The following is a 288,358-nucleotide window of genomic DNA, read 5'->3' as shown; positions in this document are numbered from 1 at the left end:
TGAAGTATCAGCATGCTTCCTTATGCTGTTCAGTGACGTTTTACCCCTTGTGTGACATGTCATGATTCTCTTTTATTAGTAATAATAGTAATAATATATTTTCATGCAAATCTTGGAAAAAGGAAAAATCCTCTGACAAGCATATGCAAAAATATATAACATCTATCTATAAAAATATAAATATATAGTCAACATTCCAAATAAAAAAAAAATAAGAAAACTGATTTGAGTAACATAATTTTTCTAATTTTTCATTAAATTTTCTTGGTACATTTTTTTAAATTTAGAAATGGACAATCACATTGAAAAATTGACATTTCAAATGTCTGTACACTAAGGTATTTCTATTTAAATTAGCAAAGGTTTGTCAAATTGAGAAGTCCAGTTCTAGGTTTGACAAACACTGGTAACTAATATGTAATTTCTTATAAAATCAATATGTACAAAAGGAATATTATAATAAGTCCCAAGGAGCATTGCATCTACTCTATATAGATAGAATTGATAACAAATATAAACATTTTTCAAACTGGCATTTTAAATCTAAATTCTCAGATGGATTATTTAAGTAATTTTTAAAAGGAACATTTTATAAATTGAACTTTTCCTTCTAATTTCTCTTATTAATGTAAAGTGATTTAAAAAAAGAAGCAACAACACATTTTTAAAACCAAATCCAATAACTTACTCAGCCGCTGGGGAGGAAGAACAGCACCTTCGGCTCCCTGGAACTCACACTGCTGCTGGGAAGTGAGACCGACCTTCTCCCCTTCCAATAACATCCTCAGCCGCTGGGGAGAGAGACCGACTGTATCTTCTCCCAGTAACCCATACTGCTGCTGGGAAGCGAGACCGACTGTCTCCCCTTCCAATATCGCGCTCTGCCGCTGGGGAGTGAGACCGGTTGTCTCTCCTCCCTGTAATGTACTCTGCCACTGGGGATCTGGGCCGACTGCCCAGCATTCCTGTAGGGCCGGTAGAGAGACCGCAGTCCCATCTCCACCTGTCATTTGTGGATCTTCCCAGGACCGGTCTATGAGGTCCGCTACCTCGGGTACCTCTGGTTGCTGTTGGTGAAGAGGATCGACGTGCCAACCCTCTTGTCCGCTCTGTTTAAAACAGCAAGTACTCTCCCACTATTTTCCTCACAAACTGCACGGTTTTCTCAGGGGGGTTGGGTCCAAAGTAAGCCAGCAGCGCGGTAACCTCTCTGACAAATGCCTCCTGAGTGTAGCTGGGTGCCATGCTTGCTCTGACGAAGTTAGTTCCTTAGTAGATAGGGGCGCTGTACGGATACTAGCGTTACCCTAAATTATAAATCCACGAACGGTGTCTCTGAGCTGCTTTGCCTTGCACTAGGATGCCATCCCACCGCTTGCCACCAATGTAACGGATCGACTGGCACCCCGACTGGGTACCTCCATTGATTGATGCTCCTAGCGCTTCCTGAGGACTCCAAGCACTACAGCAGACACCATAACCACTGTAGACTCCTTCAGAGAGCAAGCTCTTACAAGAGCGTAGTAGTGATTTAGCAAGGGAGTATGACTAGCATAGCAATCCCTTGTAGCAGATTCCCCCAATAAGAGATGGCACTCCAAATTGAGGGTGAAGTAGAACTGATAGAGCTGTGGGTTTATTGTTCTTATATACACATTCTTACACATTAGTACCACCCACAGGGTTTTGTAAAACAACCAATAAACACGTACAATGCACTCAGACACTCCCACACAAAATCCTCCCCTCTGCCTGTGATACAATTACCTTACACAATGGGTCAATATAATTATCACAGGCAGGAAAATACACCGTTTTACACAATATTCATAACTTTAAAAGTATGCATTACGGGGGGCGTGTCCTGCGACCGCATGGAGTAGTCGCACTGTAACGGAGCTCCGCAGCCACCGAGCCTAAAAGCCGTCAAAAACGAGCCAGACATACCGCAAAACTCACCCATCCGGTCGCCCCAACATCCTAATACAGCATGGCACCATCCAGACAGCTGAAATTGACGGACCCGGTCCGGAACGCCAAAAAAGACCGCCCGCGGCAAAAACAAGATGGCGACGGCGGAACTCCAGAAGCCTCTGACTTTGCAGATGCCGCTGCACTAACCATCGAAGATGCAGACCAGACCCCCCACGGGGACTCTCTGGTAACTAACCACAGCCTTCGTTTAATGCTGCAGGACCTAAAAGAGTCTCTTAGGACCGATTTCAAGCAGATTACCAAAGAACTGCGCGATGATATTCAAGAGCTAGGAGACCGCACTGACCGCCTGGAAACCAAAACGGATGATATGTGCACAGCCCACAACGAGTTGGTGGACCACATACACCGCTTGGAGGAAGATCAAGCAACTCTAAAGCTTAAAATGGCCGATATGGAGGACAGGGCCCGTAGAAATAATCTACGCTTCAGGGGCATAGCTGACACAATCCCGAATGAGGCCCTCCCAAAATTTCTACAAACCCTATGCTCAGCAATAGTACCACAGCTCGGGGCTGAGGCCTGGACGCTGGACAGAGCGCACAGGCTGCCGAGACCGGCCAGGCTAACGGCAGACACGCCGAGAGATGTTATAGCACGCTTCCACTACTACAGCTCAAAAGAAGCAGTCTTGTCCGCGACGAGGAAACTGGAAACGTTACCTGAACCGTACCAAGGACTCAGCATTTTTGCCGATCTCTCCGCAGCTACCATGGCAAGACGACGTGAGTTTATTAATATTACAAAAACCCTACGCAACCGACAGATCCCGTACAGATGGGGTTACCCTACTAAACTGCTAATTTGGCACAAAGGCAAAACTGAAGTAGTATTAGACCCGGAGGCCGGAATGGCGAAACTTAAAGACTGGGGCCTACATCATAACATGGGCCACAACTCTCCCTCGCACACGCAACCAAGGAAGCTGACAGCTGACTGGATGATGGCGGGATCGACTTCGAAAGCAGCAGCACCTTAAGAACTTTGAAGCAGAACCAACCAGGGCCTAGGCCTTGCCGGCTCACTCACTTAAGTATCACTATCTGCAATACGCATTTGATTTACTGAATAACTTATATGCATGTACTCAGGGTTTCCGGTTAAGCCACATCAGTTGACATAACGGTTTTGTTTAATGTTCGGTTTTTAATTGCCACTGACCGTAGCCGTTTTGAGTTATGTTTATAATATAGTAGTTTAGCAAATTGCCTACCCAGCACCCTGTAAACGAAACTAATGTAATCCAGCATAATGTTTACATAAACCAACAGGGTGACTTTTGCCTACGGGAAACCACGCACAGTAATAATTGTTGACCTCCCAACCGGCCCACGAGGTGAATCCCCATATTGAAGTAATGTCTCTCAACGCCACAAGTAAAACCCTTAGCCTACCTAACAGGCGTGGTCGGTACATGTTTGGGGAGCCGGTATGGTGTACACCCCAGATTCGATACCATTGGGACATGTATCTCCTAAATTGGGCTACCGACAGTTATGTTTTAGTTTGCTTTAGATTTGGGCCCCCAACGCCATATTCTAGTGTGAACCTATCTCATTCCATCTGGCTCCTCAAGGTAGAATTTTAATAGGCTCGGCTTCGGTGGAGCCGTCTGTCCACACCCCCCACCGCCCACCCTCGAGAGATGCCAAACTCTCACCTGAGGCGATCTACATCCCTGTGCTGGCCACAGGTATCCCCTTGTTCTCCCCCTTACACCCCATCCCAAGGTTTAAATGTGTTTGTACAATATTTGTTAACATGTATAAAAATGTTCCTAGATGCTATGCAATGTATCAGTAATCCACCACTCATAATGTGTGTAACTGGCCTAAACATGCAATGTCTGTGCGTTTGCCTACCCTTGACCGCACGCAACACCCCCCAAGTTGGCCACCAGGCCCTACTGGTCCCAGGCGCTAAAGCTCTGCATCCCCACACACAATCATGACGCTGCCTACGTTTAAAATCTACTCGCTAAATGTCAAAGGCCTGAATAGCCCGCATAAGAGGCGCCTCCTGGTGCAAGAAATGCAGAAATCTAAGGCAGCAGTTATATGCCTCCAGGAGACACATCTCTGTGTCCGCAAACCCCCACGCATTCACTCCCCTCACTACCCCCAGGTATTCCATGCGCTCTCACCTACCAAATCCAAAGGGGTCGCTATTCTTTTCCATTAAGATTGGGTCTTTCAAGAAACAAACAGGTATACTGACAAAGAAGGGCGCTTGCTGGTTCTGGTGGGTAACCTAAATGGCATGATGATGACTATAGCAACACTATACGCCCCAAATGAAGCCCAGAATACGTTTATTCGTAAGTCTTTGCTGCATCTCGCTAAAATCAAACAAGGCCACACGATAATATGTGGTGACCTTAATTGTACCCTGAACCCTGATCTTGATATACAGCGAGAAGGCCATAAACCCCCCACCGCTCAATCGAGAGCGATAAGCGCTGACTTAAGCAAAACAATTTCCCACAATGAGCTTTATGACACATGGCGCTCTATATACCCTACCAAAAGAGATTATACGTTTTTTTCACAGGTACACAGAACGTACTCAAGGATAGACTATTGTCTGGTAGACAAGGTGACCCTAAATAATATAGAGGACATACACATAGGACTGAGGACGTGGTCAGACCACGCCCCGCTGTCAATCACTTTTAGATCTCTACACTCGGCGAGAGGCAGGGGAAAGTGGAGACTCAACGAGAGCTTACTAGATAACCCACACATACTTGACACAGTAGTCAGAGAAGCAACGGAATACTTCCATATCAACTCATCAGATGACATCCCGGCCCCAACCATTTGGGTTGCTCACAAGGCAGTTTTACGGGGAGTACTCATAAGGGAAGGGTCCAAACTTAAAAAGATAACTAAAGACAAACGTGCCCTCCTGCGACTAGAACTGACATCCCTTGAGACAAAAAACAAAGCTAACCCAACAAAAGCCATAACAAAACAAATCTCCGAAATACAAAGGGAACTACACGAACTAGACCTCTTATCCACCGAAAGATGGATGAGATCTCTCAAACTCAACTTTTACACACAAGGGAACAAAGCAGGAAAAATACTGGCCAAAAAACTCAAACACAAACAACTACAAACCAAAATCCCGTACATTGACTCCCTGTCAGGATCGGGTCAGGGATCCAACACGCAGAGTACAAAGAGTAGCAGATACGTATACCGGTCCTTAGAATGGCCGGACTTAACGTATAACTACAATAGAATGGTCAGAGACAAGCCGAGGTCGAGGGAACGAGAGGACAGGTAAGCGAGAGACAAGCCGGGTCAAGGATAACAGAAAGGCAGGAGAGTAAATACCAAAGCCGGGTGAGAACCAAAAGGCAAGAGAATAACAAAGCACTGTGTGACTAGGCGGACTAGAACCACGACAGGGCAATGAGTAAATGAGAGAGCCACTGTTAAGTATCCTGGCTAGGGAGAGAAGACACGCCTCCGGCGAGTCCTGATTCGTCTCCCGAGATTTGAGTGACAGAACGTTCCGGGTTGGCGTCATGGCGTCGACCTCCGGTCCTCCTGTTATAAAAGGAAGTGACTCCCTCGCGGCCGGCGTTAGCAAGACCGAGTGAACCGCGAGGGGCCGAGGAGACATGCCGTCCGGACGGATAAACTTCTAAGTCTCTACCTCTCTCAGAGGTAGAGGCTTCAGGTACCCTGACACTCCCCCACAAGAGGCAGATTATATAACCCCTTAGATATCGTAAACGAACTGGCACATTACTATGACACGCTTTACAACTTGGAAAAAGACCCAACGACACCCCAACCCACACTTGAGACCATTGAGGCCTTTCTAAACAAAACATCGCTACCGCAACTCTCCCCAATAGCCTGTAGGCAATTGGACGAACCATTCACGGAAGAAGAGGTGCTCAACACTATTAAGTCCCTGCCCAAACATAAGGCACCTGGCCCCGACGGGCTCTCTAATTATTATTACCACAAATTAGCACAGACATTGACACCCCACCTCACAGACCTATTCAACACCATTAAACGAACAGGCACTCTCCCGGCGGAGATGCTGGAGGCACACATTGTTACCCTGCCCAAACCAGGCAAGCCGCCCACTCAAAGCGAAAACCTTCGACCTATCTCCTTACTGAACGCAGACATTAAACTGTATGCGAAACTTTGGGCAACAAGATTGAAACGTAACCTCCCCAACCTAGTCTCGGACGAACAAGCGGGATTTGTCCCAAGCAGACAAGCGGGTGATAATACTAGACACTTCATCAATATGATCAACTGGGCCAACAAATATAAGAAATCAGGAGCAGTTCTGGCGCTTGACGCTGAAAAAGCGTTCGACCGTCTGGACTGGCTATACATGGAGGCCACCCTATCCAAAATGGGCTTCACTAGCCAATCCCTGAGAGGTATTAAGGCATTGTACCAAATGCCATCAGCCAAGATCTTCAACTCCGGCTTCCTGTCAAACACATTCCACATAAGCAACGGCACACGCCAAGGCTGCCCGTTGTCCCCGCTACTTTTCATTTTATGTCTAGAACCGCTTATACAACGCATCAAACATGACCCCCTGATAACAGGCTTAGACACTCCAGCAGGGACCCAAAAACTAGCCTTATTCGCAGACGACGTGTTAGTATACGTTTCCGAACCAGAACGATCCATTCCACATTTAATGACTCTTCTCCAAGAGTATGGAAGAGTTTCCTACTATAGGAATAACCTCAAAAAGACACAAGCCCTGCCCATAAACCTCCCCCAGCGCACCGTGCAGTCCCTCATGGGCTCACATCCATTTGACTGGAGGAAGGTATCCATAAAATACTTAGGTATTAATCTGACCAAATCGGCCCAACATCTTCCTAAAGAGAATCACACCAAGGTGGCCCATAAATTGCAATCGCTACTAGATGGCTGGCATGATCTGGAAATCTCATGGTTGGGTAGGGTGAACACCATCAAAATGATGGCACTGCCACATATCCTATATCTATTCCGCACTATTCCCATTCCACTCAATGACAAACTACTACACAAATTCCAAAGTATCTTCAATGCCTACATTTGGAAAAAAAAGCCACCGAGACTAGCTAGGCGCCTAACCTGGCTTTCCCCGAATAAAGGGGGGCTGGGCATCCCCAACATCAGGATGTACTATAGAGCCGCAATCCTGGCACAAGGCCTGGAAATACTCACACGCCAACACACTCCCATTTGGGCTTCCCTAGAAAACGCCTGCATTAAGCCACTCACCGTGCAAGCCGCACTGCGGGCAGGTGTACTCGGGAAGGCGCCCGCGAACAACCCCTTACAAAGCACAAACCATCTACTAAAAAGCTGGAAGAAATGGGCAGGCACACTCACAGGTGCGACTAATCTCCTATACTTCGCACCTATACAAACAATCTCAGAATTAGCTGAAAATATCACTATGACAACATGGACTACGAGTGGCATACACTCGATAGCCCAACTGTACACAGAAGCAGGCCTAAAACCGTTTCCAGTGCTCCAACTGGAGTTCAACCTTCCCCCCAGGGACATATTCAAATACATCAGGATAAAACACATCTTACAAAATTTAAACGCACAATACTGTGAGGAAACACAACTAACACACTTCGGTCGACACTGCATAAAACGACCCATGCAATCAAAATCATTATCCATGTGCTATACAGCTCTCAACGATAGAGATCCGCTCCACAAGCACACCTATATGCGCTTGTGGGAACGCGAGCTCGAAGTAAACATCCCGATGCCACTATGGCTACAAGCCATTCAGACAACTAGAAAAACGTTTAACAGCCTAGCGCACTGGGAGGCTTACTGTAAAATACTTATGAGGTGGTATATGGTACCAGTTAGGCTGGCTCTCATGTATAAGACCACATCACCTAACTGCTGGAGATGTGATGCCCCCAGGGGAGATATGTTACACATTTTTTGGACATGCCCTGCAGTGACCGACTTTTGGAAGCAAATAGGGAAAGCCATCAAACTGATTACACCTCGCAAACTCCCATTCACACCAGAATGCTTCCTCCTCCACCTGTCTCCAGAATTGTTAACTGACAAAACTAAACATGTCCTCCTGCATATTTTAACCGCAGCTAAAACCAGCATAGCATGTCACTGGAAGAAAAGGAGCGCCCCAACACCGCTAGAGGTATGGGGTAGACTAGACAATATCGCTATGTACGAACGCATGGCATACAAACTGCAGGGTCGTGTCGAATCCTACTCCACACACTGGGAAAATTGGCACACGGCACGCAAAGAAATATTGAAATAGTGAAAACTCACACCACTAACATTTAACACACTTCATGACTTTCAAAGCCAACGTCCCACCGGCTAGCACCTGGGAATTTACGAATTTACGCAATTAAGGTATATCGCATAGCTCAGACAAGTAACACAAAAATGTACACTGCATGGAACTAGTACAAGACTCTCGTACCGTAATGTATAAACACTGGTTACTAAATTACCCCCCTGTTTACTTTCTCTAACATCATTTCCCCTCCTACACCCCATCCTATGAATATGCATATAATCTGGCGAACACACACAGTCCACAAGGCGGACATTAGTCAGCACTCTATGTAATAATAGGCACATAGATTACAGAAAGAAAACAACTTGGAGAATGGTACTTAATAGACGATGTGTAATATGTATGCATTCTGTATGTATTTTGCATGTACCACCTGAATGAATCAACACCTGTCGCCTCCTTTGTTTAACTCAGATCAATGTCTAATATGTACTGTGCAATGAGATAATATGACCTTGCATATTCATGTCCCCCTCCCCTTTCTTCATTCTGTACCCCTATACATCTGAATTTCTTTCTGCAACAAAATTTCAATAAAAACGAAACATTGAAAAAAAAAAAAAAAGTATGCATTACATTCACATAAAACTTACATTTTCAGCATTCAGAATCAGCATACTCCAAATACCAACATATGTCAAAATCATACAAATTGGTCCAGTGGGTCAAAAGTTAGATCGTCGTCCTTTGTGACCAAATGAAGCATGGCTTTTCTGCCCAAAACATATCCCCAGATAGCTTAGATCTGAGCACACATTATTACTGAATGGAGCTCAGATCACATACATACAGTTCAATTGCCATGGAGCCAAAGTCTTTCACATAGTCTTTCGTTATACGAATGGGCTCCATGGCATAGCTATCTGGGGTATCAGTGTTCAAATAGGGAAAGTACCGAATGACCCGGCTTTCGGGTTTTTGCAGGGGAAAATCAAGCATTTCAACATGGGGCCAAAGTCACAGGGCAGGAGGCTGGCAATCAGTCTTCTCCAATGCCCAGTGGTGAGGCTGGTTCCGCCACAGAAACACTCAGAAGGCAACTTTCAAGGCTTAATAACTTCTAACTGATTGATGGAGGTCACAATATTATGCACAACCTTCATGGAATTGAATTACGCATCCCAGGTGTATGGTAGGAGAGGAGGGTGATTATGGGAAAGTACATATAGGGCCGAAAAGGCCATAAAAAGCAGAGTTGTACTCTATCAGTTGCAGTGAAAATGAAAGTTCAAAAACTGAAACCGTTACAAAAAAAATAAACAAACACAAAAAAAAAGATATGTGTACTGTAGCTAGTATAGTTTGAAGTTTCTAACCCAATAATGCGGCATAATGTCCCACAGCCTATTACAAGGCCGTCTTGAGTACAGAGCATGTGTATATAGTAGGAAGCCCAACGTTAAAGTGCACATAGTTATACAGACACACAGTTACATCTGCATTCCCAGACATCCTCCAGGAACCCGGCAGGCAGTGGGCTAGGTTAAGATAAAGTAGTGGACCCATAGGATGCTCATAGATGAAGTAGGCAGCGAGATAAAAGGCGCAGAGGGGTGCATCCTTTGTTCAGAAGAATGATTAATTCCCCCCCCCGGCTACTTAGCCCCATTTTATTGTTCAGCACGTGGGAAATTAGGCTTAGAGCCGGAATTGGATAGTAGGTGAGGTGTATAACAAAGTCAGTTTATAAGACATAACCATGCCAGGATCAATAGACTGTATATATATATATTTTTTTCAATTCTTTATTTTTGAGGTGCAAATAGCATCAGATTGTAGCATCGACATGTTATAAACAACTCATCAAAACATTTCAAGTAAAGTTCCAGTAACATGTTATAAGAAGCTGCACCATTTTTTTGGAATCATGAAAAGGATTATGCATGCTGACATTACATGACAGGTAGAGCAGTTGAGGAATATATATGCTACCAACATATGGTTTTTGAGAACATTTGAGGCTTGCATATGCTTAGGGTGTACAACATTTCGAACATGTAAGGTGCACATCACTGATGTTACATAAGTTTAAAAACATGTAAGGAGTATATATGCTGATAAAGCATGACTTTAAAAACATTTAAGGAATGCAGTTGCTAATGATACTTAACTCAGAAGCTTTTAAGGATTATACATGCTAATAATATGCCGCTTTATGAACAGTTAAGGAGTATCTGTGCTGTTAGTACATGCCTATAGAAACATTTACAAAGAAACTAAAGAACATATGCTGATGATATATGAATCTAAAAGCATGCAAGGCGTATATATGTTGATAAAACACGAGTTGAAGCACAGTGAAAGATTATATATGCCAATAATACCTGACTGTAAGATCATGTGTGGGTTCTAGATGGTGATAGCTTATGGTTTGAGGACATTTAAGGGTTAAGTATGTCGACAATGTACGACCTTAAAAAACATGTGAGGAATACCTTTGCTGGTGCTACAGGGCTGTAGTAACATTTAAGGAGTATGTATGCTGCTAATGTTTGATATTGGGAACATTGTAGGAGTACGTATGCGAACATATAACTCAGGGACATTTAAGGACTAGATAGGGTGTTGCTCATTAACCCCTGAGGGGGGGGGGTTCCACCGGCAAAGGTGTTATAGAGGCCGGCATGATGCTATCGGGAGAAAACGATTAAACTGAAGGGTTCAACGCTAAACTAAACATATGGGCAACTAGAGGGTACAACTATGCGGTTCTCTGTCTGCGACTTTCTAGCCACCAAGTGTCCCCTGCGGTTTTAGCCTGTGTCGGTCCCAGCTCGGGGGATAAACGGAACAATCGTGGAAACGTCCCAAGTGTCTGTGTGTCCCAAGCTGGTTGTCTCTGGCCAGGCTATACCCAGCTTTTGCAGGAAAGCTGCAGTTTCGTCCGCCAAGGAGATAGTGTGGTTGTGGCTGTCCTTCGTGGCTATCAGGGTTTGTAAGGGCCCCCACTTGTAAGTGATTCCTGCCGATCTCAGTGCTTGCGTGACACGTTGGAGGGATCTTCTCCAGGTAAGGGTGGAGCGGCATAGGTCCTGCAGGAAATGGAGCTGCATATCTTCGAAGAGGTAAGGTGCGCTGTTTCTAGTCTCTCGTTGGACCGCCAACTTGTCTCGGAGCATAAGGAAACGTACCATCACGTCTCGAGGTACCCAAGCCGGGGCTCTAGCTGATGTGGCTAGTCTGTAGCAGCCATCCAATTGTATGTTTTGGCTACCCGTTGTTGCAATAGGGCTGCAAATAGGCGGCGTAGAAAATGCGTCAGTTCTTGGTCATCGACTGACTCTGCAATGCCTCTAATTTTGAGGTTTGTGCGCCTTCTCGCGTCTTCCATCGCCTCCATTTGGAGTTGGGCGGCATGTGGTGCAGTCTGGAGTTGCAGGATCTGCTCTGCTTCACGTGTTTGGCGTTGGGCTATGGAGGAGACAGACTTCTCTGCATTTTGCACTCTGGCCGTGACCATAGAAATGTCCTCCCTGATGATGTCTAGGTCTGCGTTGCTGCAGCAGGTCGCAAATGCTTCTGGAGCCTTCCCCCGCGAGGGTTCTGAGCTTTTTTGCCTTCTTGCCCATCTCGGGAGTTGTTGGGCCCGGGCCTCAGTGGTGTGAGGGTAAGAAGTCGCCTGTAAGCGTGTATTTGCCGTATGTGTAACGGGAGCTTGTCCGACATGCGTCTGCTCCCTTCAGTGTCCCGGCCACGCCCCCCTAGACTGTATATTTTTGTGTTGCATGTATGTTTTTGTAATGCTATATACTATGGATTTAAGGATAATCCACATACCCAAGTACTAACAATAATATATTTGCTAAACAGTTAACATGAGTCTACCACTCTTGTCTCCCCGGTTTAGTGTATGTCTCTTTTCCCTTCTGAAAAAAAAATATGTTTTTCAACTGTTCTGCAAGGCCAGGTCTATGTCACATAGGGCGTATTACATTTTGGCCAGAGCAACATACTCATCAGAGTACGAATGACAGATATGTGGTGGTGGAAACATCTGATATAATTGATTTGACTGTTAAGATAATGTGCTAGAGGTTGCAACATCCTACCACTACGAGATGTTAGTGAATCGTTCCAATGCCTATTAAATAACTGTATTGATTACAAACACTCCTGTGATCGCTCTAATATAAGTATCTGCCCATGTGCACACGAAAAATGTACGCCTGTATTATGATTAGGATAATTATGTGCATTTTCCTGCAAGGCTATGTTTATTAAATTTTTGTAAACCATTTTTGGAAAACTGAAATACAAATTGAAACATTAAAAAATTAGGACATCACGATGATCACATTTATGAAAGTGTTCTAAAAGTTATCTGCCAAATTTAACGTGGCAGAACAAAAGCGAAGTGAAACAGACAATTTTTCTGTTGGAAAATTTGACTGATAAATAGATAAATGCATTGCGGTACCGCCCATCTCCACCCCCCAAAAAAGAAATTTAGTGCGGCCAAAAAGAAGCAACAGACGAGAAAACCTGATCAATTTAATAATTTGTTCTGAAAAGTAGACATAAAGTATTGACAGGGCCAGCCCAATACATTGTGCTGCCTGGGTCCAAGGTTGAAATGCTTCCTCTCCCCCCCTCCCAGTGGCGTACATACCAGGGTCGCAGGGGTCGCGGCTGCGACCGGGCCCGGCCCACCAGGGGGCCCGGCCGCCCTGCGACCCAGGTATGTACCCACAGGGCCAGCCTCTTCTGCTAGGGGGCCCAGGAGCTGGCCACCTCCGGGCCCCCCGAGGCTGGCCCTGCTGTCACCCGGCTGGCGGGCGCGCGAGGGAGCACTGTCCCCTGGGTGCTCCCTCTTCAGCTCCCTCGCGCACCGCACTGAAACCGGAGACGGAAGATGACGTCATCTTCCGGCTCCGGTATCAGTACGCGGCGCGCGAGGGAGCTGAAGAGGGAGCACTCAGGGGACAGTGCTCCCTCGCGCGCCCGCCAGCCAGCCGGGTGACAGCCTGGCCAGCAACACCACTGGACCCCAGGGAATCCCCTCAGCTCTCCCACAGGTAAGGAGGCTGGGGGGATTACATTTTTTAAAAAAACAAAAAAACGTGTGAGTGTGTTAGTGAGTGTGTGAGTGTTAGTGAGTGTGTTAGTGAGAGTGTTAGTGAGTGTGTGAGTGTTAGTGAGTGTGTTAGTGAGTGTGTTAGTGAGTGTGTTAGTGAGAGTGTTAGTGAGAGTGTTAGTGAGTGTGTTAGTGAGTGTGTTAGTGTGAGTGTGTTAGTGTGAGTGTGTTAGTGAGGGTGTGTTAGTGAGGGTGTGTTAGTGAGGGTGTTTTAGTGAGGGTGTTAGTGTGTGTTAGTGTTAGTTTGTGTTAGTGTTAGTGTGTGTGTTAGTGTGTGTGTGTGTGTTAGTGTTAGTTTGTGTTAGTGTTAGTGTGTGTGTGTTAGTGAGTGTGTGTGTTAGTGAGTGTGTGTGTTAGTGAGTGTGTGTGTTAGTGAGTGTGTTAGTGTTAGTGAGTGTGTTAGTGTTAGTGAGTGTGTTAGTGTTAGTGAGTGTGTTAGTGTGAGTGATTGTGTTAGTGTGTGTGTTAGAGTGTGTGTTAGTGTTAGTGTGTGTGTGTTAGTGTGTGTGTCTGTTACTGAGTATGTTTGTGTGCGTCTGTCACTGAGTGTGTGTCTGTCAGTAAATGTGTGTGTCTGTTCATGAGAGTGTGTGTGTGTGTGTGTCTAAAGCACTTACCTTTCTCCAGCGCCAGGCTCCCTTGGCGCTGGGGATCTCTCCGTCCCGATCCGCCTCTCAGCTCCGAATGCACATGCGTGGCAAGAGCCACGCGCGCATTCAAACCGCCCATAGGAAAGCATTACTCAATGCTTTTCTATGGACGTTCAGCGTCTTCTCACTGTGATTTTCACAGTGAGAATCGCAGAAAATCCTCTAGCGGCTGTCAATGAGACAGCCACTAGAGGCTGGATTAACCCTCAGTGAAACATAGCAGTTTCTCTGAAACTGCTATGTTTTCAGCTGCAGGGTTAAAACTAGAGAAACCCAGACCACTTCATTGAGCTGATTTGATCTGGGTGTCTGTAGTGGTCCTTTAAGTGTATGTGTTTATGCATGCACTTGCGTACATACCGCGGTTGCACGGGTCGCAGCTCTGCGACCAGGTGCCCGCCACCATGTGTTGCGGCCTCAGCCCGCGCAGAGTAAGCGCGGGGGTGGGGGGGCCCACGGATCAGTTTTCGCACCGGAGCACCCTGGGGTGGTGTGTACGCCACTACCCCCTCCCCAACATATATACACCTGCCATTTATGGTAGTGTGCATATGTGTATGTGCTGGGGATAAAATGTGTGTCTGTGTGTGTGTGCTGGGGAGGAAGTGTCTGTATGTGTGTGTCCTAGGGATGTAGTGTCTGTATGTGTGCTGTGGGTGAAGTGTGTGGCTATGTGTGTGCTATGTGTGTGTGATGAAGTGACCACGACAGGGCAAGGAAGTGATGAAAGAGGGAGGTATAAATAGAGCTAGGTGAGAGCTGATAGGCTAGGGAGCCTAATAGAGCAGTAATTAAATAGATATAAATAGAGTGGCAGCTCAAAGGTATGTCTCTATGTGTGTCTATGTGTGTGTGATGAAGTGTGTCTGTGTGTGTGCTGGTGGTGCAGTGTGTGTCTGTGTGTACTGGGGGTGAAATGTGTGTCTGTGTGTGTGCTGGTGGTGCAGTGTGTGTCTGTGTGTACTGGGGGTGAAATGTGTGTCTGTGTGTGTGCTGGGGATGTAGTGTGTATGCTGAGGATGTAGTGTGTGTCTGTGGGTGCACTGCAGTGAATACACTTACCTATACACTGTGTCAGTGTATTTGCATGTGTGTTAGTATGTGTATAAAACACTGACACAGATACAGACACACACTGACACGCATACAGATGTACAGACATACTGATACACATGCAGATACAGACAGACATACAGATATACACACACTGACACATGCAGATACACAGACATACAGATAAAGACATACACACTGACACAGATAAACACACTACACCTACACACAGATATACACTACACACACACACACACACACAAACTACACATGCACTACACACACACACACTACACACAGATACACACACACACACACATTACAGACACATTACACACAAAGATACAAACACACAGATACACAAACACATACACAAACACACTAACACACATTACACAGATACAAAGACACACATATACATACACTCCACACAGAGATACACGCATACATACACACTACACAGTTACTGATACACACAGATACACACACACACACACACACACACAGAGATACACACACATGGAGACACAGATACACACATTAAAAAATGAAGCCATCATCTAGTTTCTTACCTTCTGCTGGCTGTGGCTGGTGGGCAGGACCGCCATCAGGGGATGACAACATGCACCGGGGCCCGCATGCTGATAATGCCCATCGGGTGGCCCAAGTATTTAGGGCCACTCGATGGGACCTCTTTCTTCAGGGGCCCGGTCAGCGCTACGGGCGTGTAATAGCGGGACTGAGCCCCTATAAAAAAATGCCAGCCACACCGCAATTAATGCTGGAAGGAAGTGATGGCCGGTCACTTCTTCCCAGCTTACTCAACGCGGGAAGGAGGAGACAGAATGGAGATCGTGAGGAGGGGAGAGGCAGCCGACTCCCATCAGCCACAGCCATTCTCCTGCACTGAAAAAGTAAGAAATAGGAGGGTGAGTGTGTGTGTATGTGTGTGTGTGCGTATGTCTGTATGTATGTATGTCCATATGTATGAATGTCAGCATGTATGTATGTATGTATGTATGCATGTCAGTATCTATGTATGTCAGTATGTGTGTATGTCAGTATGTATATATGTCAGCATGTATGTATGTCAGTATGTATGTCAGTATGTATGTGTGTATGGCAGTATATATGTGTGCATGTATGTGTGTATGTATATCAGTATGTATGTGTGTCAGTATGTATGTATTGCAGTATGTATGTGTGTGTATGTATGTGTCAGTATGTATGTCAGTATGCATGTATGAGTCTGTATATATGCATGTGTGTGCCGGTATGTATGTTAGTATATGTATGTATATGTGTGTATGTCTGTTTCAGTATGTGTGTCTGTTAGTATGTATGTGTGTCAGTATGTGTGTATCTTTGTCCTTTTGTATCAGTGTATGTGTCTGTGTGTGCATTCTGTGTCAATGTTTGAGTATCTGTGTATTTGTGTTTCTGTGGGTATATATATGTGTGTATGTATCTGTGTGTCATTTGCATGTGTGTCAGTGTATGTGTCTGACATTCAAACACAAATTGTGTGTTAGTGCATGTGTAGTGGAAGCAATGTGTGTGTAGTGGATACACTGTGTGTATATATCTGTGTGTGTGTATATATATATATATATATACACACACAATATATATATATATATATACACACACACACACACATACATATACACACAGTGCATCCACTACATACACATTGCTTCCACTACACATGCACTAACACACACTGCAGCCACAAAACACACACCCTGTATCCACTCTACTGCTTCCTTGTGGGCAGGTTTGGAGGTGGGTCATGTGGGCGGGATTTTGAGGCGGATACTCGGGGGCCCAGACCTTGAGCTGTGTTAGGGGCACCACAATTTCTGATGGCGGCCCTGCTGGTTGGAGTTGGGGGCCTGCTTTCTCAATGCGGCCCCTTTCTCACGGCTCACTCCTCCTCTGTCATACCTCTTCCCGGCCTGCGCTGCTCCTGTCACTCTGTCAGTCCTGTCCCTCCAAGCTGTGCAGAGGCTCGGCTGATGTCGCTTGTGCGCGCTAGTACTGGCTAGGGAGCGTGCGCCTTGTCTCCGGCTTCTTAAAGGGGAAGTATAATTTTTACCTTTGAGCTGGCACTCTATTTATATCTATTTAATTACTGCTCTATTAGGCTCCCTAGCCTATCAGCTCTCACTTAGCTCTATTTATACCTCCCTCTTTCATCACTTCCTTGCCCTGTCGTGGTCTCTTGTAGCCCGAGAGTGCGTTCTGTTGGTTTGTCTTTTCTGGTATCTGACTTCGGCTTGTTTCCTGGTTATCCGTACTTCTGGTATCCTTGATCCTTGGCTTTGTTATTCTTTTTTTCTTCCGTCACCTATCATGACCTTGGCTCGTCTGTCCATTTTGTTGTCACCTCTGTACTTTCACATGTTAAGTCTGGCCATTCGAAGGATCGGTTATACGGCTGGCTTTGTGTAAATTTTGAGCTCCTTGGTTTGCGTGTTGGGGAGGTTAACCTTGACATCCTCCTCCCACACGGCTGGCTCTGTGTGAGCTAGGAGGAAGTGACAGGTTGGACACTCACACAGGTTTTCAACACATTTTAGATGATGACAGGGGTGGGAAAATGCCTGGGGGCATGGACCCACCGTGGTCTATGGACAGGCCGGCTCTGAGTGCTGATGACACATTGATAAATCTCCCTTTCTTACTCTGACTTTCTGTATGCCTGTATGCTGGTGCCTTACCTCTATCATTATCTTATATATTTAGTATGATATTATATTATTACTTTATAGTTTCCCTAATTTTTGTTTAAGAGAGTCAGGGAGGGAGCACTTCATATTTCTGTGCATGCTAAATCTAGCCTAGAGCTCCACACTGGGTGAGTAATTACTATGGTCTGCACTTGCAGGAAGTGCAGACCACACATTTCCTCACTGGACCACTAGGGATATTCTCGTAGCACACCATCCCTGGGACCATATGTTATTATACCTCCCTTAAACCTCCAGGTATATTAGCCCCCTCCATGCAGAATGATAAACACATTTTTGTATTTGATTAAGATTAAGAACACACAACAAAGTTATACTCAGCCACCCCAAACCACAATCATATCTTCCCAATCATCACATTCAAAAACCACCACACACTCAGCCACCACACAGAATCACACTAAAATGTCACATTACTGCACACTGCACATTGGTCACTTTTTGTTTTATCACACACACCTTTATCAAATCACACAGAAAATATATCCAACATCAGAATTATAAAGTCAGACAATGAGTTTTTTTTTACATTTTCTGCACTAATTTTCTATAGATCAGCTAATCACCTGACCAATAGGAGAAGGATTAAGATCCCACGGACCCTTAACTTCTTACCAATTTCCTTCAAGCTTACTACAGAGATGATGAATGGGACCAGGCTTGGCCAAGTATCTTCTTGACTCTGATCCCTGGTCCCTAGGTGGTTGCCTTAAGTCGCTTTATGATTAACCCGGTTATGTGACCCATGTATAATTCAAACAGCACAGACGATGATTAGTTTCTACATCCTAAACAATCCTAACTGAAGACATTCTTTGGTGAAGATTGAGAAATGTGACTTTTAATTGGATAAGAGTTATTACAGCAATGCTATTGTCTCCATTTTGTTTGTGACCTCTGAGCATGGAGTAATTTAATTAAATCTTGAGAATTTTAGGTTACATTTTAGAATGTTTTACACTATGATGAATGTTATCAGAACTGACTGACTGACAACCTGTTTTAATTGCACACACTAATGACAGTAGATAGTGTGTGATGAATAAGTGAAATGCATTCAGGAATCGGCATGATGAGTCAGTGCATACAGTAGCAGCATGTGATATGACTCGGCAAACACCTAGGTTATCCAAACATTGCTCACTGGGAGGAACAAGCACATACAGGATATACAGTAAATAAAAATAAGTTCTAAATATATCTGAAGGTATACTGATTATAATTCATAAATACAACGGTAGAGTTAGATTTAAAATGTATAATTATGTATAACTATATCTAACTCCTTACACAAAAAGTTTATATTCTCACGAAAGGTTGTATTAACTAGTCCTAGTCCATTATAAGTACACATTTATAGTGTAAAACAGAGGATGAGAAATGTTTTATTCATATTTAAAATAGAGTCTTTGTAGCGGAATGGGCTTTGCAACAACACCTCTTTTTGTACTAGGGGCTGTCAATACCCTTTTGTTGCTTTATTTTCCTGAGATTGAAACTGTTCATTACTTGTGGAAACAAGTAACAAACTTTTTACTTTGTATCATTCGTCTGGTTGTTCGGTAGGTACCCCTTTTCAAGCTATTCTCACCATAGGGTTCGACAAACGAACGAAGTACCCAACAACCAGGTGACCCATGAGAGGAGCGTGGCGCCAATTGACCCCCCCTAACCTGGTTCACACTCTCTCAAACACACAAACCAACTAGGTGATCCCCTTGGTGGCCGCCGTTCGTTATGCGAACACGCAGGGCCGCCACCAGAAATTTTGGGGCCCCTGACAAAGCACAAGGTCTGGGCCCCCTCCCCCCCTGGCCCGCCCACGTGTCCGCCCACAGGACTCTTACCTAGTCCGCAGACAATGATGCAGGACTGAATGTGGTGTGTATAGTGGAAGTGAATTAGAATGTGTGTAATGGATGTAGTGTTTGTGTGTATTAGATACTGTTTGTGCAGTGAATGCAGAGTGTGTGTTTGTGTAGCGGATGCAGTGTGTGTAGTGGATGTAGTTTTTGTGTGTACTAGATGCAATGTGTTTAGTGGATGTAGTGGATGTAGTGTGTGTATTAGACGCAGTGTCTCTGTATAGTAAATGCAGAATGTTTAAATGTGTGGTGGATGTAGTGTGTGTACTGTGAATACAGGATGTTTGTGTAGTGGATGCTGTGTGTATAGTTAATGCAGAGTGTGTGTCAGTGTAGTGAATGCAGAGTGTGTGTTAGTGTAATAAATGCAGAGTGTGTGTGTCAGTGTAGGGAATGCAGAGTGTGTGTGTCAGGGTAATGAATGCAGTGTGTGTGTTAGTGTAGTGAATGCAGTGTGTGTGTTAGTGTAGTGGATGCAGAGTGTGTGTCAGTGTAGTGAATACAGTGTGTGTGTGTTAGTGTAGTGAATACAGTGTTTGTGTTAGTGTAGTGAATACAGTGTGAGTGTTAGTGTATATACAGAGTGTGTGTTAGTGAAGTGGGTGCAGAGCGTGTGTCAGTGCAGTGGATGCAGAGTGTGTGTCAGTGTAGTGGATGCAGAGTGTGTGTTAGTGCAGTGAATGCAGTGTGTGTTAGTGTAGTGAATGCAGAGTGTGTGTTAGTGTAGTGGATGCAGTGTGTTAGTGTAGTGGATGCAGTGTGTGTGTTAGTGCAGTGAATGCAGAGTGTGTGTTAGTGTAGTGAATGCAGAGTGTGTGTTAGTGTAGTGGATGCAGTGTGTGTGTTAGTGTAGTGGATGCAGTGTGTGGGTTAGTGCAGTGAATGCAGTGTGTGTTAGTGTAGTGAATGCAGTGTGTGTGTTAGTGCAGTGAATGCAGTGTGTGTGTTAGTGTAGTGAATGCAGTGTGTGTGTTAGTGTAGTGAATGCAGAGTGTGTGTTAGTGTAGTGGATGCAGTGTGTGTTAGTGTAGTGGATGCAGTGTGTGTGTTAGTGTAGTGGATGCAGTGTGTGTGTTAGTGCAGTGAATGCAGTGTGGGTGTTAGTGCAGTGAATGCAGAGTGTGTGTTAGTGTAGTGGATGCAGTGTGTGTGTTAGTGTAGTGGATGCAGTGTGTGTGTTAGTGTAGTGGATGCAGAGTGTGTGTTAGTGTAGTGGATACAGTGTGTGTGTTAGTGTAGTGGATGCAGAGTGTGTGTTAGTGTTGTGGATGCAGAGTGTGTGTTAGTGTAGTGAATGCAGAGTGTGTGTTAGTGTAGTGAATGCAGAGTGTGTGTTAGTGCAGTGAATGCAGTGTGTGTGTTAGTGTAGTGAATGCAGAGTGTGTGTTAGTGTAGTGGATGCAGTGGGTGTGTTAGTGTAGTGAATGCAGTGTGTGTGTTAGTGTAGTGAATGCAGAGTGTGTGTTAGTGCAGTGAATGCAGAGTGTGTGTTAGTGTAGTGAATGCAGAGTGTGTGTTAGTGTAGTGAATGTAGTGTGTGTGTTAGTGTAGTGAATGCAGAGTGTGTGTTAGTGTAGTGAATGCAGAGTGTGTGTTAGTGTAGTGAATGCAGAGTGTGTGTGTCAGGATCGGGACAGGGATCCAACACGCAGAGTACAAAGAGTGGAAAGGTACGTATACCGGGCCTTAGAATGGCCGGACTAACGTACCGAGAGTAATAGAGAATAGTCAGAGACAAGCCGAGGTCGAGGGAACGAGAAGACAGATAAGCGAGGGGCAAGCCGGGTCAAGGGATAACAGAGAAGCAGGTTAGTACAACAAGCCGAGTCAAAACCAAATAGAGCAAACTAGAATACCAGAGCACTGAGTGACTAGACAAGCTAGAACCACGACAGGGCAATGAGCTGAAGAGAGAAGTAAGCTTAAATACCCTGGCTCCGGATGGTAAGCACGCCTCTGACAAGTACCGATTGGATATCGGACACTTGAGTGACAGGTCGCTCGTGATAGCGTCATGACGTCACGTATTGAGCGTCCTGCTAGAAAAGGACGTGGATTCCTCGCGGCCGGTGTTTAAGTGACTGGATGAACCGCGAGGAACGGAGGAAACAGCTCGCCTGGACGGGCAAACCACCAAGTCTCTACCTCCCTTAGAGGTAGAGGCCTCAGGTACCCTGACAGTACCCCCCCTCTCAGATACGCCCACCGGGCGGAAGGAACCGGGGCGAGATGGGAAGCGGAGGTGAAATGCTCTGCGAAGGCGAGAAGCATGAACGTCCTCCTGAGGTACCCAACTCCTCTCCTCAGGACCATATCCCCTCCAGTTGACCAGATATTGCAATTTTCCCCTTGAAATTCTGGAATCAATGATGGAGCTGACCTCGTACTCCTCCCGACCCTCCACCTGAACAGGACGAGGCGAGGAGACCTTAGAGGAGAATTTGTTGCAAATAAGAGGTTTCAACAAGGAGACATGAAAAGAGTTAGGAATGCGTAAGGCAGGTGGCAGAGCAAGGCGATACGCAACCGGATTGATACGAGTGAGAACCCTGTAAGGGCCTATGTAGCGAGGAGCAAATTTCATAGATGGAACTTTTAGGCGAATATTCTTAGTACTCAACCATACCCTATCCCCAGGAACAAAAACAGGAGCCGCTCTTCTATGCTTGTCAGCGTGTTTCTTGAACAACGAGGAACTATGTAACAGAATTTGCCGAGTCTGATCCCATAATTTCTTCAGGTTGGCGACATGATCATCAACCGACGGTATCCCCTGAGAAGAGGAAACCGAAGGAAAAATCGAAGGATGAAAGCCATAGTTCATGAAGAAAGGGCTAGAGCGAGTTGAATCGCAAACAAGGTTATTGTGTGCGAACTCCGCCCAAGGAATCAGACCGACCCAATCGTCCTGGTGTTCGGAAACAAAGCAACGCAGATACTGTTCGATCTTTTGATTGGTACGTTCAGCAGCTCCGTTAGACTGAGGGTGATAGGCAGAGGAAAAGTTCAATTTGATACCCATTTGAGAACAAAAGGATCTCCAGAAACGTGAGACAAATTGAGAACCTCTATCAGAAACAATCTCCGAAGGAATTCCATGTAGGCGAAAAACCTCTCTCGCAAAAATCTCCGCCAATTCAGGGGAAGTCGGAAGTTTAGGTAATGGCACGAAATGGGCCATCTTAGTAAATCTATCCACCACCGTGAGAATAACAGTCTGTCTCTTGGAAGCAGGCAAATCAACGATAAAGTCTATGGACAAACAGGACCAAGGTCTCTCAGGAATGTCCAAGGGGTGTAACAGGCCACATGGAGATGCATGAGGTAGTTTAGTCTTGGCACAAGTCTCACAAGCTGCGACGAACTCCTCAATATCTTTTCGAAGTGAAGGCCACCAGAAATCCTTGGATATCAGAGAGTATGTCTTGCGAATACCAGGATGACCAGCTATTTTACTTTCGTGAAAACATTGTAAGAGCTCCAGTTGAAGTTCAGGAGGAACAAAGTTTCTTCCCTCAGGAGTGTTTCCGGGAGCTAGATGTTGTGACTTCAAGATCTGGTCAAGTAGCGGAGAATGAATTTTGAGACTGGTATTAGCAATAATATTGCATTTGGGTACAATGGAGGACAAAAGTGGTTCAACTGAAGCAGAGGGCTCAAATTGGCGAGATAGCGCATCGGCTTTAGAATTCTTTGACCCAGGTCTGTAAGTCAGAACGTAATTGAAATGGGTAAGAAACAACGACCAACGAGCCTGCCTGGAGGACAAACGCTTGGCCTCTCCGATATAAGACAAATTTTTGTGGTCTGTTAGAATGGTAACAGGATGTAGTGTACCTTCCAATAAATGTCTCCACTCTTTCAAAGCCTTGATAACCGCTAGTAATTCTCTGTCACCAATGTCATATCTGCTTTCAGTACCGGTCAATTTTTTAGAGAAAAATCCACATGGATGTAATGTTTTATCAACACCCAACCTTTGAGATAGGACAGCACCTAAACCAGTCTCTGATGCGTCTACCTCAAGTAGAAAAGGCAGAGAAGTGTCGGGGTGAACTAAAATTGGAGCGGAAGCGAAAAGCTCCTTGAGAGTTTTGAACGCAAGGAGAGCTTCAGTAGTCCAATTCTTAGTATCAGCCCCCTGTTTGGTCATATTAGTGATAGGTGCGATAATGGAAGAATAGCCCTTAATAAAGCGCCTATAATAATTAGAAAAACCAATAAATCTCTGTACGGCTTTAAGACCTTTGGGTAAAGGCCATTCTAGAATGGATTGGAGCTTATCCGGATCCATCTTAAATCCCTCCCCGGAGATCACATAGCCGAGAAAGGTTACCTGGGTTTGATCAAAGCTACATTTCTCCAACTTGCAGTACAAGCCATGCTGGAGAAGCTTGTGCAAAACCCTCCTGACTTGCTTGTGATGAGTCTCAATCTCACTAGAATGAATGAGTATATCATCTAGGTATACAATGACGCAATCTTGCTGAAATTCCCTCAGAACCTCATTTATCAGATCCTGGAATACAGCTGGTGCATTGCATAACCCAAAAGGCATAACAGTATATTCATAGTGACCATATCGAGTATTGAATGCCGTCATCCACTCATGTCCCTGCTGGATTCTCACCAAGTTATATGCCCCTCTGAGGTCTAACTTGGTGAAAATTGTAGAGCCCTTCAAACGATCGAAGAGTTCGGTGATCAAGGGAATCGGGTAGGCATTTTTAATGGTTATCTTATTTAAGCCTCGATAATCAATACAAGGTCTCAAAGAACCATCCTTCTTTTTAACAAAAAAAAATCCAGCCCCGGCAGGAGAGGAGGACCTCCTAATGAATCCCTTGTCTAAATTTTCGTGAATATACTCCTCTAGAACTGAGTTCTCTTTCGTAGATAACGGGTATACATGACCTCTGGGTGGCATGGTACCAGGGAGTAGGTTAATTTTGCAATCAAAGGACCTGTGTGGGGGTAAAGTATCGGCTTTCTTTTTGTCAAATACAGCCTTTAAATCTAGATACTGAGACGGAATTTGTGTCTCTGTAGGATTGTCAGAGTTAGCCGATGTGTTGGTTAAGCCGAGAGGTGAGACCTTCCGCAAGCATTTCTCTTGACAATTCTGTCCCCACGAAACTATCTCCCCTGACTCCCAATTAATAATAGGGTTATGTCTCCTCAACCAGGAGTACCCCAGAACTATGGGAATAGACGGAGAAGAAATGAGCAGTAAGGATATGTCCTCTCTATGTAGGATACCAACAGTTAAGTTAATCGGTATGGTCTCATGGAAAATAACAGGCTCAAGTAACGGTCTACCATCGATGGCCTCAACAGCCAGTGGTGTCTCTTTTAACTGGGATGGAATAGCATGCTTGGCAGCAAAACCCTGATCTATAAAGCTCTCAGCAGCTCCAGAATCGATTAGTGCCATAGTCTTAACTACTCCCTTTTCCCACTTTAAAGAAACGGGTAACAGAAGCCTGAGCTCTTTGTAGTTGTGAATAGAGGACAAAGTAGAAACACCCAAGGCCCGTCCTCTAGAGGAACTTAGGTGCGAGCGTTTCCCGAACGATTGGGACAATTTAGGCGTAAATGACCTCTGACTCCACAATACATACATAAACCCTCCCTTCTCCTGTACTGTCTCTCCCTCTCTGTGAGATGAGTACTGCCTATCTGCATAGGTTCAGGAATACGTAAGTCCTCGAACTCAGAATTTTGAAAGGTAGGCGCTAGTTTAAAGGAGGGTCTACGGGTCCTATCTCGAGTGTTCTGCCTCTCTCTTAAGCGTTCATCAATACGAGATATAAAAGAAATTAAATCCTCCAAATTTTCAGGGAGTTCTCTAGTAGCGACCTCGTCAAGAATTACATCTGATAACCCATTCAGAAACACATCTATATAAGCCTGTTCGTTCCACTTAACTTCTGCCGCCAAGGACCTGAACTCTAGTGCATAATCCACAAGTGTTCGATTGTCCTGTCTAAGGCGCAACAGTAATCTAGCTGCATTGACCTTTCTACCAGGAGGGTCAAAAGTTCTTCTAAACGCAGCTACAAAGGCATTATAATTATAGACTAGTGGATTATCATTCTCCCATAAAGGATTGGCCCATCTCAAAGCTTTTTCAATGAGTAAAGTAATAACAAATCCAATCTTCGCTCTATCTGTAGGATAAGAGCGGGGTTGTAATTCGAAATGGATGCTAATCTGGTTCAGAAAGCCACGACACCTCTCCGGTGACCCGCCATAACGTACTGGTGGGGTAATACGGGAAGAAGCACCTACAGTGGCTACCTCTAGACCTGAGACTGCAGGAGAAATAGAAGGAGTACGTGTCTCCTCAGGTGGATTACTAGCACGAGACAAAAGTGCCTGTAGTGCCAAAGCCATCTGATCCATCCTATGCTCCATGGCGTCAAACCTGGGATCCGACGAACCAAGCTGACTGTTTGTACCTGCAGGATCCATTGGCCCTGTCGTAATGTCAGGATCGGGACAGGGATCCAACACGCAGAGTACAAAGAGTGGAAAGGTACGTATACCGGGCCTTAGAATGGCCGGACTAACGTACCGAGAGTAATAGAGAATAGTCAGAGACAAGCCGAGGTCGAGGGAACGAGAAGACAGATAAGCGAGGGGCAAGCCGGGTCAAGGGATAACAGAGAAGCAGGTTAGTACAACAAGCCGAGTCAAAACCAAATAGAGCAAACTAGAATACCAGAGCACTGAGTGACTAGACAAGCTAGAACCACGACAGGGCAATGAGCTGAAGAGAGAAGTAAGCTTAAATACCCTGGCTCCGGATGGTAAGCACGCCTCTGACAAGTACCGATTGGATATCGGACACTTGAGTGACAGGTCGCTCGTGATAGCGTCATGACGTCACGTATTGAGCGTCCTGCTAGAAAAGGACGTGGATTCCTCGCGGCCGGTGTTTAAGTGACTGGATGAACCGCGAGGAACGGAGGAAACAGCTCGCCTGGACGGGCAAACCACCAAGTCTCTACCTCCCTTAGAGGTAGAGGCCTCAGGTACCCTGACAGTGTGTTAGTGTAGTGGATGCAGTGTGTGTGTTAGTGTAGTGGATGCTGTGTGTGTGTGTGTGTTTACTAGTGTATGCATGTAATGTAATGAAATTTATTCCCCCCTTCCTGTGTTTTACCTGGTTCAGGGAGTGGGGAAGATTCTTTGATCCCTGGTGGTCCGATGGCATTCTGGGCCACTCCCCCCCAGCTCCCTGTATTTGCAGAGGGGGCCCAGCGGACTGCAGGAGCACTTTCCAGCATTTCCCTGTCTCTAACTCCCGCGAGATGTGCGGCCGTTAGAGTGTTGCCATGGGTTACCATGGCAACGCTCCGCGCGACGTGCAAACCAGGTCTCGCGGGAGTTAGAGACAGGGAAATGCTGGAACGTGCTCCTGCAGTACGCTGGGCCCCCTCTGCAAATACAGGGAGCCGGGGGGGCCCGCGGCTGCACATATATAAAGCGATGATCGCTATATATATGTGCAGAGTGTAATTGTGGGGCCCTGGACTGCCAAAGCAGTCCGGGCCCCCCAGGACCGCCGGGCCTGTGACAACCGTCACGGTTGTCACCCCCTGATGGCGGCCCTGCGAACACGTGGCAGTGGCCATCTTAGAATACGAATTACACCAGCGGTGTTTGGTCGTCGAGTGTCTGGAACCCAAATCGGACACTCAACGGCATGAACAGTGCAGAGACTTCCATCCTTGTGTAATTTCGTGTAAACTCAGGGGAACAGAAATTAATCACACGAACAAGAGATGTTGAACGAACCAAGGCACGAACCATGGTTTTATGTACTTTCATGTATTTCAGACGCTCGAACGGAGACCGACCACACAGCCCAAACACATGGAACTCTTTTCGGCTTACACCTCGTGTGCGATCAGTGAAACTAAGACCTCCCTAAAACTGTCGAACCCCTGAACCGATCTGCGATATTTTTAAGTATGTTGCTCCCCCAGATCGGGGCTATCAGGGAATGTCTGAATTGTGGGAGTATGATATGTTCTTGGGGTACTTCTAGAAATTTATAAAAATTGTGATTTTTCTTTTTGAAGATAATTGAGTTGATACAGTAATTAACCCAATTATCTCCTAAGCAGAGGGGAGGGATTGTGTGAACTGTATGGGAGGGACTTATTACTTGACTCTGTGCGTATTGGTTATTTTCTATTTTTACCGGTGCCCAACAAGGTCCACCTGGGTGGTAACCTTTTGGGCTAAACCTGCATAAAAGGCCAGCCTGCCCATTAAAAGTTCAGTTCTGCTCCTAATACTGAGTGTCGTCCAGTTATTGGGAAGGGTGAAGGGATATTTGTGGATTATCTTATGCTTATGCCTGCCTTCTTGAATTATCCTGTTTGTTCCTGAGTAGCTGTTGGAGTAACCAGCGGAGGGGAAGTCCTGCTACCACTAACTCTCCGCTACAGTCTTCTAGCTTACATAAACAAAAATTGTCAGAAAATGTTTGGATGCCAAATAGTAGGACACCAATTGTTGCAGAACTGTAATTCCCATGATGCTTTGCCAGCCTTAAAAATTAGCGGTCACTTACTCGCCGCTTCAAGGTTTGTTTTGCTGCCCTGGGCAAAAACCTGTTTTGCCATCTCTTCATAATTCTATCACCCCTTAGTGATGTAAAAGCTAAACTTCAAATTGTAAAACATGGATCAAGAATTGGCAGTGCCACTTTGCGACTGGCAAAGCACCAAACGATTTGCAGTACTACGACAGATAGGAATCGTATTTTTTGGCCACCCTATTCCATAGCGAATGTAAACACCAACTTCAATAACTGCAGAAGTGTTTGCTGAGTGCTGCTATCTGTTGGGGAGAATTGAGACTGAGAGAGGGTTCCACAGCACATTAGTGGCTAAGATTTGCACATGTCAGGGATTGCATTTGTGCACAAAGGACAATTTTAATTTAAAAAACAAAACAATACTTTTAAAGGAACACTATAGTGTTAGGAATATAAACCTATATTCCAAAAACGATAGTGCTTCTGACACTACATAGATTCAAGCCCCCCACCCATCCCAACCCCCCATAAAAATTGTGTAAAAAGATAAATAACATTTTTTTTTAAAGCTAATGGGGCGGTATAATAATTTTTACCTAGGGCGGCAAAAATCCTTGCACCGGCCTTGTGTATAGATCATACCTCTACAGTCTCACTGCAAAATGCTCTGCCATTTTGGAGTTAATTCACTTTTGTTTCTGTTTATGCAGCCCTAGCCACACCTCCCTTGGTTGTGACTGACACAGCCTGCATGAAAAATAATATGGTTTCATTTTCAATCAGATGTAACCTTTTTTAAGTGTTTATCCCCAGCTCTATCAATTGAACTTTAAATACAAACAGGAGGCTCCTGCATGGTCTATCAAGCTATAACATATCAGGAGATAAAAAATTCTAAGTGAAACATAATTTGCAATAAAGAAAGTGTAAACATTAGATTATACTTTACAGGAAGTGTCTAGGAAGGCTGTGCAAGTCACATGCAGGGAGGTGTGACTAGGGCTGCATAAACAAAGTAATCTAACTCATAAATGGCAGAGAATTTAGCAGTGAGACTGTAGGGGAATGAGCTATACACTAGAACTGCTGCACTGAACTAAAATTGTTTTGGCATATTGTAAGTAAAAATAGCTATACAAGTTTTTATTTATTTTTTTAAAAGCACAACCAAGTGGTCTCTGAAAACAAAACTAAAAACAAATTATATAATTAAGCCTGTGTATTATTCATGAAGTAAATAAATTCTTCACTGGCAATACATCATATCAAAGTTTGTTATTTAGAGACTAGAAATGTAATTATCAATTCCCTTTTGTATTCTATATAATGCTGAACAAATTAATGAAGGGGAACATTCTTTTAGAAAGTAAGGATTAAATTGCTGCTTTACTGAGAATTAACTTAACCAAGGAATCTAGAAAACACACATAGGACTTCTTTAGACAATAACTGCAGCAATTTATTCCATCAATGTTTTATAAAGCTTTTTGTTTGATGGAATAAATTGCTATATTTGTCTTCTTCAAAGAAATGCCTAGAACAGTTCATGTGCCATTGTATAATTTAGGTGTACAATAGTAGTGTTTCTAAAACTTTTGGGCAGAAGTACCCGTGCAAGTCTAAAAATAAATTCCAAAGTACCCCTGCCTCGAGAAAACAATTTATTGATTTAAAATCCAAATGAACCTGGTAGACACTGATATTTAAATTATTCCCATTTTGCAGAACAAACCTGATTAAAGGTAGTAAAGAATATTTTCTAAATAATTATGACATAATGTGAGCATTGTGTATGTAAAGAGCAGTGTATAAACTATTAATCTGAAGTATAAATGTAATAAAATGAAAATTAGTTACACACAGAGGACACTGACACACACAAAGTTACACACAGAGGACACTGATACACACATTTACACACAAAGGATACTGACACAAAAACACCTATTTTTTCTGTATTTGAAAATAAAACAAATCCTTAATTTTTCTGTGTACTTGGTATCCTTGCGCAGTTAATGAGTACCTCGTATAAGACCTACATTGTATCACCACTGCTCTAGCTAACCCTTTATCCCTTCATTAGGGTAAAAACATCAACAACAGGATTTGTCACCAAACACTAGTTTGGTGCTGTGGATACCATCTGCAGTAATCCAACCCTCCTACATCTCTTACAATTTGGAATTTTGGAGGGACTTGAGTATAAACTAGTGTAAATAAATGTAACTGACTCAATTTGCTATACATTTTCCCATTGTTTGCTGATTCCCTAAATTATTTGGTTTGCTTATCACTTACTGTATTTTAGACACCTGGACTCAATTTGTCCCTGTAAATGCAAATACTGGCTGGCATGCAGAAAGCTGAGCCCTTACTGTCTCATCTAAAACCAGTCACGGTCAGTGTGAGGCTGGCCTTGCCCACAAACTCGTCCTTCTTAACCTCACAGGACCAATGCATGGGCGGCCTAAAAAGATGACATCATCTCGCTTGCCACCACCAAGGAGAGCTTGGAATCGGACAATGCACACACTTATCACTCCAGAGCCGAGGAAGCTATTCAGTGAGTTTGGCATCCGTTGGAGACTGTCTAACTTGCTTGATTAGACAACCGCCTCTGTGCACAGCGTGAGTGGTAGCAGGGCCAGTCTGGAACTATTTTGAGCTGGAGTTCCATTTGCTCCTGGCAAACCGCCTGCTTTTGGTCCGTGTACCCCTGGTGGCATGCGTACTATAGGTTGAAAAGCTAGGGACTACAGGTGCAAACCCATTCATTAAAGAGAAACAGCTTGCATACACGACCCTCTATATTTGAATACAATGTAGGAAATGCATTAATACATTAAAAATATGCAGTATAAAAAATACATAAAAACAGCAAAAGTAGAAGAATTGTTAACTTTAAAAGATTCAAAAATGGCAACCTCACAGTGGTCTTGGTTTAAACACGTGGGCTTTATTCACTCGATAAGGAATTGTGGTGAATTAAAAACCTGATTGCAACATGGAGGCAAAATAGATGAGTTGGAAATATTACACAATATGTTTAGTGAATAAACATCACCGGTTTATTCCGCGAGGTAAGAATTGTCGAGAATTCAAAGTAAATTTATAATTTAAGGCAACAATAGCCAAACTGGAAATATCTCAATGTCTGCTATACTTCCAGTTGAGCTACTTTGGCCTTAAAGTGTACCTGTTATGGTACATACAACCTATGCTCTTTTTAAAGTGCATAAAATCCCTTCAGACACCAGCGTACTGGCAGTGAAGTCAACGTGTTGTCATCATCAAAGAAATTTGGTCTGCTTGAGGAAGTGTCCCCAAGAAGGGCAAATCAATGCAAAAGAATGGAGCACAGGTGGTCCAACGTCGGGTATTAGAAAAGTTTTTGCCCTGTTGCTCCCTCTCTGGGTCAAAACCTTCTTCCTCCTAATGTTGAAGATAGGGATTAAGTACAATTTACACAGTAATCTGTACCAACCCGCTTCCAGGAGATTCCGGGAAGCCATCTTCCTGTGGCAAAAAGTAGGAAACACAAGGATCCCTAGAAACATGTATAATATATATTTTGATGTTTGTGTGTCTATGAGTGCGTCTCTCTGTTTTGTGTGTGTATGACTGGCAATGTGTATCTGTGTACCTGTCTGGCAGTATGTACCTGTGAATGTAGCTATCTAGGAGTGTGTATATAAATATATACATGTTTCCTTCTAATCCTCAGTGAAGCTAATTTTATAGAGTTTTAGCTTTGCCTGTACCATGCAATTCTATGTTACTGATAATTCTGGCAGCAATACAAGTGAACTGTTGAACTGCATTGGTACATCTACTACACATCCATTTAGGGTTAGAGGGATTTGGGTTCCAGGAGAATCAAACCATTCAACAGTTGTCAGAAAGCAGGGAGGCAGCACTTAAACACTCATAGCACCATAACAACCACACAAATCTTTACCTACTTCCTAAACTGCGTGAAATGTATGTGCTATGCAAGTCATGCACCTATCTCAATATAATTATATATGGGGTTATTATAGTCATTACTTAATGCATTTTACCAATTATACAATATGTTCCCCTTTTCCTGCTTTACACGGATGTGTTTCTCCATGCCAACAGCCATGTACACTGCAATGATAATGTTTACTAGATGTGACAATAATGCCTGAAGACAGCATAATAAATCACCTGAGACTAGCGTTAGGCTAATATAGTTAGCTTCATAAAGTCGCAGTTCTTCAGGTTATTTTCTGACATCTTGATATGATAAATTATATTTTGCATATGAAATCTACTAGCAGCGTTCCATTTATGGAAATTATAAATTCACTGCAGTTTGCACAAAGCTGCTAAACATTTAGTCATAAAAAAAAAACACAGTTTCTCATTTTATTGAAAAAAACCCAAATCTGATAATCAAATAATGGACAGCAACGGCTTTTTTTAAGGGACTTGTGAAAAAAAAAAGAATCACTAAGAACAGCCTAAAATGTAGGGCAATAGTATTTATAGTGATGTAGATATTAGTTTTCATTAAATATTGCTGTAAGCAATAGGAAGCCTGGGTATGAATATACTGAAAAGCTGGGTTTTAATATTTAAGTACAAATATTGACAGTAGCAAACAGCCATATCCAAGTTACAATATAAAATCAGATGGGGCTGTAATTGTAGCAGCAGGGGAGATGAGTCACATGATTAGTAAGCATGCGCTTCCAGCCAAAGGGGGCTAAAAATGGCCCATCAATGGAAAAACCAGGCAATCCACTTAAACTAGTTATAAACTTATACATATTTATAATAATATAGAACAAGGCTATATTACACGTAATGTTTTATTTTCTTTGCTAATAGAAATATTACTTGTTTCCTTTAAAGGACCACTATAGGCACCCAGACCACTTCAGCTCAATGAAGTGGTCTGGGTGTCAGGTCCCTCTAGGGTTAACCCTGCAGCTGTAAACATAGCAGTTTCAGAGAAACTGCTATGTTTACACTAGGGTTAATCCAGCCTCTAGTGGCTGTCTCATTGACAGCCGCTAGAGGCGCTTCCGCGCTTCTCACTGTGATTTTTCACTGAGAAATGCTTTCCTATGGACTGATTGAATGCATGGGCAGCTCTTGCCGCGCATGCGCATTCGGCGGATGACGTCAGAAGAGGGAGGAGAGTCCCCAGCGCCGAGGGAGCCTGGTGCTGGAGAAAGGTAAGAATTGAACCCCTCCCACCCCCTTCAGCCCGGCGGGGGACGGGGAGGGGTAGGAGTGGCCTGAGGGTGGACCCAAAGACCCTATAGAGCCAGGAAAACAAGTTTGTTTTCCTGGCACTATAGTGGTCCTTTAAGTGTGAGGAGTTATCCTTTATGTGAATTTTTTGGTAAGCCAGTCACAGAATAGGAGGTGATACATGAAAGTGAGAAGAAGTCTAGACTATTGTATTATATTTTATTATTATTATTATTATTGTTATTATTGTTGCATATATTATAGTAGTGTCAGTCATTCTTAGATAGCAGTGGGCAGCTTTGAGTGCATGTGAATATTGTACTGGACTAAGCAAAGCAGTACAAAAGATTCCATTTGAAAATAGTAAGGTAAAATGAGAGTAAATAATTATATTTAGAAACCACCAGTCCTATTTTCTTTTTGAATCATATCAGCATATTATCTTAGCCTGTACAATTTAACAAGACCTCAAGGGCCACCAATAGAACAAGTTTTATTGGTGACCCACATTTGTAACCGGCAAATGCGTACGCATCGATGTCTTGGACCTAAAGAATGGTTAATTAGACTTTTAGTCTGATTGAACGTGGTTCCATTTACCTTCTCTGATCCTGTATATTCATTTTCTCTCAAACATCCAATAATTCTTTGTTTCATAACATTTTCAACAGAAACAAGAGATTTGTGAGCTGATTGTATCTCTAAATTATTAAGGGCCTTAAGAAACATTCCACTCATTGTTGGCTCATAGAACCTTCATGACAATGGTGTGCATAATGTGTCCAACTTGTGCTAGATTTTCTTGATAAGTATTACAGGTGTTTTTATAGAGCAAGTAACACCTGGCTTTAAATAATAGAAAATGTTGACAGACACAAGATTTTATGTTGTGGGAGAAGATGTACGATTAGCTAGTTTTGATGTTAAAAACAAAATGCTGAAATATCAAGTCAATGACTTTGTGAAAAAAACAGCTGATTTGCGATTTAAACGCAGGACACTCCTAACTCCAATTTCTACCAAAGAAGATTAAACTCCAGTATGTTACAGTCTACATTAGAATTATATCAGACCAGCTAATGAGTGCAGAAGGTCTAGAGATTTTGAGCAAAAGCAATCACAATTTAAACAGCCTAGCACACATATCAAACATAAAATGGTGGTTGGGTAGATGGTGTGGACTGCAGTTTAATCTTTTTTAAGACTAATTTATTTATGTATTTGTAGGTGACAGATTAGGCTATTTCGTTTTTTATTTCTGCTTTCCCACTATCCCTCTACCTATCTTATGTCACAAATAAAGCAACATCTGTCACAACATCCAATTTTATTTGTGACAGAAAAAAATGTTTTGATTTATTTGGGAGTATTGGAGGGCTGCAACATTTTACTAACATCAGCCCTTACCTATTTTGGATAACACATTCATTTATTTAATCTCGCAACAAATGGGCACCTGCCCAGAGCCCTCATGCAATAACGATCCCCCTGTCAACTCCTACTCTTCAAAATGGATCTAGGCTCTTGTCACATGACAAGCCAATCATTTTTTTTTTCTTTTACTGTGCAACATGTTTGGTATTGGTTTAGATAATTTGGATTGATCCACCTGCTGCTTGTTATTACTCATGGATGGCCAGTTATTCTTGCCGGTCCCTGACCCCTAGCAAACTCTTTGTCATGATCCATCCGCAGAAAATTCATTAAAGTGACAAAGAAACTATGATATGAAGTATAACCACTGTAGAAAGCTTGTTTAAAAAAACACTCTAAGGACAGTTACTGCTACATCCTGCTGATGTGGTTACCATGCCAGAAGTTCACTGACACCATCCCACAGTACGCCAAAAAAGCAAAGCTGGTCCATGCAGAACCACTCTTATTGCCTGAAAGCATCAACTATCAACTGTTGGCCATGTTTTACTCTACAGACTCTTACGCTTTTCTCTAGAGACATCAGACTACTCCTGCTGGAGAATACCAAATGCAGGGGATATGGCCTGGGTGTCCAGCAGTATCCAGGAAAGTTGGCAAACAATTTATAAACAGTTTGAACAATTTATTTCATTCCGATTAAGGCCTCAATTATATAAGCTTTCCAAATGATTTATCTACAGAGGTCATCATTAACGTCTATGGATATTTTTGTACATAAAGCATTTGGAAAACTTTCTAACAGTATTGAATAATTTGGAAAGCTTATTAAATCGAGGGTCAGAGATTCCCTTTAATTTGCTTAATGAAAATATTGGTATATTCCATCTGGTTTTATTCTTTGGTTGTTTGTTTTAAAAATGAGCAGAGCGGAAGCAGGAATCAGTGGAGGAGCATGAAGTTATTTGGTCACAATATATACTTGTTCTTAAATTATGTCAACTTCATGTTATTTTGTTTTGTTGATGAGAGGAAAAACAATCTGAAATCACTTGAGCCTTGTTCCAGAGAATGTTTACCAAGCATTCATAGCAAACTGCTGAGAAAAGACATTTGTCCTCTCTCTACTTAATGTGCATTATCTACTGGTTCATTCCTAATTGAACAATTGGCTGCAAAATAAATTGATGTGATCACTGTAGCAGACTGGGTCCTATACCAGAGTATGCCCCAGTTTCCTGGAGGGGGCTGATGGCTCACCTCCTGCCCAGTGATTATGGTCCCAGAAAGACGGGACCCTTTAAGTACAATGGCTGGGATTAATGGGATTTTGTATGGCACTACTGGCCCTTTAAGACCCAGCCAAGGACATAGTATACTATTACAGAGACTTCGGACCATATACCTTATGCAGCAAAGGACATTGAGCTATCTACCAAAATTTGTGTCTTTTAATATATTTTCATGTATTGTGTATTCACCTTGTATGCAGCATTCGACTGATTGTTCGGTAACATCACTCAGTTTATTATACGAGTGAAACTACCGAACAATCAGACCAAATCAGGAGGAAGTGTGCCTCCAATTACCGTTCGCAACAATGTTGCAAATGGGTAATTGGCAAACCGTGCAGTATGGGCTTTATCCTCTGGGTGGCCGCCATTCGGGAAACGAACACGTGGCGGCGGCCATCTTAAACTTCCGAACAGCGGTGTTTTGCCGTTTGAGTGTCTGGAACTAAAATCGGACACTCGACTAGGCAAACACCGCTAAGACCTCCAGACTTCAATGGATTCGTGCCGAAACTACCGAACGGGGATTCAAATGAAGGCAAGCAACAGCTATTTTATTCTGTATTTTCATCCGGTTATATACACGAACAGAGACCGACCGCAAGGCCAAAACTCATGGAACTATTTTCGGCTACTTTGCCTATGCAGTCGGTCAAATCTTTGCTTCCCCATAACTCCCGAACCCCATGTCTGATCTGGGTGATTTTTGAATATGTTTTTTGAATATGTTTCTCACCCAGATCATTTAAAGGTGTACCTACCATATTTAGGGGACATCCAAGAATTGGGGAAAAGTATGTACATATTGTGCCCCAGCTAAGTGAATATGGTCCGTAAGTTTGATATCTTATCCCATGTCACTGATACTATCAGCGTATTCAGCCACACACTCCCTCTTCTTCACACATTCATAGAAGGCACCAGTTAGCAGAGATAGGGGATTGCATGTGAGTGCATTGCACACATTTATGTACAGCCAGATATAAACATAGCTTCCTCTGTGATGTAATGGTGCGAGGTAGTGAACTTACAATTAGAAGATGCTGTATTCAGGGAGACATGAGACCTAATTTTACTACAGAGCACCACAAGTATGAAATATGAAGTATAATAATAATAAGAAACTATGGCAACATACCTCAATACAGAACGCACCTGTAATTATGGATGTCTATATTTATATATATATATGTGTGTAATATATACATATTGTAATATTTGTTTGTAATATTACAATATTGTTCCCTATTGTAACAAGGCAGTGTTTGTGAACCCAGGACATACTTGAAAACGAGAGAAATATCAATGTATCCTTCCTGGTTAAACATTTTATAAATACAAAATAAATTACACTATAACCTGTGCAAGGTAGTTGTTAAGGGGTTTTCAGTGCCCCTTTGAGCTAGGCAGATATTTTTAGTCTGGTAGATTTTTCATTTGAGGGTTATCAAAGTCTACCTGATGTTATAAACTCGATACTAAGAATCTCTTACAATGTTATATTTGAACACCAAAAATGTGTAAAAAAAATAAGTAATTTAAATAATAGATACAATTACAGAGGTGGACAATATAAAACTAAAAAAAGACTCATATTCTCTTCATACTACTTTATATTCTCACCTTATACAATACTATAGTTGAGGACTTTGATAACTCAGTGGTGCTGAGTGCACTGGGTAGACATTGAGGATTCCAGCAGTAGGTCTGCTCCCACCACACAGAACTTACAAAATATAGAAATTAGAATAGAGCATGCTACTGGTCCTTAGAGTGACCAGACCAACACAAGAATGCAGGAAAAATCATAAACAAAAATGAGCCAAGGTCAAGATTATGGAGAAAGTAGAGAACTAGCCAAGGTCAAGGCAACAGAGATACACAGAGTCAGATGAAACAAGCCAAGGTCAATACCAGAGGACAGAAAACACAGAAAAACATGCTAACCAGGAACCAATATGGAAACCAAAACAGGGCATGGGTATCAGGGCTAAAGCACTACTTAAACTGTTAGCTGCAATTTAATTGGCCCACGTCACACCTGTGACCCCAAAAAGTACGATACTGGAAGAGAACTGGAAGAGACATGGCGCATCTGCCTTTCAAGAAAGAGCATGGGTTGCGAGCGGGCAGTGTTTACAATGCTGCCCAAGAAGAGAGGAAGGACAACAGCCTACCAATCAGCGCAGACAGCCCTTACAGGAAATATGGAGCTCCGCTCGAACTGTTCGGCTCCGTAACCGCAACCCCCTATAGTCAACTAATTATGTTCTAAATATGAATTGCCCTCTTTGTAACTGTTCCTATTTCGGCAGATAAAACATTAGAATATCACCAACTCACATTAGCCACACTTCTCACAAATGACTAACGTTCTAACCACGCTTCCAGCCATTTCCCTATGACGTATATACAAACCTCAAAATCTCCCTACTTTGACCATACTTGTTTTAGACCTGTGGAAAAAGGACCTGGGCTGGAATTTACAAACATGGGATGCTGTGACGGACCACCTGGCACCCCGCTTGGGTACCTCCGTCAATAGCTGCTACCTAGTACTTGCAAGCACCATAAGCACTGCATTGGAACACCATAACTAGAGTAAATCCCACAAACCGCCACAGCTTGGTTGGGGTCTTGCTGTGCTCCACCCACACTGGACCCAAGACCTGGATCCAGCTTCCAGTGTGCTGCTCTTACAAGAGCAATCGTTGTGATCCAAGGGAGTATAGTGATTATAGCAATCCCCAGAGTGTGAATATAGCTCTCCAATCCCCCAAACATGAGCCAAGACTTCATGAAGGGTAAAACACAACTGGCCTTATATGCAGGTCCCCATGCAAGGGGCACTCACCCCTGGACCTGAGAGTAGACTACAGTAAAAACATATACACAATTACATTGCTCTTAGGTCTAGGACACAATCCTATACAAAATAGGTCAATCCCTCCCTATGCCTGGGAGATAATTGAGTCAGCACTGTAAACCCAATTATCTCCAGGCACAGACAGAACACATACATTTTTTCAAAACCCCTAAAAATGCCTTATGCCTGGAAGTCAAAATTTGACTGACCGCCCGCATGCTCAAAACAGTTCCAGAGAGTCAGGGCTTGCGGTCGGTCTAGTTCGGTAGTTTAAAAAGGAACAAACTACAGAACAGAGTCAATAGTCTTACCCTGGAGCTTGATCCCCTTGTTCGTGGGAACGTTTCCACCGAACAGCGCCTTTCTAAGTGTTGTAGAACTGAACGCAGATGATGCTGGAAGTCCAGCAGTGTTCGGGAGTTTCTATGTCCGTTTTCAGTTCCATGGGATGCATGCCCAAACACAGCTGCCTGCGTTCGCGGTAACAAGATGGCCACCACCTTGTCGTCATCCATAGGAATTGCGGCCACCCAGACGAACACTTAGAACACTGTGGTGGGAATTGCTACAAAGTAGCAATTAGGCTTAGCAAGCTCCAGGGTGGTCTCCGGTTCGTGAGGCTGTTCGGTTCACAAACAAAATATAAAATTTCACGAACTAAGTCTGTTCACATAGTGTTTTAAAGGGCCCATAGTCTTTTGGTAAGAGGCTTGCCAGCAGGCCCCTCCAAGAACACGTGATGTTATACATGAAAATTCACCACTAACCACAAGATTAAAAGTACAAGATACTTAAACATTAGGCATGTGCATGGGAAAATTTTTCGGTTCGGTTCGGTTCGGCATTCCGAAATTCGGGACTTCGGCAAGTTCGGCACTTCGACACTTTGTAATGTTGACACTTTGGAAATTCGGTAATTTCGGAACTTCGGGACCTCGGTAATTCGGCACTTCGACACTTCAGAATTTCTCTTGCAGCCGCTTGGTAGATAACTTCCTAATTCCCACGGTATTAGGGAGTTATCTACCAAAAGGCTGAAAGACCTAAATTGGTCTTTCAGCCAAATTTACTAATACTAAGTAAAAATTACTTAGTATTAGTAAATTGTGCCCCTATTGCAACCCCCCGGCCTCCACGCCTGAGCGGTGGGGGCCCTAAAGTAAAATAATGTGGGGGGGACCTATTGTCCTCCCTCCCGGCCCCCACCCCTGAGCGGTGGGTGGGGGGCCTAAATTAGAATGAGGGGGGAATCTAATGTCCTCCCACCTGGCCCCCACCCCTGAGCGGTGGGTGGGGGCCCTAAATTAGATTGAGGGGGGGACCTAATGTCCTTCCCCCTGGCCCCCACCCCTGAGCGGTGGGTGGGGGCCCTAAATACTAATAAGGGGGGACCTAATGTCCTCCCCTTTCACCCACCCCTGAGCGGTGGGTGGGGGCCCTAAATTAGAATGAGGGGGGACACCTAATGTCCTCCCCCCTGGCCCCCATCCCTGAGCGGTGGGTGGTGGCCCAAAATTAGAATGAGGGGGTGGGGACCTAATGTCCTCCCCCCTGGCCCCCACCCCTGAGCGGTGGGTGGGGGCCCTAAATACTAATTAGGGGGGAACCTAATGTCCTCCCCCTGGCCCCCATCCCTGAGCGGTGGGTGGGGGCCCTAAATTAGAATGAGGGGGTGGGGACCTAATGTCCTCCTTCCTGGCCCCCACCCCTGAGCGGCGGGTGGGGGCCCTAAATAAAAATTAACCCTCTCTCTCCCCAGGTGACTAGGGGTCCCCGCTCAGGGGTGGGGGCAGGGGGAGGACAATAGGTCCCCCCCTTATTCTAATTCAGGGCCCCCACCCACCGCTCATGGGTGGGGGCCGGGGGGAGGACAATAGGTCCCCCACTTATTTTACTTTAGGGCCCCCACCTGCCGTTCAGGGGTGGGGGCCGGGGGGGGCAATAGGTCCCCCTTTCAGGTTAGAAGCCCCCACTCGCGCGGCATGGGGGGATGTGTTTTTTTTTTTTTAAACAGTGAGCAGCCGTAGGATCATAATTTACTATTACTAAGTAATCTTTACTGAGTATTAGTAAATTTGGCTGAAAGACCAATTTAGGTCTTTCAGCATTTTAGTAGATAGCTCCCTAATACCGTGGGAATTAGGGAGTTATCTACTTATTCATTCCTGTTATTACATTGACAGGCTAAGTAACTTCCATTTTATATGAATGTATGTTACTTGATTGTTTTAAGTGTTGCAAATGCTTACAGCTGAATCCTGGCTATGTTTGTATACTTTTTATTTAAAATTGTATACAGTGTAACATTCTTCTTCTTCCACTGGGTAAGTATATTAGTACTTAGGCAATACTGTGCTTCGGTACTTCGGCACTTTGACACTTCGGAACTTCAGCAACTTCGGCAACTTCGGAACTTCGGCACTTTGACACTTCGGAAATTCTGTCATTTCGGAACTTCGGGACCTCGGCAATTCGGCACTTCAGCTATTCGGACATTCGGAAGTACCCGAATGTCCGAATTGCCCGAAATTCGTCCGAATTCATATTCGGGCCGAAACGAATTGCACATGTCTATTAAACCTGACATGTCAATACTACTAGCACATTTTAGAAATAAAGAGGAAAACAGAACCGAAAAGAGAAAAGCTGTGTAAGTTTGACATGACGTATGCCAATCTAATGAAATAGATTTTGCATTTTTCATGTTATATGTGTTCAAAGTTCTTTTATCGTATCTCTTTATTTAAAACTTTTTATTAAAAGTTATTTAAAAAATAAACAGCATGAGAATATAATGAAAGAATGCATGCAATCGAAGCAAGTACAAATAGCATATCAGCAGTTAAGGGAGACAGCACATAACTTATAACATCCTCTGGGACATGATCTTCTAGAGTCTGTAGAATAGCCGCACTAATGCCTAACACTAGCAAAGCCAGATATAAAAAAAGAAAAGTAAAAAAAAAAAAAGAAGAAGAAAAGCTTGAAATATATACAGCAATATCCAAGAAAAGAAAACAAAAAAAAATAGTTTTTAAATATGGTGACATTGCTGTTAACGCTGTGTATTAAAACACGTATATCTGACCAGCCTCAATTTGCATATGAATAGCCACCTCACCTAGTGTACGCATTTCATCGATAGAGAATCACATACTCAGGTTTGCAATGTGTAACTAATAAGTTCAGCTATATCTGCATTTTGTACTGCTGCTCATCTGATGTCTCCATCTTGTCCGTATGGATGGAAGTGTGTTGATAAGTGTACACTGGTGGCTGCTAGCCTTATTCACTTTATTGTGTATAGGATTGGTATTATTTAGTTTAGTGTACAGAGAACTGCATGTATAGAATGTACATATTGTATATACATTTGTGTTGTAGTTGATTTAGTATGCTGTGAAATTTCCAAATAAATATTTAGTGTAGTGGGTGAACCTCTCAAACACACATTTTGGCACTAGAAGGATATATAGCTTAAGCAATATCATAGAAGACATGAGAATGGTAGTGTTAGATACTGTAAGGTCAACGGGAAAACCCAGTCATCAAACAGAGATTTATTTACATACATAGAACAATGCTGGAAAATTGGCACAATGGCCAATAATAAATACACTGAACAAAATTATAAATGCAACACTTTTGTTTTTGAGCCCATTTTTCATGAGCTGAATTTAAAGATCTAAGTCTTTTTCTATGTACACAAACGGCCTATTTCTCTCAAATATTGTTCATAAATCTGTCTAAATCTGTGTTAGTGAGCACTTCTCCTTTGCCGAGATAATCCATCCACCTCACAGGTGTGGCATATCAAGATGCTGATTAGACAGCATGATTATTGCACACGTGTGCCTTAGGCTGGCCACAATAAAAGGCCACTCTAAAATATGCAGTTTTATCACACAGCACAATGCCACAGATGTCGCAAGTTTTGAGGGAGCGTGCAATCGGCATGCTGACTGCATAACTCTACACCAGAGCTGTTGCCGTTAATTGAATCCCCCCCCCCCCCCCCCCCAATACAGTAAAACTGCACATTTTAGAGTGGTGTTTTATTGTGGCCAGCCTAAGGCGAACCTTTGCAATAATCATGCTGTCTAATCAGCATCTAGATATGCCACACCTGTGAGGTGGATGGATTATCTCTTCAAAAGAGAAGTGTTTACTAACACTGATTTAGACAGATTTGTGAACAATATTTGAGAGAAATAGGCCTTTTGTGTATATAGAAAAAGTCTTAGATCTGTGAGTTCAGCTCATGAAAAATGGGGACAAAAATAAAAAGTGTTGTGTTTATAATTGTGTTCACTGTAGATACAACTGCACAATGGGGCAGGCTAAAATTATAGTGTTTAATTTTGATGTAACAACATGTCAATTTCCCTCTCTAATGGAGTAACATCCTAATATCGTCATCTTACCAACTGGAGACAAGTACAGTAGAGTACTTTATACTGTCAATTGTAGGTGCATGAATTTCTAGATTGGGCAAATCCTGCTCTCCCAACTCATTGCCTGTATCAGTACCATGGACAGCAATCAGAACACTTAGGGCCACTAGTACTGACTACTTGCAACATTGCATCATTGTGATTTGACATTAGAGATGGGGATAAACAGTAGTTTGAGAATAATTATATACAAATTAATAAAATTCACTGACTGTTAATTTATATAGTTACATAGTAACTAATATATTGCACCCAGGGGCATACATCTTATAAGAACAAACATATATAAGTGCATTCTTGAAATAATAAATAATTTCATTGATATAGGCTGCATGATATGCATTTATGCATAATGTGAAGTGCTACATTTTGGTACTTAGATGTCAGACATTCCTAATTGGTGAGTCACTCCGGTACTTAGGGTCCCCACCCGACGATTTCGTCCTAAAACGTAAACAAAAGTACTACAAACGAAACGAAAGGGCAAATGCCGATTGAATTAACTTTAATTTAGTTTCCTTCGTTTAATAGACTCCGTGCTGCAGGGGAATTAACCCCCACAGGACAGAGAAATAACACTGCGCATGCGCAACAAAAAAAACAAGGAGGAAGCCGACAGTGCTACCAGCTCCCTCCTTATAATAAATAACTATTTCTACATGTGCTTCTGTTAGTGTATGTATGTGTATGTGCTTCTGTTAGTGTATGTTTGTGAGTGTCTGTCAAATTAGTGAGAATCTGTTTGTCATTTAGTGTGTGTGTGTGACCATTAGTGTTTGTCTGTCAGTGTGTTTGTGTGTCTCTCTGTCAATGAATGAGTGTGTGTCAGTGAATTTGTGTGTGTCAAATCAGTGATCTCTGTGTGTTTGTCAATTTAGATTAGGGGGGTGCTCAGGTATAGTCATGCCTAGGGCAGCACAAAATTAAAATACACCACTGTGTGAGTGTCTGAGTGTGTGTGTGTCTGTGAGTGTATGTGTGTGTCAGGATCGGGACAGGGATCCAACACGCAGAGTACAAACAGTAGCCAGATACGTATACCGGACCTTAGAATGGCCGGACTAACGTAAGTAGTACAGTATAGAATGGTCAAAGACAAGCCGAGGTCGAGGGTAACAGAAGACAGGTAAGCGAGAGACAAGCCGAATCAAGGGTAACAGAGATAAGCAGAGTAAGGTAAACAAGCCGGGTCAAAACCAAAAGGGATAATAGAATACACAAGCACTGAGTGACTAGAACAAGCTAGAACCACGACAGGGCAATGAGCTAATGAAAGAAGCTCTGTTAAATACCCTGTTCAGAGCAGTAACCACGCCTCCGAGGCGTCCTGATTGGTCCTGCAGCAATTGAGTGACAGGTCGTTCCGGAGGAGTGTCCTGATGACAACTTCCTGCCTAGATGCTGTAAAAGGCAGTCACTCCCTCGCGGCCGGCCTTGCATGACCGGATAGACCGTGGGGAAGGGAGCCATCAGGCCGTCTGGATGGAGGAACAGCTAAGTCTCTACCTCTTTCGGAGGTAGAGACCACAGGTACCCTGACAGTACCCCCCCTCTCAGATACGCCCACCGGGCGGAATACACCAGGGCGAGAAGGGAATCGAGAGTGAAACGCCCTGCGGAGACGGGGAGCATGCACCTCCTCCTGAGGTACCCAACTTCTCTCCTCAGGACCATAACCCTTCCAATCGACCAGATATTGCAGTTTCCCCCGGGAGATTCGAGAATCAACGATGGAATTGACCTCATACTCCTCCTGACCCTCCACCTGAACTGAGCGGGGAGGGGCGATCGTGGAGGAGAACCTGTTACATATTAATGGTTTTAGCAAGGAAACATGAAATGAATTAGGAATGCGTAAGGCATTAGGCAACGCTAAACGATACGCAACTGGGTTAATTTGAGACAGTACCCTGTAAGGTCCAATATATCGAGGAGCAAACTTCATGGACGGCACTTTTAACCGAATGTTTCTAGTACTTAACCATACTCTATCGCCTGGAACAAACACCGGTGCTGCCCTTCTACGTTTGTCAGCGTGTCTTTTAACCAGCGTAGAATTGTGCAGAAGGATTTGTCGAGTTTGATCCCACAACTTTCTTAAATTGGCAACATGAACATCCACCGACGGTATCCCTTGAGAAGAAGACTCCGAAGGAAGGATGGAAGGATGAAAGCCATAATTCAAGAAAAAAGGGCTAGAATGCGTAGAATCACAAATGAGATTGTTATGTGCAAACTCCGCCCAAGGAATCAAACCGACCCAATCGTCCTGGTGTTCTGAAACGAAACAACGTAAATATTGTTCAACTTTTTGGTTAGTGCGTTCAGCAGCTCCATTGGACTGAGGATGATAGGCAGAGGAGAAATTCAATTTGATGCCTAGTTGAGAGCAGAATGATCTCCAAAAACGGGAAACAAATTGGGAGCCTCTGTCAGAGACAATTTGGGAAGGTATCCCATGCAAACGGAAAATCTCCCTGGTGAATATCTCCGCTAATTCGGGCGAAGATGGGAGTTTAGGTAAGGGAATGAAGTGAGCCATTTTAGTAAATCTGTCTACCACAGTGAGGATGACAGTCTGCTTTTTAGAAATAGGCAAATCAACAATGAAGTCCATTGCCAGGCAGGACCAAGGCTTTTCAGGAACCTCTAAAGGGTGCAGAAATCCGCATGGAAGCGAATGGGGTAGCTTGGTCTTGGTACAAACTTCACATGCCCCGATGAATTCTTTAATATCCTTGCGTAAGTCAGGCCACCAAAAATCTTTAGAGACCAGCGCATAAGTCTTGCGGATGCCAGGATGCCCAGCCACCTTGCTGTTATGGAGACAGCGTAGCACCTCCAGTTGGAGAGCGGCAGGAACGAAGTGTCGATCCCCAGGAGTCTGTTTGGGTGCCAAATGCTGAAACTTCATGATCTCAGAAAGCAATGGAGAGTGAATCCTGAGATTCGTGTTCGCGATGATATTCCCCTTAGGAACTATGAGGACAGAAGTGGTTCAGTTATAGTGGATGGTTCATATTGACGAGACAAAGCATCGGCTTTAGAGTTCTTAGAACCAGGTCTATACGTAAGTACATAATTAAAGTGAGTGAGGAACAAGGCCCAACGAGCCTGCCTGGCGGACAAGCGCTTAGCCTCCCCGATATAAGACAAGTTCTTATGATCCGTTAGAATAGTAACAGGGTGTAGTGTCCCTTCCAGTAAATGTCTCCACTCCTTTAAAGCCTTAATGACCGCTAACAGTTCCCTCTCCCCGATGTCATATCTGCTCTCAGGCCCAGAAATTTTTTTAGAGAAGAAACCACAAGGGTGTAACGGTTTATCCACCCCTAACCTTTGAGACAGAACAGCCCCAACTCCTGTCTCAGAAGCATCGACCTCGAGCAAGAAAGGCAGAGTCGTATCAGGATGAACTAGAATGGGAGCTGAGGCAAAAAGTTCCTTGAGAGTCTTAAAAGCAACAAGAGCTTCCTCAGACCAGAACTTAGTATCAGCCCCTTGTTTGGTCATATTGGTAATAGGCGCAATGATAGAGGAGTAACCCTTAATGAAGCGCCTATAGTAGTTGGAAAAACCAATAAACCTTTGGATAGCCTTGAGTCCTTTGGGCAAAGGCCAGTCTAAAATAGATTGGAGTTTACCAGGATCCATTTTAAAACCTTCCCCAGAAATCACGTACCCAAGAAAGTCTACCTGAGACTGATCAAAACTGCACTTCTCCAATTTGCAGTATAGACCATGTTGCAGAAGTTTGTGTAACACCTTTCTGACCTGTCTATGGTGAGTCTCAATCTCCTTAGAGTGTATTAGTATGTCGAATAGTGGGGTAATGAAAGTAGAAAAGGTCACAACAAACAAGACCCAGTGGAGCGCTAATGTAATGTATAAACTCACCCTTTTAAAAAAGGGATATGAAATTCAAGGGAATCTGGAGAGAGAATATAATGGAGACAATAGTGTAGTATGTATGGACTTGAGGTACATAAAGAGAGGAATCTATATGTAACACACTCACATGGTACAGAGCCTGAAAACGATAGGCTCAAATCACAAGCGCAGGGGTGTTTTAAGGCAAACACCAAGCCTCTTCAATGGTTTAGTAGCAATCCTCAAAGAAAGGGAGAGATAAGGGGACATGGACCAAAGTCCTAGTGTATTATCCTCAACCCAGAGTGGTATCAAAACAAGTTAAATGCTTGCTCACCTTTTTGAGCAAGCATTTAACTTGTTTTGATACCACTCTGGGTTGAGGATAATACACTAGGACTTTGGTCCATGTCCCCTTATCTCTCCCTTTCTTTGAGGATTGCTACTAAACCATTGAAGAGGCTTGGTGTTTGCCTTAAAACACCCCTGCGCTTGTGATTTGAGCCTATCGTTTTCAGGCTCTGTACCATGTGAGTGTGTTACATATAGATTCCTCTCTTTATGTACCTCAAGTCCATACATACTACACTATTGTCTCCATTATATTCTCTCTCCAGATTCCCTTGAATTTCATATCCCTTTTTTAAAAGGGTGAGTTTATACATTACATTAGCGCTCCACTGGGTCTTGTTTGTTGTGACCTTTTCTACTTTCATTACCCCACTATTCTGCATGTTATTGTGTTAAGGTTGGAGGTACCTTCACGTGTGTCGAGCTGCTTAGCGGAACCAGGTTCTTCACCAAATTACAAATTTGAGCGCCTAGGAAAGCACGGTTTATTTGTTATCACTCTTGTATTAGTATGTCGTCCAGGTAAACAATAACACAATCATGCTGAAACTCCCTAAGTACCTCATTAATCAAATCTTGAAATACTGCAGGAGCATTGCATAGTCCAAATGGCATAACAGTGTATTCGTAATGGCCATACCGGGTATTGAATGCCGTCATCCACTCGTGACCTTGCTGGATTCTCACCAAATTGTAAGCCCCTCTGAGATCTAACTTGGTGAAGATTTTGGAGCCCTTAAGACGATCAAATAACTCGGTAATCAGTGGGATAGGATAGGCATTTCTGACAGTTATTTTATTCAAGCCTCGGTAATCGATACACGGTCTCAGCGTGCCATCCTTCTTCTTAATGAAAAAGAACCCCGCCCCGGCCGGAGAAGAAGACCTCCTGATGAATCCCTTTTCTAAATTCTCCTGAATATACTCCTCTAGAACCGAGTTTTCCTGAACAGACAAAGGATATACATGGCCCCTCGGAGGCATAGTCCCGGGTAGAAGCTTAATTTTACAGTCAAATGACCTGTGTGGCGGCAAAGAATCGGCATTCTTCTTGTCAAACACTGCCCTTAAGTCTAGGTAAAGGTCTGGTATTTGTCTTTCTGTGGCCTGAGTAGGATTCTCCTGTATGTTAATATTAGCTAATGGAGAAACCTTGCACAAACACCGATCCTGGCAGCCCTGGCCCCACGAGAGTATCTCCCCTAACTCCCAATCGATAATAGGGTTATGTTCTTTCAACCATGGGTACCCCAGAACTATGGGAACGGAAGGAGACGAAATGAGCAGAAGAGATAAATTCTCCACGTGTAGGATACCAACATTTAAATCAACTGGTATGGTCTCACGAAAGATAACAGGGTCTAGTAGTGGTCTACCATCTATGGCCTCAACGGCCAAGGGTGTCTCCCTTAGCTGGGATGGGAAATTGTTTTTACTAGCAAAGGCTTGGTCGATAAAATTCTCAGCAGCACCGGAATCTATCAAAGCCATAGCCCTTACTACTTCCCTCCCGCAAGTTAAGGAAACTGGTAGCAGAAGCCTGTGATCTTTATAATTAGGAGTAGAGGACAAAATAGAAACACCCAAGGCCTGTCCTCTAGAGAGACTTAGGTGCGAGCGTTTCCCGGGCGGTTAGAACAGTTCGAGAGTAAATGACCCTTAGCTCCACAATACATGCACAAACCCTCTCTTCTCCTGTACTGTTTTTCCTCCTCAGAGAGGCGGGTATACCCTATCTGCATAGGTTCAGGAAGCAAAGATACCGTGGAGTCAGGACTTGGAAAAGCGGGGGCTAACCTAACAGAAGGTCTCCGGTTCCTCTCTCGAGTGTTCTGTCTCTCTCTTAAACGTTCATCTATACGAGAGATGAACGAAATTAAATCCTCTAAATTCTCAGGGAGTTCTCTGGTAGCAACCTCATCAAGGATTACTTCAGATAAGCCATTCAAAAATACATCCATATACGCCTGCTCATTCCACTTGACTTCTGACGCCAGAGACCTGAACTCTAGTGCATAATCCACCAGTGTTCGGTTCTCCTGTCTCAGACGCAACAGTAATCTGGCTGCATTAACCTTTCTACCTGGAGGGTCAAATGTTCTTCTAAAAGCAGCTACAAAGGTGTTATAGTTATAAACTAATGGGTTATCGTTCTCCCATAATGGGTTGGCCCATCTCAGAGCTTTCTCAATAAGTAGGGTGATAATAAATCCTACCTTTGCCCTATCTGTAGGATAAGAGCGAGGTTGCAATTCAAAGTGGATACTAATTTGGTTTAAGAAACCACGACACTTCTCAGGAGCCCCACCATAGCGTACTGGGGGGGTAATGCGAGAAGAAGCACCCACTGTGGCTACCTCTAGACCTGAACCGACAGGAGAAACAGGGGTATTACGTATCTCCTCTGGTGGGTTATTGGCACGAGATAATAGAGCCTGTAGCGCAAGCGCCATCTGATCCATTCTGTGATCCATGGCTTCAAACCTAGGATCAGGAGAAGCCAGCTGACTGTTTGTACTTGCAGGATCCATTGGCCCTGTCGTAATGTCAGGATCGGGACAGGGATCCAACACGCAGAGTACAAACAGTAGCCAGATACGTATACCGGACCTTAGAATGGCCGGACTAACGTAAGTAGTACAGTATAGAATGGTCAAAGACAAGCCGAGGTCGAGGGTAACAGAAGACAGGTAAGCGAGAGACAAGCCGAATCAAGGGTAACAGAGATAAGCAGAGTAAGGTAAACAAGCCGGGTCAAAACCAAAAGGGATAATAGAATACACAAGCACTGAGTGACTAGAACAAGCTAGAACCACGACAGGGCAATGAGCTAATGAAAGAAGCTCTGTTAAATACCCTGTTCAGAGCAGTAACCACGCCTCCGAGGCGTCCTGATTGGTCCTGCAGCAATTGAGTGACAGGTCGTTCCGGAGGAGTGTCCTGATGACAACTTCCTGCCTAGATGCTGTAAAAGGCAGTCACTCCCTCGCGGCCGGCCTTGCATGACCGGATAGACCGTGGGGAAGGGAGCCATCAGGCCGTCTGGATGGAGGAACAGCTAAGTCTCTACCTCTTTCGGAGGTAGAGACCACAGGTACCCTGACAGTGTGTGTCTGAGTGTGTGTGTGCACATGTTTATATATGCATATGAGTGTTTTTTGTTTGTTTGTTTTTTTGGTGGGGGTATCTTGGGTGAGTTCCCACACTTTCTTTTCCCCAGGACTTGACCCCTGGTTTAATCCACCATTAAGGTGGCTTGCCCTCCCTTAGCCCCCTTAGAAATTGTTCAAACTCACCTTATTTCCAGCACCGTGCGGGCCTTGCCCACGATTCGCCTTCTTGGTGACGCTGGCCTTGCCCACGATTCGCCTTCTTGGTGACATTATCAGATTTTCCGATTTTTATGCAATCCATTGCTTTTTTTATAGGCGAGATGGAGGCGGGGCCAAACACAGTTTTGGACAATTAGCACTTCCTTATAGAGATGCATTGAATCAATGCATTTCTATGAGGAAAATTCAGCTTTTCCATGCAGAGCATGGAGACGCTGAACGATAGTGCTGCCTTCTGTACAGCACTGCCCCTGGAAGCACCTCCAGTGGCCATATGAGGAGTGGCTACTTGGAGGTGTCCCTACGGGGCAATGCAAACACTGTCTTTTCTCTGAACAGGCAATGTTTGCATGAATATGCCTGAAGGCAATGATTATACTCACTAGAACAACTACATTAAGCTGTAGTTGCTCTGGTGACTATATTGTTCCTTTAAGCCTGGCCACTCTAAGGTCAAGTAATGTGTTTTCCCTTGTTCTTCTGTCTGCTCATGTGAGTTCAGCTTGGTAGGGTACTTATTCTTCACACTAGATGGTTCTTGTACCAACATATTTTCTATTAATGTATATACATAATTTTTTTAAACTTTATTCTGTATCCCCACCCTTTTTATCTTCCTGAAAAATAAAAATCTTAAATTTCAAAAATATTATTGGGAATTAGACCAAGTGCTTGGATTTTGTACCTCCTAAGCGATTTATGTATTGAACTGCTGAAATGTTGTCCATCTTGAGAAGAATACAACAATGGGATATTTGTTTCGCAAAGCTGCGTAGGGCAAAAAAATCCTGCCATAAGTTCCAGGCAGTTTATATGCATTCTCATCTCTTCTAGAGAACATTTGCCTTCCGTGGAATTGCCTCCACAACGGGCTCCACAGCCTACTCTATGTCAGATTCTATAATCTGATCTGGGAATGAAGTTAAAATTCTCGTTCCAAATCTGAATGTGATCTAACCACCAGAATGGTTCTGTTCTTGTCTCTGGAGTCAAAGTGATCTTGTCTGAATAAAGGAGACTTTTGCGTAGATGTTCTCGTTTTAATCTTTGAAGAGCCCGATAATGTAGGGGGCCCAGAAAAATCACTTGAAGTGAGGCTGATAAAAGGCCTACAATCCGTGCCAAAGATCTGATGGAAATTAATTCTTTGTAAGTACTGACCTGTTCTCTTTCCGAATCTTTTTCGATTTCCGTGATGGAAGACTGAGAGTGGCTAAATTGGAATTCACTAGAAATCCCCAAAATTCTATCTCTTGAGATGGAGTTAAAATGGATTTTTTTTAACTTATTACAAAGCCAAGGCTTGTTAACAGATTTAATATCCATTGAGAATGTAGTTGAAGAGTTTGCACACTATGTGACATAATCAATTTGTCATCTAAATAGATTATCATTCTCACTCCCTTGCTTCAAAGCAGGGATACTACAGGTTTGAGCAATTTGGGGAAAGACCAAGGTGCAGAGGATAAACCAAATGACAATGATTTGAATTGCCATTTCTTCCCTTCCCATATGAATTCTAAATAATTGAATGGTGAATAGGTACAAATCTATTGTGATCAACAAGTCGTTGAGTATCAATAGGTCTTTGAGATAATAAATTCCCTCCATTTTGAAATGGTGGTATCTGACAAAATTGTTTAAATATTTTACATTTACGATTGGTCTGTCTTTCTTTTTCACCAAGAATAAATTGCTTATGAAGTCTGAACCACTCATTGGCACCTGCATGATGGCATTTTTTGAGCATAAATGTTATATTTCTTGATGGACCAGAGCAGAAAATGATATCTGGAAAGGTACTTTTCTTTGAACGGGATACAATATAAAATCAATTTTGTATCCCAGTGTCTAACAGTGTCTAATATCCAAGAATAGTTTGTAATCTGACTCCAAACATGGAAATAACGAGCGAGTCTGCCCCCTAACCCTTCTAGGGAAGAAAGGGGAATTTTTGTACATACCAGATGAAGATCTGAAGCAAGACATTCCCCGATGGCCTCTTGATCTCCAAGGTCTGCCATGTACTGGGAAGAATGGAGTTGTTTGTTGGGTGTCATATGAGGGCCCGGTGGGCTGGAAGGTGTTCCTTGGAACCTGTTGAAAGGAGTAGATGGAAGAGCGGTTCCTTCCTCTTCCAGCCAAAAACCTTAGGATTGAATACTTTCCTCAGAGATGACTGAGCCTTATCAAGGGAGCTAAATAAATGGACATATTTATTAATGTCTTTAATAAAGGATTCTCCGAATAGGAGACCTTCAGAAGTTGGTCCAGGTTCACAAGTGGCTAGATTCGACAACTCAGGGTAAATTTCCATTAAAATAGACCTGTGGTGTTTGTTGGTCAGAGCTGTGTTAGCATTCTCCAAAAAACATACAATGCATTGGGTCCAACCTCTCAAAATATCAATGCTGGGAGGAATTCCAGAAGCTGCAGCTTGTTCTAAAGTCTCACACATTTTGCCACAGGACCAGATATGTCCATTTATTTATATTGACAAGATTTTAGTGAGCTGTCAAGTCCTTTACTTGGGTTCTTCCCTGATTTTGTTAAAAATTGCACATTAGTGGGATCTAGATGAGGGGTCTGTGCAACTTTCTTAGACAAAGTCGGTCTAGGGCATTCAGCTCTTAGCTAATTTCTAGCCGCTTGGTCAAGGGGTTTTCTCAAACGGCATTCAAGATATTTGTCTACATGAGCCATAGGGACCCAATCGAGTGATCTAGGGTGCTTAATATGGTCTGGGTCAAATAATGGTTTCCCATTAACATTCATTATAATATTCTCTTCATCAGAATTAGAGAGAAGCTCAGGTGCCTCTGAAACAGATGAATGGGCTTGAAGACGTGTCATTATTCGAGGAGGTTTTATAGGAGTCAGGTTTGCTCCTGTGAGTAGCCTTCCGAGCTTGTCTGTATTTTGATTGATTGATTTGATTGATCCTCTTCAGTTTTGCGTGAGACACGCATTTTTTGTTTTGATCTTGGTCCTTCCCCACCTTATGTTTTGGTCTTGGTACTTCCCCACCTGGGTCTTGGTCCTTCCCACCTTAAGCAGTGTTTGCGTTTCTGGGTGGCCTTCCCAGACCTCCTAAATCCCTGAGCTAAATTCCGTTCTGACTCCACAGATGTCCAGGGGTATTAATTAAGTGAGTCTTATAACTAGGTTTTGAATTGCTTATGGCCTGAGCCACAGACTTTGCAATTGCTTCTTGCTTGGAAGACATTGCAGTATAAATTGCAGATGGAACTGATTTGTGAACGGGTAAGTCTACAATATTTTGTAAAGAATCCTCAGTGAGAATTTCACAGTCATGAGTAGCACCAGGTTTTGGTGACTGAAAAGGAGTTTGCCTAATTTCTTTAGAATTCATAGTTCAATATTGCAACAAATTGTAATTTGTAATTACTATTTGTAAATGGTAAACTAATGTTGCAAAAGATTAGGTAAAATCCTGATAGGAAAGTCAAATAATTTCAAAGTTATAATATATACCAACAAAGAGCAACAAAGACATGCTGTGTAAAGTGGGCGGGAAAGTTAGCTGAGAACCAACTAACTGGAATTCCCGCCTAAATAACATCATCAATCTATGAGTGACTAACGGAAATCCGCGTGGACTGATTCGCATCAAAAAAATGCTGAATTAAACTAAACAGTGAAATACACGTTGGTACAAAAAAAACTGCGAATGCGAGTACAATAAATGAATACAAAAAACGAATGGCTGCGATTCGTGAGAAATCTACCAAAAGCGAGTTATTTGAAATAACTGAATAGTCACAATTAGTATGAAAACTACCGAACGCGGACAAACCGCGCACTCAGGTCAGATGAAAAGGCACGAATGCCAGTGTATATAAACCAAATAAATATATTTAAACAAAAAAAATAAGAAATATATAAAATTTCTTCAGAAAACATACAACATAAAGTAATAAAATATATATATATATATATATATATATATATTTAATCAAACCAGAAGGTATTTATATAGAAAACAGTATTATCTCTACTGGAGCAGCAAAGAAAGAGGAAGAATATTGGGGATTATTCACTATAAAGACTATGCCGGATGCTGATTGGCTACCTCAGTTACTCTTTTTTTTTTTATTCACTAAACTTTATTGAAAAAATTTATTTGTTGCTGGAGTTAAGTAAAGAAAGTTAATGCATAATACAAGCTTCCTGTCTTGCTATAAAATCATAATATATCACAATTGCGCTTTCAAATAATAGACCATATACCACCACTAAGGAGAGGGGGCAATCGCCAGGGCTTACTCAAAAAGAAAGAGGCCTTCTGGATTCACATGTTAGACACCCAAGGCATTCAATAGGGAATTTTCTCTCACCTCCATAACATTTGTAATGTTATATGTATATATTTTTCGTAGGCATATTCAAATTGATTATATTTCCTTTTCGTTTTTTAGTGTGTTTGACTGAGAAGTCTCACCCCTTTTTGTATCCACCTGGATCGTGACTGCTTCACATAGGGAGAATTTGACTCATCATAAAACACTACATTTGTTCTCACGTATTGTCCATATATTGTATACGATAATTTTTTGGATGACAAATGTATTGAGTCTGTATATTTATTGTGATAATGTTTTGCTGAGGTTGTAGAAGTATGCATGTGCAGTGTTTTAGTTTGAAATTTCTGCACATACTGAGTTATTGGCACTTGCGTGCCGGGGGCTAGTTGCAACCCCAGTACATGTGACATTGGAGTTCTGGGCTGCCTAATGTTAATTTTGTGCATATTTTACATCTGTCATCAGATCGCACTGCACGCTGCTGACAACCATAGGCAGAGTATCTACATGGGGAAATAACTGGCCCCTCCCTCCCGGTGGGCACTGCCTCACGTGGTTCCAAAAGTGGGAGAACTCCTTCCCACTCCCCCTCTCCCTCACCTCCTTGGCCTGGAGTGCCAAGAATTGAGCCAGAGCCAGAGAATTGGTCCAATGACAGGCTTCTCTATGACAAGCCTGTGATTGGACCGCGGGAGTGCCAACTAGTGTCATGGCTGGCGTGGGTGATCAGTGCCAGGAGTTCCGACTTGCGCTGGATTTAGCTGATTTAAAACCTTTTTGTGCAAATTGCAGAGATTACAGAGAACAAGAACAGTCAGACAATTTTAGAAAAGCCAAAACAGTAAATGCACTTTTAGGTATACAGAAACTACAACAGGGCAAAGAGTAGTAACCAGAATTGTCTTAGAAAGCTCCAGGAGAATTGTAATTGGTGTGCGTTAATAATTAAGCCAAAACGAGTAGGACTTGTGTTGTTTCATTTATGCAGATTGGCTTGGCATTCAATTAAAATTGAGGTCTTAAGACTTGGGAAAGAAACGTATGGGTAAATGTTCCGCATCACTATTGACGTATGAGTTATGCACAGCATCAATATGTACAGGAGATCAATGCCTATCAGATCCAGATAACATGACACAAGAAATACAAGTGATAAGTGAAGCTATTACTGGGTAGGCTACTGATGTCTTGTAGACTGTAATGGTTGAACAAATTCAAATGTTTTAAATGCTAATACAATAAAGGAATGTAAAAACATTACTATGTACTCTTCAACCAAGTGTGCCATGATTAATAAGACTAACTTCCAAAATATTATTATTGCATTTAAAGTATGTGCTACTCCTAATTACTGAAGTGTGAGCCCTAATAAGCAATAATAATAGACTCTACATCTAGTAGTTTGTTAAGGTTGCTAAACTAAAATCCAAAGTATCTCGGAAATGCTTAGATTAGCAGCCCAATGTACGCTATATGGACTTCCAACATGAGATAAATCTGAAAACCCTTCAACAATCTGGGGAAAAGTGACTAGATGAAGGTTATTCCCTATATAGTTCTTAATAATATTGATGCCTGACAGCACTAAGGTCCCTACTCATTTAACAATCTACTCTAGTCACAAGTAATAAGTAAAGCAGAATGCACCTGATGTTTATTTTACTCAGAAATATTGATGTTTCAGGCATGTTGAGGACAAAGGCATGTTCAAGCATGTTGAGGACAACCTATGCTGCTGTTAAGAAAACAGGCAACAGGAAAGGTACAGGGTAGACTGTAACACCAGAAAGGGCAATATCAGAACAGGCAGTCAGTAACAAACTAGGATAAAGAAAAAGATTAAGATAGAGTTAATGACTTTGTCAGAATTGAGCGACAGTCACAAACTAGCGAGGTCCATCGTGGTTTAACAAGAGACAAACTGGGAACAAACAGATGGTGAAAACAGGAGTCTGACAGATTGCAGTTGATGAGATTCCATAGGAAGTGTCCTCCTTTTTTAATAGGGTATAAAAGGCAGTATTTATTATTACACATATGGCCTTTCTAGTCTCTGTGGTCAACATTCATGATTCAACAATAAGAAAGTAACTAGGACAAAAATGAAATCCATGGGGAAACCTGCAAGACGCAAACCACTGCTAACTAACGGAAACATTACAGCTAGTTTAAAAGATAATAATACAAAGATGTATGTGAGGTGTGCTTGGCGCTAGACCTAGTATTATTGAAGCTCTTCCCAGTGTCCACAATCACCCAAATAGGCACCAAATTAAATGTGACGTAATACAGGGGGACGTGTAACATATGCGCTGGAAGCGGTCACTGTTGAACACATGTATGCTGAGAAGCGCAGTGGAAGTGATGTCGAAAACCAAGGGATGCCAGGAGAACGCCAGAAAAAGTCTTGCTATTCAATTTCCGGATTCAACATCTAAAACTGGAGGAATTAATTGGACCATTATGACTTGAAAATGACTGCTGAGTTGAAATACCTTGTGCCTTACTGGTTTTATGTACATACATGTTATTTTTATTTATTTTTTAAAAATTGGTTTTATTGGGAATTACTTTGCCTCTCCATACTTATTTGTGAAGTTACTGCATTTATACTGATTATGGAAGCAGAGAGATCGGGATGAGACATAGATAACCAAACATCATATGATTCCAGCCAGAGCTTGCTATATGAGGCTCTGGGAAATGTGAGTGCTTCTGTGCAATTTCTAGTTCACAATAGAAGGCCAGACAATATTACACTATGAGAGTGCTGTGTTTTATGTCTTTTCTACAGATTTATTGCTGCCTTTACTGATGATAATCAGCCTTCAATTTAATTACTGCTAGCTTGACAAGTGCAAAAACACATTGATGGCCCCCAAGTATTTTAAGATAATATAATGTGCACAGACAAGTCAAAGCCTTTTGGGATATTATGTGGATAGACAAGTGAAAACCTTTTGAGATAATATTATGTGGACAGACTTGTTCCATTATGTCTGCAGTAATGGAAACACATTTTATTATAAGATCATACTGTTACAAATCGCTATTTGTAACTGGCCCTTTAAATGAGAAATTGCCCTGCTTCCCTGGATTGTGGAGAAGCATGTTTGCCAGCCTCCTGCCTCATGACTATGGCCCCTGGAAGATTGTGCCCCTGAAAACTTATTAACATTTATTGGGTGTGTATGGCCCTTTAAGAACCGTCTGGGGACATATTGTGACTTTGCTGAACAATGTCCCTTTAAGACTATGTCCCCAGACCTGTAAAATAACTTGCCCCTGGCTCTCTCCCACTTGGTTCAGTAAATAGGGCTTACTGAACCAAGTACCACACAGGCGGACCACCCAGAAGCTAAAGTGTGCAGGCAATTTACCTCCCAGGCTGTGAGGTTACTGCAGGTTAATTGCCGAGCGCTGGGTGGCCGCCATTCGGCAGCCGAACACGTGGCGGCGGCCATTTTAGTCATTCGAATGCGGTCAGCGGGGTATGCTAAAGATTCTGTGGAACTAAAATCGGCTACACATTTTGCCGAACACCGCTGACCCTTACCTTCTCCCATACTGAACTTGCAGCTCCAGAGACTAAGTCCCGTTCGAAATTGGACTTAGTCGTTTTTCGGCATGAAATTGACCGGCCGCACAGCCCAAATCTATGGAACTGTTTTGGGCAGGAAATTGTGCTTGCGGTCGGTCATAAAGGGACTTCCAGCTAACTTTTGATCCACTGGAGGGATTTGGCTGATGTTTGGAAGTGTTTATGTTTGATGTATGCTGAGTCTGAATATGTAACTTTTATTGAAATTGAATGTATGGTTTTAAAGTTACAGTGTGTATGTGAAAACTGTATTTTTATTGTATGTAATAATTGGTTTAACTGTTTATCTGAGGGAACCTGAGGGAACCTGTGGGCTGTACTATGCTGTTATTGGTTAATTTCATCTCCCCCCTGGGAGTGTCCTGTGTGTACCTTATCCTAATAAAAAGCAGGCTGGGTGTTCCAGTCCTCAGACCTCTTCTGACCCTCAATACGTAGCCTTGTCTCGTTATTGGAGGGAACTGCTATATCACACTGGGGATTGCTATGCGCTGCATATTCCCCTGAGCTCTTAATCACTTAGCTCTTTTAAGAGCTTGTTCCGGATACGCTCTCCTGGAGGAGAGGTCTTCCCCACACGGTCCTGGAGGACAGAAGCCGATCCAGAGTGGAAGGAAGACGGCGCGGCTCCAGTTAAGATACGGCGGTTGTGGAGCCTGCGGTGGTTGTGGTGTCGTCTGCAGTGCTTGGAGTCCTCTGAGAGCGCTAGGAGCATCCATCAACGGAGGGTACTCGGTCGGAGTACACGGAGCTCCGTTACACATACTAACAATTGAATAAAATGGTAGCGTTGTGATGGTGTGAGCTTTGCTGCCTCAAGGCCAGGAAGACTTGCTCTTTATCAGAAAATTCTGAGGGAGAATATCCAGTCACCAATGATCTAAAAACAGGGGTAGTCAACCTTTTTCTACCTACCGTATTTATTCGAGTATAACACGCACACGTGTATAACGCGCACCCCTAATTTTCGATTAAAAATCGGTATAAAATTTTGTACCGATTTTTAATTGAAAATTAGGGGTGCTCGTTATACTCGAATAAATATTAGCCCAGCAGAAGAGGGAGGGAGTGGGTGCTCCGATAATACCTCCAAGGACCGCCGGGCAGCAAGCGTTTACTCACCTCCCTGCAGCTCCTCCAGCTCCCCAGTGTAAATCTCGCGAGACCCGCGGGCGTCAGAGCTGGCCGCGGGTCTCGCGAGATTTACACTGGGGAGCTGGAGGAGCTGCAGGGAGGTGAGTAAACGCTTGCTGCCCACCACCCCAGGACCGCCGGGCTTGTAATGAGCCTGGCGGTCCTGGGAGGTATTATCGGAGCACCCACTCCCTCCCTCTTCTGCTGGGCTAATATTTATTCGAGTATAACGCGCACCCCTAATTTTGGATTAAAAATCGGTACAAAATTTTGCGCATTATACTCGAATAAATACGGTACCTCCCACTAATGCATCTTTCTTGATGGTAAAAAAATATTTTTTAGAAAGGAGGGTTTTTCAAAAATATGTACTTAAATTTATTTTTATTTCTACTTTATGCATGTTTATAATGTTTTTAATGTTATGAAGTTCAATGTGAAAACCATAAAGTAAATTGAAATTACTTTTAACCCCTTAAGGACCAAACTTCTGGAATAAAAAGGAATCGTGACATGTCACACATGTCATGTGTCCTTAAGGGGTTAACTGGCGATTAATGAGATCCTGGAGGCTGACGCTGCGAGACTAAATATTTGATATCCGGTTTGATTTTAGTAAGTAACAAACGAAGGTCTCTTCTTTTGGTGATATTCAGATGTTTTCTCTGTTTGCTCATAATATGACTAAGAGCACTAAAGCCTGATTCGACAAGATATGTGCCATTGAAAGGTATCAATAAATTGAATATAATTTTCCACATATTTTGATATAACACAGGCATTTTTTTTATTTTGCCAGAGTTTTTGGTATCCACCACTGCCGAAATTACATTTTCTCTCTTCGTCATATTTGAGTTCTAATAGTTCTTCTTGGCAAGTCATATCAACCTCAGCAACATTTGCTGTGAAAGGATTTATCATCCAGTCACACACCTTTAAGTTCAAAATATCTTAAAATCGTTTTTCCATATCCAATTTGAGTTTGTTGAGGTGGCTACTGAACCTTTCAATATCCCCCGGAGTTACATCATTGTTTATAGAGGACAATTCAGGAAACTGATGAAATTCTTTCTTGAAAATATTATGACGGAGAAGATCAAGCTTTTTGATAAATAATTAAACAATATTTTTGTAACTTATAAGAGTTTTATTGGTTCCTTGAAGCTGCAAATTAAATCTCTTGAAAATGTCTGCCAAATAAAAGGCACCATTCTTTACTGTTTTTAACTGTTCATAGAGACCAGCCTCATTATTACTTTAAAAAACCTGTATGACACTATCATATAATGCAACAAAAAGAGACAAGCATGTACCCTTTGAGAGCCATCGAACTTCTGTGTGTAAAAGTAACCTAATAAACTGCTCGTTATTATCCTGGCCCAGCTGTCAAGACCTATTTTCACCTTTGGCATTATATTTGAACTTATTTGCAGCTTTAACCCCTTAAGACCGGAGGGCATACAATTACGTCCTTTTTAAAGCGGCTCTAAACGCCGCCGGGCGTAATTGTACGCCCTCCGTTTTCTTTTTACTAACCCGGTCGCCGGCGATCCCACGCCGGCGATCCCACGCCGGCGATCGCGGTTGGGGGGACTCCCAGGGAGCCCCCCGAGGCACGTCCGCCCTCTTCAGCCCCCCCGGGCCATGTGAGAGTGAGGTCCTTGCGAGGACCTCACAATCACATGGCCGGGATAGCTGGCTGCAGCAATGCCAGCAGGGGGACTGCCTGTAATGACAGTTAGTCCCCCTGCTGGCTGGAAATCAAAAGTAAAATAAGTGTAAAAAAATATATATATATATACTTAGATCATATATATATATACACATATACATACACACACACACACATACACTGTCTAGGTGTATTTTACTATTAATATATATATAATTATATATATATATTAATATCAAATTACACGTAGACTGATACTGATTAAATATATATATAATTATTGTTATATATATATTTATATATAATATAAAAAAATATGTAAATACGTAAAAAAATTAAATTAAAAAAATTATTAAAAATAAATAATTACAAAATATATAGATGTGTGTTATTTCATTCTAACTGTATTGTGATATTAATATATATATATTTATATCAAAATACACGTAGAACGAAATAATATATATATCTATATACATAAATATATACGTATATATCACTATATATATACCTATACATAAATAAAAATATTTTAAAAAATGATATATATATATATATATATATATATATATATACAAGTGAAAGCTTGGCACTCTCCTCAAAGACAATAAACGTGTCTTAATATGCCTGGGTGCAAATTGCTGGCGTCAAATATATACAGAAAAATGAAAAATCAAAATGCACTCACAGGTCTTCTTAAGTGGAACAGGTGATCTTGAAAAAGACCCGGCAGGGTCGAAACGTCGATTGATTTTTGTACACCAGTTATGAAATAATAAAGCACCAAGTGTTCCACTTAAGAAGACCTGTGAGTGCATTTTGATTTTTCATTTTTCTATATATATATATATATATATATATACACGTATATATACACATATGTATATGTATATATATATATATACATATATTAATTCTACACATATATTTATGTAATATGTTTACATAATTAGGTATCCTAATTAATTACAATTAGCGGGACCTGCCTGACAACCCATGCCGAAAGTATAGGGAATTTAATTTGCTAGCACTATATTTAACCCTATAACTTTCCAAGACACCATAAAACCTGTACATGGGGGGTATTTTTTACTCGGGAAACTTCGCTGAACACAAATATTAGTGTTTCAAAACAGTAAAATGTATTACAACGATGATATCGCCAGTAAAAGTGATGTTTTTTGCATTTTTCATGCACAAACAGCACTTACACGGACGATATTATTGCTGCAATACTTTTTACTGTTTTGAAACACAAATATTTGTGTTCAGCGAAGTCTCCCGAGTACAACAGTACCCCTCATGTACAGGTTTTATGGTGTTTTCAAAAGTTACAGCGTCAAATATAAGGCTTGTGTTTCATTTTTTTCACATTAAAATTCGCCAGATTGGCTACGTTGCCTTTGAGACCCTTTGATAGCCCAAGAATGAAAATGACCCCTATGATGGCATACCATTTGCAATAGGACAACCCAAGGTATTGCAAATGGGGTATGTCCAGTCTTTTTTAATAGCCACTTAGTCACAAACACTGGCCAAAATTGGCGATTTTTGCATTTTTCACACACAAACAAATACTAACGCTAACTTTGGCCAGTGTTTGTGACCAAATGGCTACTAAAAAAGACTGGACATACCGCATTTGCAATACATTGGGTTGTCTACTATTGCACATGGCATGCCATTATGGGTGTACATTTTATTCCTGGGCTACTATACAGTCTCAAAGGCAACGTAACCAATCTGGCGAATTTCAATTTCAAATGTAACGTGCTATATTTGACCCTGTAACTTCCCAAAACACCACAAAACCTGTACATAGTGGGTACTGTTTTACACGTGAGACTTTGCTGAATACAAATATGTGTATTTTATTGCAGTAAAAGCAAACAGTATTATGACATTGACAGTTAAAATGTCATGTAGAACTAAAAAAATAACATTTCTTATTTTCTCCCATATTTTTCATATTAAATTATGTTTCATATTTGATATTAAATGAAAGCTCTGTTTCCCCTGAATAAAATGATAGATAATAAGGGGGGGTGCATTTAATATGAAAGAGGTGAATTACGGTTGGACAGACATATAGCGCAAATGCCAGGTTTTGTTTACGTTTTGTTTTGTTCACAACTTGTACATTTGGCTCAGTCCTTAAGGGGTTAATTATTATACTTAAGGATGAATGGAGACTTGTACGTAAATGTTTTCCTAAAATATGTTGTCTGTGCACAACACAATAAATACACAAAATGTTTGGCACTTCTTCCTTCAAGTAAGCAACAAATCCACGATAGCGGCCTACCATTGATGATGCTCCATCAGTAGCACATGCAACAATATTGTTCAAAGGTATATTATTTTTTGCAAAGTATGATTTCACAGCATTAAATATCGATAATCCTTTTGTATCTGTAATCAGATTGACGGTGAATAGCATTTCTTCTTGCAATGTATTGTTTTCATCGAGGTACCGTACATATGTCATCAGTAGAGCATTATTATCTGCAATGACAGACTCGTCCAATTGTATGGAAAATTAAGAATTTTGGAGAATACCTATAAGTTTATTTTCAACATTAGACGCCATTTCGTCAATGCGTCTCTTTACTGTGTTATCGCTAAGGGGCAATGTTTTTTAAAACTTCAGGTATATCCTGATGCATTCTTTGATAGAGGGTATTATCAAAGTTTCTCCAATATTATGGCTTTTACCACTTTTTGCAATTAAGTGTGATATACGATAAGCTGCAGTTAATCCATCCTCATTCTTTGCATGTTGTTTTTGAAAGGATGTAGCTATTGTTAAACGATTTTGAAATCTTTTATAGATTTCTTGAAAATATTCAATGGGCTTATCTTTATCTTGTGAATGCTTTGTAGCAAGATGTTCTCGCAATCGACTTGGCTTCATTGCTTCATTAGATAATGTCTTGTGGCACAGTAAATATATTGGAAGCTGTTTATTTGTAACAGATTCAATGAAACCCATCAGATACACAAGCATATGCCTTTTTTTCAGACATGGGTTCTAAATTTGTTGCACAATTTAACAACTACTTTTACTCTTTTACCACTTTTGATCCTTTTATTACAAATACCAAAAACAACGCTGTATAAGGTGCCAATTTTTATTAAGTGTCACCATAAAAATAAATTCCCCTTTTTTATTTCTACTTTTCCTGCCCTGTTCTTCTTTACCTTCCTTAAATTATATAAATATATTAACAGTCTCTTTTTCCCTTTCTCTTTATTCTCTCCTTCTTCCTCCTTTACTTATTTTCCTTTTTTCTTTTATTTTATAAGATAACAAAACTTAACTTGCCAAAACATGAGCCACTCTAAACACTGCTTTCTCTACTCCTTTATTGTATCCCTTTTTTCTTCCTTTTTTCTATTTTAATTTTTTTGATCTTTTCCTTTTTATCTCCTTTTTTTTAATTTTTATTATTTTTTTTTATTCTTTTCTTTAACCTTCCTTATGGCAATGTCCAAAAGTAGGGCTGAGCTATTGAACGCACTTATTATTATTATTAGCCAACAAAAATTCTCTCCTTCTACTGCCTATACATTTTCTTTCTCCTATTTTACAAGTGCTCTGCTCCGCTTCTGCCTGTCCCTGCTATCGTGCATCAGCTCCCACTCCTCCCCTTCCTCTTCCCACGTGCTACACATGTTCATGTTGGCACGTTCTCACATTCGCACACGCATGCACGCATTCTCTTGTTCGCGTGCACACATTCTTGTGTTCGCATGAGTTTGCGTACAATTGTACGCATTCGTGCTTTCATGTGAGTTTGTGCTCTCTCGATGGAAGGAGGATTCTGCTTGTTGTGCCGCAGAACCCCCTACCGCCCACCTGGAATCCTGAAAAGCCCACTAGTGGGCGGTAGACCCCTGATCTAAAGTGTATTTGGGTTATGCAGCAGGACAATGACGTAAAACACAAGAATAAATCCACCTCAGAATGGCTACAAAGAACAAAATTGCCCCATTGATGTGGCAGAACCTTAAATAGGCAGGTCATACTCAAAAGCACTCTAATGTCACTGAATTTCAGCAATTCTGCAAAGGAGAGTGGTTAAAATTGCTAAAGAAATATCATATACAATGTAATGGTTGTGATAAAGTATTTGAGTGGTGATTTTCCATAACCAGTAGAGTTAACAATGTATGGAAATGGAAGTTTGGTTAGCAGCTAAAAGAGAGCATATCTGATAACATAAAGTCATTCTTGGTAGCTACCCATAACTTCTGTAGTGGAGAGGTATTCCAGTCGATGATTTTGGTGAGTTGTGCCACAGCATTATAGTCTTAGAGGTGTGGATGGATGAGTTCTTAATTGTGGGTAGAGGTGCACCATATGACAGTGCATCCCAAAATGGATGCCTTGAATAAAACGTTACAACATGGAGTCTAGATTGTTTTTTTTTTCAAGTTTCTCAGCTTACGTAAATGCTTTTTCAAGCTTAATAGAATATTTTTCAATGTATTGATATGCCTTGGAGCCTTGTGGGAAAGAAGGAGGGTAAAAAGCAGAGTGCCAAGAGTTTGTGAATGGTATATGTGAATGTGTTTGTTATGCGTATCTGTCATGGAACAGTCATGTATTTCTACCATTCTAATTAAAGGTCTATAATAGAAACTGAAGAAGGAATATATGGAGTGTTATTATTATTATTATTATTATTGCAATTTATATAGCGCCAACAGATTCCGTAGCGCTTTACAATATTATGAGAAGGGATTTAACTATAAATAGGACAATTACAAATAAACTTACAGGAACAATAGGTTGAAGAGGACCCTGCTCGATCGAGCTTACATTCTATAGGAGGTGGGTGTAAAACACATTAGGACAGGAATTTGCAATCAAATAAGGTGGACTGCCCTTTAGGAGAGGGCAAGAGACAGGTATGTGAGGTAAGGGTTAGTCTTGGAGGCCATATGCTTTCCTAAAGAGATGGGTTTTAAGGCACTTCTTAAAAGATGCAAGACTAGGGGAGAGTCTGATGGCGGTAGGCAGGCTATTCCATAGGAAGGGAGCCGCCCGCGAGAAGTCCTGCAAGCGCGAGTTGGCCGTACGAGTGCGGACAACGGACAGGAGGTGGTCACGGGCAGAGCGGAGAGACCGAGAAGGGACATACCTATGGATCTGTGAGGAGATATAAGAGGGGCTAGAGTTGTTCAGTGCTTTATAGGTGTGAGTTAGTACCTTGAATTGACTCCTATAGCATACAGGAAGCCAATGTAAGGACTGGCAGAGGGGAGAGGTGTGAGAGAAACGACTAGAGAGGAAAATCAGTCTAGCAGCAGCGTTCATTACGGACTGTAGGGGTGCAGTACGGCTTTTGGGAAGACCAATCAGGAGAGGGTTACAGTAATCCATGCGGGAGATTACCAGAGCATGGACAAGCTCCTTGGTAGTATCTGGTGCAAGAAAGGGGCGGATGCGGGCTATGTTTTTAAGATGGAATCTACAGGATTTGGCAACATGCTGGATGTGAGGCTCAAAGGTGAGACCAGAGTCAAGTATGACGCCAAGACAGCGCGCTTGCAAGGATGGACTGATGTTAGTACCACAAACTTGAAGGGAGAGTGAAAGAGGAGGATCAGTATTAGGAGGAGGAAAGACAAGGAGCTCAGTTTTTGAGAGATTGAGTTTCAGAAAGCGGGAGGACACCCAGTCAGAGATGGAAGAAAGGCAAGCAGTGACACGTTGCAGGATGGCAGGGGAGAGGTCCGGGGAGGGGAGATATAGCTGGGTGTCATCAGCATACAGGTGGTAGTGGAATCCAAAAGAGGTAATAAGTTTGCCAAGAGAGGCAGTATAAAGAGAAAATAGAAGGGGACCAAGGACGGAGCCTTGGGGGACTCCAACCGAGACAGGGCGAGGGGAGGAGGTATCATTAGAAAAGGAGACACTGAATGAGCGTTGGGAGAGATAAGAGGAAAACCACGAGAGGACAGAGTCACAGAGACCAAGCGATTGAAGAGTTTGAAGAAGGAGAGCATGATCAACGGTGTCAAAGGCCGCTGAGAGATCAAGAAGAATTAGTATGGAGTAGTGGCCTTTGGATTTAGCTGCGATTAGGTCGTTAGTGACTTTCATAAGGGCAGTCTCTGTAGAGTGGAGAGGGCGGAAGCCAGATTGAAGGGGGTCAAGGAGAGAGTTGGAATTGAGGAAATGAGACACACGGGTAAAGACAAGCCTTTCCAGAAGCTTTGAGGAAAAAGGGAGCAGGGATATGGGACGTTAGTTAGAGAGGGTGGATGAGTCGAGGGATGGTTTTTTTAGTATAGGTACTACAGTGGCATGTTTAAGGTCAGCAGGGACGATGCCAGAAGAGAGCGAGCAGTTGAAGATGTGTGTTAGAGAAGGCACGAGACAAGTGGAGAGAGATCTGATAAGGTGAGATGGGACAGGATCGAGCGGGCAAGTGGTGGGGCGAGAGGAGCAAAGAAGAGCAGCCACCTCTTGGTCAGTAGCTGGGGAGAATGTCTGAAGGGTAGGAAAGGCATGATCTATGTGTGATTGAGAAACAGAAAGGCAAGGAGGGGAGAATTCTTTCCTTAGCTGTTCAATCTTGTCAGTGAAGTAACATGCAAAGTTATCAGAAGTAAGGTTAGTTTTGGGGGTGGCCACAGCAGGGCGAAGAAGAGAATTAAAGGTGTCAAAGAGACGCCTGGGGTTGCGGGAACATGAACTAATGAGAGAGGAAAAATAGGACTGTTTGGCAAGGGCAAGGGCTGCACTGTATGAACACAATATGAATCTATAATGGAGAAAGTCTGATTGGGTACGAGACTTCCTCCAGGAGCGTTCAGCACAACGGGAGCATCTTTGCAGGTAGCGCGTTGATTTAGTATGCCATGGTTGGGGGCGGGTCCTCCTTGAGGTGCTTGTTTGGAGTGGCGCTGCAGTGTTCAAGGCAGATGTAAGAGTAGAGTTATATATGGAGATGGCCAGTGAAGGACAGGAGAGGGAAGGGATGGACAGCAGTTGTGAATCAATGTCAGCTGACAACTGTTGGAGATCCAGAGAATTAAGGTCCCTCCTGAGTTGAGGGGGGTTAGGCTGAGGTTGTTGGATGAGGGGGTACGCAAGAGCAAATGATAAGAGGTGGTGATCAGAGAGTGGATATGGAGTGTTGCAGATATTAGTTACTGTACATGTTATCTCTTCAAGACTTGTTGCTTAAAATGGCCAAACCAAGCACCATGACCACTTCAGTCATTTTAAGTGGTCTTGGTGTCTGGAGTCTGTGTATGCAGTGATGTGCTATAAAATGCTGCACGTACTGAGTTTAACCCCTCTGCAGCCATAGGGGAAACTTCACCTCCGATAGCATAATTGGGGCATCATTAGCCAGTCCAGAACAAGAGTTACAGTTGGATAAGGTGAATTCTATGCCTACTGGATATCTGACATGAGCACACATTGCATACTGGAGACTGGCCCCTCAACACCTCCTACACGGTATCAGAGGTGAAGGAGAACTTGGGCTCAGCGCTGGAGCAGCAGGGGGTAGGATCTGTAGTGGGGGGGGCAGAGGCTATAATGGGGTAATAGGAGGCTTAGTGTTGGAATAGGGGATGTAATGGGGGAATAGAGGCTATAGTGGTGGTGTAGGGACTGTGGGAGGGCGGTTGAGGGCTGTAATGGGGGAATAGAGGCTGTAGTGGTACAGTAGGGGGTGTAGTGGGGGGATGAGGGCTGTACTGTTGGGATGGGGATTGTAGTCAGGGTACAGTGGCTGTAGTGGAGATATAGGGGCTGTATTTGTGGGGTAGTGGCTGTAGTGGGTGGTAGAGGACTGTAATGGGGAAAGAAGGGCTATAGTGGTTGGGTTGGGGGCATAGGGGATTAGGGGAAATTATAAAAAAATAGTTTCTAATAATTTAATAAAAAACAACTAAATCAAGTAATGTTTTCCTTGGGCAGGGAGGTGGGAATCATTGGTGGTCCGGTGATTGCTGGTGATGGGGGGAACAGTTCCTAGCTTCCTGTGTGGTCTATTATATCTGATCGTGCAAGGTCTGATATTTGGAGCATTGCTCTTGTAACTCATGGCAACACTCTAAATGCATGAGCTCATGGGAGCCATACTTATTCAGGCATGGGTGCCACAAGGGTAGACCAATCTTCAGATGTATATATGGCAGCTGAGCATTTGTAGCAGCCATCATTCTAAATAGAGTACCGGCCTCTCACTGACATTGACCGAATGCATGTATTGTCAGTCCGTCCCTGGTGTGAAGGACTGCTGCTTATTCTCTAAATTCTCTATTTATTTATTTTTTTGTACATCCAAAATATAATGTTCTTATTCCGAGCTTGCCATTGGTGGCTTCATTGAGATCCTCCCTAAACAAAGCTATCATTGTGCCTCTGCAAAGTTTTAACTTTGTACTCCCATTTTTGGATAAATCAATTAAATGCTTTGATATAAATATCACTAGAGAGTACCAACTATATTGCCTAAACCACACCCTCCTGCTTTGCTAAATCAAGGAAGACTCTGCTAAGTTAAACTAGTTAGCCCTATTTATTTTACTTGTTTTCATGCACATTGTATTCCAGTGAGCACATTTAATATCCCTGTTTAGTACATTCCAGTGCATGGGCTATATGACTAATCAATCTGAATTAAGATCTTACACACTGAAAGCAGTTTGCGTGGGAGAAACACTGTGGGGTATTTTTCATGTCCAAGTGAATCTTGAGACAGCATATGGCACCTTTCCTTTGTATAGTGATTTAGAATGGCTATAATTCTATGTTCTACCAATGAGTGAGCTTCCCACAGGGGTCTAAAACAGCCTATTGGTTGAGTGCAAAGTTCATGGTTTTATTGTGCACTATAGCACACCTCTGGTTTACATTTCATAGTAAAACTAACAGCAATTTTGCCAAAGGAAGTAAATTCGCCCTCTTCATTATTATTATTATTTATATAGCGCCAGCGCCAGCTTATTCCGCAGCGCTTTACAATAAGAGGGGAATTTACCAAATGAGACAATAACAAAACGTAACAGGAACAATAGGTAGTTGAGGACCCTGCTCAAACGAGCTTACAGTCTATAGGAGGTGGGGTATAAAAACACAATAGAAAGTGTTTTGAGGGAGACAGCAAATAGACATGGTGGGAAAGTTTCAGAGTTGGAGGTGAGAGTGGAGCTTGGTCGTTTAGGAGAGAGCAAGAGAAATGTTTGAGAGATAGAAGTTACTCTTGGAGGCCATAATCAATCCTTAAAAGATTGGTGTTGAGGGACTTCTTAAATGATTGAAGACTAGGGGAGAGTCTAACAAGGCTATCCAGGCTGTTCCAAAGGAAAAGAGCTGCCCCAGTAGAGCAGAGAGACCGAGAGGGGGCATATCTATGAATCAGTGAAGAAATGTAAGAGGGGCGAGAGTTGGTTAGGGCTTCATAGGTAAGGGTTGGTATTTTAAATTGACACCTGTAGGGTACAGGAAGATACATTTTTTACTTTGTACAATGTGCTTTATTTTTCTTTTACTAAACTTGAGTTCTGTTGTTTACTGAATGTAAATGGCCATTTGATCTACTCACAATATCTACCAATCTATCATATATAGCTCATCTACTCTTATATTACTCTATTATTACCTACGCTAGCTTGAGACATTCACTTTTCCTTGAACCTAAATTATAATAGTAATTTAAAGGGGCACTATAGTAACCAGAAACTTTTTCAGGGAAAAGGCAGTGTATACATTGGTGCATAGGAACATATCTAGTGACAGTTACTCAGATGGCCACTAGAGGTGCTTCCTAGTCCAGTGCTGCACACTGTGGATGGAGGCGCTGAACATTCCCCATAGTGCTGCACGGATTCACTGCATCTCTATGAGGAGATGCTGAATAGTGCAGCGCTGTGTTTTGTTGCACGTGCACAATAGCCTTTCAATGCTTTCCTAAGGGAAAGCATTGGATTGGCTGAGATTTGTAAGTTTCATGATCTCAGCCACGGAGGCAGGACTTACCGCGGCAAGACCAGATCAGCGTGGGAGAAAAGTTCAGCTTTAAAGCTTTTCAACTTTTCAAAGCAATCTGAGAGGGGCCGGTGAGTTAAATAGTAAGTTTAACACTAGTGTTAGGAATACGTTTGTAATTCAGACACTATAATGTTCCTTTAAACAATTCTGAATTGTAGCTATCGTTCAGCTTTAGATTATAAATCTCTGCTTTGTGTACCTTAGTACCCACAAAGGGGATGTTCTTAAATTACATAATTGTACAAGAATTTGGCAACACAGACAAACGCTTTTTTTATATTAATATCATATTGCAGACACATAAATTTCGCAGATATGTTTCACTTCATATCTTGTACATTATTAATGCCACTGATATCATATCTGGACTTGTATAGCTCCTTCTATCAAACTGCTAAATATGTATTGCTTTATACCTAAGTACATGTAATTTCAGCATAATTTCCCCCTACCCTTCTCTCATAAATCTACAGAAAATCCTACGGTGTTTTGTTAGAGAAAACTTTTTTTGTCTTGTTTTGCATTTTGTTCAGATATTGCTGCATATGTTGGTGCCATACAAATAATACCTATAATAGATTTAATTGTCCCGAATCCTGAACATCTCCAGTTTGTGTATGTCCTAAAAGCCACATACACAATAGTAAGAGCTAAATTAAAGGGACACACCACAGCCCAAATAAAAATAATAATAATAAAAAATCCCATTTTAGTAGATACACCCAAATTAAAACACACATGCATTTAAAAAAGAGTGGGCCCTATATAAATATAAGATAGAGAATTTATAGGAACAGATAAGGGGATAACCCTAGGTTAATAAATGCAAGAAAAAGAGAGAGAAGGTCTGTCCCTGTGTAATGTAGAAGAAAATCGGTAAAATCCTTTATTAAATAAATCTAAAAACACACACTTTTAGTTACTAGATCAGTAGTCACTGCTGCCACAATAATGGATAACTGAGGCAGAAAAAATGACTAAAACTAAAAATTCTAAGTGAGGAATATGTACAAACGGCAAGTGAGTGAACAAAAAATAAATTGAATGGACAAAAACAGGGCAAAAACCACAGTAGGAGGTGAAGTAGATACGTCCCCAAAATGGTAGCTGCACAATGCACACGATACAATTGCAATAAGATAGCAGGAACGTAATGTATCAGTGCAGTGTAACAAAATCTATTAAAGTGCAAAAAATAGATACAATATATACAGCACACCAAATAATGCCCTAATATATGTAGGGCTAGTATAACCTACTGTATGCAGTGGTGTATCCTGGTTTTGTGCTGCCCTAGGCAGAACAAAACTCAGGCGCCCCCCCCCCCCCCCGCGCGCGCGCCACCCCCACCCAACCTTTACCCTGCCCCGCATTCTAAATACACACACACACATTCACTGACAGATACGCATACACTAGCTAACAGAAACACACACTCGCTAACAGAAACACACACACTAATAGACAAACTCACACTCAGTAACAGACAAACTCACACTCAGTAACAGACACTCAGTAACAGACACTCACTAACAGACACTCACTAACAGACACACACTCACTCACTAGCAGACACAAACTAGCAGACACACACACTCACAGGCAAACACACACACACGGTCAGACACACACACACACACACACTCACAGGCAAACACACTAACAGACACACACACACTAACAGACACACACACACACACACACTCACTAACAGACACACACACACACTCACTAACAGACACACACACACTCACTCACTAACAGACACACACACTCACACTCACTAACAGACACACACACTCACACTCACTAACAGACACACACACTTTTTTTTTTTTTACTTTAACCCCCCAGCCTCCTTACCTTTGGGAATGCTGGGGGGGGGGGGGGGGCTTCTTTTTTCCCTGGCAGTCCAGTGGCTTTTTTTTTTTAACTTTACCCCCCCCCAGCCTACTTACCTTTGGGAATGCTGGGGGGGGGGGGGCTTCTTTTTTCCCTGGTGGTCCAGTGGCTTTTTTTTTTTAACATTAACCCCCCCCAGCCTCCTTACCTTTGGGAATGCTGGGGGGGGGGGCTTCTTTTTTCCCTGGTGGTCCAGTGGCTGCTGGGCGGTCGGGCGGCGCTGCTGGGCGGGCGGCGAGGGAGCACTTCCTCTGAGCTGTCTGCTCAGCTCCCTCGCGCGCCGCACATTGAGGCTGGGAGGCGGAGCCGGAATATGATGTCATATTCCGGCTCCCAGCCTCACTGGGCGGCGCGCGAGGGAGCTGAGCAGACAGCTCAAAGGAAGTGCTCCCTCGCCGCCCGCCCAGCAGCGCCGCCCGACCGCCAAGCAGCAGCCCAGCATGTCTGTTAGCCGCAAGGCTAACAAGACATTTGCCTTGGGCATTTGGGGGGCGGCTTTTTTTGCCGCCCCCTGGAAAATGCCGCCCAGGGCAAATGCCTTGTTTGCCTCGCGGCTAATACGCCCCTGACTGTATGATAGCAGAGAGATATAAATATAAATGAGAACAACTGTCTTAGTTAATGCCCCTAAAAACAGAGACCAGATCTAGTACCCTCCTTTGGAAATCCTACTCAAAAGATAGAGTACATAGGGGTCCCAGGCCACTACCGGCCAATATCCCTATTAAACGTTGACGTTAAAATATTCACGAAAATACTCTCCAACAGGCTACTGCCATACATCACATCATTAATCCACCCGGATCAGGTGGGCTTCATCCCCACTCGCCAAGCTAGTGATAATACAAGGAGGATGCTAGACCTGATATGGGTGGCCAAACAACGCTCCATCCCGACACTACTCCTATCCCTAGACGCCGAGAAGGCATTTGATAGGTTACTCTGGCCATTTCTCTTTGCAACTCTGGAGAAACTCAGATTCCCCAAACCATTCCAAGACGCCTTGCGAACGATCTACTCCAATCCCACTGCTAACCTACTCATACCAAACACGAACCCCCCCTCGTTCTCTATCTACAACGGCACGAGGCAGGGCTGCCCCCTATCCCCTATCCTGTTTGCCCTCTCCCTTGAACCACTACTGCATCTCATCCGCACCACACCCCAGATCACAGGCATCAAAATCCGCACACAAACGTACAAAGCGGCAGCATACGCCGACGATCTGATGCTGTCACTCACAGACCCGCAGAACGTGCTCCCACCACTTCTCCAACTCATAGACGACAAACTAAATCTAGACAAAACAGAAGCACTCATACTAACCATAGAAGAAAACCACAGACAAACAATATGGAACACATAGGCTTTCAAATATAACACCTCACATATCTCGTACCTAGGGATTGCACTACCAGCGGAATTACACCGCACATACGCATTAAACTACACACCGATGATACAAAAAGTAATGGAAGACCTGCAGAACTGGAGGGACTCGTCTTTGTCGTGGCTGGGACATTTACTCTACCTCTTTCAGACCCTCCCCATCCCAATACCCAACTCGGACTTCAAATACCTACAAACGCACATAGACAAATTCATCTGGTCGCACAAAAGACCGAGAGTGAAAAGGGCGACCATGTACATCCCCAACAGGACAGGAGGCCTAGGCCTACCCCACTTACACCACTATTACCACGTGACCCAAGTCACAACACCTACACAACCCCCCGGGGACAAAACGCTGGGTGGACCTAGAACATGACATATTTGGCTATGACCTCCCCTCCCTATACCTCTGGGTTCCACAAAACTCCCGGCCCACACCACCGCCCATACCTCCAACACTATCAAACTCGATCAGCACCTGGGACAAACTTACCCAAAAATTCCCTATTATCAACAACCCGTCACCACTGACACCCATACTGCGCAACAAAGCATTCAGCCCAGGCATGAACCCAAAAGATTTCGCACACTATGAATATAACCATCTCTATAGGATCTACCACTTCTTCGAAGGAGGAAAACTACTGCAATACAAAGATCTCCCCCAACAACACACACCATACAACACACACAACTTTTTCAGAAACACACAACTAAAGAGTTTTCTGGAACTCCCCGAAAACAGGACAGCAGCCACCACCAGACGCACACCATATGAACGAGCATGTATACATAACCCAGCCCGCAAGGGCCAGATCACAGATACCTGCAGCTTACTAATTACTGCTCATCCCCCAGGAGCAATGGCCTATGTGGCGGCTTGGGAGAGGGACCTGGGACCACCGGAGGACCCGACTGACTGGCAGGACATATGGGAGGCCACGGCTTCTATCTCTATATGTGTCAATCACAAGGAAAAGGCCTACAAAATATTACTAAGATGGTATCTAACTCCCGTACGACTATACCACATGGGTAAGACTGACACAGACCTCTGCTGGAAACAGTGTGGACAAAGGGGAACATACATTCACCAATGGTGGCAATGCCCAAAACTAGCACCGCTATGGGCAGAGGTCGCCCGTCTGGTCTCCAACTTACTCCACATAGATATCTCCCTAGACCCATGGATATGGCTCCTATCCAAACCCTGGGAACCCTTAACCAGAGCCCAAAACAAACTAACAAATAGAGCAGCCCTGGCAACCAGAAGGGCAATAGCAGAACTCTAGGGCACCCCGGAGGTCCCCACATTGTCCACAATTATCCGTAAGACTAGGGAAGCCATTGAAATGGACAGACTCTCAGCCCAGGTTCATGAAACGTCACACCACTTTTACAAAATATGGGACCCGTGGCTGAACGAACCTGCCCTAACAAAACCGAATCTCACTACACAATAGTCCTCACAAATGGCCAACAGAAGCATAGACCAGCATAGAAACCAGTGGGGGGAACCCAACAGTAAAGCATAAAGGGAAGACCCCACAAAGGCCCGCACCCGCAACCCAATAGGGTAAGCCCACAACAGATCCTAGCTGACACCCAAAATCCCAGAACAGAACCACTAAAGCCTCCCGTGAACACAACACCTAACCCCTGAGACCAAAGGTTGATTTTTTTTATACTTGAATGTATATTTATGTTTATATTTAAGCTTAATTGTTTTCTATGGTTTCACTATTCTGCAATCTATCAACATGCTACCAATGCAACAGTATAGACGGAAACCAGCTACACAAAAACGATTGGTTATAAACTGATGCATGTCATGCGATAAATGTCTATAGCAATGCTGAAAATGAAAATAAAGAATGTTTAAAAAAAAAAAAAAAAAAAAAAAAGAATGTCAGGCAAAACGGTTGGCCCTCATGCATGTCCACTTCATCAAATCTGGCCTTCTTGAAAAAAAGTGGTGTAGGGAGTATTATGTACATAAAAAATGACATAGTACCTAACACTTTTTTTTTTCGGTGCATGTGATAACAATCAGTCTTACACAGCCACAACAGCAGTATGAAGCACTTCACAAAACATGCAGTGCCATGACATAAAGAGAAATTGAACAATTTTTATAGTATTTCAAGCAAGAGTATTAAGCTAAGGTATGTCCCACTGCTAAATAAATATGCTAAATTATGCTTTTTAATGAAACAAAGGCTATACGAAGTTGATTGACTAAAAACCAGATGTATGAAACAGGAGTCCGCCACATAGTGTTTGAGTTGAGATGGCACCTATGCCGGCATGACCAGTGTATACCTGTGGGCAGCCAGGTTTTCCTTGCCCAATCATCCTATGCCCATTTTGTGGGGAGACTGCTGAACTCCCAGCAATAGGTGAGTTACAGGTAGGTATATGCTCTGTGTAAGGAGCTGGTGCCAAGCTGCATCTGAGTGCCACATGGCCTTCCAGCGGGGAGGTTCATCATCTTGAGGGTCTGTAAGGATCAAAGTCATGGGGGGCAGAGCCAAGCCACAGACCTGGATGGCTGCATGCAACCGAAGCTCCGGACCAAACGGCCACACTAAACCCTCTAACACGACACAAAACCCCTACAAAGTGCACCCACCAGCACTGCTAACTGTCAGGATCCCACGGTCGGCTGCGAGGGGAGGCTGCAGTCCACTCGCGGCACTCACCCTCCAGCCGTCCGCGGTCCCCTTCCTGGCGTGCGCTCGGCGGGCGGCATCCTCCCAGCCACGGATGCCGCCCGTGTCTTCCTCTACGTCCCCCAGCGGCAGCATGCATGACGCTGCACGCTGGGAGACCGCCCAATTTAATAAACGCCGGGGTCAGCCACCTGACCCGGCGTTAAAGGCACAGTGCCTCAATCACAGTGGGAGGTCTAGATATCTCCCACGTGTGATTGTTAATTCTGATTGGAAATTATCCAATCAGAATTAACCTATGGATTTAAATAATCACCTTTCCTGTTCCTCTCTGCCCTATTGTGGTCTTTGCTTGCTAGTATTGCTACTGAACTTGTGTTTCCGGTTACGTACTCTCTGGCTTGTTTATCTGACTTTGTGACTTTCTCCTACCCTTTGACCTCGGCTTGTTTCTCGTTTTTCTGTCTTCTGGTTCCCCTTACTCGTCTCCTGACTATTCTTTGTGTGCTTAGCCCGGCCACTCTAAGGTCCGGTACTGCACCTTTTCTGTGTGTGTGTTAGTGTGTTTGGTTCCCGGAATCGTGACATTAACGAGGAGAGAGGAGATGGGCTGGAAAACTAAAAAGGCCAAGCCCAATAAGCCCCGGCTGAGCGGCACTATTGGAGACCTATGGCGGCAGGCCTGCAATAACACAGGCACAAACATCGTTGACTACGCCGACGACTATTCTGAACTGTCAGACAATTTTACAAGCGGGGCTGAAACGCACCGATCACCTGTCTTGACAAATCCTCTCCAGACTCACCCTCAGACAGACACATCTCCAGTGACCACGGCGGTGATGAAGGAACTGCTGGCGGGGCTTCAACTCACCATTCAGGCTATGGCCCAAATCCGTGGAGACCTGCAGGGCCTGACAGGCCGCCTAAACACGCTGGAAGCAGACTCCAGCCGAAACACGCAAGACACAGCGCAGCTACACAAAGCTGTGCAAGACCTGCAACAATTGACTCACGCAACAGACCAGCGGTTCGCAGCACTGGAAGATCAGAGAAGAAGCCTGAACCTCAAGATCAGGGGCATCAGGGAGGAGATACCGGAGGCAGATGCACCGCACTTCATACGGCGCCTGCTGACTGCTCTTTTACCCTCAAAACAGGCCAAGCAGATGGTCCTGGGAGGATGTTCCCCCTCCCATGACCAGCTAAAGCCCCAGCAACAGCACAAAGAGACCTCCTCGTGTGCTTTCTGAGCCACAGAGATAGATCAGCGGGCCTCCAAGCAACAAGAACCCTGATGCCATGTGTGTTTGAATATCGACAGCTCTCATTCTATGCGGATCTATCAGGGCCGACTCTGGCCTGGCGCCGCACAATGAAGCCTTTCACGGCTCTCCTTCCCCTACATAACATCACCTACCAATGGAGGCGCCCCTGGGCACTCATGATCCAACATGGCGACCCCTCACATAAGGTCCACAATATGCAAGGGGCCAGAGAACTCCTACCAAACCTTGGGCTTCAACAAGACACCCTATCCACCGAGGAACTAACCCACCCAGCGGCACGACCAACAACAGGAGACCCACTGACAGCGACACCGTTTGCCCCCCTCTTTTTCCACTACCCATGTTTGCAAATAGTTAGGACGCCCTCCCCGGGGTAATGGGGTATACTCCACAATGGGAGCATACTTTTCAACAGCCCACACAACAGACATCCTGCTCCCTTGCTACCCTAGCTAGGTAACAAAACCATCTTAACACCACGATGTAATCAGCTCATTCAGCCTAAAAGCCCATAGAGAAGCCACCGGCTCTAAGCCCACAACCCCAGGCACACCAGGCATCCGATTTAATGCTGACCCCCAGTACCCAAAATAAAAATTCCCTCAGCACAGGGCCACCATAAGCGAACCCACAAGTCTGTTATACCATATTGTGACAGTTTGATAATATGCATATGTTGCCTTTTTTCTGTATTCTCTCTTCTGTACCATTTGACTTTTCTATACTGAAACCATGACCTGAGTCAAAATAAAGAATTAAAAAAAAAAAAAAGGATCAAAGTCACATAATCTTGGCCCTCAGTCTTGCTCCCCCCTGCTTTTAACTCAGCTGAGCAGTAGACCCAAGATTCCTCGGTAACAACCATGTCGAGACGGTTCTCTGCTGGTCTGACTGGGTGTATGGGAGCTCCGAACACAGAGTGGGTTTAGGCAGATAAGTGTGTTGAGTCGCAGATAAAGTGGTGTGCGTTTCAGGTATCGGTTTACTCCGCTGCCTTGCCGCAGCGGACTCAGGATGAAGAGCAAAGCCAGTGAACCACTCATGGACAGCTGTTTCATTGTTACTGCAACTCATCAGCATGAGGTTGGTTACTGGCTTGCTCAGGAGGCTTGGCATTACTTGTGAAGTACATACCAAAAGGTTGTGGTTGGGAAAAAAGTGTGGATGAAAACATGAGTGGTTCACTGGCTTTGCTCCTCTTCCTGAGTTGTGTTTCTAAGCTGTAGTATACAGCAGACCCATACTCTAAGGAATCCTTGTATAAAGTGGAATTATGAGGCAAAAATGTGGTTCTTTGTTGAACTCATTTGCATACGCCTACCCAGAATCCCTTGCAGTAGGGAGAGCACTGTTAAAGTGAGATTTCTGTGGGAAAAGCAAGTCTTATGGCTTGACTGGTGTGTGCAGTTGTGTTTAGCAAGGTATTAACTATCCACCTACTTCAGGTGGAAGGGGTTTTCATTCACACTTTTTGGTATATACATACATATATATAATATATGTAAATCATACAAATGGGGTTTCACCTTTTCCCAAATAGGGGCATAAATCCACACCATAGTACTGTTACATTGTATACAGGTATTGTGCCATAGTCATAGATTACACAAGTGTGTATACAAAACATCCTTCTCCGTGGTGTCCATATAAAATATTCCCATCCTGGATTTTCAATTGTAGAGGACTATTTATATGGACACTAGGGGAAGTATGTTAAATAGACATGTTTGCTCGTGCTATTTATTGTATGTGTTATGTATTTTAAATATATAGAGAAACACAGCACTGGTTAGGAATGGAACAAGTCCATCCGCCAGGTTGTGATGGTTGAGAGATACAATGGGGCCTAACCCCTAGAAATGCAAAGAAAAAATAGGACTAATGGGTTGCAGATTAAAGACAATCTGCCTCCCAAAAAGACCTTGTATCCTTATGTGAAAAAAGCTACTCTGCAATAATAAATATAAAAGTGGAGCGCAGAGAGCAAAGAACAAAAAACTCTTTATTAATCTCTCTTGGGGGAGAAACACACAGATACTAGACAAACAATTAATAAAATTAGGATCTAATAGGATAGAATCGACTAGTCCAAAAATAATAGTAATATGGTCAGAAGAAATGCTATAAGTATGTGTGTGGCAGAATTGCCATAAATAGTAGCAAATAACTATGACCAAAAGGGGGGAGATACACTAAATGTAGCAAACTGAAGATCTCTAAGTACAAAAGTAAATACACTCTATAATTAGAACAAAGAGTATATCAAGTGCATAACAAATATATATGTGCAAACATCTACCAGAATGTGTTTGCAACATTGCAGGAACACCGCTGGTATAGTCTATCTCCTTACATGCACCTGTAAGCTACAATATGTAGGAAAAACTTTTAGACCGTTTAAGGAGCGCATTAAGGAGCATGTTAGATCTCCAAAACTACCTGTTGATACTCCCATAGGTCGTCACCTGATAGACTTCCATGCGGGCAATCCGCAGGGACTCCGGTTCTGTGGATTGGAATTGGTGCGCAAGGATAAACGTAGGGGCAACTATGACAGATTTCTGAGACAACGGGAAAGCCTCTGGATTTATCAACTTCGAACACTTCACCCAAAAGGTCTCAATCAAGGTTTTTCTTTTGCCCTTTTATTTAAAAACACTGCAATGTCTTGATAAATTGTCCATTATCATTAATATCATCTATTTCCACCATTACTTACTACTTTTCAGTTTTGCGATTTATTAGTTATTTGCACCAATATTACATGATATGTGAATATGGATATATTATATTACTTCACTTTTCATTCATTCATTCATTTATTTATTCATTCATTTTTCCATCTCTCCTTTCATTTTACCATTAATGGAGTACTTTTCAATTTGCTATCTAAGTCAATACAGGATTTCTACTCTAACGAATTCTCTTTGAATCAATATGTATTCTCCCTCTTTATATTTGGAGTTCACTCTATTCTCTATTTTAACCACACTGTGGGGCTCATGTTTCTATGCCCTAATTTATTATTCTAGTTATATAATTTTGAATACCCCTCTAATGTTGTTTTCTCTGGGCTCATTATATACTCACTACATGATAGAGTTTATTAAGACATACAAAGTCACACATTGTGCTTAATTATTACATCTTTACTTTAAGTGATTAGTTTTACATTGTGTGTCATACTCATACATGTAGTGCCACTGTTATGATATTTATCATGATTACTAGGGAATTGCTCCCTACATTGGCTTCAATTGTTTAACCTGTAGCGTTATGTCCATTTATACACTACCTTTGCCAGCTCTTCTGCTCAGCTACATTTACATTTTACATTTTGTGCCTTCACTCTATGAAGACAGAAGATATGTGCTAGCTTCCACTCATATTCTGGCTACGTGAGGGTTAAATTTCTAATTAGCTTCACTCCTGTTGAGCTTGGTACTTTTCTCCGCCCTCTATTTCCTGATTGGACAATAATGATGACGTCATACTTATGGGCGGAGCTCTAAACACATTTAAAAAGAGGCTCCCTTCAGTCCGCAAATTGCTCTTGATAAAGGCGACTTGTTTTGCCGAAACGCGCGTTGAGTATTTTACTGAAGCGGATGATGATTTTAATTTAGGATTCTACTTTGTTTTCAGACTGTCCTATTATTTATTTATGGTGGGATTAGATACTAGTCTATTACCAGCATGATATTAGGGACTCCTTCCCCCAAATCTCCTACAGCTGTTTAGGCAGTTCGTTTAACATTTATATTGCTGGCTATTTAGACTGCAGGCTTTTTTCCTGCAATGTTACAAACGTATTCTGGTAGATGTTTGCACATATATATTTTTGTGCACTTGATATACTCTTTGTTCTAATTATAGAGTTTATTTACTTTTGTATCTAGATATCTTCAGTTTGCTACATTTAATGTACCTCCCCCCTTTTCGGTCCTAGTTATTTGCTACTACTTATGGCAATTTTGCCACACACATGGTGGGATCAGATACTAGTCTAATACCAGCATGATACCAGGGACTCCTTCCCCCAAATCTCCTACAGCTGCTTAGACAGTTCGTTTAACATTTATATTGCTGGCTATTTAGACTGCAGGCCTCTTTCCTGCAATGTTGCAAACGCATTCTGGTAGATGTTTGCACATATATATTTGTTATGCACTTGATATACTCTTTGTTCTAATTATAGAGTGTATTTACTTTTGTACTTAGAGATCTTCAGTTTGCTACATTTAGTGTATCTCCCCCCTTTTGGTCATAGTTATTTGCTACTATTTATGGCAATTCTGCCACACACATACTTATAGCATTTCTTCTGACCATATTACTATTATTTTTGGACTAGTCGATTCTATCCTATTAGATCCTAATTGTATTACTTGTTTGTCTAGTATCTGTGTGTTTCTCCCCCAAGAGGGATTAATAAAGAGTTTTTTGTTCTTTGCTCTCTGCGCTCCACTTTTATATTTATTATTGCAGAGTAGCTTTTTTCACATAAGGATACAAGGTCTTTTTGGGAGGCAGATTGTCTTTAATCTGCAACCCATTAGTCCTATTTTTTTCTTTTTATTTTAAATATATGCCGTCCCTGAGGAAGTCCAAGGCAAATGGACGAAATGCGTAGGTACTTTTTATTGCTTTTATATATCTTTGGAATATATACTTGTAGTGATGTCGCGAACATAAAATTTTCCGTTCGCGAACGGCGAACGCGAACTTCCGCAAATGTTCGCGAACGGGCAAACCCGGCAAACAGCGATAGACTTCAATAGGCAGGCGAATTTTAAAACCCAGAGGGACTCTTTCTTGCCACAATAGTGATGGAAAAAGTTGTTTCAAGGGGAATAACACCTGGACTGTGGCATGCCGGAGGGGGATCCATGGCAAAACTCCCATGGAAAATTACATAGTTGATGCAGAGTCTGGTTTTAATCCATAAAGGGCATAAATCACCTAACATTCCTAAATTGTTTGGAATAACATGCTTTAAAACATCAGGTATGATGTTGTATCGATCAGGTAGTGTATGGGTTACGCCCGCTTCACAGTGACAGACCAAACTCCCCGTTTAACGCACCGCAAACAACCGCAAACAGTCCAATTGCACAACCGCAAACTCCCCATTTGCACAACCGCAAACTCTCCATTTGCACAAGGTTGGATACCAAGCTAGCCATGTCCCGTTCCTTGTCCTCATTGATGTCATTGAAGGTCTCTTCCTCCACCCAGCCACGTACAACACCAAGGGTCCCCGAAAGGTGACAACAAGCCCCCTGTATTTTTTTTTGTACACTACTGTTACACCAGATATGATTTCCACTGGTGTGACACTGTGCCCTGGCAGGCCCTGAAACGTACACGTGTGAAGGAAACTGACTGCTATTATTTCACAGTCAAATTTCTAGTTTTATTTTTTAATGTACACTACTGTTACACCAGATATGAGTTGCACTGGTGTGACACTGTGCCCTGGCAGGCCCTGAAATGCACACGTGTGAAGGAAACTGACTGCTATTATATTACAGTCAAAAAAGGTTTTTTTTTTTTAAATGCAAGCTATTGTGACACCAGATATGAGTGGTGGCACTGCGACCACCTTAAAAATATTGGATATCGCTAAAAATCATGATCACTATAAACTTTCTCTACAAACCTCTAAAACGAACCAAACTACTCATCCATCCGCTATACCACTTTATCCCACCTAGAACTAGTGCCCAGTTAAAATACTTGACTCTTACGTACCCAAACTCAGTCATGCCACACACATTTCACCACTACTCTCACTGAATCCCTCTGACTACGGCTAAATTCATCTTCTACATCAGAACACTACTCCTAAGATTGGGTTGTATCCATGTCTCGGGTCTTTCATTTAGAATAGGGGCAGCTTCGGTCTCCTTCAACACTGACACTCCAGTGCATATTATTAAAAGATTGGGCAGATGGAAATCCTCAGTCTACAACCGATATATTCCTCATCCCGAGAAAGAAATGAGGAAAGCTTTTAAAAGTTTGGCTTTGTAAATTTGATGCAATAAGTGTGTTTTTCTTTAATACCTTTTCACCTTCTTTGCATGAACCCGATTTACATATATTACTAATATGTTTCTGAACATATATATTATATTATTCACTCACTCACTCTCTGGGCCGGCCTAAGACATCATGCTGCCTAGGTCCAACGATAAATGACTATGGGGGATAATGTATAATAAACACAGGTTACTGGCTATGGGGGGGGGGGGGGGATAATGTATAATAAACACAGGTTACTGGCTATGGGAGGGATAATGTATAATAAACACAGGTTACTGGCTATGGGAGGATAATGTATAATAAACACAGGTTACTGGCTATGGGAGGATAATGTATAATAAACACAGGTTACTGGCTATGGGGGGATAATGTATAATAAACACAGGTTACTGGCTATGGGGGGATAATAAGAAACATTTACCAGTATATACACCTCCCCAATGTGATCACAGCAAATTTTTTTTGTAATATTACCAATATAGGACCAATATGGGACTGGACTGTAATGCAAACAGCGTGGAACTGGACTTGGGTATAAACTACAATAGAAAAACAATAAAAAACAACAACATAGTGTAAACTGTATAATAAAAAATGTGTAGTAGGTAAGTATGTGACTCTCACTCACATTCTCCAGAGCCGTACCAGGCTCTGTAAAACAGGCTCAGGGGTGCCAGTACTGGCTAACGATCCAGGTGATCCAGATAGATGCGACTCCAGAATTTGGATGCAAAATATATTTATTGTATAAAATTATTTTAAAAAGGTATAGGCACTAATAGGCACTATGGGGGTGGAACCCAAAACAGACAATAGTGTATATAGCAAAATTGGAGTTCCACTTACCCCTATCTTTTAGCAGCCCAGAGTGTCAAAAATACACATAAAATAACAAATATAAATATGCAGAAGATTGAAGCAGACGCGTTTCGGCTAACAGCCTTCCTCCAGTGCTTGTCTTCATGTTCTGTTGGGTCTTCTTTTATAAGTCCTATCTGTCCCATTCACCTGGATTCAATTTCGTACCGGCGTCGCGTCACTTCCGGTTTCGCGGGTGACGTCACGCACTATTTTCTGTTTGTTATGGAGGGATAATGTATAATAAACACAGGTTACTGGCTATGGGGGATAATGTATAATAAGCACAGGTTACTGGCTATGGGACAATAATGTATAATAAACACAGGTCACTGTCTATGGGGGGATAATGTATAATAAGCACAGGTTACTGGCTATGGGGGATAATGTATAATAAACACAGGTTACTGGCTATGGGGGATAATGTATAATAAACACAGGTTACTGTCTATGGGGGGATAATGTATAATAAGCACAGGTTACTGGCTATGGGGGATAATGTATAATAAACACAGGTTACTGGCTATGGAGGATAATGTATAATAAACACAAACACACAAAAAAAATAATACAAAATGTTTTTTTTTAAAAAATGAATGCAGCTTCAGAATTAATCTAAATTGTATGCTGTCTAGGAGGTGGGAGGGTCTGGGAGGGAGGGTCTGCTGCTGATTGGCTGGAATGTGTCTGCTGACTGTGAGGTACAGGGTCAATGTTTACTCAATGATGACGAATAGGGGGCGGACGGAACATCGCATATGTTCGCCGTCCGTGGCGAACGCGAACACGCTATGTTCGCCAGGAACTATTCGCCAGCGAACCGTTCGGGACATCACTATATACTTGACCTGCACCAGTGTTCCTGGTGAAAATTCGAACAAAGGAGGAATGCTGGAAGTCCACTGAGAAAACCCTGAATGGTTTGAAGGCATTTAATTTCCGAAATCTTGCGAGTGCAATTTATAACTATGGCACAAAGTACAATGTAACAGTACCTTACTGTGGTGTGCCTTTATGTCCCTATATATGAAAAGCTGAAACCCCATTTGTATATTTGTACATGTCGGATAAAGAAAAGGAGGAGCTTTAAAAGGGAAACTGCCACCATCTACATAACTGTTCTTATCAAGTTATACTACCTCTATGTTCTTTTTGGTTAAATTATTATATCTTCTTTTGCTATTCATTTTTGTGGACCAGCACAGGGCATCATTACTTGGACTCAGGAGTGAAGGTTTCTGGCACGGTTATATCTATGCTTGTAGGTGTAGGTTCGAGTTTCATTTCTCTTAAATATATGTTTAATTTCTTTAAGCACATGCATTACTAGGTTGCAGTTGCTAGTTTTTTTTTTTTTTTGGTGACGTTTAATCTCTAATTGCTATTTAATGTTTAGTGGCTCCTGTGGATTTCAGTAGGACTCAATATGGCAGATGGTGAATGATATGTTGTTTAGCATAGCACCTGCCAGTAAACTTTAAGATAGTGACTGTTATTACAGAATTGTCAATAAATGATAGTGGCAGGAATTGAAATAAGCTCGGCGTTGGAGCTTATAAAATAAGTACAAAAAAAACAAAACAAAATGATTTCACTTCATCCAAGTGAAAACTGCAACGTGTTTATTTTTAAGTAATAATTAGCCTACAAGACATTACACCATATAAATATGGCTAGGACTACAGCCATGACTACAGGATGCTTAAAATGAATATGTGGACTGGGAACATTAACAGTAGAGTGAAACTACAATGGGGGCTGGAAATTTGAATGTGGGTAGATCATGACTGTAGGAGACCAACACAGTCATAATGATGTGTGGCTTGTGGAATAGATAAATGAAAGAAGAGGCTGTAATCTACACTATACTGATTTATAATCTAACAGTTTATAGATCCCTACACCAATGGTAGTCAACCTTTTTCTACCTACCGCCCACTAATGCATCTTTCTTGATGGAAAAATTTCCTTACCGCCCACCAGTTTTCGCGCAAGTGCAGAATATTTTTTAGAAAGGAGGGTGTTTTTTTTTTTTAAAAATAAAAATTTACATTTATCTTTTTATTGCTACTTTATGCACTTTATAAAGTTGAATTACTTTTACTCTTACGTCTGCACTCCACACAGTGCTTTTTTCCCTCCTCTTTTCCCTTTTATTACAAACACCAAAAACAATGCTGTATTAGGTGCCAATTTTTATTGTCACCATCAAAAGAAATCCCTTTTCCTGCCTTCTTTTTCTTTACCTTGCTTATAGTATATCACTATATCAAGGATCTATTTTTCATTTTTTTTTTTATTTTCTCGTTCCCTTACTTATTTTTTTCTTTTATTTTATTAGATAACAAAACTTAATTTATGAGCCAGACTAAACACTGCTTACTCTCCTCCTTTATTTTATCCCCTTTTCTCTATTTTTCTTCCCTTTTTTTTGTTAATTTTCTTTTTATCTCCTTTCTTTTACCTTCCTGAGGTACAAAAGTAAGGCTGAGCTAGTTAGCCCACTTATTATTATTAGCCAACAACAATTCTCTTTCTCCTGCCTATAACTTTTCTTTCTCCTATTTTGCAACTGCTCTGCTCCGTTTCTGCCTGCTTCTACCTGTCCCTGCTATCAGTTTCCACTCCTCCCCTTCCTCTTTCCACGTGCATGCGCGCGTTAGTTCATTGATGTGTGCGCTCGCTGGCGCCCGCCCGCCCCCTTCTCGCACAAAAGGAGGTTGATTGATGTGTGCGCTCGTGCCCGCATGCGCCCGCCCACTCGCTCAAAAGGAGGTTTTAACCACCGAAATCCCTACCGCACACATTGTCGCGCACGTTGGTTTCTTCATGCGTGCGCTCGCGCGCCCATCCGCTCGCTGAAAAGGAGGTTTTAACCTCCAAAGTCCCTACCGCCCACCTGGAATCCCAAAACGCCCACTAGTGGGCGGTAGGAACCAGGTTGACGACCCATGCTCTACACTAATGAAATATCCTGAACACATTTGCAGAGTTATTAACCAGACTCTGAATTTTATTAAAGACCCGGAGGCTCCTATTATGCTGCACTCTTTCTTTATTTCCCTCAGCAGCAAAGAAACATTATTGAAAAAAAAAACATTAAAACAGATCTGCCTTCCAACAGGCAATGTCCGCCTAGCAACATGATCATCCAATCAGCGCCATCCTTTCCCTATAGCTGGCTGAGTGTTGATGACCATTTCCTCTTTCTTTGCTGCTTTCCCTCAGATAAGTACAACTCTCTCAGCTCCTGGCTGTGGGAATTTTGTATTTGTTTTATGATTACATACTACTTGTGTATATTGAATGCTTCTCATATTGATCGATAGTATACATGAAAAAAGTTTTATTTTTACATATTTATTCATGTTCCTTTAATTGTGGTGCTTTATTGAAATATGCTGTGATAGGCACATACTACTTTAACTTGACAGTCCTTTTCGCTATTCACCAGTTTTTTCTTGGTCATTTGTTACTCCCTAGGATTCAAAATCCTAGGGAGGTTTTTTCTGTGAACCGCGGATCCCGGCATTGTCTGAGTCAGCCGCGCGTGCGCATCCCGTCAGGGACGCCTCCGGCGGCCATCTTGTGACTCGGCTGCTGTGTCCGCGCTCGGAATTTCGTTAACCGAGCGCGGTAAACAACCGCAACCGCCGGGCACTAACTGAGCACATATTCTTCTGCCGCCTCGCGGCTAACGTTTAGCACTATTTAACCCTCAATTCAGCCGGATTTTTCACCGGCGGCCATTTTAAACGGCGCTTTCGCGCTCTTTTCGTCTGTGACACGCCCACTCCGTCCCCTGAATCGGAGTTGGTGTCCAGAGTTGTGGCGGACGGTCCCCCCTTTCTACCTGCTCCCAAAAAATTTCATTATTAATCTCAGTGAGTACTATTCATCTACCTATTGCTAGATATATTGTTCTAAGTCCTTTGCTGGGTTACTTAACCTGCCAATACCACTTCTAATACTCTGCTATATCTATTTGCCTGTTCTTGCTAGCAATATGCAGTCCTCTAATGACTTGCCTGGCCCCTCAGGGGCACAAACTAACCCTCACACTGTCTTGGGTATTCCCCCTGTAACTCCTGGGGATGAGGTGGATTTCCCAGCATCTGAGGAAATCCAGGCCATCATGGATACTACTGTGTCCAATTCTGTATCCAAAGCCTTGGCATCTGCCATGGACATTATGTCCTCTTCTATCTCCAAATCCTTTACCCAGGCATTACTACAGGCCCAACTCATGGTCCCTCCGCCTGCTATGTCAGTTGCGATACCACCTGTTTCTCAACCCCCACGCCTCGGCCGCAAAGCCCTGGCAAAAGTTAAGCACTCCTCCAAACTAATGATGGACAGTATAACACCTGTCATGGATGGCGCGAATATTGAACCACCGCGCAAGAGAGCCTCTAGCCGGGCAAAAACGGCTAGACACTGGAAGTGGGCTAAAACCCAGCCTGATAATACTGAGTCAGAGCTCAGTTCAGATGAGGAGAGTGCACCCACCCTAGACTCAGATCAGTCTAATGACTTATCCGACTTAGAGTCGGAGTACGATATGGATAAGGAGCATGATCCCTCCACTAAAATGGCTACCACTGGCATGCCCAGTTCTGAGATACACAAAGAGGGTAGAATACTTGACCCACAGGGTGAACCGTTATTCGAACCCGACGATTTACGGCACCCCCGCTCTGCGGAATGGTCACCGGCTGAGCATGTGGCGCAATACATCGCATCTCGAGCCCGTAAGCCTTTAGACAAGGCAACACGTAACAAACTAAGGGCCGAATGCCCACGTCCCACCGTACCAGACGAAGTCTGTAAGACACCCCAGGTGGACCCTAAAATCATACAATTTCTAAGTAAAACCAATTGGAAACCTAAGAAAGGTCTAGACTTCTCCCTCTATAATTGTCAAGATAAAGTCTTGGATATTTTGGGTCCGGCAACCAAAATTTTCGAAGCCGTAGAGGAATCCTTGGCGCACGACGAAGCCTTAGATCGCCTCACTATTAGAGGTTGGATTCAAAGAGTGATATGCCTTATAGGCAATGCCAATACGGCCCTGGCTACTGAGCGCAGGAAATCTATCCTAATTAAAATAGAACCCAAACTGGTAAATATGGCCATTACTGAGCCAGGAGCCCAAGCAAAAGGGTATCTTTTTGGAGAATCTTTTGTAAAAGACCTGGGCTCTTATGTCCAGACATTCACAGCCTTGGACAAGGCACAAACTAATCTAAAAAGGGTGTTCCACCCAAAGGTTTTTGGTGGGGCCGGCAGAACAAGGGGCCGTCTGTCCGGCAGACTCAGTAGAGGTTCGCGCCCGAACCGAGGCTCCTATATGGGGAGAACCCCCTTCCATGACCAGAGGCCCGCTCCAACCTTCTTCCCCCAACGAGGTAGACCTTGGTTGTCGAGAGGTGCACGAGGCGCTCCTTCCGGAAGACGTCCTTACGGTAAGCTACCCTTCTCAATTTTCTTCACATCTATTGATAGGGGGCAGACTCACACATTTTTCCCATGTATGGGCCCTAATTACATCAGATGCTTGGATTCTCAGGGCAGTCCAAGGATATCTCATAGATTTTGTATCCCTGCCCACTCAGCTCTCCCCACCCAGGGAGATTGCTTTTTCCCAAATAGACACGACCCTCGTTTCCGAGGAAATTCAAGATTTGGCACTCAAGGGTGCTATCCAAGAAATCCCCATGCATACCCGGGATTTGTGAGCAATTTATTCATTGTCCCCAAAAAAGGGGGCGGATCCCGCCCAGTTATCAACCTCAAACATTTAAACACCTACGTAGCCTACCATCACTTCAAGATGGAAGGCATCCATTGCCTACGGGATTTGCTCCAACCAGCGGACTGGATGGTCAAACTCGACCTAAGAGACGCTTATCTTACAGTACCCATTGCGCAAGCACACCAAAACTTCCTGCAATTCATATGGCAGGGAAGAAAATGGCGGTTCCGCTGCCTTCCCTTCGGTCTCTCTTCCGCACCTTGGTGTTTCACCAAGCTCATGAAGCCCGTTATCGCGCTTCTACGCAGTCGGGGGATTCGTCTAATCATATACTTAGACGACATCCTGCTGCTATCCCAGTCAATACCATTACTCCATTCTCACCTCGGTTGGACCACAACCTTGCTACAGAATTTGGGCTTCATAATCAATTGGGAAAAGTCCATCCTGGCCCCCACTCAACAAATAGAGTTCCTAGGACTCTTGGTGGACTCAGAAACGCAAACATTGCTTTTACCAACCTCCAAGATGAGAAATATCAAGAAAGAGATAAGACGTGTGCTTACCTTTCCTCAAATATCGCTCAAACACCTGGCCAGAGTGATTGGGCTTCTAGCGGCCTCCATACAGGCCATATTTCCGGGCCCCCTTCATTACAGAGCCCTACAACGCTTACAAGCGTCACACCTCAGAGGCGGTGCCTCATACGAGGATACTCTGACTCTAGACGCGGAAGCGAAGAAAGAACTCCAATGGTGGCTCCTACACATGGAGGCGTGGAACGGCAGAGCCATCTTCGGCTCAGCCCCAGATATAGTCATCGAATCGGACGCGAGTTCTTACGGTTGGGGCGCACGCTGCGGAGATACCTCCACAGGCGGACGCTGGTCAGAAGCGGAATCCAGGCTCCACATAAATTGCTTGGAACTCCTAGCAGGATCCTTTGCGATTCGCAGCCTCTCCCCGACACTGTCCCAGTGTTCAATCCTACTGAAGATGGACAACATATCGGCTGTCCGTTATATCAACCACCTCGGTGGCACAAGATCCAAAGTTCTAGCGAATTTGGCTCGAGATTTTTGGCAGTTCTGTCTGCAACACAACATGACGGTCAAGGCGGAATATTTGCCAGGGTCATACAACACTACGGCAGATTGGTACTCCCGTCACCTGCGGGACTCCAGCGACTGGCACCTCGATCCCCAAATCTTCCAACGCATTGGGGATCTGTGGGGTCCTCTGGCAATAGACTTATTTGCCTCTCGCTTGAACGCCCAACTTCCGACCTTCTTCAGTTGGAGACCAGACCCCACGGCAGCGGCTACGAATGCATTCTCACAAGACTGGTCAACAACCAGGAACTATGCATTCCCTCCATTTGCCCTTATCCCTCGTTGCCTCCTCCACCTACGGCGCCACTTGGGCGACATGGTTCTAATAACCCCCCTATGGCCGGCACAACCTTGGTTTCCTCCTCTGCTGGAGATGGCCATAGACCCTCCACGTCTCCTCCCGGACACCCAATCTCTCCTCCGGGACCCCGAAAGGAAACCCCACCCCCTGATACTTCAGGGCCTCCTCCGCCTCATGGCATGGCTGATTTCCGGGGACCCTGGTCAATCGAGGGAGTTTCGCAATCGACTCTACGACTTCTCGAGGGCGCATGGGCACCCGGCACGAGACAGTCTTACAAGTTTGCTTGGCGCACATGGGATGGTTGGTGCGTGGCACGGGGTGTGGATCCCCTATCAACTCCTGTGACAACTGTCCTGCAATTCTTGACCTCCCTCTATGATAGCGGGAAAGCATACAGAACGGTAAACCTCTACCGATCAGCTATCTCAGCCGGCCATACCGGCACTGACGGGGTTCCAATAGGACGACATCCCTTAGTATGTCGCCTCCTAAGAGGCATCCGCTTCGCAAGGCCACCCTTACCTCGCTATTCCTCCCTATGGGACGTCTCCCTGGTACTAACTTTCCTGACTAGGTGGCCAGACAACGAGTCTCTATCTTTAAAACAAATCTCAGCTAAACTAGTTATGCTGTTATGTCTAGTCTCATGCAAAGAGTGTCAGACGTTCGAGCTCTCGATGTCAATGCCCGGTCCTTCACCCCAGAAGGAGTCGTCTTTGACATCTCACGAAGGACGAAATCGTCCTCCAGATCGGTCCTGTATCCAGCGTTCCCCGCGACACCACTCCTCTGCCCAGTAGCATGTCTTAGGGCGTACGAAGCTCGTACTGCATCCCTCCGGATTGAGTCGAACCCCCAACTCTTCATCTCCTTCCGTAAACCGCACGCTCCGGTATCCTCTCCTACCTTGGCCCGCTGGGTCAAATGGCTCATGTCCTTGGCAGGTATTGATACCTCCATATTCTCTCCTCATTCAGTTCGCGGTGCCATGGCCTCCAAAGCCTCCATGGCGGGTTGTCGCTTGGAAGATATACTAAAGGCGGCTGATTGGTCCGCAGAATCTACTTTCCGTAATTTCTATTTCAAACCAATCCAGCATTTCGCAGAAGCCGTGATATCACAGCTTTGAAATAGCATAATAGGAGCCTCCGGGTCTTTAATAAAATTCAAGGATTTTACAATTATCATGACGGAAAGTCATGATTTTATTAAAGACACGGAGGCGAGTATTATCCCACCCACCCACCCTCGGACGGCTCAGTGGTGGGTCGAGGTAAGTTTTCAGAGAAAAGATTTCCAAGGTAAGTTCAACTTGACGGTAGGGATGATATCACATATCTACATCGCTCTAGAGCACTATATAATGATGGGACTTTATTGCCATTGTTGTCCTCAGGTTGGTAGTTGCCTCTTACTACTGTTATGAAAAGTTATCACTGTTCTTGCAGACATTTAGACCTATATATATGCGGACAACCCATAATTCTCAAGAAATTACCATATTTCTCTTGTTTCTTTAGCGTGACCTGGCTAAAAGACCTCTTGGAATCACGTGCTTTGTTACGAATCGTTTGGTTTACTCTGGTTTCCTGTTCCGAGTTTGAGTTTCTTCGGGAGTCGCAAGAAAGAAAGAGGAAATGGTCATCAACACTCAGCCAGCTATAGGGAAAGGATGGCGCTGATTGGATGATCATGTTGCTAGGCGGACATTGCCTGTTGGAAGGCAGATCTGTTTTAATGTTTTTTTTTTCAATAATGTTTCTTTGCTGCTGAGGGAAATAAAGAAAGAGTGCAGCATAATACTCGCCTCCGTGTCTTTAATAAAATCATGACTTTCCGTCATGATAATTGTAAAATCCTTGAATTATGGCGTAAGACGTAGGGTAAAATAGCCAAATGGTGACTTCGCTGAGCTGAAGAACTACATAGTTCTATGTGGATTTCAATTTGCTACCATTTGGAGTTTAATAAATAAACCTGTACATCAATTTTGGTTATTTACATAAGAACAACTCTACTACTACTTGAATTTGGTTTGATATTTTTCAAAAGCAACCTGTATAACTACTTGGGTACAATTTACAAACTACTAGTGTGATTAACAGTCCGGTAAAAGAGGAAAAATATGAAAGAACAAACTCTCGAAAATATCAAAAGGCCATAAAACGACATTTTAATTGTAAGGTTTATGGCTGATCTGTGACAAGAGAGCAGATCTAATTCAGTACATATTAGATGACTAAGATAACCTATTGATATGCAACTTAAAATGTCACTCAGATAATATTTATACGCGCATTACCATTATTGTGAGATACATGTAAATGTGCTATTGTTATATCCACCAGAAGTGGAGCTAAGAAAATAGGAACATTGTGACAGAAATAATTGATAAACTGGATTTGGCCATCACATAGGGACTGTTTTCCCATAACAGGGACAATTGGGAGGTACAATGAGTCAATGAACTAAAACATCATATTGATGCAGCTCTTCCAATATAACATGATTAGGTCTTGGTGTGAGTCACTGCTCCTATGACTAACACACTCCATAAGTACTGCTTACAAAATCCCAGACAACAGGTGCAGGTACCAGAACCACCATTAGCAAATCGCCCTCTGTATAACATGTGGTCACTGCTAGCTCCATCTATATACTGTTTAATGTCATGTCTTATTCTCCCCATGGTTACACTATATAGAAGTATGTGAGGACAATGCAGCCACGTGGCCCTTGCAGAGCACAATGGACTCTCCTTCTCCCAGCGTTGAGCTGGTCCCACACTCTCACACAGGCTGGACACGTCTGCCTGACTTCTGCACTGACGTCACCGCACATAGAACCCGAGTCCTCGCCCTTGCCTTTTCGGCACTTTCCGTCAGCTCTCGGGAGAACCCCCTCCCATGTGCGTCACGCCCAGCCCCGCCCATCCCTTTCCCCCCTCTGCAGCCAGGTTTGTCTCTGCATCCTCTGGAAAGGGCCCCGGGCCGCACTGCGCATGTCCGGCCGCCATCTTGGGTTTTTGCCCACTCCCACCATTGGCTTCTCCCCTCCCCCCTGGAGAGCTGCTTCCCCGGCTCACGGCCTCTCTCCTCCAATACCGTGTGAGATTAAAGAGCCGGAGGGAGGGACCGGCCGTGTAACAGGGAGCCGGAGCCCAGACTCACAGCGGAGAGAGAAGAAAGGCAGAGTCACGGGGGAAGACCGAGCGAGGCCAGCCCGTGTGTACCGAGCCCCCCCGCCCGCCATACCGGGCCCTCACTGCCGCTGGCCGCCGGGGAGGATGGGGCCGCCGCCGGGCCCCGGGCACCATGCCTGTTAATGAGAGTCCCCGGTATCCTCGCTGCTTCCTGTCCGCTGAGGATCGCCACCGAGCGGCTCATTGTGTGAGAGCTGGGACCCTGCGCACAGGGGGGCCTGCCCGGACAGCCCCATAGCGGCCTCTGTCTATCCATAGAGCCAAGCGGGAGACCCCCTCCCACCCAGGCCGAGGGAAGGGCATCACCCCGCACGTTTGGAGGAGAGGAGGTGGGTGGGTGGGCTGAGGGCTTCAGAGGAGGAGAGTTAAAAAAATGCACCAGCCGGACCCAGCCGCAGAGCTGGCTGCCAGGAAGATGGCGCACCCGGCAGATATCCCCAGGAGGGGCAGCGGTGCCGGGGGCAACCCGGCTACAGGGAGTCTGAGTGCAGCCAATCCTGGCATGGGGGGGCATCTTCTCACCGGGGAGGACTTCCAGCCTTCACTTCAGATGCAGCCTCAATCTGCATCATCATCATCCTCCTCCTCCACCTCAACCCCTGGAGCTCAGCATCCTCCTCAAACCTTGAACTTAATGTCTCAGCCCCTTCTACAGAGTGGGGCCCAGATTAAGAAGAAAAGCGGATTTCAAATCACCAGTGTCACCCCTGCTCAGATTTCTGCCAATATGAGCTCCAACAACAGCATAGCTGAAGATACTGAGAGCTATGACGACCTGGATGAGTCTCACACAGAGGACCTGTCCTCTTCTGAGATATTGGATGTTTCTTTGTCAAGAGCCACAGACCTTGGTGGCCCAGAGAGAAGTTCATCTGAAGAGACTTTAAATAACTTCCAGGAAGCTGATACACCTGGTGCAGTGTCGCCAAACCAGCCACACCTCCCCCATCAGCATCATTTACCTCCAAATGTTCAGCAAAGTATCATGATCAATGGGAATGTACACCATCACCACCACCCTCTTCATCATCATGGACATCATCAGCCTCCACACACTGGACTACCTGCTGCTCCCATTCCTGGAGGGAATCTTCAAAATATTGGATCTGTGAAACAAGCTGCCACAGGTACCTCTGATAGCCCTGTTACAGCAGCACCTGCCTCTACTGTACCTACAGTTGCTATTCCAACAGTGGCATCAGCTCTGCCAGTAGCACGTAAATCAAGTGGTCCTGTGAGTACAGGTATCAGCCCTGCCACAATGGGAAGTACCACAAGCAGTGCTAATGTAGCAGGTGTGGGTGGTGTGACTGCCACAATGCCCAGTGTCATAAATGTAAATCCAAGCAATGTCACTAGTAATGTAAGTGCAGTGCCAGGTAACCTTAATTCAAACATAGTGAGTACATCTGGCAATGGAAGCAGTGCTTCATCTAGTATAAATGTTTCTGGTGCAGCTGCAGCAGCTGGACCGGCTGCAGGACAGCAGCCTGCTGCGCCTTTCACAGCAACATCTAGGTTTAGAGTTGTAAAATTAGATTCAAGTACTGAACCCTTTAAGAAAGGCCGATGGACGTGCATGGAATTCTATGACAAAGAAAATGCAGTTCCCTCTGAAGCAGCTGCTGCAATCAACAAAGCAGTAGAAAGCATTAAACAAAACCCAATAGAGGTGACTTCTGAGAGAGAGAGCACCAGTGGTAGCTCTGTCAGTAGTAATATCAGCACTCTAAGTCACTATACAGAAAGTGTTGGAAGTGGAGAAATGGGAGCATCTACAATGCAACAGCCAGGATTTCAAGGACTGGGCCTTCAACAAATGGAATTTAGTAGCACACTAACTCAGAATGTCCCAGCACCTAATATACCACAGAGTATTTCACAGTCTCAGCTTGCACAATTGCAGATACATTCACAAGATGCAAGTTATTCTCCCCAGAAACAAGTAGGACAACCTGCTCAAGCTACTTTGAATGCTGCTACTGGTGTGCAACCAGCATCTGTTAATATCATTGGAGTACAATCCTCTTTAGGACATCAACAGCCACCCGTTTCTGCTATGATCCCACAACAGTTGCCATATCCTCAACAGGCGCAGCCCATTCAAAGTATGCCAACTGTTCAGCAGCAACAGTTACAATATGCACATCAACAAACTGCTACTACTCAAATGACCTCTGGGCATGTCATGCCAGTGAATCAAAGTTCAGTTCCAGGGAATTTACCAGAATACCTTCAACATCCACAAATGCTGCAAACAGCGGTGAACCCAGTGCAGTCAAGTTCTACTGTAGTTGGTAACACTGCAGCTGTCCCTGTTGTCCAAGCACAAGTGATGCAGGCTCCGATACAGTCTTCAACAACACAAGCCCCACCAACTGCAGCCCCAACACAGTCTGTTGCTCATGCCCAGGCTACCATGCCTGCAACAGGTGGCCAAATTTTAGGAGTTGGCCAGCAAGCAAGTCTGTCTACTGCAGTGCCTCAAGTTGCGACTAGCCAACCATCAAATTCTGTTTTGCAGCAGGGTGCACCTATTCCTTCACAACAGGTGTTGCCACCATCACAGGGAATACAGCTGGGTGCTCCAGGCCTTCCACAGCAAGTAATTCTAGCACCTCAAAATACTTTACTCCCTGCAAAGCCTCAGACACAACTCATTGAACCTACTGTTCAAGGAATGACAAGCCAACAGGTTCCAGTAGTAAGTCCTTTGCATGCAGTCACTAGTGTTCCTCCGGTTCAACAACTAAGTACAAATATATCATCTGTTATATCTCCAGCTGGGACAACATTGGGTTCCCTACCAACTGTTGCTCAACCATCACCAGCTCAAAATGGAAATTTGCTTCAAAATATTAACCAGACACCTGCGATTCCAAGTGTACCAGCAGCACAAAGTATGCCGCTGCAAGTGGCTCAAAGCACCGGGCAATACTTGGCACCATCACTCCTACAGTCAGTGGCAAGTCAGATTGAAGAGGCCCAACGTTTGGGGATTTCAGTGGCTGGTTTACCCCATATTAGTGAAGGAATTGCATTGGATAGCAGTGGTGCTGGGACCCTACTTCCTCTGAAGTCCTTGCCCCTGTCAACTGCTTTGGTTGATGGTGAAGATGAAAGGTAAGGAAGTAGGCAGTCTTTTGACATTGAAGTGCTGACTGTGTAACATGAAATAGTCTCACAATTTCGGGCAGGATTTTCAGACCTCTCCTTTCAATTATAAAGCATTGGTGTGTTTTGATGCCATGATCTTCCTCACTAGTTTTTATTGGGTAGCTGGATGTAAGAAGTATGGTTCTTAAGACATAACCAGTATCTCTCTAATCCAGTAGATGTAAAGCAATTATTTGCTTTAATGTAGTGTTAAACAGTACGCCGTAGAACATACAACAAAATTACCTCTTGAAAGTGTTGCTTAAGCTAAAAATGTTTTATTGCATTATTTTGCTATGGTGTTTAAAACGTCCCTGTTCGTAAATTCCACAGTAATACTTCTGTTAAGTGTTTAGGTTATAAACCAGTACATACTTTATTTTTATTTTTTTGGTTCCTGTCAAGATATTAGGTTAACACAGTATAAAATGTGAACAATTGCTGAGTACGTTAAATGCCATCCCATGTTCTTTTACATAAACTATTACACAATCTGCATCCAAATGTGACCATTTTTAAATCTCTGGCAGCATGCAGAGGTTAAAAGTTCAATAAGCTGTCATTTTTGTTCCTATGTTATATTCATTTTTATATTTAATGTGGCAATGTTTTAAATTACATGTGCATAATTTTAAAAATATTTTTACACATGCTATGAACATATTTCTAGCTGGTAACGTGATGTACAGCGTTGTAGAACATATTAGCACTTAATAAATCAGACTACAGAAGACTGCAGCTCTTCTCTGGACTTAAAATTGTCATGATTTAAAAAAAAAAAAATTACACGAATACTCACACGTATGTTAGAATATCTTGTATTCTTAAAACATCAAGTACTGCAATAAGGATCCACTAACACGTAATGTCTATAGAGCTGTGGCGTGTCATTGTCTTTTCATGAGCAAATTGTCCCCAAATTGATTTGAAATAACCTACATTTGTGTGTGTGTGTGGTTGATATATTGTGACTTTTTTATTTTTTTATTTTACCCACATAGGAGTACCAAAGGAAAATTGCTTTAATTATAACCAAAATTCTAGAATTGCACTATTCAGGCCAACATAACTGAGCTGGTTGCAAGGCTAATTTGGAGATATCTTCAGTTCATCTATTCTGGTCTTAAATTTGCAGTTCTCTGGTGAATTCTGAATAGATTATTTATTGATTAGCCTTGCATCTGTTATTTTAACCCTGTGTAGCGTGTACTTTTCTACATTGCATACATATTCATATCTTGGCTAGTGGTAAAAAAAAAAAAGTCTGTGTTATCACAATTAGTTGGGTTCCTAAGCAGTGAATTGAAAACGACTTTGCCAAATTACCAAAATAGGTGACTTGGAAAAACTTACCTAGCTATAGTAACTCCTGGGCTATATTTAACCTGAATTTTGCAGCCTGGTTGCCAATGCACCACAGTTAACTGTTTAGTAAGTAAACACTTATTCTGTTTAAACTTAAAAATAAAGTTTACTAATGGGCATCATAGACTTGAGGCAATCTGTATTGAAGATCACGTGTGCACAATTTTTTCATTTTAAGTATAAAGTGTTATTTATTTACCTTTTTGTGATGTCACCTTTCCGACATTACACAGAAACCAGAAAAGTTACTTGCTAATTCTGATCTAGATATAAGCCAGTGAATTTCCACTGCCACATTGTATAAAGAGAATGTTGATGATGCTGTTGCCAAACAAGGATGAGAACAAAAGGCCTTGTGTTAACGCCTTCATTGCTGCAGTTTGTTGCTTGCCTTGGCAACCCAGACTGAACATGTTTAATAGAACATTACATTATATACCTAATTCCCAAATAACGTGTACCACACTCCTTGTATGTAAATCTACAATGTGCTAGCATGTTAACAGCAGTTGCTAAGAAAGACGAATGGCAATAATGTATTCATGAGACTATTTTTTTTTTTCCTCATCTTCTGTGTTCATGGTTGTCAAGCCAGTCTATATGGTCCAAAAATCTAAACTTCAAGGATTCTTTAGTTTTCTCTTAATGTTTTTAAATCATTTTTTTTTCCTTCAGTGGTTTTTGACGAGAGTCATTTCTGTACACTTATCAAAGGGACTCTCCAGACATGACCAGAATACATGATGGAGCGTCACACATAAATCCTTCTGATTTTTATGATACCAAAAATGCCACTGTTAAATGGAAAATTACCCAAAGGAAAACATTTAGCGATATGTGATACAGGGGGGGATTATGATGTACATACAACTCAATATTTTTTTGGGAGCCTTGCAGCCTACATAGCATGCCTAAATGTAGCCTCATTCATTAAACATAGGTGAATGCATTAATTGGTGGTATATTTCAAAACCGCCGCCTTTCCCCGGAAGAGACTTTCCGTCTTCTCATTGAAAAGTCTCCCTCGTTACGCCTCCCTCAGGCCTGTAAGTGGCAATGCGTGGGCTGGCAGGGGCACCCTAGTAGTGTGCCTGCCACTTCCGTTAGCTCAGGGGAGCTAATTTAAGCAGTAAACAGCCAGTGGGATGTTTAAATAGTTCATGAAGTGCCTACTTCTCATTAAAATGCCCTTTAAATTGGATACTTCTCACTGTACAGCACTCAGCAAGCTGTAGTGCTTTATAGGTGTGGACTGGTCCTTTAAAGTGGGTAAAATTCAACTTTTTCTCAGAGCAGCCCGTTAAATGAAATATCACTCCATTGCTATCTTCTTTGAAACACCAGCTTGGGCAGCGAGGGTAGGGCTCACACATTCAAGGTCTTCATTAAAAAGTGCCACCAAAACGGAAACACACACAGATAACATGCACTTTAATAGAATAAAGTTGGACCAGCAAAAAGGGGTGGGTATCAGCATAGCCTAGGAGAATGGGGTGCATTTAAAATAAATAAATTCAATATTGTGCAAAATCTATGCATTTGCAATTTATGAGGACATTTTTACAGTAAGTTAAAAAACCCAAAAAAAACCCAAAAGGACCGGTATCCTTTAAGGGACTCTTTATAGAATCATTTTAAATGTGCATTTGAAGTTTTATCGGTTTTCCCCCATCTGTGTGAATGTAAGTTTCAATGGAAAATATGCCTGAAATGCAAATTTATATAAGAACTTTTCTAGAGCTTCAAAGTACTTAGATAAGTAAAATTGAATATAGTTTGAAATACTAACAAATTAGAAACCTGTTCTTATTTCCTGTTGTCATGTACTATAAGCTGCCACCTACTCTGTGCTAGTGGCACAATGTACAGCTTTACTTTGGAAAGTACCTATTATGCAGCAAAGGCCCAGGTTTAGATCCTTCTCTGTGAAGTCTTTTTCAGCTAGGGATGAGCATATGTGCCTTGCGTAATCCTTTTGTTCACTTGAGGATAAAATGCATTACAGCACTGCTGTAATGCATCTAACATTTGAGTGCACATTTATTTTTTTTTAAAACATTTTTTATTTTTAAGAAACCATTACTTGCTCTATTGACGGAAATACATTTTGGTAGGAGTCTCCTTCCTCTTGGAAGTGGTAGATAAGTGAGCAGAGCTTCGGTGAAAGGATTTTGCATGGTTTGTGAAATATTCTTTTGGCATCAGTCTTTATTTCTCCAGATGCTATAATTTTGATTATTAAAATAGTGTAGTTTTGATACACACTTTTTCTTCTCATTTTGATTAATCTCACTGAGTGGTATCTTGGTGATTGCACAATAAAAGACTCGGATGTTCTCGGAAAACTATTTTGTGACTTTAGGTACCATGGATGGGGCAAAATATTTGTCAAAATACTTAAACAACAAAAAAAAATTTTTTTTTTTAGCACTTTCTATGGCTGAGCCAGGATAACAATTCTCATGAACTCAAATTTAACAGAAATTTTATTTTGCGGTTTAAAAAGCAATTGTTTCAGCCAGTCTACGGTGTATTGGTGTTCTGGCTGTATGACAATGTTTGCTCAAATATGTATTAAATGAACTAGTTTAACACTTTGAAAACTAAACATTTATGAAAGCCAAGCACTTTTTTTTTTTTTTTTTTCTGCACGTAGGTTTCTGTGTTCCAGGTATCTGTGTTTCTAGCAATACATTGTAAATACTGTAATACTAGGTCTGGATGTCATGTTGCTGGAGTGTTAACAGAGATAGTGCTTCACAAAAACTCATCCTTGTGGGTGCAAATTTGCTTCCTCTAACTGTAATGTGTTTCACTGGAGATAAGAGCTGGAATGGGAGAGGCCAGTGCAGGATTATTGTGATGAATGTTGGCTAGCAATCCAGTGAACTAATATAGGAAATACAATGAACACATGTCCATCAAAGACTTGTGGAAACAAATGGCTGGTTCTGAGCAGTATTTTCACACTTTGTTGCATTCACCTTTTTAATGTTGGTCAGATTTAATATACATTGGTGCATGCACAGGATATAGCATAGCATTTTCTCTGGTGGCAAAGTTAAATATTGAACTACAGTTGTATGGCATACCTTCCTGGCCAGCTACATTTATACTCCAAATTATCCAACCCCCACTGAAAATAAGGTTTATCAAAATTTACGGACATTCAGCTGTTTGCAATGAACAAATCAAACAAAAGCATTTGAAATGGCTCAACACAACAAATGCTTCAAGTGGTTTCCATAATTCAACTGAGAATGCAATTTATGACTTCTCCAGTCTCAATTATTCACCCCTCTGAACAGAATCCCTCACAACAGCACAAATATGCACACCTGGTGTAATTAATCAAGGGCTTTATTAGTTGCACCAGGTGTGCTTGAGCTTGAACATTTGAAATACCTAAACTGGCTAGGGGTTTAACCCCTTAAGGACGGCGGGCATGCTATGCCGTCCTTGGGGACCCGGCTCTAAACGCCAGCGGGCGGTTTAGCACGTCCCTGCTGTCCTATGTACTTACCCCTTCATGGGGGTAATAATCATTCCTGGGCTTCCATACAGTCTCAAAGGCAACGTAACCAAGCTGGTGAATTTCAATGTGAAAAAACTGAAAAATTTAACATGCTAGATTTGACCCTGTAACTTCCCAAAACACCATAAAATCTGTACATAGTGGGGTACTGTTTTACACGTGAGACATCGCTGAATACAAAGGTGTATTTTATTACAGTAAAAGCAAACCGTATTATGACATTCACAGTTAAAATGTCATGTAGAACTAAAAAAATAACGCTTATTTTCTCCCATTTTTTTAATATTCATATTAAATTGTTTCATAGCTAAATATTTGATGTTAATTGGAAAGCCCTGTTTCCCCTGAACAAAATTATATATAATTTGCGTTGGTGTACTGAAAGGACCACTATAGTGCCAGGAAAACATACTCTAGGTCCCCCCCACCCTCTGGGCCCCCCTCCCGCCGGGCTCTATGGGGTGGAAGGGGTTAAATTTTACCTGTTTTCCCCCGCCGTGCTCCCTCTGCGCGGGGAACTCTCCTCCTTTTCGCCGTCATCGACTGAATGCACATGCGCTGCAAGAGCCGCTTGCGCATTCAGCCAGTCCATAGGAAAGCATTCTCAATGCTTTCTTATGGACGCTGGCGTCTTCTCACTGTGAAAATCACAGTGAGAAGCGTGGAAGCGCCTCTAGCGGCTGTCAGTATGAGAGCCACTAGAGGCTGGATTAACCCATAGGTAAACATAGCAGTTAAGCTGAAGTATTAAGTATTGAGCATTAAGCTGAAGTGGTCTGGGTGCCTATAGTGGTCCTTTAATATGAAAGAGGTGAATTACTGTACATTTGGGTCTGTCCTAATGGGTTAAGTGTCACGTTTTGACTGGATGTTAGTAGTATGGCAAAAAAATGGTCCACAAAGTTAAAGGAGCACTATAGAGTCAGGAACACAAACATGTATTCCTGACCTTATAGTGTTAAAACCACCATTTCGGTAGTTTGCTCCCTCACCCCCACACACCTCCCCCCCAAAAAAGGTTATCCACATTTATCAGAAAAGAGGTGGATCGGGGTTGGGGCCGGTGCTGGTCCCACCACATAGGCCTCCTTGCTGACATCAGAATTTATTATTTCAGCCAATGTAATCATGATAGATGCATTGAATCAATGCTTCTCTATGAGAAAAGTTTAGTGTCTCCATGCAGAGCGTGGAGACACTTAACGACTGTAAGCACATCCAGTGGTCACTGGAGGTGTTCCGATTACATGAAAATGCCTGAAGAGAATGATTATCCTTACAAAAACAACTACTTTAAGCTGTAGTTGTTCTAGTGACTATCGTGTCTCTGAGAGACAAGATCATTGCCCTTCTTAAACAAGGAACAGGATACAAAAAAAAGTGAAGGCACTGAATGTTCCTACAGACACCTTTGGAAACATAGTTTGTGATTTCAAAGTTGAAGGAACAGTGGGTACACTACTTGTGTAGTGGCTCCAAAATGCTCAAAATCATAAATAAGCCACAGAAGTTTTGGGATTCTGTTCTGTGGAGAGATGAAACAAAATGGAACTTTTTGGTCCCAATGGATCAGCAGTATTTTTGGAGGAACAAGAATGAGGCATATGCTAAAAAGAACTCTGCCTACAATTGAAAATGGTGGGTAAGTTCTGATGATCTCATCCATGGAGGTGTAGCCGGGGTGCGGAACCAATAAATCTGTCTCCTCAGAGATGCCTTGACTCAATGTATCTGTATGAGGGAAAATTCAGAGTCTTCATGCAGAGCTTGGAGACTCTGAACGTCGGTGACCCAGGAAGCACCTCTAGTTGCCAACTGAGTGCCACTGGAGGTGTCACTAGGCAGCAAGGTAAACATCTCTGAAAAAGACAGTGCTTCAATTTCTTAAAAAAAATGCAGGGGCAGGATATAGATGCCAGAAAACCTATATCAAGATGTAGTTGTTCTTGTGCCTAAAGTGTCGCTTTAAGAGTACTCTTTAAGCACTAGAACTACTCTATTAAATGTGTTGTATACTCTTTAAAGTTGCATCAGACACTACATGTGACAGGTGCATCTTAAAACACACACAAGTTTGTTGATTCCCTCTTCATGTTGTGCTGATAGGATTAGGCAACTGGGCAGGCTCTCATCGAAGCCTAGAATCACTCACTCCCCTCCCCGTTCTCGCTTTCCAAGAACAAGTGTTGATCCTGACTGGAATCTGTGACTTGCAGTTTTCCTTGTAAGGTGGTTTTCTTGTGTAATATTACCACTTTCTGCGTAATCTAGATATGGGTCTTTTTGTGAATTAAACCTATAGTTTTAGGAACACAAACGTATAGAACTCCCTGCCTCTGACATTAAGACTTGAGAATGATCTACTGAAGTTTCGCCGGAGCTTAAAAACAGTTTTATTTGCTCAGGCGTATGGGATGACATGAAACTTTTAACCTGGTTCAAATGCATGTGATTATAATGCTGTTGTTTGCTGGATATTGTTTTGTCTGTTTTATTGCTGGTATGCGCATCGAGACCCTATGGGTAATAAGACTGCGTTTCTTAAGAATTTTTAATAAATAAATAAATAAATAAATATACTGTTTTATGCTCTTATTTAGATTAGCGGCTCCCCTAAATTTAATAAAAGGGATTTTACTTCCCTTTTTCAACGCTGCCTTACAGTCCTTGCAACAGACAGCTCGTCCTCCCACACTGTCATGCTTGACTTTTCTTGCACATCTCAATCAAAAGCTCATGGGAAATCCCTGGATCCAATGATTCTCTATCGGCAGCCTTTGATGACAATGAGCATGCCAAACTTTGTCATCGTAGTGGAAGCACCTCTAGTGGCTTTTAGAAATTCATCCACTTGAGGTGTGTTTAGCTCTTCCATGAAAATATTGCCTTTCTATTCTAAAGAGCATAGTTTTCATTTTCAGGTATAAAAGGACAGGGCTACTTCACCCAGAAAACTTCGAGATGAAGTCGTCCGGGCGCCTTTAGTGGTCCTTTAAGTGTAGATAGCTGGTTTGTTTCATGTTAAACACTTTTTTGACTCTAGTTTGGGATTCCTAGCAGTAGTTTTTTTTTTATTTTCCTTTAGCATGAGTTTCAAGTGGTTTGAATTTCAGGAAAGCTGTGATTCTAAATGTAATACAATTTACTATAAACACTGGACAAACCAGTTTCTCCACCTGTATTGTAATTTAATTCTTCAAAATTAGGCCCCTCCCCCCTTCTAGCAGACATTTGTTTGGAAAATGGTACTTACATGATGTAACATAGCGGTTGTTTTAAGTGATTGCTATATTTGGATGTCTGTGTATGAATGACAGATTTATAAATACACTTTTCTTCTACTTGATGCTTACTAATGTCAAATTGAAAACCAAACACTGGCATGAAGAAGGAAACATTACTATTTACATCCATGACCAGATACAAATCAATTTTTTTTTACCTTTTTTTTTTTTTTTAATACATTTTTTTTTTAGAATTGGTTTTCTTTTAATAAAATGCTTTTAGATGAAAAATCTTATTTAAAGATAGCTTTATATTTAACATATATTCTAGTCCAAAGTTTATGCAGCATGAAATATTGATTAGTTGCATACTACGAAGCAAGATTTACATTTTAGGTAAATTACATTACTCCAAGTTAATTGAATTTGTATCAGCAGAGATAACGGGCATGTTTTTCACATCAAAAATCTTATAGAATAAACATACAAAATTCTGAAAAAGATCTTAATCCCATTGCTTTTTTGCAGACCCCTTGGCCCACACCAAATGTTACTTATCAACTTGCATGTTGGAACTAGGGGCATAGGGCTTCCAGCTCCTGGTTAATACTGCTGTCACATGTGATTATTATAATTTTTTTTTAAATAGATTTATTTTTATTATAAACTAGGTGAATGTTAAGCTAGTGTTTACTATTAAAGTATAGTCTGCGCACTGTAACAACAACAAATGTATTCTTGACATATTATGATACACCTGGGAGATCTTATACCAAGGTTGATGCTCCCAACAAAATGACCTATTTATAGGTTTTATCTGTTAAAAATTAGTTTTCTGAGAGACGTGGGCTGGCAGCACGAGACACTACACTTGTCTCAGAAATAGTTGCCATATTTCAGGAGATTGTATCTTTAAGTGACATAAATGGCATATAACAGAAGCCTATTACTGCATTCCATAATCCAGTGCCTGCTTTATCCCTTTAACGCCGTTACGGCGTTCTATGCCGTCCCCATTCTAATGGGCTTTAAAGCCATTGCGGCGGCATAGAACTGCTTAAGCCCCCAGAAGCTCCAGTGGACTTAACTCCGCTTCGATCCTCTTCGGAAGGACTGCCTGACAACCCAGACAGCCCTCCCCCTGGAAATATGGCCCCCTATCGCTGGCTGTCGATATGCCAGCAGGGAGACTGTCTGGGCTGTCACAGTCACCCTGCTGGTGGGAAGTATAAAAAATAAACATGTTTAAATAAATTATGTGTGTGTGTAAATATATATATATATATATATATATATATATATATATATATGTATGTATATGTGTGTGTATATAATATTATTAATATAAGTACATATATTACTTATTACACTTAAAAGGAAGTTATATATATTATATATTTTCTATATATGTATAAATAAAATTATTTTTTTAAAAATGAAAAATTATATATACATATATGTAACTTCATTCTAACTGTATTTTGTTATTGACATATTGGTAAAGAACACTATGGGACAGGGGAGGGGGGGGGAGAAAAGAACACTATGGGACAGGGGGGGGGGGGGGCGAGAAAAGAACACTATGGGACAGGGGAGGGGGGGGGGGCGAGAAAAGAACACTATGGGACAGGGGAAGGGGGGGGGCGAGAAAAGAACACTATGGGATGGGGGGGGGCGAGAAAAGAACACTATGGGACAGGGGAAGGGGGGCGAGAAAAGAACACTATGGGATAGGGGGGGCGAGAAAAGAACACTATGGGACAGGGGAAGGGGGGGGCGAGAAAAGAACACTATGGGACAGGGGAAGGGGGGGGCGAGAAAAGAACACTATGGGACAGGGGAAGGGGGGGGCGAGAAAAGAACACTATGTCCAGTCTTTTTTAGTAGCCACTTAGTCACAAACCGTGACAAATATTAGTTTTTTTTGCTTTTTTCCATACAAAAACAAATATGAACGCTAACTTTGAGGCTGTGTCTGTACTCGCGAGTGTACTTAAAGTGAGTGTATGTAAAGCGGGGTATGCCTGTATGTAAGAATGGAAGTCTATTGTAGCGCCTTCCAGTCATTTTAAGGGACGCCCTCTAAAACCTGTGCCTCAAGAATAAATAATTGTAGCCTGTATAACACTGGCTGTGCAAAGGGGGAAGCATGCATGTTTAAGGGATACTGTAGGCACTATAACAATTTCATTTACCGTATATACTAGAGTATAAGCCGACCCGAATATAAGCCGAGGCCCCTAATTTTACCCCAAAAAACTGGGAAAACTTATTGACTCGAGTATAAGACTAGGGTGGGAAATGCAGCAGCTACTGGTAAATTTCTAAATAAAATTAGATCCTAAAAAAATTATATTAACTGAATATTTATTTACAGTGTGTGTATATAATGAATGCAGTGTGTATATGAATGCAGTGTGTGTGTATGCAGTGTGTGTATATGAGTGCAGTGCAGTGTGTGTGAGTGCAGAGCATTGGTGGGGGGTGGGCATTTTATTAATTATTATTTAATTATTATTTTAATATTTTTTTTAATGTTATTATATTTTTTTAGGTAATATTTTATTAATTGTATTTTTTTATGTTATTATTATTTTAATATTTTTTTTTCTTATTATTTGTTTTCTTATTAATATTATTTTTTCGTCCCCCCTCCCTGCCTGTTAGCTGGCCAGGGAGGGGGGCTCTCACTCCCTGGTGGTCCAGTGGATGGGCTGTAGGAGGGGGCTGTCAGGAAGCTATAACTTACCTTCACAGCAGCTCCTGTCAGCTCCCTTCTCTCTTCTCCGGTGCGTGCAGCTCCCAGGTCAGCTCCCTCTGCAACTCTCGCGGCCGCACGGAGCGTTGCCACGGTAACTCTTGCGAGAGTTGCAGAGGGAGCTGACCTGGGAGCTGCACGCACCGGAGAAGGGAGCTGACAGGAGCTGCTGTGAAGGTAAGTTATAGCTTCCTGACAGCCCCCGGTCCATGTCTGTATTATGGCAATGTAAATTGCCATAATACAGACAACTGACTCGAGTATAAGACGAGTGGGGGTTTTTCAGCACAAAAAATGTGCTGAAAAACTCGTCTTATACTCGAGTATATACGGTAATTAATTTGGTTGTAGTACCTGGAGTCCCCTGGCAATTTAACAATAAATGCTCCCTGGTGCTGCACACAGCCTGGCCTATACTGAAGGCAAAGATGGTTAAGGCAGCGATGGCAAACTTAATTCAAGCCATGCTGAAGGGACACTCCAGGCACCCAGGCCACTTCTGCCCATTGGAGTGGTCTGGGTACCAACTCTCATCACCCATAACCCTGCAAGTGTAATTATTGCAGTTTTTATAGACTGCAATAATTACCTTGCAGGGTTTGGTCCTCCTCTAGTGGCTGTCTTTCAGGCTTCTTAAAACACGAAAAGTGTTTTAAATGATGCTGGACGTCCTCATGCTATGCATGAAGACCTCCAGCATCGCCTGAATCCCCATAGGAAAGCATTAAATTATGCTTTCCTATGATGAGGTCTAATGTGCCATTGCTGCGCAAGCACATTAGGTCTTGGCGGGGGCAGAGCCTGATCCAGCGCCGAGGGACATCACTGAAGGGGTTTTACAAACGGAGTTGTTTTCCTGGCACTGGAGAGTCCCTTTAATACCAGCAATGGGAGCTGTGAAAGTGGTAAGAGACTCTCAGCCAATTGCAGCCACCCATTGTTAAGGCAAATGCTTCCTCCTTGGCCAAACTGCACAGAGGTAATGGGCTGCTGGGGACTTTTGTCCAGCATTAAAACATGAATACAGTTTATCGCTGATTGGACGGACTAAGTCCAAGGGACTAAAGGCATTCAATAAGATGAAACTGTTATAATGCCTACAGTTTCCCTTAAATGGTTTCTATCATAAAGGTTGTTTTAGTAATAAATTTGTATGAAGTTCTTTGTTTCAACGAATCAATACTATTTAAAGAGGAACTATAAATAGTCCTACTCAGAAATAATGACCTTAAGGGACAACCATCACCTCTAAATCGATTTTCTAGTGTAATAACCCTTTGATCAAGTTTGGAAAATATATATATATATATATATATATATATATATATATATATATATATATATATATATAATTATTTTTTTTTTTAATAAAGTATATGCACAAAAAAAATGAGAAACCCATTGCTACGTTTAGTATATGACCGGTTTCTTCAGCCATATACATACACCTTGGGTCAGACAGTGTTTGAAAACACTGTATATGGTCTTCCCTGCTTCTTTGCAGGGATAAAAGCAGGGTAGATCAGATCCTGTAAGTTTTCAAACACGGTTTGACCAAAATTTGCCACCTAAGAATGAGGGTTTAGAACTGTGTTGCACCATTGTGAAATAAAAGTACACAACACCTTCACAAAAGTGAAAACCAAGTTTTAGTCAGTGTACAGCCCAATAAACCTAATTCAACATGGTAAAAAAAATATGTAAAAAAAACCTGTGGCCGGTACCCTTAAATGTCAGAAAGGAGCAAAAGAGAAAATACTGGTATGGTAAGAAAAGCAAAAAACTACATGGGGACTGTAGTAAGCACTATGAAGACTTTGGAATAATTACAACAGAGACATGTGAACAATGTGCAATGTCAGCCAGCAACTGCCAAGGGCATTAAGTTTATATTATTTCTGTGCTATATTGTTAGTGAAGTCACTCTCCAATAACAACTATAATGCACAGTGCAACTGACCCCAATCAGTGTCGCGTCTTATGATTTGTGACGTGTCCTGGCCTGTCTAAAATTTGTGGGAGTTACATTCCTAGGAAGCAGCTGCTCTTTAATGAGTATCATACTGTCTCCTCAGCTCCGGTCCTGGCATATCGGTAATGGGGACAAGACCGATTTAAGGACAGTGGCCATTAATGGCAACAGCTGCCTAACACTGTAACTTTCACGAATTGCAGAGAGCTTGGTGAATGATTTGTCCCAATGCTGCTGTCCTAAAATATAATCCCTAGCCCTAATGTAATGTATAGCATACATAATGCTGAAGCTTGTATTATGGACTTTGGTCTCACATGCATCTATTAAATGACTGCTCTCTAATAGAAACCTGTATTTCCAACTTTTACTAACTATTTTGATGTTGCACTAGAACACTTCCATTAAGCTATAGTGTTTCTGGTATTGTGTCTTACTGTCCTTATTAACTTCTTGACCTTTGGTCTTGGTTTTTTTTTTTTTTTTTTTTTCCCCCCCCATAATCATTTGATGGCAGTGTAGAAGCAGACAGAAGCCTCTGTGTGTGTATCTATCTATCTATCTATCCTCCTGGGTTATTACTTCTTTTAATGATCATCTGGATGTAGTTGCAATATACTGTTTCAATGCTGACATTACTGTAATAGTTGGAAACATTTTACATTTGAGAGGATCCTAATCTGTAGAATATGGACACCCGATTAAAAGCCATCAAGTTGACTGACCACTTCACGCCGTGCAGCTATCAATAACTGGGCAATGGTTGCCTGAGGCTGATGTAAGGGATTTCAGTAAACTAAAGAACAGCCATTGGTTGCCTAGTTTGGCGGTAATTACATTTCTTACTATTGTTTTTCATTGGTTCAAAGGATGTCCTATTTATATAGAATATGCAATGCAGTCTTAAAGTACATTTTAAATGGTGAGCATTCCTTTAGTATTATTGGATCATAAAGTGGGGCAGTTCACTATGGAGACTTTGACTTAGAGTAACTATTCCGCATATTAAAACATTGAAAATCACATACTTGTGAATAGGGCATACAGTAGTGGTTATGGTACTTGGAAAGGTCATTTAAGTTGATAATTATAGATTAAGTGTTTTATAGGCGCCTGAGTGAAGTTTTACTAGTGAAGAAGAGAAACATCTGAAGCAAATGATTGATTGCAAGGCAAGATGTTAGAAACCTAAAATACAATAGTCCAGTACATGATTTGTAATAACTGAACATTTTATGTTTCTGTTCTGATGCAAGAGTAACAATGTTTTGCCATAAAATAATATATAGGCTAGTCATCAAATTGCTAATATCATCCATGTTTAAGATGGAAAATAGTGCAGCTTTCAACATAAAGGGACAATCTGTATGTAGACATTGTTGCGATTGCCATGAGTCCCTTAGTCATAGAAAAGGGATTTTTCTGAACTTGTAAGACAACCAATTTAAATAGAAGAAAAAAAAAATCCTCTTTCTGAATGAAACGTCCCTTCATTTTGACTATTTTCAGGAAGCCATTCATCTCGTGCTTGAAGAATTTAATTGTCAGCACAGCCTTTGCTTAAAATAGCTTTGTAGACCTTGCTGAACTGACACTGGATCCACTGGCAATTTGCCACGAAACACTCTTCCATATGAGGTATTCTAAACCAATCCTGTAAATATATTTGCAGTCAAGGATTGTTGATCCACTTGGAAAAGCACACTTCAATTTTTATTTAAATTTTCCTTTATGCTTTCTTAGAAGTAAGTAAAGTGCGTGCCATTATCACCAGAGCAATTCAGTGTGCATCGCCCTAGGTTGCTCTTTGTACACTTGGGCCTCAGCAGAGATGTACTGGAAGACTGTATGCACTTTTGGCTTTCCTTCTATTGCAGATGTTTACACAAATGAAAATGGTATGGAATAGTCCAGGGGTAGGCAACCTTCGGCTCTACAGATGTTGTGGACTACATCTCCCTTGATGCTTTGCCAGCAATATGGCTGTAAAAGCATTATGGGAGATGTAGTCCAAAACATCTGTAGAGCCGAAGGTTGCCTACCCCTGGAATAGTCATACAAAAAAACAAACCAAACCAAGAATGGGGCAAAAAAAAAAACCTTATGCCATTTCCCCATTTGTTCCCCCTTTTTTTATGGGCACTCACAAATTTAATTTACTGGGTTGTTAAGTAGAGTGTGAATATTCAAAGTGAATTTCAAATTCTGGATTGCATACAAATGATCAAATGTATCTGGTGTTATCTGTTTTTTTTCTTTTTATGACTGATTTATATGCAACCTTGTTGTGCGTAGTCACTGCTATAGTTATTGCAGTGGATACACACTATTTCACTACTCACTATAATGTTTAAATCTCCAAATGATATCAATGTCGAAGTGCCATTTAACTTGATAAACTGGTCAGTGCATTTTATGGAATAAGAAAGTAACATTTCTTGTGCACTTTATTTTGTGTGGTTGAGTGATTCACACTAGGTGATAGTAGCACCAAATTTTACTGTTTTTCCCCATACCTTTAACTTGCATTTTATGGAATGCTTAGTGCTCAATACTGCGAACTAGTGCTCTCTAGTAACCTGTAAATCTGGTACCAGATGTTAACCATCTGTATTTATCAGTACATTTAGGGCAGGTAAGTCAATATTTCTATCTACATGCAAGTTGTGAATTGTATGTTTCACTGTTTATTTTTATTTTTTTAATTATAATCTCCAAAGCAGACAAACGTTGCCAGATATAAAAATAAAGATACTTACAAAAACCGTGAATGCCAGCCTTTTTGCATGTGTGTGAACATATATGTATATTTTACTAAAAGTGAAAATTTTAACTTTAAAAACAAAAAAGAGCCCATAGCCAACAGCTAAGTTTGACCATTTTTTATACTTAACATGTAAAGCTTGAAGCGGAACTAATGGTTCGAAAGGTATAAACAAATGACCTTGAACTATAGTTTTCTCCTCTAAAGCTTAGTTTACCATGGAATGTATAATGTATTATTAATGTGTACCATGCAGTTTCTTTTCTCCTGTTTTGCATTAGCTTGATATTTTTCTGAAGTATTGCATGTGTTAACATTTTTCACTTTTTGTGAACTTTGTTTTTATTATAGGTTCATTGTAAAGAAATTGATGTTCTGATTGATACTTCAGTAGCATTTCACTTTTCTTTATTAGGATAGGACAAAAAAACTGGTTGTCAAAACAACCAGAGTTTGTGTTCTAGTTTTTGGATATTCACAGGGTTAGCTGAATGTATGAATTATCATGAATTCAAAAATAATTTCAAATTTTGGGCCAAAATGGTCCAGCTGAAAACAGTCGACTTGCAGAATTTTTCCAAATATCTGTCTTGGCCTAAAACCCATATAGTGCCACAGAGATGGGGTCATGTGGGACCATGCTCATTGGCTTAGATTGCTCAGCTAATCAGGATGTTCTTGATTTGGCCATGCTTTATTTTACAGAGACTTCAGAACACAGACTTTAAGTTTATTCTTTAGAAAGGAAATAAAATAAAAATAATTACATTATTTTCTAAATCATTTTAAATTTTTTTTTCATTTTCGCAAAATAATTAAGAGATTGCATGTATTTTTATTTTGTTTTCTTACGAAGAAATAATTTTAATGTCTGTGTTAATTAAGTGGAATAAAGCCATTTATATGCAAAAGACCTAGTGGGTTTAGTAAATTGCAGGTTGCCGTAAGTGACTCTGTGACTAGAACACGGAGATACCCTAAACAGGATAAATAGTAATCTCTAAAAACTTTTAATGTTACTCAAGGCACCATTGCCACTTCCTTGACTTAGAGTGATCATGGTGCCTAGAGTACTTATGTGCATCGTTTTGTGATTCCTAAATTAGCTGCTGCAACTCTAGGCAGTCTGTTGGTTAAGTGCCAAATGTGTGTCGCAAGTGCACCAGACAGGTAATGGAAACACCCTCTCCCCTTCCAAACACACATCTGTGCCACACCTGTCCTCCCCTCAATCTTTCTGCCTTTATTTCCCTCCGTGCCTGGTCAGGGGGAATGACATTGGGGTAGGAGGATCAGTCTGAGGGGGGAAAACTTGGACCAGGCTATAGAATGAAGATGAGTTTTGGCTTTTTAATTGGTTTTTATTTTTAATTTTTTTTAAGGTGGGAGGGGTGGAATGGGTTAGGTTAAAGCAGTTGCTTTAACCTAAACCATTGTTTTATGATAACACTTTTTTTTTTTTTGGTAACCCTTTAAGATTTTTTGCTTTGGTTGGGTACTTGGCATGTAGCAACATTTAGTACCTTATTGGAGTCCTTTCAAAACTGTTCTTATTAACTAAACGCCCTGCAGTCCATGTTTAATTTAAAATAACTGTGCAATCCGTTACTTGGAGAATGTGCGGTTATTTTTGTGTAATATTCTTTAAATGGCCTACTTTATGGTGTAAATAAATTGCAAAACATCATTACATTTGTATGCAGAAAGACTGCTTCTTCCAGATTCCAACAAATGTTTTAAACTTGCCTGTAGCAGTAACAAAGTATAGACAAAATAACACGTTTTGGTGTACTATAAAGCTGAAATGTGAAGGTTGGAAATAAGGTATATAAAAAGAAGAACCTACAGTTAAGGTGGTGCAAAATATAGCTTGAAAATGTGCAATTCAAATGTAGCATTGTTCATCCTAAGTGTGTGACTAACACCCAAGTAAAAACCTACACTGCACTTTTTACAAAAATACTTGCAGTGTTCTGATAAGTGCATGTTAAGAGGCACAATTTAAACTATTACGAAGATACGCTTCATCTCAAGAAAGTGGTCTGGTTGCAGTGGCCATATCCTTTTAAACCCTGCAGTGTAAAACATTGCAGGTTTTATTTACCGTATTTATTGAGTGCAATGTTTACATTGCAGGGTTAAATCCACTTGCTTCCACTACAGTGACAAAGTAAAACTTGTGTAACGCTGGAGCCCGTAGGTAAGCATTGAATCCAGTGTTTTCCTATGGGAAAGTTTGCATCAGTTTCCAATGATCCTCTGAGGAGTATTGGATTGGCCATTGGCTCGAAAGCCAGATGACGTTGTGGTTGGTGAAGCAGCTGATAGTGCAAGGAAGTCTCCGTGCAGAAGTAAGGGTAAGTAAACCTCACGGCGTGTCAATTCTGACATGGAATACATAAACTGTATTGCTTGACTTTGAATGGAGTTATGAAGTTTGTCCGCAATAGGCATCCTGAAAATTTGAAACATTAGTGACACTGTTTAATTTGTAATTTTTAAAAAAACATTTTTTGTTGCTAAGCCAATTTACCCACAATCCAGCAGTCAAAAGAACTGTACAGAAAAGTAAATGGCAGACCTATAATTTAGCCCTCTGGATATTGAGATCTGGTGCTATGAAGATAACGGTTGGGAGTGCAAACCTTAAAGGGAAAGTATAGTGCCAGGGAAACTTTTCCAAGTGGATCAACAATCTCCTGGCATTGTCCCTCTATTCAGTGTTAAGTTGTGAAAAAATGTTGTAACACTGAATCGAGGTCTCTGGCTTGCATAGTCATACCAATTTCATACCAGCAATAGCACTGTAATGGGCTGAATGCAGTGTGCTCACACTCTGTCAATCAGTGTCTCAGACTAATCCTTCCTCACTAGCCCAAGCAGCACAGAGAGGATAGGTTGCTGGGGATCTCTTGTTTAGTATATTAAACTGTTAAAAGTGGTTTAATGCTGAACAGAAGGACAGCGCCCGGGGCCTATCTGTATATTTAATGTGTGGTTTTGTTTAAATTTTGTACACAAAAACATTATTTATGGAAATGTATTCCTCCTGTTTCCTACCTTTTAGGTTCAGTAGGGCGACTTTTCCTGGGGTCCAGTGGTGGCTCAGCCTGATGGGAGTCAGAGTTCCCACTCTGACTCCCTCCTCCTGCGTCGCTCCTGGTGGTTGATGGGGGTAAGTGACCTGGGGCTATCTGTTCCTCCCAGCGTCTGTCATCACAGGGGGCCCAGTCGTGCTGTTAAAGAGCCACAGCGCTGACTGGGCCCCCTGGAAATTCATTCCTATCGGGTGGCCTTAACAGCATGGGCCCCTTAACTTGCGGCCCCGGCGTTTCCACCGCAACACATGGCCATGGGCACCTCGGTCACAGGGGTCCGCAGGGTCGCCGTGCCCCCTGGAGTGATGGGCCTAGTCGCAGCTGCGACTGCGCTAGTTCCGTCACTGCTTGTGAGGCCTCATCCGTCAAAGTGTTGCCGCAGGTTACTTTCACGATTCAATTTGCCTCTGCAAAGTAAATTAATCAAAATAATTTGGCAAATGAGAAAAGTAAGTTTCTGTTTGAGAGATTGCAGATTTTGCAGTCTGTTCTTTTTAACGCAACATCCTATTTTCCATTTGTACTCCGTTTTCTGCTGAAGATCTGATGCTCTGAAAAGTGTTGCTAATAGAAAGGTTGTCGATGCTTACCATGCATGCATTACAAGATCACAAACAGAAGGCAGTGATCAATGCATTTGTTTGAGTCATGTCATTTTTAAACTCAAACTAATTTTGAAATTTAAAAATAAAAAGAGGGGGGAAGTATGGAGTGTCATTACTTCCTCTTAAATCAAGCACAGTTTCACACTGACTTCAACTTACATGCCACTTCCTTTCCCCTTGTTTCACACGAACCTGCTGAACAAACTGGGGAAGATGCCACACATCACACTACCCAAAGTTTAAAAAAATAAACTAAAGATGTATAGTTAACCCCTTAAGGACCAAACTTCTGGTATAAAAGGGAATCATGACATGTCACACATGTCATGTGTCCTTAAGGGGTTAAAGGACCACTCTAGGCACCCAGACAACTTCAGCTTAATGAAGTGGTCTGGGTGCCAGGTCCAGCTAGGGTTAACCCATTTTTTTTATAAACATAGCAGTTTCAGTGAAACTGCTATGTTTATAAATGGGTTAAGCCTTCCCCCAAATACTCTAGTAGCTGTCTCACTGACAGCCGCTAGAGGCGCTTGCGTGATTCTCACTGTGAAAATCACAGTGAGAGCACGCAAGCGTCCATAGGAAAGCATTGATAATGCTTTCCTATGCGACCGGCTGAATGTGCGCGCAGCTCTTGCCGCGCGTGCGCGTTCAGCCGACGGGGTGGAACGGAGGAGGATCGGAGGCAGAGAGCTCCCCGCCCAGCGCTGGAAAAAGGTAAGTTTTACCCATTTTCCCCTTTCCAGAGCCGGGCGAGAGAGGGACCCTGAGGGTGGGGGCACCCTCAGGGCACTATAGTGCCAGGAAAACGATTGTTTTCCTGGCACTATAGTGGTCCTTTAAAGCATAGCACACTGCAGCCAGCACATTTGTCAGAAATAGATGATTTTAACCAAGTCACCGATCAAAATATATATAATATAAAATCCTAGCGCCCCGCACTCAATTTAACCGGTCTTGTTCGGTGCCTCGGTGCAACAACTCCAGCCACTCCATATATTCCCGAAAGAGTGCACTCAAAGGACTTGAATGAATTTCAAATAGATACTTTAATGAAGTATTATGATGCAAGAAAATGCGGATCGACGTTTCAGTCCAAACGGACGTCTTGATAAAAGTCCGTTTGGACTGAAACGTCGATCTGTTCTTTCAATTCTTCCCTCCAAGGTGGTTGGAGGCAGTTTGCAGTAGGTTGCTCAGTACAGTTTTGGAACGGTTTGACCACTTTCCTGGTTTTGCGTTGAGGGTACTCTGTGGTTGGTGATTTGCATCCGGCTGCTGCAGATGCAAGATGCTGGTCCTGCTGGCCATTCCTTGGCTGAGTTTCAGCTGACCTTTCTTAGCCTATTAATGCAACTCTGCAGATAAAATATGCCCAGAATTGTTAGCCAGCCTGGAACTCTTGTCTACTGGAGCTGGAATTAAACGCTGGAAGCATAGAGGATAAATCCGCATGTGCAGCATCTTATTATAAATGGTGCACTTACAGACTTCAGGCACCATGACCACTTAAAATCATTAAAATGGTCCTGGTGCTTGGAGTAACTTTTTAAATGGTGTTAAGAGCCAAATGACACTGTTGGCACCACAACTGTGGTGATCTTACTTTAGTGTCTTTGTAAAGGTACACTTCAAGCCCTAAAGTATTTAGGGATTAAGGACATGTTCCCTCTGTTCTTATGTAAAAGTGCCAATTACAAGAGAAATCTGAACTTTTATAAACCCTTTTGGCAATACCTCCTGACTGTCATCCTCACTTTCTCTGCTGGATTGATTGCTGTGACTTGTGGGTGCATCTAGTACTGGGATGGACTGGGGAGCTGTGGCAAGAAGGTTGTCTTGCTGCTCGATCAGAGTTAAATATATATGGGAACCCCAAGTATAAAATAGAAAGGTAACAAGTCAACAACAACAAAATTATTCATTTCAAATGCTGGAGTGTTCATTTAAGGAACACAAAAGCCTGTGTGTCTTTTATGGGTTATATTTAAAGGAGGTCTCCTGTACATGTCCCATGTACTGGTGTCTGTTTTGTCTCTGGTGTATGAATACAACAGTTTGTAGAAATACCCAGGTAAAGATGCACACAGTAAGTGCATAGGCCTTCCAATAGTGATCTAAATGGACCCAGATAAGTCCATTGGGTACTTGTACAGTGTGTACGCCCTGTACAAGAACAGCTAGGGAGTGGCAGAACTAGTATCTAAAACTACATGGAATTCCACGTGAATATTTAGAGGCATGAAGACAGTTGGAGGCTTGATTTTTATATATATATATATATATATATATATATATATTTATATTTATTTTATATTTTATTTAATGTATATATGAAATGTTTTATTTACTTATTTTTATTTTTTCCGGAAAGCTCTAAAAATATCTACAAATTAAAATTATGCATAATTATACTATGAGACTATTTGCTTGTAAAAAACTGTAAATTGTCTGGAGAATTATTTCAACCAATTATGAAACTTATTGTTTTCTATATTCATTCATATTGTGAAAAAAAGGTTAAAACAGATGCTGGTTTTGTTTTTATGTTTTTAATTAATCTATTTTCTTTATGCCACTAAGGTTAAGGCAATTTCCATTTAAATCTCCATAAACATCTTGATTTGTTTAACGCTACTGATAACAGTATAAAGAACAGCTGATGTAGTTTATATACATGTTTTTGCACATGTGCTTTCACATACAATGATTCATGCAGGCTTTTGTTAGTCTTTTGTGTATTTGAGAGCTGAAACTAATGCATTAGTTATTCTTGCAGGGAATAGGAGTGTCTGAATATTTAATATATTGTATTATATTATATACTTGTTATTTACATTATTTTCGCTCTGAATAACAGAATGTGTTCATTCACGTTCATACAGGACAGGCTGCTACGTTTTAATGGTGTAATGTTGCAACTAATATTTTGTTAGGCCCCTTTTAACGTATATCCTTCACGGTGCACACAAACATAGGTAAAGATTGCGGAGGTCATCAGTATTGGCACATTTATGGCAGTCAGGGAGGAGCTACGGTGAGCGATTATCTGGCTGCTGGATCATGGATAAGGGAACCCTTTATTTAAAGACAACTGGCTATAAGGGTTTAAGAAAGTCCCTTCACTCCAATATTTACATTATGAACATATTTATAATGCTGTAGTGGTTTTGGTTCTTGGCATGTATTCAGGATTGACAAATCTAATATTTCAAAATGATGCTGATGTAGAATATTGGTTGCCTTCAGGCCAATTGGCGATAACCGATGCCAATATTATGTACATGTAAAGTTTGAAAAAATTAATTTCTGTGCAAATTACTCCTATCTCAGGCAGCCAGATTCACTGACCGCAGCATGTACAGTGCTGTTACTGATCGTAGTGTGCTTCCCGACAGAAGTCACTCCTACCACTCTCAGGCAGGCAGCCCAGTACGTTACATTAGATTATACACTCTCACCTCCCTGCCTTCAGCTGAGCTCTGAATCCAGGGACTCTTTAGAAGGGGTAACGTGAGGCCACGATGTGGTTGTAGAATTGATGTAGAAGACTGCATGTGGTGACTGTGAATAAGTGATCTCTGAATTGCGAGAGCAATACTGATTATAAGAACTATGCTGATTGTCAGCTCTAATCATCAGTGGAACTGATAATCTGCCTATCCTGAACATGTATGCATTTTGTGTTACCTCATGAAAGGCTGTTATGCCTATATCCTCCGTAGTGTCTCAGTCATACGCTGCAACCGTTTCGTCTTGTCTTGAAAGATACCATGGAACAGGTCAATTTGCCTACTTGTTTTGTCATGTCAGCTAACTGTGAGATGGTATCAAGCTGTTTATCAATAATCAGAAGCTATAGGAGAAACCTTAAAGAATAAACCTTTGTTGAGGCATTTTGCGGTGCATTTTATCTGGTCACACATTCAATACCCTGCGTAAGTCTTGGATCAGCCTTAAAGGGTATCTGCCTTTACTTACTTAACACTCTGCTCCCCCACCGTGATCTCCTTAACAGAATTATTCTTTAATAATTTTTCTAACATCCACCTATGGTTTGCCGTGGCTCCTCCCACAATTTTCAGTGATTTGTCCTGTTTGGGGACGCTTCCCGAACCAGGGCAAAATTCCTCCATGACAGTGACACACTTGCTTAATTGCCAGAATGCAGGCATCTGAATGCAGTTGCGTCAGGCTCTGTTCATATGCTCCCAAGTCAGCGCCAGCAGCTCTGTCAATCAATCCTGTGCTGAAGTATGATTGACAGGTGTTTGAAAAACAAATTTTCTTCCAATTTTTTACGTGTTTGCAAAACTTCTAGCACAATGTACAGTACAGATAAAATGTAATGCTCTTTCCAAAGAGCATGAATGGTTTAGGAGTTACAGGTCCCTTTTAATGTATTTAACTGAATCTGCCAAAATGGACACTTTTTAGTAATCTCCCGCCATTCATTTTTTAAAGGGATTTATGTATGAAATTTTCAACATGTTTCTTTTTTATGCATTCTTTACATAAATGGTTTGGTCCTAATATCTAATCTAGCTCTGTTGTGTAATGTGCACGTATTTTTGTCCTGGAGACACAGTGAATTACTGTGCAACTTTTTTCAAGCTATTTGAGAAACCATTAATGCTTTAATTGATGTGAAAGAGAAATTATCTTGACTAATAATTAAACTGAAAACATGTTTATCAAGAGGATATTCATGCCCCTCAAGTCTAATGGTTCACTTATCTTCAGAATAGATCTTGCAAGTAGCATGTATGGGTGAGGGACCTTAGAATACTAAAAATGTAATTTTTAATTAGAACAGCTGCTGCTGTTTTAGGTAACCATGAACTCAGTAGTAAAACCATACAGAGACAGATTACACGTTAGTCATTGGTCAGTTTTATTCTTTTAGAGCATTGATTGTTCAATCTGTGTTGAGGCAGGCAAGACAGTGTGGGCGCTATGTAAATAGATGTAATTTGCCAGCAGTACTCCATGGGTGCAATGTAACATGCCGTGTTGCAAATGTAATGGTTCAACACAGCACTGCAGGTGAGAAGCATTCCAATTGTATTGTTTATAGAAGCTACTTACACGTTGAGAAACCTCAATAATACGGTTGTGTTTGATCTATAGTGGTGTGCTGGACTACTATAGGCCAGTTAGGGAGGCAGACTCTCCCTGCTAAAGGATTGAAGGCAGACCTGAACAGATCTCAGCCCAGTAATGGTTAATTCTAGGGTAATAAGGGTTAATTCTGAGAGTGGGGAGGTAGGAATGTTTTACCATGAGGTACAGAGCTTCATTGGAAGCGGAGTTATCCTTCGATGGACTGATCCCAGCAGGTCTCCACTGGACACTAGCAATGAGCTACTACTCCAGCTCTCCCTTTTAAAAGTAAAGAACAGGGAGCTTTGGTGGGCCTAATTGTTAAAAATAAATGTGTATAGGAATGCCAATATGTGCATGTCTTTTCCTTAATAAAAAGGGGTTTATTATGCATAGTGCAAAGGCAGACCACCAAAAATGTTTCACATGTCAAGTTCCTGGGCCCCAACCCCCTAATCCAGGCTTCCCCAAACTCCGGCCCTCCAGATGTTGCTGAACTAGAACTTCCATGATTCTATGAATGAAATAGGCGGAGAATCATGGGAGTTCTAGTTCAGCAACATCTGGACGTCTGGAGTTTGGGGAAGCCTGCGCCTAATCCCTGTCCCATCACTCCCAGCCATGCCTTTACTACCAACAATACCATCCTTCCATTTGCTCCAATTGCATCAACCTCTGCCTTCCTACCTGTTAGGAATAAGTAGGAGAAATTGTGTAAGAGGAGGAGAGACTAGGGAACACTGGGGTGTAAAGTGCAATAAAATCAGGAGACCGGAGGTGAAAGAAGATGATTAAGTGCACAGAAGATAAAGGGCTTGGAATGTTTAGGAACAGCAGAATAAATATAAAAAAAAAATCAAAGCATAAGAGAGGATGAAACTGAAACAAGTGGGGAAGGGGCACTAGAGGACTAATGGTTGGTGTACAAAGTGTTGTAGACTGAGCCAGAATATGGAAAAGGAAATAGTCTGACAAGGATAATTTACTAAAGAATTGTGGCCAGTTTAAAGGGACACTATAGTCACCTGAACAACTTCAGCTTAATGAGGTTGTTCAGGTGAGTGCTACAGCTACCCGGAGCCTTTTTCTTGTAAGCACTGTATTTTCTGAGAAAATGCAGTGTTTACATTGGAAGCTTGGAACACCTCTTGTTGCAGTCAATCAGACGGCCACCAGAGGGACTTCCGAGTTCAGAGGCCCTAAAAAGGCCTCCCGTCCGATGCATTCTGGGTGAATGCATCAGACGGGCTATCAGCACACAAAGCACTGTGAACGCGCTTTGTGTGCTGACAGCCTGTCAGCACTGCTGTGGGCGTGGCTTCAGCTGTCAGCTTCAGCTGACAGCTGAAGCCCGAACCCACAGGGACGATTACTGTCCACAATAGTGGTTGAAGGGGGGGGGGGGGGGGGGAGAGACCTACTCTCCTTCCCCCCCCGGCCCCCACCGCTGTGCGGCGGGTGGGGGCCCTAAAATTATCAATAAGGGGGGGGGCCTACTGTCCCCCCCCCCGGCCCCCACCCCTGTGCGGCGGGTGGGGGCCCTAAAATTATCATTAAGGGGGGGACCTATTGTCCCCCCCGGCCCCCACCCCTGAGCGGTGGGTGGGGGCCCTAAAATTATCAATAAGGGGGTGGACCTACTGTCCCCCCCCCCGGCCCCCACCCCTGTGCGGCGGGTGGGGGCCCTAAAATTATCCCCGGCCCCCACCCCTGAGCGGTGGGTGGGGGCCCTAAAATTATCAATAAGGGGGTGGACCTACTGTCCCCCCCCGGCCCCCACCCCTGTGCGGCGGGTGGGGGCCCTAAAATTATCAATAAGGGGGGGACCTACTGTCCCCCCCCGGCCCCCACCCCTGTGTGGCGGGTGGGGGCCCTAAAATGATCAATAAGGGGGGGACCTACTGTCCCCCCCCCGGCCCCCACCCCTGTGCGGCGGGTGGGGGCCCTTAAATGATCAATAAGGGGGGGACCTACTGTCCCCCCCCGGCCCCCACCCCTGAGCGGTGGGTGGGGGCCCTAAATACAAAGGGGGGGGGGGACCCTAGTTAACCCTCCCCCCCCCCCAAAAAAAAATTATCTCCCTACCTACCCCCCTCACCCTAAAAATAATGAGGGGGGGAACATTAACTAAAAACCTGTAAAAAAAAAAATAAATAAAAAGAGATAAAAAAAACTTACCATTCGATGTTTTCTTTCTTCTAAAATCTTCTTTCTTCAGCCCAAAAAAGGCCAAATAAAAATCCATAATAACCGACGCAATTAAAAAAAAAAACCGAGCGAAAAAAAAATAATCCATCTTCACCCATGGAGGGCTCCGCGCAGACTGAGCTCCGCAGGGTGGGGAAGGCTTATAAAGCCTTGCCCCGCCCTGCAATTAGGCTAAGAACACTCTGATTGGTGGGTTTAAACCAATCAGAGTGCTCTTTGTCATTTTACAAGCGTGGGAAAGTTCTTTGGAATTTTCCCACGCTTGTAAAATGACACAGAGCACTGTGATTGGATGGATTTCAAGCCATCCAATCACAGTGCTCTGTGTCATTTTACAAGCGTGGGAAAGTTCTTTGGAATTTTCCCACGCTTGTAAAATGACACAGAGCACTGTGATTGGATGGCTTGAAACCCATCCAATCACAGTGCTCTGTGTCATTTTACAAGCGTGGGGAAATTCCAAAGAACTTTCCCACGCTTGTAAAATGACCAAGAGCACTGTGATTGGATGGCTTGAAATCCATCCAATCACAGTGCTCTGTGTCATTTTACAAGCGTGGGAAAATTCCAAAGAACTTTCCCACGCTTGTAAAATGACACAGAGCACTCTGATTGGCTCAAACCCACCAATCAGAGTGTTCTTGGCCTAATTGCAGGGCGGGGCAAGGCTTTATAAGCCTTCCCCACCCTGCGGAGCTCAGTCTGCGCGGAGCCCTCCATGGGTGAAGATGGATTATTTTTTTTTGCGCTCGTTTTTTTTTTTTCTTTTTTTTTTTTTTTTTTTTAATTGCGTCGGTTATTATGGATTTTTATTTGGCCTTTTTTGGGGCTGAAGAAAGAAGATTTTATAAGAAAGAAAACATCGAATGGTAAGTTGATTTTATCTCATTTTTTCTTTTTTACAGGTTTTTAGTTAATGGTCCCCCCTCATTATTTTTATGGTGAGGGGGGTAGGTAGGGAGATATTTTTTTTTGGGGGGGGGGAGGGTTAACTAGGGTCCCCCCCCCTTTGTATTTAGGGCCCCCACCCACCGCTCAGGGGTGGGGGCCGGGGGGGGACAATAGGTCCCCCCCCTTATTGATCATTTTAGGGCCCCCACCCGCCGCTCAGGGGTGGGGGCCGGGGGGGGGGGACAGTAGGTCCCCCCCCCTCATTGATAATTTTAGGGCCCCCACCCGCCGCACAGGGGTGGGGGCCGGGGGGGGGACAGTAGGTCCCCCCCTTATTGATAATTGTAGGGCCCCCACCCGCCGCTCAGGGGTGGGGGCCGGGGGGGGGGGACAGTAGGTCCCCCCCCCATTGATAATTTTAGGGCCTCCACCCGCCGCACAGGGGTGGGGGCCGGGGGGGGACAGTAGGTCCCCCCCTTATTGATAATTGTAGGGCCCCCACCCGCCGCACAGGGGTGGGGGCCGGGGGGGGGACAGTAGGTCCCCCCCTTATTGATAATTTTAGGGCCCCCACCCGCCGCACAGGGTTGGGGGCCGGGGGGGGACAGTAGGTCCCCCCCTTATTGATAATTGTAGGGCCCCCACCCGCCGCTCAGGGGTGGGGGCCGGGGGGGACAGTAGGTCCCCCCCCTCATTGATAATTTTAGGGCCCCCACCCGCCGCACAGGGGTGGGGGCCGGGGGGGGGACAGTAGGTCCCCCCCTTATTGATAATTTTAGGGCCCCCACCCGCCGCTCAGGGGTGGGGGCCGGGGGGGGGGCAGTAGGTCCCCCCCCTCATTGATAATTTTAGGGCCCCCACCCACCGCACAGGGGTGGGGGCCGGGGGGGGACAGTAGGTCCCCCCCCTTATTGATAATTTTAGAAAGCGAGCTGAGCTGTCAGTCAGACAGCTCAGCTCGCGAACGCGCATTCCGCGCACATGCGCGGTAAAGCGCTCAGGTTCTTCATAGGGCGGCATTCAATGCCGCTCTATGAACGCGATTGGTCCAGCGTGAAGCCGTCCCATTGGGCCCCGCGATTTCGTCATTTTGACGAAAAAGGGGGCGCGGCCTAGCGGGGAGCTCGGCGCTGGAACGGAGGTAAGTTTTTAATATAAAACCACCGAATTTTTTTTTTTAATTAATGAAAGTTCATATAAAAGCAAGAAGGAAGGCTGGGGGACCTGTCTTTCTTGCTTTTATATGGTGACTATAGAGTCCCTTTAAAGTAAATTTCAAACTTAACATGGCTATTAGACAGTTTTCAGTTCAGCTTTTATGTTTGTCTCTTGTGCTTCAATGTGGCTGCTTTGGCCATATAATTCACTCTGAATTCCCAAAAATACTCACTTTGGTGAATAACTGTGTCGGTATGAAGAACCGTAAGTTGTAAACCAAGACTAATCGAGAGGAACATGTGAAAAGGTAAAGTATGGAGGAAGTACAGATAGAAAACTAATTAAAGACAGAGGGTGAACCAGAAGAACTAGAGAGGAGACTGCTGCGGAACATGGAACAATGTCATAAACATTATTTTTTTTTTTATTCTTTATTTTTGTTTGTGCATGTGAAAACGGATTACATGAATTCTTGCAGTGCCACGACAGCTACTGCAGGCATATTGGGAACATCAAGTTGCCATGGTATGCAGTTAAAACAGCACAATTTTTGTTATTTTTCATGCCAAATTAACCCGCTACATAAGACAACTATGTTAGTGCATAGATTACATTGCTAGACAAAGAATTGCCAAAAAATCATCAACATGAACAATTGCAAAGTATGCGTCTGAAACTAAAAACTGGCTCATCAATCAAGTCATGGGGTAGTTATAGCTTAGTCGCTTTACGTTACATGCTATGTGCACTCCTCCAGAAACTAACATTGGTAACCTGCATTACGCCAAGTTAAACGCAAGCTTAGTTATCATATCTAATGCAATGGGTCCCGATGGGATCTACAAGCTTATGGCATAAATTATATACGTTTAACTTAAATAAGTAAATGTGGGCTTTCAAGAGTATTACACAGTTGAACTTCGATATTACCACTGCCAAACTGGTAGGCGGGTGGCCACCGGGGCTGAGTGCATTCCTGTATTATTAAGTATTAACTTTAGACATAGTAATATAATAGTATGGCTACGGTGAATGTTAGAGCGCCGTTTAGGTGGCAAGAGGTAAATAGGTAGCTGCTCTTAGGTAGCTGATGTAAAACTACAGCTTCTCTTGTTTAGTCAGTGTCCTGTGGTGTTGTGAGAGTCTCTATGTTGGCATGTATGACTCCTTCCCCTCGGACACTGATCCCTCACCACGGCAGTTCAGCTTCGCAGGTGCTCATCTGTGTGTGGTAAGTCTCCCATGTCAGGCTTGGTGGTCCTGGGGGTGCAGCGCTTGAAGTCGTGTAGGTCTGTTTGGCTGTTACACGCTGCAGCACAATTTCATTCCGCGCCTTCTGCACTCGGCCCCACCTAGGAACAATCATTGCGGGCTGGGGGTCTCTCACTCTCCCAGACTGCGGTGAGTATTTCCACGGTTTTCTTGTGCGTGAAGTCCTCTGGCAGGGCAGATGATGTACCCGCGGTTCAAGGGGGCTCCGTGGTGCAGGAGCAGATAATGGTGAGCTGTCTTCCGGCCGCCATTTTGTGAGGCAGTTCAATGGTTTTGTGCGCCTCAGCCCCCGTCTGTCTCAAGCTCTCCTCAGTGGGGACTGGGATGACCCCCCCCCCGGTCCAAAAGGGGGGGGGGGGGGGGGGGGAACAGGGCCGGCAAGCAACTCTGGCGGTCTGTGGCAGCCGGGGAGGAAGACGCAGCAGCGGCCGTCCACCGCGCTCCCATCTCTGGTAGGCCGCAGCCCTCGGAGCTCCGTGCCCCCTTCAGTGGACCAGAGCTCCCGATCTCTGGGTCTGCCACTGCTCCCACATCTATGGGTGTCTGGTAGGCTTGTTTTGTGTGCGAAATTCCGCTGTAAGTAGCTTAAAAGGCCCGGTTTCTCCGGAGCCTCTCCTGCATGTGACCGGTTAGCATGGCAGTCCGGCCCCGCCCCCGCCCCGTCATAAACATTTTAGGGAAGAAAATATAGTTTTTAATTTTAACCCTGCTCCTACGTGTAATTTCATAGCACGTGTGACACATATCTAACGTGTGGGTCGGTGTCTACTTCTGTGAGGTGCGCTCAATGTGCCTTATTTCTAATGTCCCCTTAATGTTGTGCTGTTTACTACGTTTACCTGTGTGGCAAATAGTTCTGTGGTCTCTAGTCACATAAAGGAGAACTTTGCTCTTTATTGATATTAAAATATATGTCCCTAATTGGAGAAACTCTTAAGGCACTATTGCCCTTTATACCGTGCCCTTTGATCCTGAATTAAAGATACTCATTCACATTTGAAAGTAGTGATTGTTTAATGTATTGCTGCAATGACTAGTTAATCTAGGCATGTGTTGTGTTTTACATATGCATGAAGTGTTGGATTTAGTGGATATTGCATGCATGATTAAATAATTGCTTTACATATGTGTGTGTCTGTTACACTGGACTACATTTTCTTGTGGAATCGTGTAGAATAAATTGTTCCATCAAAATCATCGGGCCCTTAATCCATCACTGCGTGGCTGATGACCACTGATCACAGGGGTCTTTGTCTGTTCTCTCCGTGCTGTAAATTTGACCAAGGAAGAGTTTAAAAATAAAGATATTAAAGTTCCTTTCTGTCACTATTTAAAAAAAATATGTTTTTGTTATTAAAGGACATTCCAAACCTATATCCTTAAAGTGACTGTCATCTCATCCTCCAAAATGAGTTTCATAAAATACTCAAATTGACAGTGTTTTTATTTCACTAAAACTCCAACCCAGTCAAAAGTAGGGACTAGTAGAGAAAAGCAGAGCTACCTTATTTTGTGCTTGTCATTTATTCCAGCCGTTACCAGTGATGGTAGGGGGGTGGGGGGTGAGGAGGGAGATAAATCTTTTATATGGACAATATAGCAGGATCCTCCATAGAACTCAATACTGTACTATCAGGCACGCGTGAGAATACAACACTGACGTCTGCCCCCTGGAATACTACCTTCCTGTGCCGCCCATGGCCACTGCATGGGCAGTGGATATCTCGCTGTGGGAGGGTCTAGGCATATTTTAATACCCACAACTGTGACAGCGCTGCTTTAAAGGGACACACGAAGCATCAAAATGGCTTCTCATGTTTCTCATTTCTGAGAAATGGCAGTGTTTTATATTTAGCCGAAAACTTCTAGTGGCCGTCGTACAGCACAACCATAACTTTAACAAACCATATACTGTATATTTTTTTGCCTAACACAGGTGGATGTTAAACTTCTGTAACACCAACCTCTGATCCACCAACTCTCCTCCTGTGGTCTTCACTGATTTGCCCTCCTTGGGGACGCTTGCATCTCCAAAGGATCTTCTCAAATGGTCGTAAAAATACTACATAGAACATTAGAGGATATTGTTTATATAGAATTATAGATGTATACATTTCTCCTGATATCTTGGGCACTGGATTTTCCCCCTTCCCAAAGTTGCGGTCACCTCTTGACCAATAGCTCCAAAATTATTTTAGCAGTATCATAAGACCACCCACTAAAATGCATTTCATTCATAAAGATCAGATGAATTGCCTTTTCTGTGAAAAGTTAGTGTTTTTTCCCCCCCCTAAGGACACCTCTAGTGGTTGTCACTCAGCCACTAGAGGCGCTTCCAACCACAGTTGTTCAATATTTACATGAGTGAGGTTGGAAATCCTCAAAGGGACACTATAGTCACCTGAACAACTTTAGCTTAATGAAGCAGTTTTGGTGTATAGAACATGCCCCTGCAGCCTCACTGCTCAATCCTCTGCCATTTAGGAGTTAAATCCCTTTGTTTATGAACCCTAGTCACACCTCCCCGCATGTGACTTGCACAGCCTTCCATAAACACTTCCTGTAAAGAGAGCCCTATTTAGGCTTTCTTTATTGCAAGTTCTGTTTAATCAAGATTTTCGTATCCCCTGCTGTGTTAATAGCTTGCTAGACCCTACAAGAGCCTCCTGTATGTGATTAAAGTTCAATTTAGAGATTGAGATACAATTATTTAAGGTAAATTACATCAGTTTGAAAGTGAAACCAGTTTTTTTTTTCATGCAGGTTCTGTCAATCATAGCCAGGGGAGGTGTGGCTAGGGCTGCATAAACAGAAACAAAGTGATTTAACTTCTAAATGACAGTGAATTGAGCAGGGAAATTGCAGGGGAATGATCTATACACTAAAACTGCTTTATTTAGCTAAAGTCATTTAGGTGACTATAGTGTTCCTTCAAGTTTAACATGAAGCTGTCAAGGCTCCCTTTTTGAGATTTTAAAGGATATGCTGACTGGCACAGCAAATGCTGTTCATGCAAACTAGGTTTCCTAAGTGCTTCTCTATGGAGAAGTTGATTGGCTGAGATTATTAGTAATGGTGATCTTGGCAATTTATTTTATTCTAGCAAGGGGACCCAAAATCTAAACCTCTCGGAAGAAACGCTTCACATTGGAAATAAGTTTTTGTTTATAATGTTAGTTTCCCCCTTAACAGCAAACAGTATATTTGAACCCAGTATGAGTTTTAGGAGATATACTCCAAATCAAAATGTGCATTTAATTGTGCATGTTTCATTGGGGGTTTAACTCAAAACAACTTGCAAAACCTGCAGTTCTCTTGTCTGTAGGCTTTGCAATCCCTCCCCTTCAAACCCTGCCCAGACTTTCTTTGGCCGTCCAATGAGACTTCCCAATGTAGCTCAATGCGAAATCTTTGCAGGGCAGGTGCTCTGGGCAATTGCTGTCTCTTGAGTCTAGCACTACGGAGTTAAACCATCAGGAAGTAATAAAACATGTTCTCTGTTTGAAAGCCAGTGGGTTGTAATCTGGTTAAAGGACTACTCTAGTGCCAGGAAAACATACTCGTTTTCCTGCCACTAGAGTGCCCTGAGGGTGCCCCCACCCTCAGGGACCCCCTCCCGCCCGGCTCTGGAAAGGGGAAAGGAGTTAAATCTTACCTTTTTCCAGCGCTGGGCGGAGAGATCTCCTCCTGCTCTCCTCCTCCGATCCTCCTCTTCTCCTCCCCGTCGGCTGAATGCGCACGCGCGGCAAGAGCTGCGCGCGCATTCAGCCGGTCACATAGGAAAGCATTCATAATGCTTTCCTATGGACGCTTGCGTGCTCTCACTGTGATTTTCACAGTGAGAATCACGCAAGCGCCTCTAGCGGCTGTCAATGAGACAGCCACTAGAGGAAATAGGGGGAAGGCTTAACCCATTCATAAACATAGCAGTTTCTCTGAAACTGCTATGTTTATGAAAAAATGGGTTAACCCTAGAAGGACCTGGCACCCAGACCACCTCATTAAGCTGAAGTGGTCTGGGTGCCTAGAGTGGTCCTTTAACTGGCAAGTGTCAATTTCAATTAAAATCTACACTTCTTGCAAAATTAAAAATATTGGGAACTCTCTTTACACATTTCAACAACCTAAAGTGTTTTAGGGGTCTGGAGTCTCTAAACTCTGCCCAAGCAAAACAAAGTCGCTACATTATGTTAAGTATGACAAAAAATACTAAGGTGAATGTAAAAAAAAATAGAGGGTACAAATTTATTAATTTAAACAGAATCTGCAAAGTGCCACAGATACTCCTCCTAATGTGTGAACAGCAGTTTGTTTCTGCTTCTTGGCGTACATTTTAAGCCTGGCAAGCACAGTATTTCTCCACCCCCACCCCTGTGTTATTTTAAACATGTTGAGAACCACTTAATCACAGAATGAATACTAGCAAATTGGTAATGATAAACATATCTAGTGATGTGTGCTGTATATAAGTAATTCCTGAAACCTGAAGGGTATTTTAGTTCTAAAGCGCTTAATGCTATTTAAACATTGTACAGATTGATAATTTAGCATTTCTTCTAGAACTGTACATGAGGGCATCAAAATCAATTATCCGAAGGCATCTCAGTGTGGTGTAATACGTACAAGGTTTTATATTCGGGTCAGAAGAACAAAATCATATACATATACAGCATGTTGGCCTCAAGCTTTAATCATGTACATAGATTGCATATTGCACCACACTGTGATTCCTTTGAATTGGTGGTTTTTTTTCTACGGTGCTCCGGAGTGGCAGCAGTCACTAGTGTGCAGCTTTGGAATTGAAAGTCTATATATGAGGGATGTGAATTAAAAAATTGTCAACATATACTTGATATTCTTGTTTAGAATGTTTCTAGAGCACCAACAAATTATGCAGAGCTGTACAATGGACATTGGCCAGAGATTTCAAAGCTGACCCAACAGATGCTAATAGAGTAGATTTTAAATGGATATTGGCAATTTTTGTATGTTTCTCAGTTTGTTTGTTTTTCACCATCATATTTGGAAATCAGATGAGAGGCAGTACATCTTTAAAGGAAAATGGCCCTCCTTTTTTTTTTATTGAAAAGGATACATATGCAACAACTGTTTATTTTGTAATGTTTCCCATGGGGGTAACCTTTGACCAAAAGCCTTGTGAATTTGTGATCTGTCTTGTGTTTGTAGATTGGTAGTATTAATGCATATACACGGGTCCTATTGGTCTTTGTTGAGATGAGCATTGCTTCTCAACTGAGGCTTAAAAGGAAACACTATAGTCAACAACTTTAGCTTAATGGAGCAGTTTTGGTGTATAGAACATGCCCCTGCAGCCTCACTGCTCAATCCTCTGCCATTTAGGAGTTAAATCCCTTTGTTTATGAACCCTAGTCACACCTCCCCGCATGTGACTTGCACAGCCTTCCATAAACACTTCCTGTAAAGAGAGCCCTATTTAGGCTTTCTTTATTGCAAGTTCTGTTTAATCAAGATTTTCTTATCCCCTGCTATGTTAATAGCTTGCTAGACCCTACAAGAGCCTCCTGTATGTGAGTAAGGTTCAATTTAGAGATTGAGATACAATTATTTAAGGTAAATTAAATCTCTTTGAAAGTGAAACCAGTTTTTTTTTTTCATGCAGGCTCTGTCAATCATAGACGGGGGGGTGTGGCTAGGGCTGCATAAACAGAAACAAAGTGATTTAACTCCTAAATGACAGTGAATTGAGCAGTGAAATTGCAGAGGAATGATCTATACACTAAAACTGCTTTATTTAGCTAAAGTAATTTAGGTGACTATAGTGTTCCTTTAAATACTGCACCTCACGTGTGAAGAAAGTATAACTAGATATTTACTTACATACATGCATTAGAACATGCACTTACCTAGGTTATAATATGTATAGTGTTATTTTAAATAAGTGAAACCTTTTTTTTTTTTAAAATGTTTTCTCATTATTATGTTTATTATTTATACAGCAAAAAATTAAACAAGGTAGGCACAACCAATATGAAATATAAGCAAGATCCCAAGTGGAGTTCTATGAAAATACGATATGGGGTGCTCACTCACATGAGGCTCTATCCCAAAAGCCCAAATACATGTAAATAACAATAGAGTAAGGAGCACAACCATCAATAATAATAAAATCTTTATTAAGTGGGTACACTCTATAAGAATATCACATAATATAAGGATCCAAAATATAGGATCATATCACGCTATACAGCAATGGTCAGAAAAAATCGGAATATATATGTATAAACGCCAAATGCGTCTTCTATGAATAGCAGAATCTCAGAATACAAAATGGAGAAATGAGATACCAATCTAATCAACCCCACAAATACAAATATATGAACAAAAAAATATAGAACAATAAGCATACTAGACCTAGTGAGAAGCAGGGACAGTCAGTCACCAAAACATTTTTCTGACCATTGCTGTATAGCGTGATATGATCCTATATTTTGGATCCTTATGTTATGTGATATTCTTATAGAGTGTACCCACTTAATAAAGATTTTTTTTATTATTGATGGTTGTGCTCCTTACTCTATTGTTATTATTTATATAGTGCCAACAAATTCCGAAGCGCTTTACAGTGGGTGGACGAACAAACTTGTAGTTGTAGCCAGACAAGTTGTACACACAGGAACAGAGGGGTTGAGGGCCCTGCTCAATGAGCTTACATGTTAGAGGGAGTGGGGTAAAGTGACACAAAAGGAAAGGATAGTATTAGACTAATGACTGTTGCAAGAGAGGAATCAGTCGGGAGCTTTCAACAGTTTAATTGATACGCTTTTATGAAGTGTTTTTAAAGTACCGTGGTCTGGGTGCCAGGTCCCCAGGTTTTAATAATGCAGCTGTAAACATAGCAGTTTCAGACAGCCACTAGAGGTGCTTCCGCGACGCTCAATTGAGTAATGCTTTCCTATGGGCAGTTTGAATGCGCAAGCGGCTCTGGCCTCGCAAGCGCATTCGACTCAACTCGGGAGGAGACGCCTGAGGGGGAGGAAAGGTCACCAGCGCAGAGGGAGCCCGGCGCTGAATTAAGGTAAGTGGCTGAAAGGGTTTTACCCCCTTCAGCCCAGAGGGAGGGGGCCCTGAGGGTGGAGGGGACCTAAGGACAATTCCTGGCACTATAGTGATCCTTTAATGATTTTTTTTTGAAGGAGTGGAGACTGGGTGAGCATCTAATGGAGGAGGGAAGTGAGTTCCACAGGAACGGTGCAGCCCTCGAAGTCTTGAAGGCAAGCATCAGAGGTGGGAGTACGGAAAGAAGATAGACGTAAGTCTTCAGCAGAGCGTAAGGGCCTAGACGGGACCTACTTGTGTATTAGGGAGGCTAGATAGGTTGGAGCAGCATACTGTAGAGATTTGAAAGCAAGAACCAGAATTTTAAATTTAGCCCTATATCTTACAGAAGGCCAATGTAGGGACTAACAGAAGGGTGAGGCGTGTTAATTTTGTCAAGATTAATTTTAATAGATAACAAATCATGATTTGTCCTGTTGTGAAAGTATCTATCCGACCTCGTTGATTTGGAAGCTGTCAGCAGCATGGTTTCGCTGACCTTGCATAATACTTTTAATACTATCATTAAAGATTAAAAGTGTATTACATCATTTTGTCTAAGTATAGATCACTAAACTTATTTTACATTTAAATTGCTTGCCAATCTAAATCCATAACCTGTTTCATATTTAGCTCACCTACTTGGTGTTTATTATATAATTACATTGTAAATAGTGGGTGTATCTAAATCTCTCAAAAACAAAACAATGTCAGTGGCTTTAGAATGTTGACGTTTCCAAGGATCCTTGGAAATGTTTCGCTCTGAGCATACAGCAATAACATTTCAAATATTTTTACTTTTAAATGAATTTGTAGGGAGTCACACATAGTGTATGGATTTGCTGTCTTGATAAGTTTATCTGAATAAATACTACAAATAACGGAGTTTTTGAATTCTGTTTTGATATTATGTGCAGTGAGCGTTTTTGTAGGCATTCTGCTTGTCCTCGTCGAACAATAACAAAAAGATTTAAGTTGACACTATAGCCAATTTTCCACTGTAATAATCGCCCCACCTAATGATTCTTTTGGGGTTTCCTCTTGGCCTTGCTCTGCTTGGTAAAAGCTATTTATGGTACATTATCAACAGCATAATGTTTTTTACATAAACAACTTTGATCTTTGTCTCACAATTAGTATAATACAGCTGGATTACAGAAGACTTTATTGGTTATTGCAAATGTAAATTACAGTTAATGTTAAGTAAATTACTCCTTCCCTACACCTGCCCATATTCTTTCAAATGTCATTTTTTTTTTTTTTTTTTTAGTTTTTATGACCTAATCCAGGCGATGTTAGTGTAATATATTGTCTAAGTTTGAAGTTTTGGTCTCTCTCTTGGCTCTCAAATAGGTGAGCAGTGGTACAAATGCTTGCAGAACCTGCTATTAACAAGTATTGTAAAGGTTTAGGGTACATAATCAATTAGCAGGACGTAAAATACAAGAAATGCATAAAGTGCTACTGGTATTTATCAATTATTAATGCTTTCTGCCGCTAGCTGCCTCTAATGTATGTGAGCTGCTTGCAAGAAAATGCATGTGGTTCAAATCTGGTTTACATAGCCTATCTTGGTATATGCTTGCTGAAAATCCTCACCATTGTAATCTTGTATGTGTACACTTATTTTTATACATTTCAAGACCATATTTTAAATTTTAACTGTGACCGTAATATTACAGTGGTACTTGTACAAACAAGTAACATTTATTCCTATGTTCTTCTCATGTACTATTCTAGGCATATTTGTAAACCCTTGCTTAGCAGATGTTAGAGATATATCAAGGTTAGCACTTGGTAGTTTCATTCATTAAAATTGAAACCACGGTTTGAACTAACTTCTATTTGCATTTTCACATGCAACTGTGGTGCATGCTATATCAAGATATTGTGTAGAGTATTGAGTGGAGTGTTCACTCCCTTGCATCATGGAGATGAGGGGAAGCATACAGCTACAATTATTAGTTCCCCCATGCACTTTTAAAGGATCACTATAGGGTCAGGAACACAAACATGTATTCCTGACCCTATAGTGAAAACCCACCGTTTAGGCCCCGTCCCCTTGGTGACATCATAAAAAGTGCCACTTTTTGGCCAATGGGAAAGCATTGGATTGGCTAACATCAGCAAGGGGGCGCCCAATTAGGATCTCTTCATAAAGATGCATTGAATCAATGCATCTCTATGAGGAAAATTCAGTGTCTCCATGCAGAACGTGGAGACGCTAAACAGCAGGGCTGCTTACTGTGCAGCCCTGAGCCAGGAAGCCCCTCCAGTGGCTATCTAAAGAGTAGCCACTTGGGGGTGTCCCTAGGGGCAATGTAAACACGTCTTTTTCTCTGAAAAATTTCTGATTTTCCAGAATGAAACTGTCCGTTCCCCAATAATCTCAAACTACAGCACCTGCCCATGCATGCACTCTAATTGTCGTTAAGGCAAGCTGTCAAATCACCAGCAGGAGGGTTCTCTTGCTCCTTGCCTAGTAATCCATAATCTGCATCACAATGTATAAATTGTGTGTACTGTGACACACCATATTTTAAAATCTAACTGCCTTTATTTGTTTTGTTTATAGCTGGATAGAGATGGCTGTTTTTTTTTTTGTTTTGTTTTTTATTTAATGATTCCAGTTTATAATTTTTTGTGAGCTACTTCTAGCTCTCTATGCATGTTGCTTGTGGTTTCTAGTCATAGGGCTGTGAATATTTTATGATAAGATCTTTTCAACTTAACTTGCCCTGCAGAGATCTGGCCTGGTATCTGTATTCATCTGTCATTACAAAGGTTTATAAAAATGAGATTCCAGGCTCCAAGCTTAATCCTTCACAATAAGCAAATATGCTAATGTGTGTCCGTCCCAGAGCAGAAAGAAATCTGCCAGATCGAGCTTGTCATCAGATAGGATAGGACTTTTTGTGTCCAGCTTCCTTTGAATGGCCCTAGACTAAAGGTTACATCATTCTGCATATTATGTAGTTCCTTATTGGCTTTGTTTTGATGCCAGTCATAGTAACATCCCCTTTAATTCAGTTATTTCCTGAAAAAAATATTCTACAGGAAGCTACTTCCACAGGCTGAGGAATGAATGTATGTGTCCTATATGTTTTAGGATTTGTAGATTTATAAAGCCATTACAATCTCTCCATCCACTAACACCCACACTTCATGGAAGAATGGATCGATCTGGGGTGCAAGTTATCTCTGAAATGCGGACAAATTGTGTCCTATTTAAAGTGGAAGAATAAAGGTTAAGTTCTATTCTACCTTCATAAAACCTCTGACATGATAAATATAGGGGTGTTCCAGTGTGGTTGTGTGTGAGGTTTTTATTTTTAATTTGCTGAAAATTTCTTTGAAATAACTACTTAAAATGCAATTGCAGTTTGGTCAATCTAGGTAATAAGCACACTAGTTGAAAACCATGTGGCCATTCAAAGATACTTTCTCCAAAATAAGTCTTTAGTCTTTAGTATATTATAAATAATGTCCCCCAAATTAAATCACATCTACAATCCATTCAAAAATGTGCAGTGGATGACCATTCATTGACCTTACAATATACATTGCAAGTGTTGTGTTTCTGTACTCTCTTCAACGGCTTATCTGATAAGGCGGTAATAAAGTTCACTGGACCTCAGAACCAGAGACTATTCAGAAATATCTCTAATTTATAAACTATTTACACACAGATTTATTATCTGGGAACCAGAATATGCTTAATTGCTGTGCTTTTTTTTAGGGTATTTCCCAGACACCAACAAGTGTTAACCCATTGGTTCCCAGACACAGTTGGCCTATCATTGCACATCTATTCCATGCATCCACTGCACATATCAGTGATTGACAATATTTTCACATTGGCCAATGAATCCTGCCCACTGAGCATGACACCTGTCGTTGTCTTTTTGTCTAAAATGTTATCTTTTGCTGTGTGTGAACATTATCAGAAGACAAATACAGTTTAGAAGCCACCTCACCTAATGTATAGGAACTACTGTACAACTGGTACCTGTTCTGAATGATTTGCTATTGCAACTTACCGTATTTTTCGCTCCATAAGACGCACCTCACCATAAGACGCACCTAGTTTTTAGAGGAAGAAACCCAGAAAACAATATATTCTGAACAAACTGTCCCATAGTGTTTCTTACTATGGGACAGTTTGTTCAGAATATTTTTTTTCTCCCCTGTCCCATAGTGTCCCCCCTCCCATAGTCTTCATCCCCCTCCCCTCCCCATAGTCTTCATCCCCCTCCCCATAGTCTTCATCCCCCTCCCCATAGTCTTCATCCCCCTCCCCATAGTCTTCATCCCCCTCCCCATAGTCTTCATCCCCTCCCCATAGTCTTCATCCCCCTCCCCTCCCCATAGTCTTCATCCCCCTCCCCTCCCCATCCCATAGTCTTCATCCCCCTCCCCTCCCCCCCTCCCCATAGTCTTCATCCCCCTCCCCTCCCCATAGTCTTCATCCCCCTCCCCTCCCCTCCCCATAGTCTTCATCCCCCCTCCCCTCCCCTCCCCATAGTCTTCATCCCCCCTCCCCTCCCCTCCCCATAGTCTTCATCTCCCCTCCCCTCCCCATAGTCTTCATCCCCCCTCCCCTCCCCATAGTCTTCATCCCCCCTCCCCTCCCCATAGTCTTCATCCCCCCTCCCCTCCCCATAGTCTTCATCCTCCCTCCCCATAGTCTTCATCCTCCCTCCCCTCCCCATAGTTTTCATCCCCCCTCCCCTCCCCATAGTCTTCAACCCCCCCCTCCCCTCCCCTCCCCATAGTCTTCATCCCCCCTCCCCTCCCCATAGTCTTCATCCCCCCTCCCCTCCCCTCCCCATAGTCTTCATCCCCCCTCCCCTCCCCATAGTCTTCTCTTCTCTCCCATACTGTCCCCCTCCCCTTGTCCCATAATTACTTACCTGTCTTGTAGCGTTTCTCGGCAGCACAGGGCGCACTGCGGTACTGGAACTTGAATTTCATGTTCCGGTTTCCGGCGGGACTGAAAGGAAGTGCGCACACTGAGCTGAGTGCGCACTTCCTTTCAGTCCCGCCGGAAACCGGAACATGAAATTCAAGTTCCAGTACCGCGGTGCGCCCTGTGCTGCCGAGAAACGCTACAAGACAGGTAAGTAAAACTTCATATTCGCTCCATAAGACGCACAGACATTTCCCCTCACTTTTGAGGGGATAAAAAGTGCGTCTTATGGAGCGAAAAATACGGTAATTGTATACAAATGGCAACTCATGTCAAGGGTCTTAAGTACTATTCACGCTTAGATGCTTGCATGCATGCTGCACATCTGTTATGGTTTTAGAAAGTGTCCTGATTTAATGGCAAACTATTCTTGAAATGATGCTGAAGTTGAAGTTTCAACTTTAGTAGCAAATCCCGTGATTTGCAGCTTACTGCAATGCCCGTTGCTTAGGCTCGCCATTTCATGTGGATTAGGAGTTCTGAACATATGCCATAAATCCATACACATAGCAGGGGTTTAAAGGGCTATGTATTTCAGTAGTCTTCGGTAGTTTCAGTATGAAGACACAATTTAAAACTACCACACAAGACGATAGCAGTCAGTGTGCCCTGAATTATTTGTATTTTCTTTGAGGGGGAAAAAAGCTCTTTATAGTTATTACTGTGCAAATACTGAGAGGAAAGTAATATGTTTGCCAAAGGTGGATCTGGTACCAGCAGACTGACCGCTTTGTCCCAAACCTAATTATTTTTCTATAAGTTATTTTATTTGCATATTTATAATTTCTAATAGTGTATATTTAAAGGGACACTACAGACACCCTGAATTGAAGTGGTCTGGATTCAGTATCCCTGTCCCCCTGTAAACTTTACAGTTTTACAGAAATTGAAGTGTTAAGGCTGTCTATCAGACAGTCACTAGAGGTGCTTCCTGCAGTTTCACAGGACATACTCACACAGTGTAAGAGGCTGTCCAGCGTCTTGCAAATCCCTATTGGAAAGCATTGCTTTATGTTTCCTGTGTAGAAGGCCTAGTGAGTTTATGGTGCTTGCGAATTAGGTTGAAACTGCGCTCCATTCGGAAGAGGCAGACTGACCCAGCACCATGGGCCCTCTGTGTGTTTTTAATTTTTTTTTTAGCTGTTTCATTGCTGTGGTTAGAGGCAAATGGGCATTATAGTGTTGGAAATAGCTTTTTATTCCCAACACAGTGTTCCATTAAGCAAAAGTTAATTAAGCAATTAAATCTCTTGTGCATGTTACACATATATATATATAGTGTGTAACATGCACAAGAGATACATATATATATGTGTGTATGTATAGAATTTATTTTAAGTAATACGGCATATAGTTTGCAGAAAACTCGAACATCTAAATCTGTAAAATAGATAAAAGCAGCACTAGAAATTGTGTACGCTAGTAAAGGTAGTCTGTTTTTAAACTATCCCAGCCTCTTTCACTAGATGTCACAATAGAGCAAAGTCCTTTTTAGATGATCGTTTGGTTCCACCAAGTGGTCAACCTAAATATTGCAGCACACATTTTTACAGAATTTTGTGCCAATTACATTTTAGCTTCTTAATGTTTAATATCCGTTTTTTTTGTTTTTTTTTAAACTGTGAAAACTCATAATGAAAATTCATATTTTATGTTACAAACAAGGATAGATTGGAGGGTTGGGTGGGGGTTACTATTGTAAAGCAATCTGCAGTCGGGATACAGCAGCATCTCTTCTGGGCTATTGCTCCATCACAGGTTAGTATGCGATATGCATCCCACTAAAGGTTCTTTCCTCAAACATATACTTGGTGCAGTTGAATTGTCAGACCAGTCATATTTAACTTATGACTGCGTATCTGAGAATTAACATTGTGTTCTGTGTACATTAGTTTCATTTTAGCTATGGATATGCATGTCAACAAATAAAATCCTCAGCACCTTGTACTTCCTGTACAGTAATTCTCTTTAGCCTATCTCACATACCTCTCACTGTGACTTTGCATTTGTCCATCTTCTAAACTGCTAGTGACATGAGATGGTACTTAAACATAGCAAGGGTTTATTTGGAGAAGGTAGAGTAGTGAGACCCTTTAAACTAAAACTGCTCCCTATATCTGTACTGTACACAAAGCATCCATATTGGAGCTCTCTTCAGAAATATTCTGTTAATTAGATGGTGCTGCTGCACTATAGCCTTTACTTTTCCCAACACTTTATATATAACCACTAAATTCCTTAATTATAAGGAATTCAAAGTAAATTTCAAGGGCAAAGTAGCTGAACTCAAAGCATAGCTGATTTGGAAAGTTTTGTTTCTAGTCCAGGTACTTTGGCCTTAAATTTGAATTCCTGTCAATTCACACTTCAGTGAATAACCCTACCAGTGCAACAAATTAGTTTGCCAACCCAATGCACTGACTGGATGACCTTGTTTGAAGTATTGTTTACTTTGCATTAAAGGGACACTATAGTCACCTGAACAACTACAGCTTAATGTAGTTGTTCAGGTATGATCTATAGCTCCCTGCAGGCAATCTAATGTAAACACTGTATTTTCAGAGAAAATACAGTGTTTACATTGATTGATAGGAATACCTCCAGTGGCCGTCACTCAGACTGCCACCAGAGGGACTTCCTATCATGCAGGGCCCTAAAAAGGCCCTGTACACGTCAGACGTATTAAAATACGTCTGACGTGTGCAGGAGAGAGAAGGCACTGTGTGCGCGCCTTCTCTCTCCAGCCTGTCAGCAGAGGAGGGGGGCAGGCAAAGACCTAGAGCTGAGCTGTCAGTCATGCATGGTAGTGCGCTCAGGACTTCAGAGGGCGGCATGAATGCCGCCCTCTGAAGTATGTGCGCATGTGCGGCAAAGCCGCGCATGCGCACAAGGGAGCAATGACTCTTCCAAATGGAAGCGTCTGATTGCTCCCTGCTCGCGCCCGCCTATTTCGTCATTTTGATGAAATAGGGGGCGCGGCTTCACGAGGCTCCCGGCGCTGGAACCAGGTGAGTAAATTCGGCTGCCTGGAGAGTCCCTTTAAATTGTAATGTGTAATATAATAACCAAAAAGTGGATAGCGCTTAAAAAAAAAAAAGTGTTTGTGAAAATAAGCTGCAATCACCTAAAGTGACAAAATAATCTAAAAACCATAAACATAAGTGTTGCGCTCAAAATATACTTAACATCCATTGGTCAGAGAAAATCTGTTAAAAATTAAACACAATCTAGTGCAGATTATTCTTATTATAGTAATAATACTTTCATATACAAATGAGGGTTAAACTCACATTTACCAGAGCCCTATCAACACTGGCTCTGGGTGAGAAAGGCTCCACTTGAGGGAATAACTCCCACAATGCTCAGGCTTGAAGACTTTAATTCTCAAAAGATGGCACTTTAAGTATGAAATAGCTGCAGGGATGACAGAACCAGGAAACCCCAATGGCATAGTATAACACATTGTGTTATGCATAAAACAATTAAAACTGCTTACTCAAAGCATTGGTGGGTTATACCATATAGTAATCCCACAAAGCTCAACAAGTTAGCGTTTGAACATAAGAATACAAAGTCAGTTGTGGTGCAAATATAAGTGTGTGGATGGATGGATAGATATACTCTATGCCTCATCAATGTACAGGGCTTTGCCTTGCATGACCTGGAATGTAATACCATTTGTTGAATTTTTAATATAAATTTAAAACAAGTGGCAGGGCTGGCCTTAGGTGTGGGAGTTTTGCACGTGGCTCACCACACCATCAATAGAGACTGGTGGTGAGTTGCAGGAGGCAGAGCTGGCACACAGTGATGGTAGACATGTCCCCTCTTGTGGACCAGACACCCTTACAAAACTAAAAATATCACATCTTGCATTTTGCTGACTGGTATGCTAACCTGGTCACTTGGCATAGGCATTGCACATCTGTGTGGGACTTTCGTTGAGGCAAAAGGGGTGTGCATGTAGCTGTGCACACCTTTCACTTCACTGACTATTACACAGCATGGGTTAAGTCCTCACATTTGAGTCCTGAAGTCTGAACTGTGCATTGTAGTAATCAGGTAAGCACTGAAACTAAACAGAATAGTGAGAGCAGCTTCCTGCTGCAATCTCCAACCACCAGGTAAACTGCCTCTAGGATCATTGTGAAGGTGTGAGTGCCATTAAAATTTAAATGGAAGGGGAAGTGTGGGAGTGCGACTGGAAACTAGTGAGGGATTGCTGAGATTTGCATGCATGAAAGTCTAAGGCCAACCCTATTAAATGGAAGTGTTTATGGCAGAAAAGTGGGATAAAGTTTTCAAGATTGAGTTATTGCTATGGAAACAAATAACATGTGCTTGTTTATTGCTGCACATTTTAACCCCTTCTGTTTTAAGCATGTGACTATTTCTAGCAATAGTGTAATTCTATTATCATGAGTGTGTTTCTTGAAGGTAATGCAGTTGCCTGTGCTACATACACCTTGTTTAGCTGAGCATATTTATTTGTTCACCGATTTTAGACTAAAACTATTTCATGATCAGTCCTATATTGGGTTCAGATCAAGTAATAGTGTAATATGAATACTGATGCAAACAATAATCCTAGCAGTTTAACTTGACAGTGACTTTCAAACTGTACAAATGTTTTGTATGACTTTTGTTACAATACTGATTGCATAAGTCACTAATTCTTTTCTTTCTCTTTTTTTCTTTTTCTTTCCCCAATCAACTGGATTTGCCCCTTTGAAATATTCCTTTCCTGCAACTCATCCATTAGGTAAGATTTTAATTTCTTTTGATAAATGCTTACACATTGCCTTTACTAGAAATTTAAAAGACCAGTCTAATTTCCATAGCCAGTATATGATATAGTGCAGAATTTGGACTCTAGAAGCCAGGTTTTTCTTATTTCTTTTTTTTTGTGTGTAAATAAAGTTACATTTTTTTTTCTTTATTCATTCTATAGAATGTAGCTAGCTATGTTGAGAAAACTGCACTTTTTAGTAAATAATGTAAAGTAAACTGCAAGCAAATAATCCTGGCAGATGATATCAGGGGCATTAGAAGTCGCAATAACAATGGCATTAATAAAAGATTACACAAGTTAGGCTATAGGTCTAATTATGTACACACGCAGTTATGTTACAATTAACGTCAGGTTGCTAAAGCGAAATTAAAATAAAGAAAAGAAGTAAGAAAGACCCAACATGTTTGTCAAGGGAGAATCACTGGCATACTATAACAGACAGCACTAGCATGGAGAAAATTATCATAGTCAAGATATTGCTCAAAATATATGAGTGGGCTATTAGAACAATGAGAACATTGTTGGCAAGAGACTGCATATAGTAGACAGTGGGCCCATTTAAGTGCATCTGTCTCTGTATAAGTGATGTGTGGTATCATGTTATTATAGTAAGGTGATAGCCAGGTCACAAAGATACAAGAAACTAAAACAATAAAAGTAAAAACGGATGAACACAATATAGCTAGACTCTTATGGGAACATGTCTGAAGTAGAGTGAAAACCATCTAGCTACGATTAAGCTGACCTGCATATGGCACATATGGAAAATAGTTGTAAAAGATAAAGCGTGCAGATAATATGAAGTGAATAGAAGTCCAATCAAGGCATATTGGTTGTCGGACACTCTAGCCAGAGAATGATGAGCTCTCATCCAACACCACACCTCGAGATCTGCGTCCGTGTAGTAGAGACCAGTTCAGATATAAGGAGCAGCCAGCCACCCAGGGAAATGTCTAATAAAGTTTCATTTTAAACAAAAATGCAATTCTTAAAGCGCTAGAACCACTACAGCTTAATGTAGTATTTCTGGTGTCTATATCCTGTCCCTGTAGGCTTTTCATTATAAGCACTACCTTTTCATAGAAAATGCAGTGTTTACATTGCTGCTTAGGAATACCTCTAGTGACCGTCACTCTGATGGCCACTAGAGGTGCTTCCTAGTTAAGTGCAGCACCTGCGTTCAGTGTCTACATGTTCACTGACTTGACGCTGGCAGACACACATTTTCTCATACACTCACAATTTTATTTTGGGAGAGCTGGATTGGATCCTTTCCCTAGGGTCCAGTGGGGATGTTGTAACCTTTAACCTCTTCTTGTTCTGCTCCTTTGTGAGCTGTTTAGTGATGCCACATCACTAAACAGTGCATGAGGTATCACTGCAAGAACTGCAAGAAGAGTACTGCTCCACTAGTCGGATGAACGGGCTATCCAACTCCAGGACAAAATTTCCCATGGCGACCTCTCACTTGGGATATGTCAAGCCCCTTGTTATAGTGGCTATAGTATGCTTTTAGACTGTGATGACCATCCACAAGTTCTTGATCAAATCGTTTTTGAATGGTTTGACCCCAACAGGTGTTCCCTAAGATACCTGTGACCTGTCCACTTCATGTTCACATTGCTAGTACACAACTTCTCTTTTCTGATCTCTTTTGATCAGTAGTGTCAATAGAATCTCTGTTAAAAGGAGGGAATTTGAGACACTGAAACAGTTATGTTGTGAGGCATTGAAGCAAAGCATGGTTTGATTTATCTTAAGAGTCATTATAAAGACCAAAGCCACTTCACCTATCTGGAGTTGTATCGGTGTATATAGATCTGCTATCTTAATTGCTCAGTTCTCTACCATTTAGGTGCTAAATAATTTTTTTCTGTTTTATACAGAAACAAGTGATTTAACTCCTAAAGGGTATGGTGGTAATGGTATATTTCTACATTCCTTGACTGACTCATACTGCCAACATGGAAAAAAAAATGTCATTATTCATCAGATGTGACAGCATAGTGTGTCTACCTTAGAAGTTTTTATCTCCTGCCCTGTTAATGGAAGGCTCTTGCAGGCTATTTACAGAGCAGAGAGAATGTCCTGTGGTACCATACTTTTTGTTGCTATCACTGCTTGCGTTAATAAATTATTTTAATCGTATAAAATTGTTAAAATAAAAAAACAATACAAATTGCAACATGTACAGGCTCCCAGTGACCTAAAAGCTTCATGTTACATGTTTCATGATTAACTAGCATTTTTTTAAGACCACTTTGAGGAAGTGCTAGTAAGCAAGAAGGATGCATAACTTGAATATTTAACATGTTGGGAGCCTGTATAAGTTGCAATCTTCTGTACTTGTTTAAAGGGACACTATAGTCACCTGAACAACTTTAGCTTAATGAAGCAGTTTTGGTGTATAGAACATGCCCCTGCAGCCTCACTGCTCAATCCTCTGCCTTTTAGGAGTTAAATCCATTTGTTTATGAACCCTAGTCACACCTCCCTGCATGTGACTTGCACAGCCTTCCATAAACACTTCCTGTAAAGATAGCCCTATTTAGGCTTTCTTTATTGCAAGTTCTGTTTAATTAAGATTTTCTTATCCCCTGCTATGTTAATAGCTTGCTAGACCCTGCAAGAGCCTCCTGTATGTGATTAAAGTTCAATTTAGAGATTGAGATACAATTATTTAAGGTAAATTACATCTGTTTGAAAGTGAAACCTGTTTTTTTTTCATGCAGGCTCTGTCAATCATAGCCAGGGGAGGTGTGGCTAGGGCTGCATAAACAGAAACGAAGTGATTTAACTCCTAAATGACAGTGAATTGAGCAGTGAAATTGCAGGGGAATGATCTATACACTAAAACTGCTTTATTTAGCAAAAGTAATTTAGGTGACTATAGTGTTCCTTTAACAATTTGGGATAAAATAATTCATTTTATAAAGCAACCAAAATACAAAAAGTGTGCAGCGCTTGTGTGAAATACCCCTAGATATATATCAATGGTGCATACACCGTATGTGGGTGTGTAAATCAATAAAAATAAGGATAAATACCCCAATATCGATAACTTTCAGTAGGTATTGACCCTGTATACAAAAGACAGGAAACCCATAGCATAATACAGTTATGGTAAATAAATTAATGTGATGGTCTATATAGTCTAACTCACAAAAGAACTGGCTCAGGTAGTGTCACTTGGCAAGATGTTTCTTGAAAGGATTCCAAAAGGAATGGAGCTTGGTCCTCGACAAATAAGAGGAACAGGATAGGCAAACATAGATTAGAAATATAAAAAAAGTAACATTTATTCAAATAAAATCTTACATCAGTGATGCCTTTCAATAGCACAACGCGTTTCAACTATAGGATTCTTCTTCCTCAGTGCAGGAGAAGAAATGTATTTTTATTTGTTTTGGTTTGATTGACTATTTTGTTTTTATTAACAGAGCAGGACATATTAAACTCTAAATTAAATTAAGCAGATTGTGCAAAAAATGTAGTTTAAACAATAGATCTCTTTACGGGAAAAGGATAGGGAGGCGTGACTAGAGCTGCATAAACAGTGATCTAATTCCTAAATGGCAGAGAATTGAGCAGTGAGTCTGCAGGGTATAATCTAGAGACCAAAACAGCTTTATTAAGCTAAAGCTGTTTTGGTGTGTAGTGTACCTTTAAATTTAATAAACTGAAAAAAGTTGCTGTTGCTGCATTTCAAATGGATCTTGTGAAAGGTGATTGAAGTGTGATATATAGTCTGTGTGACATCTGTTCCCACATGTTTGTAATTTCGAGTATGTTGACCACCTGTTGGAATACGGATATATCTCTTAATTTTCACCAAAGATTTTTTAGTTGCCAGAAATAAATGCCATATTGAGTGAGTGATTTTGGCATAAATGTATGGTGTATATTTAATAGAGCCATACATGCATCCAGATTTATAGAGAAACATGCCAGGTAAGATATGCAAGCCCAAAATTCCCAGTTTTCAGTAAATTACATCAAAATTGAAAACCAAACACTGGAAGCCCATACGTGTGGGACGATACTGTGCTGGGGGGTGTTCAAGACCGAAATGGAAAGTATCCGGGTTAGAATTAAAGGTGAATTTCAAATTTAAAGGATCACTATAGGTTCTGTAACACAAACATGTATTCACCCCATAGTGAAAACCCACCATTTAGGAATGTCTTAAAACTTGCCTTATTTCCAGCTCTCCACTGGTCTGCTGGCGCTGGCCCCATCCCTTTGGTGACCTCATCAAAATGTCAGATTTTTAGCCTATCCAATGCTTTCATAGGGGAAAGCATTGGAATGGCTAAAATCGGCAAGGGGGCGAGGCCAAACACAGTTTGGCCCTTCAGCACCTCCTCCTAGACATGCATTGAATCAATGCATCTCTATGAGGAAAATTCAGCGTCTGCATTCTGAGCATGGGGACGCTGAACGGCAGGGCTGCTTACTATGCAGCCCTGAGCCAGGAAACTCCTCCAGTGGCCATCTAAGGAGTGGCCACTTGGATGTGTCCATAGGGGCAATGTAAACCGTGCCTTTTCTCTGAAAGACAGTGTTTGCATGAAAATGCCTGAAGGGAGCCATAATACTCACCAGAACAACTACATTAAGCTTTAGTTGTTCTGGTGACTATAGTGTTCCTTTAAAGGAACACTACAGGGTCAGGAACACAAACATGTATTCCTGACCCTATAGTGTTAACACCACCATCTAGCCCCACTGGGCCCCTCATGCCTCCATAAATATAGCAAAATCTTACTGTATTCAAGCCAGAAGCTGTAACTCTGCATGCTGTTTGCCTAAAAAAAAAAAAAAAACTGTCTGGTGTAATCATCAGAAGTGGTAGCCTGATCCAATCACAATGCTTCCCCATAGGATTGGCTGAGACTGACAAAGAGGCAGATCTGGGGCAGAGCCAGCACAGTTCAAACACAGCCCTGGCCAATCAGGATCTCCTCATAGAGATTAATTTAATCAATTAATCTCTGAGGAAAGTTCAGTGTCTGCATGACAGCAGATCTGAGTGGATTGAGGAGTTTTATGCCTCAATCAACTCTGAAGTCCCTCTGGTGGCATTCTGAGTGACTGCAACTGGAGGTGTTCCTAGCTTTCAATGTAAACACTGTATTTTCTCAGAAAATACCTGTACAGTGTTTACATGAGAGAGGCTGCAGGGAGCTATAGTTCTCACCTGAACAACCTCATTAAGCTGAAGTTGTTCAGGTGACTGTAGTGTCCCTTTAAGGTCAAATAGCTGAACTGGAAAAATTCTCTAAGTCATCTATGCTTTCAGTTCAGCTACTCTGATCTTACATTTGAAATCCCCTTTGTATTGTCAATTTAGTAAATAATATGTATATGTTTAGCCACATAAGTTGTGTACATATTACCATATGGAATACAGTGGGGAAAATTAATAGTCCTCTTTATTAGAGATGAATTTATGTTTTTTCTTAGAGTAAAAAGAAATTTATATCCATATTTGAACAGTATTTTTACGATTTGGGATTGCTAAGGAAATGAGGTAATTTGATTAAGAGACCGCAAAAATACAGAAATTACTCTTGTATTCAAGATACAGAGCAGGCTGAATCCTTAATGCATTCTAAGCTTGCATTTTACATATTGTGCAGAAATCATGTAAAAATATACATTTGTTAAACTTTTTTTTCTTTTATTTCTTGCACCTGCAAAGTGTTGTGTATTTTTAACTTCCACCAGGGGGAGCAAAAAACTATTTTGTTGCAGTGAATGTAGATATATTTTTTTCTTCTATGCTCTGACTTGAATTCAACATTCATTGAAATGGATGTGCCAGTGTTTCTTTGAGGTCCAGAATCATGCCGATTGATTAGCATTTTGCCAATTAACATTCTACATTTGTGTGGTTAACTAATCTGAAAACTAAGTTGCATGGAATTTGGATGTTCTTGCTTTAGACAGATATGTGAAAAACAGAAATAAAAATAGGCATAGGCAAAAAAATATACTCCTTGCATAGGCTGACATGCCCACTTGCCCATAATCTCTGGCTCTTCCTTGAAATGTCCAGCCCTGGAGTGTAGATCAACCAATTCTTGCGTTCTAATTCAATAGTCCCTTTAAGATGTACTTCTAATTCAACCTATATACATTTTTGTGAATATATGTGAAAAATCCCCCAAATTATTCATTTTTTTTTCTTTTTTTTTCTTCTTATTCTTCAGTACACAAACAAAATCTCTGAATCTGCTGCTATGGCAACAATGTTTTTCAACAGCCTTGTTTAACCAGGGGCAAACATTGTTTTGGCTAAAACAAATTTTGGTCCATGTTGACATTCAAAATAGAAAGGTTGTGTCCTCATGCTTTTACAAATATCAAATGGATTCTCATTCTAACGTTTTGTGATTATTAAAATGTATTCCCTGGAATGGTGCTCCTCCTGTACTGTTTCAGAAACTCTCCACAAACGCCACAATTGCATTTATTTATTGGCAAATGTTTTGTGACATTTGCAAAAATGTCTTGAATTTTGGGTGGATTTAGTCTGACAACGGTCAGATTTATTTACGGAATCTGTTGGCACTACATAAATGGCAATAAAAATTTAAATATAACTTTAATTCCTACCACTCCCCCAACTCCCTTAAAAAATTTCAATTATGCAATTGTGCAGCAGTATTGCATCAAATTTGAAGGGAGAGTGAAATTCACAGCTTTTGGCAGTATGAGTCCTCCCATACTGTGGTGGGAAGGGGGCTGTTGCTTGGCTAGTATATCTCGTTAAAGTGCTATGGGTGTAGTGCCCCTCTCTGTTAAACCCTGCAAGGTGAAACATTACAGTTTCTGGTAAACTGCAATGATTACATTGCAGTGTTACCTTCATCACTAGAGGCTGTCTTCCAAGGTTCCTAATAGACATTGGACATACTCGTGCTTTGCTGTAGGACATCTGAAAATCTTCCCCATAGAAAAGTATTGATTCATTGCTTTTCTATGGAGAAATTTTAGTGAGCTGTGCTATTCGCACATTAGGTCCCACAATCACAGTGATGTTGTGGGAGGAGGACACCTAGCCAGCGTCATTTGAGCTTTGGTGCTGTAAAAAAAAAGAGAAGAAATATATATATATTTTTTATTTTTTTTATTTACCCTTTTATGTTGGACAGGGGTAGGTGCCCCATAAAGTTAGGAACAGGGAAACTAGAGCATTAGGAATAAAGCCTTGTATTCCTAACTGTATAGTGTTCCTTAACCCCTTAAGGACCAAACTTCAGGAATAAAAGGGAATCATGACATGTCACACATGTCATGTGTCCTTAAGGGGTTAAGGTGTAGGTATAATAAATTATAGTAAAAACAAATAAAGGATTCCTAGTGCCAATGAGAGTATTAGTAGGCAGCTAAAACAACCCAAACCAGAGTCTCTTCCTTCTGGAAAAAAGTAAAGTACGGTATAAAAATAAGGGAGCAGCGCCTTGTAGATAATCTCGAATAAGGAGATGGTCACTGGATATGTGAAGAGAAAAGAACCAAGAGAAAACAATATAGTGTAGTATCTTCTGACAGTTGGCGAAAGGAGTATAAAAACACTTAAAATTTTCAGAAGCTATAGACCCGCTCCAGGTGATAGCATCTTGGTGGTACAATGCCCACCTATGTGGTGGCCCTGTAAGGCCTTGGCAGATTTTGTATCTGGATCTGATCACAGTAAAAATTGTGTGCATCTCCAAACTTGAAAGCAGTGGGTCACCGTTGTTGATTTGTATGTAAAAAAATAAAACCGCAAGTGGTGCTCACTGGTATAAAATCAAACTTAAAAATAAAATCAGAGGTCCTCACAAAAGGGAGCAAAACAATATTTTTGGCTCAATCTTAATCGTATAGGTGGTATCCCCACCAATGATATAGCTGGAGTTTTCTACTTGATAAAATCTTCCTAAACTTCCAGGAGGGTCCAGAATGGTGTTAAAAGGGCTTCAATCTTTTATTATAAATAAATATATATTAGAATACACTAACGCGTTTCACAAAGTTATAGGCTTTTTTTCCCCCAAAGTGTTTGCAGACCTCTGGACCACATGTATTTTATATAGCCGTAAAATAAAAAAAATAAACTGTTGCATGAGGTCACTGTCATGTGTGCAATAAAATGGTGTCTCGGACCATCCAAGATGGAGGACAGACATAAAGATAAACAGAGAAGGGGGTATTTGGATATTGTCAAAAGAGTGAGGGTGGGGAGAGGATAATAAATAAGATTGGTGTCCTCTCTCTCCTGTTTAGGTCACCCTCTGACCTTGATATAATACTGCTAATTGCTACACCTTCCATTCTACATAGCTCAAAAGAACTTTCCAGAAACATGTGGACAATCCTGCTCGATAGTTTATGGTTCTCTGAAGATGTGACTACATTGTGTAAATAAGGTTCTAGTTAAGGACCCAGGTTACTGAAAGGGATGATCATCACTTTGAGACTGTCTGTCTTGAATTCCAAAGCTTAAAGGAACACTATAGGCACTTATACATTGCAGGTCTAAGTGGGATAGGAACCTATATCATTGCAGTTTTAGAGAAACTGCAATGATAATTTTACAGCACTAAGGCTGCCTCCAGTGACTCTCTATCAGACAGCCATTAGAGGTGCTTCCGCGATTCTAAGGGACTCTGAGTCCCTTCAACGACATTGGATTTCCTCAAGCTTTGCATAAGGACATCAAGCATCAGTAAAAACCCAGTAGGAACAATGCTTTCTTATGGGAAAGACCTGCTGCGCATGTGCGTTGGGTCCCCACGACAGAGAGGAGGCTGAGCACTGTCAGAGCACTTGGGCATATAGGTGCTGGAATCTGGTAAGAAATGTAAACTGACCACATTTTTAAATGTTTATTCCATACTTAAAGGGACTCTCCATGCACTGCAGGTCCCCTCTCCCTCCCATCCCCGATGCTGAAGGGGTGAAAACCCCTTAAGTGACTTACCGGAGACCCCCGCCGATGTCCCTCGGCGGTGGTTTCGGGTCGCTGCAGCTCCTCCCCTTCATTACGTCAGCCGGGAGGGGGGGGGGGGGGGAGAGACTGATCCCGTCCGCCTGCTGAGGAGACCTAATGCGCATGCGCATTAGAGCTCTCCATAGGAAAGCATTGAAAAAGCTTTTCAATGTTTTCCTATAGGGAATTGAGTGACGCTGGAGGTCCTCACACAGCATGAGGATGTGCAGCGACGCTCTAGCACAGAAAACCTGTGCTATGAAGCAGGAAGTGCCCTCTAGTGGCTGTCTAGTAGACAGCCACTAGAGGAGGAGTTAACCCTGCAAAGTAATTATTGCAGTTTATGAAAACTGCAATAATTACAGTTGCAGGGTTAAGGATAGTGGGAGTTGGCACCCAGACCACTCCAATGGGCAGAAGTGGTCTGGGTGCCTGGAGTGTCCCTTTAAGTATGTTTGTTTTTGTTTTTTTAACGCCGTTACGTCGTTCTATGCCGTCGCGCTTTAAATGGGCTTTAAAGCCGTTGCGGCGGCATAGTACGCCGTAACGGCTTGCAGCCCCTGGAGGAGAGATCTACTCACCTCCGCCGCAATCCTCTTCTGGAGGGCTGCCTTACAGCCCAGGCAGCCCTCCCCCAGCAAATCAGGCCCCCGGGGGCCATGTGATCGCTCTCAAAGAGCGATCACATGGCCCCCTATAGCTGGCTGTGGATCTGCCAGCAGGGGGACTGTCTAAAATATTAGACAGTCCCCCTGCTGGTAGGTGGTGTAAAAAAAATATATTAGACAAGTGTAAATTTAAATTAAAAGTATTTTTATATATATAATATATGTGTGTGTATATGTGTGTAACGTCATACGTAATGTATTTTAATAATATTATATATTAGTATTAAAATACACTTAGAATGACGTTACATATATATATATATATATATTATATATATAATAGATATATACACATATTTTATATATATATATATAATATATATGTAACGTCATACGTAATGTATTTTAATATTAATATTATATATTAGTATTAAAATACACTTAGAATGACGTTACATATATACCGGTATGTATATATATTATATATATAATAGATATATACACATATAATATATATATATATATATATATATATATATATATATATGTATATATATATACATACGTATAATTACAATAATAAATAAATAAAATAATTAAATAAATAAATAAAATATTGAAACAAAATGTAAAATAAATTATATATTCATATGTAATTTCATTCTAACTGTATTTTGTTATTAATATATATATATATATATATATATATATATAACAAAATACACTTAGAATGACATTCTATATATATCTATCTATATATAAAATACAAATAACCACATATATATATATATATATATATATATATATATATATATACACATGTAATTACATAAAAGATTACATTAGTATACACGTAGAATTTAAATACCTATAAATGCATATATATTAAAATTCTACGTGTACATTTAAGTAATTTTTTTTAACATAATTATGTCATTGGATTAATTAAAATTTGATTGACATGCCTGACAACACAGGGAGAAAGTGCAGAGAATTTAATTTGCAAGCACTATATTTGACCCTGTAACTCTCCAAGACACCATAAAACCTGTACATAGGGGGTACTGTTTTACTCGGGAGACTTCGCTGAACTCAAATATTAGTGTTTAAAACTGGTAAATTGTATTAAAACGATGATATTTTAAGTAAAAGTGACGTTTTTTGTATTATTTTTTTTACTTACAAAAAACACTTTTATGGACTATATTACTGTTGTAATATGTTTTACTGTTTTAAAACACTAATCTTTGTGTTTAGTGAAGTCTCCCGAGAATAACAGTACCCCCCATGTGCAGGTTTTATGGTGTTTTGGAAAGTTAGAGAGTCACATATAAGGCTTGCATTTCATTTTTTTGACATTGAAATTTGCCAGATTAGTTATGTTGCCTTTGAGACTGTATGGTAACCCAGGAATAAGAATTACCCCCATAATGGCATACCATTTGCAAAAGTAGACAACCCAAGGTATTGCAAATGGGGTATGTCCAGTCATTTTTAGTAGCCACTTAGTCACAAACACTGGCAAAATATTTGTTTTTTGCTTTTTTCACACAAAAACAAATATGAACGCTAACTTTGGCCAGTGTTTGCGACTAAGTGGCTACTAAAAAAGACTAAACCTATCCCACGTGCAATACCTTGGGTTGTCTACTTTTTCAAATGGTATGCCATTATGGGGGTATTTCTCATTCCTGGGCTACCACACCGTCTCAAAGGTAACATTACTAATCTGGCAAATTTCAATTTGAAAATGGAACGTTCTATATTTGACCCTGTAACTTTCCAAAACACCATAAAACCTGTTAATGGGGGGTACTGTTGTACTCGTGAGACATCGCTGATTACAAATATGTGATTTTTTTTTGCAGTAAAACCTAACAGTGTTATGACATTCACAGCTAAAATGTGAGGCGGAACTACAAATTTTAAATAAATAAAAAAAAAATATTATTTTATTCATAATAAATTATGTTTCATATATAAATATTTGATATGAAATGAAAGCCCTGTTTCTCCTGAACAAAATGATATATAATAAGTGTGGGTGCGTTTAATATGAAAGAGGTGAATTACGGTTGAACAGACATATAGCGCAAATTCCAGTTTTTGTTTTGTTTTGATCAGAACGTGTACTATTGACTCCGTCCTGAAGGGGTTAATTTTGTGTGCATATTTGTTTAAAAGTGTTTTCTTGCTAGTTTAAAAAAAAATAGTTTTATTCTGTAGAGCAGTTAGGTGAGTAAGATTGTGGACAAGAAAAACTAAATAAATTTATTAGACCTTGCTTGCTTCAAAAATATTTGAATAAACCAGAGCGAATGTTTATGAATCTCCGTTTTTAATATTGCCAGAGGCTGAAATGTGCTATGGTGAACACCTTCATCTATAGTCAGATTCTTACATAAAGTGACACATTGCACAGTTCAGGACAATTGGAGAGTAGCTTAGCCTGGCGCTTCAATTCTTGAATCTGACAACTGTAGAAAACAATCTTTCTCTGCACTTCAGGCATTTTCAGTTGTAGCCAGAGGCTGTTTTTCAAAGCAGTTAAAATGTTTTGTTCCTTTGTTAATCTAGTTGTTTCAAGTACTGTGTTTTCTGTTCTATTCTTTTGGTGTGATTTCACACATAACTGAGCAATTAATTTAGTTCAGCTGCCTAAGATCGTGATAGTGGAATTATATTTAAAGGGACACTATAGTCACCAAAATAATTTTTAACTTAATTAAGTTTTGGTGTCTAGAGCATGCCCCTGCAGTCTCACTGCTCAATTATCTGCCATTTCAGAGTTAAATTATTATTGGTATTTATATAGCACCAACTTATTTTGCAGCGCTTTGCAATATTATAAAAGGTGGTAATTTAATGATAAGTTACACAATTACACAATGTTACAGGAACTATAGGTAGATGAGGACCCTGCTCAAACGAGCTTACAATTGAGCAGTGAAATTGCAGGGGCATGATCTATACAATAAAACTGCTTTATTTAGCTAAAGTAATTTAGGTGACTATAGTGTTCCTTTAATGAATAGACCAATGCAGAATACACATTTAGGGTTCTTTGCCACTGGAGTTTCATGAATGCATGATGAATGGAATGTAAAAGTGTTTCTTTATTAAGACTTCTTAAAGTATACTACAGCTGGTGTGATGGTTGTTGAAGCAATTGGGAACTTTCTTCTTTTTGGGGGGGTGTGGGGGTGAGCGTTCATGATATAGATGATGTTGGTAAATGTAGGCTATGTAGGGATGAGAACCATTTGGTTTAGGCTTCTGCACAGCAAAACATTATCGTAGCCAATTGCATAAATTAGGTTTCTAGGATTCCTATTATGAAGCCAGTTTATCCAGACACCAAAGGCTTGGATGGACTATATGAATTTCACGTTCTTGTAAAAACTATGGTTGCAGGATTTCTTTTGACCTGCTTCACAGCAGCACCCCCTCCAATATGGTCTTGACTGTAATGCTTCAAGGCAGCGGCTTTCTGCCTTAATACCAATTACTTGCTAGCTTAATGAGCGGATTGTTTAACCCAAAACTAGCTGTGGTTCATTTCTACCACTTCTTGTAAGAACCACCTTGCATTATTGTTAGATGGGATTCATATGAAGTAGTAAAATGTAACAAAGGGCACTTGGGTGTGTATTTTTTTTTCCCCCTTTTGTTTTCTTTCTTTCTATAATATTAATCGTGTATAAAGAGTAGTGTGCCAATTAGTGGCCAGACTCCACTGGGAAGTAATGGCTATTTTATAAATGGATTAGCTCGCACTACTGAAATTGAGCGCCTGTGTTTGCTGAGATGTGTAATCTCCCAGTCATAAAGATTTTAATCTATCTTGATGCTTTATGTAACACCTGGTCATGTGACCTGCAGCTTGTGATGTCATCTGCATGCCCTTGTTTCCTCCTCTTGATCCCAGTGCAAGGCAGCCACTAACAGCCGCAGCAAATATACAGGAGCCAGTGTGCCCTACGCTGCAGGATATTTTGTCCCCCGCCACCCTTTTTCCACAGATCTCACAAAGAGCCCTGAATGCAGAAATAAGAATGAGCTGCACTGAAAGATTTATGAAATGATACAACATGAGCGTTTCACTTACAAGCTAGTCAGCAGATTTATACTGGAATTTTCAATGCAATGGAGAATTTACCATAGCAGGGGCTGGTACACAATAGCAAGCATGAAGGTTCTTGTGTTAGAGCTGGAGCAACATCTAAAAAGGTACTTTATTTTATGTTAGAGGTTTTAACAGCACAACGAATGGGTGGCTGTTTTTGTCCTTCCAAAACAGTGTGGCTTTAAAGGACCTTTTTGTGTTTTCATACACAAAACCTAAACCGAAATCTTCAAACCCAACTGGTTTGCTGAGGACTAACTGCACGTAGTCATCGGTAACAAACTGTTGGCTTTTGTAGTGTCTGTTATGTTTACAGCATTGTAGACCTTGTAATTCTTGTTATGAATGACAACTCCCTTCAAGTCCACAGTACTATCTCACTCTGAAATAGCCCACAGTTAACTGCTTGTTAAATTAAATGTTGGATGAGTGTTCGAGCTTTTTGTTTGACATTTACTTTTATTGTGAACAAAACAGAATTATTAGTGTGAATTATTCACCGGAATACAGAAAGTTTATGGTCATGTTTGTCAGGCCATAGAGATATTCTTGTTTACATATTTGCAATTGATCATAGTTGCACAGGAAAAATACCTCTTACTTGATTTTATTCTGTTACACTACAAATTGCCTTTTTAACTTTTATCGCAGTCAAATTGAGAGCTTTAGGGAGGGCAAAAACCTCAAGAAATTAGTGCAGGGGAATTATTAACTTTCTAGGTGTTGTTTTTTCAAACTTCATTTGATGCATACATTTGCTTGGACCATCTCTGAAATTAACACCTGTTTTCAATAATGTTATGCCATGGGTTGTAATAATGTAGAATAGTTAATCACATTTGTATGCATTCTTTTGGAACAACCGCAAAAACAGATGTGAGAGAGGCTGAACTTGGACACATGTCACTGTTAGCCTATGTAACTGTGTAAGCCTTTACATAACAAAGCATATTTTATCAGGATGATTCTGTCCAGTTTATTTTGGAATTTACAAGGCTTATTTGCCATGGCCTTTAGAAATATCATGCTAGTTGGGATGAAAAGTATGACACAATCTCAGAGTTTTGGTTGATTACAGAATTGCTTTTACATTGTTGTTGAGGGGTTTGCAATTGTATTGCCACTAAATTATTTGAGTTGGTAATTGAACAATTTTGTTTCCCAACTGAAAATTACATCGCTCGTCATCATGTCATTGCACCACAATTGTATTTTTACATGATCTACCCACTATTTCCTAGACTTATAGATGTCCTGTAGTTGTGCGACAATCTGTTGTATATATCAGTCAGTGAAGAACTGGCAAACCTAGATTGCTGGATGAAAGTTTTGATAAGATATACGTAGTATGATAAAAGAGCTTACTATATAATGTTATGTTCAGATGATGTTTACGGGTGTAGAATGGATTTCTTTTTTTTATAACAGGTTTTTCCTTTTTTATTGTTGCTATTCAACAAGCTCAGTAAGAGACATTGATCTAATAGGGGTGTAGGAAAGTCACATTGGTTATACTTTGTTTTGGTTTTAGTTTGTTACAAATTGTTAGATTTGACGAGGTGTGCGATGCAATTGAAATTGAGGTGTTTTTGTCCACCTCGATGCATTATTTGTTAGCGCACTGTGCTACATTTTGTTAATCTTGTATAAGTTACTAACAAGACTTTTCACGTAAATATACAAATGCAAACTGAACATATTAAGTGTGCTAACAAATTCCGTTTGTAAAATTTAGTTTTACAAAGGGGATCTATAGCAGCAAGCAATTAACAGTCAAAATGAAGTTGAGACAGAAGGTTAATGATACCTGGCTTCTTACTGCTAGTCACATGAACTGATCAACTCTGTTAGTATTCTTCGTTGATGTGTGTATTGTCCTTAAGGTAAAGAGAATTCAAAATTTTAGGCCAAAATGGTGAACAAACCTAGCTTCTAAATCTGCCATTTTTGGCCTAAAATGTTAAATCAGAGTTCCTGACTATTAACAATTTAGTAAATAAGACCATATAGTTATCAGCATGAGAAAACATTGAATGTATGTAGGTATTTAGAGACACTATAGGCACTAAAACCACTTTAGCTTAATGAAGCCGTGTTGGTGCATAGATCATGCCCCTGCAGTCTCTGCTCAATTCTGTCATTCTGCCCTAGCTACACCTCTATACATGTAACATACACTGCTTTCTACACACTTCCTGTGAAGAGAGAACTAATGTTTATATTTCCTTTATTACAGTCGGTCTAATACAGAGGTTTTTGGGTTTTTTTGCTCTGTTTATAGCCTGCTCCTGTAGGAGCCTCGTGTGTAAAGTTCAAATAACGGAACAGGATAAAAACATTTCCAAAGCAACTAAGATCTGAAACCATTTTTATTCATGCCGGCTGTGTTACAGCCAGTGAATGTGTGGATAGGGCAGCATAAATAGAAAAAACTAAATAAAAAAATGTTTGACTCATAAATGCCAGAGAATCGAGTAGTGAGACTGCAGGCGCATGATCTATACACCAAACTGCTTAATTAAAGAACTCTATAGTTACCCAGACCACTTCATCTCAATGAAGTGGTCTGGATGAAGTGTCCCTATCCCCTTAACCATGCAATGTAAAACATTGCAGAGTTATGTCCTCCTACAGTGGCTGTCAGTATGACCGCCACTAGAAGTTCTTTCGCTGCATTTACAGATTAAAACTGTCACTTGACATGGAAGCCACATAGGAAATCTTTGATTCAATACTTTCACTTGGTAATGTTTGCGTGTGGCGGACGCGGTGCATGTGCATTAGGTCCTCAGTGGTCATCTATAAGGAGCATTGGAGTGAACCACCACAGAGGAGGCCATACCTCCTCTTATGCTGCTGGGGTAGGAGGACTAGGCAGGGGTGGGCGGTACGCAAGTAGGGCACAGAATACTTGCGTTAGAAATAGACTTGTATTGGTAACCTTATAGTGTTCCTTTAAGTTAAATTTCAGTTTCGTGCCTACAGTATCCCATTAGGAATTGTCTTCATATTGTTTCCCCTGCAAAAATAATTCTACTTAGTTATTGGGAGAAAGTTCAAAAAAGTGCATCAATCTGCAGCAGCATTTTAGTAGAAGTCGTGATGTCTGCTCCAAGGTTTAAACCTTGGGGGTTATGTTTAAGTGTTTCTGTGATAACAGTATTGCAATTACCATACGGTGTCTGTGCTTATGTGTAAGGATTTCCAGCACACAAAGTTTTTGAAAGTTTCCCCACCCTGTATATATCATCTTCACTGAATTAATTTTTTTAGACTTGCTGTGTTCTTGGCTATAAAAACCATGTGGACATTTTTTGGACTGAACATGTTTGGAAGTGTTGTCCTACAATTTGCTGATTCATGGTGATGGACAATGCTTTCAAGATGAAGCACAAAAGAGCAGAATGTCTGTTGTTTACCAACTCATACAGTCACTTTGGCTACCATTGTAGTGCCTCTCATTAGTGGATTCTCAGCAGTCTAATGTTTCCTGTTCTGAAAAGATGATATCTGTGCTGTGAAATGTGTTCTGACTGAGCTTGAATTTGGGGTATTTTGCAATTCCAAACTTTGAAGTACTTAACACAGATCTTCACCAATTTCTCAATTATGCTGTTGTCGTCTGTTTTCCCATCTGAGTCCTTTACTACTTGTAATTATGTGTGTAGATATAGCAAACACTCATTTAGCCGTTTAATTTTTTATTCATATACATTTGATGTAAATGCAACTTAATAGTTCATGCACATAGGCATTGTAAAAGTTTAAACTATAGCTATTAGAATGGAAAGGCTATTACTGTGCTTTTTCCCTATTGGCCTGTTCAATTTTTTCTACTGTCTAGTGAATATTTCTGGTTTGCAAAGAGGGACAAAAAGTTACTGAGACATTTGTAGCTGCCAAAATCAGTTACCTGGGTAAATCATCTCAAACCATGGATATGGTATATTAACCAGTTATGCTTTTGCTAGTTAAATGTATTTTATACATTTGGAGTTCAGCTAAAAATGTGACTTGTAACAAATACCTACGTGCAAGCATTTTAATATCCTTTTCATAGAACATTGATGCTTTCTTGGGAATAAACCAACTAGGAAACTAAACACAGATCCATCGCTCATGTCAAAAGCATTATTAAAAAACAATTCACTGTTGCAGGCTTTTAAGGATTAATGGGTCCATTTGATGACTTATACTGTAATAGTGCTTATGCTAGGTGGAGGTGGCTTGACGACACAACAGTAGACCTGGAGCCTTGATAAATACAATTGAATATAGGGAGATTAGGTAGAGTTTCCACTTTATTCCACTGTTTCTGTTTGTTATGTAAATGTAACAGATCATTTAAAGAATGCCTGGCTGCCTTGGGCAGCATTTGAAATCTCACCATTTTAGTTTTTTTTATTAAATTGTGTAGTGTAAACGTACCATGCTAGTGTAGTCACTTGAAAAGTAAGAAGGAGAAAAAACACTTATTTTTTATTTATGTGGCAACCAGAAAAACAAAACAAAAAAACAGAGTATAGTCTGCTATCACACTCAAGCCTCTCTCCTGTTTTGTTTTATAAAGTCTCACTTTTTGAAAGCTTAATTTACCAGACCAAGAAGAACTCACATTCACAAATTTACTAGGTGAAATTCTAGGTTTCCTAGAATAGATTGTACTATATGAGTACTAAGGGAAGCTTGTCTAGGTTTTTATATTTATTTCTGACTTTTGCTTGCCAACTGCCCATTGAAACAGAAAAAAAATTATGGCAAATATTTTTTTCATTTAAACATTTGTGCGTCTTTTAGAAACATGTTTATCATCTGAAATGTATTTGTTACATTTTTCTTTTGCCTGTGCCTCCCTTTCATAGTCTCATGTTTAGCCTAGGCACCATCTTATGTTTTGCCTGAAGCAGTCATCCTTTTTTTTCCCTACCTAGAATGCCCGGATTTAGCTTTTTTAATTGTAACTTAAAAACAAGCCTTTCTGCTTTCTTCCTTCTATTTGACCTTGTGTGAGCGAACACGGATGAAATCTGTCTGAGCTCTTACTAAATGACACCTTTATTCCCTTTACATCTTATCAGTAGCTTCAATACTCTGTTAATTTCTTCAGGCCATCACTTCCAAATACCCTGCTATCTCTTGTATATTATCATTACACATACATATCTCATTATATACTTTAGATTGTAAGCTCACGGCTGTCTGTCTAAGCACTTTGTATAAGAGAGCTTCAGTGGCTAGATCTTGGCTTACGGGCAGGGCCTTCTTTACCTTTTGTATTGGTCTGTGCACATTGTATGTTGTACCCTAATTGTACAGTGCTACATAAAATGTTGGAGTTTTTATAAATGCCAAAAATAATAATAATAAAAACCTATTTTAATTGATTTAGTGTACCTTACCAGATGTTTTGTTGCTTCCCGAGTTGCCATTAGGGGCAGTAGGTACTGTACTATACATACTGCACCGGCTGTGTGTGTCCACTAGATGGCAGTGCAGTACCGCAGGCTGTGCCTGGAGCATTGTTTGTTTGTTTCAGTCGGTTGGCAGGTGTTGGCAGCAGTCTATGGCCGCTCCTGGCAGTGTAATCCCCATCAGGACGGCTGGATGGAGAGTGAGCTTTAATTTCCTGGCTGTCGGTAAGGTGCAGCCCTCATGTTAGCGCTTAGTGCAGTGTCAGGGCTACACAAGGTACCATGATGGGGCGCTGAGCTTTCTGAGCGCCCAGCCGCCTGCACATACACTTTGCTCAGGCAAAATGCAGGGAGTGCCATGTTCCCCCGTACCCACTAATGCTGCCAGTGTGCCCCCTGCACTCCTAGAGCTGCCATGTGCCCTCTGTACCCCCTAGAGCTGCCATTTGCCATCTGTACCCCCTAGAGCTGCCGTGTGCACCCTGTACCCCCTAGAGGTGCCAGTGTGCCCCCCTGGACCCCTAGAGGTGTCAGTGTGCCCCCCTGGACCCCTAGAGGTGCCAGTGTGCCCCCCTGGACCCCTAGAGGTGCCAGTGTGCCCCCCTGGACCCCTAGAGGTGCCAGTGTGCCCCCCTGGACCCCTAGAGGTGCCAGTGTGCCCCCCTGGACCCCTAGAGGTGCCAGTGTGCCCCCCTGGACCCCTAGAGGTGCCAGTGTGCCCCCCTGGACCCCTAGAGGTGCCAGTGTGCCCCCCTGGACCCCTAGAGGTGCCAGTGTGCCCCCCTGGACCCCTAGAGGTGCCAGTGTGCCCCCCTGGACCCCTAGAGGTGCCAGTGTGCCCCCCTGGACCCCTAGAGGTGCCAGTGTGCCCCCCTGGACCCCTAGAGGTGCCAGTGTGCCCCCCTTGACCCCTAGAGGTGCCAGTGTGCCCCCCTTGACCCCTAGAGGTGCCAGTGTGCCCCCCTGGACCCTTAGAGGTGCCAGTGTGCCCCCCTGGACCCTTAGAGGTGCCAGTGTGCCCCCCCCGGACCCTTAGAGGTGCCAGTGTGCCCCCCCCGGACCCTTAGAGGTGCCAGTGTGCCCCCCCCGGACCCTTAGAGGTGCCAGTGTGCCCCCCCCGGACCCTTAGAGGTGCCAGTGTGCCCCCCCGGACCCTTAGAGGTGCCAGTGTGCCCCCCCGGACCCTTAGAGGTGCCAGTGTGCCCCCCCCCGGACCCTTAGAGGTGCCAGTGTGCCCCCCCCGGACCCTTAGAGGTGCCAGTGTGCCCCCCCCCCCGACCCTTAGAGGTGCCAGTGTGCCCCCCCCCCCGACCCCTAGAGGTGCCAGTGTGCCCCCCCTCCCCATGTGGGAGGTCACTATACGCTGTCCGGCACACACAGGGTGTTTGTGGGCGTGTCTCCGGGCTCGGTGGGCGGGGCTGTGTGGGAGCATTATGCAAGGAGCCTGGGAAGCGCTGAGCTGGGACATTTCTTCCCGCAGCGGCTGCAGCATCCGACCGCCATCCATCCATCCATCCCGCCCTGCATGGCTGCCCCCCGGCCGGAGCCCTGAGCCTGCCCGCCAGCCCGGTGATACACTGCGGCCCTGGCTGCAGCAATGGATCTCGGGGTCTGCCAGCTAAGACATTTCTCCATCTCATTCCTGTCCGCCCTGCTCGGCACAGACAGCGCTGCGCTCACCCTCGACAATAGGTAACAGGGGCCACGGCGCTCTCATAGGGGGGAGGGGGTCTGTCCTACGGCTAGGATGCCGTGTGGGCTAGGTAGGGTCACTGAGGGCTATTAGGATGCCGTGTGGGCTAGGTAGGGTCACTGAGGGCTAGTAGGATGCAATGTCGGCTAGGTAGGGTCACTGAGGGCTAGTAGGATGCAGTGTCGGCTAGGTAGGGTCACTGAGGGCTACTAGGATGCAGTGTCGGCTAGGTAGGGTCACTGAGGGCTACTAGGATGCAGTGTCGGCTAGGTAGGGTCACTGGGGGCTAGTAGGATGCAGTGTCTGCTAGGTACGGTCACTGAGGGCTAGTGGGCTAGGTAGGGTCACTGAGGACTAGTAGGATGCAGTGTGGGCTAGGCTGGGTCACTGAGGGCTGCTAGAATGCAGTTTCTCCTAGGTAGGGTCACTGAGGGCTAGTAGGATGCTGTCGGCTAGGTCGGGCCGCTAGGATGCAGTTTCTGCTAGGTAGGGTCACTGAGGGCTACTAGGATGCAGTGTCGGCTAGGTAGGGTCACTGAGGGCTACTAGGATGCAGTTTCTGCTAGGTAGGGTCACTGGGGGCTACTAGGATGCTGTATCAGCTAGGTAGGGTCACTGAGGGCTACTAGGATGCAGTGTCGGCTAGGTAGGGTCACTGAGGGCTAGTAGGATGCTGTGTGGTCTAGGTAGGATGCAGTGTGGACATGCTGTAATGTGTAATTCTGCCTCTCTGCGTTGTCTTTCAGCTCCTCCGGTGCCAGCGTTGTAGCCATAGACAACAAGATCGAACAAGCCATGGTGAGTACTGTGTGATCTCATTACTGATATATAGTGTGGGCAGGCTCTCGTCACTGATGCACTGCTCTCATTACTATGTACATCCTCTATAATGGCATATATACTGTTTGCCGACCCCCTGTATGGGGATATATGCTGTATGCCCACCCTCTGTATAGGGATATATGCTGTATGCCCACCCTCTGTATAGGGATATATGCTGTATGCCCACCCTCTGTATAGGGATATATGCTGTATGCCCACCCTCTGTATAGGGATATATGCTGTATGCCCACCCTCTGTATAGGGATATATGCTGTATGCCCACCCTCTGTATAGGGATATATGCTGTGTGCCCACCCTCTGTATAGGGATATATGCTGTGTGCCCACCCTCTGTATAGGGATATATGCTGTGTGCCCACCCTCTGCATAGGGATATATGCTGTGTGCCCACCCTCTGCATAGGGATATATGCTGTGTGCCCACCCTCTGCATAGGGATATATGCTGTGTGCCCACCCTCTGCATAGGGATATATGCTGTGTGCCCACCCTCTGCATAGGGATATATGCTGTGTGCCCACCCTCTGCATAGGGATATATGCTGTGTGCCCACCCTCTGCATAGGGATATATGCTGTGTGCCCACCCTCTGCATAGGGATATATGCTGTGTGCCCACCCTCTGCATAGGGATATATGCTGTGTGCCCACCCTCTGCATAGGGATATATGCTGTGTGCCCACCCTCTGCATAGGGATATATGCTGTGTGCCCACCCTCTGCATAGGGATATATGCTGTGTGCCCACCCTCTGCATAGGGATATATGCTGTGTGCCCACCCTCTGCATAGGGATATATGCTGTGTGCCCACCCTCTGCATAGGGATATATGCTGTGTGCCCACCCTCTGCATAGGGATATATGCTGTGTGCCCACCCTCTGCATAGGGATATATGCTGTGTGCCCACCCTCTGCATAGGGATATATGCTGTGTGCCCACCCTCTGCATAGGGATATATGCTGTGTGCCCACCCTCTGCATAGGGATATATGCTGTGTGCCCACCCTCTGCATAGGGATATATGCTGTGTGCCCACCCTCTGCATAGGGATATATGCTGTGTGCCCACCCTCTGCATAGGGATATATGCTGTGTGCCCACCCTCTGCATAGGGATATATGCTGTGTGCCCACCCTCTGCATAGGGATATATGCTGTGTGCCCACCCTCTGCATAGGGATATATGCTGTGTGCCCACCCTCTGCATAGGGATATATGCTGTGTGCCCACCCTCTGCATAGGGATATATGCTGTGTGCCCACCCTCTGTATAGGGATATATACACTGTAAACAGGATTCCAGTACTAATATATATACTCTCTCAGTATTGCTGTAGACATCCTCTCAATACTGTTGATATACACAGCATGCAGGCTCTAAATACTGCTATACAAAGCACACAGGATCACACGCTATATGGTTTATACACTGCATGCAGGTTGTCTATATATGGTTTATATACTGCATGCAGGCTGTCTCTATATGGTGTATACCCTGCATGCAGGCTGTCTCTATATGGTGTATACCCTGCATGCAGGCTGTCTCTATATGGTGTATACCCTGCATGCAGGCTGTCTCTATATGGTGTATACACTGCATGCAGGCTGTCTCTATATGGTTTATACCCTGCATGCAGGCTGTCTCTATATGGTTTATACCCTGCATGCAGGCTGTCTCTATATGGTTTATACACTGCATGCAGGCTGTCTCTATATGGTTTATACACTGCATGCAGGCTGTCTCTATATGGTTTATACACTGCATGCAGGCTGTCTCTATATGGTTTATACACTGCATGCAGGCTGTCTCTATATGGTTTATACACTGCATGCAGGCTGTCTCTATATGGTTTATACACTGCATGCAGGCTGTCTCTATATGGTTTATACACTGCATGCAGGCTGTCTCTATATGGTTTATACACTGCATGCAGGCTGTCTCTATATGGTTTATACACTGCATGCAGGCTGTCTCTATATGGTTTATACACTGCATGCAGGCTGTGTATACACCGTGTCCGGCCCGGGTAGTCAGGCCGTACAGGAGCCGCTCGGTGTGATGATGGAGCGCCGCTCTGGGTGCTGTTGCGCTCTCACGCGATGCCCAGCTCGCTGTTACTAGGCAGGAGGAGAACCTTTAACCTCGGCTATAAATATCTCCGCTGCCGATTGGCTACCAGGACGGAGAGGGCGTGCCTTGTGCGGTGACGTCACGGAGGAGGAAAGCACTATGCGGCAACCTGCTCGGCTCAGACTAGTTGCAGCCGGTGTGCGCCGGGCTGGCAGGCTCGGAGATGCTGCTATTGTTATGGGAAGCCATGCTGTATCCATTGCATGCTGGGGGATGTCCTGCATGGAGACTATCTCAGTGCAGGGCCTCTCCTGCACTCATAATATGATATACCAGTGAAAAGCCAGTCATAAAAATATACTTATATTAGTAAATGTCTAAATGTAAAATATATTCATGTTAGCATAATTTTAAATAATTTAATGGGATCTAAAATGGTGTCTTTAATTATTCACAGTAATCTCTAATTATAAGCATTGACATTGCTTACATTATAAACTGATAGAATCAGACATATGTAGTATCCACAGAACCTAGCAACCAGTGTCTGAATGTACATATGATAAACATGTTTGCATCCACTTATTGCTCCATTTTGGTGGAAGTTGACAACCATGAGATATTTGTATATTTTTGGAGGTTTGTAGAAATTGCCTGCTTTAAATCAGTGCCGTCCATCCCTTTCATTTGCTCAGCTATCAGAGTGACAACCTTCCTTATTTGACATTACTGTTTTTCTAATACAAAGCAAAACTTTTTTACAACACTTTCAATATTTAGCTTTACTTTAATATCCCCCTACCCGCCCCCTTTTTGCGTTTTCATTGTGTTTTTACTTTTTTTTTGCCCATTTATGCTTAAATCCTTTATTTAGGTCTATAAAATAAAAATCTAAATTGGTTATAGAAGCAAATATTGACACTTATGGCAATATTATCCAGTGTCTTATTTAATTTTAGTGATGTCAAAATGGACATCCAATATGGGTCAAAACCAGGTTCCCCCCCCTGTTTATCAGATACCTTGTGTCATAATTACTGTAGCCATGGTGACCAAATGGACCAAATTATTTTGACTTCAAGAACCAGAATGGCATGCATTTAAAATGGCTTAACATTATAAATATAATTTGGGAAACACTGAAGACCCTGGGTTCACAAGACAACAATGCTCCTGAAATTGAGATGCTGTTGGATGTAGGCATCCAAAGAATATTTTGTGTTTGAGGCTAAAAGGTATTCCTTTCTGTGATGAAGAGTCCTCATCATGATGCTTACCTCTTTTAAATGCCACATCAGTGTGCATCATTGTAATGATCACTATTAAAATGAACATTTAAATATGTTTATAAAGAGTAGAAGCAAAGTAAACAAATTCCTGAGGGAGCAGATCCCTGAGATATGTTGTAAACACTACTGAGATGCCCACAGTATAAGAACACTAAGGTGTTTTCTAGGGTTGTCATGCAGATTCAACCACCAAATCTGTACTCGGGACCTATGCTGCCAACAGGAGCTATTGACAGACACTTAATTTGTAATTTAAAGGAACAAGGCAATAGTTAATATTTCATACATTTCAAATTTGTATACTTGTAATATTACTATTACCACTTGTGTCTGCAAGTTTGAATATATTTTAGCTGTGTGATCTCCATCTTAAATCCACATAAAGCTTAAGGGAAGAGACTTTAAAATAAACTGTACAGGAAACTGCACAGAACTCATGCTTCAGTGCTAATCACTGTAGAGTCCAGGGCAATAGGTTCCCTGCAGCTCTGGCCAGTCAGCATTGACAGATATAAAGATGCTTTGTATCGGTAGGGTCAGCAGTAGTTTCCCTAATCCACTGTAACCACAGACCTCAGACGCACCAGACAGATCAAAGTTAAACTTATTTGTGCTACTGCGAGGCTGTCTAAATGGCCAGGTCTAGCCTATAAGCATGTTCATTAATCGTACTGTTATTTTTTGCTTGTGCTTGCTATATGGTCTAATATCTTGTGTTCAAAATTTGATAATTTTTTTCCTCCCTTTTTTAGGACTTGGTAAAGAGCCATCTGATGTATGCTGTCCGTGAAGAAGTTGAGGTTCTGAAGGAACAGATCAAGGAGCTTATTGAGAAAAACTCTCAACTGGAGCAGGAGAACAGTTTGTTGAAGACTCTGGCAAGTCCAGAGCAGCTTGCCCAGTTCCAGGCCCAGCTCCAGAGTGGGTCTCCTCCCTCATCCTCATCTGGTTCACAGCCTACGGGAAATACCCCAGCATCCACTCAGCCCGCATCACAAAGTTCAGGACCATCTGCATAACAGCTTTAAATATGGTCACAAAGCCTGTCCTAGCGTATGTGGTCACAAACATGACAACAAATACTAAAGGGTTTTGTTACCGTTTGACACTATTCTTCAGAAGGCTGGAATGTATAATATCTGATGGCAACTTTACTTCTGGATGCATTAAAATATTGACTTCAAACTTTACTGGAAAGGCTATTAAAATGTTAGCCTTTCATATAAAAATGAAGTGTCCTGATAATTTCATCAAAATCCCTACGTTTATGCTAACAATGGATGTGCCTCTGATCTACGCATATTTAATACACCGATATCAATTGTGCATCCAAGTCTTTGACACTGTTTCCAAACTTGCTGCAAGTATGCCTTTTCCTTTCAGTATTAAAGAGCTGTTTCAAACACCCAACTCATCTTGACTCAACAGAATATTTATATTTTAAAGTGCGTTGGATTGGGAATATACCATCTTCCTACATGGACAACAGCAGACTGTAAATACCAGGAACTGTATAATGTAGGAGCTGAGATTCGTCACCTTCCCAGTTATTTTTTTGTTCATTTTTTTTTTATTATTTGATTTTATTCTGCTCATCCTGTTCTGCGCTGTAAATGATGCACAACCTACTTATGCGTAAGGGTGATTGAACTGGATGGGAGATTACATGTAGATTTTCTTCATTTTGCAAATGGGCTAGAACCTTCTTGAAAAAAAAATCACATACTGATGTTCCTAGTAGTTAAAGGTATTGAAGTATAGTACCTGATTATCTTTTATCAGTCAGCTGAGTCCTTAGTTTGCTATTCTTCTCTCAATCTTATGCTGTTCATAAATTGAACAGTTTGAGAAGAAAATGCTGTTGGAAACTAGGATAATTTCAATGAAGTTAATTTGCCTATTGTATATTTGTGTATGTAGTGTAAGTACTCTGTAATATAGAACCCTTGTAAGTACTACTTAGGTTGTACAGATTGAAATTTAGTGGTTTCATTGGCTGATGAATTGTTTGAATAGTCCTTTTATTATTATTATTATAATTATTATTGTTTTTTTTTTTTAAAGCTGCTATATCCTTATGTGCCAGAATAGCCCTAGGTTTGCATTCATCAGGCACTAAAAAGGTGTTAGCCAGGAATTCATCTGCACAGCTCTTTAGAACTTGGTAGATTTGTGCACTTTTTTTGTGTGTGTATTTTTCCAAATTTGCCTTGACTGGTAAGAATCTTTTTGAAGAGCCACTTCACATGATTTTTTTTTATTATTATTATTTTTGGTTTAAACACTCCCAGATGCTGACCACTTTCTGCTAACACAATGGGATATACAATACAAACTGTACGATAGTATGCATACGTTGTGCATGGTCTCTAAACAGTTGTAACACGTCAATGTATTTAACTGTTGCACTTGTCAACTTTCAATAAAGCATACATTGTTGGTTAAGAGATGCCTTTTTGTAACTGCTTGATCAAGCTTAATATACAGAATACCTAAAACATATGATGGATAGTGTTTGGTGCACTCGGCAGTCAAAGGAATAATTGATGTGCTTGATTAGGTGTCTGTATTTCTTTTTATGGATATCCTGTTTCTCTTGGTTATTATACATTTGCACAAGAACAGTGGTAAAGGACACTGTTTGGTTTGGCTTTGCTACAAGCTTTTTATATCAACCCTTCTAGACTCCATATCATAAGACTCTTTTCTTTGTAATGTCATCTTTGCCGAACACTGGAAAAAATTCTTGAGTCGGTTGTATGTGTGTGATTGTGCTGGAGCCCGTATCATGTCATTCATGTGAAAATGTTCACATCTACCACTTTTCTGTGTCAAGGCAATTTAAATTACAGAAATGTGGTAGTTTTCCAATAAAAAAAACAAAAAAAAAAACTGCTGTGGAAATAAGCAGTGATGCTGAGCTTAGTAAATCTATTCTAAAACACATATTCACTTGGCAAAAATCTAAATCCATACCTCTCCCACTAAGCTGCAAAGGGTTTTCCATGCAAACAACCTAAAGTGTATGAGCATTACATGGAAAATGAGGTGTGATTTAAAAAAAAAAAAAAAAAAAAAAAAAGTTGGCATTAGATTTCAAACTTAGAACATCCATATTATTTATGTACTCCTATTTACAGAGTTACGGTATTCACAAAAGTGAGATTTTAAAGTGAAAGTCAAATTTAAGGTAAAAATATCCAAAGCGGAAACCTTTTCAGCTATGCTTCCAGTTTTGCTACTTTAGCCTTAAAATTTAAATTCACTTTGAATTTTCACTTGTGAGTAACCCTTGTTGGTGTTTTAGGTATCGTCATTACTGGCTCCCAAAATCTATTTTATTTTCTAAAATGCATCTGTTCTGTAGTTAATCCCCTCTAACTTAAGGAAAATGTGATTTGACAATCTTTCCATTGAACAGAGAACCAAATATCTCTACATATGTAGTTTCCAGATGAATCATCCTTTTCATAGTTAATTTGAAAGGAGAATGCTTTAGGATACGACGCTAAAGAACATGTTGGCACTACATACATAATTGTAATTTAAATAAGTATAGTTTCGTAATTATCACTGATGCCCAAACAGCCCAGCCATTTTCATGATAATTTCCCTTTGTTCTTTATTAATTGAAATCTGTTCTTTTCAATCAACTGCATTCTCTACTGAAATGAAGAATTTAAGAACATTGACGTGCACAAGAAAGCTATACCTTATCAGTCACATATTGCAACAAGTATTTTTTAGCAATATTTTCATCAAAAGATATCACAAGACAAAATAAGGACTACGTTGTCATATGCATTTTTCTGATAAAAAGTGACAAGAAGTGGAGCTTCCCCTCCGTCGACATTTGTCATTTCTCCCAGTCGTCTGGTGACAGCTATGAGGAAAAAGGCAATGTCTATAGAGGCTCCCGTGATCTTGCTGGATACTCCATAGGCATCAGTGTTGAACTCTTGCAGGCTCCTGGTAGATGAAGTGCCAGTTGCTAAAAAGGACCCACTGGATAGACATGGCGGTGGCAGCACAAGTTAAGTAAAACTTACCTTTCCCTGCTCCCTCTGGATCCCCCATCGAATGTCTTGCCGAAGGTGACCGCTACTTTAAGTGCTTAAATAATGTTTACTTTGATGAGAAACTTTAGAAATACTGAGAAAGTTCTGCATCAAAGACTTTAAAAAGAACCTCTCTGTTGTCAATATCTTTAACAAGTTTCTATGAAATCCTTGTACTAGAAAAAAATTTGTAAGGCAGTTTGCTTCATATATAGAGCTGTGCCATGAGGTCTTGAAGTAGAAGTACTCACTATGGCATAGCTTCTGATGGACATTGTGTTTTTATATAAATTTACTTAAAACTAATGTTTGTACATTTAAAAGAATTGGGCAGGATTCCAAACATAAAATAAATTGAGGCCGGGGAATTGTAATAAACACTTGAACAGGGTAATTCACTTAAGTGAATTGAAAGAGGCAAACTATAACTTTACACTCTTATTCCTTCTCTATATTTTGTGACCCCAGTGTCTACGTTTAGTGAGAATAATGGAATATATAAATACAATGTGACCTAAAACAGAAATAGTCCTTTTGAGAGCTACATAATGGGCAAAAGTAATCATTACTTTTAAATATAGAAATGTACATGCCCTTTGAAGCCCCTATCATTAATTTAGTTCTACAGGATAGGGTCCCATATTCTCTCATGGTTTCATGACCAGCACAGAATGTTGTGGTGGGTGCCAACATGTGAACACTTGAATCCGCTTATAGAGCACTACACACGGTCAATGATATTTTAATAACCCCAAGCTCATTGGAGGATGAGACTGCTGGTTAGAGGCAGCCTACCCTTGGTAAAGTGTCAATGTGTTAAAATGTCTGCCTCATGTGAATCCAGAAGTATAGGATTACATAAGGAGCACGTGAGATTTAAAAGCTGTGTAAATGGGGGGCGTGGGTGGAGGGTTTGGAAGAGCAGATTTTTCTTTTTTGCTTTTCTGCAATCTTAACTCTCGTTCGCGCTCTGTATGAATGTGCCTGTACTGCAAGCAGTGCTCCTCTATCCACCGTAAGAACTGCGGAGACTATGTTCCCAATGCAAATATATTAAAGGAACACTATAGTATTAGGAATGCATATCTGTATTCCTAACACTATAGATTCTCTGTCCCTACTCTTATTCAGGTCCTCCCACTGGGTGCATTACAATTAAAAACAAATGAGGAGTTATTGTTTCTTTGGCAATGGCCTTTCCAATACTCTTCGAAGAGGAGTATAGGAGACCTAATCTGCATTTGTGGCAAGTGTGTACAAACTTCCCCATAGGAAATCAATACTTTCCTATAGGAGCTTCCAGTTCATCTGACAGTATTACGCTAAGGATGGACTTAAACCTGCAATATAAACATTGTAGTTTCTTAAAAACAACCATATATATATATTTTACAGTGGGAAACTGCACCCCGACCACTTAATTGAAATGAAGTGGTCTGAGTTACTAGTGTCGCTTTAAAGGAATAGCGAGACTTTCCTGTTAAGTGAAGTGAGCTATGCACCCATCTACTCATTCCCACAATGTACTTGGCCTAGTCCCAGAAAGTAATGTGTGGAGCAAAGTGCATTGAAATCTGAAAACTTGTTAGGGAATGTACAACGTAGCATTATTATTTCTAATGATTATTTATATATCTAATAGTGGGATAACGGGAGAGGCTGGAAGCAAATTCCTAACATAATTTATCTCTGCATTTTCTAATACATAGGCTATCCTAAAAAGGTTACCTATTTGATAACTATTTGCTCCCCCTCATGTATCAGATGACACATAATGCAACTTTGTGTTTTTTGCTATGCAAATATAACTTTTGTCGTGCACAGTATAGAGACAAAGAACAATGTAAAACTGAGCTTGTTAACACTATTAATTTAGAAAGTGTACTAAATACCAAAAAAAAAAAAAAAACACTAAAACAGCTGCATCGTTTTGGTGCATAGATTCTATCCTTTTAGTCTGAGAAATGGCAATGTTTAGATTTGTCTGAGAATACTGAAAATATCGGACTAATAGTTCAATAAAAATATTTAAAAAAAAAAATAAAAATCCAGAGTGCATGGACTATTTGGAATTCTTATATATACAAGATCCAGCACACTCACTCGTTCACTAAACGGCAACCTCAACACTCACACCATTTAAGGTTTTTTTTTTTTTTTAATATATATATATATATATATATATATATATATATATATATTTATTTTTGGTAGTGCTATTTTACCCCAATTCCCTGTTTAAATATACTTTTCTGTGTTCTTTGAAGCCATCTGAAATCTTTTTGTATTGGGTATGGAAAATAAATGAATATAGTACCAGTATAAAGACACACATGTGGTTGTTGTTAACCTGTGCTTTTTCACTTGTGACTCGTTTATTTTGATTCTTTGCCTATTGTTCTCGTACTACAACTTTTAATCTGTTTGGTGTCATGGATGAATAAATAAGGTGATGTCGAGCAATGCAAATTAATGTTGTGGTTCCTGCTGAATACTAGCTACTTCGTATTTACAACCCTTTGTATGCAACTTATCATGTTCATATCTTCAGTTGGTTTTGTTTTCATTCTGACAGGAAATAAATGTAACTAATCTCTCACTATCATTGAAAGGGAGGGAGGAGGTCTAATTGTCTGCCAGCAGTCCATGTAGCTTAGTCGTCAAAAGGGTTTTAAAGGAAGCTTGTAAGACCCAGACATTGAGTTGTTTAACATGTAAATGCCAGCCATTTGTATTTAAACACTTGGCAGAATGTGCATTTTTATGTTTTTGGTCTATTAACATTCAGGACAGGGTTATTCATTAAAATGTTAATTTTTGGGAATTCAAAGTGATTTTCAAATTGTAGGCCAAAGTTGCCAAAATCAAAACATACCTAGCCTAGAGATTTTTGGTATGGTTATTGGGCCTGAATCTGGAATTCCTTTTGAATTCCAACACTTTAGTAAGTAACCCTGCTAGTATACACTACAGGACGGATTTTGTGGTTAAAAAGTATGTACGCCTTTTGTTTAGAGGGCTTGTAATGGAGTATCCCCAACCCCAATTTGTTAGTAAACTGAAGGGGGTCAGTGATTGGTCAACCCCACGGCTGGGGTGTGGTATGTTGCAAGGTTGTGTGAAGGATGGTCATCACAGCTTATGCAGTAAGACTTGAAGATTCCCTGTTTGGTTTATGGATGCTTTATTGTCATGTACCTGTCTGTTATTTTAGTGCAGACTTTGTTCTGTGCCTCTGATTAAACTAGAATGTTGGAGACGCACAGTTTTCATTCTAAGTTGAATCCACATTTGATGATGCCTTCCTTGCCTCTGAGTCCGACCACTGGGTGCCTCACCGCCCGGAAATGGATCCTTCCGCTGAAGGTGGACTGACTGCGCTGCGCACGTTGTCACACCCTCCTCCTCATAGAAGAAGGAAGTCCCGCCGGCCCGCAAAGGTGCTGTGGCTGTGCGCAGCGTAATGATGGGGGGTGACACATGACACTGGAAGTCATGGCACCCCCCTAGTTAGTGGCATAGAGGGGCATTAGCTACTAGGGATGTGCATGGGCAAAAAATTTGGTTCGGCACTTCCGAAATTCGGGACTTCGGCGGTTCAGGACTTTGGCAATTCCCTACCACTAACCTTACCCCTACTAGGGTTAGGGGTAGGGTTGGGGTTAGGGGATAAGTTAGGGGTAGGGTTAGATTCCTGTCATCATTCCCTTAATTTTCCCTCACCTGTTTTGGCATTTTTTAGAAATCCAAAGCACTTCGGCACTTCCAAAATTTGGCAGTTCGGTTTGGCACTTCTGTCCGAATTTAAATTCGGAACGAAACGAATTGCACATGTCTATTAGCTACATCTAACTGACAAGGCCCCCAAAAAGCTGAAAAGATCGTCCATTTTTCAGCATTTTGGATCTGAACTGATCTCGTGGACGGAATTAGTCTGATATGCAAATGAAATAGGTTCTATCTGTAATGGAACTTTACCCGTTCCTAGATTCTTTTTTTTTTTTGCAATGTTTCTCATAGTTTGTCATTACTTGGTTTCAAAGATTTTTCCATCTTTTACAAAGCTCCTCATAAGCCCCAGTTTGAATGAATGGTGGTCTGAGGTTCAGTAACGTTATATATTTCATCCATCCACAGCTATTAACGTATCTAATATTCTCCATTTGCCTGGAGGTGTTGGTGTAAGAGGATCTTAATAGGAGTCAAATTGACCAATTATATAAAACTGTGATGTCCTAGCCATTTATTAAGGCCAGGTCTGAAATCGTCACCTGACAAATCATTAATATCAGCTAAAACTGTTCATGTTCTAAAAACCTTGTAAACCAGAGTAATCGAAAGCATCCACAATTGGCTGGTCAAGGCAATTGGCACGTATGTTATTGGCCAGTTGGTGCCCAATGCTTTAGTCATATCCATCCACTAAGCATTAGGAAACACAGTGGATGCAAATAGACTCAAGGCAAGAAATGATCAGATGTTAAAGAGAATTTTGTAATAGTTTTAAAGTATACTCAAATAAATATGATTGCCATACCATGTGATTAATGGTCTCCAAATGGCTGAGCTCAACTGAGGTTTCCAGTGCCATATTAATACACAAGATCCAGTGCACTCACTCATCCACTAAACAGCAACTTCAAAGTGAACAGCTTTTTAGTGTTTTTTTTTTTTTAAAACCTAATTTAGACAAAAATAATGGGGGTTTAGTTATATATATTTAGTATATATTTAGATCATACATTGCATATAACCTACCACAACATACCATATTAAAGCAGGGGCTATAGCAATGGGTGCCTAGTTGTCAAACTGTTCTAACATGGATCGACAAATTACTCTGGGAGGGCTCCAGGGCATTCTTGCCACCATAAGTACTACAGAGGACTGTAGTGGTATTGTTGCGTGTAGTGTTCTTTTAATAGCTGTCCCATGATATTAATCTGATTTTTACCAACATGAACTGTCAATGGTATAGGGCCAGCATATTCTGCAGCCCTATACCTTTGACAATGTAGATTTAACATTGCAATTAAATAAGACATTATTACGTATAGAAAGAAATGCTAAAGTCAAGCTTGTAATGTGTGTGTATATATACTTTTTCTCATTACTAATATTTAGCTGATGTTTTCCTTTTCCATAACATCATTAATGGTAAGAATTTCTGAACTATAGTTCTTTAATCTCACGATTATTATTATAACACCAGTACAGGCATTCCTCACTTAACGACAGAGTTCCGTTCCTACAACTCAGCCGTAAAGCGAACTGGTCGGTAAGCGAGGATACTTCACACCAGAGAGACAACCAAGTCGCGCATGCATTAGAGAGCAGATCTATGTTCGGGGGATTTCCCGCGCTAGAGAGCTGGTTATATATCCGAGCAGTTAGTAAACTGGTAAGTCACTAAGTGAGGACTACCTGTATATCCTGCAGTGCTGTGTAATAGGTGGGGAAGACGTGTTGAATTGCAACAAGACAGGGTTGACCTACAGAAACATGAATTGGTAAGAGCCCGGGTCAAACAAGCTTACAGTCCAAAGGAAATGGGGTAAAATTACTCCTTATGTAATGTGACCTGCAATTGTTGATGATGTGATCTCCCATGGGCCAGTCATATGATTAGCATACAAAACTCTGCTACCCAACAGAGCGCTAATGTTTGCTCTCACCTATCTTCCTTTGTCCTGCCTAGCTTATCAAGTATTTATGTAAATTATTATTCGCAGCAGAACAATGCCTTAAATATATTGCTCTTGAAACCTCTGCTTAGCTGTCATAGAATTGTCCTGTATTTTGACCTTCACCATTTGCACACTCAGATATTCCAGCCGTGCACAGAATGTCTGATACAAACTGTACTGGATCAGTTGTTTGACTTTTGACCCTTTCCAATAAATGTTCTTTAAAGCTGAAATTGCAATGTAGATGGAGACTTGTAAATGCATGGGACATGACATCCTGAGCTTTCTCAGCAGTAAAATATGACTTCTTTACAACTTGCAGCCATCTCTTAGAATGTCTGTGTTCAGCAACATCTATTTTAGTTTTGTCTCTGTGCCATTTATTAATAGTTATGGTATAGTAATGGTGTGCAATGCTGTTATTGGTATACGATGAATGCATCATTTACTTTTTTTTCCCCCCAGTTACTTTAATGATGGCAGGGGTCATAAGCACACTAGGTCCAATAGCAACATTAGACCGTACTAATCTAGCAGAGGAAGCCATTAGGTGAAAATTTTCTCTCACTCTGTCTGGCAACTACACTTGACAAACAATCACTTCCCACAATGGAAGTAACGGTGCTATCAAAAGTAAAGGGAGCATCAATCACTTCCTGGTTCGATGAGTGCTCACTTCAGATGCGGCAAAGCCTGTGGATTTGCAATGAACACAAACTTTAAAAGTATCTTATTTCTGCAGGCTGAAGTGTCCCTGTATTGTGATTGTTTGGATATACCCCTGGTAAGCTCCAAGTGAGGGTAGCCAAAAAGTAGAGCTGTAGCTCACAATGCTTTGCTGATTAAAAGGGACACTCCACTGCCCAAATATAAAAAATAAATCACTGTTTAGTAGATATACCCTAATAAAAAAAATATGCATGCAGGGGGCAGCGCCTAGCTGTGAAGGCGGCTAGACGTGTTTTCATTGTGCTCCATGTATATTACACATTTATAGCCACTTACCTGTGTTCCTAGCTCTCTTTCTGGGTCAATCTGTTAAGCTTGGATGCTCTGACTTGGGGATACTTCCAGCGGTCAATAGCAGCTGCCCAGACGGAGTCCTCTGCGAGCAGGAGTGAGGCCTGACCTCCCGGGCTGGCTCAAACTGATCTTGTACCACATCTTGATGGCATCCTTTGGACTGGTGGGGCGATCCCGGTCTCCACCCTGGAAGCTCCTTAACATCACCAGGGCTGTGCGGCTCTGCAACAAACAGCTACACCACACCACACGGCATACTTAATGTGGCGGATGCAGCATGCCCCATACCTGACTATGGAGGTGTCTAAAACGCTGTACAAGCTGGACAAACTCTTTTCTGACCTGCATCAGAAATTGGCACCAATGGTGCAAGTAGAGGAGGTCTTAAGCAAGATACCACAGGGAGAAGTGAGCAGGAGATGCCGAAGCTGCTACCATCTAACATGAATGCTTCACCGATCTGGTCTATCTCACTGAGCACACCAACTCACCCCATTTCCTGGGACTGCACTCTACCTTTGGCAGACATAGGCTGACTGTCAGGACAGTCATGTTGCTTATACTCCCACCACACACAGCCGGGAGAAACCATGGCATACCCTTGCTCCTTAGTCCACTCCTACAATATTGTTTGTCCCTGTCTTCCATGTTTAATGTTTAAAGTTTGTTATGCTGACACCACTTTGAAATATTTGGGATAGATAAACACTCGCACTTGTCACTAGAGCCACCTGGGGTAGTACACTATTGTGTGTTAACTTTGAATATTCTCCTTCATTCCCTTACAACACTTGGGGTCTGTCTTTTAACAATCACTGCTTGAGAGAGCTCATGGACCGTGTCTTAAAGCTGAAGCAAAGACCTGCTACATTCAAATATCGTCCACTGTCATTGTCTTAAATGTTTTGTCATAAATACCGTGAATGCCTTTAGTATCTGAATTTATTGAAATAAACATAATCAGACATATTTCAGGTTATATCTTTGAGGGTCTGTAGCAGAAGAAACCTATTTTACAAGCCTGTATTGTAAACCAGTCTAAACGGACGAGATAATAGGAAAATTTTAATTACAAATACATGGCATTTCAAATTACACAAACCTTTTCCATACTAAGCTGATGGTGTCCCTTTAATCTTTAATTATGTAAAATCAATTTTGCTACGGTAAACCACAGTAGTCAACAAATAACTCACTTCAAAGCCTTCTGAGTTTTACACACCTGCCGAACTGATGTAACCGTGAACTAGCTATTTAAAAACTTTCAACACGGGGGCGGGGCCTGACCGCCGGCGGGATCAGACGTGCTCTGTCTGAGCTCCCACTTCAGGGCCTGAAGAATCGGAGCCACTTGGGAGCCAAAGGCCACTACGAGTCCATACTGGTGCCCACCGGGACCCCCAACTGATGGGGCACACGGGGATACCCCTCACGACCTTGACTGGCACCTAAAGTGGCCTGACGAGGCCCGGAGCTTGGGGGCTTGAGCCGGGCAGAGACGGCCGCTCTCCCGGGTCTCCGGCCGGCGTCTCGCCTCCCCCCCCCCTCTGGACCGGGGGGGTTATCCCGGTCTTCATGGGCCGTTACAGATAAGCTAACCTGGGCCCAAACAACTGCCCTACCACAGAGGGCTTACAGGCTGGGCCCCTTAAGATGGCCGCCGCACGTTAACCATGTGCGCGCCCAGCAAGCATGAACAAGCTGAACGCAGGAGAGATCACCCAACATTAACCGACCATCCTGATAACCTGCCCCAGAGCATGACCGGCTGACAATAACGTGCAGACCCAAGTACATATAATTAAAGTTCAGCAGAGAATAAACGGAGAGCAAGAAGTGCGGGAATCCACCACATTAGCTTGTTAACGCAGACTCACTGCTGCACTTGGAGGCCCTGCTTAAGCTGCATTTCACCTGAAAGAGGTACCTGGCACAACAGTTCACTTACGCCTTATTACAGCCTCCCACCTTTACAAAGCGATAATTTACTCACCTGCCTGCAAGCAAACCAGCGCCCGCGCAGCCGCCCAACACTCACATCCACTGGGCATGGCGCCAACGCAGACCCACTCACCAGCCTCATTGCGGCTCTACCACACGCTGGTCAAGAATAGACCGACCAAACGCTTTTAAGTCATCCTGGCAGAAGAATAGACCCAGGGGAAATGGTCTGGGACAAAAACCTTGCTGCCTGCGGCAGCCATGATGCAGCGGTGTAAAGGACTTTGGGACTGGCAGCACATGGGCAACACGCTAAACTTAAGACCGTCTGACCAGTGCAGCATGAAACACCAGCTCCAGGATCACGCTGCACACCAAGAGGCCGCACATGAGACACCCTCGCTGACAACTGTAAGAGCTGAAATCGGGCCTAGGATTTTGTCCGACGGGGCCAGCCGTGCTGGTAATCAAGACATCCTCAAAAGGGGCATCGGCTGATATGCTTTCCATCCTTCTCCACCGCGGCCGGTATGCCCTCACACCCTGTCGGGTTGGTAACCCATACATCACTGAACTTTTTTGTATCTGGCAGGGGGAGACTTTTGCCATAGTTTTTGTAATAGTGTATTAGTTGGTACATGATCACTGTGACTAACGTTTAGTTTACTTTTTATAGCTTGTTTTATGCCCTGTTCGGATGACTTACATATGGGCGTGATCACTGATAGAAACGGCACGACAGGGATATACATAAGAGCCTGCTAAAACTATAGTGAGCCTACTCTGAGTACTTTTACTTATCATATTTTATGGGTTACCTCGGTCACCCCAAACAGGTCTCCTTAATTAGCTTAAAACCGTAAATGTATGGGACCGCGGTGGTCTGCCTCTTTAGCGACCCTTATTAAGAGCCCAACGACATCCTTTATGTAATGTAACCACCTCACCTGCATTAGCACAGCCTCAAACGTACCATATCTGTGTCTCACCGTGTACCTCACTATAATCGTTCAGCGCCGCAGGAAACATTTTTGGGGCAAGCGACATTAAGTTAAATAGAGGTAAACGTTTAGACTTACCTTACATATGCTTATGTTTGAATTATCAGAAACTTTAGCATAAAATCATATCTTTTCTTCTGATATAACTTTTAGTTTTTGCCTGTCTTTCATATAAAAATGTGCTGTTTAATCGTATGCCATATTAATTTCATTGTCATTACCCTGCTTGCTATTGCTGTTGTGGCATTGCAAGAAAATGTTCACTGTTTTTTCATGCACAAGAAAAATAAAGAATTATAAAAAAAAAAAAAAACAACTTTCAACACACAGGACTTGCTAGCAATCAGTGTGATGTAAGACTTCATACACAAGTCATGTGCTCTACCTTGTTTTTGAAATGCCATGTATTTGTAATTAAAATGTTCCTATTATGTATCATGCCATGTAAAATCTTAGTTTTTTGGTTTTTTTTTTATGGTTTCTTGCAAAATCTGTTATTATTTTCTGTTGGCTTTTGTTGCAAATCAAGTAATAAAAACCAAAACATGCCCTTAACAGGACTAAATTGACCTGTCAGTAAATGTATAGCAGTAGTGCAGGTCCTATTAACGTAGGCAGATGTATTATCCATCTTATGTAGCTACATATCCAATAAACTCATTGTTGTGCTTATCCTGGTTTTGTCATGACAGAAGCTGTAAATCCTCAGACTTGCTGCAAACTAGGGAACTATTTCTGGGGAATTATTTTTGATGGAGTTCAACTTCAGTTTTGAGTATCCCTTTAAAAAGAGTGTGAGCCAAGACAGCCAGAGGAGACATAGAAAGAAACCAATTGTTGAACAACAATTCAGTATGTTAAAATTATTCTAGGAAGAGGTTATAAAGAAACCTACTGGAAGAAAAATGAGAGGAAATTAAACATTATATTAGACAGGATGCTCAAGTACAAAACAAATAATGGCTCTCATTATTTTAGATTACAATAAGAATAGCGTACCAGTCACAAAAGTACCAAACATTGGCCTTAACTACAAAAAGACATAAAAGCTGCTTTTTTTTTCCATGAGAAACAAAACAAACCTGTGTTTAGGGAGAGGTCAGACGTTTTAAAGAAATCATTTGGTTATGTGAAAATCAATCCGCCCCCCCCCTTTGTGTACAAAGGCAGTCAGGCAGGTTATGGTCTGTCTGTATAGAGATTAAAAATACCTCTTCACCTACAATTAACACACTATTTTTAATGCATTTTATGCTACTGTGTTCGTTGAACTGTTGCCATTTAGTGCACTCCTTGCAATGTACCAGTGGAAGACATGTTACAGTTTGTATCCTGCAGGGAGCACTAAATAGTGCCCCAACATGTCCTGCCCTCAGTGGGCGGCCTTCTTGATCCTTCTTGATTTGCAGGCAGTGTTCTCCCGCCCCATCTCCTTTTGGCTTCCTGATTCCATGGACACTGGAGTTGGGAGGGATATATTGATGGAGGTTATAAAGATAATATCCCTGCAAATCTATCAGCCTCTGTCAAACTCTTATATTACATACAGAGCATGAATAGTACTGTGAACACAGAGTTTTTAGAGTTGCATGTGCCAAAAAAGGACACTTTTGTACTTGCCCTCACCTGCCTCAATGAGGGTAAGAGCTCAGTAAACTGAAGAATATGGGGAAAAAGAGAGATGAGTCTAAGTTGTGCAAAACTGATACCAGGCAACCAAAACTGAGCATTCCATGTGCTCTAAATGGCTTTCAAAGTTACATTAAAGGATCACTATAGGCTCAGGAACACAAACATGTATTACTGACCCTATAGTGTTAACACCACCATCTAGCCCCCCTGGGCCCCTCATGCCTCCATAAATATAGTAAAAATCTTACTGTATTCAAGCCTGAGGCTGTAAATCTGCATGCTGTTAGACTCAGAAAAACAAGCAGTCTGCTGACATGTGGTAGCCTGATCCAATCACAGTGCTTCCCCATAGGATTGGCTGAGACTGACAAAGAGGCAGATCAGGGGCAGAGCCAGCATGATTCAAACACAGCCCTGGCCAATCAGCATCTCCTCATAGAGATGAAATGAATCTCCATGAGGAAAGTTCAGTGTCTGCATGCAGAGGGCGGAGATACTGAATCACAGGATGCTGACAGCAGATCTGAGTGGATGGAGGCATATTATGCCTCCATCAACTCTGAAGTCCCTCTGGTTCACTCTGAGTGACTGCAACTGGAGGTGTTCCTAGCTTCTCAATGTAAACACTGTATTTTCTCAGAAAATACAGGGTTTACATGAGAAAGGCTGCAGGGAGCTATAGTTCTCACCTGAACAACCTCATTAAGCTGAAGTTGTTCAGGTGACTATAGTGTCCCTTTAATGTCTTTCCAAATATGAATCTATAAATCAGGTCAGTGACTGCTATTGCATGCTCTATAACGTTAAATTTAATTCCAAAAAAAGAAACAAAATCTGTGTTATACGTTTGTTTTTAACAACATTTTTGTGACTGTGCTGCGTTAATCTATATCTGTGATTGTAGCTAAACCATTTTAGAAGACTAGTCAGTTATCAGAAATAAAACAGATGGAGAGATTTTCTGGTTGCTTTGTTAAATTCTTTTTATTTTCTTTATTATAAATTGGAAATTCTTACTAGACAAACCAGACCTGAGCGTGGATAACAAAGTTTACAGTAGAGACTTTCATACAAAACACTTTCAGATTCCATAATTTGCATGTGCAAATATGTGCATTTTGTACTCCGTACCCAAATCAACACTACTTTATATTGCAGATCTAAGCAGCTATTACCGTGTTATAGTACGGGTCAGATTAGATTAGACACAAACCAATCAATGTTTAAACGTGATAATTTGATTCATGTATCAAGTTCTATTCAATGCTCCAATCTTAGCCTCCATTACAAATCTTAACTTTGTCTAATTTAAAGACTCAATGTAATTTGAATGGTTAAAAAAAAATTAATAATTAATAACATGACACAAGTGTTTCATTTTCTAAGTAGCAACATGTGATCTTTTATATGTGTTCTGTTGTTTCTATAATATTTATTTTCTGAGGTCTTTATAATGTTTTCTGAGCAAAACCCTGCTAGTTCAATTTCTGCAAGTTATGCTTGCTTGCTAGCTGCCCTAGATACAATGTCTGTCTCGTTACCAACTAATCAGAAGGAAGGAATGACAGATATACAGTACATAAAGATACGTGTGCTTATCGATATTCCCCCCCTCCCCCCTTTTTTTTTTATAAATTTGGCAATTATCCAGATTCTAGAACATTTTGGCATATCTGTAGACCCCACTATATGCTCCGTGTGTTTATTTTTACTTTTATTTAAGTTTTTATTTTAGTGTTTGCTATATTTGTTGCTTTATTCTATATTGATAATTTATTAGTATCTTGCTTGAGTTGACTGTAAAAGAAACACGTGGTGATCATTACAGCTTTAGAATAATATCAAATGGAATTTGTAAATACACATATGTATCATGAGTGATGGATTAACAATAATGAATTTGAACATTTTTATTTATGTCATATAAAATTGTTCCATGTATATATTTTGCTCTACATGATCATCATTATTCAAAATTGTCCAGTCATTTCCATATGACTCCATTTAGGGCTCCTGTAAGACCGTGTTGGATTCTGGGAAAACATTTTCATAGAATGCCTCTTGCTGCCTAAGCTATCACCTATATGCCTGGGAAAAAAAATGAACAATGCCCATGTCCCAAGACAGAATACCAACAGGGAAGCATGTTAGTGGGAGCATCATGGTGTAAGAATGGTTCTCATCCTTAGAAGCTGGCAACTTGTAAGAAGCTTTGAGATGCACTCTAAATATTTTAAATGATAGTGATCAATGCCTTTAGATTATTGCTCCTCCCTTTGTTAAAAAAACAAAAACAAACCAAAACTGTTGTGTCTACTCACCATTTATCCAGAACCTGTCAGTCCCTATAAGGCCGCCTGTCCTCCTCTTATGAGATTATCCATTGGTATTGCAAGCTAATGCTTCATATAGCATATATACAGACCTACTGGGCATGTGTGGCTATCACTGCATGCGCTCAGTCAGATGCGTCCAATCATTGCCATTTACAGCATTCAGCGTGACTACTTTAAATGATCTTAAAAGGGACACTCCACAGTTTTTTAGTTTTTTTCTGCCTAATGTAGCCAAACTGAAAACATTGCTGACTTGGAACATTTTTTTCCTAATTTGAAATTGACTTTGATTTCCCTACAATTCAAACTTAAAGGGACACTGTAGGGACCCATACCACTTCAGCTAATTGAAGTTGTCTGGGTGCTGTGTCCCTATTGCACTTAGTGCTGCAATTGCGGTTTACATTGCAGCTCTAAGTCTGCCCTCGGTGGCGGTCTACCAGACAGCCACTGGGGGCGCTTCCAGAATCCAAACTAACTTTTTGGTCCATTATCTGACACTGGTCGTCCTCGCGCTCTGCATGAGGACCTCCAGCGTCAGATTTTCCCCACAGATAAGCATTTAATAATGCTTTCCTATGGGGAGGTCAAATGCGCGTGCGGAGTCAGGAGTGTAGGCTGAGCCTGACCCAGCGCCAAGGGACATCGGTGCTGGATTCAGGTAAGTGGCTGAAGGGGTTTTAACCCCTTTAGCCCCACGGGAGGGGGGATGCAAGGAAGGGGGGGGGGGGGACCTATTAAACATATAGTGCCAGGAAAACAGCTTTGTTTTCCTAGCACTATAGGGTCCTTTTAAGTGAATAAACTTGTGTGTACACATGACACTATATAGTCATAATCTATAATCTATTATTTTAAATAGAAGATTGCATGTATTAAAGCTTTTATTGTGTTATATCTCTTTTCAATGTATTTCCTGGCTTTCCTCTATAGGAGCAGCTATCTTTATATCCTCTTTATCCTCAAGTACAGCTTGCTTAACAACACAATGTACAGGAAATTAAAAGCAAATCTTTAACCATGAATCCTGACATGCACAATCACAGGGCATGTAAAAACTGTTATTTTGGCTGGCTGGGGAAATCCAGTCATCTTCCCTGCTAGCTCATAGCTGCCCCTGGGCTTTTGGTTTATGACTAATGTGCCGCGCTCCCTGCCCCATCCAACAAAGATAAACCAGGAGAGTCAGTGAAACATATCTATACAATACAAGGCTATATTCACTTTCTACTAAATATGAGTGGGTAGTGAATACATACAGTTGTGCTCAAAAGTTTGCATACCCTTGTAGAATTGGTAATATATGTACCATTTTAAAGAAAACAGTGAGCAGGCAAAAAACAGTCCTTTTATTTCTTATGGTATTCATATTCAACTATTAGTTATAACAGAATGGCACAATCATAAAACAAAACATGGCAACAAAGAAAAGAAAATGTGCTGACCCCTGTTCAAAAGTCTGCATACCCTTAAATCGCCCCATTTAGCATCAATGACAGCCTGCAGTCTTTTGTAATAGTTTTCTATGAGGCTCTAATTCTTGCAGGTTGTATAGCTGCCCATTCATCTTGGCAAAATGCCTCCAGGTCATGCAAAGTCTTTGGTCATCTTGCATGAAATGCACATTTGAGATCTCCCCAGAGTAGTTCGATGATTTTAAGGTTAGGAGACTGTGATGGCCACTCGAACCTTCACCTTTTTCTGCTGTAGCCACTGGTGGGTCAATTTGGCCTTGTGCTTAGAGTCACTGTCATTCTCGAAAGTCCAAGAGCGTCCCACGCGCAGCCTTCATCACTCCAAATTACAGCATGCCAGAAGCTGTAAGGCATGTCAAGGTGTTGTTGGGCATATTGTGACCGGGCTTTTTTGTGGCAGTAAAGGCTTCTTTCTGGCAACTTGACCATGCAGCTAATTTTTGTTCAAGTATCGTCGTATTGTGCTCCTTGAAACAACCACACCACCTTTTTCCAGAGCAGCCTGTATTTCTCCTGAGGTTACCTGTGGGATTTTCTTTGTATCCAGAACAATTCTTCTGGCAGTTGTGGCTGAAATCTTTCCTGGTCTACCTGACCTTGGCTTGGTATCAAGAGATCCCAGAATTTTCCACTTCTTAATAAATGACTGAACAGTACTGACTGTCATTTTCAAGGCTTTGGATCTTTGTATATCCTTTTCCATTACTATAAAGTTCCATTACCTTGTTATGCAGGTATTTTGACAGTTCTTTTCTGCTCCCCATGGTTCAGTATCTAGCCTGCTCAGTGCATTCACACGAGAGCTAACAAACTTATTGACTATTTCTACACAGACACAATTTAAAAGCCACAGGTGTGGGAAATTAACCTTTAATTGCCATTTTAACCTGTGTGTGTCACCTTGCATGTCTGTAAGAAGGCCAAACATTCAAGGGTATGTAAACATCAGTGCCAAAGGAGCCAAACAATTATGTGATGATACATGGGTTCACAATCACTATCTTTCAATAAAACATTGTTTTTGATCATATTTTTTTTTTTTAAATTAATGCCAAAATTTCACAATTTCTGCCAGGTATGCAAACTATTGAGAACAACTGTATAGAGGCAACAGATTCATATTTCTTTCCTTAACCCCTTAAAGGGACACTCCAGGCACCCAGACCACTTCTGCTCATTGGAGTGGTCTGGGTGCCAACTCCCACTACCCTTAACCCTGCAAGTGTAATTATTGCAGTTTTTCATAAACTGCAATATTTACATTGCAGGGTTAACTCCACCTCTAGTGGCTGTCTATTAGACAGCCACTAGAGGTCACTTCCTGGGTTCTAGCACAGGTTTCCTGTGCTAGAGCGTCGCTGGACGTCCTCACGCTGTGTGAGGACCTCCAGCGTCGCTCAAAACCCCATAGGAAAGCATTGAAATGATTTTTCAATGCTTTCCTATGGGGAGACGGAATTTCCGCGCATGCGCATTAGGTCTCCTCGGCCAGTGAGCGAGATTAGTCTCGCCCACCGGCCGACGTAATCATTAGGAGGAGCGTCGCGGAGGCGGAGACAGCGGCGAGGGACATCGCCGCTGTCCCAGGTAAGTGACTGAAGGGGTTTTCAGGGGATTGGGGGGTGGGAGGGAGAGGGACCCTCCAGTGCCAGAAAAACGGATCGTTTTTCTGGCACTGGAGTTTCCCTTTAAGGACCAAAGTTCTGGAATAAAAGGGAATCATGACATGTCACACATGTCATGTGCCCTTAAGGGGTTAATAAATATTTCATTATAAATCAAATGGTATTCTTCAAAATATGATTGTGTTTTAAGTAAATACACAGAGCTACATTTCAAAGTAAAATTTGGCTTGGGGCTGTGAATACCCCTGCAAGGCACTGTAAAGACTAGCTACTTTATACTGGTTTATTTCATCAGTATCCTTCCTCATTGATCTGAGACAAAGCTCTCCTACACCTGGCAGTATACGTTGATAAGCTCCCCCAAAGCATTGGCATACTGTGTTTACTGAGACATCAGTTGTAAAGTAAAGCAAGTACAAGAAAAATCTGGTAATTTATTTTATATGTATTTAAAAGCAAATTAGTAACATAGCACAAATGTATACATTAAAAAATAAATGTAAACTTTTAACGGTATCATCGGATCTATCAAGAAAAAAAAAATTACAAATAAAGCTGTCACAGCTGACCCTATTTATTAAGTCAACAATTTTATATAAAAGCACTGGGCGCTCCCAGGTGTTTATGCACCTAGATGAACAATGAGAAGTCTCTCTCCCTTCTTCGTAGTAAACTCAGTAGGCACATAGAAATTAATAATTGCTATGGACTCATAGCTGTGACTCTCAGGTATCAATGCTAATGTAAGGCAAATGTCCATCTTCTTTAACGTCTCAAATGCCCATTCTGATGCTTTGGATTATCTGAAAAATTGCTAGAAAAGAGATAGGAAAACTATTTCAGTTACCATGATAACAATGCAGTGGTTTATATACTAATGCCTTGTTTGTCTGAATATATAAATATGTGTAACAATGGTTACAATACTTCTCAACTGATCAAATATAGTTCAGCCAGCCTAGCTGACCATAACAGTAGTTTGCACATATCTTGGATGATAAGGTTAGATGATGACATTTGGGAGGTCTAGGCTAGTTGAGCATCAAGGGTGCCAAGCCAGAGCATAAATCAGGGCTCGACAAATCCCAGGCTTCAGGTCGCCATGGCACCTAGGAAGTTTGCCTTTGCATCTGGGATATGTGAGCCTGTTACATCCGAGGCAGGCGGGATGCTGGCTGGGGAATTTGGGAGGCAGACGGCTAGCTCCACGAATAGTAGGCGGCTGGCGAGGAGCTGTGATGACCATGCTCTGCTCCCTCGCTTGACATCATATTCCGGCCCCAGCCTCACTAAGCACCGCACGGGGGAGCAGAGTAGGGACATCACAGCTCCCTCGCTGCCTGCCTCCTTGTCCTCCCAGCATGCCGCATACCTCCATAATCCACCAATTTGCCACTTGCCTGCACGATCCCCCAGCCAGTCGCCTACTGGATCCCACAGGTATCAATGCAAGCAATAATGTGTGAGTCTGTGTCAGTGTGTGTCTGTCTGTCAATGTGAGTGTATGGGTCTGTCTGTGTCATGGTGTGTGAGTATGTCTGTCTGTGTCATAGTGTGTGCGTGTGTCTGCCATTGTATATATATATATATATGTGTGTGTGTGTGTCTGTCTGTCATGGTGTGTGTCATTGTGTGTGTGTGTCTGTGTGTCTGTGTGTCATGGTATGTGTGTGTGTGTCTGTCTGTCTGTCTGTCTGTCTGAATCATTCAGCACCTCCATGCAGATAATTTTTACACTATGTGTGGAAGATTTATAATTTTTCCTTTTTCCTTGTTAAGTTCTAAAGTTGGGAAATCACCATGGAAACCAGTGGAACCAGTAGGCACATTTCATTGATAGCATTTTTGCATCACTTTTTACAACAAAACACTTTGATAAATCTACCTCTAAATTTAAACCGATATTAATATTCTGGGTATAGATCCTGTAGACATGCTTTGCTGCTCTAACAGTATTTCTGGTGTTACCCATTGTCTTTTCATTGGGACATTAGATCTTAAACGCACTAAAAGACAGGCCTGCGTATTGCCCTGTCTTCTATGGCTGCCATTGGGAACCTCTTTAAAGTGGTTGTTGTTTCTCAAATGCATGTATCTACAGGTTTTTATGGTGTTGAACAGGACATCACTGTTTGAAAATCTAATGACATTTATCAAACCTGTATTCTCTCTTTTGGAATGCATGGGGCCCTTTTCAGCTAATAATCTGATTTTGTGTCTTTCCACCAGGCAGAGGCAGTTTTACATTTAAGGGGTAGTGGCAGTCAGTATACTTTAGTGAGACTGAGAAACTTGAACAAATGAGAGATCTCTCAATGTATCCTTCTTGGTAAAATATTTTATACATAGTCAGAAACCAGTCACTAAGAAGCTGTCACTATAATCTATGGGAGCCGTGAACAGTAATGCTGGCTAGTAATTCCCTGTTGCTAGTGGTGAAATTTTGCAGTTGAGAAACCGCTTGCTAAGGCTAATGATGGTAACTTTAGAGATTAGCAGTTGGTCACTTACACTTGGAGACAAGTTTGGAAACAAGCTCATCAATCAAGTACTCGAGTACTCGGCTCCAAAACATACATACCTAAATATTTTTCTTTTTGCTAATATGTCTCCTTAAAAAAACACCATAGCTGTTGACTAATATGGTTATTTACTACAGGGAGGATTCGTGGTGAATTTTAATTTAAAGGGACACTCTGGTCACCATAACAACTTCATCTAAATCACATAGGACCCCAGGCAGCATCTAGCTTCTGAATTTCAGTTTGAGGTAATGCGGAGGGCTGCCAGGCAGGTGCACCGCTGATTGGCTTAAAGCAATTAGCTGACGCTCTAAACCATCAGTAGCTCCCCATTGCTTAAAAAAAAAAAAAGAAACCTACCTAAGCCAATTAGCGGCACCTCTGACTGTCGGCACTCCGCGTTTCCACAAACTGAGAATCACAAGCCGTATGCCACCTGGTGGACCTATTGATCGGCGTTTGAGGCTCACTTTGCGGTTAAACCGTTCGAGAATGGTATAACCCCCTAAGGTAACAGTGCACCCGGGGCCCTCTGGCACAATAAAAACTTCATTTAGATTACCGGAGTGTCCCTTTAAGGCCAGAGTAGTTTAGCTGACTAAGAGAATTTTTCCAATCCAGCTATTTTAAACGTAAAGGGGTATTAAAGTCACCAAAACAACTTAATGATGCAGTTTTGGTATATAGATCATGCCCGTGCAGTCTCATTGCTAAATTCACTGCCATTTAGTTAGCCATTTTTAGAGTTACTTGTTTCAGTTTAAGCAGCCCTAGCCACACCTCCCCTGGTTGTGACTGACACAGCCTGCATGGAAACAAAATGGTTTAATTTTCAATTAGATGTAACTTACTTTAAAAGTTTTTATCTCTTGCTCTGTAAATTGAATTTTAATCACACACAGGAGGCTTCTGCAGGGTATAGACTTCTATTAACTGAGCAGGAGATAAGAAATTCTAAACTAATTAGAATGACTTTTTACAGGAAGTGTTTAGGAAAGCTGGGTAAGTCACATGCAGGGGGGGGTGACTAGGGCTGCATAAACAAAACGTTGTAACTCCTAAATGGCAGAGAATTGAGGAGTGAGACTACAGGGGCATGATCTATACATTAAAACTGCTTTATTAAGCTAAAGTTGTTTTGGTGCCTATTGTGTCCCTTTAAACTTCACTGTGTGAAACTTCACTGAAGTTCACTGTGAATTCTCACTTTAGCGAATAAACCGGTTACTTTCCCATCTTTCTCCACGTTTTAGAAAACGATAATTTCATAACCTCCAGTTATTTAAATGTGCATAGGGATTTGGCATAGTGCGTAAGTAACTCTTTTATTTAGTTTTTATTTCTATTTTAATAAAGTCTGGTTTAAATATGTTAAATATGTTATTTTACCATCTGTGGTGTCCTTTTATTGTCTGTTTTTCCTTTCTATTTGGCCAATGTCAGCAGAAAAATAAAAGTAGCTTTAAAAGCAATCCATGACTCATAGGAGTGAACTGCTGTATCTAAGCCATGCAGGCAACTAGTCATATGCTGTTCTCTGTAAATGATAGAGACCAACATATGACTAGTTGCCTGCATGGCTTAGTTCCCTATAGGTTGTAATTGGCTAGTTATATGCCTGTTATTTCCAGGCATTATACATTGACTCCCCTCTTTAACTAGTTCAGTACGGTATCTATTGCTATTTCTGTGATGTGTTCCTATTCTTTGTTACATAGTTACATAGTTACATAGCTGAAAAGAGACTTGCATCCATCAAGTTCAGCCTTCCTCAAATTTTTTTTTTTGCTGTTGATCCAAAAGAAGTAAAAAAAAAAAACCCAGTTTGAAGCACAATTTTGCAACAAGCTAGGAAAAAAAATCCTTCTTGACCCCAGAATGGCAGTCAGATTTATCCTTGGATCAAGCAGTTATTACCCTACATTGAAAGATTATATCCTTAAATATTCTGTTTTTGCAAGTACGCATCTAGTAGCTGTTTGAACATCTGTATGGACTCTGATAAAACCACTTCTTCAGACAGAGACTTCCACATCCTGATTGTTCTTACAGTAAAAAAAACCTTTCCTTTGCCTTAGACAAAATCTTCTTTCTTCCAGTCTAAACGCATGGCCTCGTGTCCTATGTAAAGTCCAGTTTGTGAATAGATTTCCACACAATGGTTTGTATTGGCTCCGAATATATTTGTATAATGTTATCATATCCCCTCTCAGGCGACGTTTTTCTAAACTAAATAGGTTTAAATTTGTTAACCTTTCTTCATAGCTGATATGTTCCATTCCTTTTATTAATTTTGTAGCCCGCCTCTGCACTTTTTCTAGTGCCATAATATCCTTCTTTAGAACAGGTGCCCAAAATTGCACAGCATATTCAATATGTGGTCTTACCAGTGATTTATAAAGAGGCAAAATGATATTCTCGTCCCGAGAATGAATGCCCTTTTTCATGCATGACAATACCCTACTGGCCTTGGCCACTGCTGATTGACATCGCACATTGTTGCATAGTTTGTTGTCTATAACAATTCCCAAGTCCTTTTCGTGTGTTGTTATCCCTAATTCGCTTCCATTAAGGGTATACGTTGCGTGTGTATTCTTTACGCCGAAGTGCATAACTTTGCATTTTTCAACATTAAATTTCATCTGCCATTTGAGTGTCCAGTCCTCCAGTCTATCTAAATCCCTCTGCAGCAAAGTAATATCTTGCTCACATTGTATTATTTTACAACGTTTTGTGTCATCTGCAAACACTGAAACATGACTTTCAATGCTGTCTTCAAGATCATTTATAAACATGTTAAATAAAAGGGGTCCCAGAACAGACCCCTGAGGGACACCACTTGCCACCTCTGTCCAGCTTGAAAATGTACCATTAACGACAACTCTTTGTACTCTGTTTTTAAGCCAATGTTCTACCCAAGAACAAGCATTTTCATCTAGACCAATTTCCTTGAGTTTGAACACTAATCTTTTGTGTGGAACTGTATCAAATGCCTTGGCAAAATCCAAATAGATCACATCCACTGCAACACCCTTTTTGCATTGTGGTTTCATTATGGACTGTGGTTCCTGTTCGCCTTGGTAATATGTATAAAGCTCAGCCTAAAGTTAATGATTATTGTGTTAATGTAGATACATATTCCGTTCTCCAACGGGGTAATATGTTAGTTTCCCATAATGCAATGTGTACATGCATATATACGGTGTTTGGTCTTTTCTTGTTTTTATTTGTTAACAATATTTAGTATTTCTTTCCATCACGGACGCATGGCCTTCGTCTCGATTCCACAAGCCAGGGCAAGTTTCAAGCCGATCGCTGAGGTATGCAGAGGAGCGCTTGCGTTCCAAGCATCTCCATGACCATTAGGTGAAACTCACGGACCTCCACCTCCTCTGGCTTTTGGCCCTGCACGAGGTTGCGAGTAGCAGTAGACTTGCGCGCTCCGGGCTTGATGTGAACGCCATGCATCTGGAGATGGTAAGTTTGAATTATTTTATACATTTGGGGTGTATATAGTACCTTGTTGATGGGTTTACATTTGTTTGTATATGTTCCGATGAAAGCTCCACTGCGGGAACTGAAATGCTGACTCTGCTCTTTAAACCCCTAAACGACCACGGACGTACTAGGTACGTCCGACAACAAATGGTCGTTAAGGACCGCGGATGTACTAGGTAAATATGCACTTACCCGATTGCTGGTGTTTTTCCCCGGGCGATCGTGATGTGGGGACTTGCCTGGCATCCCAGGTAGTCTCCCTGTGCCTGATCCTGATGAAAGTCCCAAAGGGGACTGAAACATCGATCGTATTTTTAATGGGTATTCAATAAATTTTAATTTTTAACCTTTAAAGACCGAGAGTGCTGATCACTATCTGCAAATGAATTTTTTCCCCTGGATTTCTAGCACCTGGCAAATTCTCAACATAGGCGTGCGTACAAGGATTACCTGTATTTTGTTATATATATATATTTATTCTAGGAGAGAAGCTGAAGAGATATATACTTACCTGAAGCCCATCACAGAGGACTCACAGTATGTGAAACTTCTCCCGCAATGTGTCGGAAGATGCTTCTTCCTCACAGCCGTCGCTAGCTCACAAAACACAACCAGAAGCTCTGCCTTTTGTCAAGTTTTATCAATCTCAGATGCGCCCTTATGACAAAATCTCTACTTTTTCTTGTAATATTGGTAGAATTGCAATGGAATCAATTCAATTACATTCCAGTGCAGCAATATAAGAATTCTTTAACAAAGGGAGCGGTGTAACATCCTATAAAAAATAATGGCCGAACGTCTGCGTTCTGCAATGCCACAGTGACATATTCACTGATTTCACTGGTGCCAGGGATATGTGAAAGACCCATAAGGTCTGAGGATTCCTGTAACCCCTGTGTGCCTGATCAAAAATCGGTCTCAGCAATTAATTCAGTGTCTGATCGCCAAGTGTGATCAGATACACTGAGAACAAACTGCAATACTGTCAAAGGCCTGTTATAGTACACAACACAAGGGAAGACGTTTTTTCCCCCAAATGATGCTGATAGCTTACTCTTAATGATGAACACCGTGCAGGCTCCAAGGATACCCTGTCAATGTCATCATTAGGGATCTCCTACTAAAATACTAATAAGAGATCCATGGAGTGTGGAGAAAAACATACTGGATATTTAAAAAAAAAAAAAAAAAAAAAAAAGTAAAATAGATATATTTGTTTATTATTTCTAACAAATCCAAATTCCTAAAATTTTCTTAGAAAGAAAAATCACGTTTTCATTTTTGTATTTCTATATTTGAGTCATTTTTTTCCTTTAGCTGAACTAGGTTAAAATTAGTACATGACAACTCCCCCCTCGTTTATGTTTTTGTATATATCAGTCATAATGTATGTAATGGGTATCAACAAGCCCTCTCTGTTAAAAAAAAAAAAAAAAAATATATATATATATATATAGATATATGAGTCTTCATGTTTGGAGGTCCATGTGAAAAATGTGTATTACTCACTGTATATACTACGTTTTACATGTCTGTAATTATTCTATACCACTGTGGTGGTGGGGCGTTTGTTCTTTTTGCGCTTAAGTTGCTACATATACTTCTTCCATGATCAAATAACCTGTTCCTGTTTTGGAAAAGCTATTGTTACTTTGAGACAACTGTATATGTTACAATTATGCTACATCTTTAAGAATTCTCATACATTCTATTAAAAGAATTGACACACAATAGCCATTGGTGCTCTCTAGTCTCTGACGACGTTGTGGTCGATAGTCACAGTAAACATTTAGTCCTAGAATCATATAGAATCACAGTCTTTATGCTTTTCGATTTGAAACGCTGCACATACAGAGTTTAACCCCTTTGCTGCCAGAGTTGTAACCCCCCTCCCCCATTCATGAGCGTGATTGGGGCATGATGAACCAGTCCTGAATTGTTTTAGATTTTCAGAATTTGTTTTGCCTGCTTAACACTGCACTATAACTTCTTTTAACATGGAAATTGAGTCTGATATGTTAACTATTTCCATTGATTGTGTACCATCAACCCAGTCACTATGTCTTAAATAGTCTCACTTAGCTCAATTATGTACAGTTGAGGGGAAATATAAAAAAAAGGGGGTCCAAAATTGTTTATGTTCTTGTTTTAAAACAGAAAACAATACAGGGTAATTATAAGCGATTTCTTTATTGTCAACTGTTGCAATTTTCAGCTTCCATGCTCTATGGAATGCTTTATGTAAAACGCACATGTAATGTTTTTTCTAATTAACATTCTAAATAAAATGTATTTTTAAAAAAAATTTTAATTGTTAAAATGTTCACAGCCAGAGCAGACATAAGGTTTCTTCTTTTTTTTTTTTTAAACACCTTTCAATTTCAGATCCGATTTCAATTTGAGGTGCATAAAAGCAAGTGCTCCTAGGCTGGATCACTTTTAAATGTGATTTTGACTCAAAAGGGAAACTACCCTTCTTGATTACAGATTGGTAACATGATATCTCTCTGAATCAACATGCAAATATTAAAGGGACACTATAGTCACAAGAACAACTACAGCTTATTGCATTTGTTCTGATGAGTATACTAATCATTCCCTTCAGACTTTTTGCAGTAAACACTGTCTTTTCAGAGAAAATGCAGTATTTACATTACAGCCTAGGGATACCTCCACTGGCCACTCCTCAGATTGCTACTAGAGGTGCTTTCTGGGGCAGTGCAGCACACCTCTGCATGGAGACACTGAACTTTCCTCATAGAGCATTGATCTAATGCATCACTATGATGAGGAGATGCTGATTGGCCAGGGCTGTGTCTGGCTTGTGCTGGCTCTGCCCATGGGAAAGCATTGTGATTGGCTTTTAATCACCACTTCTGATGATGTCAACCAAGTAGGCAGATCAGGGGCATAGCCAGCAGCAGCAGACTGGAGTAAAGGTAAGATTTTGCTATATTTCAGGAGGGCAGGGGGGCTAGATGGTGGTTTTAATACTATAGGGTCAGGAATAAAGGTTTGTGTTCCTGACCATATAGTGTTCCTTTAATGTCTGTAAAAAAAACCTTTAACCCCTTAAGGACACATGACATGTGTGACATGTCATGATTCCCTTTTATTCCAGAAGTTTGGTCCTTAAGGGGTTAATACACACATATTTTCACTCATTTATAGACATTTTGTTTTTGAGTTTTGCTTTCTCTATATCAAAGCATCAATCTCAATGAGCACTCACTAATGCTATATGTTGTGGGGGATTTAAAAGTCCAGATTTCTTGAATTTTTCATGAAGAAATTTACATAATACAACGTGTGAGTGTTTTTTTCTTAAAGGGTTACTACAATGATTTGAAGTGATGGTGCCTGGAGTCTGTATATTCAGCATTTCGCTATTTCATACTATGTTATTATTAACCCATCTGCTGCCTGAGGTGTAACTCCACTGTATTTTTCGCCTAGTCAAGTATCTGGTTCTTGGTTCTGGGACCGGTCTGGCTGCACCCAGATACACATTATAGGGGATTGAGTGCATTTCCACACCCCTGTTTCTTGGTCATAACTGCTATCACTGGCTGAAAGCAGTCGTCTGACACTCTTAAGCAAATAATGCTGTCATGATCAACATCCAGCTTCTACAGAGCTGTCGTAAATCCTGCTTCAGAGCAGATCAAGAGTTTGGCAAGACCCAAGTAAAAGGGTAAGCTGTTGATAAATGGTTTGCACTATAACTGAGGAAAGGGTGTAGTGGTAATGATCCTTGGCGTATCCCCTTAAAGGGACACTGTAGGCACTATAACCATTTCACCTAATTCAATTATTTATAGTGCCTGGGGTCCTTTGGCAATGTCCCTGCATTCAGAGTTAAACTATTTTTGAGCGGGTTAACACAAAATAAAGCTATCCACAACCGAGCCCCAACTGGAAGTATGGATAAGGCTAAGATTACACACTTTAGGAATGGACTGTTGGGGGACTCTCACTTAGCATTAAAAGAACACAATAGTCACCTAGATCACTTAATCTTTTTTAAAGTGGTCTGGGCACAGGGGTCCTGTCATTCTAATTGTGCAATTTAAAACATTGTATATATTTTTGTAGAAATCGCAATGTTTACATTGCAAGGTTAAATCCACCTCTAGTGGCTGTCCCTCTAGAGGAGCTTTATTCTCCAAACTGAGTAAAATTTTAGTAGCATCTGATAGCAGGAATGTGACGTTTTTCCACACATGCACTCTCCAGTCAAATGCTTCTCTATAACAAGCTCTGGAGTCAAGGAGACATACAGAGAAGAAGGTGTGGGGACAAGGAGAAATACAGAGAGTTCCAAATTGATTAGAAGTCCATGGCATGACATAAGGGAAAATTCCTGACGCAGGAAATCTTCACTTACAGGGTTGGACATGGTCGTGGATGACATCAGCATGCTTGCTGACTTCACCAGAGGCTGAGCTGGAGGCTGCAGAGGAGGAGTTCCAGCAGTGGAAACAAGATGAGAAGTCTTTATTTTGTTAGTTACTATAGGTACCCTTTAATAAATTAAAAACTGTTTAACACTGAATGGAAGGACGGTGCCAGGGGACTATAATGCAAATAATCACTTCAACTATTGACTACAGCATCCATTTCATTGCACAAAATGTAAAAACCCAAGGGCAGAGTATAGAATATTTGATACAGTACTAACCTCAACATCTGAGGAAAGGGATTTATGAGTAATTATTTCAGATTATTATTATTATTTATAAAGTGCCAACAAATTCCATAGTGCTATACAATGGGTGGACAACAGACACGTATTTGTAACCAGACAAGTTGGACACACAGGAACAGAGGGATTGAGGGCCCTGCTCAATGAGTTTAAATGCTAGTGGTAGTGGGTTATAGTGACACAAAAGGTAAGGGTAGGGTAGAAACGTAGGTTGCTAGGATACTGTTCATTGTTTTGTTTTGATGACAGTTTCAGGAGAGGAATCAGGGTGCGGGGAGGGAAAGCTGTTCACAGTTTAATTGATATGCTTTCCTAAAGAAGTAAGGTTTCAAAGATTTTTTTGAATGAATGGAGATTGGGTGAAAGTCTAACAGAGAGGGGAAGGGCGTTCCATGGGAACGGTGCAGCCCTAGAGAAGTCTTTAATGTGAGCATCAGAGGTAGGAGTATGAACAGAGGTTAGACCATGGGTTGTCATCCTGGTCCTTACCGCCCACTAGTGGGCGTTTCAGGATTCCAGGTGGGCGGTAGGGATTTCCTCGACCATTTGCGGCCCCGCCCCACGCGGCAAACCACCGGGGCTGCTGTCCAAGGGGTCCATCGGGTGGCCCATGCTGTCATGGCCACCCAATGGATGTGGATTGTAAGGGGGCCCAGTTAGCGCTGGGCGCTTTAACAGCGCGACCGGGCCCCCTGTGATTACATCACAGAGCTGGGAGGAAGTGACTGCACGTCACTCCTCCCAGCTAACACAGACCGCGTGGGAGAAAGAAGAGGGAGTCAGAGTGGGAACTCTGACTCCCATCCACCTGAGCCACCACTGGACCCCAGGGAATGTCACCCTCCTGCACCTAAAAGGTAGGAAATAGGAGGGTGACTAAAATATTTTGTGTGTGTTTGTTTGTGTGTATGTGTCTTTGTATGTATGTCGAGTGTGTGTCTTTGTATGTCTTGTGTGTGTCTGTCTGTATGTGTCTTTGTATGTATGTCTTGTGTGTGTGTGTGTCTGTCTGTCTGTATATATGTGTGTATGTATGTGTGTCTTGTCTTTGTATGTATTGTGTGTGTATGTCTTTTTATGTATGTGTGTCCTATGTATGTATCTTTGTATGTGTGTCTTGTGTATGTCTGTATGTGTCTATGTATGTCTTATGTGTGTGTCTTTGTATGTGTGTGTCTGTATGTGTGTGTGTGTCTGTATGTATGTGTGCCTGTCTGTTTGTATGTATGTGTCGTGTGTGTGTCTGTATGTGTGCCTGTCTGTGTGTCTGTATGTTTCTTTGTATGTGTGTCTTGTTTGTGTGTGTGTGTGTGTGTGTATGTATGTATGTGTGCCTGTCTGTTATAGTGGGCTACCTAGCTCAGCCTTCCTACTGGGCATTGCTATAAGGAAGGTTAAAAAATAGAAAAAAGAGGAAATAAGGTGGGGAGGGGAATTGAGGAGGGAGAGGGGATGAGCTGATGCACAGATGAGAAATCATATTGTGCGCAAACAGAGAAGTCGTCTGAATATCACCGAAAGAGGAGACCTTTGTTTGTTCCTTACGAAAATCGAACCAGATATCAAATATTTAGTCTCGCAGCATCAACCTCAAAGATCTCATTAATCACTAGTAAAGGTAATTTCAATTTACTTTATTGTATTCTCATTAAACTTTATAAAGTTAAAAACATTATAAACATGCATTAAGTAGAAATAAAAAGATAAATGTACGTTTATTATTTTTTAAAACACCCTCCTTTCTAAAAAATATTCTGCACTTGCGCGAAAACTGGTCGGCGGTAAGGACATTTTTCCATCACGAAAGATGCATTAGTGGGCGGTAGGTAGAAAAAGGTTGACTACCACTGGGTTAGACGTAGGTCTCAGGCAGAGCATAGGGGCCTAGATGGGACATATTTGTGTATTAGTGAGGATAAGTAGGCCAGAGCAGCATTGTGTAGAGATTTGTAAGCAACTATCAGGATCTTAAATTGAGTCCTTTATCTTACGGGAAGCCAATGTAGGGACTGACAAAGGGGGGAAGCGGAGGAAGACAGGAAAATGAGCCTTGCCCCCGCATTCATTATAGACTGTAACGGGGCAAGTTGGGAACACGTAAGACCACAGAGAAGTGGATTACAGTAGTCAAGGTGAGGCAGGACAGTGGCATGGACAAGCACCGTTGCCGTGTCAGGAGTTAAAGATGACTTAAAGCTAGGCAGACAATGTAATAGAGCAGCAGGAAATGCTAGCAGAATGTTTGGTTGTATAGGGAGAGGTATTAGCAGCAGAGGGAAGTGCTCATGCCATTGTACAGAACACTGGTGAGACCTCACTTGGAGTATTGTACGCAATACTGGAGACCATATTCAGAAGAATATTGATACTTTGGAGAGAGTTCAGAGAAGGGCTACTAAACTGGTTCATGGATTGCAGGATAAAACTTACAAGTTAAGGTTAAAGGAACTTAACATGTATAGCTTGGAGGGAAGACGACACGGGGGATATGATAGAAACATTTAAATACATAAAGGGAATCAACACAATAAAGGAGGAGACTATATTTAAAAGAAGAAAACTACCACAACAACCTTTGTCCCTCTTAAATTAGAGGGACAAAGGTTTAAAAATAATATCAGGAAGTATTACTTTACTGAGAGGGTAGTGGATGCATGGAATAGCCATCCAGCTAAAGTGGTAGAGATTAACACAGTAAAGGAGATTAAGCATGCGTGGGATAGGCATAAGGCTATCCTAACTATAAGATAAGGCCAGGGACTAATAAGAGTATTTTTAAAAAAAATGCACACACTAGATAGGCCAAACTGTTCTTATCTGCCGTCTCATACTATATGTTTCGATGTCATAAACTAGTTACTGCAAAGTTTACCTAACAGTTATCTAAGAGACTCCCTTCTTTTCAAATAAATAGCCATATGCCATTCTGTAAAGAATGAAAGTGGAGACAGAATGCCATATATAATGTCTTAACCCTTTACATAATTTCTATTATGGCCAGTGTCATCAAGGTTGATGCAAGGATTTTCATATTCCTAGGCTAAAACTGCCACCTCAGTGGCGTACATACCGGGGTCGCGGCTGCGATCGGGCCCGGCCCACCAGGGGGCCCGGCCGCCCTGCGACCCGGTATGTATGCCAGTGTGACCAGCCTCTTCTCCTGGGGGGCCCAGGAGCCGGCCACCTCCAGGCCCCCCGAGGCTGGCCCTGGTATCACCAGGCGGGCTGTCTGGCGCGTCATCTTCCGGCTCCGGTATCAATACGCGGCGCGCAAGGGAGCTGAACAGCGCCCGCCAGCCAGACAGCCCGCCTGGTGATACCACTGGACCCCAGGGAATCCCCTCAGCACTCCCACAGGTAGGGAGGCTGGGGGGATTAAATAAAAAAACTAAAAACTTTGTGTGTTAAGAGTGTGTGAGTGTTAGAGTGTGTGTGTTAAGAGTGTGTCAGTGAGTGTGTTACTGTGTGTGTCTGTTACTGAGTGTGTTAGTTTGTGTGCGAATGTTAGTGAGTGTGTGTTTTGTAAGTGAGTGAGTGTGTCTGTCTGTCACTGAGTGTGTGTCTGTCAGTAAATGTGTGTGTCTGTTAGCTAGTGTGTATGCGTCTGTTCGTGAGAGTGTGTGTGTGTGTCTTAAGCACTTACCTTTCTCCAGCGGACCTTGGCGCTGGGGAGCTCTCTGACCCGATCCGCCTCTCAGCTCTGAATGCGCATGCGTGGCAAGAGCCGCACGCGCATTCAAACCGCCCATAGGAAAGCATTATTCAATGCTTTCCTATGGATGTTCGGCGTCTTCTCACTGTGTTTTCACAGTGAGAATCGCGGAAGCTCCTCTAGCGGCTGTCAATGAGACAGCCACTAGAGGCTGGATTAACCCTCAGTGAAACATAGCAGTTTCTCTGAAACTGCTATGTTTTCAGCTGCAGGGTTAAAACTAGAGGGACCTGGCACCCAGACCACTTCATTGAGCTGATTTGATCTGGGTGTCTGTAGTGGTCCTTTAAGTGTATGTGTATCTGCATGCACTGGCGTACATAACGCGGTCGCAGGGGTCGCAGCCTTGCGACCCCTGCGACCAGGTGCCCGCCGCCATGTGTTGTGGCCCCAGCCCGCGCAGAGTAAGGGAGGGGGGGGGACCACGGACCAGTTTTCGCCCCATGGGTTGTGTGTCACCTCTTTAAAGATAGAGGGTAACAGGATAAGAAGCATGTATATTATAAAAATATCATTAAAACCAACAAAATAGTATTCACATATAAATACAATTGTTTACAAAGTATTACACCACAGATGTAAACAGTGCTAGGAGTCCTGCAATACATCATAGGGACCTCCTTTATTCTGTTTTAATCCAGCTTTCTTACAATACTACAAAAGTCTTTTCCATGGTGAAAGAGTATTGCAATGTGTATATGATATCATTTTAAAGGAACACTATAGGGTCAGGAACACAAACATGTATTCCTGACCCTAAAGTGAAAACCCACCATTTAGGTGACTTGCCCCCTCAGAATGGGTTAGAACTCACCTTATTTTCAGTTTTCCATGGGTCAGCCGGCGCTGGCCACGCCCCCAAGGTGACATCATCAGAATTGCCGCTTTTAGCCAATCCCATGCTTTCCCATGGGGAAAGCATTGGATTGGCTAAAATCGGCAAGGGGGCGAGGCCAAACACGGTTTTGGCCAATCTGCACCTTCCCATAGAGATGCACTGAATCAGTGCATCTCTATGATGAAAATTCAGCGTCCCCATGCAGAGCGTGGAGACGCTGAACGGCAAAGCTGCCTACTGTGCAGCACTGAGCAGTGTTTGCTTGAAAATGCCTGAAGGGAGCTATTATACTCACCAGAACAACTACATCAAGCTATAGTTGTTCTGGTGACTATAGTGTCCCTTTAACTTGACATTGTCAAAGTACAGTGTACATAAATATCTGTGTTCTATCGCCTCTCTAGTCGTTTGGGTAAAATCTGCGACTCATCAGTCATATAAGTCACTTAATTACTTATCTGAAAGAAGCTTAGAAAAGAAAATATTATAAAACATACATAGGTAAATTTAGATTTGTTTTTATGGATCATTTGTTTTTTTAGAACATTTTTATTTCACATTCTCTGCATGTTGCTATTTTGATTTCAATCATTTTCACTTATTCTTCATGCTCAATTTCCAAGTGTTTAAAACAATTTGTTTGCTGAGATCTGTAAGTTGAAGACACAAAACTGTAAAGAAATATGTATTAAATATATGTAAAACCTGATCATGGTACAGTTGTCCATATTCTGGTGGGCACTAGTAAGACAGCTGGCTTTAACGACCAAACAACACTTTGCTACAAATCGAGACATTTCTATGACACTACATGAATTGGATGAATTAGCTTCACTACTGTTCTATAGCAGCATCTTTAATATCGCATAATTGATGTGTTTATCCCTGAGAGATCGAAACAGAACAAGTCCATTTTAACTATGTTCCTTTAACTATGCTTGGTTTTAATTCATACCTGATCCACAGACAACAAAAACAAACAGTGCGAGAAGCCACGGTCCTACAGGATATTTCTCTTCTTGTGGCCTCTAAAACGTGGGGGAAAAAAGAATTTGCATTGTTATCAGTTTGTCATCTCACGTGTTGAAAATGATTTAATTAAGTGGATCTAAAATGTATATATACATTAAAATGAGATGTTTGTCAGAAAAAAATAGTAAAACAACAAAAAAATGAATGTAAAAAAATGGATAAACTTTATTAATATTACACTGTATCAATTAATCCTTCACCTCTACAAGTAGCGTAACTCTATCGAATGTATCATATAATCTACTCTCTGGAACAATTCTTACCCTTGACATATTCTGCTTTCCCTTTATTAGTGAAAGACATGATGTTTACTTGTCAACACACAAGCAGTCTTCTAACAATGTTCAGCCAACAAATGTGCTCTAGATCATTGTTCCCACAAACATTTTTACTGAATCAAAAAAAAATTCATAGGCAGACTTTGGAAATTGTGTTATCAGACCATAATATAAGGAATAAAATCTAAACTGAATGATTTACTTGTATTACTGAATGAATGTAAACTTGCTATTGTTGTAAGATAGAGATGGAATGAGAATCTATGATATTCACTAACCACCAAAAGACATGTCTGGCAACATTCATACAGTAACAAAGATCTATGTTAAGGTCTGAAGAGTGTCACTAAGGCCTTCTAGTCTAGTGGCTCCTAACCCAGTCATTGAAGGGACACTAATGTTATAAATGTGTATTAATAATGTTAGTGTGTCCCAAGTCACACTTGGATTCAGATCCCCTGTATAAACCAAAAAACAAATAAAAATAAAATGTAACTCACCTTTAATATTGCCGCAGCTCCTCCTCCTGCTGAAACCATTCAGACCGATGATCTCAGCCTATCAAATGCTTATCCACAGAGAAGCACTGATGGCACTGCCGAACATCGCTAATTGGATTCTCCACGCAAAAAAGCATTACAAATGCTTCTCTGTAAGGGAGACTTCCCTACAAACTTGAAGCATGTAACTGTTCTACAGCATTCACAAGTAAATGCCTCTAACAGCTGTCTGATTGACTTACAATTGTAAACTTGGGACCCAAGTGCATTACATTAGGCTAGGATTTTCAAGCGGCCAGTGAAAAATTTAGAGGTTGTAAAAAGTTTTGCAAGGACAAAGCACTTGTTATATCTTTACTTTCAAATAAAGATGCTGTAATGAGTGCTTAATCCATGCACAACTTATGCCTGCCCTCATGTTACTTGGTGCGTGGGGTGCCACTGTGCACTCTCTCCTGTTTGTCACGTGACCCGCAGCAACCAACCATTGTCAGTATGTCATTGAAAACATCAATTTACATGACAACATCAATTTCAAACATGATTCTGGAGCACAATAAACTGATTGCTGACAAGAAGTGTAATACGTCCCATGAACGGTAAGAAAACCGGAAAAATGTATTCAAACTTGTACCACTTAGCAAAGTCATTTTTACAATATGGCTTAGTTGCTAAATAGTTTATTCAATAATTATACATTTACTTAGAACATGAGGCACTAAAACCCTATCTGTGGCCCGAAGAAGTTTAGCCTATTTTAATTTTGGCCCCTACCTACTGCCAAGTTGTGCAAATCTGATTTAATGCACATTAATGGTCCACAAGTTTGGTCAGAACCTCCAGTGGAAAAGCACTGGACAATTCCTAAATCCTGGACTGCTTGTGTGCCCTCAGAAATGGATTGAGAACAACTCATGTAGTCATGGAATCACATCACTAGACCAGATATAAATATTGCTAGTATATTTAATTTTGTAAATACAGGATATCTGTATTATTTTCCTCTTTTGATTTTGGTTTCAATTTAGTTTAAATTTTAATTTAAATTTGCCTGTGCAAAACTGGAACCTTGATGTGGACATCCCTGATTTGGATAAAACCATCAAGATGTAATATATGACCTCTAGCCTGTTTCAAAGGCCGCAATCTCATTATTTTAAAATGTTTGTGACCATCATCACTTCTGAAATATTTACATTAAAAGAAAATGTGCTTCTGGTTTGTTTAATTCAGAATTTTCTCAGGACATCGAAAATCATTTTAAAGCTAGTCAGAATTTTGCTTTTCAGATGGACTTTTTAAGGATGCATTCGGAAGAAGGTTTGCAAATTTCAAAGAATAGTAAATATAATAAATATCTCACAAGATTTTACTTCTGAACTGCCCAATAGTTCAGCAATCAAAATTGAATAATCACTCGATTACTGTAAAAATACTTTTTGTACATCTGTGATGGGAATTTAATGCATGTGCAATGTAATCACAAGAATTAAAGGGACCGGTCTAAGCACCAGAAGAACTTTAGCCTAATAAAGGAGTTTTGGTGTATAGATCATGTATCTGCAGTCTCACTGCTCAATTCTTTACCATTTAGGAGTTAAAGGTTTTAATCCAAACACCAGTGATTTGAAGTGGTCATGTTGCCTGGAGTCTGTATGTGTATTATTTTTGCTTTGTAAGACTGCACATATAGAGATTAACTCTTCTGCTGCTGGAGTTGTAACTCCACGTCCGGCAGCATCACAGAGGTGTCATCAGCCAGTCCAGAAGTAGAGTTCCAGGCTCATGTCAATTCTTTGCTACTTTCATTGCACAGAATGACAAGGAATCGACCAATTATTGGTTTGCCGACAAAATTGGCTGATGTTCTGCATTTTGGCAATTATAGTTATAGGCTTATAATGATACCGATATTGCCAATAGGGCGGGCGGCGGAGGCCCAGCACACATTATTTTCAGCTCTTCTCTCCGATTCTCGCAAGCCCCCTGCCATCAAATCGTTGAATTGGTGAGCAGAGCCAAAGATGGCGTGTGTCTGCTGGGCTCCCTCCTAGTACACGTTTCCCTCTTGCCGTGTTTGTCCCCCTGGGCCCCCTCTTACCACGTGCGTCCTCCTGGGCTTCCACTTACCACGTGTGTCCTGGGTCCCCTCTTCAGTCAATAACAATAACAGCAAGGTACTGCCTGGTCTTATATTACTCTTACACATATCCCTAATATTGTAAATGCAATGCAAAGCAAATATGTGGAATGGATTTAGCCAAGTAAAAATATAAAGGATAGTTTATTGTTTTTAACTGTCAGGTGGAATTACATGGGGTGCCGCTGAGAGACATACAAGTAGAGTGAGCGGTTTTCATCTATGTCATACAGTGCAGAGTAGACACATGTTTAAGTGGAAGCACGGTGACTTGCTTTGCCTCAGTCCCATAGCTGGATTCCAGCTGGCAAATATTGTACAGTTCATCTAAGGTTGTGCTAATATCTCACAGCATACTCTAAGTTAAGTTGATGTCTCATAATCATTTGAATATGTGAGAGAAATAAAAAAAAAATGCCCCCAGATATATAGAAAGTGTTCATAAATTCCTGCTAGCTATCTTACTGTCTGTCTGTCTGTCTACCTGTCTGTCGGTCTATCTTTCTATCCCTCTCTCTATATCTACCTACGTTATATGGCATTTAAACATAAGTATTGAAAAATTATACTTATACAGAGATTCGATTTTTTTTTTTAAAACTGTAAATTATCAGATTATCGGTACCAGTTATCGGCTGTCGGCCCGAAAGGTGACCGATAATCAGTATCGGCTTTTAAAAAATTATATCGGTCAAACTCTAAGAATGACTGTCAGCAGAAGCTGGAAGCACGTTACTGGACTGCCAGGGAGTCTCGAAGTCTGACAGAACCCAGATAACGGGGCAAAACTGTGCTAAATGGTTTGCCCCATTACTGTGGAACCAGGCCAGGGTACTCCTTATATCACAACTACTACAGCGGGCTGTAGTAATTATGATGCTTGTAGTAACCATTTAAATAACTCTTGTTTCTGTTTATTTAGCTCGTCATAACTCATCTGGCTGTGACTAACACAGCCTTCACAATTTTGTTTCACTTTTCAGATCTTACAGCACAGTGTGTTTTCTTCTGGATTTCTGATCTCTTTTACTTGAACGTTAATTACACACACAGGAGTATGTTGCAGGCACTAAAAGGCTATTAACAGACCAGGAGATAAGAAAAGTAGTGTTTACGTTGCAGCCAAGTTACATCTCTAGTGACAGTAACTAAGATGGCTGCTATAAAGAAGTGCTGATCGGTGCAGCGCAGAGTATTGCTGTGCATGTGTAATAGCTTCCTAATGCGTTCTTGCAGAAAGAAATTGGATTGGCTGAGATCATCAAAACTGATCTCAGCCATGGAGGGAAGGGCCAGTTGCGGCGAGACCAGCATTGCGTGGGAAAAAAAGGTGAGTAAAAGCAACTTTCCCAAGCAACAGGAAGGGGCCGGTCACCTAAACAGACAAACTCACTGACTGACAGATACTATTTAGTGATGCCGGTGCCGGAGTGACGTGATATTCCAGCAAGGGAGCAGGGCAAGAAGAACAGGATGATTACAGCTCCATCGCCGCCACCTCCATTCTTCCTCAGCCAACCACTGCTAGGGGGTGCAGAAGGACCGACAAACACCGATGCGCCAGGACAAAACTAAGTGCCAGGGCAAGTTGCACCCCTTGCACTTGTGACTTAGGCAGCTTGGAACTCTGTTCCGGGCTGCCCTAATGTCAATTCTGTGCATTATTTACATCTGTTGTCAGCGCACACTGCCAACAGACATAAGGTTTTCTTCCTTGCCGGCAGAGCCAAAAAGAAAAGGAAAACAAAACAAGAATCCCTCTAGTAGTTACATACAACACAACTCTAGAAGGAGTATGTAAAATGATTAAAGAGCTACCAATAATTTCAGAGGACCCCACACTCAAAAAAATATTTCCTGAACCCCCCATACTAGCATTCAAACAACCTGAGACAGAGATTGGTCCGCAGCAAATTGACCACAGAACGGCACTCTATGATGCAACAAATCGCTCTGCAAACTGTGTCAACATATATGTGGCAATAACACAGCCAGGCACAATAACAAATCATACAACATTAAGAGATAATTTTCGTGCATATCTGCAAATGTGGTGTACATGATACAGTGTACAGTGTATGGCAAAGGTTGGACATTGGAGAAACTGGCCTTAAGCTGCATCTCAGAATGAATCTACACAGACACTCAATCAAGAACCACAAGGAAAACTGATATTGTACCCCTGCTGGTTATCACTTCACCCAGACTGGTCACTCCCTCCAAAACCTCAATATTAAAGATCTTAAAGGGAACTTCAAAGACTCTCATGAGCGAAAGACATTTGAGATGAAAATGATCACACATTTCAACACCAGAAATGAAGGACTTAATGTAAACTCTGGCTTTCTCACACACTAACAAAACTTTTTATAAACACACATTGTAATGTCTTATATAGTTAGTTTTCAATATTCTGGTTTCATCTTTATTGGATTAATTTATATACATACATATATGCAGCTACCGTATATACTCGAGTATATGTCGACCCGAATATAAGTCGAGACCCCTAATTTTACCCCCCAAAAAATGGGTGGTAAAATTATTTCCCAAAAAAATTATATCCCACAAAAATTATATTAATTGAATATTTATTTACAGTGTGTGTATATAATGAATGCAGTGTGTGTGTATATAATGCAGTGTGTTTGTATGAATGCGGTGCGTGTATGAATGCAGTGTGTGTGTGTGTGTGTATGAATAGTGTGTGTGTGTGTGATTGCAGTGTGTGTGTATGAGTGCAGTGTGTGTGTGTGTGATGCAGAGCCTTGGTGGAGGGGTGGGCATTTTTTTTTTATTATTATTATTTTAATATCAATTTATTTTTTATATTATTAATATTTTTATTTTATTATTATTTTTATTTTTATTTATTTATTTTCGTCCTCCCTCCCTGCTTGATACATGGCCAGGGAGGGGGGCTCTCATTCCCTGGTGGTCCGTGTTGGAGTGCAGTCATCTGATTAATACACCAACACACCTCTGTCACGATACCGAACTCCCCAGCCTAATTACTTCTACTTATGTTCGAAACCACCTACCCTAAACCAATAAAATACTTAGTATTCCACATACCTGTGGCGGCCCAACAAAACTGGCTATCGCCAACTAACGCATCGATACAAGAGCTTATTCGACATATCCCCCAAACTGGGAAATACGAATCCAACATATCCCGGGTACCACCTCAAAAGAGTTGGAGACACGAGGTATGGGATAATTGGGTGCTGAAACACCAGACTTGAAAATCAGTCAAGCGGGGAAAACATACACCACACCTAAACATAGGGACGCCACTGGGAAACAACACCACGGTTAGCTAACCAAGCGAGGTATATCTAGGTATGGGCGTACACCATAGACCCCTGACATAACACTAATGCCAAAGGTCTCAAATCCCCTTTATAACTGGCATGCTGGATGCAACAACCCCCCACCCCCTATACTAACCCTATCTCTCAATGCTGCTCTCCTCCCCCCCCTCCCCCCCGCTACCTACCTCTACATTCCAGCACTTATGCGAGGGCATTCTAAAACACTGAACCAGTCCATAGCCAGCAGGGGCAAATAACTGTGACCATCTCAAAATTCAAATGTGTAATGTGTTGTATAAAGATGTGTGATTACCCCCCCTTTTCCTTTCTGTACCCCCCACATGTTTTTACGACAAAATAAAAATGATCAAATTGAAAAAAATAATTTCCAAGCAACTATCATGAGAGACAAGTCTTAGCTGACAGAGTGCTCTGACTCACAATTTAAAGCTTGGGAAGGCCTTTCCTGTCTGGAATTGTCGATCTTTCTGAAAGCCTCAAAAATTGAACAAGGATTCTTTTTTAATTAGTCGTTTTTTTCATCACAGTTTTTGCAACTGTATTCAGCCATCTTTCAGTATTTGGTCCGGCTGAAATCCATACACAATTCTGGTTCATTCAAAGCCAGTATTGCAAAATCCTGACACTTAAATAATGTGAACAATGTCTGGATTTTGCTGTCTAAATATGCAACCAGATCATTTTGCCAGTAAATAGACCTGCAATTTTTCGACCACTAACCCAACAAGAGGGCATGGACTATATTCAACACAATAAATCTGTAGAAACACCTACTTGGGAAACAATAATCACTTTACAGCACTGACCTCCACCATCAGATACTGTTCGTCAATGATAGCCCTAAATGACGAGGCAATAATACAGACTACAGACCTGTGTTTTAAGGAGTCCATGATCTGACCAACTGCACCCATGGTCTAGCCTCCACTGCTAGTTAGACTATGCTCACAATATTACACTTATTGAGACTGTCCACACCAATAATGCTGTATTCATTGGAGGATCATGTTTAACCAGCATCAATATGTGCTCAGGTTTACAAAGGGACACCATCCCATGTTTACACAGTGATAATGTACCCTCAGGATGAGCAATTACTAATTGCATCATGGTCCTAGGTTTACTTAGTAGTGATTATACATTCCCATAGGGCAAGCTTTGGCTAAATATATTATGCCCACATTTACCCAGATACATGGTACCCAAAGCTTACTGCAGGGATAACACGGGTTAACTGCCTGTAGTATTCTAGACATAGCTTTAAAAAGTGTCATTGGATTTACATCTATACTAAGAGAATCTGCTCCAAGGGTTTTCACATTAACAAGATGTTGCTTAGTGCTAAGTATACAAGGAACAGGATTACAGAATGGCAAGGTACCAATGATTTATCCTTTAGTACTATGCTACTGCACAGGTTTACACAGTGCAAAATATGCTACCAGCACAGGTTTTTCAATGCCATGCTCCCCATAGCTTTACCCAGTGCTAATGATACTATAGTCATGTTAATCAGGGACACTGTACCTATAGGCTTACAAAGTGCTAACGATACTATGCACACAAGGTTAACCAGCACCAATTACTCTATGCCCAATAGGAACCATGATATATTGTGTTTGCAAGGATACTTGTATTATTCTGAACAAATTTATACCCAGTGAGTTACAGTGTTCCTACAGGGTAAACCAAGGCTATTTATCATAGGCTTGATCAGTTCTATCTATATGCCAAACTAGCTACCCAGCTATATTCTTGCCGCAATTTTACCCAGTGACATTGTCAATACATGGCCAACCAAGGTTTACTGTACCAAAACTGCATGTTTAACAACACTATACCCAGAAAAATCATGTACCATGCCCTCAGGGTTAAAGAGTGTTTATGGTAATATGACCTCAGTGTTAAAGGCACACCTGTACCAGTTTTAAATAGCACTGTTGGAACCATGGACCCTGAGTTAAAAAGCCCTCTTGGTACCATGATCCATGGGTTAAAGAGCACTTTTACTACCGTGGACCCAGAGTTAAAGAGCCCTGTTGGTATCAAGGGTTAAAAAGCACTCTTGATATAATGGACTCTGGTTTAAAGAAAATTTTTGGAACCATGGACCCAGGGTTAAATAGCACTGTTTGTACCATACCCCAGAGCTGAAGTGCACACTTGGTACCATGAATCCAGGGCTAAAAAGCCCCCTTGCCCCAGGGGATTAAGAGCACTCTTGATTCCATAACCCAGGGGTTAAAGAGCATTCTTGGTACTCTGCCCCAGGGGTTAAATGGCACTCTTGGTACCATGGACCCAGGGGTTAAATAGCACTCTTGGCACCATGCCCCAGGGTTAATGACAACTCTTGGCCCATGAAACAGGGTTAAAGGGCACTCTTGGCACCATGGACTCAGGGTTAAAGGGCACTATTGGCACCATGGACCCAGGGTTAATGACAACTCTTGGCCCATGAACCAGGGTTAAAGGGCACTCTTGGCACCATGGACTCAGGGATAAAGGGAACTCTTGGCACCATGGACCCAGGGTAAATGACCACTCTTGGCCCATGAACCAGGGTTAAAGGGTACTCTTGGCACCATGGACTCAGGGTTAAAGGGCACTCTTGGACCATGGACCCAGGGTTAAATAGCACTGTTTGCACCATGCCCCAGAGCTGAAGTGCACACTTGGTACTATGAATCCAGGGCTAAAAATCCCCCTTGCCCCAGGGGATTAAGGGCACTCTTGGTTCCATAACCCAGGGGTTAGAGAGCATTCTTGGTACTCTGCCCCAGGGGTTCAAGGGCACTCTTGGTGCCATGTATACCCAGGGTTAAAAGGCATTCTTGGCACTATGAACCCATGGATTAAAGGGTACTCTTGGTACCATGGACCCAGGGGTAAAAGAGCACTCTTGGTACCATGGACCCAGGGTTAAACGGCACTCTTGGCACCATGCCCCAGGGTTAATGACCACTCTTGGCCCATGAACCAGGGTTAAAGGGCACTCTTGGCACCGTGGACTCAGGATTAACCCCTTAAGGACCAAACTTCTGGAATAAAAGGGAATCATGGCATGTCAGACATGTCATGTGTCCTTAAGGGGTTAAAGGGAACTCTTGGCACCATGCCCCAGGGTTAATGACCACTCTTGGCCCATGAACCAGGGTTAAAGGTCACTCTTGGCACCATGGACCAGTGTTAAAAGGCACTCTTGGCACCATGGACCAGGGTAAAAGGGCACCCTTGGCACCATGGACACAGGGGTTAAAGGGCACGCAGCACCATGCACCCATGGTTAAAGGGCACTCGGCACCATGCACCCAGGGTTAAAGGGCACCCTTGACACCATGGACCCACGGGTTAAAGAGCACTCTTGGCACCATGCCCCAGGGTCTATGACAACTCTTGGCCCATGAACCAGGGTTAAAGGGCACTCTTGGCACCATGCCCCAGGGTTAATGACAACTCTTGGCCCATGAACCAGGGTTAAAGGGCACTCTTAGCACCATGGACTAAGGGGTTAAAGGGCACTCTTGGCACCATGGACCCAGGGGTTAAAGGGCACACTTGGCACCATGGACCCAGGGGTTAAAGGGCACTCTTGGCATGATGCACCCAGGATTAAAGGGCACTCTTGACACCATGGACCCAGGGTTAAAGTGCACTCTTGGCACCATGCACCCAGGGTTAAAGGGCACTCTTGGCACCATGGACCCAGGGGTTAAAGGGCACACTTGGTACCATGCACCCAGGATTAAAGGGCACACTTGGCACCATGGACCCAGGGGTTAAAGGGCACTCTTGGCACCATGGACCTAGGGGTTAAAGGGCACACTTGGCACCATGCACCCAGGATTAAAGGGCACACTTGGCACCATGGACCTAGGGGTTAAAGGGCACACTTGGCACCATGCACCCAGGATTAAAGGGCCCACTTGGCACCATGGACCCAGGGGTTAAAGGGCACTCTTGGCACCATGGACCCAGGGGTTAAAGGGCACACTTAGCACCATGCACCCAGGCTTAAAGGGCACTCTTGGCACCATGCACCCAGGGGTTAAAGGTTACAGTTGGTACCATGATCCAGGCCTCCCCTCCCCCCCAGTGATACCCTGTGTACCCTATTGCATGGATAACTGTGATGGCAGGAAGTTTCTCACCAGAGTTTTTGCCACGTTTCCTCTCTGTGTGATGTTCTTGCTGTGCTTCTCGTTGGCCATCCGGATCCTCTGCTTGGCCACCATGGTGTCGTTATAACAGGCACAGCCGGTAAAGTGCAGCTAACGGACTCCGCCACTGCCGCTCACACCCCGGCTGGCAAGGGACGGCGTGACGTCATCGGCACCTGCCTCAACCGCGATATCCGTCCGCCGCCGCTGTCTTTCTCTGAAACATATTCCGTTTCAAACGGCGGTGCACCGACGAACTATTTACATTCCGCGGAATGATCCATCAGATGGCAAATGATGCTGCAAAGATGCAGTGACAACCAGTTGTTGGTTTCCATGGTGATGGTACTCAATGGGAAGCGAGCAATGAGTTAGAGATACCTGGGGCGTTTCAATTGGTCAGCTAGTTGGATGACGGCTGTTACCGATGCGCTGATTGGCTGCTTAGTTTCCCGCTGCTTGTTATGTTGGTACCTTCCTGAGAGTGCCCACTACTTATAGACATTGGGTCTGATTAGAACATCACATCACTTTATAATCTATAATGACACTCTTACACATTAAAACAAATGCTGATAATGTTCAATGTGAGTCTCTTCTACACACGAATTGTTGGTATACAGGATGCAAAGGACATCTCATACAAAGTAATTAGGTTTTTTATACCAAGGAGAACTGAGAAAAAGTGTTTTTCTTGAGATATATGTGTGTGTATATATATATATATATATTGCTGTGTAATTTGTTGGTGCTTTAAAAATAATTATAATAGGTAGATTGGATTAAAATATCAGAGTATTGCAGTATAAAATGATACCTTTTTTATTGGACTTACATAATGTTAGTTGTTTATAAAATATTTTACCAGGAAAGATACATTGAGATTTCTCTTGTTTTCAAGTATGTCCTGGGTCCGCAAAACATTGCATTGATACATTAGGGTACAATAAAATACAAAAACAATATTAATACACAATATATACAAAATTTAACATAGAACAGGTAGGAAATATATAATCAACCATAACACGTGCATTCTGTTTTGAGGTATATAGAGAGGGATCTCTTGAAGGACTTTAGGCTTGGGGAAGATTTTAAAGCATGGTTCCTCAAACTCCGGCACCCCAGATTTAGCTGAACTACAACTCCCATGATTCTTTGAATTGCATAGATAGCCAGAGAATCATGGGAGTTGTAGTTCAGCAACATCTGGTGGGCCGGAGTTTGAGGACCCATGTTTTAAAGTGTGCAGGAGGTCGTTCCATAATTGCGGTGCTCTGTAGGAAAATGAGAATCGGGCCGCTTCCTTTTTGTATTGAGGTAGACTAAATAAAGTGCTGGTACTGGATTGGAGGTTATAGGAGGTGGGAACAGCCGAGGAGAACATTCTGCTCAGGTAGGGTGGGAGCTTCCCAGAAAACTCTTAAACACAAGGCTGGAAAGATGAAGGGTGTGTCTGGATTCCAGCGACAGCCAGTTTAGTTCTTTTAGCATGTCACAATGGTGGGTCCTGTAATTACATTGTAGCGCAAATTGGCAGAACGAGTTATACAATGTATTGAGTTTATTAATGTGGGATTGCGGTGCAGGTGCATATACTACATCCCCACAATCAATGATTGGTATCAGCATTTGCTGTACAATCTTTTCCTTTACTGTAGGGCTTAGGCAGAATTTGTTTCTGTACAGGGCACCTAGCTTTGCATAAAGTTTAGATGCAAGTTTTTCTATGTGGAGGCCAAAAGATAGATTGGGGTCTAACAACATGCCCAAGTATTTGAAAGAGTGGACGGCGGTCAGTGTGCTATTTTAATTAGTTTTGATGGATAGGTGGGAATTGTGTAATTTGTCTAATTTAGGTACTGTTCCAAAGATCAGGTTCCCCACTGGACCCAGGGACAAGTTCCCACTAGACCCAGGGAGAAGTTCCCACTAGATCCCAGGGAGAAGTTCCCCACTGGACCCCTCAGAGACAATTCCCACTGGACCTTAGGGAGAAAATGCCCACTGGACCCCAGGGAGAAGTTCTCCACTGGACCCCATGGAGAAGATAACCACTGGACCTAAAAGAGAAGATCCTCACTGAACCCTAGGGAGAAGATCACCAGTGGACCCCAGGAATTAAATCCCCACTTTACCCCAGGGAGAAGATCTCCTAAAGGCAGGGAGGCTGAATTGGCCTACAAACATAAAACAACAAGAAATAACTTTTATTTGTGAGTGTGTGCAAGAATGTGTAAATGTGTGAGTGTGTATGTCAGTGTATTTCTGTGTGTGAATGTGTCTGTCAGTGTGTGTTTCAGTGAGTGTGTCTGTTAGTGTTTCTGTCATTGACAGTGGCTGTCAGTGTGTGTCTGTCTCCCAGTGTGTGTTCCAATTCAGTGAGATTGTGCGTCTGTCAGGGAGTGTTTCTGTTAGTGCGTGTCTGTCTGTCAGCGTGTGTCTGTGTGTGTCTCAGTATGTGTGTTTCTAATCAGTAATATTGTGTGTTTGTCATTGAGAGTGTGTGTCTGTCACTGAGCGTTTCTGTCAGTGAATGTCTGTCTGTCAGTTTGCGTGTGTCTCAGTGTGTGTGTTTCAGATCAGTGATATTGTGTGTCTGTGTGTTTTAGAAGCATTGATGTATATGTCACCAGTTATTGGGAAAATAGCTCCTTTTGTAAATTCTACGGGTGACATGACATCTCCTCTCCATGTAATGTTTGCTATAATTGTGTCAGCTAAATTTAAATTATCTGTAAGTATTTATTATGCATATATCACCATTTATTGGACTGCTTTCACTCACTGTTTCTGCCCAAGTTGGGAAATTAACATGCTTGCCCCTAATACAGTCAGCAAGATACCAATATTATCTTTTTGCTGAATGAAATTTATTTTTGTTTTATGGATTAAATTGCTATTTATTGTGGTGAAGATGGGGCTAAAGCTTTGTGGTGAAGTATATAGGCAACAAGCGGGAAATATTTTCTTGAAACATTTTATTTGTGTCTAGCCTTGTCTACACAGTTGCCCTCTATTGCTTTCTATGATCTGTCTAACAGACCAAATTGGGCATTAGCAGGGAGGCTTGTCTGTTGTCTATCTGAATGGCTGACATTATCGTAATACTGTAGTGTAACTATTAATACTACATTATGACGTAGTGATACTGTAATGTGCTAAAAACCATGACAGAGAGGCTTTGCTGTATCACAATAATTTCACGTTTACATTCACACATTCAGTGCGCGCAAAATATTGGATTGTAAAAAAGTTTTGCACAAGAGAAAATTTCGGCCCACAGCAACTAAGAAAAATTAGATGGAAAATTGCCTTCATCCCTAATCATCATCCGAGGCTTGAGGCAGGGTACAACTTGAACACTTTATTGAGTGACAGTGGCCTTTTTATACAACAGTCACCAACAGGTGGTCATCAAGAAAACAATACATTGTGCAATGTATTTCACAATTCTGGCAGCTTGGTGTCTGGGACATAACTTAATCAACTGAGATAACCTTATTAACGGTCAGACACCAGGGGGTTATCAAGAAAACAATACATTATGCAATATATTTCACAATCATGGCACCTTAGTGTCTGGGATACAATTTGATTGACTGAGACAACTTTATTAATGGCCAGACACCAGGGTGCCTAACAACAGTGTCCCTTAAAACTTTATCTTCCCCTTCACACATCCAAAACCATTGCCATCCCCAAAAAGCTCTCCCTCCCAGTCCAGAAAGTGCTGTGATCGGAGAGCTCTACCCAAGTTATCCAAACGTAAAGTTTGACTGAGCCACAAGCCCTCTACAATCCGGTGCAGAGTTCCAGGTCGCTGGGTGGAGAGTAAAGATAACAGACAGGAGGTGATCAGCGCTTAAGATTATATATACATACAATACAGATGATATTCTTAGTATAGGAATCTATAAGTACAAAGCAAGAAACAGATTATTGTGCAGTACAGTAGATGTTTGTGAAGGGAGTACAAATGGGCAAAAGTGCACACTCACACTTTTTAGAGCTGTCTCAGCTCTATTATGAAGGCCTGGATGGAATAATCCCCGTCTATGGATATAAGTGGAGGGTCTTTGGAGCTTGTTTTCAGGATGGAGTAGGTATATGTGAAAAAAGACAAAATAGGAAATCCAATGGTATAGTACATACAAACAATAGGTATTAATGGAGAAAAATATCCTACTTACGTCACCCAGTACCAATTGTTTGTATATTATATACCATTGGATTTCCTATTTTGTCTTTTTTCACATATACCTACTCCATCCTGAAAACAAGCTCCAAAGACCCTCCACTTATATCCATAGATGGGATTATTCCGTCCAGGCCTTCATAATAGAGCTGAGACAGCGCTCATAGTGGTGCAACTTTTAAAATCACATGTTTTACTGCTTAGGAAAGATGAAAAAAAACAAAACATGACATTTTAAAGAAGGGAGAGACTTTTATTGAATAATTTAGTTTTTATTGTGAGAAATTGAACATTAATATATATTTAAAATGTGAGGTCCAATAGTATAGACCCATTCTATCAATTGAGTCCCTAGGGATAGTGTATCAAAAACAGCATGGTTTAAGATATGCTCATTAAAGGCACACAACCCCCCCTCGCAATTATGTTTGGTCTCCACTGGTGCATTTGGGCAATCGGGGGAGAATTAGGTACAGGTCTCAGGTTTTCAATGTTACAGGATAATGTTGATGCCACCCTCTGCCTGCACACCACTGAGTGCTACCTGCTATGCCTGGCCTGGGAGACAGAGGAGACAGGTCAGCATTACTATTATGCTATGCTGGAAAAAGGGATATGAATGGCATCAACCAGAAATTGAGATCTTTAATATGGAACTAGCTTACAGGATACCAGCACACCCAGCTAAAGTTAATACCCAAGAGAGATTATATTTTAACTTTGCATGTCACTAGAGGTGCTTCCTGGCTGCTCACGCTTTGCATGAGGATGTCCAGCATCATCAAAATCCCATAGGATGCTCCAATTACCGCACCATATCCTTACTTAATGCAGATGTGAAACTTTTGGCCAAGATACTGGCATCTTAGTTGAAGGCCTATTTGCCAGGCCTGGTCTGCCCAGATCAGAATGGCTTTGTGCCTAGTAGGGACGCTAAAGATAATACGATCCAAGTGTTTTAAATGATTCATGTGGTTCAGGAATACCGGTGTCCGGTGCTCCTCTTCTCTACAGATGTGGAGAAGACCTTTGAGTGGGTCGACTGGCTTTTTATGCTTTCAACTCTTTTTGTTTTGATAACACTTATGCAAGTGGTTACTAGCCTTATATACTTCCCAGATAGCTTGGATTCGGGTGAACAGAGCATTGACCAAACCGTTATCAATTCCAACGGCACCAGAGAGGAGTGTTCCCTCTTTTCCCTTACAGTTTGCCCTTACCTTGGAACTCAATCTGAACTAGATTTGTCCTTCCCACAGTCAAAACTCCCCTGTGTCCTGTTACACGTAATCCAGCCTTTACGTAGGGTGTGAATTGCCTAGTTTTTCTTTTTCTTGGTCAGGGTGGCTGTAGCGGAGAGCCGATCTTGCACAGCTATTCTCCACTAGAGATTCCAGTGAGGCTCAGGAACAAGGTGATGTTAAGTCCATAGGCAAGGTTTCCAGCAGGTAAAGTAATACAGCAGTATCCCCATCGCAATCCCAATAACTGGACGACACACAGTTTCAGGAGTAGACTGACAAGCTTTATTCCACAGTTCCTTATAAAGCCCTCTCCCATGCAAGGGAGGAGGTTCTATCACTTAAGACATTATCCAATCTCTAAGTAGTAACCTCCCACAGATCTCCTCCCCTCCTCTAGCATCATAATCCCCTTATTGTGTACACAGTTTTCCCCGAGTTTTGGATGTACCCTAAATACTTGGGGTACATCCACAAATCCAACATCCCCAGATAGCTCTATTCTGGGGGACCAACATACTTAAAAATTAGCCCATTCGGATGAATGGTTCGTGAGATATGGGGTTCCAAAGATTTGACCGACCGCATGGGTAAAGTATCCGAAAACAGTTCCATGCATTTTGGCCCTGCGGTCGGTCACAAACAAGGGAATGAAAACAGGCGAATTGCCTGTGTTATAGAGCCTGGAGAGGGTTTGAATGAATTCCCTTGTTTATGGGGCTCTTTCTACCGAACGGCGGGTCATTCGGTAGTTTCCATACGAATTTCTGGAAGTATGGAGGTCTCAGCGGTGTTTGCCTAGTCAAGTGTCCGATTTTAGTTCCAGACACTCGACGGCAAAACACCGCTGTTCGGTAGTTTAAGATGGCCGCCGCCACGTGTTTGTTTCCCGAATGGCGGCCACCCAGAGGACAAAGACCACACTGCACTGATTGCCAATTACCTGTTTGCAACATTGTTGCAAACGGTAATTGGAGGCACACTCATTCCTGGGTGGTCTGGTTGTTCGGTAGTTTCATTCCCTTGTTTTATTTGAATGATTCTACCGAACAACTAGAGGAATACAATTCTTTACATACATTTAACTGTCATTATACCCGAATACCATGCTTTCTATACATGTACATACACATTAAACCAGCCATATGACCAAATACACTTATTCTCATACATGTCGTGGGACAGCCCGGTACCAATCCGCTACAGTGGCCATTTGACAATTCATCATCTGTCTAATGGGTGCAACCACGTTTATGGTCTGTTTATGGTCCAGATCGCTTTTATGGTCCAGATTCCTTGTCTGGGTGTAGCGCTATAGCGTTTCTTTAAACTGCTCATGTTTAACTTTCTTGCTTTTGACTCCAGGATTTTTAACCTCCACGTTGCACACTCAAATGGTGAGAAAATGGCTGAAAATTACTCAGGATGTCATGGTATTCCAATACCTTTCATGATAGACTCATGTCTGCGCACCAAGACAGACTCTAATCTAGGACCAAATCTTCCTCTCTTTCCCCTGTTTGTGTGCCATCGTGTCTTTGTGGACACTCTTGTGTGGGTTTGTGTTAACTTGCTATGTTTTTTGAAGAAAATCTCTGTGAACACCTTGTACCCGTTTATCTTTATGCATTTCATACAATCCAGGACAGATAAAAAGCTTATCCTGCTACTTGGGACAAACATGCTTCTTATGAATAACATACTATTTTGTTGTTGGGGTGGGAACATCCACAGCTACATTTTAACAACACAGCAGTTAAATGGTTAAAACCTTTTAAACACTCACATCTTTAGAACACTGAGGTCCGTTGACGCTGGCTCCACCTCCTTTGACGTCAGGCCAAAGGCTTTCATTCACAAGAGAGTAGTCAATCACAGTATTTCCTGTGGGAGATTTGAAGACGCTGGACGTCCTCATGCAAAGTGTGAGGACATACAGCCTTGTTTCATGGAGCTAAACTCCGTGTAAATGCTGGCCGTGCCTAGAGCCACTAGAGGCAGTCTTAAGACTGCAAGGTAAACACTGCAATTTCTCTAAAACTACAATGTTTTACATTACATGGTTAAGGGGACTGGGACACTGCACCCAGACCACTTCTATGACATGAAGTGGTCTGGATGCCTATAGTGTCCCTTTAATCTCTACATTAAACTTCACTAGCCATTGGATTACCCCTAGATTACCCTATCACTAATTCTTCCCCCTACAGTACCCTTACCCTAAACATTACCTCCTACATTACCCTAACACTAATCTTTAACTCCTACACTACATTAACACTTACACCAACACTAACTATACCCTGAATTTTTCATATAATAGAAAATATGCATTACAGGAAGTGTGTATTAGGCAAAATAATGCTATATTTGGGCTCTGGACACAATTAATACCACTTGACCTATAGTCTTTTGGCTTATAATGATGTCTCTACAATCTTACAAAATAATGCAATAGGTGCACAATGTGAATTTGGTGAACTGTGAATTGTCAAGGTTATCCACAATATATATATATATTTGTGGTCAGGACAATAACAGCCGTAAGTATAATTGATACCTTCTCATACTAGTAGGAGTATGACTAATTAGGTAGAGGTGTGCCGAAACCAACGTATTGGTAGACCTGTAAATAAAGTGGGCCCACAAGGAAGGTAGATTAAGTGAAATAATAATAATTTTAAAAAGATGGAGTGGTGGGTGGGACTCGAAATGAAACGAAAGCCTAGGAGGAATATAGGGCAGAGGGTGAGTATTTATATCAGCACTTGGCCCCTCCCACAACTCCAGGCTCCGCCTTTACATTTATCATTCTCTCTTTTATTGAGACAATGAATAATAGGACACAGAAAAAAGGGTTATAGCAAATTAATACCTTATAACAATACAATTGTCATGAGTAATAATCACTTGAGTATGTCAGCCTTGTTTTTTTTTTATTTTTTACAATTCTTTATTTTTGTTGTGCTTGAGAATAATAAACATAGCACATTATACACTTTGAATATTGCAATAAGATGAAATAAAAGACAAAATAAGTGTATATGTACAAGAGCACATTTTGAGGGAAAGAAAAGTGAGTAAAACATTAGTAGTTATTTTAGAGGGGACAGCGCATTAGTTTTTTGTAAATTCGAGATAAAAGCAAATCAGTACAGTGCTAGAGTTGTGAACAGGAGACAAATAGATACTTATGCACTGAAATGAGAGGAGATGCGAAGAGAGAAATAGAGCAATAACAAGATAATAACAGAAGGGTATGTTGCATTTAGGAGACGCTGGGAACAGCATCATTCATATGAAAACCAAACAGGGGGGTTCCGCATCAAAGAGATGCATATCAGGCCAGTTTAATATAAAGGGCAGTCAGCCAATACCCTGACTGGGTGTTAGGGCCGGTGCAAGGATTTCTGCCGCCCTAGGCAAAGATCCATTTTGCCGCCCCTTCATGTCACTCACTCACTGACAGACACACATTGGCAGACACACACACTCACTGACAGACATACACACACACACACACAGAAACTCACTGACAGACATTCTCACTCACTGACAGACACACACACACACAGACACTCACTGACAGACATACACACAGACAGACACTCACTCACTGACAGACACACACACACACAGACAGACCTTCACTGACATACATACAGACACTCACTGACAGACAGACGCACACACATGCAGAAACTCACTGACAGACACACACACACACACACATTCACTGAAAGTCAAACACTCACACACTCAGACTCAGACATCCAGCCTCCCTACCTCCCTGGGGTCCAGTGTGGGGCAGCTCCTCACTCCTCCAGCGCGCTGTTTAGTATGCCGGGGCCGGAATGACGTCATTTCTGGCTCCTGGCATCACAGAGGGTGCCCACACTGCTGCTGCCTGCCTCCTCTCCTCCAGCTTTCATTCGCAGAGCAGGCACCTGCCATCAGGGTAAGCAGGTGCCTGCTCTTCGATACTGAAGGACAGCTTCGGGAGCACCCTGACATGGCCGAATGGCCACCTCCTGGGCCCCCTGTGACAGGCTTTTTCGGTGCCCTCATTTTCGGGAGCCTGGAGGATCGGCCCGGTGCTGAGGGGGAGGGGGATCTTGCGGACCATTGGTAGTGAAGATCTCGAGCTCTTCTGCCCATGTGGCCCAAGTCGACTCTAGGCCTAGGTTGGCTGATAGTTGGTTTGACTAATGGTGGCTTGGATGTTGAGTGCCTGTAAAGGGTCCTTCAAACCTCAGCCCACAACTTTCACTAACCAGCATAATGCTGCCCGGTTCTACCTGCTTCCTCCTTTACTCCAAAGCAGCCCAAAAGCAGTCAAAACCTGCGTCCAAGCGTGTCAGGATGCCATGGCAGTGATCTGTGAGGGTGGCATGGGAAATTGCTATGTCACTTTTCAGCCGAGCAGTTCAGATCGACATCTTGTTTGCCTATTAGTCTATTCACTTTATGGTACATTAGGAGACTGCTTTTGTGGATTTGCAGATTACAAAATGTATGATCAACAAATTAATCCATTAATGACACATAAAGTGTAAGCCCAATACCTGTCCAAAAAGAGTCAGTGGTGCACTCGATTAGTCATTTTTCTGTGTTCCGGTTTCACTTTTTTTTTTGCAGCTGCTGCACAGGTGTCAAGGTCAGTGTTAAAAAGAAGGCAAGACACAGACAGTTCAGTTTGTAATGAGTCATGCTATTGATAGCACAGTGTTTATTATGTTCAAATACCATGGAAACAAAACAACCTGAGAATGATCAACTCAGGTACACAGTGATAAATTTAGTTCTTACAAACTGCTACCTAGGTTTGGCAAAGTGCATGCAAAACCTCTCCTTTCTGCCATTAGAAATGTGGTGATATTATTATATATTTTGTTATATGGGAACATACACCGGTTTCCCCATCTCACATAGTGCCTCCTAAAAAAATGTGCCTGCCTATGCTGTTGCTTGAAATAGCTAATATTATGCACACTCTATCAAGCAAGTACGAACATTGTGTGATCTGTCCATAGCGGTCAGTAGTTACTGGCAGCCCTGTGCCGTAAAGTTGATTTTATTAAAGTACATGTAGGCTCATATTATGCTTTATCTCTTTCTTTATTCCTCAACAGCAAAGAAAAGATATTGAAATATTAAAAAAAAAAAAAATAATAACATGTGCCCAACGGGTTAAATACACTATAAACATATTATCCAATGATAATGCTCCTTGCACCATAATGACCATGTGACCTTAAGCCACTCCTCTTTCTTTGCTGCTGCCTGCTCAGCTACGTATTACTCCATATTTTTCCACAATAACTTGTATATATTTATTGGATTTTCGAACATTTTATAGCATTTTGTATGTTTATGTTTTGTAATTTTCTGTGGCTTCACTGCCTTTCCTCTTCCTTGGCACTCTGTGTCATCTCTTTCCTGTCACCCAGCCTCTCCCCCCTCCACCCTCCTATTACTCGATGTCTTGTTAATTTGCCGACTTTTTTCTTGCTTACCTGACCACATCACACGCTTCCCCCTCGGTCCGCGAGCTTCACCACTGGGTGCCGTCATTCCGGCGGTCCCGTCGGCTCGCGGCTTCATGTGAGGGTGAATTCGCTTGTGCGCATCCCGGCAGCCATTTTTTGGTTGACAATTTTGCCGTGCTTTTGTGCAGCTGTTTTCCAAGTGTTCTGGTGGGGGGGGAGGGGCAACTCTGATTGGTCCACTGTGTTGGGAGTTGCTGGGCAAGCTCCCAGTGTTCCCCAGGGCTCATTCCTGAGGGAACACTCGGTGAGCTTGTTTATTGCCTATATTTGTTGTGCATAGTTTTCCTTGCTGCCTTTTTCTGGGGTAATCATTCCCACATATCACTCTCCTACTGTTAGTGTGGCTCACACTCCTCTGGCCTGAATTTGACCCTGGGTTGAATTGATAAAACTATTTCATTAAATCATACATCTATTGGTTTTATTAAACATGCAGTCCCAGAAGGATTTTTTCACTCCTTCTGCCAGAGCCCCTAAACTCTCCACACCAGGGGTGGTAGCCAAACCATCCCCTCAGGCTTCGCTGGAGAATGTGTCGCAAGAGCAAATGAACTCTGAGGAGTTTCATTCGCTACTGGACACTACGATGGCAAAGTCGGTGTCTCACGCCATCTTTACAGCTATGGGGACTATGACAGATACCCTATCACACTCCATCACTCGGGCCCTACTGTCCGCCCAGAGACCACCTGCCCTAATGGCTCGGAACCCCCCGGAGAGTAAGCCGGTAGCCCCTAGTGGGCGTAAATCCGTTAAGAAATCCTGTCATATAGATGAGGAATCCTCCAAAACTTTTAAAGATGGACAGCCCTCAGTGAATCTTCCGACTCTGATTCGGAACAAGAGGAGGCACTGAGCGAGTCTGATGAGGACTCTTATGATTCCGGCACAGATTTGCCTGACCACGGCCCTTTGTCAGGACCTGGCAATGATGCCAAGGCCGGGGTGGATGACTACACTATTCTGGATCCTCAAGGCGAACCACTCTTTGATCCGGACAGCTTACAGCATCCACGTTCTTTAGAGTGGTACCCTTTGCATCACGTGGCTAAATACATTGCCGCACGTATAAGGAAACCACTTACCAAGGAGACACGGAATAAACTCAGGGTGGAATTCCCATGCCCCAATCTCTCTGATATGGCCTGTACCACACCAGACGTGGATCCCAAAATAGCCCAATTTCTTGGCAAAACAGGATATAAGGCCAAAAAAAGGCCTGGATTTCTCCCTGTGGAGTTGCCAGGACAAAATCTCGGACGCTCTTTCAACATGGTCGAAATGGCATTGGCAGGGGGTGCCCCCGCTGCCTTAATGGCCATTAGGGGCTGGATAAAAAGATCTGTGTGCCTACTGGGTAACGCTAATACAGCAGTGGTCACGGAAGAAAATTCAATCCCTCGCATCCAAAGGTGCAATCCGGGAAATTCCACTCCTGACTCCGGGTTTCTTGAGCATTATCTTCCTGGTCCCCAAAAAAGAGGGTGGCGTTCGACCGGTCATAAACCTTCAACCACTGAACGCATTTGTCACATACCACCACTTCAAGATGGAAGGAATACACTCCCTCTGAGATCTTCTTTTCTCAGGGGACTGGATGGTCAAACTCGACCTACAAGATGCCTATCTCACCATACCAATGGCAGAGGATTGCCAACAATATCTCCAATTCCAATGGGAACGGACCATGTGGTGATTCAGCTGCCTCCCATTCGGTCTTTCTTCAGCCCCATGGTGTTTCACAAAACGTATGAAGCCAGTGGTTGCGCTGCTACGCAGAGGGGTTCGCCTCATAATTTACCTAGACGTTTTACTCCTGATGGCACAGGACCCTCATCAACTTCAGAAACATCTGCATTGGACGATAACCCTCCTGTACAACTTGGGTTTCCTCATCAAGTGGGAAAAATAAATCACCGAACCTTCACAATCTATAGAATTCCTAGGATTCACCATAGACGGAGTGTGGAACACTTCTCCTACCACCCTCCAAGGTCAAGTCCATAAAAAAAGAGATCCTGGGGGGCGGGGCTTGGGCAGCATGGCAGCTGGCTGCACATCGCATAAGCTCCAGACTTAAATCACACAATCTACCCGATATCAGGCACCCAGCCAGCCGCCGACACCCTACAAAGCTACACACAGCTATACACGACCCAGGGAGAAGTTCCTGCCACCTTGCAGACTTACCTACTCAACTCTCCCGCGGAGACCACACTGCGGCCTATCACGGCTGCCGGGCGGGTGAAACGGCCGATCATCTGCCCCACATGAAGCTGCAACACGTGAAGTCTATCACTCACCTCGTTACCCCCCCTCCCCCTGGACCGGGGGGATATCCCGGTCCCCACTGAAGGACTCTCGCTCTCCAGCAACAAGCAAGGGGCCCATTAGGGACCCACACGGCGCACACAACATGGCCGCCGCCTCAGTGACTCAGCAATCATTGTCAGGCCTGACAACACAGGACTGGCTCACTGCATTCAGTCGGAGATTTGACGACATCTGTCAGAAATTCTGGAGCCGTATCCAAGACCGAGCTCAGAGGCAACCCTCCCACACAGAACAACGGTCCAGGAACAACATCGATGAAGCATACGCCTCACCCAAGCAGGAGACTGTGAAGGGAAACGGCACACACGTACATACACCTCCTGCAGTGCAGATGGAGGATGCTGGGGCCTGCCACGCCTGCTCTTCTTCCGAGCCGGGGGCTCATCCGATACCCGGAGAACCCATGGGCCCACGATCCCGTGGAAGGGATCAATGGACACCAGGCACGGGCCCCCAAAAAGGCCTTGGGCCGAGGACATGGAAGATGGAGACCCCACACACCAATATCCAGCCGACAGAAGAAAACACAAGACCCACACAGACCCGGTATGCAGATGGGTGTGGGGAACACAAAAGCACCCTACCAAACATGGCATGGACTACCACAAAGCCTGAGGGGACTGCCACACACAGGGATCGGCTGACAGCCAGGTTTCTCCTAGAGGAGGTTAATTTGAGCAACTGAACTTAAGTGACATTTTCAATCATCACCTGAGTTGCTTATTGTTAATTATGTTTTAGTTAGGCCTGTTGCCCATTTATATTATTTTATGCACCCCTGTGATATTTAGCCTATCTGACATATGCCTGACCGGGCTTTCAGAAGACACTTATAGCATGCTGACGCGGCCACCACACCATTTTCACCAGCTTCAGTGGAGTAATTTTTCCCTCCCTCTGCCGCACTCATTACCGTACTGGTTCACAAACACTTGCACCTAGAGAGGGTATATTATAATATATTATATGCTGTTAGTGAATCTTTTACCTCATCTTACTCTTTTGTTAACTGTTACTTGCTTAGCAAATATTAGCTACACAATACAAGCCTGATTAACATGCGTTAAGAGCTAGTACACTTTATTACTTTTTAACACGTAACTTGCTTACCATAAGCATAAGTGTACTAAACTATGTCATGTGAATATCCAGCCTAGCATGCTTATTACAAATCGTTATTTCTTCCTGGAGAAGTTGTTGAATTAGTTCCTGTTCACGCTTGTTCTGTGTCACCAAAGAAAGAGGAGTTGCTTCCTGTTGAGAGGCTTTCTATAACCTCCTATTCTGTTTCTGATTGGTTGTTGTTTTTCTTTATTAATCTTTTCTGCTATGGAGTTACAGTAAAGGAAGTTTAGCAAAATAATTAAAATTAAGATTATCTCTCCACCTCTTCAAAACTAGGATAATCTACAATTGTGTTTTATACTTACCTTTTTTACAATCCTCACCTCAGTAAAAGTTTCAAAAGCATTTATTGGATTGAGGGAAAGAGGAACTATCCGAAGAGTGACTGTTTACTTTTAACTTTATTTGTAGCATAGGAACCATTTTTCCTTAATGTAGTCTTACAACATATGTTGACATGCAAATACATGATGTATTGTACAATACAGAAACATTATCGCATATTTATCTATCATCCACATATCCTGGCTTATTTGAAATATAAAACAGATCACATTCCAGTTAATTTCTAATGATTAGGTTCTAGCCCAGACTGGCCAGACTAGATTAATACAGGGTAGAAAGCAGTTTTTTTTTCACGCCCAATGCTTAGTGCTAGCTACTAATATTCTCCATGTTAGAAGGTGTGAGTCATTTTCCAAGGAAGAAGGCAACACTAATGATCCTTAGTTAATATACATAATAAACACACTTCACATGCAATAGATCTGACTTCACACAATATGACTAAGTTTTATGATGGGATGTCCGTGGAATAGATCAGGCAATCTCGGTGCACACCTCTTTTTCTGTTTTACAACTTTTCCATAGAAGTTACAATTAAATGCCATTTGGTTACAGACAGTGTCCATATTAAATGTGCACAAATAATCAGAAAATAAATAGCCAAGTTAAAAAAATAAAAATACTATGTTAAAGTGCACTGAGCACGATATAAATCTAATTGTGGCACTGTACAGAGATAGTGTTTGTATCTGTCTACTGAACTAGTCAAACTGTTTCCTAATATTCATTAATATTTTCCTATAATGTGGCCTTTCCTCTGTGCCATTGTCATAGCTATAGTCAATACAAATGCAGCATCTAAGGGAGTCTTTGAATGATGTGAAAACAGCCAAACATGAAGACATTTCTAATTCTTATTTGTATTGTATCAAAAAGGTAGTTTTCCTCCATTCCACCTCTGTACATGTCTTCCATGGTGCACTCACTGCTGTTTTTTTTTGTTTGTGTTTTTTGCCAACTTAAAGACAAAAAGACTGTCTAATCAGCAACATTACTTTGGCACAATAGCTGCTTCATATAATAGAAGTGGTTACAGTGTCTGGAGTCCTCTGGTGCTGCCCTTCCATCCAACATTTAACTGTTTTCAAACTTTTTATTTTAAACACGAGTTTCTACTAACCCATCCTCTCGGTGCTGCTTGGGCTAAGGAGGAAGCATTAACCAGAGCAGCAATAGGGTACTGTGATTGGTTGAAGAATATCAGATGACTGCATTCAGCCTATCATAGTGACATTGCAAATATGAACTGATGTGACAGCAAGGAAGTGTTTAATCTCTGCCTTGGCCATACCTTCAGTGGGGCAGGGTTATTGGAAGCCTGGGATCCTCATTAATTTAGTGTTAAACTGTCCAAAATGGTTTTAATTAAGTGATTTTGGCCTATGGATACCGCTCCTACAGAGTTCTCAGAAATGGCAATGTTTACATTTTGCCATCCCCACAACTCTACTAGCTGTCATTCAGACAGACACTAAGGTCTTCTAACTAAAATAAATTCAATAACTGAATATATTTTATGTCTGTTGTCAGCTTGCAAAGTGAACTGACACTGGATATGCATTCAATGGGTCTCTGTGAGACGTAATGAACTGGAACATTGTGATGAATGTAGGGAATGCGTTGTATCCCCACAATGTTTCTATGTGAGAAGCATTAGATTGGAGATAAAGCATCAGTCAAGTCAGATGATCCCATAGTACAAGGATCTGACTGTTGTGAGGGGCCTGTCCCACCACCGGATTACAATTAAGATTAAAGGTATTTTCAACCCCTTCTCTTCCAGAATCAGATAAAAGTGTTTTTACTTTCATGTATTTTGCAGAACACAATTTAGTCCATAAAGTCTCACTCATCCTCATTTGTACTCTACGAATGATTACCACTCCAGCCTGCAGAGGAACATTTTTTCTGCCAGAGGTCTCTGCCCTTAGTCATTAATGTAATGCCTGCAAGTGTACAGAAAATGCCAGCTCACCTTTTACTTTCAAACAGTAAAAGAAGTTTCAATGGGTGATACGATTCCTGCATTTTGTGAGAAGTGAATTGGCTAAGCCATTTCACTCTATACATTAGCATTCCAGAGGTAAAGACTGCAATAGCACTTTTGAAATTTTGTTATTGTATATGATTTTCCTGTACTGTATGTGGGCATTGTGCTCAAATGCAGACATTCTGTATTCATGATGATGTAATTATCAGTAAGTATTACTGTTGGTTATGTCTTCAGGTTTCTTACAAATACCTATAAGTAGGTTATTTTACAATTTTTACATATTTTTGTCACACCTAATGTATTTAGAAAGTTGCATTTTAGCATCTTTCCTATCATTTCTGTGTGATATATTGCAAGATAAAGGAATCTGTATACTGTCTTAAAGGTACACTAGAGGCACCCAGACCACTTCATCCCATAGACGTGCTCCCTGTCCCATTTGGTTCTGCAGATTTAGAGAAACTGCAATGTTTACATTGCAGTTCTAAGACTGCCTCCAGTGGCTGTCTACCCGACAGCCATTAAGGTGCTTTCTAAAGTTTCACAGAGCTTGACTACATGAAACAACAATGTTAAATGTCCGCATGCTCTGATTTTCCAGCATCAAGGAAAATCTCATAGGAAAGCATTCTATACTGTTCATTAGGCCTCCCCCATTGACTGACGTCTGAGGAGACGGAGCTCGACCCAGCACCAATGAACATGGGCTCTGGAATTGGGCAAGTGAATAAAGGGTTATTTAAACATGATGAGGGGAGATGTTGCTAGGGCAGAGGAATATGTTTGCTGTAGGAATACATATTTAAGCTTTTTACTACATTACTAAAATGGATGAATTAATCACATAATTTTTAAAAATTGACTGAAAAGCAATCAACACACAAAATTGCTGTTTTATTATATGTGTATGTGCCAGCTCTGCAGCCGTTGTGTCCAATAAATGTTACACTAATACTTTTTTCAAACAAAAAACTTTTGGAACTGAAGGAGTTAATGTTTATTTTTTTTTTAAAGGGGATGCATGAATTTGAACTCACAATGGATCATATCGAATTAAAAAAACTGATACCGGAGAAACTGACGGAAGCCAAGCACAGAGAGATGGACACAGGTTTCTTCAGGAAGGAAGAGATTCTTTATTGGATCACCGATCGGGACTCAGAGGGACTAATGTCACCAAAATACAGCAAGTTCTGAGCCCCGGACAATAGTGCAGGCTTCTTATATAGGCACATAACTCCTCCCATATTAAGCTCCACCCGCACATTCTCTTGACCAATCAATACAAATAAGAATTAACTTCCTGCTTGACCGCATGGCCTGTCCAGCACAATGGAGGAGGGGAATACTATATCCTGTATTCTTGCACATGCTCCGTACACTACTGATCGTATCTTGCCTCGTGCAACCAACTGATCGATACGTCAGCATATGCACATACACATGCCACGTGGTAATCTCGGCCTACTAAATTTATTTTTACCGAGATTCCACCACATTCCCCCCTTTGATGCCTCTTGATATTACACAATTACTTGAGGCATCACTTAACCTTGGTTTGCATACACCGCAAGTTACCATGAACCAGACCAGACTTATCTATGATGTGAATCTTCAACACTCATCTTCCTGCATTGGTTCTCCCTGATCTAGAGCCTTATATTTATAAATTGCCATTATCTGTGCAGCAGCCTTCCTCTCTGCTATATTTTCTATCAGGCTTTGCACAGACCTAACTACTAAGGGTATAAAACATGGCAAGAGTAGACACAACATTAAAATCAGTAGGACTCCACCTACCACTGCCTTAAGCCCTCCAAACCACTCATACCAGCTACCAAACCAACTACTTGGATTGTACCCTTTCCATACCTGAGTAGGCACATGCGCTAGTTTAACCATATGGCTAGTAAGCTCAGCTATTGCTTGCCCTTCGTCATCTATTTGAAGACAGCAATTGCTCAGGTTAAACTTCCCACATACACCTCCCTCTACTGCCAAAAGGTAATCCAAGGCTAATCTATTTTGGTATACTGCTGTCCTCATCCTGGTATTATGCTTCGCTAGAAGATTGAGCGCTTGTGATGTCTCGTTAGTAATGATCTCAACCACTGCCTGTAATCTTATAATACGGTTGAGCATATAAATTGGGGTTCTATAACCAAAGGTACCATCTTCTGCCCACGTGGCTGGCCCATAGTAATCTATAATACGCTGGGGAGGCCATTCATCATCTTCCCAGGTGCCTATCTCTATGGGTCCTCTTTTCTTCCTATGATTCACATCATACACTTTAACACCTAAAGTCTCACCTGTTTCGATAGGTAACAAGAAGAAGGATGGTTTGAGCATACCCAACACACATGCCCCTTCCCAGTCCTGTGGCAACTCCGAATAGGCTTTCTTACCACAGATCCAGTACAAATTTGCTGGGGCTCTCCAGTTAGATGTGATGGATAGATCAAACCACACATCCTTTAAATTAGCGTATCTTGCAAACGGGTTAGATGGTTCTGAGACATTTGAAGCCGACCACCAAGTTGTATTCTTTGTATCATCATCATAAGCTTTTTGCCCTAGACAAGTTAATTCTCCTACAGAAGTAGTATACATCATTCCTTTCCTCGCTATGCAAACATAACCTATGATGGAGGTCTTTAATCTCCACTCAGATTTACCTCTAACACTCATATGATAATCGGCTTGTGTAGATATTAATTGGTCAACTGCCTCAGAACCGGACATTACCTCCTTTGCTTCCCAAGGCCATTGGTCTCCCATGTTAGTACCTCCACACACATAGCAGTTGGTAACATTAAGACTACCGGCAATACTTTCGGCTAAATCAATGAACAGGTTTTTAGCATTATGGGGGATCTTGTTATCTATACTCATCTCTTCATAAAAGGAATGGTATACTTGATGAGTTTGGGAGGATACCGTATCAGTCTCTATCCCTATAAACAATACTGTCCCAGGATCTAAACCCGTCCCATATATTTGGAACCCAAATAAATTACCATATTTATCTAAGAACTTGTCGGGGTTATTTATAAGTATATGGACTGGATTGCATTCCATAGACTTACAATATGGACTGGTAGGCAACTTAGTCACAATCATGTCCTTGTCTGCGGTCTGTCCCCAAGTTGCCCACCCCACACAAGACCAATATGGGCAAAAGTTATAATCTCTATTTGGGCACCTAGGGCTCACATACTTATTTTTACTACTGGGACAAATATATTTATCGTTAGACCCATACGTCCTCTCCCATCTAAGATCCCCACATACATTCCACGGCTTTCTACCACTTGATATCGCTTTACACGCATCAAATAGCAGAACACCTGAAGAATATATGGATTCTAACACCGTTTTATTAATTAGGGTCCCCTGAGGATCTCCATTCCTGAGAGTCAACCAAATCGTACGGGGTTGATACTCTGGACTCTCCTACTCCTAAATGGCACACACTATATTCTATATTTAAGTATATACATCTTGATACATCTCCTTTACACTCGTATTGCGAATGCCAAATTAGGGTCTGGGAAATATGGTTACCTGTTCTTGTAGTCTTAATGCATACCTCACAGCTAGGAGTGTCGGTACCTCTACCTTCCTGAATATAAAAATACACATATAAAAACATTATCAGAAACACATCTTTCGTCGTCATCCTCAGTCTTCGTCCGTGCGAAGGCACCTCAGCTTCCAGGATGTAAGGGCTGCAGGGAATGGAGTTCTGCTCGTCTTCACAGGGGTCCCTTCGAGACTTTTCCTGACTTATACACTCGTTGGTGAGCGGACAGGCTTTATTATGGCCTTCTCACTCACTTACCAAATCTCTGAAACAATAAAATTTGTAATCCACAAGGTTCCTCGTCACTCCGACTGAGTCGTGCGCTTTAACCGGATCTTGCAGGGATTCTCTGGATCTGCTGTAGCTTGCCAAGAATTGACTGCTGCTGGTTTAACCCTGGAGTGATGTATCCACGGAGTCACTTCGGCTACTTTTATCGCTGTAGGGGTAGACAAAAGAACAACATAAGGACCTCTCCACTTGGGCCCTAACGGTACATTATTCCACTCTTTAATCCACACTTGGTCTCCTGGGTGGTAACTATGAACTGGGGGATAAATATTCACAGGTAATCTATCTTGTACCCATTTCTGTACCTCCTCCATAGTCTTACCCAACTCTACAACCTGTTGCCGGGTAATTCCTTCTCCCAACTGACTCAAATCCCCCCTTAAGTTACCAAGTACGGGAGGTGGTCGCCCATACATGATTTCAAAAGGAGAGAGGCCCATCCTTCTGGTAGGTGTACTGCGGATTCGCAATAGAGCTATGGGCAAGAGAACGTTCCACTTAAGTTGGGTTTCCTGACACATTTTAGCCAACTGATTCTTAATAGTTCTATTCATTCTCTCTACCTTACCAGAACTCTGGGGTCTATATGCCGTATGAAGCCTCCACTTTATACCAAGCATATGAGTCAGTTGTTGTAGGCACTGATGAACAAAAGCTGGACCATTGTCCGATCCTATAGAGCAGGGTAGTCCATATCGGGGTATTATTTCTCGTAGCAGGAATCTCACAACTTCTCCTGCTTTCTCCATACGAGTAGGACATGCTTCTACCCAGCCTGAATAGGTGCACACAACTACCAGTAGGTAGCGATGTCCACCAGATTTAGGCATTACTGTATAGTCAATTTGTAGATCGGACATGGGGAGTCCCCCCATAAACTGGACTCCTGGTGGCTTTACTGGTCCTTGCCTTGCATTATTTTTAGCACACGTTACACATCTTCGTACAATGGCCTGAGTCAAGTTGGACAATCTTGGTATGTAGAAATGTTTTCTGAGAGATTCTTCTGTATTATCTCTCCCAGAATGTGTCCCGTTGTGATAGTTTTGGACAATTTCTACCGCTAGTGATGCTGGAATGACTATTCTTCCATCTTCTAACTGATACCATCTGTTCTCCAAATACTTTCCAGATTCAGTCTTTAACCACTCCTCTTCTTGAGCTGTATAAACTGGAGTCCATTGAGACAGTGGAGTTGGTATAAGAGCAGCTATATGCTCCACATATTCCTGTCTTCCTGATTCAGCGGCACGCTTAGCTGCACTATCTGCCATCCGATTTCCTTTGGTTACATCACCATCTCCTCTCAGATGCGCTCGACAATGTATAATACCGACTTCTTTCGGCTCCCACACTGCTTCCAATAGTTGTAGGATTTCAGCTGCGTACTTGATTTCTTTGCCTTCTGAATTCAATAGTCCTCTTTCTTTATACAAAGCTCCGTGGGCATGAGTGGTTAAAAACGCATACTTGGAGTCCGTATAGATGTTCACTCTTAAACCTTCAGCCAATTGTAACGCTCGTGTCAGTGCTAGTGCTATCAATTCTGCCTTTTGTGCTGATGTTCCTTTTGCCAGTGGCCGAGCTTCTATCACCTTGTCTATCGTTGTTACTGCATATCCTGCATAGCGGATCCCTTCTTTCACATAACTACTGCCGTCGGTGTAATATTGAACATCGGGGTTCTGGATGGGAAAATCACGAAGATCTGGTCTACTTGAAAATACTTCATCCATCACTTCCAAACAATCATGTTGACTTTCAGTAGGTTGTGGCAAAAGGGTAGCTGGATTTAAGGTATTTACAGTCTCTAAATGCACTCTTGGGTTTTCACACAACATTGCTTGATACTTGGTCATACGGCTGTTACTAAACCAATGATTTCCTTTGTAATCCAACAACGTCTGTACCGCATGTGGGACTCGTACATAAAGTTCTTGACCCAGAGTGAGTTTATCGGCTTCAGCTACTAGCAGGGCGGCTGCAGCTACGGCTCTTAGACAAGGTGGAAGTCCGCTGGCCACTGCATCCAGTTGCTTAGACATGTAGGCAACAGGTCTTTGCCATGATCCCAAGTACTGTGTCAATACTCCCACAGCCATTCTTCTTTGCTCGTGTACAAACAGGTAGAATGGTCGTGTGTGATCAGGCAGACCTAATGCTGGGGCACTCATCAAAGCCTTCTTCACATCTTCAAATGCCGTTTGCTGTTCTTGAGTCCATAAGAAGGGGTCGTGCTCTGTACCCTTGATAGCTGCATACAGAGGTTTTGCCAGTATCGCGTAGCTGGGAATCCATATCCTACAGAAGCCTGCTGCCCCCAAGAATTCTCGCACTTGTCTTCTATTCTTGGGTATCGGTATTTGACATACAGCTTCTTTTCTCTCTGGCCCCATAATTCTTTGACCTTCAGAGATATGGAATCCCAGATATTTGACAGTTGGCAAACACAACTGAGCCTTCTTTCTAGACACCTTGTATCCTGCCTTCCAGAGAATGTGTAGTAGATCGTGCTTTGCTTGCTGACATATTTCCTTTGTAACTGCTGCTATCAACAAGTCATCTACATATTGTAACAATACACACTCTCCTGGGATGGACTCGAAATCCAGTAGGTCTTGACTTAGAGCTGACCCAAATAGGGTAGGTGAATTTTTAAACCCTTGGGGCAGTCTTGTCCAGGTCATTTGGCGTTTTGAGCCCGTCACTGCATTTTCCCATTGGAAAGCGAAGATACATTGGCTTTCTGCGGCAATTCGAAGGCAAAAGAAGGCATCTTTGAGGTCTAAGACTGTAAAGTAAGTAGCCCCGCCCGGAATTAAAGCAAGCAGGTTATATGGATTGGGTACAACTGGATGTATGCTAACAACCGCATCATTGACTGCTCTCAAGTCCTGCACAGGTCGATACTCATCTGTACCGGGCTTTTGAACAGGCAGCAATGGGGTGTTCCAGGGGGAAGTACAGAATTTTAGGATACCATACCGTATGAACTTATCCAGATAAGATTGGATGTTCTTCTTAGCCTTCTGCGGGATGTGATATTGTCTTAGGCTCACTGGATAAACCCCAAGTTTTAGTTCGATTTTAATAGGTGGAATATTGCGGGCCAGTCCTGGTGGGTTGTTCTCTGCCCAAACTCCTGGTATGTTGAATAAGGATTCATCACTCCTAGGGTTTTGGCTAGTCAACGCTGTATAAAGTCGCCACTCTTCTTCCTTTGGTACAGATAATGTCATAATACCTGAAGGTCCATTAAACTTTAAGGATGTTGTTCCATTTGGTAGGAACGTAATCTGCGCTTGTAATTTGGATAGCATATCACGTCCCAGCAATTGGACTGGACATTCAGGCATGTAAAGGAATTGATGTTTTACTATGTGGCCTCCCAATGTACAGAGTCGACTTTTAAGAACCGGTTTTGCAGCACTTCTTCCAGTTGCTCCTATTACAGTAATAGTTCTTCCAGATGGAGGAGCAACTAGGTTAGTCACCACCGAATGTTCAGCACCAGTGTCGATCATGAACGCACTCCTTTTTCCCCCTATTGATACATCGACCATAGGCTCCGCTCGACCAAGGGGGATGGAGCCCGGTCGGTATCAATAGTCCTCCATGACCGTGTCAGCCAATCCTACAAAGTCCCTACCTTCTCTATCGCGGGACCTTTGCGCTGCTGGATAGTACCTATCTTCCCTTACACTTCCTCTGTTCCCATTACTTCCTCTATTACCATTGCTCCCTCCGGGGCCTCCTCTACCTCTCGCTCTGCCTCTAAAGTTTCCGTAACCTGCCCTGGGTAGGTCTCTCTCGTACTGCTCTCTTTGCGGACACTCGTTTCTCCAGTGCCCTTCTTCCTTACAATACGCACACTGATTCCTACTCAAAGGCTCCCTATTCCATCTACTATCTGGGCCCCGTCTATCTACGCCTGCGATCGCTACCGCTAGCATATCAGCCTTTTTACGCATCTTGCGCTCTTCCTCTTTCTTTGTCTCTGTTTCCCTGTTCATGTATACTTTATTTGCTACCTCCATTAGTTGGGTGATAGACATTCCTGCAAACACTTCTAACTTCTGCAGCTTGCGCTTAATGTCTCCGTAAGCTTGGCTGACAAAGGCGGAGTTTACCATTCGGGAATTATCAGCGTCTTCCGGATTAAAGGGGGTATACAAGCGGTATGCCTCCAATAATCGGTCATAAAAGACACTGGGCGCTTCATCACTTTTCTGAATCACCTCAACTGTCTTCGACATATTAATAGCTTTCTTCCCTCCGGCTTTCATGCCAGCAATTATAGCGTCTCTATAGGCTTTGAGTTGAACCATATCTGCGCCATTAACATTCCAATCGGGATCGGTATTAGGGTAATGTGTTGCGGCCCATGCTGCCGGATTGGCTTGATTTAAAGCACGGGCTCTATCCTCTAGCGCTTTAATGGCCGCTTGGTTAATCCTTGTCCTTTCCTCATTATTAAACAATGTCATTAATAACTGCTGGCAATCAGCCCATGTCGGATTATGTGTCTGAACTATCGAGGTGAACAGATCGGTCATAGCTTGTGGTTTCTCAGTGTACGAGGAATTGTGGGTCTTCCAATTCAAGAGATCGGTAGTCGTGAACGGGACATATACGAAGACTGGGTCAGCATGTGCCATTTGACCTGCGGCATCGAGATAGGCTGACCCAGGATTCAGACGAAGAGGCATCTGGTAATGTTTGAGTTGTTGGGTACCGGTCAGTTGTCGGGTTAGTATAGGGCTACGTAAAGAGGCGTTGGTTAGAGGTTCCAGTCGGGGAGTAATAGGGCATGAGGATGTGGGAGCTTGATTTTGGGAAAAGTTGGTAAATAGAATACTCCCAGCCGAGCTAGAAGAAGCTTGACCGGAAGTTTGAAGTGGCGCCAAATCAGGATATTCAGATCTAACGGGGGTTGGTTCTGGTTCCGGAAGGGAAGGTTTAATACGAGGGGGGTGGATTCTGTACTGGAGGAGGAAGCGGAAGTGGATGGGGGCAATGAGGGGAGGGGTATAGAACTTCCTGCACTCGCGTCACCTCTTCCTATAGGGAAGTAAGGGGGTGGCAAGGGGATCTCAGACTCAGGGGTCGTGTCCAAAATGGGCCTAACCATAGCCCTAGTGGACAAACAAGTCCTGGCCACCATGAGGCGACATTGCTCCTCGTGGCATATCTGAATCCATCTTGGCGAGTCGTTTACGGCCTGTCTCCAACAATCAATATATGGAAACTGTCCGTAAAGTTCAGGCCTACCTGATACAGCCACGTGTACACGCTGTACCAGAGTTGGATCCAAACTACCACGTGGCGGCCATGCCGCAACCAAAGTAGGCCACTCCCTAGTGCACAAAGTGACCAAACGTACAGGAGACATTTTAACCCCAAAATCACATGTTTTAAATCCCTTTTTAAAATTCTTTACCATACAACCTAAGGGATCCAAAATCGTTGACTCCGACGCGCCCATACTTATCAATGGAACGTCGTTGACAACGAATACTATGCATGCGTTCTATTCAACAGTCACACCCGTTTCCTTCGGCAACAGCACCACGTGGTACGGTTACCAAGTGAAACGTACACAATAACACAATAAACACTCAGGGAATTCCCGTACACACACAGCTGTTACACCAGTCACTAGAATAATCAATATTATGCCCTTTGGCGAAACTATACAGTCACCAGCGCTATAATTCTCTATATATGAATTACCCGTCTATAACACACCCCAGTAACATCGTCTTTTACAAATAGCGGTTACAGTACGGTTAGCATAGGTCAAAGCACAATTTAATGTCACAATACAATTATTAGTGGTTATGGTGTTAAACATGCAATAGACGACAATGATTAGTACTTATATACAGTGTCAGTAAATATACAGGGTTATGGTACCGTGCACTATGATACAGCAACACACTATTAACACTCTCGCTAGACGGCTGAGCTTGCGCTATCTAACAAGATATACACTTTACTAACAATCTTTAACACATATACAATCCCAACTAAACTATTGGCCAGTACCTTGAATGGACTACCTAAAACTATTTACACCCGTTTTGGTTAGCCACACTGCCCAAGCACCACATATAGCGAACTAGAGGGCGGAATTTACAACAGAACCCTGTTAGTCTATTTACTCTATCAAAAATCTAGTGGGTTCCAAATTTACACGCCTTCCCACTTAGCCAAGATAGGTTGAGATCTAGCGAACCGAATTTACACAGGCGCCGCTTAGTCTCCCGGTCCCTCCGACCTAGCGAACGTAATATACACCCTAGAACGCTAGTCTAGACAAGACACCGGTGTCCGGCTAGGGCTATTTACACAGGACCCCGCCTGACTCCAAACCAAATCAAACGGTCTTACTAAAGAGCGTTCGATTGAGCGGTGCGCCTTCGCTCCTTCCCTCCGACAGAGGGGGCAGATTCCATACACAGATTTAAACCCCTTTTGGGCCTACCGCACAATCGGTATACCCCTAGTGGGTCTGCCGTCTAAAACAGCAGTTGTCTTACCTCCTCGTTCCTGAACCTGAGTTCACACTCATCGACGGGGACACCCCAGCACTTCTTACGTAGAGGCCGATGATCTCCTGGACAACAGACCAGTGGCGCCGAGACGAAGGGAGGTCCACGCAGAAGTTCAGGGGTGCAGCCGTAGAGAACGTGGGCAAAGATAGACCGTCTCACGCCTCTGCCTCTCAGCTACCGTTGAACGATGAGCTTCCCGGCCAATGCACCAAATGATACCGGAGAAACTGACGGAAGCCAAGCACAGAGAGATGGACACAGGTTTCTTCAGGAAGGAAGAGATTCTTTATTGGATCACCGATCGGGACTCAGAGGGACTAATGTCACCAAAATACAGCAAGTTCTGAGCCCCGGACAATAGTGCAGGCTCCTTATATAGGCACATAACTCCTCCCATATTAAGCTCCACCCGCACATTCTCTTGACCAATCAATACAAATAAGAATTAACTTCCTGCTTGACCGCATGGCCTGTCCAGCACAATGGAGGAGGGGAATACTATATCCTGTATTCTTGCACATGCTCCGTACACTACTGATCGTATCTTGCCTCGTGCAACCAACTGATCGATACGTCAGCATATGCACGTACACATGCCACGTGGTAATCTCGGCCTACTAAATTTATTTTTACCGAGATTCCACCACAAAACTATATATGTATTATATGTATTATTTTTATAATTATTGTGTTCCTTTAATTAAAGTATTTACGCAAAACATGGTTGTACAGCATCACATAAAACAATATAATAAAATGCAAGCTGGAAAGCAAAATGTCAGAATGTTCCTCCAAATATGCAAATTCAGTGCTGATGAAAATGTGATCAATTGTGATCTCCTATATCATGCTTGTACTTTGAACATTGTTGAGGGTAATTTGTTTATAACATCAAACTGCTCTGAATCGTAACTGCAATCATAAAATGCAATGTCATACAACTCTGGAGAGAAAATAAAGATTTCTAGTGGCATTCAATCACCTATGCACCAGATTTTGGAAGCGACTAAACAATCGACAGCACTGAATCAACTCATCTACTGTTCAGCTGTTCGCCTTGGTTAGCAACTCCCAACCTAGTCTGGGAGGCATCAAGGTTTCCTTTATGCGTTACGCTACGTGTCTGAAGAGATAGCAGGGAGAAACCAATAGTGCTGTATTATCCGATGTACTTGAGGTACGCGCTCCACCCCCTGCTGATGATGCAAAACATTCTGTTAGTGAAACATTTTGCTTGAGTCACGTGAGCTTTGCTGTCTAATGGTGGGCGTTCTCCCTTACCAGGCAGCCCATTCTCATTCATGACTTTAGGCCACGGCCAACAGGGAGATTTCACTAGCCGGCTTCTGCAGGTCTGGCACTTGAGTAGATAGTGGGCTCTATGACCAGTGGGGAGATCAAAGATCTCCCTCACGGTCCAGGCCACTATGATACTTTACTGGGGGGAAGGAGTTGTCTGCACCCACCTGGGTTGCAGGCAAGCAGCAACTCCCACCGTACCACAAAGGATCCAGATTCCCACCTCCCTGACCCAAGGCAAGCCGCAGGGAAGGGGGAATAAACTTTAATTGTTGTTTTTAATTATTATTTTTTTATTTTATTTTATACAGCCCCTTGTTCAATATCACTCCACTATATCCCCTATCTCCTGACTACAGCCTCTATCCCCCCCATTACTGCTCCTATCCCCCACTTCAGCCACTATCTCTCCACTACAGTTTTAATACCCCCATTACAGCCCTTTACCTCCCCCTATACCTCCACTTTAGTCACTATCCCCCAACTATATCCTCTATCCCACCGCTGCAGCCCCTTTCTCCCCTCAATACACACATTACACATAATCACAGACAGCTTACCCACAAATATACATCATAAGTAGCCTACCCCCACACACGCAACCCCATATGCAGCCACATGCAGCCTCCACACACATACACAGCCCTGTCACATTTATAGCCCAACCACTCACCTAGTCACTATTCAATCATACCCCATACTAGCCACATTAATGCAGCCAATCAAATACCTCATCCTTTGCATATGGATACTGTATATGTATATGGGGGTGGCTGCCTTGAATAAACTGGCCTTGGGGCAGGATAAAGGTAAATCCGACCCTGGATCTGAGGGTGGTTAGAAGATATATATCTAAGACTGCTATAGAGAGACAGAGAGAGAGAGAGAGATTCAAGGATAGCACTCTCAGGACTTCAAGTAAAATTTTGCTTTTATTACCTTGTGTAACACATCATCAATGTTTCAGGTTGATAACCTCAAGCTTTCAGCAGGACAAGTATGTACAAATAAAACCCCAACATATATAACTGAAAAAATATACCTTTTTACTCCCACCTTTGGTGTAACAGACTCCGAGGATGCCTGGACCAGGTCTACTGCGTTAGAAGTAGGGTTAGGAGTAGGGTTAGAGGTAGGGGTAGCTGTAGAGTTAGAAGTATGGGTAGGGTTAGGAGTGTTACGCTACTAGCGGTGATTTGGATTGGAACTCAACTGCAGCTTGTAATATCCCTAATTACAATAGTGAAGAAATGGAGAATCCTTAAGTATCAATACTGTAGCTTTAAGAAAAGAGAGAATCACTGGTAACTTGATTCAACCGAAGTTTTAATAAGTGTTAAACTTAAATGAATTGCATTTAGGCAATAATCCAATAGGGAGAAGTGCAAGTAATCAACAACACAAAGTTCATTATTAAGTATTTCTTCAGAGATGCATTAAGTAACATTCGTTCATGAGAATAATCTTCAATAGGAACAATAATCAAGTAGCTAAGGATATTTGCAAAGCAAGAACAGTTCATAGTGAATAAGCATGATGGGAGTTGTCCTTCATGAGATTAGTAACTTGAAGCACTGAATGTAATTACAAAGCAAGAAACAGTTCATAGTGAATAAGCATGATGGGAGTTGTCCTTCATGAGATTAGTAACTTGAAGCACTGAATGTAATTGCAAAGCAAGAAACAGTTCATAGTGAATAAGCATGATGGGAGTTGTCCTTCATGAGATTAGTAACTTGTAGCAATGAAGATTTGAGTAAGCAAGCATTAGTTCATTAATAAATGATATTGCAGACAAATAGCTGAAAGATATACTTAAGGTTAATATGGGTAGTCCTCCAATAGTTCAGAGATATGGTCCACTTGTAAAGTAGCAAAGTATCCGTTCTCCAGTAATCCTTTATGGCATGCAGCAATCCTAGCATTTGCTCAAAAGCTGGAACAGCTTGTCTGAGCTCGTGGAGAGGTAAGTCTGGTGGAAGAAGCTCCCAGTAGCTGAGCCTGTGGAGCCCGCGTCTCGCGGAGGCAGCTCACACGTTAGCTCACACAATCAATCACCAAGCACCCTCTCTCTGGCCCAGTCTCCCTAAATACCATCAGAGCTGAGTCAGAGGGGGGCGGGGTCCGGCTCCTCACGGCTGAGTGCCGAACCCGGAAGTGTTACTCCATGACAAGGAGCAGGATTAGGGGTAAGGGTAGGGTTAGGGGTAGGGTTAGGGCTATAAGTAGGGTTAGGGAATTGTCAAATTCCCGAAGTCACAAATTTCGGAAGTGCTGAACTGAACCAAAGTGCGGAATTGCCGAAGTCCTGAATTTCGAAGGACCGAACCGAATTGCCAAAGTCCCAAATTGCCGAAGTCCCGAATTTCAGAAGTGCCGAACCGAACCAAATTTTTTGCCCATGCACATCCCTAATTTTTGCGCCATTCTATTCTATTAGTATTTATTTTACCCCTTTCCTGCCCCAAGTTTTTATTCAACAGTTATTTGTAATTTTATATGTATCCTCAGATTCCCCTATTAAAAGTTCTCTGCCAATTGTAGGTTGGTTTACATTAATCTTCTCCATTCTTTGATACTGATACAGGTATATGAAAGCATGTATTTGGAACGAGTGTCGGAACTAATGTAGAGAATTCCCAGGTGCAAATACTTTTTGTGCCCTTCCTCCCCCTCCCTTCTAGTGCAAGCATGGTCAAAAGGTAAATCTCCCTCTGTTGTACAACTCCAAAGATGCTTTGCCAGCTGGGGATCTACCATTTGCCTATCTTTGCAGGTTTGTACCTGTGAGCAGTGTTTGTGGGTTTGAATATAAGCATGTTTTTGTATAGAGTATATGTGGGCATGTAGGGGTGTATTTTTATGTACTGTTGCCATTGGAATGTAGTGGTGTACTTGTGTGTAGTTTTGAGTTTGAGTGCATGGGTGTCTTTGTATGTAGTGTTGCTTTTAAATGTAGGTTTGCTTTGGTGTGTGCTGTTAGTGTTTGATTGAAGGGGTGCTTGTATATAATGTTAGTGTTTTAATATAGGGGGTGTTTATATGCAATGTTTGCATTTGATTGCAGGGGTGTGTTTCCATGTTGTGCTGGTGGTTTGGATGTATGCACATACACACATACATACTTACACAGATACACATACACATTAACACAAAGATACACACGTAAACACACCAACTCACACACAAATTAATATACACACTGACACATGCACACACCTTGACACATGCATACACCCTGACACACAGATACACGCTGACATATACGCACACCATAACATGCAGATATACACACACTGACACACACTTACACACTAGACATGTGCAATTTGTTTCGTTCTGAATGTCAATTCAGCCGAATTTTGGCAATTCGGACATTCGGATGCTTCGACATTGCATCTACACAGATGCATACCCTTACACACTTACACAGATATACGTACTCATTTACACACAGATACACATATATGCACACTGACACATACGATACACTTACTCCTTGACATACAGATACAACATTCAGACATATACATACTAGTGATTGTGGTGGTTAGGGCTTTGGATTAGGTGTTAGGGTTAGGGGTAGGGTTAGGAGTAGGAGTAGGGTTAGGGGTAGGGGAACGGTTAGGGGTTAGGGAGCCCTACAGATGTGTAAGTGGTTGTGGTGGCAAGAGAGGGATGCTTACGAATGTCCGAATTGCTGAAGTCCCGAATTCCGGAAGTGCCAAACCGAAGTGCCAAATTTCCGATTTTTTTTACTTACCCCAATTTCCAAACCAAATTTTATTCCCATTCACATCGCTATTACACACAAACACATATGCAGATGCATATGTGCACCAAAAATATAGAATATTATCACCCACACCTGAAATTAATAGTGAAACAACACTTTTCTCAATGGATAGTGATAACAGCTTCCTACAGGGATATTCCAGAACATATCCATTTAAACACAATATAGATGCAACCAGAAATATGAATGATATAGCTGTAAATCTACATAAAAGGACACATATAATAGTGTAACACTGTATAAAAATTATAAAATGCACTTATTGGGGACACTCACAGGATGGATGAAGATATAATCGCCTTAGGGTGCCTCCCCCGATATAGATGGGGGGCTAATCCAAAACACCTCTTTCCAATGATAGCACTGTAGCATAAAGGGCCGGACTCAAGGTTAAAGGTTAGATATATTCTGCTTTATTTATAAAAAAAACAACAACATGTTTTTTGTGCATAAGCCATGTTTTTTGAGTCCATTAGGCTTCCATTACATAGATGCATACCCTGATACACACACTAACCTACATACTTATACAGATATACGCACTCGTTTACACACAAAAACACATATATACACACTGACACATACGATACACGTACACCTTGACATACAGACACAACATTCAGACATATACATACACATAGACACATGCAGACCCACACATCTGTGTGTGACACAGATACACACACACACACACAATCTGACATAAATGTCGTGTTTTATATTTGCAGCCACCCTCCTGTTAACATACCTTTCATTTCCAGGAGGGTGACTTGCTCGGGGTCCTGTTTCTGCTGCTGCTGCTGGCTAAGTGGATCGGTGTAGGGATCTAGTGCAGCTCCCTCCTGCCTCTCTCTTCCCTATGCCGCCTGTGCCTCCTCCCTCTTGCGCACTCACTAAGAAGCTGTGAGGAAGTGATTTGCTGTCACTTCCTCCCAGCCGGCAGATCTCACAGGGGCCCAGTCAGGCTCTTAAAGGACCACAGCGTCTGATTGTGCCCCTGATCAGCGATAAAGCAACAATTCCCATCAGGTGGCCCTAAGTGCATGGGTTATCCGATGGGGCCCCATAGCATGCCGGCCCTGGTGTAGGTCCGCCACTGTTTTGTACAATTTTTGCAGATCAGTGTGTCCGCTTTGTGGCATTCTCTCTAAATCTACAGTCTGTGCGCATCAAATACATATTATGTACATATTTTTTTAGTCTTTTATGTATACATTTTTGTCTATAAGGTCAGGGAAGACCTGATCCACTACAAAAATCACAGTAACTTTTTACAGATAACACCCATATTTTCATTTTACATCTGTTGATTACTGGTAATTACTGGTATAACAAAGTCTTCTACGCTGGAATGCATACGTACACATTGTAAAGTCACTTCTAGTGATTTAAATAGGCTTTGTTCACTCTGGTTTTTTTGTGGTTTATAAGAAAGTTGCAAATGGTTACATTATATTGACAGTGGTTTGTGTAGTTGGTTTACAAATGTTCTGCTTTACTGGACCCAGTAAATGAAGAGAAACCCAAAAGGCAGACTCTATCTAGTTACAATGTTACTGGTATAAAACTTGAGTCATGTATTTCCGATAACACGAGTTTCTTAGTAACTGTCTTCATCCAGCAGTGGTAACGACATCAGAATAGTCTGATATTTAGAGCCATTGTTTTGTGCAAACCTTGGCAGTCTTCAATGAATGAATAATTTATATGACCTTATGTGTGCCAGAGCCACTTCTAATTCATAAACTAAGGGGCATTGAACAAATACAAAATGTGCCATGCAAGTTCAATAGCTAAAGGATAGCTCACACTTTATTTATTGTTTCTCCTGACAATACAGTAACATGAGTATTTGTTATCTTTGAAAATGGTTTGTTTGTTTCAAAGTAAGATATTTTAAATGATACAATTTTATTGCATGAAAACCCATGCAAGTGAAAACGATATAAGCAAAGCATGTATTTAAAGGAGCACTAGATGGTCAGGTACACAAACATATATTCCTGACCCTATAGGGGTAAAACCACCATCTAGCCACCCTGGTCCCCACATGCCTCCATAAATATAGTAAATCTTACTTGTATTCAAGCCTGAAGCTGCTTATTTTGTGCCTGTTTCCCTTAGACCTGCTCACTGCCTGCTGACATTAGCAGAAGTGTCAGCAATGCTTCCCAATAGGATTGGCTGAGACTGACAAAAAGGCAGATCAGTGGCAGAGCCAGGATGATTCCGACACAGCCCTGGCCAATCAGCATCTCCTCATAGAGATGAATTGAATCAATGAATCTCTATGAGGAAAGTTCAGTGTCTGCATGCAGAGGGAGGAAATACTGAATGTTTGGATGCATTTTAGGCAGCCATGACCCAGGAATGATCTCTAACAGCCATCTGAGGAGTGGCCAGTGAAGTTATCACTAGGCTGTAATGTAAACACTGCATTTTCTCTGAAGATACCGTGTTTACAGCAAAAACCCTGAAGGTAATGATTCTACTCACCAGAACAAATTCATTAAGCTGAATTGGTCTGGGTGACTATAGTGTCCTTTTAAATGCTAACTACATACTTGTATAGAGTTGTATATAACTTAGCTCATCAAATTTACTATGAACTTTAAAAAAAAATTGAAGGGAAACTGTTGTAAAAAAAACAAAAAAACTGTAAAAACTAATTATAATAAAAAATACACTCCCTTACTAGGAAGAAGCTCCTCCAATCATTATTGTAAATACTGGGCTTAGAGAGATTTTCTCTAAAAAAAAAAAAAAAAATGCCAAAATGATGGGAACTGCAGCTTCCGATCAAAGTTATAAAAACTCTTTATTATAAATAAATCGATGTGTCAAACAGGTACATTAATACTAGACAATCCAACCTTAACTTAAACTTCCCCGAATATAGATTAGTTCACTCACGAATGGAATCTTGCATGTCTATGTTCGGGGAACCTTCCCTTAACATAGATAACCTTACTAGCGAATGGAATCCTACGTATCTATGTTCGGGGAAACTTCCCTTAAAATAGATAAGCTTACTCACGAATGGAATCTTGCATGTCTATGTTCGGGGAACCTTCCCTTAACATAGATAAGCTTATTGGCAAATGGAATCTTGCGTATCTATGTCCGGGGAAACGTCCCTTAACATAGATATTCTTACTAGCGAATGGCTAGGGCTTATTTTCAGGGTAGGGCTTATATTAGGAGCATCCCTTGAAAATAAGCTAGGGCTTATTTCGGGGAACATCTTATTTTCGGTATTACTGCACAAAATGCGTTTGGAAGTTTTGTGTCTTCTGCTAATGACCACCTGTTACTGTAGTAATTTTTTTTGTCTGCTTAAATGTGTCTTAGACAATGACTTCAATTGGTGCCATCTTTTATTTATTTATTTTTAATAGTTATACTTTTTGTAGATATGAGAAGTATTGTCATCATTGGAACTTCCACCAAAGGGGGAATTGCAATAATTAAAAAAAACAATTATGCAAATTAGGTCAAAATGGATACTTCTTGTAAAATAAGGACTTAATAAGGTTACAGGTTCACATGAAATCTTATTTCCAAACCTGTTCATATCGATGCATGCAAGCAATATCACCATGGACAGTTCCTGTAAATCAGGAAGCATTAGAGTAATCCAGGAAATCCTAAGATCTAGTTGACAGGCAATTTTAGCACCATAGTCTATCTCACACTACATGATTACCTACGCAGGAAGGCTCAAAGATTAGTGCATAGCAGACTAAGGCAAAGTGTTTACGTATGTCTGCTTATCTTTTAAATGCCTTGAGCTATTATTTGCCAGCCTCAGTTATATCATAAGACTCAGGAATCAGAAGAGCGAAAACACACATGTTGAATCAATTTTCTAGTGATGAAAGTTCTTCAACTCTTTGTTTAGCTCAATGAAGACTTATTTTCAAGTCAAGAGTAGTTTCCTATATATTATATATTACTACTAAATCTCTCCGTGTGCCATTCGTGTCATCACGAATGGCAGAGGTTTAGCAATGGCCAACAATTTCTGTATTCTTCTAGTCGCAGGCAGTTGTGTAAAAATTATTAAGGTTGCATGATCCCTAAGGAATTTCATCCAACTTCATTGATCAAGCTGAATGCAGTCTCCATGAACTGAAATGTATTTATTGCGTGGAAACTCTGTTTGATCTATGGATCCAGAACTTTCCAGTCTTTAATAAATCTATTTTATACATGCTACATTAAACAGAGTTTTGTACTATTTAAACTGTACATGTTCTCACGTGTGACAGAGTTTTAATCTCCAAAACCCTAATGTTTCTGAACCAAGTTAATGGATTGGATGCTTCTCCAGTGTTCTTTGATCATATTTGGGTCAGATAGCTTCCTAAATGGCCTCTTACCTGAGTCACTTTGCTTCTGAAGTGTTGTTTGCTCTTACTTGGGTCTGGTGGCTTGGATGATGTATTATTTGTAAAGATGTGCCCCTATTTTTCATTATTCTCCTAATTTGAATCCCTTTTGATCTTTTTTTTTTACTTAGGAGTTAACAGGGACCCTATTCTACAGGGTGATCCCACCAAGCATGCATGACAGTTACCTGGAGTGTGATCTCAATTATCTTCACTTGTAAACACGTCTTAAATAATGATGAAATGTTGTGTAAAAACAGCGTTTTTTAAACAAAACTAAAATGTTTTTAAACAAAAAAACTAAAATAATTGTTTGTTTTGCCACCTGCAGGTTGAATTCCGATTTTTATATGTGGATCGGGTAACTCTTTGATTATCCAGGAAAAAAGAGAAAGAAAGACTTAAATAGAACATATAATATATTGCTATTTAAATATATATTTTATATCCAAATTAAGAATATCAATTTACGGAAATTTGCTGTTTTTCCTAAATCTCTACATATGCAGGAGACCTAAAAATAAAACCTAATCTATAATAGACTCACTCTCATCGTGATTTAGGTTACTGTTGACTTGTTGAGTCTTATTGCCGTAATCCTATATGAGATGACAGTTTAGCAGATGAAATTGGAGTAAAGGATTCAAGAAGGATAAGTCAATTTAGAAAGAATTAAAATAAAGAGGATTGTGTTATATATATATATTTCAGAGAAGCAGGACAGTCTGTTATTTATTTATTATCAAGTTCTAATTTTATCTTTCACTTGTCTCTTGATAATCCAAGTTCCGATGAACATATAAAGCATATGGAAAAACAGAGCTAATTCAGTGCAATCATTGTAGAAGCTAAATAAATTGGCTGAACTGTCACATGCTGGGGACACCTCGCCAATTGTGTTCTTTGATTGGGGATTAGGTGCTTTTGCCTAAATGATATCAAATCGGATCCAGTGGGTTAATCTAACCTTATGTTGAAATATGCACAGATCTCTCAATGCAAGCGTTAAAAATGTAAGAAGATGTAACATATGCATTTTTCTTCATGATGACAAGTGGTGTCATATTATTATTATTATTATTATTATAAACCAATGACATTAAGCAGAATTGAGCTGTGTATGGACAGATAATCAATGTGGTTGCAGCAGTAGTTGGATGTGCAGGAATAAACAGGAATGAAGCCTAACCCATGGAGTTATTTACTAAACTGAGATTTCAAATTTAAGGCCAGAGCAGTCAAAAGGAATTCATAGTTGTCTTACAGAATTTCTCCAGCTCGGCTATTTTGGACTTAAATTATTCACCTTGAATTCTCTCTATAGTGAATAAACCCTGTAAAAGTTAGCTATAGGTTATGCTATGTTTCCCCCCTTGTAATAGCTACAGGTTTTCATAAAATGACATTGTGTGCCTGGCTGTCGTGGCACAGCCATAGCATATCATGCATATTACATTAGCCATCACGGTGCCTTAACGTGCATACACTCATTTAAAATGAGGACACTCATGTTGCTCTAGAGGTAGCTGTGTACGCTTACCTCTGCTGGACTATCCACCGATTCTGATTTTTGTTTAATCAGGAATAAACGCTGGAAGAGTGGAAACACAAATTTAAAGTTAAATATGTTTGCTTATTTTTGGCTTATTGAGTGCAACATAATTAATGTTGGGAGGGGAATTATAAAACAGCACTTCACTACATAATTACATTTACTGCATTTAAAGGGATACTTCAGTCCCCCAAAGCACTTCAATTTGCTGCAGGCATATTTTATAAAAGTGCAGATTATATAAATCCCCTTAGTAACATCATACAGCTGCCAAGTAGACTTTAGTTCAAAGCAAAAGCGAATATTCACAGGTGCGACTGGGCCTGTCACTTCAGGGCTTGCGACCCCTGTGACCATGGACCACCATAACTCTTTAGGGCCTGTGCACTGTCACACCAGCTTGCGGGCCGTGGTTGCCAGCTGACCAGAAGGAGGGGAGTGCTGTGCTGCTCCTCTCCTGTCGATATGTGTAGCATCAGTGGTAGAAAGAGGATCCAGGCACTCCAAATATCTTAAATTTTATTTATTTGGATAAGTGAGACAAAGCAATGTTTCGACCCCTGAAAGCTTGACAAAGACCCTTACAGGGGTTGAAAGGTTGCTGTGTCTCACTTATCCAAATAAAAAAAAATTGAAGATACTTGGCGTGCCTGGATCCTCTTTCTACCACTGATATCTACTCCCTCGAGCTGGTGCTGGCCCTTGGTCTAGTTTAGCACCCAGATCTTCACATGATTGGAGTGTGGTTAATTTTATAACATGACAGGAGGCTTCGTATTTGCTTAAGTCTCTCTTTACTAGAACTCCACAGCAGCACAGAAAACAACCAATCAGAAAAAAGTTAGGTACTATAAAGCTCCCCTCCCCATGCATCATTTCCTCTTTCTTTGCTGCTCCGCATCAGTACAGGTCAGAGTACCTCTGCCTCCTGCTAATATTATTTGGGGGCTTTGGGATTTAGTTTGACTTATTTAGAATTATATTTTTTGTTTATGTGTTATTTTATTATTGTATTTTATGTTTCTGGTTTTTAGTTCTGTCTATTATAGTTTACTTCAGACTATTTATTTTACTCCTTGCTTATTATATTATTACACGTTGTATTTTTGTATTTACTTTATTTGATATCATTTTTATATTCCCATCTATATTTTATGTCTATGGTTTTTGTCCATCCATTAGATTTTCCTTCATATCGTTTATTTATTAGTTGTGTATTGTATTTTGGTTTTTTATCTCGGGATTCTACCCGTTTTTTCTCTCCTGCTTCCCCTGTTCTTGGGGATGTTTGCGTCTGGTAGCGCTATTTGAGGGTCCCTGGGGATGCCTAACGGTTTGTCCCCCCCCCCCTCCCACCCCACTCCCTGGCGCCGTTCTATTAGTCCCCCCCTGTGGGGCTGCGGGCGCTCCGCTCGGGGTGTCAGGGGCCTAGCCACCTGGCTGCTCCCTCTGACTCACCGAGCTCTAGTGTGAGCCTGCCGGCGCCCGGGGTTTTCTCGCGGTCTGACGCGAGCACCCCGCGACCGGGTCTGCTCACACACGTGGCCGCCTCGCCGCGGCCGGGTTTCTTTCAGCCACGTGGATCCAACCGGCTGGAGAAAGGGCGCCTGCTTGCGGTCCCTCCTCCTTCCACGGTCGGATCTCGGCGTTTGTTGCCCTGCTGGGATCCCCCGGTGGATCTCAATGTGTTTCTGTAGTTTTATCTACAGATATGACCCTTATCAGTTTTTCTGTAGTTGGTAGGACAGTGCAGATCTTTTAATGACAGGATATATCTCACAGATTCTGTGTGCATTATTGCCCTATGTATCACTGGTTCTGTGTGCTTATGGCACTATATATAAGATTCTGGGTGCATTATTGCCCTATGTATCACTGGTTCTGTGTGCTTATGGCACTATATATAAGATTCTGTGTGCATTATTGCCCTGGGTATCACTGTTTCTGTGTGCTTATGGCACTATATATATGATTCTGTGTGCTTTATGACACTATGTGTCACTGATTCTGTGTGCTTATGGCACTATATATAAGTTTCTGTGTGCTTTATGGCACTATGTGTCACTGATTCTGTGTGCTTTTGGCACTATATATAAGATTCTGTGTGCTTTGTGGCTCTGTGTGTCACTGATTCTGTGTGCTTATGGCACTATATATAAGAGTCTTTGTGCTTTATGGCACTTTTTTTTTCTCTGATTCTGTGTGCTTTATGGCAGTATATATCACGGATTCCTGGGAGTTTACTGGCAGTATATATCTCAATCTGGGTGTTTCTTGTATATACGACTCTCAGTGCGCAGGCTCTGTTCAGAGCCAGACTGCTGGTTGGCGCTAAGGTGTGTGTGTTTCACAGTATAGATTTCGTCCGGCCAGCTATGGAGTCCCAAGTGAGTCTCCTCTGGTATGATTTTACTGTCCATGACAGATATTTTCAGCCAACATGCCTGGCCCTGGTTCAACTGGTATGGGAGACCAGTCAACACTGATATTCTATCAGGTTATGTAGGGAGACTCATTGTATTGGCTATGGTTTAGCCCTACTCCAGAGATAGACCATGGGTACAATACCCCTCAGGTGGTCTGATGATCTTTAATTATGTGGAGAATTCTCACAGATCTGTATGTACATGTGCATACCTTTGCACAGTTAAGGAGGATGTCGGTCAGTATATCGTGATTTTATGGACACTATTACCACTGGATCAACTTCGGCTTATGTCCAATAAACTGGAATACCACTATTTGCCTGCTGGGCATTTGGGGACTGCCAGTCCCGGTGCAGGTTATTCACACGACATTACGCTGTCTAAAAGGGTTGATGTCTGGGGACCCTAGGTCACAGGGTGCTCTGTGGATCTACTATTTTTTGGGGAACTCTGCCCAAGCTCAGAGGTCCCCATTACTCATTCAAGACCCATGGTAAAGCGCTGCGGAATTGGATGGCGCTATATATAAATAACATATATTCATATAATACTGATATGCAACCCAGGATTGGCCTGCTATGCCTGTGCCCCATTGATTAGCCTGCTATGTCTGTGCCCATAAGAACGGCCTGCCATGTCTGTGCCCATAAGATCGGCCTGCTATGTCTGTGCCCATAAGAACGGCCTGCTATGTCTGTGCCCATAAGAACGGCCTGCTATTGTCTGTGCCCATAAGAACGGCCTGCTATTGTCTGTGCCCATAAGAACGGCCTGCTATGTCTGTGCCCATAAGATCGGCCTGCTATGTCTGTGCCCACAAGAACGGCCTGCTGTGTCTGTGCCCATAAGAACGGCCTGCTATGTCTGTGCCCATAAGAACGGCCTCTGTGCCCATAAGTACGGCCTGCTATGTCGGTGCCCCATTTATTGACCTCCTATGTCGCTGCCTATTTGTATGGCCTACTATGTTGGTGCCTATTTCCTTGGCCAACTATTCCGTGTCCATTAGTTTGGCCTGCTGGGCCTGCTCTATCCCTTTTGGCCGCAAGCCTGGGGGAATACCACTGAGGAGAAGCCAGTGCCCACCAGTGACATGGAAATAGGCAGGTGTCCGGACAAGCACCATTGCCATACTATCCAAGAGGACACCAATATACGGCCATCTGGATATGATAGGTAGGGTGAAGGCCCTAAACATCAGACCTGAAGGGCAAGTTTATCCTATGAAGACCCCGGACACACATCCGCGGTTTGCGCCAATCCGGCGATGGCACATCTCCAAGGAGAACTTTGCACAGGCAAGGACCGGTACTCAGACACCTACAGGAGAACGCGGTGTTTTCCTTGTCTTTATCAACTAACTCCGTATCTGCCTCCCGGTATCCAGATAGCTATCGGTAGTTATCCCTGCGTGAGGTTAGCTCCTGGCCCTGTTCAGTGGGGCTTACTTGTCTTGCCTTCTGGCCTGCCTTTTGCCTTCTAGCTGAGATAGAATTTGCGTTTTTTCTCGTATCTACGTTATTGTTGTCTTTTTCGTTTTCGTGACTTCCTTTTCCTTTCGCTCGGGTCGTCGAGAGGCCGGACTTGACCTCCTCCGACCTCCTGGGTACTCGTGGATTGCGGAGAACGTCTCCAGCTTTCCTCAGACTACCAACGGTCCGCCTGGACCCCGCGCGCGCGCACGGGATCTGGACGGTCAGTTGATAGTTTTTTCCATCGTTTTCCCGTAGATTTCCCTCAGCCTTATGCTGATACTCGTATTTGGTGTACCCTATAGTTGGTCACCCTGAGTCTCTTGGATCACAGGAGGGTGCGGCCCTCCATCTCTTCGATCCGAGAATATTTTATCTTCTGGAGCAGAGAGCGAACCCTCTCAGATACGGAACCGGACACTGATTTGTTATTGGAGGGCGCAGCAATCCCTCAACCTCAGCCAGAGACTGAGCTGGATACAGGGGTCATGTTTGGAGGAAACATTTTCATAGAGAGGAACGGTCACGGATGCAGACTCTACTGTTTGGTTATTTACGGGTGCGGCCCGCTCAGGCTATCAGCCGGACGTTGGCACGTTATTTGATCACATTAGTAGAGAGCGCGGCTCTCTCATACACTCGACGCTCTACGGTGCCATCCATTTGTTCAGCACACAGACTTGTACCTGTGCAAGACGTCGATGACTACATGGAGGGGCGCCCCTCCTGCATTCCAGTAGATCTGACGTCCGTGCTCCTGATTTCGATATAGAGGACTGCCTGGTCATGCGAGATATCCATATTTAGACTGGATCCCTCTAGTCTATCTACTGTAATGGAGGGATATTCTCACAGAGGTATAACGAGGGGTGACTCCCTCTTATTTATACACATTCCTGGAGATGGTACGGCTATCGGATGGAACTCAGGTATTATGTGAGTGCAGGTTTTGGGTATATTCTGCACCATAAAAAAACAGAGGATTGCTTTCTGTTTTTGGATATCCAGACCATTGTGAACAACTGCTCAGACAGTTTCTCCCATAATTGAGTGGCAGGAGATACGGGGACCTTCATGGAGCAAACGGGCTCTGCCTTGCTCGGGTAACAGGATTAGGAGGGCACATTAACCGCTCTGAAGGTAAAAATCGTACGTATGTTCACATGGTAAGACCGGAAAACCCGGTTTGTCTTGACCTCCCCGGTCATCAGATCTTGGGATAAGATGGCAGGACTGCCCCGTCTCCTCGAATAGCATACCTGGTGATCAGGGTTCGGAGAAGGAGGACCCTCCGTCTATACTCTAGTTATTCCTCACGGGAGCCGTTTTTGTTGCATTCGCGCTACCCTACTTTTCAACTATCGTCGAGGAGACCTACGAGACCTTATGGTGGTACCTGGTATACCCCGACTCCTACACAGACATCTTTCACTCTTGGACGGGGGCATTTCTGGATGGGAATCTGCGTTCCTGTTTGCACTTCCCATTCCTTTGAAGATTTCCGGGATTCCCTATTCCCAGAATAGTCGACCACCGTTCCTCCACTCAAGTTCAGTTCGGAACCCTGAATGGACGTCCTTTGGAGCCTTTTCTCTACGACGTCCGAAGTTTACACAGTCCATTTGGAATGTTGGAATCACTTAGTATACGGCTGGTTTGGCCACACTCTCGCCTGCATTATGAATTTATGCTCGGATGAGACACCCCACCGGGTAGGACAGGAAGGTACGAAAGATCCTCCTCGGTTACTATTGCGATTTTGGTGGTGGTCTTCGGTGCGTTCCTTGAGATTGGAGATCTCCCTGCAAGGCCGCATCGCCGAATGGCCCTGGCACGATCGGAGGAACCGCCTTACGGATCATGAGTTGTGACTTGGTGTCAGTTTTCTTCTCGCGACCCTAAGTCCTAGATCGGATTTCGAAGTTATACAACTACAGGAATGTAGCTAATAGGTCAGCTTACCAGCTCATGGACCGACTTCTAGGAAACAGGTTGCTACACCACGTACAATGGATTTACCGGCGGAGGGTGCTTTTTTCCGTATTTGAGATACTTCGTCGGTTGGCATCTTCTTTGACCCGTCGGCTGTCATTTATCGTATTTGGAATGTCCGATTAGGATTACTCTGATATTTCCTGGAATAATTACCAGCGACACAAACAGCGTTGGATTGGTGAACTGAGCGTTGAAACAGCAAATACGAAGCCTCCTGTCATGTTATAAAATTGTAGATTATGCTAGCTTTAGTGTACCTATAATCTTAATTTTATTAATGACAGGAGGCGAGTATTTCCCACCCATTCTTGTCCCTCCCTTGTTTAATGTTATAGTTTAGATTATCAGGTAAGTATGCAACTCTGTTTGTTGTCTCTGCTACCTGTCGCTTGTTCCTTATGTCTGTGTTTTTTCATAAGTAGGGTTGGGATATTTACATATTAGGTTAATTTGGTTGCTACATTGGGTACCTACATGTTTATTCAGAGTACATTTCATTGGATAATCAACCTGTTCGATTCTGTTTTTCTCTCGTTTCAGTTTACAGTCCATCTACACTATCTAGTTTGACGGTTACACTTGGATGGTGGACATCGTTATATTCATCGTACCTAGGACTTCGTTTCTTCCCCATGATGTTCTCTGCCTTTTATTCTGTTTTGTCGCAGCTTGAAAGAGGAAATGATGCATGGGGAGGGGAGCTTTATAGTACCTAACTTTTTTCTGATTGGTTGTTTTCTGTGCTGCTGTGGAGTTCTAGTAAAGAGAGACTTAAGCAAATACTCGCCTCCTGTCATTAATAAAATTAAGATTATAGGTACACTAAAGCTAGCATAATCTACAATTTTTTTTATCTTTTTGCTATGTGTAGCATGGTCGACCAGACCATGGCTGAGCACTTCCTGTTGATGGGTACCACAGCTGTGAGCAGGTACCGTAGAGCTGGTGAGCAGCTACAAGAGTAGAAGGAATGGGACACATTGAGGAGCCTGGGGGGAGGGAATGGGACACATGGAGGGTCTCGGTGGAGGAGGGAATAGGAATAGGAATAGGAATGGAATGGTTGGAGAGGAGAGGAGAGGGAATGATATATATGTAGAGGCAGAGATGGGAGGAAATGTGACACATGGAAGCTCTGGGGGGAAGGGAATTAAACACATTGTGGGACTGGGGGGGGCAGGAATGAGACACATGGAGGTGCTGGGCGAGAATGGGACACATGGAGGGATTGGGTGAGGGAATGATACACATGGAGGGCTTGGGGGGGAGTTAATGAGATGTATGGAGGACCTGGAGGAAGAAATTAGATGCATGGAGGGACTGAGGGGGAGGGAAGGAGATGCATGGAGGTGCTGGGGGATAGGCAATGAGACACATGAAGGGACTGTGTGGGTTGGAATGAGACAAATGGATAGGGGGCGCCGGGGCAATTTTCACACTGGGGCTGTGCGTTTCTAGTTACGCCTCTGTATATAGAGAAGCATTGGTTCTAATGGTTTTCTACGAGAGGAATTGTTGATCACAGAACCTGCTACACATGCTCATTGGGTTCCAGTGCTTCTCTGTGAAAAGTATCTAATTGGACACTACTGATGCAGCCGTGAGACCCTCCCAGCACTGGAATAAAGGTTTTAACTCTCAGTGACAAAATGAGAGAAGGAAGTAGTAATCTAAACAGTTCAAGAGACACTCAATCACCAAAACAAATGTAGCCTAATGTAGCAGTTTTGCTGTATAAACGAGAGTGTAGGAACTAGGGGCGATAACACCCCCTTCCACTCTCCCTTCCCCCCAAAAAAGAAATCTTTTGTAGCTTTAAAGATCATATGGTTCAATGTTTAAGAAAGATACAAAAACATGTTAAAAGAGTTGGTTATTTCATTCAACTAATAGATTAAATAGTCATAATATACAATTTTGCCTATAGAAGGGACCAGGAAAGTGGACAAAGTAGAATAATACGAATGTAATGTGAGACCCTGGACTTTAAGGATTTACTAATACTAATGTTTTTTGAAGTGGCCATGGTGGTAGGATTATGGATGTGCAGTGTTTCAGCTTAAAAATACTGCCCATCCAGAGTTATAGGCACTTGTGTGGAACTGGCTAGTTGAACATCCAGCACATGTGACTTAAGCTGGCTGGAACTCTAATGTCAACTCTGTGCATATTTTAAGTCTGTCGTCAACACGCAGAGCCTACAAGGGGAAGGTTGTATCTCCCCTCCCTTCTCTTTATCTGCAGCCCTCCCCACTTCCCTATCCCATACGGTAAAATGATTTTGCTCCCATCCTCCCTCCTCCTTCTCTCCCTCCCCACTCCCTCTCCCCTTCCCATCATCCGCTCAGAGCCCACATATGTGCTTTGAGTCAATAAATGGTCCAAACACAGGCTTTTTTATGAGACATCTGTGATGTCAGGAGGAGCGTGACATGCAGCAAACTTATTTTAAAACATTGGAGAAATGCTTTAAGTGGTTTTTCCCTGCTAAAACCAGGTTTTAAGTGTGCTGGTTGCCCTTACAATTTTTCATGGTAAGCTTACTTGACTGAAAATAAAAATAATTAATTAGTAAATCATGCTGATGATGAAGCGTATGGTAGGATTAGTGGATTAAATGAAGAGTAAAAATGGCTGCTAGACAAAGGGGAACTATGGGGAGATTTATCAAAGTGTTCTGAAAAGTGTCCATTTTTAATCCCTAATCTGTTTGGGTTTATTGAATTCTAAAAATGGTTTAATCATTTAGTTGCCTCCAGTGGCGATGTCCGCTTCTTCCCTGGCAGCATTCGGCTTCTGAATTTTCACTTAAAGGAAGCGCGGAGTGTCGCCAGGCAGGCTCCTCATTCACTAAAATAGCTTGGAAAGACTTCTAGTCTTCTGGAGAGAGCCACTAGAGATTGTCCTAACCCTGCAATGTAAACAATATTTTAACTAGCCAGGTTAAGGGGACAGTGGCACTTCACCCAGACCACTCCATGAGATGAATTGGTCTGGGTGCCAATAGCATTCCTTTAGTAAATTCTTGGAGATGCAAATTGTCATTTTAAAACTAGGTTAAGATGCATGTTTACCCAGGATACAAAATATCCTTACACGTAGGCTCTAATCATAAGCAATCAAAATGCCTTGCCTCAGGTGTGCTTAACATGACTATAATGAACATTACATTTTTATTATTATTATTATTATTATTATTATTGTCATTTGTATAGCGCCAAAAGATTCCGTAGCACTTTACAATATTATAAGAGGGGGGGATTTAACTATAAATAGGACAAATACAAAAAAACTTACAGGAACGATAGGTTGAAGAGGAACCTGCTCAAACGAGCTTACAGTCTATAGGAGGTGGGGTATAAAAAACACATTAGGACAGGAATTAGCAATCAAATAGGGTGGGAGTGAAGCAGAGCTGGAGGAGAGAGTAAAGTGCTGCCCTTTAGGAGAGAGCAAGAGGCAGGTATGTGAGGTAGAGGTTACTCTGGGAGGCCATAAGCTTTCCTAAAGAGATGGGTTTTAAGGCACTTCTTAAATGATTGAAGACTAGGGGAGAGTCTGATGGCGGAAGGCAGGATTTTCCATAGGAAGGGAGCTGCCTGCGAGAAGTCCTGCATGCCTGAGTTGGCCGTACGTGTGTGAGCAGCGGACAGAAATAGGTCACGGGCAGGGCCGGCGCGTCCATAAGGCGGCACAGGCGGCCGCCTTAGGGCGCACCGGCTCTGGGGGCGCAAAATTCCAGTGACTGGCAGGAGGGAAGTGCTCCCTCCTGCCTGGTCACCTCCTGGATCCCCGGAGCTGCTGGGAGGCGTGCGGCTGACTGGATTAGGAGGCGGCGAGGGAGCTCTCTGATCTCTCTGACCGGCTCCCTCGCGCGCCTTTTGCTGATGCCGCGGGAGCCGGAATATGACGTCATATTCCGGCTCCCGCGGCATCAGAAAACCGCCTGCGAGGGAGCCGGTCAGAGAGATCAGAGAGCTCCCTCGCCGCCTCCTAATCCAGTCAGCCGCACGCCTCCCAGCAGCCCCACTGGACCACCAATGAAAGACCCACGCCAGCACTCCAGGTAGGGAGGCTGGGTGGGAAATTTAAATGTAATTTATTGTTAATTACTTTATTAATTACTGTGTGTGTGCATGTGAGTGTGAGTGTGTATGTGGGTGAGTGAGTGTGTGTGTGTCTGTCAGTGTGTGTGTAAGTGTGTCTATGAGTTTGTGTGTGAGTGAGTGTGTCTGTCGGTGTGTGTGAGTGTGTATGTCAGTGTGTATGTGTGTCTGTGAGTTTGTGTGTGTCTGTCAGTGTGTGTGTGTGTGTGTGTGAGTGAGAGTGTGTGTGTCTGTCAGTATGTGTGTGTCAGTGTGTGTGTAAGTGTGTCTATGAGTTTGTGTGTGAGTGAATGTGTCTGTCGGTGTGTGTGAGTATGTCAGTGTGTGTGTGCGCATGTGAGTATGTGTGTCTGTCAGTGTGTGTGTGTTCGAGTATGTGTCTGTGAGTTTGTGTGTGTGTGTGAGTATGTATTTTTCTGCATGCCTGTCTGTATGTATGTATCTGTATGACGGTATGCCTCTGTATGTATGTATGTGTCCGTATGCCTGTATGTCTTGTACGTATGTTTCTGTATGTCTCTGCATGCATGTATGTAACTGGATGTATGTTTGTCTCTGAATGTCTGTATATATGTCTCTGTATGCATGTATGTAACTGTATGCCTTTATGTCTCTGTATGTGTGTGTCTGTGTGTCTCTGTATGCCTGTATGTCTTTGTATGCATGTTTCTGTATGTATGTATGTGTCTGTATGACGGTATGCCTCTGTATGTATGTATGTATGTGTCTGTATGACGGTATGCCTCTGTATGTATGTATGTGTCTGTATGCCTGTCTATATGTATGTGTCTGTATGACGTTATGTCTCTGTATGCATGCATGTATCTGTATGTGTGTATGTCTTTGTATGCCTGTATGTATGTATGTGTCTGCATGCCTGTATGTTTCTGTATGTATGTTTCTTTATGCCTGTATGTCTGTATGTATGTGCCTGAATGTCTTTGTATGTATGTTTCTGTATGCCTGTCTGTATGTATGTGTCTGTATGACGGTATGCCTCTGTATGCATGCATGTCTTTATATGCCTGCATGTCTCTGTATGCATGTATGTCTCTGCTTGTATGTCTCTGACTGTATGTGTCTGTATGTCTCTGTATGATTATTTCTGTCTTTGTATGACAGTGTACCTGTATGACTTTGACTGTGTGACTGAAAAATGATGCATGTGTGCCTGTGGCTTGGGAGGAAAGACACACAGGTGAAGATGCATTTTTTTTTTTTTTAATGAGGGTTGGGGGCGCCAAAATGCATCTTCGCCTGTGTAACTAAAAATCCTAGCACCGGCCCTGGTCACGGGCAGAGCGGAGAGATTGAGAAGGGGCATACCTATAGATCTGTGAAGAAATATAAGAGGGGGTAGAATTGGTCAATGCTTTATAGCAGTGGTTCCCAATCCAGTCCTCAAGTCCCTCTACGAGTCCAGGATTTAGAAATTACCCAGTTGTTTCTAAGGTGTTTTTAGAAGAAAAAAAAAAAAAAAAACCTTTAGACACAAATGGTTAATCCCTAAATCCTGGACTGGTAGGGGGTACTTGAGGACTGGGTTGGGAACCCCTGCTTTATAGGTATGGGTTAGCACTTTGAATTGACTACTATAGGATACAGGAAGCCAATGTAAGGACTGACAGAGGGGTGAGGTGTGAGAGGACCGTCAAGAGAGGAAAATCAGTCTGGCGGCAGCATTCATTACAAACTGTAGCGGCGCAATATGGTTTTTGGGAAGACCAATTAGGAGAGGGCTACAATAATCCATTCAGGAAATTACTAGAGCGTGGACAAGCTCCTTAGTAGCATCTTGTGTAAGAAAGGGGCGGATGCGGGCTATGTTTTTAAGATGGAATCTACTGGACTTGGTAACATGCTGGATGTGAGGCAAAAAGGTGAGGCCAGAATCAAGTATGACACCAAGACAGCGCGCTTGCAAGGATGGACTGATGGGGATAACACTAATTTGAAGGGAGAGCGAAAGAGGAGGATCAGTATTAGGAGGAGGAAAGACAAGGAGCTCAGTGACACATTAGAATTTGTTGTGTTGGAAATTTTCATTATTTTCATGTGGGCTATATAAAGTGTGCTTGTACTGCTAGCACCGTAAGCAGATCCATAGATATTTCAAATTTAACTTATGATTATTGGCATTTATTTACAGCAACAGATTCTGCAGAGCTGTACAATATTATTAATGGGACTTTAGCAATAAATGAGACACACTATTATACATTTTCACAAGGACACTAGGTTAATGAGGACCCAGCTCAAATAAGCTTGCAATCTAGAGGAGGTTGTGTATAAAAACACAATAGAAGGGGCACTGTGAGGGAATGGAACCAAGGGACACGGTGGAGATGTAGGAGAGTTGCAATGTGAAAGTGAAGTGGAGAATGGATCACTAATCAAGTTGAGAGAATGATGACAGTTACCCCCGGAGTCCATAGACCATTCTGGAGAGGTGGGTTTTTAGGAATTTATTAAAGGTTCGAAGAGTAGGGGAGAGTCTGAAGGGGAGAGACAAGCTGTTCAGTAGGAATAGAGCTGTGTGCAAGAAGTCATGTAAGTGTGAGTTATCAGTACGAGCAGAAAACAGGAGAGAGTCACCAGCAGAGTGGAGTACCCGAGAAGGGCATACCTACGAATTAGTGAAGATAAATGGGGAGAGGGGTACAGTTGTTGAGAGCTTTGTAAATAAAAGTTAATACTTTGAGTTGAATGCTATAGGGCAGTGGTTCCCACCAACAATCCTGGATTTATGTATTTCCCTGTTTTTTTCCAATGGAGATACTGACAAAACCTGGACTATTGGTGGGTCTTGATGACTGGTTTACGAAACACTGCTATAGGGTACAAGAGCCAATGTAATGATTGACAGGAAAGACAAAGAAGCCTGGCAGCAGCATCCATTAATTTCTATAGAGAGGACGTACAGTTTTAGGAGAGACAAATTATGAGAGAATAACATTGAAAGACTCAAGACTCTGTCAGGGGAATTGCAAGACTCTTTGAGGGGCATTGAAAGACTCTGTCAGGGGCATTGAAATTATCTGCTAGGGACATTAAAAGGCTCTGTGAGGGACATTGAAAGACTGTCAGGGGCATTAAAAGACTCTTTGAGGGGCATTGAAAGACTCTGTCAGGGGCATTTAAATTCTCTGCTAGGGACATTAAAAGGCTCCGTAAGGGACATTAAAAGGCTCTGTCAGGGGCTTTGAATGACTCTGTGAGGGGCAAAGAACTGTTAACTTTATTTTTCTAAGTGTTCAAATCTTTTTCCTCCAAGTCTAACTCAAAAAGCCTGCTTTAGTTCAGTTCTTTGTAAGAGCGTTATCAAAATCAGCATCCTTTTCAGTCAGGTTGTGAGATCTGTATTTTTCAAAGTGTTTATTTTACTTTTTTACCAATACAAAACCATGAACTTGTAAAGCTGGTTAAAGCAGGGAACTCTTCAGAGACAGTTATTACTACTTCTACCTGTTCTGCACTTATAAAAACTGAGAAAGAAGATACAACTAAAAATCCAGAAAACATGCCCAAAATAGTTGTATCTACTGTTCCTCAAATAGCAGAGACAAGTGACAAGTCAAAAAAAAAAAAAAGAAAAGCACACAATGCTAGTCAATCTTCTTCTCAAACAAAGAAAATAAAGTATGATGATAGCTACTTGTCATTTGGATTCACAAGTGCCAGAAATTAAGATTATCCTGAAGCACAATGCGTACTTTGCAATAAAATATTGCCAAACAGTTCATTAGCAAACGGCTAAATTACGTCGTCATTTTGAGCAAAACCACACAGAGTACCAAGATAAAGACATTGACTTTTTCAAGGGAAAGCTAAAGGAGTATCAGAAGAATAAACAACTGATGAGTGGGTTCGAAATCCATTCATAAAAGACAAGCCAGCCAATTTTTCTGATGTAGAGTTTGAGACTCTGATCAATATAACTTCTGACAGTCAACTAAGCCAAAAAAATGAAAGAAGTTTCTCATATTGCTTTTTGGGGTGATTTACGCAAAGAATACCCAGAATTGTCCAAGCGGGCAATCAAAGTTCTGTTGCCATTAAGGCAATAATTGTGAATACAGTCTGATGGCCTCTCAGCCAAACTGGAGAGGAGCTGGGTGCAATCTTCCAATCTCATTAAGCGGCTAGATATATCATTTACCATTGGGATCAATATGCTTGATGCTTAATTAACTATGATGACTTAAACTGATCCTGTCATGGCAGCTTCACATTGAAATTTTACACTTGATCAACCAATTGATCAACCTTTTATGTCAATCTGTGGATTGGAGCATAAAGTATAACTGCAGGCCTCTTTATACCAGATGAGCTGCACAGGATCAGCCAAATCTCTGCAAGACTCAGCACCAGAAGGCGAATTATCATTTTAAGCCCTGTTAGAATTAAGTCAGAAGAGAATATTAGACACCCAAATAAACCTGAAGCTGCACAAGCAAACAAGTCATGTTGCAGAAGGATCAGGTCCATATTTCACTGGCAGATATGCAAAGCACTATGTTTACAGTAAAACAATAATTGAATTATCCAGATAAGTAACACTCAGTCACAGTAAAAATCAATTTATCATGTAACACAACAACATGTAAACAAGGGGTGCCCAAAAGGTAGATCCCCAAATGTTTTAAAACTACAACTTACATGATGCTTTGCTATTCTAAAAGCATGCAAAGCATCATGGGAGTCGTAGTCTTACAACATCTGGGGATCTACCTTTTTGGGCACCCCTGATGTAAACAATGCAGCTTTGTTTAACCTTAAATAGCATGGATTGCATAGCCATGAGGTATGCACAATATAGAAACACAACGTGTGAATCATGAACTCAGAGTGCAAATACAGCCAGAAATGAGCCAGATATTTAAACAGAGTTAATGATTGAAACTCTGATAACATTACTGATAGTAACAGTGAAAGTTATGGGAATAAGCTTTCTGATTATACAATGTATTCCTGATACAGCATGACCTAACTATTACATTGCCTAACTTTAGAAGCAGGGGTAGACAACCTTCGGCACTCCTGATGTTTTGAACATCATCTGCTATGATGCTTTGCCAGAACAATAGCTGTAAGAGGATTATGGGAGAAGAAGTCAACAACATCTGGAGTTCTGAAGGTTGTCTGCCCCTGGCCGAGGCTTCATCTCTGTTTGCATGTCAAGGCCAAGATTATTACAGCCCACTTCATCCTTCCTCATGCTCTGCCTGGTCTTCTTAGGGTGTACTCAAAGAAAGAATCCTTAAAAGGCCCTTTAAACTGCCACTCACCCAGCTTTAGCGACGATGTTTCCACTCTAGTGTGTTTAATAGGTTCTGCATTAAGATGTCATTTATGAGGGTACCCTATTATTTCCAGTGCCAACCGGTCAAAAACTAGAATGCTCACTGAAGTGGTTTGTAGGCTGTTAATTTTTTTAAAGGATTAAAAGCCACCCTGCCCCACCAGCAGCATGCTAGTTATTTTTCATTCAAAAAGCGACTTTTTATGTAGAGCTTTACGAAAGACCTAGGCAACAAATAACTTGACATGGAGTAAAATATTCCATGAACTATGACAACATTTAAGGAAAAATTTAATAAATACAGTGCACAACACAGGAGTTTGGAGGTGATTGACATAGAATACAAAATTATCCCTTTATTGTTTTTTATACATATATCATGTTATACAATTACTTGGGCCATATGACAGATTCAAACAGGCATGCAACATAATGCTGGGCAGGGCCGGCCTTAGGCCTTTAGGCGCCCTGTGCAAAAAATCACAGCTCCCCCTTCTCCCCCCGTCATCCATGTATTATGTAATGTTTGTGTTGTCTGTGTATATGATATTAGGTGTGATGAATGTGTGTGATATTTGTAATGGGTGTATTAACAGTGTGTGATATGCGTGTATTGGTTGTATGTGATATTTGTGCTGGGTTTATTGGCTGTGTGTGATGGTTATTTAATTCAGATAAAAACGTGCATTTAAGCCTATGTGTGAAAGCAGGTGTATATTTTTGCAGAGTTATGTGCACACAGTCAGATGCACACAGTTATACATATACACTGTCAAATCCACCACATGCACACAGTCGCAGGCAGATAGTCACATACACAGGATCAGGCAGAAACACACAGGTACAGGCAGTAACACACATACACAATTACAGGTAGATAAACACACTCACACACAATTACAGGCAGACAGCCACACACACAGTTTTACACACACACACACACACACACACACACACACACACACACACAGGCAGACAGTCATACACACACACACAGACAGACACACACACACACACAGGCAGAAAGTCATACACACACAGGCAGACAGTCATACACACACACAGGCAGACAGTCATACACACACAGGCAGACAGTCATACAAACAGACACACACACACACACAGGCAGACAGTCATACACGCACACACACACAGGCAGAAAGTCATACACACAGACACACACACACAGGCAGACAGTCATGCACACACACACACAGGCAGTCATACACACACACACACAGGCAGACAGTCACACACACACACAGACACACAGGCAGACAGTCACACTCACACTGACAATCACACAGCTACCTGTGGAGTTCATTGTGGAGGCAGTGCAGCTCCTGGAAACTGTTTGGTGGGGAAGCAGGGACTCCTTCCTGCTTCGCCTACAGCAGTTATCTTTTAGCTCTGCTCCCGTTGCACAGGAAGCTCTGCCCCTGTCGCACGGGAAGCTCCGCCCCGTCGCAATTTCTTCCGGCCGGCCATGTGTGACCGGCCATGTGTGAGCTGTGTCGGCAGCAGGGCGCCCCCTGCTCCATGGCGCCCTGTGCAGCCGCACAGCTCGCATACCCCTAAGGCCGGCCCTGATGCTGGGCATAGCCATTACAGAGTGCTTAAAGAGACACTATAGTCACCAGAACAACTACATGCCCAATAGCCTCCCGATACTTTTCCTATTTGAAAGCATTGTATTGGCTGAGATAGTCAAATTTGATAATCTCAGCCAAGGATGCAGATGCAACCAAACCTACATGGAGCTTGCAAAATGTAAGCTCTTTATCTTTTTAACAGGAGCCAAGAGGGGCCAAGAGGGGCCAGGGGTTTAAAATTGTTTTTAAACCTAAAATGTACAAAACTATTTATAAATTAAACCTTGAGACTAAATGTTGAGTGAATCATAAATGTAAGTGAATCTCTAGAATTCTGACATGGATTGTTTTCCCTCAATATTTGTGTCACTGTTATGGTTCTTTGAACTACATAAATTAGGCCTTGAGTTAGTGCATTCCTTTTAGGGTTAAGGTAAGGGTTAGAGTAATTGTTAGTGTTAGGTTACAATTAATGTGACCATCCCTGTTTAGAGCATACAGGCCGCCAATCCAGCCAATAGGAAAAATATTCTTAAAAGGGACACCCCACTGCCCAAATACAAAATAAATACAATCACTGTATAGTAGAATGAAAACTTGAATGTATTTAATTGTGCATTAAATACATCGCAAAATATGCAGTTCTTTTGTCTGCAGCCTTTACAATTCTAACCCCTCCCATATTAACCCCGCCCAGACTTTCTGTAGCTGTCCAATCATAGACATCTCAGGAAGTAACAGAACCTGTTGTCTGCGTGAAAGCCAAGGGGGTGTAAACAGTATAATTTATAAAAGTGTCAACTTCTGTTAAAATATGCACTTTTTTCTAAACTGAAAAAATAGGACACACTCTTCACACATAAAGCTTTTCAGCAAGCTAAAGTGCTTTCAGGGTCTGGAATGCCTCTGTAATTGTCCCCACTTTCAGCAAACTCTCCGAGGCCTGCCTGCCACCTGTCCCCACTACAGAAAAAAGAAAATTAATTTTCACCATTTCCAGCAAACATTCAAGTATTTACTGCAGCTTGCAGAATACTCCACCTACTCTATTACAGTGTCTCTCAACCTTTTATACAGAAGCACCCATGCAGGTCTAAAACAAAAATCCAATGGATCCCTGACTCAAGAAAGTAATTTCTTTGATTTAAATTCCAAATAAGATGTGTACACACTGATATTTAAGTTAATCCCATATTGAAAACAAGCCTCATAAAGGTAATAAAGAAAATAAATAAGGAGGAGAGTATGAACTATTAATCGGAGGTATAAAAGTCACAAAACAAAAATATACTACACACAGAATAGTTACACACAGAGGACACTAAGACACACACAGAAGAGACTGACACACACACTTAGGACAATGACACACAGAGATACACACACAGAACACTGACACACACCTGACACACAGTTACACTGTCAGGATTGACATGGACTCTGAACATGAAGACTATAACAAAATAAAGAGACAAGCCTTATACCGGTCCTTAGAGTGGCCGGACTAACAGTAGAGGAGTCAGTGAGACTGTTGAAGTCAAGGGCAGGAGAGATAAGGATAAACTTTGTACCAAGTCAAGGTCACGGATACCAGAGATCAGGAGAAAGGAGAAAATAAACAAAATCAGAAACCAGGAACAGAAGATACAAGGAATACACTCCTGGGCTACCTGAACCACAATAGGACAACAGTGAGTGAGGGAGTAAAGTATATACAGGTAGAGCTTCATTTTTATTGGTCCACATCATAAGTGAATTCCTTATGATTCAGGGACGGTAAAAATTTTTATTAGCATACTTGTAAAACGTCATATTTGTGTACCAAATTCAGGTGATTTGGGTGAGAGGTAAGCAATCCCGACACTGACATGCACATATTTACCCACAGAGGACATTGACACATGTACACACACATTTACACACATAGGACACTGAAACATACACATAGTTACCAAAAAAGCGCGCTAAACTGATCTGTAAATAGAGAATGACAAAAAATAGTGCAGACCATCTAAATAGGGTCCAAATATGTAAATGTATTTAGATGGTCTGCACTATTTTTTGTCATTCTCTATTTACAGATCAGTTTAGCGCGCTTTTTTGGTAACTATTTGTTTTTATTCTGTGTATACTTTTGTATCACTGGTTTTGAGTGCTGCCATACTGTATGTCCTATATCCTATAGCGCTGACACACTGTTGGTTTCTTTTTTATGTACACATACACGTTTACACACAGATGACACTGACACACACACATTTATACACAGATGAAACTGACACAGATACACACTCACTAAAAGACACACATTGACAGACACACTCATTGACTTGACACACACTGACAGACACACTCACTGACAAACACTGGTAGACATACTCATTGACTTGACATATACTGATTGGACACACGCTGACAGACACAAACTCACTGACAGACTTACATTCTTTCACACATATTTACATATTAATTTTATTTACAAACACTCAGCCTCTCTACCTTTGGGAATGCCGGAGGGGATCCTTTCCCTGGGGTCCAGTGTGGGGTTTGTGTGACCAAAATTCACTGTACGGCTAGTTAGCAATATTTTGGAACCAGAATTTATTTGGGCACATTTTCAGTTGTAAAATTTACATTTAAGACAGCCAGATAGACATAGGTGCTTCTGGAATTTTACCGGACTTTAGGTCACCTAAGTAACGCTGGATATCCTAACAATCTGCATGAGGATATATTGAGCATCAGTTAGATCCTCAAAGGAGGTTTTAATACGCTCCCCATGCATGTGCATTAACCCCTCCCCCCCGTCGGATGACGCTGGATGAGCGCCGACCCATAGCCAAGGGAATTGGGTAAGTATTACAAGATTAACATGTTAATTTAGGTCCATGCTAAAGCAATACATAACTTGAGCAAATCTATGGAAATCTATGGAAGAGTTACCATGGTAGCCAGTGAAGTGTGTCTTAGTTTTTACACGTGTTATACCTTGCCTTAACTTAGTTTTTTTTTATTTTTTATTTAAGTCTTGCATATTCATCTTTATCTGTCATAGGATAGCCACTCATTGCGCACACTTACCAGTGTTTTGACTAGTGACTAGTGACATGCAGAGGAAGCACTGGGTTTCTTTCCATTTCTAGAAAACTTTGAAGTAATATAATATTCATTTCTCATATTGTCTTTACTTTCAAAATGCCCGGAAGCCGTGAATCTAATATGTGTGAAATAAATGCAGATTTTGTCAGAATACATTTTTTATTTGACATGTGGACAGTAATTGGCATGACGTGTTTATTTGGAAGTTACTGATAATCTAGGCCTGGGTCCAGATAAATGCATAGGTGCACACAAGCATATAGACATGTGCTAGGACTAATGTGGACAAACACCCATCCATGTACACCCCCTAACAAACAAAAAAATTATACCTGTTTCCTCCAACATAGAAAGGAAGGAGGGGGGGTTGGGGGGTAGGGGGGGGCTTTGCATTGCTCCTGGTGTTCGGTGTTTGGTGAGAAGAAGAATTGCACAGGGCATACTACCTGTCGCAGTGTTCCTATGTGGTAGGTGCAGTAACTAACCGCTGGCTTTGGTTGCTAGGCAGCCAAGGATACGCCTCTGCTTGAACTGTTAGAAACTCAACAGTGAAAGATGTTCGTTGCAGCTGTCATACCTGATGGGCCCCCGGGAGCATTTGGCCCAAGGCTAGTTAAAATGCACAACTGACCATTTTTCTAGCTATGTATTAAGTTCAAACGACTGCCTATTGAATTGATTAACAAGCCACATTCATGCATTTTAATTATTTACTATCCACCAAACCGTACGTGTTCAGCAATTTGCCAAAATTAACTAAATTAGAATTTTTTTAGCTACGTTTCCAGCTCAGCTATTTTTCCAGCTCAGCTATTTTTGATTTACATTTGCAATTCTGTGATGAATTCTCAATAATTCAGTTTACTTAATTTGCTTGATAGATTGAAGACACTAGGCATCATCTTGACAGACCACTATCGGAAATAGGCCTCTTCTCAGTCATAATTCATTAAAGGGATACAACAGCTTATTGTATTTGTTCTAGGTGAGTATAGTCAGTCCCTGCAGGCTTTTTAATGTGAACACTGCCTTTTCAGAGAAATTCAGTGTTTACATTGCTGCCTTGTAACACCTTCAGTGACAGTCACTCAGACGGCCACTAAAGTGCTTCCTGGGTCAGTGCTGCACAGTGCTGTTCAGCACTGACGTTCAGCGTCTCCATGCTCTGCATTGAGATGCTGGACACCCCCCATAGAGATTCATGAGGGACAGTTATGGATTGGCTGAGATCATCAAGATTGATGATATCAGCCACAGAGGTGGAACATGGTGGAGGAGTGGGAAAAAATGTGTGTAAAATCTAATTTTCACTGCTTTGACAGTGGGACCTAAATAGCCACACCAGCACTGTCACGTCAGGAATGCAAGTTTGTATTCCTCACACTATAGTGTTCCTTTAAGAACGCTAATCTAAAAACATTGGATTTCAGAAACTGTTAGTCATGTCCATATTAAGTTACCATCTTCATTAATACTGGGCGAAGTGAGGAAATGAACCGCAGAATGTGATTAAGAAGAAGAAACAGTGAACATACTCCTACAGCTGTTTTGAGTAGGTCAGATTAACTGAGAGCGAATACCTCAGGGGAATGTGTGCTAATAAGAGAAACAGGCAGAAGAAAAATTCAATATTCCCTAAGGTCCTCCTTCTATTGAAAACTTACAATTGCAATTTGCAATGCACCCACACACTGACAGTGCAAATCCTTTGGCAGAATGTTGCATTTTATGCCTTGAGTTATCTGTTAGATTTCTGACTGTTACATTTGACATGTTCAGAAATAAATTACCCAGTCACAAATGCACCCATCAATGTTCTCGTCAGCTAACTTGAACTGGTCAATGCAGGTTTTGACGTAGACAATTGCAATTCCATTTTTTTTTTTTACTTTGGGAGTTTGACTTAAATTACATTTTTTTGCGAATACATACTAAATAATCTAAATGAGTGAGAAAAACTATAGGCACCATGTGAAAAATATTGGCAATCTGCAATGACATATTCCAAAAGTGTTTTACATTTAATATATCAGTAATAATAGGAAAAGAGTTGCTCCTTTCACAATACTGTGCTACACGCTGTGCGTAAAACTGATAGCAGCTGTGGTACGACCACTGTCATTTTATAGTGCAGTTTTACTCATTCTTTGCAATGAGTGCAATTGATTTTTGAGATACACAGTTTATTCTTAAACATATGCTTGGTAATGTTACACAATGCTAGCTAATTGAGATGCAATTTAGAGGCTGATCAACTTTTTGAGTAATTCATGCCACTTGTTGGTAGAAGGAAAATTAGATATGGTAAGATATGGTATGCTTTACAGTAAACGGGCATACTTCCCACCTTATTGACTACTGTAATCCGCTTCTCAGTGGCCTTACGTGCTCCCAACTTACCCCAATACAGTCTATAATGAATGCGGTGGTGAGGCTCATCTTCCTGCCTTCCTGCCCCTCCCACACCTCCCCCCTTTGTCAGTCCCTACATTGGCTTCCTGTAAGATATAGGACTTAATTTAAGATTCTGACACTTGCTTACAAATCTCTACACAATGCTGCTCCGACCTACTTATCCTCACTAATACAAAAATATGTCCCGTCTAGGCCCCTCATCCAGTGGTTAGACCTAAGTCTAACCTCTGTTTGTACTCCTACCTCTGATGCTCACTTTAAAGACTTCTCTGAGGCTGCACCGTTCTTATGGAACACCCTTCCCCTCTCTGTTAGACTTTCACCCAATCTCCACTCCTTCAAAAAGAGCTACACAATGCATCGCAAACTGCTGAGTATGGAGCTGCATAACCGCAGAGTAGTCAGAGTGGCCATGATGACCCATGTCCACTGCTGAATGCCTTCAATGGGGACTTGAGCATTAGAATTGGACCATGGAGTATGGTGGGTCACTGGGTTGAGGTGCATGATGACGTGTGTACGCGACACGCACAGGAGGTGGGCGAGCCCGGTTAAGGCGAAGAAGTAAGCAGGAACCTTTGAGCTGCCCATAGGATTTGGCCGACACCCGTGTCATTCAGAGGGTTTGATCGACACCGGTGTTGTAGCTGATTGAGCCACACATGGACGAAGCGTTCTGGTGGTTTTGGCGATTTGAAGTTCTGGAGTTTTGGCAGCATAGAAAGCATATTGGAAGCTTGCACCGAAAGAGTAAGGAAGCAAACCTGAAGCAAGCTGTAAGGAATGAGATTTATTTTAAAACAAAGGTGGTGTAGGCGTATGTTAGAGGAATAAAAATATAAAAAAGGGAAAAAAAAGAAAGGAATAAAGACAAGACTCTTCACAATACAAAAACCTACAATCAAAAGCAAAATACTGATATCGCCTTTTAAAAAAAGGAAAAAGAGGGAGAGAAGAAAGAAGAAGTTGGAAGGAAAGATAAGTAAAAAGCAATTTAAGTAATAACATTGAGAACTAAGATTTTAACAAAGAACAAAGGTACAAAGTAAATAAGTAATCCTTTTTTCCCTCCCTTCCTTTGAAATAGCATAAAAAAGCACAGCAGATAAAAAATAAAATAAAAAAAAAGAATTAGAACCATCACAAAAAACTAAAGAGACTTTCAGGTTTTTTCACTCCTACCCCCTTAAAAGACTCTCAAGAAACAGAAATACAAATTGAAGCAGAAAGCTCATTTTTGGCAGTGAATGCAGAATCGATTGCCGCACAACCCATCGGTTATAGTTGTTTACAAGAACATCTAGAAGTAATATTGGAGACACAATTACAAGGTCTCAGAAATTACATGTTATTAAATTTCAAAGAGATCAAACAGTACACAAAACAAAACAATTACAGAAGCGATCAATACAATGGAACAAAAATTCAAATCTATTGAAGATCAAGATATGTCCCTCAAAGATACAACAGATAATTTAACAACTAAAATCAAGGGACTGGAACAAAAAATATCTGAACTGGAAGACAGATCGAGAAGATCAAATTTACATTTTCGTGGAATATTGGAAGAAATTGAGGCAAAAAAAAAATAGAAGAATATTTAAATGGTTTATTTAAAGCATTACTTCCAGATATGTCAACACTTGATTTCTCGCTAGAAAGAGTTAATTGAATACACAAACCAAGTAATACATCTAAACAATATCCAAGAGATGTCATAGTAAACGTTCGCTCAGCACAATTCAAAGAAAAATTGACGAAAGCACGACAAGAAAATCCTTTGAAAAATACCTGTTATACAAATATTATATTTCTTCAAGAAAAATATTCCTGGTGCTTAAATGACTGCCTACTTAATTCAGACTTTAATAAGAAACTAATTGAGAAGCGAACGGTCGCATGGCCACAGAGCCCCAGGACAAACAACTAAAAAAATAACCAAAAAGCAACATTTACAGCACCCAAACCCGCACAAAAACACGCCCGGGGACCACCCTGAGAACCGGGAGAGTCAGGTGGGACCAAGAAAGCAAAGCCTGACAGACCCCGCCAGGGAATGGACATTGGGGAACTATGGTGGCAGGCACACGAGGCAGGAGGCGCCAAAATGGAGTCCCTGCACGGCGGATGCTCGGACTTCACGGAGGGGTCGTCAGATGAAGATGGGGGAGACTCCACGCTGACCCTCTCACAGCCAAGGGGACCACCACACACAAAGGCCCCCACCCCAGTGACCATGGAGGCAATCGGAGAACTCATGGCAGTTCACCATAAGAAGATCTCAGCCGACGTGGCCCTAATCAGGGAGGACATCAAAGGCATTACAGACAGGCTGAGAAAGGTGGAGGCCTCCTCTGCCAGCCACTCCAACCAGATCACGGATCTGCAGGCAGCGATCAAAGATCTGCAACACAAAACCTTGCAGCAAGAAACCCTAATGGCCGTCCAAGAAGACAGGTACCGCCGAAATAATCTCAAGCTAAGAGGCGTCACAGACTCCATACAGGAGGCTGAACTACCGCATCTTATCAGGCAACTCCTCACGGAGCTACTGACGCCAAAGGCGGCAAAAGCGATCATCCTAGAGGACCTGTTTCGGATACCTCGGTCTGCAAAAGCCCCTCAAACTGCCACAGGGGACTTAATACTAAAATTCCAAACAGCCAGAGAAAAGAAGATGGTCCTAGAGGCTACAAAGGGACAGTCTTCCTACCCCTTTGAGGGTATGACCCTCTCTTTTTATACGGACCTGTCAGCGGGAACACTGGCATGGCGGAGATTATTGAGCACATATACAGCCCTACTACGTCTCCATCAAATACAGTGCCGCTGGGGCCCGAACCACACCCTCACCATCAGCAAAGGAGAAACCAAACACGGGGTCCACAACCCCCAAGAAGCCGCAGAGATAATGAGGCAACTGAACATTCCCATTGATCCACAAAGTCAGGTAACGCACCTCGCAGGCCACACACACCATCTGGGAAGGCATATCGTGGATGCCCCGGGGTTTGTGCCCAGGAAGCCGCCGACTGACCCATACGCCACAGCCACCGCATGAACAGGGCTGCGGACTTACCACTCACCTAACGCCAACGCAGCCATCGATAGAACTCAGCTGCTCACCGTGAGGAGTAGAGCCGGGGCTTTACCGGGTCGGGACTGGGGTATCGGCTGCTGCCATGGCCGTGGACACTGAGCCCAGTTGCTGCTTACACGACCCCGCGGCTGGCTCTCAGGGGGGGTTAGATAAATATTTAGCACACTATGTTCTGCCGTTGATACCAAGGTTATAACACATTTTATCTTTATCACTACCACCACCTCGGAAACGCTAATGTAGTCCGAGCTCCAGCCTAGCATAGCATGCTGCACATCTAGTTAATCTGCAGCCTCACTGCATAGCTCTACATGCACTCTGTAGCGCCAACATAACAATAGCCAGGCTCCTTCACCCTCACACGTTGAACTGATTACCGGACAGGGATACACGACACTTAGGGGAACCTCAGGGGACACAGACACACTCACAGCAGACCCCACACACTCAGAGCACACGTTGAACTCAGGGCTTGAAGGTAATCTTTTGATTTTGGTTTCACCCATTGCCTGCGAATTTAACACGCTTAACCCCTTAAGGACCAAACTTCTAGAATAAAAGGGAATCATGACATGTCACACATGTCATGTGTCCTTAAGGGGTTAAACATGTACCAGAAGTTACAGCCAGAGCGCACGTTCTATTTATTGTTTAAATTTTTTCCTTTGATTTGATGTAACTCAAAGTCAGCTAATTTAGCATGCTTAAGCTCATACCTAAATTTAAAGACAGAGCACTCGTTGAATTTTCTTGATAGACTATACTCTCATGATCCTGTGTAACTCAAGATAGACGGAGCACACTTTGAATTTACTGTTTGAATATACTCTCATAATTCTAAGTAACTCAAAGCCAGCTACATCTGGCAAGCTTACGCTCGCACTTAAAGATAAAGCCAGAGCGCACGTTAACCTTATTGTTTGAATTTACTATTATGAGTTCGTGTAACCCAAAGCCAGCTAATTTAGCACGCTTAAGCTCGTACTTAAAGATAAAAACAGGGCACTCGCTGAATCTTCTGGATAGAATATTATACTCTCCTATTTTATCTCATGATTTTACCTAAATTAAATGCCAGCTAATTTAGCATGCTTAAGATTGTACTCAAAGTTGAAGCCGGAGAACACTTCGAATTTATTATTTGAATGTACTATCATAATTTTATGTACCAGCTAATTTGACAGGCTTAAGCACGCACTTAAAGTTAAAGCCGGAGCACACGTTGAATTAACAGTCTAAAGGTAACCCCACTATTTAGCCTAACTTGGATACTTGCTAATTTTGCCTGTATAAGCCTGTACTCCACGTTAAAATTACGCTACTATAATGCATAGTTCTGTCTTTCATAATAATATCTTAAAATGTGCTGTCAACTCGGAGCCACATATGTAACCTTATGTACTATCCATACACTTATGCATGCTGTTGTGGCATTGTTTGATGTTCTGTTATTCTTTGCACACTCAAAATAAAGAATTACAAAAAGAAACTAATTGAATCCATCATTAATAGATATTTTGCAGAAAATATGACTGAAGACATTTTGCCTACCACCCTATGGTGTGCCTTTAAAGTAGTGATTAGAGGACATCTCATAAAATTACAAATACAACTTAATAAAAATTTCAATTTAGCGACCTCTATGCACAATTGGGAAAACTAGCTCAAATAAATAAACAAAATCTAACTGTGTAAAATGCAAAGAAAATGATTGAAATTAAAGAGAAATTAAATCAACGGCTTATGGAAAGAACTGCTAAAAATTTAGACAGATTGAAACTTAAGTATTATTCCAAAGGTAATCGGGCTGATAAATTTTTATCCCAGAAACTCAGAAAGGCATAAATAAAGTTAATAGATAAAGTTAGAAATTTAGAAACAACTAATGAGATAGGCCAACACTTTAAAGAATTGTATTGCAAGTTATATAGTATTCCATTAACTACTAACATAGAGGGTATCAATCAATATCTTAAAAACTCTAACTTGCCCAAAATCATCGATTCTGATAGATCTATTTTGAATGAATAGATTAACATTGAAGCAGTAAATCAGGCTATATCCAATTTAGATAAATGTAAGACTCCAGGTCCAGACAGGTTTAGTAATCTATATTATTAAATATACAGAGAGCAAATAAGTGTCCATCTAACAAATACTTTTAATCACGCTGCTAAAATAGGTTCATTTCCAGAAGAAATGATGAGAGCAAATATTTTGTGCATTTTAAAACAAAACAAAACACAGACGGACGTACAAAATTATTGACCTATCTCTTTGATAGATGCAGATACTAAACTCTAATCTTCTATATTGGCAGCTAGGTTAAAAAAATATTACCAACCATTATACATCAGGACCAAATAGGTTATGTCCCAGGGAGAACTTCTGCTACTAGTATACAAAAAATAATTAACATTCTGGATGATGCCTCTAGAGCAGGGGTTCTCAACCCAGTCCTCAAGGACCCCCTACCAGTCCAGGATTTAGGGATTACCCAGTTGTGTCTAAAGTGTTTGTCTCCCCCCCCCAAAATAAAACACATTAGACACAGCAGGGTAATCCCTAAATCCTGGACAGTTCGGGGGTCCTTGAGGACTGGCTTGAGAACCCCTGCTCTAGAGGAAAGGTTCCATTATTGACCCTGTTGGTTGATGCTGAGAAAGCATTCGCCAGGGTCAACTAGAACTCCTTGGAGGCAACTTTAATACATTATGGCATCAGGGGTTAGATAAAGAAGTCTAATATGGCTCTATATGTCAACCCAACAGGCGTACAAAGTGTCCGAATATTTGCTCCCCATGGATCTTATTGAAAAATGGAACCCGTCAAAGGGTGTCCCCTTTCCCTGATATTATATTTAATTTCTATTGAATGGCTAGCCACCAACATAAGAAACAATAAAGAAATTAGTGGCTACAAAATTTGCGATAACGATCAAAAAAATCAGTCTGTATGCAGCTTATATGTTAATCACAGAAACAAAAAAGCAAAAATTCACAAACTGAATATAATGCTGACTGGAGATAAAAATAAACTAACTCCAAATAATAATAAATCTATTATTTATTTTTAATTTATTATTTATTATTATTTTGAGTTAGTTTATTTTTGTGTTGCTACTTTCTGGTAAAACAGGTTTATGCAATATATATGGAAAGACAAAAAAACAAGATTGAGTCAAAGCACTCTAGCCCAGAAGATGAATAACGAAGGTATGGGTTACCCCATCATTAAAAATAATTATATAGCATCCATATTACTGCATGTATATTGTAACAAAACCCCTCTGTTATTGCAGTAGTTATGGTGGCTTTTCCCTCCCCTACACTGATTATGGTGTGATTCTCCTTTCTGATATTTTATTGCAACAAAAGACATGTCCCTGGACTTCTCTTTCCCCTTGTCATTGCTTGGATTTTATTAAAAGGCACTGGTTCTGCCCCTTTAAAGTATATTGGAACAGTTCTATACCTTTGCGATGGCACTTCAGATACAGCCAAAGTGCCGAAGTAGTCGAAGTGGCCGCCATTCGACATACAAACACGTGGCGGCGGCCATTTTAATTCAGTTGAACGCGTTCAGCGGTGTTTGGTCATCAAGTTCATGTAACTCAAATCGGACACGCGACGGCACGAACACCACTGAACTTTACCTTCTCCGCGACTTCGACACTTCGACAGGAATCGAAGTGTGCTCGACAATTCGAACGCTGCTTTAACTTTGACTATTTGCATGAACGGCCCCTGTTCGTGCATTCGAACGGAACTTAGTAATGGAAATAGACTGGCCGCACAGCCTAATTCTCTGGAACTGTTTTGGGCATGAAAATGTGCGTGCAGTTGGTCAAATGTGACTTCTGCAAAACTTTTGAACCCCTGCTCTGATCTGGATGATTTTTGGTTATGTTGTTCACCCAGATCAGGGCTATCCAGGGATGTATTTGGGGATATGTGGTGTTTTGGGGTGTTCTCTGCATTTTGGGTAAACATTTATATTTTCTGCCTGTTGGTAATTAAGTTATTCCATTAGCTAGCTTAATTATATCACAGGCAGAGGGGAGGGCTTGCTGTCTGTATGTGGAAGTGTTACTGTGTTAATTATTGCTCCTATTGGTTTCCCTTTTGTCCCTGTGTTCAATCAGGTCCAGGAGGTGTGCCTCTGGCCTGAAAATGTGTATAAAAGAAATGCCTTTGTGCTCATTAAACAGACCTTCTTACCCTCAACTCGCAGCCTCGTCTCGTGTTGTAGGGAGCAGCTATAACTGCTATATCACTGCTAGCTCTTGTAAGAGCTCTCTTCAGCTATACCAGCTCCTCAGGATATCGGGTTGAAACTCCGCAGCGCTCTCCATCTATGGGAAGAAGGATGTCCAGACGGTAGATACCCTCACTCTCAGGGCCGTCTTTAATGTTGACTGGACCCTGGGCAAGCATTAGCTTGGGCCCCCTGGTCCCCTCCCGCCCACCTTCTAGCATGCAAACACGCCTTCCACCCAAAGACACACACACAAAAAAAAACACACACATAGATCGTAGACTTAGCCACACTTATTTTTTACCTAGTGAAAATTCACACACAGACACACATGCAGATGCAAACACTGACACAAATGCAGACTCACACATGCACAGGCTCAGACATACACAGGTACATACATCTAAATACACAGACATACAAAGACAGATACACAGGTGCATACACAGATACACACTGGCACACATACAGATATACAGATACTCACTGACAAACATGCAGACACACACTAAAACACAGATAAACAGACAAACACACCCTGACGTATATGCAGATACACACAATAACACACATACAGATACATACACGGACGCACATGCAGTTTTACACAAACACATACAGACACACATACTGACACATATTCAGATACACAGACAGATACACAGGGGCACACACTGACACACATGCAGATACACAGACACACATACAGACACACTGGCACACATGCAGGTACACATACACAAATACGCATACAGAGACTCATACAGGCACACAGATACACATATAGACCGATACACAGACACATGCATATACACATAAAGACCGCTATAAACACAGAAACACACATACAGATACACAGATATACATACAGACAGATATACGCACAGACACACAGACCCGCATGCATATACACATACCGACTGATACACACACAAACACATCCACATACAGACAGTTATACACACAGAAACACATACAGTCAGATACACACAGACTGATAAACATGCAGACAGATATACACACAGACCCACATGCATATACACATACAGACAGATACACACACAAACACATGCACATACAGACAGATATACACACACAGACTGATACACATGCAGACAGATATACACACACAAACAGACATACATGGAAAATATACAATTTCAGTCACCCTCCTGTTTCCTACCTTTTGGCTGCAGGAGGGTGACTTACCTGTGGTTCAGTGGCTGTCTGAGGCTGTTGGGAGTTGAGCTCTCTCCCAGTCCGCGCTCCTCCTCTCTTCCTCCCTCCCGCGCGGCATTCTCTGTGTTAGCTAGGAGGAAGTGACTGCACTTCCTCCTAGTGCTGACCTCATCACTGGGGGCCCGGTCGCGCTGTTAAAGCGCTGCAGCACTGACCGGGCCCCTGCAGACTCAGTGCCATCGGGTGGCCCTAAGAGCATGGGCCACCCGATGGGGCCCATCATCGTGCGGCCCGCAGTGGTCTGTCCGCACGTACCACAGCGACCGGCGGGCTCAAGGGGCAGCTGCT

General features: G+C 42.0%; 2 protein-coding genes across 5 annotated transcripts; one reads left to right on the top strand and one right to left on the bottom strand.

Annotated features, from left to right (window-relative positions):
• The first annotated feature begins 96,178 nt into the window (after positions 1-96,178).
• TSC22D1 (TSC22 domain family member 1) lies at positions 96,179-173,757 on the top strand. 4 transcript variants are annotated; one of them, XM_063425984.1, is made up of 3 exons: positions 96,179-99,473; positions 167,865-167,916; positions 172,065-173,757. In XM_063425984.1, exons 1-3 carry the CDS (start codon positions 96,724-96,726, stop codon positions 172,329-172,331), a joined length of 3,069 nt encoding a protein of 1,022 aa, XP_063282054.1. In that variant the 5' UTR covers positions 96,179-96,723; the 3' UTR covers positions 172,332-173,757. The 4 variants fall into 4 exon arrangements, with proteins under 4 accessions (XP_063282054.1, XP_063282055.1, XP_063282057.1 ...); XM_063425985.1 differs by lacking the exon at positions 96,179-99,473 and adding an exon at positions 159,807-160,118; XM_063425987.1 differs by lacking the exon at positions 96,179-99,473 and adding an exon at positions 165,508-165,625.
• An 18,850-nt stretch (positions 173,758-192,607) lies between these two features.
• On the bottom strand, positions 192,608-219,118 carry SERP2 (stress associated endoplasmic reticulum protein family member 2). The gene is made up of 3 exons (XM_063425983.1): positions 218,802-219,118; positions 208,321-208,393; positions 192,608-192,904 (listed from the first exon to the last, which is right to left on the bottom strand). Exons 1-3 carry the CDS (start codon positions 218,883-218,885, stop codon positions 192,864-192,866), a joined length of 198 nt encoding a protein of 65 aa, XP_063282053.1. The 5' UTR covers positions 218,886-219,118; the 3' UTR covers positions 192,608-192,863.
• Positions 219,119-288,358: the final 69,240 nt, after the last annotated feature.

Source organism: Pelobates fuscus, chromosome 1, assembly GCF_036172605.1.
Source record: "Pelobates fuscus isolate aPelFus1 chromosome 1, aPelFus1.pri, whole genome shotgun sequence".
Taxonomy (NCBI): Eukaryota; Metazoa; Chordata; class Amphibia; order Anura; family Pelobatidae; genus Pelobates; species Pelobates fuscus.
The sequence above is the reverse complement of the archived record's forward strand: the minus strand, read 5'-3'. Positions and strand labels throughout refer to the sequence as shown.

Coding starts and splice junctions, on each gene's coding strand:
- TSC22D1 (XM_063425984.1), top strand. CDS start 96,724: ATGCACCAGCCGGACCCAGCCGCAGAGCTGGCTGCCAGGAAGATGGCG. Junction 99,474..167,864: donor GTTGATGGTGAAGATGAAAG/GTAAGGAAGTAG, acceptor GTTGTCTTTCAG/CTCCTCCGGTGCCAGCGTTG. Junction 167,917..172,064: donor ACAAGATCGAACAAGCCATG/GTGAGTACTGTG, acceptor TCCCTTTTTTAG/GACTTGGTAAAGAGCCATCT.
- SERP2 (XM_063425983.1), bottom strand. CDS start 218,885: ATGGTGGCCAAGCAGAGGATCCGGATGGCCAACGAGAAGCACAGCAAG. Junction 208,394..218,801: donor GAAACGTGGCAAAAACTCTG/GTGAGAAACTTC, acceptor CCCACGTTTTAG/AGGCCACAAGAAGAGAAATA. Junction 192,905..208,320: donor TTTTGTTGTCTGTGGATCAG/GTATGAATTAAA, acceptor TCTCTTTTCTAG/CAATTTTTCAGATAATCCAA.